The 288358-nt window shown below is 41.7% G+C and overlaps 1 protein-coding gene across 4 annotated transcripts; it reads left to right on the forward strand.

Annotated features, from left to right (window-relative positions):
• Window positions 1-34722: 34722 nt before the first annotated feature.
• On the forward strand, window positions 34723-216118 carry plxna1b (plexin A1b). 4 transcript variants are annotated; one of them, XM_082534175.1, is made up of 32 exons: window positions 34723-34886; window positions 66960-68388; window positions 85247-85429; window positions 120618-120758; window positions 133836-133936; window positions 135798-135921; window positions 137095-137248; window positions 138300-138399; window positions 145147-145261; window positions 159540-159740; window positions 171274-171370; window positions 173956-174146; window positions 180477-180628; window positions 183356-183479; window positions 183605-183741; window positions 186443-186610; window positions 189395-189488; window positions 190515-190751; window positions 192529-192672; window positions 193923-194157; window positions 197300-197448; window positions 198711-198967; window positions 201529-201595; window positions 204371-204517; window positions 204904-205063; window positions 205472-205575; window positions 205775-205883; window positions 208484-208674; window positions 210793-210962; window positions 211280-211492; window positions 211579-211729; window positions 212656-216118. In XM_082534175.1, the coding sequence occupies exons 2-32, from the start codon at window positions 67210-67212 to the stop codon at window positions 212749-212751; spliced, it is 5691 nt and encodes a 1896-aa protein (XP_082390301.1). In that variant the 5' UTR covers window positions 34723-34886; window positions 66960-67209; the 3' UTR covers window positions 212752-216118. The 4 variants fall into 4 exon arrangements, with proteins under 4 accessions (XP_082390301.1, XP_082390303.1, XP_082390302.1 ...); XM_082534177.1 differs by having other exon boundaries at window positions 34724-34886; window positions 205775-205871; XM_082534176.1 differs by having other exon boundaries at window positions 34724-34886; window positions 197300-197442.
• Window positions 216119-288358: the final 72240 nt, after the last annotated feature.

Raw genomic sequence — 288358 nt, forward strand, 5'->3', positions numbered from 1 at the left:
CAAGCCTATTAACACGTCTCCCAGTGACACACCTGTCAAAGGAAAGTTCAGATTATATTCACACAGATCCAATCTGTTCTTCTTCTGTGGGTTTTAAAACTCTTCTTTCTTAATTTGCAAAATTCTATATGCACTAAAGTGTTATTGCTCCACTGTTGCATTTTCCCCCCTTTTTGCAGTGAGAATGGGGCCAATGTGACTGAATTCTTTGGGTCTGTGCCTTGCTGGACTAGATACTTGGATGGCTGCATAACATCTGGACTATGAACAACCTTTTCCAATATGACCTGAAATGACCTGGCACATTATGGCGTGTTCTCACACCCTCACATGCACACAAAGTTGAACTGTTCAAAAAACACGGTCCAGTTCTTACAGACACAGATGTGCCAGACATCGCCAGTGGGCTTAGGAAAGTGTGTCTGTGTGCATGCGTGTGAGTGTGCGCATGTGCGTCCATGCATCTATCTGTGTCTTCATTGCACAGACATGAAGACACAGATAGATGCACGGACTCTCACACTCACACTCTGTATGGGCTTGTTGTAGGAACCACTAACTTGAATATTCACTTGTCTTTCTTTTTTTTTTTTTAATTCAACCTGAGCCTCATTTTCCTATTTACTGTATTTTCCGCACTATAAGGCGCACTTACGATACGATCCTTTAATTTTCACAAAAATCGACGGTGCGCCTTATGTATGAATTCTGGTTGTGCTTACTGACCTCGAACCGATTTCATGTGGTACACGGTGCTCAAAAATCTGTCAAAAAATGTTTTAGTAAGACTTTGGTAAGCTATGAACCCGCACCGCTTGATGGATTGTCGGAGCATTACAGCTACCGTAGTCGGGAGCCTTGCGGAGTAATCTGGGTCCAAAACTCCGTCCCCTTCAGGTCTGAGAGACAAACAAACACTGCGGCATCACTGAGAGTTAAAAACTGTCTAAATTCTTTCATCTTTAATAAAATGATCTGCTTTGCTGTTTTACTAGGAGTAACAATTACGTTTCACATCCAGGAATCCATAAAAAACAGAATTTATTACATTTAATGGAGTTAGAAGTTAGCAGGAAGTTAGCTCGCTAGTTTCCACCTAAACATGATATAGCATGTTCTGACTGAGAGATTTCTGAAAAGTTTAAATGTACAGCTCTGCTGTCACTTCCAACATAAACGAAGAAGAAAACTAAACAGCAGTGATGTTTGTAGGGTTTCTGAAGTTGGGCTAGCTGGTATATAATGATGTGCTACATGACTGCTAGCGACACAGCTATGTTAGCATAACATAAACACAGTGAAGCTGGAGGATGAACGCTAACTTTTTTCCACTCGATAAAAGTTAACGGGGGTTCCCGAAGGTTAGGGACAAATGCAATCTCATGGCAGGATGCAGTAAACGGACCAAAACTTCAGTCAGGAGAACAACTGAGATAATCCATCCAGAATACGAGGTTAGTCATTAATATACTGCAACAACATGGGAATAGAGCGGCTGTGAGAGAATTCAACATTAATGAATCAATGGTATGAAAATGGAGGAAGCAAGAAGAATGAGTTGAGTAAAGTTTGAATTATTTGAGTGTATTGTTTCGCTTAATGCGCCTTATAATCTGGTGCGCCTTATGTATGAAAACAGACCCGTTCATCGACATTGCGCCTTATGGTCCAAAAAATACGGTAATTCCACTTGCAGTTGTAAGGACCTGCAGGTCCTGAGAATGCCATTTGTAACTCTCTGATCCATAACTGTAAAATTAGCTTAAACTGACACGTGTCTTGCCATCTGCTGTTATACTACACCAGCACAGATGTTTTAGTCAGGAGTAGCCATGAACTTAAGTAGAAAACAAGGTGAAAGAGATGAGATGAAGCCACTGGTAGGGAAGATTGATGCCAGGTAGCATTTATTATTCGAGTTACTATATAGGGATACCACATCACTGCAGTGAATGAGGCAGAGAGACTGAGAGCATGTCTGTGTTTAGCAAAGTGCTTACTGCTAGACAACTGAGAGGAGATCATGGTAAGGTTTTTTTAAAGGTTCTTTATATATGAGGAAGTTTAACATTACCTGCTGTCTCTCAGCGGGTAAATCACACTGCTGCCAGTGATGCTTTGCCAGTTTGCGCAGGCGTTACGCTAGGTATGTGGTCAGGCCGACTGCATAACCGACCAGTATACGTGTCCTTTTCCTTATGCAGATAGTAAATGGCAGCACAGAAATAGAAGCGGCCACCGTGCGTGTTTCCTTCTCCTAAGTCTACACAACACAGACTCAAAGGATGGCCTAACTAACCTGTTAAAGTGGAGACTGGCTGAGCTAATTTACACATGAAAGCTGCTGCCTGTAACATCGTGAACTCTGTTAGAACTCACTGAATTCAAATCAGTGACTGATGTCACACGTACCCTGGCCAGCGGTTCTGATGGAGATGCATTTCCCCACCATTTAAAAATGTGTTTCTGTATTTAATTTTCTTTTTCTTTTTTTCATCTGCAAACAAATAAGTGACATGTTTTCTCTGCAATGTGTAAATATTACTGGACCTCACCTGCCGATTAACAAAGCCTGTAATGCACGTCTGCATACTTGGATCTCAATTATGCAAAATCTTTCAAACGATATGATTTACAGCATAATATAGCAGCATTTATATAAAATTCTCAGTGAAAATATCTCAGTTTTTTTGGCGCATACGCACTCAGAAGTAAGACAGTGAGTGTGAGCAGAAGCTTGTGCTTGGAGACAGGTGCACTCATCTTCAAGACACTTCCCCCTCCTTCTAATATCTACATCTGCATTTCTTCCTTTCCCTCCTCCCTGCTCTTTTCTCTCTCCCTCTTCCTTCTGCAGTGCTCAGGTGGGATGGTGATGCATCGGCTCAAGCAAGCGTCTTATTAGCTGAGCGCTAACAGGCAGGCAGTGTTCCCGTGGGGGCTGAATGATGCTGAGTCATCCTGTAGAAGCCGAACAGTACAAGTCTTCTTTCTGATCCACACACACAGACACACACACACACACACACACATGTACTCTGGCAGCTGGATGGAAAATACACTCACCTGCACATACACAAGAGCGTTTGACTTGCTGGATTCCAGAGGGAGTGTTACAGTGTAGGCGTGTCAGGTTCAGTATGCATGGTTGTGTGTGTGGGCATGTGTGTGTGAGGGGGGGATAGGCGCAGAAACAATAATGTTACATGTAGCCACCGCTACTAACCTCCCCATACACACATTTTCTTTTCCCCCCACCTGTGCAGGTTGTTAAAACAGCAGTGTGAGACCAGATTTGGTGACAGTCCCTCTCGCGTCACCTCGCGACTTTTTTAGTCGACATTACCTGATTACTCAGACACACAGTTTGACACGTCCAGATCTGCACCTGTTCTTTATTCAGTTTTGTCAATCATTTCAACTCCTGCATCCCACAAAAATTGGATGTTTTTAAGCATTTTTCCACAAGCTGAAAGTTGCTCTTTAGGCTTAACTTTTCTTGAAGCTTCCCTCTAGTTGGAGAAAGTGATATATGTTGCTTATAGATGTGCCTTATAGATGGGAGACTAAAAGGTTAAAGTCTTAGCTACAAAGCAGGTAGAGACTTACCTCTGTGAAGAAACTTTTTCTATGGTGGAGGTTAGTCAGAGTGTAGCAGGAGAGTGGAGTTCTTAAGTTTTACTTTTAATTCACTACATTCTTTGTTAAGAGAGGGCAAAAAAACATATTTGAATGAAATTTGTTAGAGCTGCTGGTAGGCCACAGATTGTTTTAAATAATCCCAGCTGCTGAACAGTCCTGACCCTTCGCTAAACAAGCCACCCATTGTCTCTGTTGCAACTGACAAATCTTTCAGGCACAGATGCCGTTTACGATAACAAATTCATAGTAACTAGTAATAGTTTGAAACAAACAGGCCTCTCATTTTTTTAGCGTACAACCATCAGTTCAGTTAATTGCATACTTCAGTATGTGCAACAAATTGACTGCATTTCTGTTTGAAATAGTTACAGATACAACCACTTTCAGCTGCTTCCTTATTCACAAGGGGTCACCATAGAACAGGGTTTGGCAACCTTTCTGATGATGAGTGCTGTCTAAAATTTCCTCAGAAGTCAATGTGCCATATGATTGCATTAGCAATAAATGTAATAACGCTCTATATTAACAGTTACGCACTATATAGAACAACTTTATAGAATTATATTTGTTCGCAGATGTTGGCAGCTATCAGCGAATAGTTGTCAGCTATTTGGAAACAAAAAAAAGACACTTTTTGTATATAACAAGAAGAGCAAATGAACTGTACAACAGAAAATGCAAATGCTATTCATGGTCTCCTCACAATAATGATAAGAAAAATAAACTGGGCCAATATGGCATGTTTGTTAATACAGAGATACACATGTTAATGTGATCTCTGGTCTCCCACTCAGAGACACAGGTCTCCGAGTGTCCAGCATTCAGACGGCCACCTGAGGACACCTCTTCATGTGAGAGAAAATCTGCTCACACAGATATGTAGAGCCAAATACTGTCAATAAGGCCTCTGCAATGTTCTGAAGAGAGTTAAACTTCTCAGGTAGTGATATCCAGCAGGTGAAAAGCTCCATGAACACGCACACCTGTGGATTCCAGCTGCGTTCGTAGTTCTGCAAACTTTGACCCCCACAAAGTCGAGGTTTTCATTTCAATCAGCTGCATTGCGATGTCGCATTAGCTGGTGTTAACTCAGCCAGTTAAGTGTAAACTGTCAGCGTGCCGTTTACCTCAACTGTCAATATGTGTCCACATCTTGATGCATGCTCAATCATCCAGGTAAGTAAATCTCCAAAAGTTGTTTCTCTTCATCTGGACTTAGCATTTTCAGTGGGAGAAAAGTTTCATAACTCATCCAAGTGACTTCTTCAGTCTCAGCTGACTGCAGGTTTCCCCAATCTTATAAACAGCACATTTGCATAATGACTGGAACTAGCACCACTGAAGGAACAATGAGCTGGGAGGTCAGTTTCTTTATGATGATTATGCAAATTCTCATGACCATTGATCAACAACCACTGATCAAAGCCCACTGACCAATGGCCATGAGTACCATTCCCAGAGAGTTGGGGAATGGCTGCAATCACAGCATTGTAAGATGGCGAAAGATGTACCCTTAGGCCCCATCCTGGATTCAGAGATGGTCTCTCCCTTTTCACGTAAATGGCCTCCTTGACTCCGCGCTCAAACCAGCGTTCCTCCCTGTCCAGGATGTGTACATCCTCATCAATGAAAGAGCGTCCATTGGCCTGTAGGTGTAAATATACTGCAGAGTCCTGACCTGACGAGGTGGCTATTCTGTGTTGTGCCATCCGCTTCGTCAGAGGTATAAATCTTGGCAATCCTCCTGGCACTTCACAGCGTACACTATGTTACTCTGTTTGTGTCGGGGGATCCGATCCTTGGGGTGGACCAACGTTTGGCGCAGAGTGTTTTGGGGTTTTAAAGCCACAGAGACACGGTGTTTAGAAAAAATGTGTCTCAACTGTTCCAATACTCATGACACATACGGGATCACTACAGGTTTTCGCTTAGTCACTGAAAATGCTACGTCCAGATGAACAGAATCAACTTTTGGAGATGTGTCCATATCTAGTTAATCTGAAGGAAGCTGTAAAACTTTATAAAAGGAGTCAACGAGCTGATGAACCAATGAAGCTCACTTGATACCAATGACAACGATACTGAAGTAAAGTTAGCTTTTAGCCTCTGTTAGCTACGGTTAGCCAGTGCTAGCTTTTGTTAGCGTCTGTTAGCTACTGTTAGCTTTTGTTAGCATCTGTTAGCCAGTTTTAGTAACATTTTCTTTGAAGTTTATGTAACTTTGTTTTTTTCCATACTGAGAACATACAGGTATGAACCTTCACTTTTGAAGGTGTCTGAAGGTGCAGATATGAATTACAATTTTCCTCCAGGACACATTAATACCTACAAGGTCTTTTTTCCATTGCTTTTGATCTCCCACATATGTGGCTGGTCTCAAGCCACATACTTAAAACATAATTAGGTGGAACAGCAATGTCCATCTCTTTTTTTTTTTTTTTTCTTTTTTTTTTTCCGCCTCTCCCATTTGGTTCTTTAGCCATCAGAATTGTTGTCTGAAGACCAACAAGGATACCCAATGGATTTACTTTGCCAAACGGATCATCATGGCCTTGCCGTATTGGTCCATTTGGTCGATCTTTGTTTTTATTATTTATTATATTTTATTTTCAGATGTTACAGACGGGACAGACATGAGTGAGAGATAGGAAAGGGAGAAAGAAAGAGGAAGGAAAGGAAAAACAGAAGGGGAGAGGGACAGTGAGAAAGGGGGGAGAGAGAAAAAAAAAATCTCCTGGATCACCTGTTGAGAGAAGAATAGAAAACAAGCAAAAAAAGACAAAAAAAAAGAAACAAAGCAACATACTAAACACAACACCATCGCATTAATCTAGCTAAGTGTAAACAGCAGTAAATACTAAATATTCAATGTTGTTGTGCAGCACGCAGGACAGATGTGCTTCGAGGTAGCAGCCAAGAAAGGTGTAATTTGGGTCTACGAGCAGTGAACACCCGTGTGCATACCTGTGTGGATCAGCGCGCTTGTATTCCAAAGGTTTCTCCATGTAACGATCTGTTAGGGAGTGTGGGGGGGCCACAGCCCCGTCCTCCAGGGTGTGAAGCAGGTATGGAGGAGATCAAAACTCCAGACATCCAGAGGCCCCCAGAACACAAGAAACCATGGAAGACCAACAGAGGGGCAGCCGCGCCACTGTTCCAGTAAGAGCTGAGGAGAGTCCCAGATGAGGGCTCACTCAGCAGCCGCGGAGCAGAAGCCAGGGGGAGTTGCAGTGACGCGCCCGTGAGCTCCGCCGGCAGCCAGCTGCGCCTGAGTGACCGAGCCCCAGGCCGAGAGGCCGGGGGCACCCCACCCCCGAAGGGGCCCGAGCGAGCCCCAGGCTCCAGGCCCCGATAAGCGGCCGCCAAGGAGTGAGCCGGTGTGTACCTGGACGCCCACCCCCAGACACAAAGAACCACCAACGCACCGACACCTGAGGGAGTCCGCCACCGGCAGGGGAAGTGGTGGTAGGTGGAGATAGGCCTCCAAACCTTGGAGGGCCTGAGGTGTCCCCAGAGAGGTGGCGTCTGATACCCAACCTGACATATAGACACAGACATACAGGCACATACAGACACAAACATCCATTCCCCCCCTCATGCTCTCATATGCACTCACTCCACACTCAACCAACGTGGAGACAGACATAAAGAGACGCTGTACACATGATCACACTCCCCAAGCGTACTCTACAAACCGGGTCTAGGTACCCTTGCCCCTGGAGGGGGGAACTGCACCCAGACCCAGGTGGTGTTACCCTTTTCCCTGCGGTGGGGAGAGGCAGACCACCCCGACTCCGTAGCAGCAGGGAGGCCCCACACTCCAGACCGCAGTCAGACGGCCAACTCCACCTAGCCCTCCCGCTCCAGCAGGCCGCAGAGAATGGGGGTGGGAGAAGACTCCAAACCTCCCTCCACCCGCTCATTGTAGTGTTGATGCATGTGTGTTCTAAGGTGCAATTAAAACCCAGGAGGGCATGGAGCTACCTGCCAAGGAGCAGCAGGTAAGCGCATAGTCCCTCCTGATAGCCCTCAATGTCTAAGTGTATTTAAAATTGAGAGGTGGGCAACGACGCCAGGGGTGAGGTGTACACCCTGATGGTAATTTGGACTCCGTGATTGTGCCCACCCCCAAGATCCTATATGTATGTGTAATGAGAGTGTGAATAATGTGAATGTCTAAGTTGTGGGATAAAATTGAGGCAGAGGCAGCCAGAAGGGGACAGAGGGGGGGGGTAGCCTCCTCTGCACCCTGCTGACATACCCCTACTCCAAGGCCCTGTATGTGTGGGTGGTTGTGGTGGAGCGGGAAGAGGGAGGCAGCTGGAGATGGGGAGGGAAGGAAGGGAGGGGCAGGTAACCCCTCCCTGGGGCCAGCTCCCCCGCTGACCCCAGTAGGCACTCCCACACTCCGCGACCCGCCAGGGAAAGGGGGCCCAGGCCCATCCAGACCGGGGCCCAGTGCAGCAGCGCCTCCCGGCCCCACAGAGCCCGGGACAGTCCACCCAACCCCACCACAGAGAAAACTGCACCCACCCCACCATCCGCTCATCTTCCAGACTACATAAGACAGTAAACGCCCAGGCTGAGATCTTCCTCCACCTCTCCTGTATCTCCCCCTCCTGCAGAGAGTTCCTGAAGAGAAGAAAGCTCCTGCAAGATGTGACAATCTCCCCCACCAGTTGAAGAGCCCCCCAGGCGGTTCGACGCACCGGCGGCACCCTGCTCCAGGGCCGGGCCTCCATGCACCCACCCGCCCACAACCCCGGCAACACACCAACCAGGATCCAAGCCCCCGAGGCCCGGCCCGGGCCCCAGCCCAGAGACGGAGCGCCCCCAGAACCTCACGCCCATCCCGGACCCACCCAGGGCCAGCCAGGCTACCAGGTCCATCTCAACAGCTGTATTCAAGCTGCTTTGGCAGATCAGCACCTATTCCTGTGTATTTTTAAGGGATTCATTCTAAGTTTATGAGAATGCATCACTTTGTTGGAAGAATTGGAGACTAATAAACAGATATTTATAAGGTAAACATTCTTTTTTTTCTATTAAATAAACGTAATAAATAAAAATAATTGCCAAAACTAGACTTACTAGATAAATGAACACAGCACCACACATGAGTGATAAATGTCAGATACAATCTTAGTTTGGGTTGTGTCCCATCTACTAACACGGAGGAGGCTGGGTTTGTGTTGGAATCTGCAGCAGGCCTCCAGGAGAACGGTTTAGGTGTTTTCATTTCGCTTTTTGGGGAGCTGTGATGTTGTCTTACTTCACATACACCCTACTGGGACAGCTCCTGATTACTAACCAATGACTGGTGAAATAACATGAAATTCCCTTGAATAAATCAAGCAAACAGGTACGAAACAAGGTTGCATCTACAGGCTGAAGACATTTTCAGTATTAGCAAAGGCTTTTTGCTCTGCTGAATTCATGCTGCATGCTGCATTTTTCAGATACAGTTTACATCCAATGTTCTCCACTTTCACTTTGACAAATATTGCCAGTCCTGCTTTTCTACGGAGAAAACCCTCAGCTGACAAAACCTTTATACTAAAATGTTGTCTTGGGTTGTGAACATTCTGTTCTGTCAGCATACTTACTTAAAATAAATCAGTCCTCCACCCTATCAATATTTCCAGAAATTAATGCCAGAAGTAGAAAAAAGGCAATAGGAAAAGAAGATGAAAAAATAAAAAAAATAGTGTGATGTCATACTATACAGGAGAAACAGCAACAAGCTAGACAGCAGAGCGAAAGAAATAACAAAATAGGGAGTGAGAGTAACAGTAAACAGTCGAAAGATCGATGAACGACTGACGTGACTCAGCTCTCGTTGCCAGCCAGCATTTCCATGACTGGCGAGCAGCCTGCTCGACGAAGACAAACGACCGGGCAATGAAGGAAAATGAGGATTTTATCACCCATTTCCCTTTCACACCGTTGCCGGCCCACGCTCCCCAGATTGCTTGTGTGTGCATGTGTGAGTGTTTCTGCACTGGGAAGTTAACCAAATGTGCGTCCCGCTTTCTTGACAGGCTGGCTTATGCTCATACGCTGGCCCAGGGGTGCAGTTTAGAGAAATCACTCACACAGTTGGAGACTTGTGGAGAAATGCCCAAGGTCTGGAACATCTATACGTTACCTGGGATCGTTGTGTGCTTGTGTGCGTGTATGCATGCATGTGTGTGTATGCAAGAGTGTTTCTAAAAGGACATTTATCTCATCCTCAGATATAATTACACTGCCCCAGGTGGAGGGGGGGTATCAAGCCCTCACTCCACCTTTCTCCATTCTCATCATCCATCTCCTTCACCCTCCCTTTTTTTTTCCTTTACCTTCTATTTCTTTTCCAAGCCAGGAAAGCCAATCCGACTCGGCCACCTTCGGAAGTCATTACGGGATTAACTTATTCCCAGATTATGGATCTCTTCCTCGCAGGCCAGGGAGGGCACTCCCATTCTTCGCTTCCCCACCCACGGCTCACTCTAGCTGGTGTAATCAACCAGCAGCGCTCCTTGCTGCAGCCTGCAGCGCCACCTCAGGGGAAATCACTTCTCATTTCTCTTCACTTTATCCAAAATATTAATCTTCCCCAAATCTACTCAAAAACACAGAATTAAATATATAAACTACTTTTTTTTTTTATTCAGGAGATATTACACTAGAAGGAGGGTTATGAAAAATGTCGGCTATTCTTGTTTTAATCTTCGCCGTGCAAAGTAATAGCTGCGGCTGCTGGAGCTGATGAACAAATGAGTGCTTTTGTGATGATAATAACAGCGTTCCCGCAGACCTGACAGGAATCCGCAGCCTGGGGGGAGAAATGTAATATCATCACTTCCTGTTTGCGAATCCCTCGCTGCCACGGGCTGTCGGGTAATGACACCTGCCAACAAGCCCACGACTCTCACTTACTCTCGGGGCGAGATTAACTGCTGAAAGCAAAACAGTTTGTTCTGAAGTGAGAAGCAGATTGAAGATGGTTTTGGAGGGTTTGTAACGCTACTCACCTCAACTCACCTTCACTTCATCATCCAACAAATACGCACGCAAGGCCTCTCAAAGACCTAGACGGCACCGCTATGCTCTGTACGCCGATAACTGTTACATCTGGGACTAGATTGTGATTTGGGGAGGAGCGGAGGCCCTGAAATCATTTATCTGTTATGTCACATGATGTGTTTGTTGATGAAATAGTTCCACCAGGCCACCAGGCACCATTTTATGAGCATGAGATTCAGAGAAATCGCATTCAGTACGCTTTTTTTTTTCTTTTTGTTCTCCACTGACTTCACGACTGTGCAGCTGTCTCCAGCCTCGCTCGGGGGCATAATAACCATGTGTTGGTGCCACGCGCACGCGCCTGTGCACCCCGCATACACACAGTGTCATCTTCAGCCTTGCAAGTTAGGGTTTTTTTTTTTTTTCACTAAACTGGGCCATGTGGCAGCCTTCTGTTCTTAAGAAGCCACACATATTTTGGTGCAAGCTGGGCATTTATCAAGCATAATGTGATTGTGCGGATGTGCCCTCTCGCTCTGTGGTGACCAGTCAGGGTGGGCCACATGGTTTGGGGTCAGCCCCTCGCCTGGGTCGTGTTTTTACTCACAGCAGTGGTGCTTTTTGTTCAGATTTTTTACATCGGGGGAGCCTGAAGAGCCTCAGTGGTTCTCTTTCTTTCTGATTTTAATGCTCGCTTTAATGCTGCTGACTGTCAGAGAGAAGGCAGTAGAAACTCTCACAATGGTAGCACTTCAGCTGTTAATACAGTAAGTTTTCAAACCATACCCATCTTTGAAAAATATCATATGTTTGCACACCAGATAAAGATTACCCATCGCAAAATTGAAGATTACCGGAATGGGGGGTTAAAGAAGCACCCTTTAGTTTAGGTGTGGTCGACCTTTCTTTTGATCTCGATCACATCCCTGTAAAGTTTCTGTCCACATACAGACAGTTATATAAAAACCTGCCAAAGTACTTTTGTGATCTTTTGTGGCAGTTTATGTAACAGCAGGCATCAGCACAGAAAAAAAAACAAACAAGCTACACTGTTGAAGGTGTTAATTTGGACCAATGTCAGTTTAAAGTGACGGTGTGTAGAACTGTTTTGTGAGTGTAGCACATTTTGAATTATTTGTAGCAGCCTGCATCGCCGCTTGCCACCATGTCTTTTTTTTTTAATGCTACTGGGAGGCATCAAAGTCAGATTTTTTTTTTCTAGAAATAATGGCTTATGTGCTTTCTGGGCACACAAAAACAAAAAACAGTGAGAATTTTGCTCTTTTGTCTGGAACAAAATTGCAAAACATAAAGTGGCATTGTCCCCTTGGGGCAGGTGAACAGCTCTGACATTACCTTATAAGGTTGATTAAGCTAAAATTTCAGCTTATTATTCTGCAGTGTTTTCTTTACAAATTTAGGGAGCAACATTATCCTTCACTGCAATTTTTATAGCTCTTCAGCAGTTGCCGTAACCCCCTAAGGGGAATATCGAAGTATTTTCCTGCTAAATCTCCACTTTTATTCACCGTTTTTTTTTTTTGTTTTGGTTTGGTTTTTTTGCAAGGTAGGTATAGCATCCAAAGGATTTTAAAAGCTTTATTCAGTGAAAACAATTGGCTGCCAAATTTGAAAAGGATGCTAATTACCACAATGACCCTGAATCAAAAACTTGAAGCTTCATCATAAAACATCCTGAGCCGAGAGAGCTGAGGGGAACTGTAGGATCTGATGATAATTCTCAGTGGATCTGTCACCTCGTGTGACCCCCATCTCTAAATATTGATTACGGTAGCTTTAATTAGCATAAGTAGGCGCATAAAAATGTAACACATTGTTTCCTTTCCTGATAACATCACTAAAAGCAGTAAAAATAGGTGACCTTTTATTAGGCCTAAACTTATCAGCATGTCACTACTTCAGCTGCAAACTGCTGACAGCACATCCTCAGGTCCTTCTTTTAGCCCCTTCAGACCCATTCCACCTACCATTAATTTTCCTCCCTGCTCTGTTATCCACATATAGTAGTATGTTCCTTCTTTGCCAGTCTTTATCATTTTCCCTCTTCACTATCTTCAACCTGGCAATCCACGCCCCTTCTACCCTGTCCTCAGCATCCCCTATCTCTCTTTTAACTCCCCCGACCCCCCTCACTCTTTATCCTCTTCTCCATCCATTTCCTCTCCTACAGGGAGCCTCCTGCGAGCCCATCTCCGGAGTAAATGCTCATTCTGACCAAGTGTTACGACTCTTTCAACCACAAATGTCTCTTGAGTGACAGCCTGAAAGAGGAGAAAATGCCAGTCAGATTGCTGTTTAAGATAAGCCACAGGAGACAGACAGCCAATCTCTGCTGGCTGAGAGTTTAAATATTCCACCTAGATTTAGCGCTGGTGACAGCCCCGTGAGACAAGCGGCTACCCTCAACTTCAGTAACAATTTCCTGCCACAGAGATGACTCCGGTGAGGAGCACCGAGAGGTTGTCGGTTCAGCTCCTTGTATGTGTGGAAGAAAGGAGGGAAAGAGTGAGGCTGCAGGGTCCTAAGGGAGAAATATGAAGCTTTTTTTTTTTTTATCCAGAGTCTGTGTAATAGTGTGAAGCCGGTTTACCCACAGAAAATAGATAATATATCCCTCCATCTTTCTCTTGCTCTTTCTACTCTTTTATCCCTTCCCCCTCTGCCGCCCTCTGCTTTCCTTTGCACTCCGCCGTGGTGGGTTCAGTTCTTGACAAGGCCCCACATCCAGCTAGTTGCTAAATGAATAATACATGCATGTTCGCGCAGCACTGTTAGACAGAGGGGCAGAAAGAGAGAGAAAAGAGAGGGAGAGGCAAAGACGGCGTATGAGAGATGCTATGTGTATGTTTGTGTGTGTATGTGTGCGTCAAGGTCTGTTTGGTGTTGATGCCTCATATGGAAAGGCCAAAGCTGTCACGGGGCTTTAGATCTAGTCTATATACATCCTGCACTAGAAGAGATGTCTGCACAGTCTCATGTCAGATGATTTTCTTCCATCTTATATAGTCCTTCAACATAAGTGGAAGGAAGAAGTCCTCGGCGAAACTCCCGCAGGGGTGAAAGACAGGCCAGTGCCGCCCTCGGGAGACTGATTGAGAACATTATTGCAGGCAGGTTTGCAGTGCTTTGATTTCCAACGCTCCGTGCGTGGCACTAATACCGCCGTTAGGTCTCGCCATCCATCCCGAGCATCACCAGTTCCGTTTAACCCAGCAGAACGAGGGTTGTCCTACATTTTATCAGCTCCTCTCGTTCAGTTTTGATGGAGATCAAAGCAACGTGCCAGCAGCCAGCGGAGTATGCATGCATTATCAATCATGGCTGTGGCTTTCTGTTGTTCAGGAAAATATATTACAGAGATCAAAAGGAAAGGGTCATCAAAGGCAATATCACTTTACACGTGGGGGGGGGGCTGTATGCACACAAGCTGGGGCGCAAATCTGAAATGTTTTGGCTTTATGCAAATGCACTCCTGTGTATGTTCGAGGCAAAGAAAAGAAGTGTGAAAACAAACATTTTCTGCCGTCTGCCCTCTGACCCCCAAATTAGACATGTGCAAATGTATGCTGTGTACTTGAGAGAGCTTTTTGTTTCTCTGCACTCCCGTTTCCTCTTTCTTCCTCTCTCTCTCTTCTAAAGACAAGAAATTTCTGGTCTGAGCATGGCATGTTATCTCAAAGGACACATGCAGAGTCAAATGATTCACCTCCCGCTCTCAACTATTTCCACTTTTATTAAAAAAAGAAAAGAAAAGGAGTGAATCAATGGGATCGGGAGGGGTCGTTGGGACGAGTAAAGTTAGTGAAAGCAAGTGAGCCGGGCTTGTTTTTTTTTTTTTGACGACATGTGTAAAGTGGGTTTTTCAAGGTTGTGGAAAAGGTGTTTTGCCGAGGATGAAGTGCAGTCTCAACTATTCCCAACGCTTCAAGTACAATGAAAGTCCTAGCACCTCAGGCGGCAGGCTGCTGATTGATGCATCATGACTTCACTCCTCTCACACCGACAGGCGGCTCAGAAATCTGTCTAAGCAGCTCAGTGCCATGCTCACGCAAACATACACTTTGTTTCCAGGCAGTACCTGTGAATGCACCTTTTCTGTTTGCTGTGTTTTTAACCTTGGCGCACACTGCACGTGACCCACATGCTTGTCCACTGTTGGTCTTTCTGTCTTGCTCCCAACAGTGGCTCTCTTCCACAGTGTGCCTGTTGTCTTGTCTTCCTCCCCTTTTACCCCATAAGCAGTCTTATCAGTTGGCCGCCTCTCTTCCTAATCCTGTTTCTGCAAAAAGCTTCTTCCTGTTAAAAGGGAGATTTTCCTTCCCACTGTCACCAAGTGCTTGCTGACAGGGGTCATCTGATTGTTGGGGTTTTCGCCTCTTTCTGAAGCGCTTTGAGGCAACTGTTGCTGTGGTTTGGTGCTATATAGATAAAATGAGCTGAACTGAACTGAACAGTCCCCCTGTTAGCTTAGGGACTTTTTGCAGTGTTATTTCAATGCATGATTGGTTAAATTATAATGGAATTGTTATGCAGTTACTAATGAAAGATTAAGGCTGAATGCATAAATAAATTTTTTGGCTTTGTTTGTTTTTAATTTTATTTATTGTAGTTATGTCACAGGGATGGCTTAAAAAGATTCAGATGTATGAATACTTCCTTGACTGATTCCCAGGGATCTTTCTTTCATTTTTCTTTCTTTTTTAAACAAAAAACCTTATAATGTCTCTTGTTTAAAGAATGCAGGCCCTTAAAAAGTACACACTGGCACAAGTTTTACCATCTCTGTCTGTTTTACTGCACGATCATTTACTGTGTAATAAGCAAACATCGGCCATGTAAAATTTTGTGTCTTCCTTTGAAGTTTTCCCAGCGATGCTTGTCATGTCAGCAGTTCAGCCGGGGGGATAAACAGTTATTCAACCACAAGATCAGTTTCAAGTACGCAATGCCGTGTTTCTTTCACAGTTTATGCCAGTTTTTCTTTCAGCAATATTACCACCCAAGGTGAGAAGAAATAACAGTTCCAATCTATCGCGTGTAGTCATGTCAAGAAAGAACGGGCTCGACTCCAATGCTATTGTAGGTTAAATGAAAATGTGTGTGTATCAGTGCTTATATAGTCCTTGTAACAAGATAGTAGACCCTTTGTCAGTTCTAAAGTTTTACCTCTCAGGACATAATAAAAATCATCTGGTTCTCAGTAGGTCTTAAAATAAACGCTCAGATGAACAATAAAACATGAGGTATCACACCATGTCATCATTTTGTTGACAAACAACAGAAGCAGGGCATCCTTATTGCTCCTAATCAGATTCACTCGATCGATCATAAGGTATGTGTTGTTGCAGTGTCAAAGAAGAAAGATGCCAGTAGTGATCTTAGAGAAGCAATTGCTGCTGCCCATCCATCTGGGAAGTGTTATATGGGAATTTTCAAACACTTTGAAGTCCTTCATTCCACAGTGAGAAATTATTCACAAGTGGAAAGCATTCAAGACAGTTACCAGTCTTCCCAGGATTGGATATCCATGGAAATTCACTCCAAGGTCAAACTGTGCAATGCCTAGAGAAACTGCAAAAGCCTAAGAGCTACATCTCAGACTCTACCGGCCTCAGTTAGCTTTTTAAATTTTAAAGATTGTGATCAAGTATGGTTTGATTGGAGGGGTTTCATGAGAAAGTCTCGTCCTTCCAAGCGGAAAATAGCAGAAAGGTTTTCAAGGTTGTTTCTGAACCCTAACAAATTGTTACATGGAGAAACCTTTTGAATACAAGCGTGCTGATGCACACAGGTGTACACATGGGTGAGCACACAGGTGTACACACAGGTGTTCACAGACACAAACTACACCTTTCTTGGCTGCTACCTAAAAGCACATTGTGCGCTGTCGATCTTGTGTGCTGCACAATAACATGTAATATTTGGTATCTACTGTTAGCTAATTTGTGTGGTAATTGTGATGGTGTTGTATTTGTTATGTTGCTCTTTTTTGTTTGTTTTCTCTTCTGTTTTTTTTTCTTATCTCCATACAGGTGATCCAGGTGTTTTGTTTGTTTTCCTTTTTTTTTCTTCCCCCTTCTCACCATCTCTTCTCCCCTCTATTTTTCTTTCTCTCCCGCTCTTTCGTTCATTCTTCCTCCCTGTCCTGTCCCCCAATCATGTCTGTCCTGTCTGTAACAGCCGAAAATAAAATAAAATAAATACATAATTATATTAAAGGTCAATCAAATGGACCAATATGGTAAGGCCATGATGATCCAACTGGTAAAGTAAATCCGCTTGGCATCTTTCTTGGCCTTCAGACAACAATTCTGATGGTTAAAGATCCAAACGGGACAGGCAACAAACAAAAAAAAGTTTATTAAATAAGAAATGACACAATGTAATATGTTATGTGTTCTTCTTCATGTGAGGCTGTAGTTACCTAATATTAAGACCTGGTAAGAAGTAGCTATTTTTTATGTAAAACCTTAGACTTTAAAAGATATGAATTATTAGAATTTGAATTTTGCACAATTCTTAGCTGAAGTCTGAGATATCCTAAAAATGCTGAGCTAACAAAGTGGTTACTAATAAATATCAGTTTACGATGTTAAAATGTGAGTAAACTTCCTCACAAACGGCATCACGTTGTGATACAGAAGCTGCACAGCTGCCGAGTAGAAGGATCTACACCATATGGTGAAGATTGCACAGCGTGCGGTAAGATTGGAGGTCCCATCTTGAGGATGTCTACATCAGTCGTCTCAGGACAAGAAAAATAGCATCATTTCAGACACTTCATACACCAGTCACCTTATATTTGAACTTTTGCATCAGGCAAACGATACAGACTAATGCAATCCTACACAAACAAACTGAGGTATATATTTTTCCTCTGAGCTGTGACCTCCATTACCCTCCAATACACTATGATAACTTGCGCTGATAATAACTTTCAGGACTATCATTGCATCCTATGTAATCACTCCCTTGGATGTAATAATCTACATCTACCTATTATTGTTATTATTGTATTTTCTGATGGGCATAATAGAAATGCCAGTCTAAATTCTATCACACTTGAATAACAACATTAAAGTTTATTCTATTCTAGTCTGTTCTTTTCAAATAATGTCTTAATATGATTATGCAGCAAAATCATTTACATGTTTTAAATGACTCACATATTTTTGACTAAAATCAGACCATGATGGAGTGTATGAAGACTGACAAGTTTTGCCCAAAAACCAAGGTCACAAAAAATGTAAGGCTTTATTTGTATAACTGGACAAATATTGTTTCCATAGCAACTGTACTGACAGCTTAAAGAGGCTGTATTTCTGTATTTGTTATAGAGCGTGCCTTGTCTCCAAGTATAGCACTCAAAAGTAACTTTAAAGGGCCAGTTCTCCATGTTCTGGTTACACTGCCTATATAATCTAACTGCAGCAGACGAGCTTTCACTCGTAGAAGTGCAGCTCGAAAAGTGGATTGAAAAGCCTCCGAATTTTCCCTGCAGAGACAATACAGAGAAACTCTCACGATTAACCAGAGGGAAGATAGCTTAATGCTGAGAGCTGATGCCATGACACAACTTTGCATGCTTCAGCTAGCACAGCAGTTCTGCACCAACACAAATAGCGCGACACAGCATCATTTGAAGGCATGCTGTCGCATGAAAACCCAATGCCATCAAATATGCTTCAGCACGAGCGGGGGCACGGCTGTGAACTCCGTTCTGCCCTCGCTTCTGGATCCCGACACTTCTGACAGCATCTACTCCGTTCTTTGATTCTTGTTCTCACAAACACTAACCTGCAGTCTCTAATTTACCTTCCCCATCCCAAGTGCCTCTTAATCACTTGTTCTCTTTCCTCTGTTTCCTTCTCCCCGTGTCTCGCTTTCTTTCTCTCCTCCTCCTCCGCCTTAGAATCCATTGAGGATTTGCAACAATGGAGTTGTAGACTGGATTAAGCAATACAATGTCTGATGGAGGGGGTGTGAAGGGGGGAGAAATCAATGGGTAGATGTGATTTACTAAGCTGCTAAACATCCTCCGACACGTCGACCAATTAGCTGTGTCAAACGGGGATATCTTTACTACATGTCCAAGGTCATTAGATAAGTGCACCCATAGCAGAGCTTTCTGCACTTGGCGCGTGAGTGTGTAAAAACAAAGAAGGAACAGGACGGAAACGTTGAACAATAGAGCATAGCACAGCGCCTCGGTTTCGACTACCTGTCTGCGCTGCTTAATAACATTTGGGATTGCACAGTTTGCACCTTGTCACTCTCACTGCAGCTGCATTCAGTTTAGAGCAATGAATGGCAGAGTAATTTTTTCCATCAGTTCTGTTTCATACAGTGAGTAAATGCAGGAGGCTGTATTGGATTGTAAGCACACCTTTTAACACACACAAACACACACTGCATTTCATTCCTCCTCTTTCTGCTGTCATAGAACAGCTATTGAAGAAAATGAATGACAGAATGATGTGGTTTATTTTCCTCTTACAATAGAAAACATTAACTCATACATATATAATACTTAACTCTATTCTGCATATTCTTAGGGGGGAAAAGAAGCTGCTTAGCTGCACTTGTATTGTTCACCACTGTCCCGCGTGTGCTCATTGCTAATATATTTATCCTGGTAATCACAGCACACATCATTTTGTGTAACATGCCTCACATATCACCTAAAATAAATATAATTCATGATATCACCAAGTTCCTCGCCAGCCAGGGAACCTCCGGCAAAGAAAGAGAATTGGGTGCAGTTATCGCTGCTTTGAACTAATACATGTAGAGTGCAAATATGGAACAGTGGCCTTAATAAAACAGCTGCTGCAGCTGGTCGTTTTTGTTTTTCATTTTCTTTTTCTTTTTTCCATTTGGTAATTTAATTTTGAGAATAACACTGAGGTGTGTTTGAGATTAGTGGAAGAAGAGGCGCGTCTTCACAGCACACAAAGAAGAACTTGAACGAAAGAGAGAAAACAACACACAGAGGAGTAGAATAGAGTTTGATTAGGCAAACATAGCATATTAACATTATTATGATATAAAAATTTATATATATTTAAAGTTACGTTTTTGTCTCATCGATCGATCTGCATTTTATAGACATTCTCTTTGTGGTTCTGTTTTTTGCGATCCACATACCAATAAGAAAATCTGTCTTTGTCTATAATTTGGTGCTGCGTATCCAGTAGAATAGGTTTATAAGAAGAAATACAAAGAATGAAAACACACTGAGGATGTAAATCCAAAATAAATTGATGAAAGGTGCTAAAATGCCCCAGGACTGCAGGAGGACTGCCGCTGCACTTTTCTCGCTCTCTTCTTACACATAGTCATTTGACCCATTCTTACTAGAAGAAAGTTGATGTTGTTGTAGTTCAGAATTAGAGTTTGTATTTACTGGCAAATGTATATATGTAGCACAGTGTTTTATTTCCATCTAATGTATACTAGAACACAGATGGTAGAGCAGGTCAGGATGAGAGTTAGCAGGCTGGGTTATCCTGAGTAATCTTTCTTTATTATTGATATAAACCGAAGCAGTATGTACAAGGTATCTGTATGAGAAGTAAATACATGCAAACAGTATAAAGGGAAAGCAAAATTACTAGTATGTACTCTGTATTTCAATGACGTTTTTATGTTTGTGTTTAATCTGGACCAAACGGCTTTTATTTCCAGCTCAACGATGACCCAAAAACACAACATTTAAATGCTGTTTACTCTTAATTAATTAATCTATTAAGACCTCATATATATATATATATATATATATATATATATATATATATATATATATTCGTTTTAAAAAATCACCATATCACGAGGTCAAACAGTAGCAGTTAGGAAGATGTCAGCTGAGATCTGTCTTCTTTATTAGCTGTCACATTGGCTAATGGACCTGTGGATTATTAAAATATATGAACTTTCATTAAGTCTCCTACTCTTACAACACGTGCCTTTTTCTCCTCCATATGGCACCGAGCAGTATGTCACATTTGATAAAGTACGGAGACAGCATAGCTTGAGCTCCGCGTTATATCGCAAGGTGGCCGTTATATGAAGTGATGATAACTTTGCTCAGGTAATAAATGATCTAGATTGGCTGCGCATATAGAAGTTCAGGGCTACCATCGAGATATGAAATCAAAAATTAAATGTCAAGACATTTAGGATAGATCTGGTCTCACTAACACCGATAGCTTTTATGAGTGGCATTTGTGACGTGTTGCTGAAGAAAATCTCAAGTGTGTTTTCTGTGTCTACTAATACTGTTTCGCAGCATTTCCAGACAACTTGCATAATTGTAAAGATCAGTTAGAGAGATCACACCCTGCCGTTAAGGGCGTCTGCACCGCTGTCCATAAAATGCACGGCCACATTCTGGCTTTAGCTTCTGAGGTTTTCCCAAGATGCATTGCTTTGCATTTAAATAACTCTTTTCCCATCTATCTCTTCCACCGACCGCATCTTAGCATCCTAGTATAGTGTGTTGTTTTCCAGGCTTTAAGTTTGCTTGGCTGAGTGGGTCCAGGACAGCTGTGAGTGAGGGTCATTCACTGCTCTGTCAGGGCTGGAGATGGAGGCACTGAACTGAGGCCAGCTATCCTATGCTACTCCTACATGCCACCTTTTCTCTTTGTAATATGTTCCTGTGCGGAAGACAGCTTGGAGTGAAGAGGAGAAAGGGAAAAACTGTGTGCATAAACAAGTCACATCAAGTCCTCAGGCAAAATTTTACAGAAACCTCAAGGTCTTACCATAGAACAGATTATATAAGCTGCCTTGTAAGGGTTGGATCATTGTGTGACAATGTGTGTTAAAGCTCGAGCAGCTGAGTGTGAGAAATGATCAGAAATAACTGAAGTTTTCAGGCACTTCAGTTCATTCAGTATTGGACAGAGTGTAACACAAAAGGCAGTTCACATTTAGTCACTTCTCTTGAGACCATCTCGTCAAAGCTGATTTCAAGAGTCTCTCACTGTGAAACATATTACCACATGTTTTTATTAGGAAATTCTTCAACTGCTTTTTGTTTCCCTTCTGACTTCATCGGTACACCATTTGCTTAAATTGTGAAATAAAATCATAACCCGCATACAGATGGGTAGCAGGAAAAAGGATAGTGGTGTATGAATCACACCACCTCCATGGCACCATGGTAACTAAGCAGTGCAGAGGTGAGCTCTGAAAGGGAACAAGGTGAAAGGTTTTTCTGTCGTGCGAGTAGTGGAAATGCTTTTCTTGGAGTACATTTAATTATAAAGCCACTTTCTCCGCAGGCGGGTTCATTTGTGCCAGAATTATTTGTCTCTTCATTCTTTCTCACAGGTTTAAAACACAAGCCAGTGTAGGTTACCTTAGGGGAAAATCCACCTCTTGGCAAGTTAGCATACTCCACAGAAATGTAATGACCTTGGGCTGTTCAGTGGAGGATTAAAACAAAAAGACTCATTTGTGCAATCAAAAGCCCAACGCTGGCGCGACAATGAAGCGAATCAGACAGCTTTGCAAACAAGCGTGCTGCTTTTTCCTGCAATAAAATGATTTCGTGCAGACGCACGCTATGCCGTGCATTTCACGAAATATACGACTGGTGTAGGTGTCCAAAGGTGAGGTGGTAGCAGAAGCAGAGTTGTGTTTTGAGAGACGCGTGGCAGGATTTCCTGTGTAATAACACTTGTCTAAGGGGAGTGTGGCTGCTCACAATTGCAGTGCTGACATTTGCATTATGCATCTTTAAAGGACAGGGACGTCCGTCTGCTTTTTTGGAGAAAGATCACTGTGGCCCGTATTTATGCACTGCTGAGGTGCATTCATATAGCACCATAGATGAGAAACCACTTTTGCTCCAGCATCTCCAGCATGACAGATAACGTGATATGCTTTATGCTCATGAGGTGTTCTTTTCCTTCTCCATATGTTTCTCTTCCTGTCATTTTTGTGCAAGTTAATATTGGTTTCAATTTTTACAAAGACTTTTTGTCTTTTCAAAACTGCGCAGGCTCTTTTAAATGTTTTCTGGCGAAGTCTAATCCAGCCTTCTTGCTCTTGAGTGTAACTAGTAGAGTGCACCTTGTTCCAAAGCCTCTGTGTTTCCATTCATTAAACCATTTATTGATTGTAGAGCTTGACAATGAAACCCTGGAGTGTTCTTGACTTGGTTAGATAAAGAGATGAATTTGTTTCTCTTAACCAAGGAAAAAATTCTGCAATCATCCACTTTAGTTATCTTCTGTGGTGTTTTGGGCTTTTTGGTGTGGCTGAGCTGGCCAGTGCAATCTTTCATTTTCAGCATGTACCAGACTGTTGATTTAAGTTCTTGCTATCTCTATGATAGATTTGGCTATCATGGCTTTCTAACACCTTTGGACCTCACACTGAGAGAAGAGAAGATCAACACTTGGAGTCAACTGCACATCTTTTAATGCTTAGTTTGTCACGGCATAAGGAAGCCATAAAACTGCTCGTCAGTCAGTTGTCCAATTGGACTATGAATATAAATGGCTGTATTCCCTAAACAGTTAATGCGATGCTTTTGCCAGAACCCTTAAATTAAAGATGAAAGTCTGCCTCTTGCTTGATTGATTTAAAATCCTCAGTGGGGTTTTACAGAGGCAAAATTACAAGAAAATACGAGTGACAATCTCAAGTCTTAAAATTTGATCAATGCTGTTTAATGGTAATTTTATATATGCATAAATTACATTATATACATAGTTCACTGCTTTTGTTTTGACAGATGTATAGCATGTCGCCTTACAATCAAATTGCTCATTACTGCAGTCTTCACAAGCTAAGACGCTCTTATGTTATAATGAAGCTGTGTATCGGGGATCCAGCGAGACGACTGAAGCTGGATTCAGGAAGAAGACTCAATGGTATTACATGCAGGCGATCTGCTTCTGCACAGCATTGTCCGTTTGGGATTTTTTATACCCGGAGGCCACTCGGAAGTGAACAGCGATGTCTCTCTCTACATAGGATCTGGTGTCCTCTCCACCTTCTCAATAATTCAATGGAAAGAGGAGACATCAGCTCTCGTATAATTACTGTGTGAGGGTGACAAGCTCCTCTGTCAAGGGCAAGATGGGAGCAAGCTTTACACTGCTGAAGAGAGCTAAAAGACACAGCAACAGCAGGTGCTGCTGGCACTGCGGATGACAAAAGCTTCAGCTAAATATGAGATGATGAAACTGCAGGTAATTTGGGTGGAAGTTATTTGGGTGGAAAACGCTGTGACAACATGCGGTGTTTTTGTTGTTTAGTGAGAACTCAACTCCGAAAGTTACAAAGCAGCTCTAAAATCGTGACAAGCCTCAGCAGCACTGAGAGGCAAGGAGGCTACTCCTAATTTTACACCTAAAAATGTCATTATTAGATACAGGGGGCAATATTAATTTATGAATTTTGACATGCTTTAACATGGGTATTGTTCTGCTAGTTCTCAGAGGTCAAGAGGCAATGCAATCCTTCTCTGCTGGGCAGAGAGGTGCCTAACGTGATATCTGATTTCGGCTCTGGGCTCGGCTGAGATGACAGACTCTGTTAATCTAACACCAGGCAAACCGCAAACTTCCTGCACAAAGAAACCCTCAGCATAAGCATACCTGCCAAGATATGATTAAAACTGTTACTGTCACTGGGACCTAAAACCTGGCATGGGCAAAGGCTTGGCATACAGCCCTCGATTTTAAATGAGCTAGACAAAGTAGGCAGTCATTAGAAGTAGACGTTTTGACATACCGTCTCCCATAGGCACCCAGGAACGTGTCTGGACCAAAATGTGAGTGTGCTGATTTGGAATCCCCGAGGAGGCCCGCTAACTGTCTTTCGTCCTCATGTAAAAGGCTGAGCTGATCTGAGATCGGCACTCGTGGTGATGAAGCTTTTCTTAAGAAAGCGCACAGGATGGATCATTATAAATGGTTACATATTAGTCTCCAGATTGTCCAGTTTGTGTCTTACATTAAGTCTGAAAACACGTCTATTTTATAAACATTTTGCTCCACTATTATTCATGAAAGCAAAGTCTGCAAAAATAAAGGCTGCATTTAAGGTTGATGGTACATGGTAGGGCTAAAGTTTATAATATTCTGACTTGATATTAAAATATAAATTATTTACACTTCCATTTGGCTGATATATCAAATGAAACTCTGCCTCGCTGTTTCTCACTGCCTGCCGTGTTGATTGTTTACTTAAGCTTGGAATTCTAGTGATGGGTCGTTCGCGAACGAAATGGCTCTTAGAGCCGACTCTTTGACGTGAACGACGCGAGCCGGCTCCTTATCGCGAGCCGTCACGTGGGTTTTTTTTTTTTTTTTCTCTCAGCCTCTCTCTCGCACTTTTTTCCCGCTTCACTCTGCACGCGAGCCTTGTGCTTTACGCTGGGCAGAGGGGGAGGGGCGGTAGTTACACTCAGTAGCACAGGAACAGAGCCAGAGAGAGAGAAAGAGAGGCAGGGACAACAACATTAGAAAGGTATAGTAATCATCCACAACTATTTTCGGTTGCAGATGATAAAGGATTGAGAAAGTTTATTCATGCAGGTCCATATGACAGAGAATATGCATGTTCTTTTAGTTTTCATATTATAATTTATATTTAATTGTGTTGTGGTTTGCAGTGTTTTGTGTTCTTTTCACTTTAAATTTGTGAAAGGAAAAAGCTGAAAATTTAAATAGTTAAAACTTGAAATGTGAATAGTTGATTTTTGTATTATATGATTTATTTATTACATTTTATGTGGAGTGAATAAATAAAAGTATATTTACGGTGGCCCCTAGAGACAAAGCACATACAAACTTCAAATCACGTACGAACTCTGAAGCATGTACAAACTCCAAAACACGTAAAAACACGTACAAACTCCAAAACACGTAAAAACTCCAAAACACGTAAAAACACGTACAAACTCCGAAGCACGTAAAAACTCAGAAGCACGTAAAAACTCAGAAGCACATAAAAACTCAAAACACGTACAAAAGACAACAGAAGTGCTCCAGGATGCTGGGCGCAGTGTTGAGCCTTTGTTATCTTGTGGCTACACAAGCCAGCAAGTACCAACGACCGGATTTGATGTGTGGTAATAACAGGTAAATGAACTTTTTTTTAAATTATTTGAATATATATATGAGTGCCTGTGTATAAATACACAAACAATACACACATGCTTTCAATTGTGTAATTTAAGTGATCTAGTAGCTCTGCTTTGGAAGTTCAGTTCATGCTAGAAATGTGTTTTGGAGTTTGTACGTGTTTTGTCTCTAGGGGCCACCGCATATATTTATATATAAACATATATAAATAAAACCACTTGTTTTTACGTTAGTAATTCCTTTTGTGCATAATTTTATATTATTGTTAATAATAAATTAATTAAAGCAACAAAACAACCCGAAGAGCCGGTTCGGAGCCGAAAGAGCCGGCTCTTTTTAGTGAGCCGAACCGAAAGAGCCGGATCTCTAAAAAGAGCCGGAAATCCCATCACTATGGAATTCATCATTTAAACTTGGACATTCCCCACCTATTAAATACAGAATAAATTGAACATGTTAGCACTTGATTAGCACCAAATTTCAGGAACAACAAGGCTTGGTCACAATTATCTCTCAGAATGTATCGTATTTAAGGTGTTGAAAAACCAAAAGGAAAGTCACACTTGTAAAGTACTTCATTGTGTACATTTCTCTTTTTTAGCAGGCACAACTGTGTGTATAGAAATATGGAAGATGAATGCCGCCTGCATAAAACCACTACATAAAAACAGATCAGCAAAGTTCTCCCTTCACTTGAAATTAAAATAGTTTGAGCCCCTGCCTTGTCACAGCAGGTAGCCCCCCATATTTGATTTGACAGTTTTACCCCAGATGTCCTTCCTGACGCAACCCCAAGAGGGAGCTTGAAATTAAAATCACAGAAGGAAGAAGTAACGTCTCCTCTTGCCTAAACCAACCAGCTGTCCTCCTCTTGAGGTTTGCATCAAGTGATCCAACTAAACACAACACAGATACTTTTTTTCTGGAGTGCTGCCGTGTTTTGAAAAAGATTACAGAGGTCCAGATCTTGCTATCCTCCTAGCTTGTTGCAACCATGTTAGCAAGCTGTTTGGATAGAAATGGATGTATTTCTTTTATAAACTTCGTCATAAACTACATAAATACATTTCTTCATAAAATATACGAATAGAGGGTCAGCATGTCTGCTTAATGACATGTTAATCTATTTAACACTGCCATAAAATATGCTAAAAATATAAACGACAGTCATGCTAAAATAATGGATGCTTTTTGCTAGCTCAGTATTAACCCACAATGCTGCAGCTTGCGTATACATATTTTACATGACAGGAGAGGATAGCTTTGTGATTATTTTTAGCCATGTGTCCTGACAATATTTAAGCTCACACATTGAGCACAAGGACATCACCGCGCCATAAAGTCAGCCACACTCTTAAAGGACATCTACAAAAGCAGCTATGTGTTGTACAAATAGAAACATCAAAGCTCTTTCCCTCACCTCTCTTTCTCCTTCCCTCCTCATTGTCCTCCAGATCTCTGTGACTGTGAAGTGAAAAAGGGGGGGGGAAATAATAATACCAAAATCAAAAGACAGTCACAACACAGGTTCCTGTAATTTTTTGATCACAATGGAATATGTCAAGTTTCATCAAAAGACTGGTGTTAGCTAGTCTCCCTACTATGAGCACCCCAAGGCGTGCACATCAGAAGCCAGCAGAGAAGGGCCACATAAAGTGTTTGATGGCAGCTGAGAGATGACACAAAGAGGCTGTTTGTAACTAATTAGGTTCAGTTCGCCTCACCTAGATTTTAATTATGATTGGGTACTTCAAAAATTTCTGCACCAAATGCATTCTTTCAAAAAATAGCTGGGCATGAGCAGAAAACAAGCTTTGCTGCTAAACAGCCAAGCATAGAGGAACCTACTGTTTGCATGCCCAGCACAGCACGTGGAAAATTAATGGTGTTGTGTTTTCCGGTGCCTTACGAGGTGTGCTTTCTGGTACAACATGCTTCTAATTACGCTGCAACACTCAAGTAATATCAAAGTTGTTACTGTTTTTGATACTAATTACATACATCATAGCATTTCTGCCACTAATTGACTCCATGCGCTATTGCTTATTTCTGTTTCCCACTGCATTTACACGACTCGTATTTGTTTTTCTATAAAGCTCTTCAATATTCACGAAGAGGAGAATCTACCTTATCAATTTAGAACGTATTAAGGTCCATCAGAGGTGAAATCACAAACCGTCGTCGTTACAAATTTGCTGTGTTTTTGTGCTGGCCGTGCTCCCTTGCCACATTCATAATAAGTCTTCGGGCTCGGCACTCATTGGTGTGAAGCAAACTGTTAATTCTGAGATTTGTGAGCACCTTAAAATGATTCACAAGCTGCAGCAATTTCTTATCTCACCAGTCTTTTCCCCCCACTATGACAGATTGCAGCCCAGAGGAAAACATTCAGCAGATGAGGAGCTCTAGCACAGACAGGTGATTCACTTCTAATGGATGTTAATGTGGCAGGCACGACTGAGGATATTCCCAGTGGTGTACACTTACAGCTAATTGATAACTGAGGTCTATGAAAAGATGCACATTAAATCATGGCCAATGAGCCTGCCTATAAGGTTGCAGCAATTTTAAAGAGCAAGTCTCCAGAGTCTCTTAAGGTTTCCCACAACTGAAATGCAAACTGAATGAATAATTAAGGTGGAAGTATTCTTAACTCATATTACCTTACTAAGACATTACGATTTCACAACAGTTGCATAAGCATAATCTTATAATGCATAAACAATTTAACCTCCAGCAATACCAGGTTTCTCAATCCCCTAATGACTTTCTTGATTTCTCCTCGTGTTACTGTTTGATTAGTATCGCTCCTAACAAGCCCAGGTGTGATCCTGCAATTTACTTAAATGTAATAAAAAACAACATTTAACTTAATACATGTGCATGCAGATACAATTTGATTCCCTTTGCCATGAACAGATGCCGTACAATAGATGTAAACTTTCAGAAGCTTTAATTTAGAAGGGCATTAAAAATGTGCATGTCTGTGGTGTTTACTAATGGAAATGAAGTTGTTTGTTCATATTAGGAAAGCACTAAGCTATTGTAGTGATCACATACATCACAGGTGATGGGTTTTGCAGCTAGTAACTGGAATGCTGTGCTTGGCAATACACTCATGTGAGTGCCTCTTCAGAATCAGCGTGTAACATAATACAAAAGTATACACTGGTGTACTGTATGCAAATAAACTAGGGGGAAGTTTGTCTGTGTTTCATTTATCCATTACATCACACACTGTTAGTTTGAGATCACTGATCTTATCATGTACTCACCAGCCTTTTTTATTAGTTACATCATGTTAGTAGCTCTGATCCAGAGCTCAGAGCTGTGTTCATTCTTCATGACACAGATTCACCAAATGCTGGAAACATTCGTCAGATATTTTGACATGATAGCATCACACAATTGCTGCACATCCGTGATGTGATTCTCCCATTAAACCATGTATCAAAAGTGCTCTACCGGATTGAGATCTGGTGACTGGGGGGGGGGGGGGGTCTTAAGGAGCTTTCTCATACGGTGTGTTATCAACCAACCATCAACACCCATCGGAAGATGGGATGAAGCGATGAAGATGGTTAGCAACTAGGTAGGCTGTAGCATTTAAATGATGTTCAGTTGGTACCAAGAAGCCCAAGGTGTGCCAAGAAAATACCCCCCATTACACCAGCACCAGCAGCCTGAACCGTTGATACAAGGCAGGATGCACCCATGCTTTCACATTGTTTATGCCAAGTTCTGGCCTTACCATCTGAATTTTGCGGAAGAAATCAAGACTCATCAGACAAGACAATGTTTTCCATTCATCTGCGGTCGACTGTCATGAGCCTATGTGTAGCCTCAGTTTCCTGTTCTTAGTTGACATGAGTTATTTTTACCTTCCTATCAACTCAAAGGAGCCTAGCAACTCTCCTCTGACCTCTGGCATCAACAAGGCATTTTCACCCAGCTCATTGCAGTTTCTAAAATACTCAGACTCGCCTGTCTGGCAAGACACAACCATGCCACCTTAAAACACCTTTCTTCCGCATTCTGGTGCTAATTTGAACTTCAGCAGGTTGCCTTGACCATGTTAATATGCAATCAGCTGTGGCCATCTGATTGGCTGATTAGATTTGCATTAATGAGCAGTTGAAAAGGTCTACCTAATGAAAATGTATAGGTTCATCACAGGCAAATGACGAACCTATACAGGTTTCAGTTTAAAATTTTAGTTCTAACCTTTAGGGCCCTGCATGGTCAGGCTCCTCAATATTTATCTGACCTGCTGAAATCACATACACCTTCTCGGGCTTTAAGGTCATTAGATCAGAGACTGTTGGTGGTACCACGCACTCGTTTTAAAACTCGTGGTGATCGGGCCTTTCAGACTGTGGCACCACGGTTGTGGAATTCTCTCCCACTGTCTCTTCGCTGCACGGACTCCATTGATTGTTTTAAGAAACAGCTGAAGACATTTTTATTTAGAAAAGCATTTGATTAATTTCTTCTTATGCTGTTTTTATAGTTTTATTGTCTTACATTGTTTTATTTACTGTTATATTGTTTTATATTCCCATTTTCTGTGTTGTAAAGCACTTTGTGATTTTTATCTGTGAAAAGCGCTATATAAATAAATTTTACTTACTTACTTACTTACTTACGGTGTGAATATGTAAGTTCAATGTAATATTTTTCACTCATGAAAGTGGTTGAAGTTTATAAATGAAGCCTAGAAAATCATCTTGTCCCTCCATAATATATATATTATATTTGAACAACAGAGCAAAGAATTCTGGGACAGTTTTGATGAATGAATAGCTTTGTGCTTCTGTGTATCTTTCTGTACTATTAGTGTTGGACTGCGTTATTTTAATGAACACTTCGCCTCATTATGACTGTGCTAAATGTTATAATCTGTTCTAACATCAACATCTTCAATTGCCTGAAATAATCAAGACAGATAGTTATGTTTTGTTATTTTGACTTGGCTTCAAACAGACGTTTCAAAAAGTTTCTGTTTGTCCTGATCTGGCAATGGAGGGCACAGATGGCACAGTTCCATAATGGCCCAAGATCCTCAGAGCTCAAATAGGATTGAAGTGACTGTACAAACAGATCAGACAGGTTTAGCCAGATGATATCCTGTAACCCTGCTACCCAGCAGTCAGCCATCTTGTTGTTAGCCAATTAATGGCTCATTACCTGTTTAGCCCGAGCTGTGCCACCTCAGGTTACAAGGCTACCAAAGCTGCACTTCACTCGCTGGTTCAAATCTGATTAGTTGCGCCTAATTGGCACAGATCAGATGTTTTTTTGGCTTTTATGTACCAAGGATCAGGTTTCATGGGCAGTAAAAGAGATGGCATCGACTGCTAGGGAAGAACAAACAGTGATCTTCTTTCACTTTAAGAGAATTAAAACAAAGTTTTCTCCATCTCTCTTTTATTTTTGTGTCTCTGGAGCACATTTTAATCTGCTGTTATCTGTGTGTCAGGAATAACTGGAAATTCAAGGTACTGTCATTGTATCTGAGTGTGATCATTTCCCTGTGTATAAAAGCAGCCTTTTGTGTTTTATGGACAGAAAAGATGTGAGATCTTTGAATGGATCTGTTTGTGTATATAGATGCAAACATCCTTGCTTGTTGGAGTGTTTGCACAAAACTGCATTTATGTGCGTCTGTGCGATTGCACACTTTGTGTATTTTCAAGGACGACCGGTGCTCTTTTTCACTCTTTTCAAACATTTCTTGGTGTCTTGTTGCTCACTTAAAATATTTGCTCTTCTTGCCAAACGCAGGCCCATTAATACTACATGAATATATATTAAATAAACAAAACAAGCAGAGAGCAAAACAGCAGCAAAGCATCCAAACAGCCATGCATGCATTTATTTTATATTCTCACAGCTTTCAGCCCAAGCAACTCGACCCGTGCACTATCTAGTGAAGTCATGACAGCTAAGATTAATCAGGCTCATTAAAAAAAATACCACCACTGAGCACTATAGACAAAACAGCTTTTGGTTTGCACTGTAGGTATGTGCACAGAAAGGGCAGAGTTTTTTTGTTTAAGCATATTAGGAGTGCTGTGTCTTTATTTATTACTGTAATAATATGCAACCAGAACTCAACAAACAGCTCAGTGGAAGACAGAGGAAGCAAATAGTCATTCTGGCTCACATAAGCCTATTGTATATCATACTACATGAAAATTTTTCCCATGAGAATTTGCACCCGGCCTGAAGTGAACTGGACAGACGTGAGTCACACTAATACAAAGCTAATCAATGTGTTACTGTTTAACTGCGAGATAGAGGTTTTGTCCAGAGGCCTTTCACATGTTAAGTGAGGCTAATCTTTTAGTATTAGTGTGCCCAAACCAATTGTTTCTAAAGGCACACAGTGGGCTTTTTGACTACTACTGAAAAGCTGCGAGGTTTGATAGACTTGGGGGAAATTTTCTGGCAAGTGTCGAAACTCAGCTACTCTTCTATTCTAATGTGCAGGCACGCAAAGGTCTGTGTTGTTTTTAATCAAAAACACACATTGCATCTTCGTCCGTGAAACACTCATTCTCACCCTCTCACACTTAGATACACACACAGCTCGTGAGGCCAGGTGGTGTGGTTAGTGCCAGATCTTGGTCTCTGCTCTCCTGAGTGCAATTGGTAACCTGAGCTGCCTGTTTGAGTAACTCAGTTATCCCAAAAGCTTCCTTGCTGCACAGACATCATGGAAAAGTGCCCAAAAACATGGCTTACCTAAGCTCCTAATATTCACTCGCTCTTCGAGGAATATTGAAATAAAGCTTCGAAGGTGGCTTTCACCATTGTGAAGTTCAATATCATAGGAGAAGAGGAAGAATTAAAAGTTGGTTGGGGTATAGGCTTACAGGGGCAGTTTGTATTGAAAATCTGTCATCAAAGTGACACTGAGTCTAAGTAAGGCTGTGGAAATGTGTCAGCTGATGGGACATGACAGACAGGCTTCGGGCCTCCTCGTTTAATTAGAAGTCTGACTTGTTTTGTGGAGCTCACAACTAAAATCTGTCTGCGATCATCTCCCGGGCAAGTTCTAATTTGAACACCATTCACTGTAGATTTAGATTTTCTGCTCACGACCTGCAGGTATGCAATATCTTGCAACAGGATAAACTGTGCCTGTCAGGGCTTTAATGTCAACTGGTTGTCTTGCAAATATTTGTTGTCACTCTGTCCACTCCTGTCATCACCTCTATCTTGTTCCCACACAGTACTGCCTGGGTTTCTCCCCCTCTGCTGTCGTCTACTTCTAATGTAATCTTTTCCTGCGTCTGCTATTTGTTTTAACTTGAAGTGAGAGATGTGTGCTGTGAAACATATTTATGTAGGTAATAATAACTGTGATAATAATGACTTTCACAACTGTGATAGTTGTGATTGCTGGAGTGGTAGTTGAAAGTAACAATGTCCATGATTATATTTTAAGTGGCCTCCAGATTTTCTTGTTCTCTTTGTTTTATGTTAATTAAATATAATTAAATTGAACTAAAGTCATTTCTTTATATTTTACCAAGAAAATGGGGAATTGGTGCAGCGATTCACTGAAACTTGTGCAAACATACATGGAAATAAAGTATATAGGGTGAAAACTGAGTTTTTAACAGTTTGCATGAGCTTGAAAGTCAACATTTATTCTTAAATATAGCACAAACTTTCTCAGAAGAGCTTTTTTGTCATTGCTTTATGTAATGTCCTGATCCATGCTGAACCTCCTCCATATATACTGATCATCATTTGAACCAAAAACTGTAATTCAGGACTCCATCAGACCTGTTGCCACTGACTTTCAGTGCAGTTCCTGTGTAATTTCCCCCATTTCCCTTCCTTAAGAATAGCTTCTTGGCAGCCACCCTTCCACTGAGACTATTTCTGATGAGGCTTCAGCAAACAGTACATAGAAAAATTGAAGGTCCAGCTGCATCTTTCAGGTCCTGTGTGAGATCTTTGTTGGATTTTGTAATTTTCTTTCTCAAGAACATGACTTTCAGATACCATCATCTGCTGTAAATAGCTTTTTAGGTCAGCCACTTCTTCTTTTGTCCTCCACTTGTCCAGTGTTGTCAGTTTTTTAAAGGACATGCTACACACCATGCTGAGATGTGCCAAGTTTTCAGCTAATAACTCTATGAAAATCACCTTGCTGGTGCAAAAATACTATTTTATGCCTGTCAAACTGTGTTATCTTTGGTATTTTTCATATAATCGGCTAAAGAAATGGGAACAAATTACATGCTTTTGTGACAGGTTGCTAGTAACAAAGTGCCTAAAGACAATTTAAAATTGCTGCTTTGCTAAGTCGTCTGCTATGTGTAGTTACAAGACTTGCTCATCCTTTGAGTTATGATCTTTTCTTATGCTTGAATGATTCATAGGTCAGTGTTAAGTGACTTAAAAAAACAAACAAAATTCTCTGAAAATGGTCAGATACAAGAACTGCAGCCAACTTGCAAGGAACAACTTTAAAAGACCTTGCTCAAGACTGCTTTAAAAACATTACAGGAAACTCTGGCTCCTTGGAAGCAAAATATAAAAAAAATGAATGGTGACTCAAGACTTTTGCACAGTTTTGCATTTCTTTTTAGATTTTTATTAAGTAGATATAAATATTCATTTACAGAGCCTGCCACTACATAATTACCTACAACTGAGAAGGAGGAAATACAGAAAGCCAGATAATTAACAGTGTACGAACATAATAGTTCATAATTACAATTCAATTAAAAACGTGAAAAAAATAGTTTTGCACGTGTGGAAGCTAAGCTTGGCCAAATTATGAATGTAATGTAAAGGTCTCCCCAGCCTTCACATTATAAAGCAGTGGAAGCCCTCTATGGGTTTGTTTGGGTACTGCAGCATCAGCAGGGACAGCGGCGGCAGAGCGCCTCCTCCCTCCCTCCCTCCCTCTCTCCCTCCCTCCTACTCCTGGAGCCGGAGCTGCATTCCTCTCCTCTCCGCTCCATTCACACGCAGGGAGCCGCCGGAGAGAGAGCAGACCCGCTCTGTGACCAGTGTGGAAATGTCCACAAGTTTTGGAATTTAAAACCATGGCGAGGATATCTACCCCAAGGATCACTTGAACCTGTAAGTACCGCGAAAACTCTGGAGCAGGGCTCTTTTCGCGTGGAAGGAGCAGTTTTTGGTGGAAATATTGCGCTTACATTCCCCCCCTTCTGTATTGACACCGTGTGGTGAGTTTGGGGTTGTGTTTCGTCTCTTTTCCCCAACGTCTTCCCAGCTCGCGCTGTGTGGTTTCTCCACGAGTTTGCCGGGGAGAAAGGTGGAGGCTTGTGGCTCCGACCAAAGGCAGCCGTGGAAAGCCGTGCGGACGGAGGACCTGTAGAGAGATATCTACTTATTTAGGTGTGCGCTGGTGTGTGTAGACTTGCGTTTCTGTGTTGCGCTGTGTTGAATGTGCGCCCCGGTGTGACCACCAGCCGGATTGGAAACACAGAAGCGCACACACAGACACACACAAACTGTTAAAACTGCGGATATTTTGAGCTCGCGCGCCGCTTTAGCTAACTCTATTACTCTATTGCCTCGCGCTGAACACCTGGTGCTTTGAGAGAAAAAAGGGGATGGTTGCGGGTTTTTTTTTTAAGTATCCGCGGGTTTTGGTGCAGTGTGTTGAGTTTTTCTCTGCTTGAAGCACGGCTGTTGAATTAAAAATAAGAGTTTTTGGGAGAATGGGAAAAGGAGGAGGAGGGGGGGGAAGCAAACTACCGGCACCGGGCTAACGCGGACCAGCTCGCAGCCTAATCTGGCTCGGAGTGCGCCGGGCGGTTGCATTGCCTCGGAGGAGGAATGCCACCACCATACATAATTACAGGTATTCAAGGAGCTGACACTCACTGTCGCCTGGGTAAATAATCGGGGGGAGTCTGAAGAGTCTGCCTGGCCTTAAACGTTTTATTATTATTTTTTTTAATGTTATTTATTTATTGTTTTTTTTATGTTTGACTGCCCCGGCTTTAATAAATGGACCTAAGGGAGGAGTTGTGTTAGATTTCTCTAGGGAACAAGGTAGTACCCCCCCCCCCCCCCCCACCCTTCTAAAAAATAAACAAATAAATAAAGCGATTCCCGTATTAGCTTTAAAATAATTAGAAATTGTATGTCGGCGTGATGTGATTGGGCCATTAATCTGCAAACCAGTTTGTGGCAATTTGCGAGCTTTGTTATTCGACGGCAATTGAATTCCTCTCTTCTGAGCAGGGATGGAGTGGTGAGGGCTGTCTGTGGGTGTGTTTGAGTGCGCATCGGTTGTCAGCTATTGAAAATGCTCTCATTGCTCTATCGGATTCTCCTCAGTTCTATTTTTTAATCAAATCCTGGTTAACCAAATTAGTCTACCCACCCCGACCCCCGCACGCAGCATGAATTCATTTGGAGCCCGTTTTAAACATGCATTCATGAATCATATTAGATGAGTAAAGGCTTAGAGATAATTTGAACCTTTTTTCGGGGTGGTGGGGTGCAAGACTGGGGGTTAATGAGAAAAGTCACATCTGTGTTCCTTAAATATTTGCGCGTGGGTGTATCATCTGCACATCGTGGCACCCGTCGGACGATTTTACTACATGTGGCACCCCCTGGAATAGACAGAGGCGGTTTGTGTGTGATGATGGCATAATTCTGTATTAGAGGTGGTGTGACCCTGTTTGGCCTGAGATAGGGGAAGCAACAGTTTGTTATTGACAGTTCAATGAAATGACATGCATTCACATGTAAATACTGTGGGATTTCAACCATGACATGAGTGTTTGTTTAAGAGGTGGTGCCTAGACACAAGGCTTTAAATCACTTAACCACAGGACCAGGGACATCTCACCAGCTGCACAACACAAGCATACTGAACATGTCAAAATCAAAACTGGCATTATTCACACCAGCGTGTGACTGACAGAGAGGAACCAAAGGCATCATTGACTTTTTTTGTGTGCAAACAATGACCTTTTTCTTATTTAGCAGCGACGGGGCTTGAAATGACAAAAAGCTCAGTGTAGTTCTCCTAGTGACAAAAAAAATCTTCAAGTGATTATGGATATAATAATATGCTCATGATTACACATGTGCATGTTTAGACATGCCCAAACAACTGCCTGTTTTGACCCTAATCTATGAGAAATGGGAGGATCTCACCTACGTGATTGTTTCTTTGTTGTTTCAAAAAGTCCCACTAGTCCAAATGTCATCTTGTACGGCATTAACATGAAAGCTGGCAACCCAGCCAGAAAATTACAAGCAATTTCCCTCAATCTTCCCTAATTATGATACAGATCTGCCCCACAATAGAGCAGCAGTGTCGTGAATTTTCAAAGTCTGCCCTGTCCAGTCTGCCTGCTGCCGTTTGCCGCTGTGAAGAGTAAATCTGTGATGTCCAAACTTTGGAATTCGAGCTGACATGTGCTCTTTGCACCCCTCTGGTCCGGCCTTTGTGTGGCTCCCCCCACGTCGCATTGCTCCGGACGTTTCAGTGAGCGGCATATTTAAGGTCTAATTAGATTGTAGATGGATGACGAAGCAGAGGGGTTGCGCTAAAGTGAGGACTGAATTGCATCTTGGCATGCTGTAAGACTGAGCTTGATATATTTTGCTTTACTGCTTATATTGATAGAGGATTTTAGAAAAGGAAATAAAAACAAGGATTTGAAATCAATTCCTGCAGACACACATGGGACTTTCTCAGCTGGAGTGAAAAACTACTTCACTGGGTTAAGGAAATTGTTTATATATGGGAAAGGACTTTCACAGTGTAACTGTATTCTTGAGGGTATGCTGCACTATGATTCATGGCTTTCATGCAGTGGGAAGATATATGCACTGTGTTTGCACTCACAGTTTTGTAGTCTGTGTGTTGCTACACTGCAGAATCCAGGTCCTTTTCCGGTGTTCCTCAATGTTTGACCAGTGTAACATCCTCAACTTTTAGGCATTTCCTACTCTCTGCCTCCACTTTTCTGCTGCTCTTCCTGGCTCCAGCCTCATGCTGCCACTCAGACTTCCTTTCCTAGTCCGTTCTTGCCACCGACACCCCCCAAATCGAACACTTTCCCTCTTCTCCAGCAAAGTTACACCTTGTCAGGTTGCATGCCGATTCTCCTCTCCTCTGGTCTCCCTTTTCCTCCTCCTCCTAGAGAGAGACTGGACTAGCAGGCCAGGCCAGGCTTCTCTGTCTGTTTCACAACTGGCTCCTCACTATGTTTCATTTACGAGATGGCTAGTCTTCATTGTTTGCCAGTGCCTGTCCATTGATGCCCCTTTGGCTCAGTGAAGAAGCGTTTACTACTAACTGAAACGGGATCCCCTCTTGAACTGAAACAGTGGTTATGTCAGAGAGTGTCACGTACACAGTAGTGTTAACTCTGCCCCACCCCCCCCATGTGTGACTGAGGGCTTTTTTGGCTCAGCGATGTTGTAATGCAATATCTGCTTTCATATCACAGCCGGTGGAGATGGCATGTTTTTATTACATGAGTTTTCATTTGTGTCAGTCTTGCTAAAGAGGTTAGGCAGAGAGGTATGTTGCCTGCTGGGTTCTGTTGAACTAGTGTTTATTTATTTATTTATTTATTTATTTCGTTGCACGTCTTGATCTTTTCTTCCTTCTTTGCTTCCGTCACGTCCTGCCCAGCCTCTCCGTCGGTCACCTCCCTATATCTCTTTCTGAGCCTTTCCCTTCCTGTCTTTCCATCAGTATTTTACTTAGGCTCTCCAGGGTTTCTGTGATGCCCTGAGGTGAGGAGCCACTCAGCAACAGCAATATTAAAAAGCACGAAAGAGGGTCCAGCAGTAGGGCTCTACCCGAAGGCCATGCTGTGCACACACACACACACACACACTCACAGCTCTCATGGTGCTAACACCTATCCAGCCGACAAGCCTTAATATGAAATAAATTCACTCGCCAATACCTGGCGGGCCTGTCTTGACTGACTGCTCAAATAGGAATGACCTCCATTTGGCCCAAATAAGAAGCTGGGATTGAGAGTCAGTGGGCGGTGTTGAACTACAAAGTGCTGGTGCATTACGAATCATATCAAGAGGTGAGTTTGCAGGTGAGCCGGCAGCATAAACCCTCATCAGTGCCAATCAGAGGCAAATTTAAAGGTAGACTGAGCTATCTGCAAGCTTCATCAAAGTTTTTGCAAAAAAAAAAGGGGGGGTGTGGGAGGGGGGTGATCAGGTGTGACAGCTTTATTTTGGTCTCGGGGAAACTGGCTGAACTAGAAAGGATGCATAAAGTGAGTGGTTGTGGAATTTAAATGAGGGCTCAGGCTGTACTGTTTGATGCTCTGACCATTAAAAACCCAAAATCCTTGTTGCATGCCTTACTATAGTATAGCTGATTCAATATGACCACTGTGAGCAGAGCAGAAATGTCTGCAGTCTGAAAATGGCTTTTTTCTTTCTTTGAGGAAGGCAGCTTTAGTTTCTCCGCCGTGCTCATCCAAGTGAACTGTCTGTTATGTATAATTAATTTTCTCCTCTCTCCCAGTTTATTTTTATCGCTCACTTTTAACTGTTTCTTCAAAGGACCCCTCCCCCGCTTCCGTCTTCCTCAGTGCCTGCTGAAAGTGACAGCTGCTCGGGTACAGGGATGCTTTTTGAAGCAGGCACTGAAAAGGCCACTCACTCAAGACAACTCGGAATAGAAAAATCTCTGCCGTTCTGACAGTATCAAAACCACTCCTGCTAATCTGGCTGCAAATTGAAAGAAGCTCCAGTGTTAGTCTGTGCTGCATGTTGGGGAACAGAGTTTACATGGCTCCCTTTATTGTTCAAAGATTTGTTGGTTGGTTTGCTTACAATGCAAGGCAGAGGGACAAGACTGACTTAAGTAGGGCAAGAAGAAATTTTGTCGTTCACTGTTATGTGCATACTCACATTTCTCGAGGACAATACTGCGATGAGTTTATTTTCAAAGAAAGTCAAATTGACAATCCCTCATTTCATTTGTGGGAAAGACTCCTCCCAACCAAAGCGAACCAGTGTCATTGGCTGTATTTGACCCTTGACCCCCAGCATGTCACTACTTGGATTGAGTTACAGTCATTCCGAAGGTCCCAGCGATGCAGAATTAAGCTCGTTCCACTTCTGACCTAGTGGCCTTGTCTAGAATCCCACTACACCTGCAGCTAGTGGGCACAACCTCAGCATATGAGGCTTCCTACCTGGCAGGCTAATGCTCTTGTCAGCAGTCTGTCTTCCCCCATCAGACACTGACTCAGACGGGCAGCTTGGGTCTGATTGTTGCAGACGGACCAAAAAAAGGAAAAGAAAAAAGGTTTCTCTTGTTGCTTTTTCGCTTATAAAAAGAGAGCGAGTCTGGTATTGATCTGGAAATCATCATTCCTTCCTGTAATCTCATCTCATGTCATCTATATTGTTTAATAAGTTTATTGATGAGGTGTGCATCTGACAGGTTGAGTTGCACTTAATATTTTCCTGGATTAGCATCTGTGAAGTGAGGCTTCCTAGAATCATAGTTATTGTTACTTAATGTGAATCTCAAATTTTTTTCTTTTTCTTTTATGAACAGTATGTTAGAACTGAGAATTAAGTCACAGACATAGAGGGTATCCCACATACCCCTAGTGTCTGCCTTCCTAAATTTACTCTTAGCAGGAACAACCAATTTCCCTAGTTTATAGGGCAAAATTCTAACCTTTGAATGGCTTCTATCTGGAGCCTGTCAGTATAAGTGGCAGAAATTGTGTCTTGCGGATGCTGAGATAGTCTCAGTTTAGATGAGGGAGCCTACTGGTTGTTTACTGTGCTCACTAGAGTCTGTCTGCCTCTTCAGGCATGTTTGGCTTGTTAATGAGAACCACTGTGTGAGAGAGGAGGCAGTGCACTGTGGGTGTGTGCCTGTGCATGTATTTGCATTGAGATAAGCAGCACATCGTTGATGTGCACACTGTATCTTAACATATTTGTGCACGTGAAAGTGAAAAGACCTCTGGTTTAATGTAAGGTAACTCTCCACTGTTGTAAAGGAGATGAAATGGTGAAGAGTTTTCACTGGCATGTAGTTATTGAATGTTTTGATTAATGTAATGGTGCAGTAACTCATAATTGCGTACTTCTTTTTCATCCATCTCAGTCATAGTATCTGCTGTGTCGTTATTGCTGTCTTGCATCCTTCTACTTGCTTAACACACACACCCCTCCTGGTTTCTGTTGTGTTTACCAAGGGGAATCTTAAATAATTCAAATGGTCTGTACTCCCCAGCCATGTAAATAAGACCTAATAGAAGGAAGGCTTTTGAAAAGAGCCACATGGCTGTGGGCTAGCCTGTAAATCAGCTAGATGCCTGTCTGGGCTCTTTATTGTGTCTGTGTTGGGACTAGCAGTAACCTCCATGTTAGCGGAAGGACAACTCATTCCACAGAGGTCAGCAGTTTGGTGACTGTGCCCCCGAGGCAGCGGTGGGCATTGAAGAAATGTGTGCATATCCATGTAGGACACAGGTAAATGTACCCTCTCTCTAGTCCCTTAGTTGCGTTCAGGTTCAGGTTTGTGTGACACACACAGACACGCATGCTATGCCTCATAAACCATACACTCTGATGTCAGCACCTGCATGTGTGTTTACCAGATGGAGATAAGTGCTCATTTATTCATTTTGTTTACCAGTAATTTTTTCCCCTGAGTGCTTGGCACTCATTAGATGTCGGCTGGTGCTTTTGGCTAGCTTGGTGTGTGTGTGTGTGTGTGTGTGTTTGTCTGTGTGTGTGTTTGGAGAGGGCAGACTCTTTGCAGAAAACCAGTCAATCATGGGGACAGAGAAAAAAAGAAAAAAACATTTTGCTCTTTCAACATAACAGAAAAAGCAGTTAGCCTTCTTAAATCCGCTATGCTATCCCACTTCAGCTGCAAAAAGAAGGGTAGGTTTTGAGTAGCTTTAGCCTAAATCACTTTGGAGCGCTTCCCAGCTTCTCACCTCTCCACGTTTAACTCCCAGTAGCCAATTTTCTAAAACCAAGTGGGACCTGTCAGGTTTTGGGACAAGCTCAATTTTTTTAAGCTATGGTTAAAAGCAGTATTGCTTCTCTTGAAACTCTAGCCCGGATGAAAAATGATTTCTGTTAAAACAGCACTCCAAAAGAACCACTGAAATTATTTTTAAAAGAAAACTGGAACATAAATAAAAGTGCAAACCTTTTACAGTAAATAGCCCTGTTTGTAGTTGAAACCAGGCCACTTACTCCACACGCCTAATCACAATGTTATGTGTCTGTCTAAGAAATGGTTTCCCGATATTCATGTCCCTGTGCTTATGGTGAAGTTGACTTGTCACATAGAAAATGTAGCCTGAAACTCCTCTTAAAATGGTGAAGAAGCAGCATAGAATATCCTACACCTCCTCCTTCTTCACTCCTTTTTTATTTCCACAGCCTCTTTGTCAGCTTTCTTTGTACCCTTCACAAAGGGTTAAAGAGGGAGAAGTGATGAGTAGCCCACTGAGTCTGGCCTCTATTGTATGTTGGGATTGTGCCACTGCATAGCATGTCGACTATAGACACATGTACATGGGACTTTTCTGATTTCACAGGGACTATGGTTACCCCGTAATACGACGCTCACCTGCTGCAGAGTTATGCAGATATGAGACACGTGTATTTTATGAGCTCACTCAGTGGAAAAATGTTGTTTTCATATTTTTCTTTTGCATAGTATTTTTCACTTTTGAACTATACTGTACTCGAAGCTTGATGCACACTGTGCACCTTAGATCACGTTCCTAGCATTTCACAGCTTCAGAGGAAAGTTTTCGGGATGCTGCAGAAATACTTTGTTTTGCTTCTCTTCTGTCAGTGGAACCATGTGCTTGAGGACTATAAAATCTCATTCCCCTCTCTTTTCTACCTTACATACCTTGTTAAGGAGAAAACCACAGACAGCATGGTGTGCAGAACACTGGTGACTGCTCAGTCCAATTCTTTTAGCAGACCTGTGTTGCCTCCATGTAATAACGGCACAAATCCTGGGGGTTCTTTTAAGTTGTCTCTCTGTCCTCGACCACCTGCAGAGAAAAAGCAAACCGACAGGGGCACACTGGGAATAAGTGCTCCAGGCCAGACAATGGCGGACCGCCAGGAAGGGGGTGGGGTGCAGGTTGTAGCCAGAAATAGAAGAAGAGCAGGAGGAGGAGCAGGGCTCCAAACTTTGAGGAGGGGTGGGAAAAGAGAGGTCAAATGTTACAATGATCTGTACTTTGAAGGTGGAGTAGAGCCATGGAGGTTTTATTGCCAGTGCTCTGTTGTTGCTTTTTGCCCATTCTGGGGTGAACCTCTGGTCTGCTACTGCATTATGGGGAGGGGCATATAGATGGGTCTGGATGTGAGCCACACATTGCTATCCCATGATGTCTTCAGTTGCGCTTGGTCACCTCTGACCTCTTCTTCCAGCAGTTGTTGCATTGGTCAGCAGCTTGCCTGGCCCCACATAAAGAGGCGTAGAGTAGCAAGGAACATCTTTGCTTCAGTGAGTCTGTTTTTTTTCAGCTTCTAGATTTTCTAGGCTGGATAATGAGGCAGAGCATGTGACGAAACAGCCAGCAAACACGAAGGAATGCATCAGCGATACCATTCCGTTTCAAATGAAATGGGGTGTGGAGCTTGTGCCTGGTGATGTGCTTGAGCTGGGAGGAGTTGCTTCCTTTCACTCAGTCTTTTCTCTCGAGACTGTCCTCCCTCTGCCTCACCAAGATTTCCTTGGTTTCCATTGCATGTGAAGGAATGCGGCTGTTCTGGTTGATCAGCTCAGCTCTTCATTGTTTTCAGAGTGTGACCTTGTTTGGTTCTCGGGATCAGCTTGACATGGCCTCTGGTGCACTTGCAGACGTACTCTGCGTGTCCTCTGACACATGACAAATCGTATTTGTCTAACTGGCACTTCAGGCAATACCAAATGTTAGCTCAAAAACAATGGAATGACCAATAACCAAAACCAGTGGTTACATTTAAAATGGACATGTCTGAAATTTGTAGCTTTTTCCAAACCCAAGTTATCATCAAGTTGGAGCATCTTTTAGTCACTGGCACACATCTCATGAAGACATTTTAAGGAACAAGCTGTTTTTAGTTTTTCTTTCTTTCTTTTTTTTCAGTTAGACACACCTCATTCTCCCCTCAACAATCACTGCCGCAGTGAAACTTGGCCACAGCACAGACACATTTTCAAAAGTAACCCATCTCCCAGTCTGCTTGTAGCTGCATCAACATAAAAGTGTTTAGATTTGTGAAAGGGCGGGATATTAAGAATCTGAACAAAACGACGCCAGAGCCTGCACCTCGGCCAGAAAGAGCTGAGGGAAAAGAATAAGACAGCCGAGGAATAAGGGAGGGAACTTGGCAGCGCTAACTAACTCGGAACAGCAACAAGACAGCTCGCACCGAAAAATACTAAATAATATTGCTGCAGTGAGCAGCTTTTGTATTCAAAGCAGGGCAAGGAAGAGAAGAGAGTGGTGGGAAAGAAGGATGACAAAAAATAGAGAGGAGCTGATTCAAACTTTAATTAAAGTCTGAACACAGCACTGGAACAGCTGCTGTTGCTTGTGCCACCCCGCCACTTTGCGGCTTTTTTTTTCTCTTCTTTTTTCTATTCGGAAGCCAAACAGATGTTATGAGGGGGTGGTGACTTTATCGGACGAAAGGGTTTGTTTTCAGGGAAGAGGAGGAAATTAAACTCTCCCACTGTTAGAACAGTGTTTTTAGTAAATCATTGTGGACACTGTGCACAGCAGTGGTAACTATGACCGTCTGATATCTTATCTCACGCATTATATTATGGTCCTTTCAGACGAGCGTTAAACTGACTCTTTTAAATGAAGAAAATTTTGTATTTAGAAAGTGTCATGTTCGATTTTCTTTTTTTTGTTTAAAGGTGATTGTGGCAGTTTGTCATATAGACATTATTACGTCTGTCACGTCATATGTTAAACTTTCAGGTGCTATTCACACCAGCCATCACTGTGTAGAGTATCAGCCCGCCCCCCACCCCGTGTGATCCAGATGTCTGTCATCATCAGTGTGGTAAAATCCCATTTGGTTGGGCTCGCTCACCTCCCTTATCGGCGTCTGTCTCTCCATCTCTCTCCCTCTTTCTCTTTCTGTCACTCTTCTATGGAGGACGTGATGAAAATGGCTGTTTAATCATGCAGAGAGGTCAACCAATCGAAGGGCCTAGGCCGGGTGATTTAAAGGCCTATTCAGAGCACAGCTGGAGGGAGAGAGAAAGGGGGGGTGAGAGGAAGAACGAGAGAGCTACAGAGAGAGATGGGCTGGGGTTTGATTGCTGTATGCCACAGGCCAGCTCTCATCCACTTACCTCTGGTCTCATTTCACTAATAATTGTCCCTGATAGATTGATGTTATAGACAGGAGATTAGTGAATGGAGTAGGTAGAGGGCAGATAGGCAAAAAGATGCCGCAATGGCAAGCCGACCTGTCTGTTTGGAGAGTCGCGTACACGCCAAACAGCAGAGGAGACCCCTGTTTTCCTCCAATTAACGGCTTCCACTCTTGCTACCGAGCGTACCCGTTTCACACAGATACACAGTTTGAAGACGAGGCAGTTCTCACCTGAATGTCCATGGGTGAGAGTGACAGATGGTTGGGAGGAGCAGGGGAAGTGAAGACAGACAGAAGTGTTGATTGTGTCCGGTCTTTAAGCCTCGTTTCCACACTCACGCCCTCAACTGCCCCGGTATCAAGTTTATGGCACAGGTACTGATATGCACAGTTAATTCATGTTTCACCATTTATTGTAAACATCCATCATTGCTGTCCACATAAGATACATTAAAGCTAAACATATTTTTTCTTTTAGGAGTTTAACAGTATTAAATTTCATGTTGTTAAAGTACAGTAAGCCTCTTCCTGTAGTGTAACCTTTTGCCTGCCCAGCGCAAGAATATTGTGTGTGTTTGTGTTCACAGTGGATTCACAAAGAAAGATTGAAAGGAATTTCCCCTGGTCCTGACAGGGGTATTGCCTGATCAACTTTATTGAATCAAGAGTATTGACTTCAGCTTCTGTTCTCATGTCATCCTGACATGACAATTTTCCACAAGGTGTCCGGTGAAGCTAAATGTTTCAAAGGGACGTCAGTCACTCCTGCCCTGTTTTAATGCTTGTCTCCCTTCAGTGTGTGCACTTGTGTCTGTCACTGTTATTTAATTTTTTGTTTCCAGTGAGTTGAGGACTGCTGAGCTGGTCAGTAGGCTCACATTAACTTTATTATGTGTCTAATTATACAGAGCTGATATTTGGCTGCTTCCACTGCAGTTAAATTAACAACCTGCTAAGTAAATTTTTGTTTTTGGTTCAGTTTGTGTGCTCTGATGCATGATGCTGTCTGCTTCTGCTTTGAAAGTTTCCAAACACTGCACAACTCAGTGCTGCAAAGACACAAATGAGAGCTACAGCGGCCCCGGTTCTTTTTCTAGTTCTTTGCAAAGCTGCAAAAATATGCAGTAATAGGATGATCTCTGCTCACTCGACACGCAAGTTGTCAGAGAGAAAGAATGTAAAGAGAAAACAATGAGAAGTGTTGACATGACTCTTTAAATCATGCTTTGGTGGTGAATGTACAAAACTATGGCGCAACCTGCACGTGACATATGCTTCTGCAGAAATGTGACTGTGTCATGCGACACAGATAAGAACAGCTGTGGTTTGGGCCATGTAAGTCAGTAACGTATGTCAATGCAAGGGATTAAAGATGTTTCAGCATGTCAGAATACCATACTAAAACACAGTATTCCACCAATGCAATTCTTTCAGAGCTTCATCGCACTTTGTTTAATGAGGGCAGATTCACTTGTTCAAATTTATGGAACCAGATCCCAGATATATAAGATTAGCATCTATAGACCTAAGAATGAATTCAATGTAGGGAATCCACAAGGCGAATTGCCAAGTATAAATCAAATTTGAGTTCTTCGCTTGCATTAGCACTAGAATGTCTGATGAGAGGCTGATGAAGCAGCGCTCTCGACACTCCAGTACTCAAATCAAGAATCGATTAATCACAGTGCGTAAAATGTCAGAAAATGGTTGATCGAAGTGATAATTTTCTGGAGCCCAAGGTTGAAAGCAGTGGTTGGTTGCTTCGTCTTAAACCGCTGTTTGAAAAAGATCCTAAATTTAGTGTGACACCAAATGGGCAGATGCAGAAAGTAATTTCATTTGAAAAAGCTGGAGTCTGTCCATTGGCCACTCAGCTGTGATTTAGAGCTTCCTTTTCTTTGTCTTCTGTGGAATCTCTTAAGGACAGAGAAGGTTTGGGGACAAGTTTTCACATCTGCATCGCAGCTGCAATGTTGGGCTGCAGGGATTTTGTTACTCCGTGCTCACCGTGTCTCTGCTTGTGTTTCTGATATAGCCAATAGTATTTGTGGAGTACCACTCCAGCAGATAGGTGGCCTCTTGCTCTCTCTCTTTCTCTCTCTTTCTCTCCCTCTTTTTCTCTCCTTTACACACTCTCTCTCTCCCTCTCCCTCCCTTCCCTTCTCTATGACCTTGCGTTGGCGTGTGCTGATGAGCGCTGAGTGGATACACTCATGAGTGGTGTGTGTGGATGTGTGTGAGGGGCTAGAGAAACTGTAGGAGCTCCATTTGTTGTGTAAATGCAAGCCGCTAATTGACTGCCGGGCACGCAGCCTCTCCTTCAGAGGCTGAACCCTGCCCTCCGTCGGGACCCGGGGATCCTGCCAGGGGAATGTTTGCCCCCTCTCTCTCTCTCTCACTCACACACAGACAGACACACACTCACACACACACACAGACACACATCCGCACACGCTCCCAACAGCCTCCCTTTCTCTCTTTTCCTCTGCTGGAGCAGGCCTGGCACAGGGCCAGAGTGAGGATGGGCACAGCGCAGGCCTCTCTGTTCTCTTGCTGTCTGTCTCTGTGTCGAGCTCTCTTAATGAAAATATACACTGCATTTTCACATAATAACATGCGCTGTTTTTGAGCACACTCCTTATTTCCATTTTTTAAATGGTCAACCGTCTCCTTATATCATATGATACTAGCTACATTTGATATTTGTTTTTTCAAAGAAGCAGAATATGGGAAATCTTTATGAATAGGTAAAGTCTCACTGGCATTAGTTACACAGACTTAATGCCACAGGAAGATGAAGAAATTCTCACTATGCTATGCTTTAATTTAAGGCTTAGATTTTCTTTTGTTGTTCAATTAGGGCTGAAACCACTGGCCATGGTAGCCATATCAGTGTTAGCCTCAGTGGTAAGCCGGTATGAGACATCTAGCCCAACTGCTGGCTGGCTAGCAGCCCAGATGTCACTTACCCCCCCCCCCCCCCCCCCCCCCCCCACACACACACACACACACACACACGCACACGCAGAGGTTTCTGTGTCGCGCTGGCTGAATTTATAGCCTATAGGTTCAGGTCATTCTCTTTTTACCTCTGTCCTCATGTTTTTTTTTTTTGCCTGTCCCAGTCTATGTAGATGCATTTTTGTACATCCACAGACTTTATTCAGCTAAAAAAAACTGAACTATGCTTACCAGAGTTTTTTGTGCTTAAAGGATTTTCAGTGGTACACATATGCTTCATGTTTTTAGTGAATTGGCTTTCTGCTGCGGTTTCCATGTGTCCACAAGTCTCTAAATATCTGAAGCTAGAAAGTTGTCCCGTACACTAGCTTATTTCTGGTTGCAGTTCCTACATAATGACACAAGAATAGTTTGAGGTGTGTGTTGTGCCCTTGTACCTAATGTTAGACATTCAGTGCTTGGTATATGTAAAGGGATGTGTGCTGGAACCCAGGCAGGAGGCCAGATTGTTACAAAATTACAATGCTAAAATGGAAAAAATGCATGCTTACGCACACAGACAGAACAGAAAGACCTTCCATGTTCAGGTTTTCCCACCTTAGTCCATTGTTCTGTAGCGGTAAACATTTAGGAACACAGAGAGGAACAGACAAACAATAACCTGACACACTCTCCCATAACACTCTGTTTAGACTGCAAACACAAAGGAGTAAGTGAGTGTGTATTTGTGTGTACACACTCCAAGCTGCAATCCCTAGAAATAAATAAATAAATAAATAAAAGGCGAAGTGCAGTGCAGGGCCCTGTGACTAAAAATGGGACATTGCTGAATTTACGCCATTAACATCCACATGAAAGCATCCAAATGTCAAGAATGTGACTTTCTATTCCTGGTAATTCAGAAATGCTTAGAATGCAGTAAATTGGCAGCACGAGCTAAATGAAGTCAGTCCAGTCGGTAACCTTGGTTTAATGCTCGTCCATGTTCAGTTTGTTTGATGTGATCTTCACACCCCAGCATTTGATAATGGTATTCGTGAGAGAGATACTTGACTTTAAAAACAGGCCTGTGCTTAAATGTGTTATTTTAGGCTTATTTATTTTGGTGACTGTGAATTACACACAAAGAGACAAAAGGAAGGATTTCACATCAAGCTTAACCACTTGTGCTCTAGAGACATCAACAATAGGATTAGCTGGCCTGCTAAATAACCAAGGCCCAGGCCCAAGCCTATTATACTGCCACAAGTTCTTTTTTTTAAATGTTTGTTAATATAGTCACCTGTTATTCCCGTATAATGAGTTGCTTTTGCACAAACCACTTTACTGACAGCAACTGAAATATGTTCATGTTTTTTAGGACACATTATGGCACTTTGGGGTTTTTTTTGTTTTGCTAGAAGTGACTGATAAATCAGCCTTGGTCACATATTTGATTAAATGCCTGCACTTTGCAGAGAGTGTATTGTGCCACAAAGGGTATATCTCAGACCTGCTGACAGATCTCTTGTTTTTGTTTAGATTTTAGGACATGATGAATTGAGTCTGTGGTGCTGTTAGTCACAGTGTTGCCCAACAAGTTTGAATCGGGAGAGCAAGAATTTCTAGTTTTTAAAAGTGTGAACAAAAGCAGACAGGAAGATTATTTCACTGCCTAGGAAGTTTCTCACCTTTTTACAGCAAATGTATCTCTTGTTTTAATCCCCACTATAATCTCCACCTTTGATATGCGAACATATAAACTGCTAATAAAACGTACTGAAGCACAAAGACTGTGTGTAAAAGTGAAAGAGAGAAATGATACAGTGGCTGGCAGATTTAATGACGAAATAAAAAGAGGAAGTAAATCTAAAATATGCACCAAGCACAAGAAAAAAGTAAACAGTAGTGGGAAAAAGTTGTAGAGGAAGGGAAAGAGCAAATTGTGCTTCCTCCCTTCTAGCTATATTAGTAGCACTGTAGCCAGACAGTGTTGAATCTGAGTCAGCAAGAGCTGAACTGGGGCCCTACCCTATAGCCCCAGGGTTGCTAGTAACAGACACACACACACACACGCAGACTCACTCAGGCACAGTGTCAGACCTGTCGCCCTATTCTCCTCAGCCCTCCAGCTCTAGCCCTAACTATAGCTGTTCAGCCAACCACTCTTAATTAGTAGCTGCTGCTGCCGCCTGCCCTGCCCCGGCGCCACTGTGGTGAAGCCCCAGCCCCACATCTGTGTGCGTGTGTATGTGTGTGGTGGGTTTCAGTACGTGTTTACTCTGTACATCAGCTGCAGTGATGTCTGCATGTCCTCTTAGCAGCGTGCGTTCCTCCTTTGTGATATTGCAGGTGGAACAGGAAGCGCTGCACAGAGAATACTTAATGCTGTATTTGCTCTGCAGACAATGTGGTTATGTGCATGATATTGTTTCGCCACGTGCTTGTCTCTAAAGTCTTTTTAAACGATTCATTCAACTCATGTTGGTACACAAGGGAGCTGCTTCAGAAAAACAGTCATCAGAGGAAAACTCAAATTCTTTCTTAGTAATGCGTCTCAGAGATCACAAGTGCAGAAGAGTAGGTGTGCTTTGAGAGCCTAAAGAGTCTCAGACTGTCAGGAAAATCTATATTTCCCCCATTTCCAATGTTGTGGGAGCTCAGTAGCTGTAACTGCTCAGTGCACATTTTGAGAGATGGGTGTAGAATCTTGTTTCACTAGTGTCCTTGCTGAGGTTTATGCCTGTCAAGAGACAGCCAAGTGTGTGTGTATGCTGTGTGTATTTACTGCTTCAATACGTGTCTGTACTTAAACAACCACAGGAGACAAAAGGCACACTTAAACAGAGAATCTGTTATACTGCAGTTAAAAAGACTGGACTGCATAGCACTATAGACGCTGCACTCTCCCTGTCCATGTTCTCAAATACCTTCACCCTCCCTCTTCCTCATGTGTCCTGTCAAATTCATGATATGAAGTGACACAGAAGGTCTCATCTAAGCTGTGGATCAGACTGACATATTTCTCCCAGAGGACCCACCCCAGTACAAATGCATAGCTGGAATAACTTTGCCAGCCAGCTACCACAGCCACTGGCCTGCTAATCAAGACCATATGAGAGAGAGAGTAAAGAGCAGCTTAGCTTGGTGCAGGAAGCACACACAGCTGGAACCCCCCCTCCCCGTTTTACGCTCACTGCACTCGCATTCATATCTGTTCTTGGAGAATCTTAAGCCACAGCCCAGCATAACAATGACCCACATTAGTGGCATTGCTTCCTCTCAGGCAGGATCTGGGCCATGCAGAGCCATGCTTGCTGGATGAACACCTCAAGCATCGCCAGCAATCAACATTTATTCACACACAACCACCATAGTCCATACATTGATGGATGACTTTAAAATCCAATGTGAAGCGAGAGATTTGGTTGTGTGCTCAGCCAGCAGCTTGTAAAATAAATGCTCACAGCATGTAGCCCCAGTTGAGGCTTTTCAGGAATTCTGTCATTTGACAGTACGGCTTTTAAGAGTGTATTGGTGGTGGTCAAAGCAGTTGTGGTCACTCTACATAATCTGTCAATGTCTTTTACTTCATTTTTTTTTTTATCCCTTCTCCTCCTTTTTCAGTGAATCAGCTTACAGAGAAGCATCATGTTCCAGTGTAGTTGTTAAGCCCCATATGCAGCTGCACAATATCCCTTCTTTAGTGACAGACTGATTTGTGTGACTACCCAGTTATCAGATCAAAATAAAGACTGCTGGACTGAGATTTAAACCTCCTACATGCCCTTTGCAAATGCAACAAACCACTGACTAGTCCTCAAAACTACACAGCACCCAAAAGTTTGTGCTATTTTTTTTCTTTGCAGGGATAAATAACCACCTAAGTGAAAACTGTTATGGTTTTTGTTTGCGTACTCCTTGGTTCTTCAGGCAGGAATAATCTTGTTTTAACTCCCCCACCCCCCCAAAAGTAAGTTGTCTGTATTTTGAGTAAGATTTTGATTTGCATTTAAGATGCTAATGTAGCCTTTCGGGTGAGCAGAAATGGCTCGAGTGTGCCGGTACTTTGTTTTGTCCCAGTTATTCATTAGGCTTTAATAATTGCTGCCTTGTGCTTCATACAAACACAGCCTGGAGAATTACATTCACTCTGTTCCTCTCCTTGGAAAGGTCAGGGCATATGGTGAGACACCTCTCACACATTCACAGTTCATGCATCACTTCTCATAGAAAATGTGCTTTCTCGTGGACAGTTGAGCTGTAAACCTGACGTTTGTGTGTCTGTGTGTGAGTTTAAGGAATGCGTTGAAATTCAAATGAAGCATGGGGGGGTTGAGACTTGATATTCACACGGGAGAGAAGCGGGGATCTTCTGATGACTCTCTCCTCCTCTCTGCTTGGGTATTGTGGGTTGAGGTCATGAGCACCGCTCTGGTGGCAGGTTCTTGTCGTTGTGTAACCGTTAACCTTTCCCCCTTGTGAAATCGCATGAGTTTTAACAAGCTATAACACATCATACTAGCCATCCTTCAGCACATCAAGGAAAGGGTCCGCTGACCTGGAGAGGAAAGTGGATTGGAGTGTGGCGACGGAGACCGGCTTAGTGCTGAATCCCATTATCAAACAGTGTTTGTCAAATAGCGGGTCAAGGCCCACTTGTACCAAAGACAAATTAGGTTGTGGTTTAATTCCAGAGCTTTGAGGAGCTAATTTTGCCCTGTTTAAAGTCAAGAGAACAAGAGGTTGCTTGTATCAAGTCTTTTCAGACACTGGACTTGAGATAAAGCTTGATCTCAGCTGCTTTGCTGGAGAGAACAGATGGAAAAAAGCTGTTAATATTTAAAAAGCCTGTTGAAATGTAGCTTTATTTTGCTTTAGTGCCGTAGTCTCCAGGTCGAGTAGTGGATTGGTCGGTCGATATATGGTGGCAGTTATGCAGATTTGTTTTTCATTTTTCCTGATAGCAGTTGAAAAGTAGGTAAGATTTCAGTCTGTTAAATACAGCCCTACTTTGGCACTTTATTACTGCTAGCATGCCCATTTGTCCTTTCCTGCCATAAATTGTTGACACTAAAAGACTCCATGTCTGCACTCCATCCTTTTTGCATATATATTTTCCACTATGGCAAATATCCCAACATTTCTTGCTTCATTACCAGTGCCATCTACTTCACTTTGAAAAGGAGAGACCTAGCTTGCATAAATTCCCAAACAGTGTAGAATAACGGCAATCAAATAACGCCTCTGCCATATTTTCAGTCTGCTTTGAGTGGCTGAAATAAGTGCGGGATTGGAAAGTTATGACTGGCAGTTGGTCCCTGTGGGCCCATGGAACATGGCCGGTCATTTGCCTGGCCGGTACTGGTGTGATCTACTCGTACACAACAGCGAAGTGCCTGGCTGAGAATGCAGGAGAGGCGGTGGAGGAGTAGAGGCGGCATGGTATTTATTCAGTATGCAGGGTTGCAATATAAACAGAGGGGTGACTTAATTAGACTGTGGAAAATAACATTTAAACACATTCAAAGCCAGAGGGAGCTGAGGATTTCTCGTCTTCTGTGATTGTCCCCCCAATGAGGCTGCATCTATCATGTATTGTGGTATTCGAACCTGAGACTAAAATTGCCAATTTTATAATTTTCTCTTTAGGGAACACTGTGTGGGGATCTGTTAAGAGATGTTTTTTTCTCTTTTTTTTCTGAGAAGTGCGTGTGAAAGAGGCTTTAGACCTGTAGCATCCTGTCTTTCTACAAGTCACTGTCGCACCTTAGATTATTCATATCTAGCTCAGTGTTATGTTGAGCAAGACACTTATATATTTAGTCCCTCTTCTCTCCTGTCTTCCTTGCTCTCCTTGCCTCTTTGTCTCTAGCATTCCTCTCACTCATCACTCTTCCTCTCATCTTCCCCCGCTCCCACCAGTCTCTCCTTATCTCTTTTCCTCTGCGCTCAAATTTCTCTCTTTCCAACACATCTCCCTCTGTTTTTCTTTCTCTCCATCTCTGTTCTTATCCTCCTCCACACTTTCCTCCTCCTCTCCCCCATAGCACTACCTCGTCCTAGGTTCCGTTGCTATAACGATACTGACAAGCCCTTTGGACACAGTTTTGGCTTTCTGTCCCTCACCGGCCTTGCTGTCACTCACTGCATTTAGACACGGGAATGACAAATGTAAACTTAAAGACACACAAAGACTGTCGGACACCCACAAACTATGCACTCACACTCAGTTTACACTAGCAGCAGCTTTATTAGTTTAGCTGTCTGCCAAGTTGAAAGACAGTCTCTGTAATTTGACCTAATGAACGTGCGTTTGAGGTTGCTGTGTATATTGTCTTGTATTGAACCTCCCAGCCGCCCCCCCTTTCTCTGCCCTGGGACTGACATACAATGGCTGATGTTACTTGTCGTTCTGGACTGCCCGGTAGGTCCAGCTTTTCCATTTGGAATGACTCCAAGAAAAACCAGTCTTCTCTCATAATGCTCAGTTATGAAATGGAAATGTTGGAGTAAAGGCTGTAATTCCACTGAGACTGTAATGCTCAAAGTCTTAGCCTTGAGTATTAATATTTAATATATTTGCTTCCCCCTTAAGCTGAGAAAATTTGTTGTTAGATGTTTACATTGTTAGCATCAGAACAATGTGTGAAAATTAGGGTGAAATTTTCTTTATTAAGGAGAAGCTGCACACAGGTGGGTAAAAAGAAAAGAAATGTGTATATCTGTGTAGGCTGACTGGGTAATTTAGTTACGACGAATTTAATTATGGCGAGCTACTCTTATTTGAAACCTATACTCACCTATTGAAACACTTGATTAAAACTCTGAAAAAGCAAGTGGAATCCTTGTGAAAGTTCTAACGTGGAGTATTGTTTTGGAGTACTTAGTTGAAGTTGAAGTGGTGTTGGCTGTAGCTATGTGACAGTTACTCGGTTGCCCACAAGCTAAGGATAAAAATTCCCTTTTAGCTAAACATGCACAGACTGCTCTCCTCTTATCTCCCTCCATTCCTCCTCGTTCCACCTCGCTAACTCTCTGAAAAGGTATCGTCAACTTCTCTCATCTCACTCCACTATCTCTCCCGCGTTTCTTATTTCCATCACCACACCTTTTCACTTCCACCATTTTTTTCCCCTCTCGTCTCCAGATCTGGTGATTACACATTTTATTCACTCAGCCTCTTTTCTCCATCATTAGGTATTTGTTCATTCTCTTTTCCGACCCACTCTCTCATTCTTTTCACATAATTTTAGTTAGATGACATCATTAAATATGGTGCGATGGTTAAGTGAAGAAAGTGGAACTTCAAACATCTCATTACTGTACCTGCTGGAGTTCCTACTTCTGTTTGTATGCAAGCTATTAGTCACACATACCCACATGTACATATGCAAGCCTTCGTCTCTGTCTCTGTCGCCGCCTCTATAGTGAGGCAGTGATGCATGCAATGCTGTGTGTTGCGCTTCACCAGGAATACAACATGTGCTGATGATCAGTGACAAGACAGGAAATCGTCCGAGCTCACAGGCCTCCATCCAAACATGCTCAGTGTCTGCTGGTTTGAATAAAACTACGCTCCTGGGCTAAAAATGGCTGGGGTAGATGCTCTTCCTTTGTTTCAGCTCCACAATAGGGCAACGTACGATAATTAGCATTAACCTCACATGATTCAGATGTAGCGGTGCCAAACAAAATAAACGAGTTCCTGGACAAGACGCTGTCTTTGTGAATCCCGTTGCACGTCTTCCTCTGGGCTGTGATGAGTTTGACCAGTCACTCTTCATTTTCATGCAAAACTTTATGCTACCGTGAGGACTTCTTTCCAGATCGTATATTAATATGCAACAATTGTTTCCCCCTGCTGTTGAGGAATCAAATCTTCATCCCCCCAGGCTGAGATCTGCATTAACTCTGTTGCCTTGTGACCAATCACAGGACATAAATTGGCTGAACACCATGTGACACAAGCCACACGCCTGTCTTGAGGCATTAAGAGCAGAGAAATAGCCATGCGGTCACAGCCAACAATATGGTTACTAATAGTACTCAACAGTATATATCCGGAAACGGTATGGCTTTAATGGACAAAGATGGATAAGGATGCTGTCTTGAGTCAATACTGAACCAGTCCAGACACACTGTGTATGCTTGCTTGTCTGCTGCCATTAAGACAAAGCAGAGCCATCTATTTGTATAAACTTGAATGCGTTGGATGTCGTTATGGCTCAGTGGAGATGCAGAGCAGATGGTCAGTTTGCCTGTCTGTTTCAATAAAAACATATTGCAGGTGACGAGGCACCAGAAAAATCCACAGCTGATAAGATATGAGCTAGTTTGGACTTTTGTCAAGTCTTTGAAGCGCTAAGGTCATGTGTCAGTTTCTTTATGATGTAATCTCAAAACGGAAGATTACAAACGACTTTGGTTTTGACAGCTTTATCCAGATATGTACATTTTTTGTTATCATATCATGTAATCACCAAAAAACAAAGGTGCCACAGGTGTGATGAGGCAAAGGTGGATTAAATTAGTTTATAGGAGACGAGCAAAAGGCAGTGAGCTACGTTATCATGCTTATGAACAAATGAGTTTGTAGTTGATTAGCTGCTTTCCTTGTATTAGCTTGTGCTTACTGTGGAAAGTCCAAAAAGGGGAGGCTATTTTTATGACACCAGTAAAACAAAAGGAGACAGTGATTTTATTTTAATGCCTTTCTCCTTGAAGCGACTTCTCTTCTGCCGCTTACACCACTATCACCCGCTCTGTCCTCAGATCGTTAACAACAAGATTTATAGTGGTATGCATTTTTTTACAGCAATCAACACTCTGGCAAGTTTTTACAAAGGAGTTCAGCTCAGCCCTGCTCCAGCACTCAGTGTGTCAAAGGTCAGTCGAGCTCATAAAGAGAAGGTGTGAGGCAGAGAAATTGAAGAGAGTCGTTGCCATTGAGGACAGCATTGTTTGGTAATGGGCTGCTTTGGGCAGAGCAGTCTGCATTCTATTATGGTGACCTCAGCAGGCAGAAAATAAGCAGCGCCATGGAGGAATGTGCAGGCTTTGTTTTAAGAGGATCCCGTCTAAAGTCCAGACTCCATTGCGGTTTTGTTTTGTGAAAAGTGAAATACTGTTGTGGCTATATGCTATTCATTATCATTTCGTCAGTTTAGTACACTTATGTCCCATTTCACCCAGTTCGCTGACTGAACCGTTCCTTACCCGTGGTTTTATTACATCAGCACCTGCACATCCAGCCTAGAAAGCTGAAACACACTGCAAGTTGAGCATTTAAATTACAGGACTTGTGTTGTGTTTGGCCGTCATTATGAATTTTCTTTGAGCTCTGTGGCTATTCTGGTATAGGCCCCCTCGAAAAAAATCAACCAGAGATTTTTGTCAGCTGTCACTGGATATGGCTGATGAGCTTTAGTTGTTCACAGCTCGTTGTTCTTGATGCCACTGAGAGAAACGGATCACTCCATAAAATGACTACAGTGAACAATTAGCCATCTTTATTTTCGTCAGACATTTTCACATTGTACGTCAATGCAGGTATACCACATTGTTGGTGCGGAAGCTGTAATGCATGATTCACTGTATTAAAAATAACTTTATTGTTTGACAACTTGCCTGAGACAATCCAACTTTTGCCAACATGACCACGTGTGCTAATTAAAATGCAGTTGTACCTGACCAAATCAAGGTTTAGTGGCAAAACCTTAAGTGTATTATACTAAACGAGGGTGCGTGTTCTTTTGGCTATGACTTCAGTTTAATTCAAACCCTATGCTTTAAGCCATGAATGTTTAGGAAGGACTATAATTGTTTATGTTGTGAGGTAAAAGGTGAAAATATGTAGATGTACTAAATAAGTTAAAATATGTAAAAATCAAGTTGTCATTCCTAAGTGTGCAAACTTTGATTGCCAATTTTAATGTAAATTATAAAGTTTCCTGCCATGGCGGACATGGTGATATTGTGTAGCTTTTTGTTGATGATGAATTTATGTCATCTTCATTATTGTTGCTTTAAATCCATGTCAAACAGAAGCAGTATTAGGTTTATGCTTCAGACATAGCACAGGCTCAATGTGTGTTTGCTTTAGTGAGCTAGTGCTGAAATACTGTAGCCTCACTGTTACAGTTTCACTTTGACTCTTAGTAGGCACACTCTGGCCTGACCTACATAGTGCCTACCTCTCCCACCTTCGTTCTTCGTTCTCTCGTTCTTCACACACACACACACACACACACACACACACACACACACACACACACACACACACACACACACACACACACACACAAATAATGCAGGATTTGTCATGGAAATAAAGACCCAGTCGCACAAACACAGTCGAGAGATTAAGAGAAAACCGCTAATCTGTTGCTGCTGCATCAGTGTGGTTGTGTGTCTGTGTGCTGCTTTTTGAAATGTGGGCAGGTTTTTTGTGATGCTGGGTTCAGCAGTGTTTCATTCTATCTTTGCAGCTAGAATGAAGGCCTTTGTTTCTGAAAGGAATTTCACCCCTGAGAGAAGAAACGGGGAGGAGGAACTGGGTTTCCTTGCTTGTGTTTTGAAATTTGGTGTTAAAGCAATTTGTATTTTGGTAGTGCTCATCTAAAAAGCTGGTGAATAGGCCAGGCATGAGAACTGCATGAGGAAATAAAAGGAGAGAGGCTGAGGGATGATTGGATGAAGGAAACAGGGGTGGATACAAAGGAGGAGACAAACCCAGGCTGTCTGCTCTTCATATGTTATTGTAATGACAAGGGCTGCATATTTGGAAGGCAGCCTGAGGCACTCAACCCTGCGTTCAAGAGCCAATTCAGATACAAGGTTCATAAACCATTCAGAACCCAGAGATGGTGGCGTTCATCTACCAGCCATCTCAGACTGCTCACAAATTACTTATAAAGGCTGTTGCATGACAAATTACTGGTGAGAGTTGATATTTAAAGTGTGGTGAATCACCTTTCGTATAGATAATCATACACACAAATGAATGGTGTGTTTTTTGGGGGTTTTTTTTCTGGGTGAAGAGATGAATTCAACTTGGAATCTTGTGCAAATTCCCTCTGCATTACAGTTTAGCTGACGTGGTGTTACTAATCAGAATCAGTGGCTTCAGGAGCTCGCATAACAGTTTAGACTTTCAAGTGTAAGTTGTTCATAATCGAATCTCACTGAAGTTTGTTTCTTTAAAATGGTACGTGTGTGAAAGTATGTAACCACATAAGAAAACAACCGACATCTGAAATTTACCCGCCAATCACAACAGCCCAGGAAGTGCTTTTTTTTTTTTTAATTTATTTTTGATATATATATCATATGTCTATATACATGCATGTCCTGGTGAAGCTTTAAGGAACATTAAAATCAGCTTCTGTGCTTGTTTGAATGCTGTAAGCTAGGGGTGGGTGATATAAACGATATACGATAGAAACGATATAAATTTGGCCAACGATAGAGATTTTGACTATACTGCTCTATTGAGATAGCGCATGTTGATGATGTCATCAAGCTGCGCATGTTTTGGTCGAAAGCGTTACAGCGGCTACAACCATTATCATCTGCAAATTATGCCGGGCGACAGTCATAGCAAAGAGATGAAGCACTTTTGAAATATGGGGAAAGCCAAAAACTCCGCTTCACTTCCGTAACATTGATTCATTAATGTTGAAACTTCTCGCAGCTGTTCTATTCCCATGTTGTTGCAGTATATTAATTAACTCCGTTAAATTTAATAACTTCTGTTTTCATGGATGCCTGGTTGTTAAACTTAATTGTTACACCTGGTAAAGCAACAACGCTGATGATTTTATTAAAGATGAAAGAATTTAGACTGTTTTTAACTCTGTGTTCGTTTGACTTTGGGACCTGAAGAGGACGGAGTTTTGGACCCATATACTCCGCAAAGCTCCTCACTACGGCAGCCGTAATGCTCTGACAATCCATCAAAACATTTTTTAACAGATTTCTGCACGCCCAAATCGGTTCGAGGTCAGTAAGCACAACCAGAATTCATACATAAGGCACACTCGATTTTTGAGAAAATTAAAGGATTTTAAGTGTGCCTTATAGTGTGGAAAATACGTTATACAGAAGAAAATAATATATAGCGATATATATCGTTACCGCACGTGCTTCAAATTATATCACGATATGGATTTCAGGCCATATCGCCCAGTCCTTCTGTAAGCCAGCAATGAAGGCGGCTAAATTCAAGAAATTCAGTGGCTCACTGTCACTACTGTGCACAGGTGCGCACGCCCAGTCGTGACTAACGCACATGCAACCACATACTTGAATAACACTGTGTCCAAAGTAACGTATGCTGGTGTATAATCCCATTTACCTCTCAAAGTGTGTGTGTGTGTGTTTAATGTTGCAGCGTATGAGAAATGGAATAATTTGTTTGAAGTACTGCCCACAGTCTGTCTACTGTCTCAGAGTGGCAGCTGCCACATGCGCGCGCGCGCACACACACACACACACACACACACACACACACACACACACACACACACACACCTGTTATCCACAGCACATTGGGTGGCAGGGAAGCAGTTGTCCTTGTATTTACTGCCGCCTCAGACCTTCAGTGTTCGAGTAGATAGTCAGTTAGTTTCTGCCTTTGTCCTTGTGCAAGCTTCTTATTCAAGCCTAGGAAACAAATAGAGGAGTGGAGGAAAAATAAGACAGTGGTTCAGATTATGACAAATTAAGGATGTGAACAGAAAAAAGTGTTCATGTAATAATCTTTTTATGTTTCCAACAAATGTTGTGATTCTCATTGAAAAAGAGCTAATAAAACAGAACATTTTATAATCTTCAGTTTCTATTATTCCAGCTTGTAAAGCGTCTGCTATAAAGACTTTATTGTTGTCTAATATAAAAATATACTTTATTGTTGATTAATATAGAGCTAATGAAGGGTCATTGTTGTCTGTCTTTTCCTCCTCTGTTACGTTTAACTCCTTCGTGTTGAGGGCAGCCACTAGATGGGTCCAGATTTTATTAGTCCAGCCATGTTGATGGAATGAGTGTCAGTGGAGCAAGGTGTTTTAAATACAGGGGGCTCAATTTGTTCCACACCCTGACTTATGCTTTACACACATGCACACACTTGTCAATTCTGTACGATGAAACGAGGCATTCGTTTTGGCAGGCCACCTGCCACATAGAGAGGGAGAGAGAAGGGGCACAGACACTTGTCCCCTGAAACTGATTTACGTTGGCACTAAAACAGAACTCGTAAGGGCTTTTTATGCGCCCGAAGGCTTTCCAGTCGGCTTGTTCTTGCAGCCAACGCAGGAAGGAAATGATACAAGATACCATAATATACAATACTGCTTTATTGTCCGACCTCTAGAAAATTGGTCTTACCTCCTCTGCAATCTGTCTTGGCTTGAGTATGATATAAAGACATTTTTTGGGGGCACTTGAAAAGTGCTGGCTCATTTTTTTTCCCATCCCAGTGTCCTTACCTATCACCAAATGTCTTTTTTCATTTTGTCACAACACAATATGGAATATTCTATCTTCAAGGGGTGTTTCTGAATGTATTGCCCTCAAGACCTCATATTCCCCTATTAATACCTATTCTGCTGTCGTTCAGCTGGAAAGAAGAGGGCCTTGGCAAAACAAATTTCTATATACAGTGACAGATGGGTTTGGATATTTTTATTTTCATTTTTGTAATATAATATTCTCATAATCCCCAGTGGAGGAATGATTGATTTGTTAGAGTGAGATTTGAGTTTGTGGTGTGTTAAGAGGACTCTTTAAGCTTCAGTGTGGTTTAGATTGGTAGGCTGACCCCCTCCTGTCCCTCTCAGCACCTCAGACAGTATCTGATCCGGGACAGATTACACAATATGTTACACTGGTGGCAAAAACGAGCTGCAGCTGACTAACATACCTACCTGCAGCAGATGTGTGTTTGATAGGGTGAATGTTAGAGTGTGTATTTGTTTCAAGAGCAAGCACATCCTCTCCTCTAACTTTTTAAAGTCAGACTTTTTGGGTGTTTCTGTTTGTCTCAGGGAGCGTTTCTGTCCAGAGACTGCCGCCCATTCCCCCGTCAATCTGTCTGTCGCTGCGTCGGGGGATGGTAATCCATTCTCCCCATATGCAGATACTGGCGGTGAGATTAGGCAGACCCTGAGAGAGGATTAAGGCTTCAGGGCTTGGCTGCCCCTTCTATCTTACCTCCTCTCTAACCATACAACCCCCCCGTAATACCACCCCTCCACCCACTTTGCTCTTCAATCCCTCTTCCACTCCTCACCCTTCTCTCTTTTGTCCCCTGGGCAAATATCCAATCTAGAGAGTGTACTAGCTGTGAAGAGGTGGAAGGGAGATTCAGATAAAAACCCATTTAATTTCTGCACATTTGTGTCATGATTTGCACTTAAAATATTGGATCGTTCTTTGTGTTCTGTGGCTGTATTTAAACGAAGTTATATCTTGGCATATATGCCTTTATTTGATAGTAATACTGGAGCCAGATGGGAAATGTGGGGGTGATAGAGGAACTTGAGTTCAACAAAAGTCAGGCCAGGTTGAGAGTTAAACATGGACGGTGCAGTTATGTACAACAGGGATGGTTTTGGTTTTTTATTTTTTTATTTTTTTTTTTGTGTACCTACAGATAAAATTGTAGTTTTTCCTGCTGCACCACCTTGTTTTCAGCCACCTGTGTTTACGCTGTGATTGGTCTACAGTAACTGACTTTGTGCACGAGTCTTGAGAATTTGCAATAATTTTTAGAGCTTTGCATTTTATTTGCTCACACGCATTTCCGGCCTTACTTATAATTTCCTGGCTTCTTAAATCCTCGATTATACCCACTTCCTCTTCGTCTGGTCCCAGACTTGACCCATATGTTGTGACAAGCCACAGAGGGCAAAAAATATGTCTGAATGCTGCTCTTCTTTCTTCTCTCACCACCTTCTCTTCCTCTCTCCCCCCTCCATTGTAGAGTGCTGTAATTGATATGCCACTGGCAATAAATCAGCACAAAGTTACGCTCTGAGCGGCGACCATTATCTGAACGGACAGGTTTAGTTGCTTTGGAGAAGAAGGTGAGAGAGCAAGTTATACAGTTTAGCTCACAAGAGTCACCTGCCGCTTCACCAGCATTTGGGATTACCTCTCCACCTTTGCCTCTTTAAAATGGGGGTCCTTGCTTTATAATCTTTTTGTTTTTCTTCCCCTCAGTCCTATTTCCAGTGCCCATAGGGATGCAGTACAGGCCTGTCGATTGATAGGACATTTCAATATCAAATCCAATAAACTCTGTCCCTTACAGCCAGCCGTCTTTAATGCTTTTCCCTGATGTGATAACACCTTCCCTGCCCCCGATATGGTGACTGCCCATTCCCAAAGCCACAGACGTGCTCCACACCAAAATGATTGACATGTTTTTCCTTGATGGTTCCAGATATGGCTCCCGACCTTCTCCCAGCACTCTTCCGCCCATTTCAGTTTAGCTCTGGAGGAAATTGAAATTGATGAGGGTTTGGAAGAATAAATAGAGAGGGGAAAAAAACTGAGAAATTTGAAGGGGCGTGGGGGCATGTGTGAGAAGTTGAGCGAATAACTCAACAGTTGGGCGTGTCTGCCCTGACAGTAAAGAGAGGAACTAAAGGTGTCTATAAGTAGACGGAGGCCTTCACGCCATGATGTCTTTTCACTAACCTGTAGTTGTTGATGTGTTTTGTGATGTCATTGTCTTATTGCCCTGATAGATAACAAGCAGCAGCAGACCCTAGATGCAATTTGTTGTGTGATTCACACTCTCCTACATCAAGCTGTGGCTGGTCTAAATGAAGAGGAATTACTGCAGGGACACTTTTTTTTTTTTTTTCCCCCCCCCAGCTTCCCTCTCGTTCTCTATCAGCCACTCTCATTTGCTCGTTCGCCCAGTCTGCCCCATTGTGTCTTTGCCTCACTTGGAAATGACAAAGGAAAATGAGGCAGCCGGCTTCCCTATGCGCTGCCACGCTTTAAATTGACATCTGCTCTCATCGTACGGCGCGACTGTACCGTTGAGCAAGAAATTAGTTTTTTTTATAGGCTGGCTCGTCACTTTATTGCGGCTGCTTATGTCGAAGAGGCTGCGATCCGCGTCGAGCCGTTTTAATCTCACAGAGTGGAAAGTGGGGATATATCTGATAACTGCAGCTCAGGCCCTCCTCTCTGCAGTTTCCTTGCCGAGGTGCCTCGACCCACAGGGCTCCCTGGTGTTTGATTCTCGCGAAGGTAGATTAAAATGCAGCAGAAGTGCACCTTTTTGATTGGCTCCTGACTCACTCTCCTTCTTTTTGCCCATACAGTATCCTCTTCGCTCTCTCTCTGTCACGTTCTCTCTTTTTCTCTTTCTCTCCTTGTCCCCCCCCTTCCTATACATTTGTCTTTTCCTGGGCTTTTCATTTGTAGAAAATTGGATGACACCACCTCTCCCTGAACCTGGCTAGCTTTGTGTCAGTTGAGCTATCGTTTGCTATTCCATGAACATCACCACTACTATTTCTCTTCTCTCCTGCTTTCCCTCATTCTCTTTTTTTTCTTTCTCACACACAGTTTGCAGCACCAGTGACTAAAATTTATGAGCAATTCAATGACTACTCTTACTGAGGTGTTTAATTCTTTCAAGATTCGTAAGAGTGCATTTTTTTCCCTCAGAGGGGTTTACACACCTATAATCTGTCACTCATACCTGCCTTTCTCAAGGATGGAAATATCGAAAAAAGGAACAAGCTGACAGTCATCTCTCTCAGCCTGGCAGGCAGAGCTCCCTGCCCTGTATATCCACACTAATAAGTAAAAAGAACTACAGCTTTTGCTACACAATCAAGAGCAATCACGTAAATTCAGATGTTTTAGCACCACGATAATGGAGACTTTCTCAGGTGCTGCTAAGCCAGTTTTGGTTTTTAAAAAAATCCAGGTTGTGTATCAGAAACAGTCTTGTGGTATCAAAGGTTCAGCTGTTTGTGCCTAATTAGGGGCAAAAATAAGCTTAATAGTAAGCTATTACAAGTGGACTGGCGCATATGTGCTGCTTCAGTGCTCTTTACTACCAGCCACATTCCTACACTCTGGTGAGAACCTGAGACCAGAATTTTCTTCTTCATACCTCCATCTGCCTCCTCGTTTGATTCGTCATCTGTTTCATGTTTTTGCCTCATCCCCCTATCCCCATCTTTTAACCCTGCTTGTCTCACTGTAGTGTCTCATCTTTTCCGATTTGGTATGGTCATAAAACACCTTTGGCACAGACGCTTTGATAGTCAAGGTGAAACTGAAGCGTGGGATCCCTGGGAGAGTTGTCTCCTGTTTTACATAATCAGCATTTACAGAAGAACTAATGTCCTGGTGCTGCAGGAACATGATTGGCCTGTCAGCCGCCAGCACGCGCCCAGCAAACACCGCTCCTCATCACTGTATTGTCATTGTAGGACACCCAAAAGAGCATGCCCTCTCCATTTTTGACTCCTCTCCTTCTCCTCCTCCTTGTCCTTTACCTATAAAAATTCCATCCCTATAAATGATCTCACTCCCTCCTTTTTAATGTCTGTTCTCTGTTGAGTGTGCATATAGCACATTGCATTCTGGGATTCATTATATGTGTGCATTATGAAATGAAATAAATGCCAGAATTGGCTGGCTTGAGGGAGCAGTGATGAAGGAAGCAGTGTGTAAAAGAAAAATACAAACATTGACTGTGCTGTGACTTTGTAGGCATATTGCCACATGTACTGGTGATAAAATGAGTATATCATGAACACTAGATACAATTTTGAAATTGAATCACATACTAAAATGTTCAAGTATTCATTAACCAGATGCAATTTTCACCGTGGTCTTCAACTTAGCCTCATCTTGAAAGGATGAACTCTAGCCCTCGGTGTTGTATGTATATGTGGTATATGTATGTAGATGTATTGCGTTGAGAAGTTGAGCTTTTGGCGGGGGGGAAAAGAAATCTTGTTCTGCAGTCTTCAGTGGGACTCATACATCTTTCTGAAATTGGTTCTAATTACATTGTAGGGTAAATGAATAACATGCATGTTTTAAGGGTCCTCGCTGTGATTGCTGCCTGACCGGGGCACGGTTGGCTCTGGAGGAGTGTTGGAATGCAGTGGATCGGGCCCTTTATAAGCAATCAGTGAATGCTTGCAAGAATTTTCCTGTACGTGCAGCATATGTATCAGCCAATGGTTTTCATAGTGCCCTATGGCTATGTTATATTTATCCTGATATCTAAGGGATATATACTGCAATCATAGCTCTTTCGGAGGAAGCAGAGTTGTGGTTGCCTGCTGTGCTTCCATGAAAGCCTGGTGCTTGTTTACAGTTGTCAGAAGTGCAGGTATAGTTACAATCAGACTGGGTTGAAACTGGGGAGAGCATGACAGTAAAGCCTTCAAGCAGTCCTGGCTATAAATTGCTTGCTGTCAATGTAACAGTGCCCACTGGCCCTTTTTCAAGAGCACACCTCCTCCGAAGCCACCACAGTAACACTGAAAGATATGAAATATTAAGGAGTTCAATGCTGTGAGTCTATAACTCATTCACAGGCTTATATTATGTGTACAGAGCCTTTAATAGTTGGCCTATGCTTTCCCTGCATCTTCACTCATAATTAAATGCAGACACACATTTGCCTTCCAGACTTGATTTGATATCATTTATTTATAACTAGGGCAAATGTCAGCTTGGCTTTTTTTTTCCTTCTAATTTTGGATGTGCAATTTGTGGGCCTTACTGCCTCCTTGATGCATAATCAATAAGAAATTTTCCTTGAGCACTCAAGGTGTTTTTTCTCTTTTTACCTTCCAGGGCTCCCACATCGTGGCTCTGTGGATGTTCCTGGTGACTGCTCACAACGCTGAGAACAGGACAGCGGATCAATAGGAGTTTTGCTTCCTCTTCTCTGATCCTTCTCTCTCTCCCTCCCTCTTAATCTTTGACAGTAGAACCGAAACTATCAAAAAAAAAATAATCCTGACTCGGGATTTGGAACCACAGCTTGCGCTCTCTTTCTCCTTCCCTACCCCCCTCCCAAGCCTTGCTTGTGCACATACCAAATATGTGTCACCTAGCTCGGTCAGTGGCCTCCTCTGGCCAGGGGAACTTTCTCCTCATAGGGCTTTTAGTCATCATGAGCTCATACTTGTCTGGAGGCCAGCCCCCGCCCTTCAAAAGATTCATCCCAGCTGATTGTTCGCTCACACATCTGGCTATTCATAACAAAACTGGAGAAGTCTATGTGGGAGCTGTTAACCGGATTTTCAAGCTTTCCAGAAACCTGACCAATCTGCGCAGCCACATGACTGGCCCAGTGGTGGACAATGAGAAGTGCTACCCACCTCCCAGTGTCCAGTCTTGCAATCATGAGCTGGCCCAAACCCCGAATGTGAACAAGCTTCTTCTTATAGACTATGCACAAAACCGACTTATCGCCTGTGGCAGCACCTCACAGGGTATCTGTCAGTTCCTGCGTCTGGATGACCTCTTTAAGCTTGGTGAGCCCCACCACCGCAAGGAGCATTACCTCTCGAGTGTGGCAGAGTCGGGTACCATGTCAGGAGTCATCATAAGCTCCCCTCAAAGTCCTACCAGCAAGCTTTTTATCGGAACTCCCATCGACGGCAAGTCTGAGTACTTCCCCACCTTGTCCAGCCGAAAACTGATGGAGAATGAAGAAAATGCTGACATGTTCAGTTTCGTCTATCAGGATGAGTTTGTCTCTTCTCAGCTGAAGATCCCCTCGGACACTTTATCCAAGTTCCCTGCTTTTGACATCTATTATGTTTACAGCTTCAGCAGTGAGCAGTTTGTCTATTATCTAACAATGCAGTTGGATACTCAACTGACTTCACCTGATGCCAGCGGGGAGCAGTTCTTCACCTCCAAAATTGTGCGTCTCTGCATGGATGATCCAAAGTTTTACTCTTACGTTGAGTTCCCCATTGGCTGCACTAAAGATGGGGTGGAGTACCGCCTGGTGCAGGACGCCTTCTTGGCTCGACCGGGCCGGCAGCTGGCCAACTCTCTTGGGATTTCCGAAAATGAAGACATCCTTTTCACAGTATTCTCTCAGGGTCAGAAGAATCGCGCCAAACCACCCAAAGAGTCAGCATTGTGCCTGTTCACCCTTAGGAAGATAAAAAAAAAGATCAAAGAGAGGATCCAGTCCTGCTACAGGGGAGATGGAAAACTCTCCCTACCCTGGCTGCTTAACAAGGAGCTCGCCTGTATCAACTCGGTAAGCTCAAATCTTTTTAGTTACTCCTGCTTTTAGTTAGTAGTAAGCGATTTTGTAAGTTTCATTTTTTGTCACAACACACATATGTTTGTACTTGTGTACTATAAGACTTCCTTGCTTGGATACAACCTCTTCTTATGAATTTGTAATAAAAGAACTATTAGAGCATATGCTTTTCATTCAGACAAAACACATTTTAATGCCACTAGTTGAATGCAGACTACCTGTGCTACATCACCAATGTAGACTGCTGCTATATGCCTGCACTTAGACTATTTCATACTTTATGCCATTTATAATTTCTTTCTCCTGCTGCCTTTCTTTTCACTTCTCTATGCATTTTTCTTTACTCCACAACATCTTGGTGCTTTGATTTAACCAGACAGGGGACATCATTAGCCCAGTCCCCTGGATTTGTGAAATGTCACTCAGGAGGAGCCCTCACGCTCTCACACACATACACACAGTATTGTTCGGTGCACTGCAGTGTGAGATCCTGTGGGATAGCATGAGTTAGACTTGGTTTTTACTTACTGATCCACAGTGCATGACCCTGCATGTATTACAGCCAACACACTCCAAATAGACAGACATAGCCTGGCTTTCTTCATTGTGAACATGTGTACCTGCTAACATCCTTTGTATTTTCTGAAAATATTCATGGATCTTTTCACCATTTCCCCTTTACCCCAAACTTTTGCCCAAATTGTGTTTGTTTTTTTTGTGTTTTTTTTGGGGGGGGTGTCTCTGTCTTAGCTGACCACCTGTCTCAGCGTCCACATCTTACATCCTATGTCTGCTTTAAAAGCACCCATGCATTTCCTCCACCTTGCTCTTTCTTAAGATAGCTTAATTAAAGGACCCGTTTTAAAGCTTTTTTCTTTAAATGTCAGTGAACACCACTTTAGCGGCAGGTGTCTTCCATTCACACAACCACACACACACACACAAACCATTCACCCTGTGTTGCGTCTAATGGAGTGGGATAGTTGGTAAGAACAGCACTCTTTCTCTTTGTAGGTCTTCATTAGCTTGAGTGCGCAGGAATGTTTTGTGTGGTAGTATAAGTGATGTGAATGACCCAGCCAAGTCCTCTTTTACCACCTTCTGTAGATGTATTCTTTTTCCTGTTCAGTGGCTGTCTTCATTCTTTACGGTTCTTTTCATTCTTAGGGCCCATCACACTGACAATAGCTCTAGGGCCAAAAAAGCAGCCTATCTCATTTATTTCAATTAGACCTTTGCACTGGTACTGCAGGAGCTACTGGTGCAGAGTGCTGCAAAGAGTTTGACTTTACCATTTATGGGGTGCAGTGCATCTGGTAACTCACTGTGAAGCCCAGTCAAATACTATATGTGCAAGTTTGCGTTACCAGGTAGATAACTTTGTTGCATTGTGCTGATAAGCTTAATGCTGTCATGATAACTCCTACCCAACCTCGGCAGAGTCTAAACTGCTGTAGATTGTTGGCTTTGACTTCAAAATAGATTTCCTGCCTAACACAGTTTTACCAAGACCGCTTCCCTTGTTACATCAGGAGCACAGGTGTGTCCAATAACATTAATTATGGTTTTCATTTAAGTGTCCCAATAAATCATACTGGGAAGCCAGTGTACACCATATCAAGGCTCTATTTTAATGGAATGCAGCTGTTATTAATCAGTTGCACCTACGCATTTCCTGCTATGACACAATAGTGCTGTTGACAGTTTGAAACTGTCTCCCCCCCCCCTTTTTTTCTCCATTTTGCAATTTGTATTGATTTTTTTTTTCCTCTCAAAGAACATCCCACCAAGGATTCTTCAGACCTAATATTGCTACAATCTTCACTTTAATGCCAGCGATTCCTTCATCAAATCACACATTCATGCTCTGTTAATAACACTGTTCCTGCCCCTTCTCTTTGCTTCCCACACCGTTTCTGTTGCAGCCATTGTTACAGGAGCTTTGGTAATCTTACATCTGCCGTTAATTTATCATCTCAAAAACTGTTGTCCCTTACAAGTTGTCATCAGTGATGATGATGATGATGATGATGTAATAGCTTCACAGATAAGCCGACCCACTGACCCTGTGGCAGCAGCAAAGCATGAGAGGTTAGACCCAGGTTAATGATGTAGGCGAAGTTTCCCCTAAGCACTGACCTTGTGTCAGCTGCCCACCACTGACCTTAACCGCCACCAGTGACCTGACCAATCTCAAATCTGAGACTATTTTTTTCAGCCTTGAAGCTAGAGCATTGCATAAATGATTAAACATGACAAGCACAGAACTCAGTTAGACAGAATAATAATAACAGATGATTTGTATGTACTTAAATGCCTCAGATGTCACAGTGGTGCAGTGTTTAGGCCTGTTGTTAGGAGTAGGGTTTGAACCTTTTGGGGGCCTTAATGTGAAGTTTAAAGGCCTGTGTGGGCTACTCGAAAGGCTTCTTCACACAGTCTAAAGACATAATTGGCTATAGGTTAGGAGTGTGAGAAACATAGTTTAAAGTGCACAGAAGACAGTGCTGCATGAATTAATGAATAGCTCATTATTTAAAGCATTTGAATGGTCCGTAACACTTGAAAAATGATAAATGCTAACCAGTGAAACTCAATACATTCACGTAGGACACAGACCTTCAAAGTAAAACAGGAAATGTAACATAGACGCAGACTTGACTAGGGGAGACGGAGCAACTAAGAAACACAGAGAACGATAACAGGGAGACACAGAGGGCGGCTAAGTAAATACTCAGAAAACTAAAGAGAATACAAGAAAGCCAAACTAAGACACTAGACTAAAGAATTAACTGGGACCCGGCGGCGACGGGGAAACAGTCCTGGGGGCTGACCGTACGGGCGGCAGTGACGTCCAGCTGGTGGCCCGGAAAGTGGCCGGCGATTCCAAGGTGCAGAACGTGGCTTGGGTGGCGGTGTGGCAGCCGCAGGACCAGGTGAGGTCGACGCAGAAGCAGAGGAGGCTGCTTCAGGCGAAGCTGAAACTGGACCAGGCGAGGCTGAAGCTGACCCAGGACCGTGACAATTATAATGTTTGTGCAAGTGCAGTTTGTTTTCTGCTACTATCAGAATGATATGTGTACATGCACAAGTCAGTGCAGTGTGTATAGTTCAATCAGGGGCAAAAATCTCTGTATGTTTGTGCAGTTGGTTAGTAATTAAAACACAGGCATGCAGAATTAGGTGATTAACACTTTTAAATTGTCAATCTCTCACTCTACATATCCACACACATTCTCGTAAGATACTGAAGTTTGGTACTGAGCCCCACCCTGAATTTCAGCTGCTTCAGGAATTCGAATGCAGTCTGTGTAGTGTGGGAAATGCTCAGTGATGTGGGTGTGAAGGGTGAATGCGTTTAGGCTGACCCTTCCATAGAGTAGTTTAGAGGGCAAAGCGTGGTTGATGGTGGGGTGTGCGGTATGCCTGGACAGCTGTTGGCCACACAGCCGTAATGCATGACCAGACGCTGTGTGAAATTTTCAGATTTGTGCTGGATCGTAATTTCTTGCCTTCGGCCATCATTAAGATGATATGTTTATAGTCACAGTGAGATAGCTGTTTTCTGTAAACATAAATGTTTGAGCGTATTAGAAGCAGCTCTGTGATAAAAGATTTGTGTGTGCGTGCAAGAGTAAGATTGTTTATGCGCCTGTGTTTTGTCCCTGAGCTTTATTATTGAACCCCTGACCTTCTCCCTAGTTTGAGAGTGGATCAATACAAACCATTTCCACAGGAGGAGAGTGAGATGGAGAGAGAGAGTTGCTAAGTTAGGGTTGAGAGGGAGATGACTACAAAAATAGGAAAGATAAAAAGTGTAGTCAGAAGAGAGGAGAAACAGGAGAGAGGCACAGTATAGAAGTGAGTGCAAGGAGGGGTGAGTGAGTTGTGGGAATTAGACGAGAGAGAGGGGCAGCAGGAACAAGAGATGGATGAGAGAGAGAGGGAAAGAAAGGTGCTAGACGTGGGCGGCGTTAAAAATGAAAGAACACGAGGGAGTCTGATCCAGAGGAAGAGTTGGATGCCAAAGCAACATACAGGAGAGAGTATAGGAAGTTAAGAACGGTGCTAAGAAGATGAAAAAGACAGCAAAATAGCAAAGTGAGCCAAGGTAGAGACTTGAAGGGAGTGAAAACCGGAGTGAAAAGCATTCGTATACCTTTTCCAAAATTCAGGAACATTTACAAAGTCTGTTTTGTTTACAAATGTATTATATCCAGGCAGTAGTTCAGATGTGTGATTTTGGGTCTTTACGTGTACACCAATTGAATTGTTAAAAGCAAAACCCAATGAATGAGCTACAGGCAAGATGAAAAATGACGCTGTGCTCTTTCTTTTTTTCTTTTTTTTTTCTTTTTGAAGATGAGGACTTTGATGTTGAGCCATGTTTTGCGTTGCAATCATGGCTGACTAACTTGTAGGTGTAACTTGTAGCCGCCTAAATATGACACATGTGTGAAAGGCAGGGACAAAAAGAGAATATTATCAGAGAATGGATTAAAAAGACAAAATGGTATGTAGAGCTGGTAAGGAAGGACGAGGAACAATCAAGGAGAGAGCAGCAAGCCTTTTACAGCCAGCATGCTCGAAGGAGAGGCAGTGAATCACCGACAGAGAGAAGAGAAGGGTGAGAGGAAGAGTGATAGCCCCAGAAATCTTTTCACCGCCACTGCCAAGAACAGCTTGAGAAAAGAGTAGATGACTGAAAGAGGGGAGAAAGATGGAAGGAAGAGAGGAGAGTGTGATTGAATGCTGGCTGCTGCACAAATAATATCGGTGTCCGTCACCTGGGCACTGCACTGTCCTCTTCAGCGGCACACATTTCTGTCATGTCAACTCTGTGTGTGTTGTGGCACATCTGTCCATGTGTATGTCTAGTAGGTGGTGCTATACAATGAGGACAGAGGAGCACAAGAAGACTCTTGGTATGTGAAATATTACAGAAATTAAAGAGGTGCACTTTAGGTAGAGGAAGTTGGGGAGCCTTGTTGCTCGGAGGTCACTTTGCAGAATTGTTTTCTTACTCACTGAATTTGTCTTATCTGATGGTCACTTCCAGCTGTTTTCTCTGCAGTAAGCAAAACGGAAAACTAGCAAGCACTGACCTTATTTTATTTTTATTTTTTTAAGTGCTCTGAAATGTAGTTGGAGAAAGTCGTAGGAAAGTTGTGGACTTAACATCAAGACAGTGGAGGGAAGCATGGCCATATTAAGTTAGAAAATCTCCATCTGAATCCTTTTAGCACACTACACAGCAATCCACAATGGAGATGCCCTGTAGCGGTCTCCAGGGTTTGTATTGGAGCTGTTCAAGGCAGTTTCTAATTGGCCGTCATAGCAGATATTTATATGGAATCTAAACCATGCTGGTCATGTGGTCTGGGAACAGCATTAGCTACAATGACTCTTTGTGTCTGTTTAATGCCATTAATGTTTTACAGACCAGTGCAAACAGATGCATATTGTACACAAGATTGTCTTGTGTATAATATTGTTTTGGTAGGCCTTTTATATTCTGCTATTAGTCACACTTGGAACTGTACAGTATTGCAAGAAAAGGTGAACCCTTTGAAATGAACAAATTTTGCACTGGTTATTCACCGAGCCAAGTCACAATAATGGACTCACACAAACTAACTGAATTAAAAACAAAACAGAAAAACCCATACATATGGTTGTGCTTTTCATGTGTATGCGCCACACATTATTTAGTAAAAACCTGCAGTGTTTAATTTGGGATCGATTTAGGGCTGCAGTGAGGACAAAGTACTTAACAACCAAATACTTCTGTTGGAATTTTGAGTAACAATAGGGGAGAAAACCATCCTGCTACCACCCTTGTGCTCATTGGCTTTGGAATTTCTCTTTATAAGGATTATATTTGCCCTATTCAAAATGTCCCACTGCTTTCTCTCGATCCCCAGATGGATAGGAAGGTTTTGAACTTTGTCATAGGCCAACGCATCAATCATTTGTAGAATCAATCATAGCAAGTAGGAGTCCGTCTAAAATACTTTTTGTGTGTGTATGTGTGCTGCATAGACCAGCTGTTGTTTGACCCACAGTGTCAGAGGTGATATTTGATGCAAAACCTGAAATCAATATTGAAGTGGTCACTTTGTGTTCAATATTTATTTTATGTATCTGGTTAAAGTGCTCACTGCTCGTGCAGTGTTTAAAAGCCACTACTTGTGAAGTTACTTGGATTCTGCTGTCATTCATTACGATAATTACAATTAATTTAAAGTTGTTGTTTTTTTTTTTAATGAGCATGAGTTTTGTGAAAATTAAACTAGTTCTTGTTTATTCTACACAAAATGATATTGCTGCTTCTGAAGAGCTGCTCGTTATAAGAGTATAACATAATTGTAGATTTACTCTCTAATGTGGAAGTCTCCAGATATATTTACAAAACCTTTTGATACCACTTTAAAAAAAAAAAAAAAAAAGTAAAGTAGGTATTTTAGGCAGTGTATGGATCAAGTCTTCAATTCATTAAGAATGAATGGGGGAAGCACGCACCTACAAATGTTCTAGTCTATCCTTGCATGCAGAAAAAGAAGGTGGGGAAAAAAACTACACCTAAAGTATTGTCTAGTGTACCTGTCACAAGAGCTCCATCCTGACTTGTTGATAAGCCAGGCAGTAAATGTCCAGTCCTAAATAATTTGCAAATGTGGAGTATGCAAATGATGCTATCTTGCTTTTCAGACCAAAAGAGGAAATACTTCTAGTGAAACACCCAAAGGACTGAAATCCAGATCTGTTCAAATAATCCATCCAAACTATTCTCCTTCTTTTATCCTGAAATACACATTATCATTTTGTTTGAGGGAAACTTGCCTTGTTGTTGTTGTTGTTGTAAAGTCGACAGTGGTCCTTTTGTTAAAGTGTTTGCAATGGCAAAAAACAAACCAATTCTTAATGTTAAGATTGGTCTGAGTAGCCTGCTTACATTTCAGTCTTTGAAAAATATAAATGGAAATATAAATGATAAAAAATATGTTTTGAATTGGGTATTGGAAATCGTCTAGTTGTACTCGTAATGGTGCTCGTTACCAGATTTCTTGTGTTGTGACATTGTTACCGACTAAATTAGAATCCGGTTGTTCAGTGATGACGCGACGAATCCTACTTCCGGGTCTAAAGTAGTCTGCGTTTAATATGGCTTTTGTGTTGTTAACATGTTTAATGCTATGTATTTTCTTCTATTTGATCTCAAAAAGCTCCTAAAACAGTCAGTGATCCCTGTTGACCTCCCTCGGCTTTTATTACAGCTAATCATTTATTTAAGCTCAGTTTTTAAAACCTTAGGATGTAACTACAGCCCAGCCCATGCAGCAGTATATGAATGACTAACTTTGTATTGTAGATGAATTATCTCAGTTGTTCTCCTGGCTGAAGTTTGGTCCTTTTACAGCATCCTGCCATGCGATTACATTTGTTTCTGACCACCGAGAAAACTCACGTTAACTTTTATCGAGTGGAAAAAAAGTTAGCTTGTTTATATTATGCTAACATAGCTATGTCGCTAGCGGTCACGTAGCACATCATTATATACCAGCTAGCCAAACTTCAGTAACCCTACAAACGTCACTGCTGTTTAGTTTTCTGTCTTCATTTATGCTGGAAGTGATAAGAAAGCTGTATGTTTTAATTTGTTTCCAAAACCCCGCAGTCAGGACATGCTATATTGTATTTAGATAGAAGCTAGCGAGCTAACTCCCTGCTAACTTCTAACTCCGTTAAATGTCATAAATTCCGTTTTCATGGATGCCTGGATGTTAAACTCAATTGTTACACCTGGTAGAGCAGAACGCTGATCATTTTATTAAAGATGAAAGACTTTAGACAGTTTTTCAACTCTCAGTAATGCCACAGTGATCGTTTGATATATGGACCTGCAGCGGAGTTTAGACCCAGACACGGCTAGTGACGTCAGACTTAACAACCGGATATATTTTTTTTTGTTGCCATTACAGCAGCATCTTAAAACAAATATTCTGCACTTGATGAGCCCACATTAAATTAACTGAGCAGATTGTCATTTCTGTGTTAAGACAAAGTGGATTTGACTCTGAGGCCAGCTCCTAACCTTATTAAATCCGTCATTATAAATATGATCTGATGAATGTAGCTTGCATGTGGTCTCTGTAAAACACAGTCCTCTTTCTGCAGGCCTAATCTAAAAGGATGTGGCGGTAAATGTGTTTAAGTAATTAGACCTGATTAATTGAGCCAGCGTTGATGAACAGAGTTAATTGACAGTCTAAATGAGTTGAGCAGGGAGATGTTGATTGGGTGGGTTGTCTTTAAAGTTATTGGGCCTAATGAATCATGTTTCAGTTAGTATTTGGTCATTTGATAGAAAATTGGATTTTAAAATCAGGAATATTTTCTTTTTTCTTTCTTTCTTTCTTTTTGTAAACGGCACGGGTTTGCTTTGCGTCCCTGTAAGCTAACAGCGTCACACATACGCACGGTTGCTCTCATTCCATTATTAAAGAACAATAGAAAAACTCTCCCTCTCTCCCTCTCTGTGGAGTGTTTAGTTCAACAAATCCCCATCTCCAGCACCACTCTAACGATACTAATTGCCAGTGTAATTATGTATTGATCGGTACTGTGTGTGTGGGTGTGTGTTGCATACATCATTACCTCTTCTTCACTTCTTTACAGGCTCTTAATACAGCTTGGATACAGTCAGAGTTAGAATTTGTTAAAGTATCTTTTGCTGTTTGGGTCAGCACTTTAAAGAGCCCGATCTCCCACTGCTGGTCGCTGGGCAGCTCCATCAGAGCAGAGGTTAAGTACTTTGCTTAAGGGCACCTGTGGTGGTTGATGGTGGAAGTATGTTATTCATTCACTTTCTACACCCATATGTCCCAGCTGGGCTAATGGGCCTCCTGATCACATGCAATCTTCTCCTTTCTAACTGTGCTTACAAAGATACATTTTCAAGTGACAGTGTACATTTATGAGTGAGTGTGCATTTCGTATTATCCAGTAGGCAATATTTCTTCTTCTTCTTCTTCTTTCTATTCAGTTGGATTATGGTCTAAACATGTGGTGACAGCTTTTGGAAGCAGTTCTCTGAATAGGCGCCAACTCCTTGAGGTTTCACCGTCTGCCTGGAGTGCACTCAACATAGAAATTACCATCCTGCTACCAATGAATATGGAATTGATGCAGTAATTTCTTTTTCTAAATTATTGATCAGTTAGGATCAAGTAACACATCCTAGAAAATGGCTAGAACGAATCAAAAGGAGAAGGAAAAATAATAGATGGCACACAGGACCAAAATGATTTTTTTCCCCTGTGGATAAGCCCTTGGTTTTAAATGAACACTCTTTCCTCATGGTGACGTTAATGCATCATTTTTGTCACATGCTGGGAAACAAGGTTGTTGTCATAATTGACACATAATTGACACAGTGGTGTCACACCTGACATTGGTGGGGGGTTTTTTTCCTTCTTATTTTTATCCTAAACATAGACGGATGTGAGCTTCTAATTTTGGCTCGTTTCAACATATGTTCTTAGCATATCAAGTGCAAATTTGTGTTTGTAAAAGCTATGGGGATTAGGGTGTGTTATTTCTTCTTTTTTTTTTATTTCTTTTTGGCTTAGAACAGGAAATGTTATATTTTGAAGATAAATGAAATAACTGTCAGATTTACAGAATAATCCAGAGCTCACTGTGAAATCCTCTGAACTTTTAAAGGAGTACTTTGGGGGAAAATTGATAAATTCTCTGTCTCTCTCTCACACTCACACACACACACACACACACACACACACACACACAGAGCGTGTTTAGTGACTGCACTATAATAGGATGAGGTATAAATGCATGAGGGGTTGAATAATTCCTTTAACTCAGAGATGAATTGCTTTTGATTTTTGGAAGCAGAACAGAACAAAAATAGTTGTTGCATGAGCCAGTTTAAGGAATATGAAAAATAACAAATTGTAACCACACCACCACCTTCTTCCAGTGTGCTTATTTTCCATGTGACTTCACGTACATCATTCACTTGTGTTGTTGAAGCAGACTGCCATATATCTGGGGGAAATCCTCTAAATATAATTTTTGGTGTGTATTCAAATAAGGTCTTTATTTCCAGCTGAGAACCTCTAAGCCCCGTCACTAGTGCTATACATTACGGAGATCTGAGTGAGCTATGCTGGTAAATCATTTTGAAATGGTAGGCCAGTATTCTGTTTGCGCGCGTGTGCCTGGCAGTTACACATGAATTCTTTCCCCTTTGCTTCTTGCTGTATATTGCCACATGAAATTAATTTCTGTGTTTCTCTGGGGGGTTGATGTCGACTGTCTTTGACTACAGAAATAAACACAGCACATGCACATAGTTATGATACCATGGATATCACTGTAAGCCACCAGGTAAAAGGTTGTTAGGCTGCTCTCTTGGTTAGAAAATCAGCACTTCCAAGTATCCTTGCAAGCACATGCACACAAGCTCAGTAGCACTTCTTGTGTTTATTCTACTTGAAGAAAGTCCTGCAGTGCTTCCATGAGTTCAAAACCCTCACTGAGATTTCTGGGTAATTTATGATGCTGCCCTCTCCCAAAACCCCTCACTCTGCTTGGAGGCAGTCTCTCTCTCTCTCTCTCTCTCACACACACACACACACACACACACACACACACACACACACACACACACACACACACACACACACACACACACACACACACACACACACAGTGTATGCTGGCAGATGCAGGTACCGTGTGTGTGTGGGAAAACTTCATCAACATAGGACAGCAGAGGAACAGCCAGCACTTGTGGTTGATGCCGCATATGTTCGGTTTCCTCTTCATACTGCTGTCTGTCACTTCTTTTTGTTCACTTCTCTCTTTCATTCTTTCTCATCTTCTCGCACCCACCATCATAAAAGTAGGCCATCGTTATAGTGAAATGCATCAGTTAGGTACATGTCATGTTTCTGGAAACGCATTTACGTCTCTGTTGGCTTGATGAGGAGACAGCTGATGACTAGTGGGGAGAGAAGCATTTTCTTTTTGCTGCCCATGATAAATACACACACACATACATGCGCACGCATTCAGAAACGCACAAAAGCACACACATGAACGACAGGCTTGTCTCGAAACCACGCCGTCAGCATTAATGCCAGCCAGTTTTTGTCCCCCTCTCCGCTGTCCTCTCCACTCCTTTACAGAGCATTTATTTCCTCTTACTAACAGGTTTCTACAAAGAAACATAGTGCCTGCTACTGCAGCAGGCTACCCAATTTATTTGCCTGTTTCTAAATGAACGAGTGTTTTGTGTTTGCCGCCCATGTTTCCTCCTTCCTTAATTGCCATAATTCACAGCAGTGTTTTCAGTCAACAACACTATGTATGTTCCCTTACATAACCCCATGTTGTACTCTGCTGTTTTCCATATGTTTCACTCAATGGAGGTGACTATTGACAAATTCCACTTGAGGCTAGTCTGTGTGCCCAGACATATTTTCCTGACTTAATATGTTGAAGAAATGGCAATCATGGGGGAATGATTATTCAACCATTTCCTTTAGGCCTGGCCATCCAGCGCACATCTGTAATCAGTCTGTTATTGTGGGTGGAGCTGTGTGCACACGTGTCTGGAGCCATATGAACATTTTCACTCTATTTTGCCATTTTGCAGCACGAGATGGGTGAAGCAGCTCCGCCTTCTTGAAGAAATACAGTTGTGGTTGATGAACATGATTACGTAGGGTTGTAGAGACCACTCTGGTTTTATGTGTATAATTGTTCTCAATACTTACTAGCAGTATTTAGGTCGGACAGTTCTCTGCCACCATGAGTATGAGCTGCATATTAAGAATCAACAGCTGGAGAGAATTGTACAATTGTGTGTATTCAATAACCCATAAAAGATCGAGTAATAGTCAAATCCAACAACAGTTAAACAGTTAAAAGTTATGTTTGTTGTTAATTATTCAATCGATTTATTTTTGTTTGTTTGTGCAAAACCATCTAGTAACTATCTGGTTCTCTTTGTATCTGATTATAATAAACTCAGCAGATGTTGATTGGAGCTTTGATAAATTGTTCAGGAGGTACATTTTAAACATTGTATTTCCAATAAATGCTTCTTCACTTAGAAAAAAATAAAGTGACAATGATCACGTCATTAAGAGCCATCAGCTTCTGTTTGCCTTGAGCACATCACTCGCATGTTTTTTTTTGTTTTTGTTTTTGTTTTCCCCCCCTTTTCTTTTTTGAGAGGGGGGACTTGAGAACAGGCCAAGTTTCTGTGAAAAGCAAATCCACAAATTCATTCAGTGTGCACCGCAGGCACCCTGTGAAAATCAAAACAAGAAACCTCCTCTTCTGCATTTGTAAGACCCTGCTGCCAAAGTCAGCGGAAGGTTGTTGGCTTAACTCCTTCGTCCCCGGCGGAGCTGCGTGTCTTTGAAAACACTGCGGAGCATTACATGCAGTCTCCAGCCAGCAACTCTGCAGAGACCACAAAGGATGGAATATCCTTTCCATACTAAATATCAGCTCCAAATCACATGGGAATCTTTTAGTGTGTTAAATTGCAGAACCCACATCAGAGTGTAGCCTCTGTTAAAATGCTTTCCGACCTCAAGGGAAATGCTTTCTATCCCATGCTGATCTACGCTGTTTAAACCTTTTAGACCAGCAGGAATTGTATACCACCTTTACCCCCCCAGTACCGCAGAGAGACCTGTGTAGGTTACTGTGTGAGCACTTGCTAATGCCTGTGTTTGTAATGGTGGTTTGTGTATTAACCCTTATAGAGTCTTGGGGCAACTGTATACAGTATTTTCCACAGTTGGCCTCCTCTAAAGAAGATACATTAACCTTTTTAGGTCCTGCCTCTTAGGCTTGTACATCTTGGGATTTTGTGTGTGTGTGGTTGTTTGTGTGGAAACGCTACTGAAGACGCATGCACTTCTTTCACATGACTACATGGTTTAAAATGGTTGGCCCTAGTTTTTGTCATATGATGTGTATGAGGAATTATTTTGTTGCTTGTAACCACATCTGCTTGCTCAGGTTGAAAGAATGTCTCGGTTTATTGTGTGCGCATGGGTGCTTATATGTTTGTCTGTCAGTCGCCTTTGTTGTGAGGGATGAAAGTGCCTTCTAGCCATCAGTGGTTACTAAAGAAAGTTGTTTCAGGTAATGGTTGCGTTTGCTTCTAGCTCTCACTTCGTTAAATGCACACACTGCCATACACACAGAAACCCCCATTAAACTGACCCCTTTATTTGTTTCCTTCTACCCTGTGACACGTTAGGGCCAAAAAAATGGGGAGTAAGAAGGGGCAAGCACTTTGTTGTCTCGAGTTGATTGTCCTACCACCTCTCGGAGGACTTGGTCTAAGTGGGCAGATGTGTGATGGACAGAGGGCTGGAGTTGGTGACTTTGTGAGAAATGGAGAGAGAAGGGGTGGATGAAAAGAGAAGGTACAGAAGTAGAAAAGGACAGGGAGGGAATATTGATGTTTGCTAAGTTACTGTAGTGGCTAGGAGGAGACAGAAAAAGAGTGAGAAGGAAGAAAAAGGCAGAATAACGTTTTATTGACTTGTGCCGAGCTGCAGGCAATTTAAGCAGATCAGGAGGGAGTGGGTGTTATCTTTTCTCCTGTGCGGATCAATCAGATGATGTAGTGATAAGACTATGGATTACACCGCCATTTACACGCTCCCTATGTATGTGTATGTGTGTGAATACAGCAACTCACACGTTTGCCGGCTGTGGTTAAGTCGCAGATGCACAAACATTTATTCTCTGTTAATAACAGCATCCAATTTGGACTTTTTTTGATTGGCGTTGTCAAAGAAAATTGATACTCATACACTAATCATTGCTAAAAATTACTGTCTGAGGTGATAATCAATTTCTACAGCAACGATGCTAACAATGCTGGCTAGGGCTGCACGATATTAGGAAAACCTGCGATGTGCGATAACTGTGATCAATACTGCGATAACGATGTGACTTGCGATAAAATAAATAGCAAAATAAAAACAAAAAATGAATACATAATTTCCGCTTTACTGCAACAGTTTTATTTAATGAAAGCTGCTGTATTAGCAGTGTAACAACAAAGTGCACTTTAACATTGAAACATTGCCCCCATAAAAAAACATTGAGGCTTGAATTCTGAAAGACATCCTTCCTGGTCTCTAGAATTAGTTTTAAATAAACATAACTTAAATTATACTGCAAATTATCTCAATGCAGTTGTTCATCATTTTACCACTCACCAAGTAGTTATGATGCAAGTCAAAACTGGAGAGGAAACTTTACTGTAGTGCTTGCGTAGTTTTCAGCTTGGCTCAGTTCAAACATGACGGTCTTCCGGCATGTTTCATACATTTGTGGAATGGCGACATGGGAAAAGTAGTTTCGTGAGGGGATGGGTATCTCCGGTCCACTTTATGTATCAGACTGGTGAAGCCCTCTCTGCTAACTGTATTTATAGGCATTGTTAAAAAATGTGTAATGGCCTCTGTTATTTCTTTGTAGCGCTTTGACGTTTTCTCATAAGTTGTTCCACTTGAAAAACTCTGATACAGAGACGGCTGTTGGACTGCTGCGCTCTTTGTCTTAACATTAGCAACCTTTGTTTAGCTACCCCTGTCTTTCTGGAACTCTTCAAACAGTTCTCTGTGGTTGTATTGAAGATGATGGTGGAGATTAGTCGTGTTTCCTCTGGTGGTTGCCACGAGTGTTCGGCAAGTTTTGCAGAGTACCTGTGTTTGGAGAACGTCGTCTTTATCAAATCCAAAATACCTCCAAATAAGCGAGGTACTATTTTTTTTTTATTTTATTTTTTAGGCACGAGTTCATAGTCAGTAGCGTTCTCGTCATGCGTCTCGCTCTCAACCTTTACAACTCTGACTCGTTGCTGCAGCGTTGTTCGCTCCCCACCTGCGTAGGAGGCGGGCCTCTAATCCATTTGATTGGTTAATGCCGTGAAGGGCTCTATTCGACTGGTCAAATGTGTAAAGGGGTTTCTTTGATTGGTAAATTCTTTAAAGCACGTGTGTAAACATTTTAAGGTACCCAATTATCGCACTTTACGTCGTCTTTTGCGATGGGCCCATCGCGCAGGCTGATATCGCAATGACAATAAATTTTCGATTTATTGTGCAGGCCTAGTGCTGGCTTTGCCTCCTTCAGTGAACACACAACTTCACACATATCTGCTGCAGACAGCCAGGCACACTAGCAGCTGAAGTAGTTGACGTTCTTGACACTAACAGACACTTAGGAACTTAAAGAAGTGAGTCAGGCTCCAGTTTGAGAAATATTTAAGTTTTAAACAGTTATCATAAATGTTAACCTGGCCAGCACACAGCATACCGTTTAACTCTATTAGCAATAATCCAATAGTAATATTAGCCAACTGTTATCACTGTGGTAGCGGCTAGTGGCCGGGCTCATAACAAGTGATAACCTTTGCTGTGTAGCTCCCATATTAATGTTATCAGTCCTGTACGTCTGGAACTTGACAGTGTAATTATTTTTAACAGGATAACAAGTGTTAAGCTTCTCTTAAAGTTCCACATTGAGGCTGAGAAAAGTCTGAGCTCTTAGATGGTGTCAGCCTATCTTACCAACTTCATCTCATCAGCAGCAAAAACATGGTGACAAGTCACCTGATGCCCAGCACTACTTCAGACAACCTTTTTTTTTTTTTTTTTTTAAACATTTATTTTGCACTAGAGAATTACTTTGATTGGCCGTGACAGTTATTGGTTTGGTTTAATTAATCACTTATTGTTTGGATGTACAACAATGTAGAAAATATAGCTTTCAGTTTCCCAGAGTTTAAGTGGTTTTCAGGCTAGTTTTCATCTGATCAGAAGTTGGGGGGGGGAAAAAGATGTTGATAGTGATGAAATAAGGAAACATTGGTCACTTTTCTAGCGTGGGAAACTAGAAACAACAGTCACTAAATGTTATCCATCAGATTAATGTATTAATACTTAACCACAGTGATACCTGATTGATATCCTGAAACTGTGTACAAAAATGTGCAAATGAAGTAAAGCATTTATTGGCTGTGGCATTTTAACCCTGCTTCATGGATTATACCCTGACTGTGTTTGTATGTCATGACTGGTTAAAGCATCATATGGGTCAGTGGATTGCCTGGGGTGATAGACCCCTCGTGACACTGGAATGTTCCAGATATTGTCACATAGTCACCATCATTACTGCCGTGTCACCACCATGACCGAACACTGTGGAATAAAAGGGGTTTGCATGGTGGGATTGTGCTTTAAAGACAGCAGTGTGTGAGTGTGAGTGAATAACCTCAATTTCAATAATCAATCAACAATCAAATATGTTGGCCATTCTCACTGAATATGGAAACGTGCAGCAAGTTGACTTTTAGGCAGCTTAGCTGCTTTTACGAATTGTTTTTAAGGGCATTTGAGGAATTCTCAGAATAGGTGCTTCACATGCGGCTTCCATAGTATGAGACCACATTAGTTTAGAATTTAAAAAAGGCATTTCTTTGAATATAAAAGCTAATTTGTAGCATTTTTAGAATGTGTCCTTATATGAATTCATGATTAAACGGAATCTATTTATTGTTTTGAAATGAGATACTTTTCCATTTCTTGTTGTAAATACCACTTTAAAAGCACAACAAATCTAAAGAATTCTCTTGTCAGACAGAAAAACATTCACACAATCACCCCAAACATCACAACCTACATTAATTTGTTTTCTGCTGAACAATCTGCTTTAGATCAGAATAGAATTTTGAGTGCTTTTATTTTGTCTGATTCATTTCGTTGCCTTTCCCTCCTGTCTCTAGCCACTTCAGATCGACGATAACTTCTGTGGTCAGGACTTCAACCAGCCTCTGGGGGGAACCAGCACCATCGAGGGGATTCCTCTCTTCATCGATAAGGATGATGGCATGACTTCAGTGGCAGCGTATGACTACCGTGGCAACACTGTGGCGTTTGTTGGCTCACGCAATGGGAAACTGAAGAAGGTAGGATTGTTGGTGTGTGTGTGTGGTCTTTTTAAAATTTTTGTTTTATTTTTTTCTATCGATGCTGGTATTTCTTTTCCATTTGAACTGGATGGAATATGAAGTTGAAGGGAAATTGTGTGTAAGCCAAAAAGGCATTTAGATTTTTGTCGTTTATTTATTATCCAGTTAAAAGGAAGCAACTTTCTGGCAAATATCTTTTTACTTGTGAATGGTTACCAGCGTTTTGCCCAGTGATGCTTGTCAGTTCATAAGCTGTGTACTGGCGGCCTAATCGTTGTAGATTTGCATAAGGCACTTTGCTGATGCTTTTTTTTATACTAAATGCAGTCATCACCATTTTTCTTGCTGGTGGCTATTTCCAGCAGGACATCCGAGTGTCTCTTTAAAACCTCTTCATTTAACAAGCAATTTAAAGCAAGTCTGCGCCTACTCTTTCATTGATTGTCATGTTTGTCACGTCAGGCATAAAACGTAACTGCTTTGTCCCAATGCCACGTACGGTCTTTTAAGAGCTCACCTTCAATCAATCCAACAGCTATGACTGGTGAATGGCTTTTCTGTTCAGGTCAGCTGTGCAGGGCTGAGGTGGATAGAGCTTTGGACAGGGATAAAGTGGTGATGGATGCATTGGTGGGGAAGAAGAAAATCTAAAGTGCATTTCTTGATGAAACTATTGTCCCTTTCTTTGGGTCAATTTCTTTGTGGATTCAAAGCAAGTTAGGGTTTATGTCATCGCACTTATGCGGCTGTTGCACCCTTTTCTGTAGAGGAATGATTAATGATGTGCGGTCATGTAACAAATGGACAAACCTCTGTGCCTGATTAAACTGATATAGCTGACCTTTTGTGATTGTATGTTAGATATATGTAAAATTTTCCGCAATTATGGTCCTTTTTGTGTAACAGTGTTGTGTTCAATCTCAGCAATTGTTCCTTTGCGTGTGCGCGCGTGTGTGTGTATCCAGACTATGGAGGACAGAGCTCTCGGGGTAAATGGTATCTCATTAGAATTCACCCCATTTCTCTCCACACTGCTCAAGACCTGTCATCCATTCAATATTATGAATGTATAATCAGCCTGTGTGTTTGTGCACTTTTAATACGAGTTTATGTATTCACGCAATGCTTGTGTGTTTGTCACTCACAGTGTGCATAATAATGCATCGCGCTTGCGATGGCATGGGTTCGTGTGTGCACGCATGTGTTTGTGTTTATGAGAGCGCATGAGACGGCAAACAATAGTGTCGACTAAGATTCAGTGCCGTGCATTTGTCAAAGTGACACCCATTCACTTAGCTCGGCAACAGTCCCTTTATTTATTTAGCTGTTCTCACATGTCTTTTCTTGTGTGGTGTTATGCACTCTGACTGAGGTATATACGTGTGTTTGGAGCATCACCTGGGGAAGAGACTGCTGCAGTAGGTTTTGAGATAAGTCGTTTTCATGTGTGTGTGCGCCATCATGTGTGTGCGTGTGCGCAACAGCAGAGCCAAGGAGCCCGCGGTTCTTTTGGCTGCCTTGTGTTTCAGTCAAACCCAAAAACAACTAAAATAATCTGGTCTTGGAAAGGATTCAGTTTGCTGTGAAGGAACAATATCTAAAACCTGACGTTGGAGCATGCACAGACATGCACACGCGCACACTCACTCACTCACTCAGACAGCAGCCATAAAGAGGCAGATGAAGAAAAAAAAATGGAAAAAGAGCAACTGAATTAATAGTGTGTGATAACAGATTGTTGGGTCCTCTGATTGTGTGCGTCAGTGTTTCTGTAACTGATTTTTATTTGTGTCATTATCCTTTCAGTAAAAGCACCGTCTGTTTCAGGGCGAGTGTTAAAGTTTGTGTGGACGAGTGGGAGTCCATGCAGGCCATGAAGGAATTACTGAGTATGTTCCTGTTCTTACACCTTCCTCAGGAGAGCATTAGTGTTGAATGTTGTTTATATAGCTCTGCCTGAGGGCGATGAAGGGAAAGAGGGGCAGAAATAAGGAGAGTATTGGTTGGCTGGATGAATTTGCCTTAAGGAGACAGCTTGCATGTGTGCTTTTCAGGTGCGTTTTAAGAGACATGGAAAGGTATGATTGGCAAATCCGAAAAACAACAAATCTGGCAGTGACTGTTGCAATAATCTTAAATATAACCAACTAATGTTTGCCAAATGGATCCACATTAATCTCCTGGGAGAGTTTTGAGGTTTAAGGAACATCACTTTACCTTAAATAACTTTTTGTTCACGTCTTTATTGGCTAGACGTGAAGTGCTTTGATAATCTGTTATATCTGCGCTCAGTCTATTTTTAACTAACTATAATGTTCAAGGTTTTCCAGAGCAACAAGACAGTAGCATAAACAACATGTTTTAAGCACTAATGAAGTCCCTCTGTGCTCTGTAGTCTCTCACACACTCGCAGGAGAAGCTTTTACTAATGAGTAATGGTTTGATGGGACACCGACATTAGAGAGAGAGAATCAGGAAGGAAGATGGTAAGATGAAGGAGATATAGGAGGTTAGCGGAAGAAGAAGGGGGAAGGAAGCGATGAAGAGAGGTGATGCCCTCTGATTAACTAATTTCAATGGTCATCTGGATACTGCTGTGGTCAAGGGCACAACTGTTGACCGGCTATCTGCTGCACTTAATTTTTAGGATTAAAAGCTCTGATTCTTTGACGATGTGATTATGTCTGGGTGCTTGGCTCTGCCTGCCATCGGTCCCTGTGTCTTTGTCAGCTTTATTCTAGTTTACATAGTGGACCTTATTCACTCCTCTTTTATGCCTTTCTGTCTGAAGAAGCATTGTAACAAAGCTGCTGTGGTTTGTTTAGCCAACACATTTATAATGATAAAAGTCTGAGTGATTCTCTCAGCCACTTCTGTGCTTTCAGGCCCCGTTGAGCAGTGACAATAAATGGGCATCAACCATGACACACTCACACATACGCTTGCACACATATGCACCATCTCAATAGGTGGTCTGGGGAGATGAGAGAAGAAGGGAGGATTGCACTTGACAATCTAGTACCTATTGTCTGCTTTTGGTGCTGCACACACACGAACACTCAAACGCAGGTTAGGATTCCTCAGCTGCACCCTCCATCAGAGGCCAGCGCGAGCCATCTGCTGTGTATATAGGGCCAGTGTGCCAGGTGGTACGAGCCCCAAGTGCTCGATGTGTCCCCCATTGTGTCCATGCCAGGCTCAGGTGTGTGGGTGCGGAGGTGCCGTTCAATGACCATTCATCAGTGCATCAATTGAGCTTCCCCGCAGTTTCTGACAGAAGTTAGAAGACAATATAAGACGAGCGTAAACGACCAGCATAAGAATAACATAGTGAATGGGACAAATAAGGCCTTACACTACATGTTACTACATGAAACACATAGGTTTATAGATGTAACAAACTTCAACATAGCATTTTAAAAATCCTTTGAATATGAGAAATCATTTTTTGAAAATCCTCTGACCTGTCCAGGGTGTACCCCACTGCTGAAAAGCAGCTGGCAAAGGTTCCAGCTCCCCTGTGACCTCGAATTGGATATGTGGAAGAAAACTGATGGATATTCAAAGCAGAGAGTGCAGTGGATGATGGTTTGAGAGCATGTCTTGGAGCCAAAAAATAACATGTTTGACCCTACACCTAGTAAGTGTTTTCATTAGCTAATCAGTACAGGATCCGTTGAGGTGTATTTGAAAGCGAACATGACCGAGTATTTGTCCTGTCACCCTGCAGCACATTGTAAAAGCTAAGTGGATGACTGCGTCAGCTAAGCAGCTGCAATCTAAACATTAAGTGGCAGATGGGATTTCACATGTTGTTGCTGTTGTACACACAGCAGGCCTCATGAAGCCACAGTTAGGTTTATGAATTACAGATTTTAAGTCTTTGAGTCTCATCTTCAGTTTGAGCTTTGTCTAAAATTACCTCAGCAAATGTTCTAAATAATATTTCTCACTGTCAAATTTTAAGAAAAACTTAACCCACACAAGTAACTGTAACATAAAACTTGCTCCAGCTTTGGTGTTAAAGATTATCCCCAAAAGCGATCTAATGATCTAAAGCTTGCATCTTTATTTTTCTAACCTATTGAAAATAACAAAAAAATGTTTCATCATAGTAAAGATAATACTGCAGAAATGAGGTTTAAGCCGTAACTACACCAGTGAGACAGCATTTCAGGGGTTAATAAGAAGTGACAGTTTGTCATTTGTATGTGTATATTGCTGTGTGAAGTCACTGATGTATTCCACTGGGGCTGCCGGTGTCACCGTCAAGAGACCATGTCATGGCCTAATTGACTGATGATTGTTATTCTATTGGTGCATAATGCTGCCCTGTCCAACTCCCCTGTGTGTGTATGTGTTTGTGTGTGTGAGGCTGTTTTTAGTGCTTTGCATTTAAATTGTTGTTCCAGCCTTCTCTTTGCAGACAGTGCCCAAATAGTAAAAAACAATTATATATAAATAAAATAAATAAAATAAAAACACACATTCTGAAAATAAAGTAGTTGCTTGTCAGGGAGGAATGATGAAATAAACATCTGTCTTTTACTGATTCTCTATTTGTGTCGTCGTCTTTTAATTGAGAATGTGCAGAAAATTACAGTCTGAAAATATGGTACATAGACTTTGTTTGTTCGTGTGTGTGTGTGTGTGTGTGTGTGTGTGTGTGTGTGTGTGTGTGTGTGTGTGTGTGTGTGTGAGTGTCTGAGTGAGAGACTTCTGTGGTTTGTGTCATCATTTGGCTCAGCCTCCCAAGCCACGAGTTGTTTGGCCCGGGCATGAGCACAGAGGCCAGCTTTGTGCGGGCTCTTGGTGGCCCTCGGTCATTAGTTCACCCAACTGCATGGGGTCACACAAACGCACGAAGCGGATGAGAAAGCGACGGAGGAAATGGAGATGTAGCTGATTGTGAAAGAGATTTGATATGGCAGAGGCTGTGGAGTTATCATCAAGTTCCCTAGACAAAACGGATAACTTGCACTTTGTATTTAACACCAAGTTTTTCCACCTAATTTAGTTCTCTCCCAGCGTGCCATCAGTCTTCCAATCTAATCATAATGTTCTCATATTAACAGCTAAATGTATCATTTTCTGCTACAATTTGTTCCCTCTGTGCTGTCAGCACAGTAAAATGGTGTTTTCCCAAATAGCCCAGTTGAGCCACAAATGTGTGAGACGAGCCAGGAATATGCCGTAGGACCACTCATTTAGCACGTAACCTCAAATGAATTTTGCCTTTGTTGTTCTAACCGTGGCTAATACAGTGCTCAGAGGACCACAGATGGTGATTTTATTGTTGTTTTTTGTTTTTTGGGGAGTGAAACTTGAACTATATGCATATTATTAAAGTAATGTAATGACCATTATAAGGTCTTACTTATACCGACGCAGGCAGTGGACAATGAAATATGTTTGACAATCTAAATCTCCAAGCTTAAGCTAATGTGTCTGTGTTTGTGTGATTGTCGCTCAAGCAAATGGATATCAGTTGTCTCTGTTCATTGCCTGCCTGAGTCTTTCTCTCATATGTAGGTTATCCTTGCATATGACTATATTCATCCTACAATAGCATTCTGCATCTCTCCGTGAATGCACTCTCGCACACGTCTGCACACACTCGAGCCTTTGGAGGGTGTCATTGTAGATTCACACTGTGAATATACAGGGTTTGTTCACTTCTGCTATCTCTGCTTTTGCTCATTGTATGAGCAGCAACCATATAGATTGTTGGATAATATAAGCTCTAACAATGTCTAAAACTCATCCATAACCCTCAACTCTGACTAGTGTAACAAGCACAGTGAGTAACAGTGTGCACTTTGCCTCTTTGCTTCTGTTCTCTGCCTCGTTTTCTCTGTTTCATCTGCTGCTCACATATTCTCTTTCTATCTCCTTCTGTGATCAAAGATTCCCCTCCCTGATAATAGCTGAGCGTTTGTATGTGTTGAGATGAAATGGCAGTGATCGCTATTTCTCTCTAATCATTTTCTCTCATTAAAGTGAGGAGTGTGCGCATATGCACTCCGAATGCAAATAAATATATGTACAAGTGTACATGTATACAGGAAGTTTGCATGTATAAAGTTTGCGTATGCCCACGCACACACATACATGCTCTTTCCCACTCCAGAAAATAGGTTGTAGCACTTAGATTGTAAGGGTAGACAGTAATGAGGGGTCTTCTTAAAAGATTTAATGCCATACCATCCTTTACACATGCATGATTCCATCCAGTCTCATTAAACCAGGGGTCTAATTCTGCACCTTTTTCCTGCAAGAGCTTCATATGCCATAACGAGCCATATTTCCTACCTTCCTAACAAGCTATGGTGACATTAAGAGGCGATATGACTTGATAGTTCACTCTCAAAACCTTAACAAATGTGTCTTAATCTTGGCACCAATCTAGTCCTTTAACCAAAGCTACAATAAATGTTTAAAGCTAATCATTTTTAAAGAGCAAGATAAGTTAGAGTGGGCTTCTGTGTAGGCTAATGCCACAAATGAGAACGGTTCAGTCCTTGATAATCTCGAGCGCTAATGCATTTTAGCTCAGTTCAACTGTGTGTGACTGCACTGCACAGCACTCATTCACTACCTCTGCGTTCTCTCCACAATTCACTACTACCAGGGGTTAATGAGCCAAAGTGGGGAGTAGATGAGAGTGGGGAAAAGCCAAGAGAAAGGGATACAGAATGAAAAGAGAGAGCAAGGGAGATGAATTATAAATGCACCACACTAGAATCCATTTTTAAGGGAAGATTAGAAGAGTCTGGATGCAAGCTGGGATGCTCACATGATCCAAGTGAGGACGAGGCCAGCCTGTTTCTAGGTCATCTCCATTAGGCATCTCGGGGTGGAACATCAAAGAGTCCCTGCTCTCCATATGATATGTGTGTGTGAAAGTTACATGCACTTTTTAAAATTGCACTCAGTTTTACTGTACAATAGTGAAAATCACAATATACTGTTGATGCGCTTAGTGTATTTTTTCCAGCAAATAATGATTTTCTTTAAGGCATCAGTTCCATAGAATTATAGCAGAGCTCTGTCTATGGCAGCTGATACAGCCAAGAGCACACCTGGTGGATGGCACAATGCCAGGACTCATGGTGTCATTATTTCTGACAGGTCACACACGCACACGCGCATGCACACACACACACACACTAGAGGGAATATCATAGCTCATACTGAAAGGTAAAATGAGCCCATTCATGCAGGTATATACCAACTTGGAAACACACTGGGACAGCACAGTGTCCGGAGGTTTGGTCATGAGTGACACAGCAGGCAAAGATTACCTTTGGAGGCTATATCTCTCATACAGTCACAGTCACACAGTGTCTCATACGCTCATTCCTTTCCAATTAAACTCAGCAGCTCACAGTATGTATGTTCCTGGTTTTAAAAGAGACTGTCTTCAACTCGCTACACAGCTCACCACAAGCCCATTACAGCCACATGTGGAAGCTTAACCTCTTAGCCATTAAATGGAAGAAATCAGCAACTGTTTACGGACGGATACCCTGACACAGAAGTAGGACACATAATGGAAGCAGGCACAGCACTTTGATGCTTCTCTGAGAAAAAAATAATAATAATAAAAAAAAAAGATAATACAAGGATTCTTTTCCATCTCCATTACACCAAATAATGAGTGTAAATATGTGAGTTACTATCAAATTGGCTAATCTACTGTGAAGAATGCAAACGGCACTGCCGTGCACACACTCGCACACTCGTGCACGCAGCCTCCTATGGGAAACAACTGTAGCAGGCTTATCAGATTACACGTTGCAAAGCTAATAGATTCTTAATAGATTGTTTTTGATTAGTTCCTGTGGTTTAGTGACGTTAAGATGATTAACATTTGTGAGTAGGGAAACAAACACACATTTGCATTCACACTCACCTGCGTATATTTGCATACAGTGTTGTATGAGGTGACTGCATATTCTGTTACTGTAATTTGTCAATGTCTTTTTCTGAAGTGTGTGACATCAAATGGACGTTGTAGGCTTTAGTAGCACTTCAAGGCCATGAAATTCAGACTGGGTCTCTCTGTGTTTTTTTTGTTTTTTTTAAAATGCACACACTTCAAAATACTTTTGAGATACACGAACAAAAACAAGTCCAAATACAACAGCTCCCTGCGTTTATCCTTCTCACACAGCATGATGGCATCTCCCGCTGTCTAACTAATTACCCCTCTGTCCTGTGCCCCCCCCCCCCAGGGGTAATAGCTTGAGCCTGAAACCTTGTCACAGTGTTAGCTGGCTTTGTATCTTGCCCCAAGCCTGCCTGCTTTCAGACCACTCGCCTCATGACCACTTCTGGCCATACTGCACTCACCCTGTGGGTAATCCTGTTAGCGTAAGAGTATGTGATAGCCAAGCGGAAAGCCAATTCCCCACACTGGTCTTATGCCCTCTGCCCAGTCTCTTAGAGTAACAGCTGGCTAAAGTGAACTTATTTCAGTTTCAGGACCAACTCTTGTTCCACTTTATCTAGGGTCTTCTTATTAGTATTACTGGAGCTAGAAAAAAAGCCCTGTTACTGGTGTAGCTGACCTTGTGACTTAACATTTCCGCCAGCTAAGTCTTTAAAAATGGTGAGGCACTTTATGTCCTTATATTCCCCATTTTAATCCCATATCCAAATTATGCAATTGTCTCCTTTTGGTAATTTATCTATCCATTTATTAAATTCAAATGTTTCAACCTGATTAATTAGTCTCTCTTTTCCATGTTTCTCTTGTTCCTCTTGCACTTCTTGTCCTTTCCATTTAGTCCTTCTGTTCTCTGTCTTTGCTTCACTCACACTATCGGTCTTTCTCCGTCTCACTTTTCTCCATGGAATTGGTCATTAGCTGACTGACTGAGCTGATTGCATCTATTCCCAAGGCTAGCATTTGTTTGTGCATCTTGTTTTTGTTTTTTTTTTCTTTTAATTTTGTTCACTCCCCCCTCTTTCACTCTCTCCCTTGCTCCCCACCCACTCTCCCCCAGCAGTCATTCTTTTTCTCCTCCCAACTTATCTCACTTCATCTACCTTCTTTACACCCCCTGCCGCCCTCCTTTCTTGCACAATTCCATCTATCCCCTTTCTTGCTAAAATGGTCTTAGACACAAAGACTGGTTTGGGTTGCTGAATTAGCATACCAATGCACACAGACACTCCCAACAGTCGTCTCTATATCTTCTCTATAACATTAATTGCACAGTGTCATTCTAAATTGGCTAACACCAATTAAGCCCTCGCTATTATATTTAATTGGTCATTTAGCGTGGCTATGGTTTGAATGCTGTCTCCCTGGGAATGGTATAGCTGGCCTCCAGCAGCCCATGTGGCCGTTTCAAAGACTGTTTCCCCCTCCCTGTGGATTTTACAATGGCCTGGCCAGCAACTGCACTGCCAAGAGCCAAGATGGAGGTGTGTGCATGTTGTGTTCTTTGGAGGGGGAGTAACAAATGGTATGGAGAGGGAGAGAGATTTTGTTCTGTCTGCCACCTCACGCCCTCCAACCACCCTCACATCCCTCTCCTACTATGCTCCTCCATCCATGTGTTGCTGTTGGATTAGGCTAATTAAAGTACCGCAAGCAGGGTCCTCAGAGAGCACACACACACACACACACACACACACACACACACACACACACACACACACACATTGTACACATTCAGTCTTTAATGAAGGCAGGCACAGATGCACACACAATTGGAAAAACAGGAAGGAACCATGAGCATAAGCCCCCATATGTACAAAGACATGCATCACACTCTGAAAGTACTCTAGCAACAGAGGTTCGTAGGAAAAAGCATTGTGTAAATATTTAATGGGCAGTTTTCTTGCCTTTTTCTACTGTAAATGAGCGAAAGATCACGTGGACCATAGACTGTATGTAAAACATGATTGTAGCTCCCCAGTCTGCCAAATAGGAACTATTAAAGCTACTTCATGATTTGACAGCTGAGTTTCTCAGGCAGATTCATCCCTTGCCTGTAACATCTGGATTGACCACAACAACAGGGCAACCGCTGAAATGCTGCACTTCACTAACCACTTGGGCATAGCCACCATGACAACACCATCTTTTATATAAAGTTTATGGTTTAAAGTAGTTATCTTTGAGTTCCTATATAGACTCAATTGTTTGTCATCAGTAAAGAGCTGAGCTTCAGTCTGTGCAAACCCATCCTAAATGGATCATCAGGAGTCCGTATCCACTTCTAGCTATAGCCAGAGGACTCCCAGCTATGCAGTAATATCCATAGGAGCCATGTGCTGTCTTATTTATGGGTCACTGGCAGTGAACCAGTGGCCCAGAAATAACACCACAACCTCTCACTTTAACCTTGCTGTGTGTCTGCATGTGTGTGCTTTAAAGGAATGGTTGACAGTTTTTGCCGTGTGGCACTGAAGAGTGTTTTCCTGTCTGTAGATCTTCTCTGCTTTCCTGTGTATATGTGGGTGCTGGTGTTTGTCTCAAAACGTTTGCATGTCACGGTATGCACTGATCTTTGAATGTCAATGAAAAATTTGTTCTCAAGATAAAAAAGAAGCGGGGGGAGAGAGAGAGAGAAAAGTACAGAAAGGTAGTCTTGTCACTGAGAAAGTGAGAAAGAACGAACACTTGGTAGGAATCCCTTCCGGATGTTTCTACTTTCAGGATATTGACTGTGTCTCTGGAAAACCGCCTGCTTCCAGGGAAACCTATTGGATTACTGATAACCTTGGAATTGATATGGCCAGTACACGGGGTGTTTAAGAGAGGGAAGGGACAGAGATTGTGGGTACACAGACTTCTTTGGTTAGCTATATTCTCTTTAACTGCTCTTTTGCAGTTAAATCAGTGATGGACTAATACACGTGTACTGTGTTGTTTAGCTTTCCATGCTCCTTAGTTGATATTTATCCTGCTTTGCAGTGGCAGGCTATGGCTTTCGTGGTCCCACGAGAGCCCCGTTTTATTATCGTACAGAAGATATCAGAGCATTTTGAGCATACAACAATAAGCACAGTCACACAAGTGCACACCCAATAATAAGGCTCCAATAACATAGAGGTCTTTACTCCAACTTGTCTCCAAATCCCTCAGCGCTGGGCCTGCTCCTCGGTTGCCATGGCAACAGTAGTCAGGGCAGCCACGGTTGGCAATAGTGAGGAAGAAGAACGATGAGAGAGAGAGAGTCACAGGGAGCATTGATGTTTGTGATTCAGCCATGGGATTTCAACGCAGCCACAACACTGAAACTGGGTTGCTGCAATGTTGCTGAATGTTAGAGTTGTGCACCACAACAGTGGGAATGCAGTTTCAGCTGGGGTTGGAAATAAGTGGGCTTGTAGGTCATGTTTACCCCTGTGTGCATTTGTGTGTGTAAGGAGAGAGAGAGGGATGTGCGAGGGAGAAATAAAATTGCAGAGGCAACACACACACACACACACACACACACACACACACACACACACACACACACACACACACACACACACACACACACACACACACACACACACACATTAACTCCTTCTGCACGTTCAGTCTGGCTTCAGGTGTGTGTGTATGTGTTCATTCATGCACTACACAGTGGCTGTGGACAGGATTCATTCTACACTTCATTGCTTTGATAGTGCATCTGCTTACAACTACAAGGTTTTTCTTTTTTTATTATTATTTTTAAAATTTTGCTGTAAAAATAAATCTTACACAAAGTTCTTTTAACATCTGTTAAAAGCTTGCCAGTAACTCATTTGACTTTTAGTATAATGCCATCCAGTTGAAAAACAATTTCCAGAAAGAAAAAACAACAACGAGCTATTGTTGTTGGGGAAATCTCTCCTCTGTACATGTACAGTGGAGAACAGCATAACACAGAGTGGATGCACAGCAAACAGGCAGTTAGTGTCAGAGCTCCGATGGAAAATCCATAGTTTCATTACACTCCTAGTGGTATTAATGTGGCCAGGAGGCGACCAAAGCTCTATCATGGGCCCTAGGGGAGCCAAAATGGCTGCATTTAGTAATGCAGTGGAGGGAAGAGGAGGCAAGAGGGTCAAGACTGCCGGTGGGAATAAAGTGTGTTGGAAAGACAGAGAGAAGCCAGATAAAGTTCATGTGCAGTAACGGGCACAGCTGCAATTGTACCCTACTCACCTTTGGAAATTTCTGCAATGCTGTGCATGTGTGTGTGAAGGAAGCTCACAGTATGATTTGACATCAATGCTGTAGGTTACAATATGTTTATTACACAGATCCTTCACCGACTGTCACACTAAGGTTGACATACACATTTCTTTGTATACCTTGTTGTTTAAAAGGCAACTGTGTTTTGTTGTAGAATAGTACTTAGGGATATTTTGTAATTAAACTTTAAACGGTACCCAGACACACAACAACATTAATGGTGTATTACCATCCCACTTGGCTTGGTATGGCTGTTAACTGGCTCAGACTTCCTGCTCCTTTAATCACTGCCTAACACGAATGAGATCGCACCAGATGCAAGTGAATTCTCAGACTACACCCATTATTATACTTCGTATTTAATAAGGGAAGTTATAAATACACCAAAATTGAGTTGTGTGATAGGGCCTGTCAGTGGTAAAGGGGCCATGGACCTGTTGGGCCCACTGCTTTCATCACCCTTTATTTAGACCTTTATTCTAATCCCAACTCGGTGTTACAGTTCTGTAAATGTATGCACAGCTTTAATGTTATTAAATTAAGAAAACTTGATTTACCTCCATGCATAAACATTTTGCAAGATTACAAACAGACCAACGGACTCACAAGCTTGTTTGAGGAACTTAGAAAGCCACGCTGTTGCAATTGGTGGAAAATAGTTTAAAACTGCTATTACTAAGAACCAAATAGTGCATTAATGAGACAAAGCCACTTAGAGTTATTGGAAGGGTCCTGAGGTGAGTTAATCTGGGAGAAGGTTGGACTTCAGAGCTCCTGGCTATTGTTTGTCCCTCCGGGTGATTAGAGTTAAGAGACAGGCTTTAAGGGAAATTAGCTTTCGATCGTTCCTTCTGATAAAAAGTAGCATTGTAATTGTTAGCGACCTCCAGGGTCAGAAAGTAAAGACCTGGTGAGAGGTATTGTACACAGTAATGTGGATTGATTTTAAAAATGTTGGTCATTTGCTGAAAGTTTACTATTCACAGAGCGTGAAAGTGGCAGAAATGTGTCTAAATCCCTGCTTTTTACTCCTCTTTCAGTGGAATTTGGCAACACACAGCTGCAGGAGTTCAACAGTTCTCATTTTATAAATAATTTGTACCTCATTGTCATCTTATTCTTCAAGTAGACATGTTTATTTTGAACCTCTCTTTACCTTGTATACCTAACCAGATAACATGATGTCAGACCTCACAGGCAAGTGAGGGATTACAACTGGAACAAAAGAGAGAGGAGATGTGAGGAGAGGCAACGCTCACACACAAAACACACACTCTTAATCAGACCGATTGCTTGCATCTCTGACTCCTCATTGCATCACGTCTCTAAGGCATTGCTCCTGCATCTCCCTCTCAGGCTGTTTGTGAGGAACAGATTTAGAAATGCAGGGTCCCCAGTAGACTACAAGCCACAAAAGGCCATATCCTCATGTTATGAAAGCTTAGGTGTTGACCAAAACATGAGGTGGTGTACTTGGTTATAGACTTTTGATTCACATCCAGTGAAGTCTGTAAATGCTGTGTATAAAACACTTGTCATGTACACGCTCTCATTGAAGCACAGTTATATAGAGCCAATTTCATTAGCAGTCAGACCTGACCTGCATACTTCAGTTAATAGAGTTTGAAATAAATAGAGTATTGACTAACTGAGTGCTTAGGTAGATGAAAGAAATAGTTGAACAAGTGGGTATTCAGTGTTTAAAATGCCCAAACAAGCTTTTTCTTTTGCACTTAAATGCATATTTCTCTTGTGCTGACTTTACTGACACACCGATTTTTGTTTTTTCTCCTCCCTACACTTGGAGAAGATACATACGTTTACACACACACACACACACACACACACACACACACACACACACACACACACACACACACACACACACACACACACACATTCTCTTTCTGACTTGTTCTCAATTCCCAAGTCATCTCCTCAGAGAGAGCGATTGAGCCAGGAGCAATGCAAATTGGGTAAAATGTTCCGGAAAGTGGCTTTTCCCACTGGGACTTCTCAACTCGAGCTCTGAGTTAGCACTCTCTCTCTGTGTATGTGTTCGCTTGTGCGTGTGTGTGTCACAGTTCTTGCACTTGCATTTGTGGGTGTGAAAATGCAAATTGCTCCACATGTGCCTGCGTGCATGAAAATGTGAACGTCTGGATGAGAGTGTGTGTGTTCATCGCTATTTCTCTCAGGCCGCAGGTGGCTGCAGACCGGGGTTAAGATTTTAGGAAGGCTAGAGACCGAAAATAAAAGCATGTTTATAAAGCAAGGTGATGGTGAAAATTGAGGCTACATCTCTGAGATCGCACCAATAAACTGCTACAAACGATCAGTTAGCTGTTAGTGTGACCATCATTTTAGAAAGAAAAAAACTGAGTGGAAGATTTATTTTTGGTTAGAGGGAGATATTGTTAAATTTGCAAATACCATCTGATGTTTGTCAGAGCTTCTTACTTGGACAGTTTTTGACCACAAGCCTGGGATTTGTGAATCATTGACTCCCACGAGATATAAGGCTTTCAGTTTTTAACAATGCATGTGTAGCAATAATCCACAGGACAACACTCTGGTCCTACTTTTATTTTACTGGTTGAGTTTGTCTTATGAACAGTAAACATTACACAAGCTTGAACTGTTAATTAACGTGTGACCTAATACAAAGGACAAGAATCAGTTGTGCTGCATCGATGGCTCTGTTTTATAAACAGCGCAGACTAGAGCTGGGCGATATGAGATTTTTTCATATCACGATATGTTTTTTTCATTTCAGGCGATAACGATATCTATCACGATATAAGCCAAATAACTATATTTGTAAGATTTAATTGTGCCGTTGCTCACAAGTAAAATTTGAAATAATCAGCAGCTTGTTTTTATTTAAATATTTATTTCCCATAATAAGTTCATCCATTAAGCGGACGCGAATGGATGGATGAAGTTCAACAGGGTAGATGTACTTAAGGAACATGAGACTTTTTCAGATAAATAAAGGCAAATATTGCAAACTACACAAAAGGCAGCCGCTAAAGCGTTTAAGTTTCAAAATAGAACAAACGAAACAGACTAAATTGTCAATTCCACTTAGAAACAAAATATTAATTCTAAAAATAAATCTGTTTGTTTTACAGAAGAACAGACAAAACTGACTAACTTTTGTCAATATCAAATAAACAAACTGAGAACTAAAAGGAAATTCTCAATCTCTCCTTGTTGTATAGCTTAGCTTTTCAAACAGTTGTAACAGTTACTTTAGTCTGACAAAAGCCGAATGACGAATTAGCGCTTCCAGTCAGAGACTGAGGCTACGTCCACACGTACACGGGTATTTTTGAAAACGGAGATTTTCCGTTTTCGTTTTAAAAAATAATCCCGTTCACACATAAAGGCAGAAATGAAGGAAAACGCTGCTATGAACATGCCAAAGCAGCAGGTGGCGCTAGATTCCTAACCGTGCAGAAATGTTGGCCAATCAGAAGTCTAGAAGCCTCGGTGGGAAAAAGTAAACAAAGCTGGGGCATAGAAGCAGAACCGAGTCGTATGTGTGGAGGGACAGTAACTGTGTGTATATGTAAGCATTTAAACACTGCAGAGAGTACAATTAACAGTATTGTAGAAATTCATTTCACCGAAACAATAACGTGGCGCACAGTGTGACGCATGCACCAGTTTATTGTATTTCCAGACTTGCTTTCGGCACAATTTACAGTGCACGCTACTCTGTTTTTTGTCAGACTTGAAATAGCCGAAATACCTTCACACTACGGAACTTCTATGGCTCTTCCGTTCGACAATCTCTCCGGCGTTGGAACCATCATCTGTTTTCTCTTCGGTCACACTCGGTTGATTTTTCTAGTCGGCACACTCATTTCCTCCATTACCCGCTGGCTGCTTCCCAAACAAACACACGTGCGGCTTGGCACTTGTGCTGTACGTAACAAGTCACGCGACGTGACGCTGCGGCTGTGATTGGTTCGGCTCTGCGCTACTTAATTTGGATTGGCTGACCTTTTTTTTTTTTTTTTTTTTTTTTTTTTAAGAGGACAAGAGCGGCGAGGTCTATCGCGATAGTTTAATTTCTCTATCGAGTAAACGTTATATCGCGATACATATCGTTATCGTTCTATCGCCCAGCTCTAGCGCAGACTTTGTGATGATTTTCAGGCCTTTGAAAATGAGACATGGATTTTAGCTTTTTATACAGCATTAAAGTCACTGAATAGAAGTGATTGAAAATTTTAAACAGCTAAAAAGATGTAAGCTCACCCTTAAAAATGTGGGTCTGTAGCTACAACCACAAGAGGGTACAAGTGCTAAATACTCTGATAAAGAGCAAAGTTCATTGTAAACTTCTATAACTTCATGAATGTTACAGAAGCAGTGCTTAATAATGAAACATAAATAATGATACATTTAACCGTTAGGGAAAAGCTGAGGTTTAAATGATCCTGGCAGATTTAATTACTTGTCTTAACAATTAAATTTGGAGAGGTTGTCAGTTTGATTGGCCAAAATAAAGTCTTTACTATGCTGCCAAGTTGCTCCTTTGTTGAAGAACTGCATCGCATGCCCTTCTGTGAGCAGGAATCAAGTTTACCTCCAGATGAACTCTTGGAAATGTTTTCTCTGGCATTAGCTATTGCTTCTGCCATGTCCGTTGCGGGGGTTGTATTGTGCTGGTTTGGATTTATTGCCCTCTCTGCATGTGTGAGTGAGTGTGTATTTTTGTGTGTGTGCGTGCAGTCGGTTAGGGCGGATAGTGAAGCATTGCCCTTCCACAAATGGGCCGTGGAAAACCTACAGGTTGGACCATCTGCCTCCTGCACACGCGTGCGTTTCTGTGCGTGAGATTGTGTCTTTTGACTTCTATGAACAGGAAGGTATTGTGTATTCTAAATTTGTGAGCTCACAAGTACACACGTACGAACAGCAGATTCCTGCGCTGGCTAACTTAACAGACTTGGCCCTGGATGGAGGATGCAGGATAGGAAGACAATGGGACTGTGATATTTGGTTTTACTGGAAATGGTGTGAAGAGGTGGAAGGGGGTATGCAAGCACGCCTAGCGAATGGGCACAGTTTTCAAAGGCAGACCTGTAAATATGGCCCGAAAGAGGAAACGATACATGAAAGGGGGGAAAACAAGCTTGTGAATGTCTCTGTGGAAAAACACAAACACTTTATCTCCAGCTATAATCACTGAGTGAACAAACATTAAGGGGTTTCCAGCCATAGAAGTGAATTGCCTTGTGAAAACGTGTAATATCATATCAGTATCAGCAGTATTGCATTTCAAGGATGTGGGATACATTTTCATCAGGCACTTATCTCAACACAGAACCATTAGACGTATTTACATCAAATCTCTCCCTCCTTTCTCTACATCCCTCCTGCGATTTTTCCCAGGAGGAAAGCACCAAAGTGTGTTTTTAAACGCAAAGAGAGCATGCCACACCATCTGTAACATGTGTATTTCTCAAAGTAAGAATATAGGTTTAATTGAGCTTTTTAATTGTCCTCTAAATCCTGCTGAGCACCCATGCTGCTGCTTAATGGTGTATGTATGCGTGCGCGCGTGTGTGTTTTCTCTGTGTATGCATGTCTAGGTCTGTTGGGATGTGAATTTTTCTACTTTTGAGTGGAGAGAGTGAGTAAGCAAGCATGTGGGCTCCTTCTTAATGAGCTAATAGCAATGTCTGGTTACCCTTTGAGGAAATTGTTAGCGTCTGTTGTGTTTTTGTAGTTTTGAAAAGGAGAGAAAGGGTTAGAAGAAGAAGAAATGAATGAATTCAATTAACTTGCATAAGAGCCGCCCATGTTGAGTTACATATTGGGTTTTTGGATGCTCTTTGTACATATAGTTGTGTGTTTGAGTGTAAACAGCTGATTGGTTGCTATATTAGCGCCTCACTTTCACTGTAATTCGCTTCGATTTTGAGTTAATCTAATCACATCAATTTGCCATAAACTGTGTGAGAGAGTGGACATTTAATTTCTTTGGCTTCAACTCAAGTTAGCACAGCTGGAATGGTGTCATCGGGTTGTGTGTTGCTATATAAATAACAGCAACTCCGGGCAGGGCTGATCTCTTTGATTGCCTGTGCAATTGTCTGTTCACGTGTTTGTGGTTTTACTTATGTGAGAAATCTAGGAAGAAGGATTTCCTCTTTCTATATGAACAACTTCCTCCTCTCATACACACGTCCTCTCTGTGTGGGGTGCACTTGGAGAAAGGAAAAGGATAAGGTGTGTGTGTGTGTGTGTGTGTGTGTGTGTGTGTGTGTGTGTGTGTGTTGGAGAGTACGACACAATAAAGAGTACTTCTATAAAAAGCAGTCTTGTGACAGTCCAGTGCACTCAGCTGACTGTCTGGAAACTTTGCTGTGCTTTCTTCTCCTCTCGCCTGTTTTGCTCCCAGGGCAGCCTTCTCGCTAACTTAACCTTTTTTTTGTCAGAGCATTACATTTTAATTCACACTCTTCACTTTCCTCTGCTCTTTGTCTTGATTTTATTCAAACTGTCCTGCAGAAGGAAATGGGAGAGAGCTGTTGGAAAGCAAAGTGAAGAGGAAGAAGGCAGGGAGTGGTGATTTAATGTCCAGTAACACATGTCGGACTCTGCTCTGTCAGGGAAACGCATAAAAACAAACACGGGCGCTGGAGGTGTTTCTTCAGATGCTGATAGTGTACTACAGTATCCTGTTGCCTAAGCCATTACATCAAGTGTTAAACTTAAGTCCAACAGTGTTGTTACAGTGCCAGCACTGTGTGTGTGTGTGTGTTTGTGTTGGAATTTCACCATCACAAGCTGAATAAGATTTACCCCCTGTTTAAGTCAACGGAGTTATATTTAGATTGTGTACACAGATGATGATATAGATAGATAGATATACATACATATGGACATGGAATTGAGTTGTGTAATTCAGTGTCTGCATGTATTTCTGTTTGAACTGTTGATTTGGATGAGGAAAAGGAAGTGCTGCATGTAACCACAGCCTGGGGTTTGGGCTTTTACCACACTACTAAATTCTGTAATTAAACTAAAATTAGCGTGATTGCCAAACAGTTTCTTAGCCCACTAACAAGTGAGAGCCTGCAGGGAAATGTCGTAAGAATCAGCAAACTGAATGAAAATCCTCAATTTCACTGTATTTGGTTAAAACATGACACATGCTTGTTCCCTTATGCCTCTTTTCCACCAGCACATACTCAACTTGACTCTACTCTGTTTTGGTTGTTTCTATTATAATTGAGTCCCACCTCAATGTGCGCAGGGAGTCCCGTGAAGTCATTTGTTTGCAACACAACACAACCACCAAGCCACCATTTATAAAAACGCCTGCACCTCGTCCCTCATTCCCAGGTTTAAAAACTGGTGAGTTTGATTCTTTTGAAGAGGTCGTTCCCATGACTCATCCAGTGAGTTTGCTCCCTGCCCAATCAGTGGCATACAGTCCGTTGATGTCACTGTTTGGTTGCACTTGGCTCTCTTGCAACCCTGTACAAGTAGGTACAGAAGATGAACATTCAAGCACTTTTAAATATACCTGTTGTACTACCAGCAAAGTTTAGAACAGATGGAACATGGAACACTAATAAAACATCCCCCTGCCTGAATAGAGGTAAAGGATGTCCTTGAGTAAATAAACTCCACTCCATGCAGGTTAAAGGTTTGGAATTCTGGTCAAAGCTGCCAGGAGGCAAAAAGAAGAGAGCTGAATTTAGATTAGTCTTTGTCACTGCTCGGATCGTTTTGCATCTCTGTTGTTGGTTTAAAGTGACCAATCACCAGTGTCTCATCATCAGCTCTTTCACACTTTATATAATTTTGTTAAACTCTGACTTTCGTATGTCCTTCCGCTTTCTTCCTCTTGCTAACCACAGCTTTAGATCCATTCTTCTGTTTCTTTCTCTCTGTGTTTGCCTTGGTTTGTGCACCTCATTGAAACAGAGCAGCACAGTCATACACAGATAATGTGTTAGTAAATGACAGCCAGTAACCATTGGTATCAGAAGCGCTCTCACTAAATTTCTCTTGAACTTTCTTCTCTTTTCCTCATTTATCATTCCTCCTTTTATCCTCTGTTTTCATCACTGCCCTTCTGTCTGTTTTGTTCTTTGACCCTGTGTGACTGCTTTAAGTTCAGGCCTTTGAAGATAATATTGTAGCTCTGGTTTTGGGTGCTGTAAATCACATAAACTCAGTTTTCTTCATGTGGGAAACAAACATTTTGAAACAAAAGACTGATGAACAAGAACAAAGTTGTCAAACAATAAGTTTCTTGTTTGCTTAGTACTGCCCCTGTGTTTATAAATGTTGCCAAATCTGTTCATTGTAATTGTATGACTGTAGCCCAGCCCTGGATGAAATTAGGCACCCACAGAAGGATACAGCAAGTCATTTACAGCTTCTAAATTGTCATAATTTGGCAGCAATGTGGTTGAACGTGGGTGGGCCATATCATCTGGATAGCTTTGGGTGTCAACCAAACCCCTCCCAACCTTCTCCTGAGAGACTGCAGCCATTGGTCAGGCCCCATTTTGTTACCATGGCTATAGGCCAAACCAGAGGCGGGGCATCTGTCTTCCACCTGGTCGCACCAGCTGCTCAAGCACTGCTGCTATGGCATGCCTGGAGTGTATCTGAGCCTGCTTGCTGGCTTGTGTTTTTGTGTTTGTACATAATACTTGTATTATATTACAGAAGTGACTGTACTCATAAGTATTACTTAAATATCAAATGGCATTTCTATAGGACCAACAAAGCTACAAATCAGAGAATATATTTAAAGTGCAAAAGAACCCAAAGTTGAAACAGCCAAAGAAATCACAACAAAAGTAAATACACATGTGATAGCTTTAAAAAACCTGTTACCACAGCAGAGTACTCCTGTGATTCCAGTTAGCTTAATTTCATAAGCTAGGGTCTTAAATGAGCTGTGACCACCTGTCACCAGACTGGAAATGGCTCAACATGGAAAGTTGGAAAGAGAGGAAAGAATTGCCAGTGGATATAAGACATCTGATTGTGATGCGAAGAATTTGACAAAGTCATGTTTTAAAGAAAAAAAGTGATGATCTAGAAATCAGTCCAGATGCAGTTACACTACTAGTGAGGTGGTGTGGAATAAGCCACAGTAACATGTCATAACTGCAGTGGAAAATCCTTTTAAAAGCAGGCCGCACACATGCATTTGTGGAATTTAGACACAAGTGCTTCAGACTTGGCACAGAGGTTATCACTGAAAGTCAGAATTTAAGTGACGGTGCAGAAAATACAAAGAGCATTGCATCATGTGTGGACGACATCCAAAAAGAGCCTTTTCTTGCTTGTTGGCATAAAACTGCAAGATTACATTATGCTTAAGAACATGGAAAAAAGCCTGAGGTGTATTAGGAGCACATTCTTTAGTCAGATCAGGCCAAGATAAGTTTGTTTGGCTCAGTGAAGAAACAGCTTATTAATTTAAAACTGGTATCAGATCAGTGCTCTGTGTCAACTGGTACACAAAGCCAAGCTATCTGTATCAGTATCTGGACTCAAAACGTCAGGTTGGTGCTTCCCTACCAAAGGCAGTGTGTGGAGTCTGTTGTGCTGCTGTTGTGTGTTATGTTTCCTTATATAGCTATAGTCAGTCCCTATCTGTGCCCTCTGTGGTTACATAAGGTAGTGTAAAGTGCCTCTAGTTGAGCAGTGGCGGTATTAATAGATGTTATTTAAGTGTAGCACACCATGCTTGAAGCCTACATATAGAATCTCACAAGGAGTCTAGTCAGCAAAGTCCAGAGGCAGCAAAGCTGTTCTTGCTTCCAGGTTGTGTGTACCTGTCATTGCTTTTCATCAACTGGGAAGTGCGCGTTAATAATTTATTACCCTACAGCTCTTCTCATTGGGAGGAATACAACATATGCTCTCTGGTGTTTTATATTTACCTCACCCCCCTTCACTGTTGAGATGTGCTACAACACAGGGCAGCACCCCGTATAGATGAGCTTGGGCAATTCTCTGTGTTTTTTACATCATCCAATTGATTAGCAGCTATTACCAATAGACTATCCAATCATATCCAGCAGCAGACTCGTGACTCATTTTAAATGCCAGTAGCCGATCTGACAGCACAGCTGCTGTCATCAACCAGTATTTTGGTTCATTTAATCACACAGTGTTACAGAGTAGTGGTTACAGTGTGCTAAGTCTGTCTTCATTGTCTTCTCCTGAGCGGAGGGTGTCCCACCCTTCCTTCCCATCCCATCCCATCCTCTCTCTCCTTCCCTCAGCAAACATCTCAAGTGCTTTAATGTTTCTACCTTTTCTTGTTACTCTACTCTTCACTTATTCTGCCATTAGTCTACATGACTGATAACAAGGTTCAATATGTTTTTCCAACTAACTCAAACCAACTGAGAACTTACCAAACAGGAACTGAGAACAAACCTAGCAACTTTTTAAAATACCGACGCAAAACTTCGACTTTTTAAAACCCCACCTCCTTTCCTCAAACTGTAGTTATATTCACTGTTACACATACTGACTTGTGTGTTGGCTTTAGTTGGAAATTTGCACTAAAAATGGTCTGTTTGCAAGAGAATTCGAATTGTTTTAGTTAAAATGTTAAGATATTGGGAAATGTTTTGAACATTTTGCAGTCTAGGATGGAGGAAATGTCAAAAATGTATCATCCTCATCCTGTTTCCACTGGTGTCATTTCATGTATAATATAAAGGATCAAGTAGCTAGTTGTTTCAGCGTGTGTGCCTCTCTCTACACATGCCTAGGACATCTGGTAAATGTCACTGTGTGTTTTCTACTCCTCTGCCCTTCTCCTCTGTTGCTCTCACACACATAACGGTGTAGTGTTTAAATAATGTTGAGGTATAGGTGTGTGTGTGCATGTGTGTTTGTGTTTGGTTTGGTTCGTTTTGTTTTTTTTTGTTTTTTGTCTCGACTTCTGTCTTTCAGATCCTTGAGTAATTGTTTCATTTCAGCTTTTATTGGAGTTTCACGCACCCCCCCCCCCCCCCCCCCCCCATATTCAGATAGAGAACAACATTTCCTCTCCCCTCTGTCCAGTCCAGTCCAGTCCAGTCGTTTGGCTCTTGAATCAGTCATGCTTGTTGTATTTGGTGGGCAGCAGCCAAGGCTTTCCCTATGGGCCATTACGGCACACTAGGAGTGCAGAATGGTCCAGCAGGGAGGGAGTTGGGGAAATTAATGGGAACAAAGCTATGAGATGGAGTGAGAAATAAAAATGTAAAGAGAGAAAGCGCTGAATGAACAACACAGAGATGAATCGGTGAAAGAAAAAGTGTTGAAAGGGTGTATTGGGAGGCACATTGCTCTGACTCCTGCTTGTGGCAGCCTTCCCAGTTCTTCTTGCATTCTCCTCCTTTAATTTCAGAGGTGAATTCCCAGCAGCAGGGCTAAACCCAAGCCAGGGACATTCTTCTCTGGCTTATCCCCAAACAAGAGTTGGTAATCTGGGGGAAAAGTGGGTGGCCTCACCTGGGAAAAGAGAAAAGAGAGATGGTATAAAAGCTGGTTGGGGAAAGTTAATGTTTCAGTTTGGTCTCACCATACTGCTGTGTCAGGCTTTGGGTTTCAGACAGAACCCAATGTTGTCTTTGCTTGGGTGGAGAAAGAGCATGAGTTCCTTTCACTTAACGGAAATAGCAGTGCTAGAGAGAGCTGTGCGATTAAAATCTCATATCCCGATATAAGACATTTATCGTCCTGATAACGATGTATATCACAAAAATTTTACATTTTCAGCTAATTCTGTGAACCTCGGGCAAGTCGACTTGCGTGAAGTGTTTTCGCTGGGTGTCGTGTACCTGGAGTCGAGTGTTACATAAGTTGAAACGGCCTCAATTTTCTCTGAGAGTATTTATTACACGGTGTGCTGCGGGGAAAAGCCTGTTCTAAGCTTTAGTTTTTTAACACCTGACGGCTCTTTTTAGCTTCTCATGCGTAAACACTCTGCATTCTGTTTCACGTGATTCAGTTTATTTTGAAAAATCTGAACAGGATCTTCAGCTTGATTGTGAAAGGTTTGTGTGGAAAATAAACATGCGGACGGCAGAGCCATGCGATCGTTTTACTGTCGTTGATGCTAAGGACAACGCATAAAAACAATGGCTTGTCCGTCTGTAGTGTGGCTATATTAAATATAAGAGGAAGAGAGAACTTCGGGAAATTATACAGTGACCATTAAAACAATGAAAAAAAATATTGCCGTAAACAGTTGATTTTGCAAACGATAGCGTAAAATACAACGATAGACATTTTCATATCGTCATCCGATGCATATCGTTATATCGAACAGTCCTAGTGCTAGATCACTTAAAAATACAAAAAAACTAACTCTGCCATAATGTGCTTTCAAAAATCCAGTTCTTTAAATGTACTCATTGCCAAGTAAATACTTCATCACATCTTCATTTTGAAACTATTAAAACACCGTTCTTCCCATCCAGACTCTGCAGAAATAACTTTAATCTCATCCATCACAAATTCTCCATCCAACATTCAGGATAAACAGTTATCCTGCTGCCAAGATCAACAGGGTTCCTCCTGCTGGACAAACAATAACACAGTTCAACTGTGTCAAGCTAATGGCAGAAATCCCACCAGACCTACAGATCATGTACCACATCACCTGTAAACTCAAAAGTAAGAACATTCAGACATGGCAGGCAGACACACACACACACACACGCACGCACGCAGACGCACGCACGCAGACACACACACACGCACGCACGCAGACGCATGCATGCACGCACGCATGCAGACACACACACACACGCGCAGACACACATTCTTTTCTCGTTCTGTGTTCCTCCTTCAGCTGATTGTTTTGAGGTTGCCATGCCAATGTCTTTGCAGTTATTCCCTGACATATGGAGTGTTGGTAGATGATGATTTTAAAAAAAGGGGGAAGCCCGGCTGTGAGTGTAAATGTGCACAGAGGTGTTTTTACATACACAGAGGCATTACCATGCTCACAAGCACTCACTGGCACATGTACAGAGAGGCTGATAGGTTGGTGTGCAATAGAAGATTGTATTGAAGTGTAGGATTAGGGCGGCCACGTCAGGAATGTGCCTCCTCCTCTCATACAGAAACCAGCACACGCAGCACAAACAGAACTATTTCTTAACCTAACACACTGTTCATTCTCCCAAGTTTGCACTTTTGACCACCTCATACAGCAGAATAGGCACCGGCAAAAACCTGTGGTGGAGTAACTATCACAACATGATTTGGGTGTTTAAATATTATTCAACGGTTAATGTTTGAAGGCCTTGTCACCTCTGTGTTTATTGGAATTGGTTCATTTCATTGTTGTTGCAACAGCTTATGGATTTCCCCACAGGGCAACAAGTTTTTTCCCCTCAGTTTCAACTTTGGTGAACATTCAGATTCAGTTTTGCTGACAAATGGCAAGATGTCTTGATGGTGCTGACCTTTGGAAAAAGAGCGAGCCCTAAGTGCAGAAAGTTAACTTGGATTAACACGGAAAATGTCAAACAATTGCTGTCTTCAGTTTATTTAATGTGATGTTTTACTTCTTTTTTTGGCCATTGTGTATATTTGGGATTGTCAGAAGGCTTTAAACACCTGTTAGCGTGATACTCGTCTGACATTTTCTAGACTAAACAAGAGAAGAAAAAACAAAAAAGAGCAAGAAAAGAGAGAAAGGATGGTTAAGATGAAAGTGTGTGTGTGTGTGTGTGTTATGGTTAAGTCTATCTTACATTACACTTACAGGACAACACTATGAAAAATCTACCACGCTAGCACCCTGCAACTCACTGATTAAGCCCACATACATACACATGGGCGACCACGGCTGTAAATCACTGCAAACCACGCGGTAAAGCTCATTTTAAACACCATCTGCATTCCTCATCCTTTATAGCTGCCAGACTTTATTCGTGTATGTGTGTGTTCTGTCGCTGCTTTTCTCTGCCCTCCAAATCTCCTCTCATTTAAGCCACCAAGCTTCCTATTGTTACCAGTAACTTTGCTCCTAATTTAAAACATCTTCTCTGTCGCCAGCTGACAGTGCTGTGGTTTCACTGGTTTGTGCCATTTAGTGCCCTGTGCACATTTAGACTTTGTTTATGTCATCTTCTCCCAGTCTTTTCTTGCTCGCTCTTTACTTGTTATGGGAGTTTGCAATGTTTGAGAGCCAAATAAGAGTTTAACTTTTCTGTGTTTTGAATAAAAGCAAAAGAGGAATATGCTGTTGAGAGAAAGGCCTTTAAAAAAAGAAGAAAAAAGTCAGGATTAAGGGAAGTAGAGAAGTGTCTAAACACAAAAGAGAAGAGGGGGAAAAAGATTATAGTGAAGAAAGTACTCCTCCCAGAGGAACTTTTAGGTAGGGGTAAAATAAAATGAACAGAGCGGGAGAGAAATAAATGAAAGGGGCTGTGGAGAGGAAGGCATTTGTGGCCAGGAATGGTTTGGCACACATTACACTGAGGTGTAGTTTTGGCGTGGCTCCCATTAGCCTCTTGTGTTACATCCATTACAAAAATCTGCACGCGCGCACACACACACGTGCAAGCACACACTCTTACATGGCAGCACAGTCAAAACAGACCCACATCTTAACCACCATAGAATTTCCTTGCCATAATTCTGGTCCTACCCAGAAAAGATGGAAATCACTCATCTCTCTCTCTTTCTTCCTCTCTCTCCCTAAAAGATGTTATTAGAGGCACCAGTGGCCATGTAATCACTTTGGCTCTCCCACAGGAAGAGACACACACACACATGCATGCACACACACCTACCTTAGTAATTACAGCTGAAGATGAGGTCCTATTCACTGTAATCCTAGTGAATGGCTGATATAGTTAATAAATGGTGGGTCAAGCGGTGCTGCATAGTGTCACATCAGAGTGGGGGTGTGTGTATTTTTTTTTTTTTGTGCGTTTTCTCCAGCTATTAATTGATGCCTTATTATTGTGACTGATGTTGATTAACTCTGTGCACACAATTGCACACTTTGCTTGTATTCACTGCACGCAAGCACTCAGCTACACATGCAAATTGATAGACTGCCTCACTTAGTTTGTATGCACATACACTTTCTTTCATACAAACACAACCTTCCACATTCCTACGCACACACACACAATACAAACAGAGTTGTTCAGCTGATCTCTTCCTGTGTTTGTATGTGGTTCACTGCCCTCTTCAAAGCCACACCCCCCACACCCGGTTGCATTAAGCACTCTTCCCGATCTTTGTGTACTTTCCCACCTTCCTATGTCTGATAAGTCTGGAGGCTAGCAGCTTGTTAGCAGAGCTCCTCACAGTTTCTCAGTGGCTTCGAGGCTTCGCAGTCATCCAGAGATGCCAATGTCACTTCAGGAATCCTATAACATGTTGCCATTCTTGCTTGAACACACTCGTAAACATATCAATATTAAATCTCGACTTAAGTCTAGGCACTTTGTCTTTAACGTAAACATCCTCTCAGCAGTCTTTGATGTAAATGTGTAATATTGTTTTGGTTGAGATATCCCATAAGGGATTTGTGTTTCGCCTCAATGTAAGAGGAGGTCTTTTCTCATTTGAATGGCGACACTAAAAAGGCATTCAATTGGAAAGCTCTATCTTCGAGTCTCATCTTATTGTATATGATAATGTTGTGGTGCAATTTCTTCCCCCGTTTGCAAGACAGCTGATAAAATCAGTCATAGTAAAGCACCTCTCTAGATGCAGGGCTTCTCACGCTCTCAGCCTTGTGTGCGTATGTATGTGTGCGCGCGCGTGGAGATGCAGATGATTGAGTTAGTGTGATTTAGTGATGGTTGGAAGATGAAATGCTGCCGCTGTGCCGTGTCTAGCAACTCGCTACACACACTTATCTGACGACTGTTAGCTAAAGGCATTTAATTCAGAGGGTGAAAAGAGGAAGAAAGGAGACGGTATGAAGAAGGAAAGATGAAATGGGAGTAAGAATGCGTGATAGATGAATTAAGGAAAAGGAGAGCAATGTATTGGCAGAGAAGTAAAGGATATAACAATGACTAGGGCTTTTAATTTCAGCAAGCGTGAGGATTAAAAGGCATCAACAATGATGAATAGCTTTAATTTGCTCTTAAAGCAGCTCACTTTCTATCTCCATGTCCTACCTTCATGTTATTGTATGCACACATGTGCTCTAGGAGAGAGATACCACATGTGGCTTGGACGTTTTGTTCCTTTTCTTTTTTCCTTTTGTGTTTTCTCCCCTCCTCTTCCTCCACAGCCTGTTACATGTTTCTGCAGCTGTAGATGTGTGTGTGCACACGTGTGCGAGTGTGTGACCTTTTGGGGAGTACTGCTGGTGAAAGGCCACTGGCTCACACATGAATAACCATGGTGTAGACATGTGGACGAATACCAAAGACTGTTGATAAGATTTGGCAAAGCAAGTAACCTGATATGACAGAATCAGATTGCAGAGCTACATATTTGACTTCATCGACTGTAAAGCGTGAGCTTCAGTATCCTTGATGGAACGTGTCAGGTGCAGCTTAGAAAAAACAAAAACACAAGTGCTGTGGTGTAAGATCATAAATGTACAAAAAAACATTAAAAAAGCTTAAAATAACTCTGTTTTTCGTTCAAGTTGGAACAGTGATAGACAAGCGCTTGAAATACCCAGAATTCTTTGTGCTTCTAAGTAAAAGGAGATTTGACGATGTGTGATTTATTGTTGCTAACAAGGTTCCAAAGTATAGAATTTCATTTGAGTTATTTTGAGGTCTGTTAAAAACAAAATGTGTTAAAGATTTTGTTCCCAGACCGCTGTGCCTATTGTCCCCCCCCCCCTCAAAATGTAAAATGTAGGATTTGTAAATATAAACTGATCATACAGTTAGTGGTTTTTCTAGGGAGAAGGCAAGACGTCATGGCATGCAACTGAGTGAAAACGCCTACACAGATCTGCCATCTGGGGTTTAAAGTTAATTGCTTTATGTGAGGGATAGTCCGTTCAACTAGTGTTCTGGCTGATATTTGACAACATAATAGCCCACATAGTATAGATTTTAAAACTTTTTACATAATAAACATCTAGCACTGTGTACTCGCTCACAAATGTGGCCATGAAAAATCTAGTCTGGGACTTTTTAAATGGAAATCGAAACTGGGTAGGAAACCTGTGCTAGGGTGTGGTGGTGTGTGGAAGAATTGCTGGCGTACTAGTGAAGTGTGGGAGTGTGTGTTTTTGTCTGGGAGCTGCAGCTAGTTATTGCATTTTTGACGCACACTGCCTTCGTTGCCTTTTCTTTCCCTTAATCTAGGTTGTTAAGCCTTTTGGGTGCTCGTACTGTCTATCTATATAAATAAACCTACATGAATAAGTAATATCCAGAAGCGAGTAAGACTTCCTTTTACTAACTTTCCCGCAAATACAAATAACATTGTTTAATCATTCTGCACCAATAAAGCTTCTTTTTGAATAAAAACCCATGTTTGTGTCTGCTCTCCCTCCCAGACCTTAAAATAAGCCGTTCCAGACATACAGTGTTATGATAGCAGACACACAGAGCTCGTGTGTGTCTGTACATGTGTTTGAGGGTACACCACCTCCATCATTGTCACCATAGCTCTTTGTCTGTCTTGGCTCTCTTAAAGAAAAGGCTGTTTGGTATGACTGTCTGACCCACATATGGTAAAGGTTTGCTCAGGGCTTCTATGTGTGTTGGCTGCCTATGGTGTGTATGTATATGTGTGTGTCTGTGTGTGGTGAAGTGGGATTTGTCCCATAGAAGCATCAGGGCCATCAGTCACTCATGTGTGATGTTCCATCTGCTCCCAGCTTCATACTACTTCACAGTCAGCCATACACACATAACTAAATCTCCAGAAAGGTTTTGTTTTATTTTATTTTTTGGTGGAAGATAAAACTGTTTATTCCATTGAAACCATTTGTACACACTGAATGGATGCTCTGTTTTCTCTAACAATGCATGGTAACTAAAATACAATAGAGTGTACTGCTTCCCAGTAACCCAGTATAGATGTTTTTGTTTTGAGTGTACAGTTTAGAGGGTCCAGTGCTTCCTTAGGGCCAACATCCTCCTGCTGTTTCTGAAACAGAAAACAATGCAATAGTCCATTAAACACACATGCACACAGACACACACGCATCAAGGAGTAAATTGTGTGTTTTCTGATGACTGCTGCCACTCGAGAACAACAGATATATTTGTTTTGTGTCGTGCTGCGCTCAAGTTCTGCCAAGCTCACTACGCGATAGGAAGTGAGTGATTTCAGGTCTTTATCTGAAAGCCCCGACTCGGAGAAACAAAAGTGCTGAAAGAAGGGAAAAAGGTTTGAGAGGTGTTTGCAAGAAGCGGGCATTAGGTTACTCTAGTGTCCAGTAAATTGTGGTTGGGCTATTGTATTAGTTAATTTGGCTGAGTGGGAAATTAAATGAGGCACAGTTGCTTTGTATTGTGTGGTAGGGTAGGCTGTAAAATGAGCTTGCTAGCCAAGAATACAGAATCACTGAGGTGCACAAGTCTCTTGTTTGCTCTTCAACCTCTTTATCATACCCCTACTGTCCAGGGATTGTGGGTGCATACCAATCTTTTGTTCGGTTCCTCACCCATTTAACACTTTCTTTCATTTCCCTTTGTTCTGTAGAGGGCCTACTTCGGTGGGGCCCCATAAACACACACATGCACATTCACTTGGGGGCCCACATCACATCAAAGTCAGGAATGTGGGGCTTGCAGCCATTATGTATGAATGCATGGACCTAGTTATGCCAAGTTTACCCTTCTTTAGATGTGGTGTCTGTGGCGGTGTGGTTTGTGTGCTGCTTCATGCTATTAGTGAGCCAAGCTTTATGTTCACTCACTTCTCCGAATCTGCTCTGAAATGTCAAAGCCATTATCCAGAGTCCGTGGTCTTGCTGAAGTGTTACAACTCTCAGACAGACCTGGGAACACCTGGACCAGTCTGTTTAGTTCCACTCCTTGTGATGCTAATTACAGTCTTGAGGCATTTGATGTCCTTTTTTGCCTTCTTTTTAAGTGATTTCCCTCTCACTTGTAGTCAGACTTAATACTTAAAGCGACAGTTTAAGACAGATGCTTATATGAAAATTTGTGCCTCTTCTCCTCCACCCATCTTTACTCCCCTGTTTCCTGCAGCCTTTCTGAGTCTCTTTCTGCATTTTATTCTGTACACAATAGAAGGCATCTTATGGTGTCTGCCTCTTTCTGAATCTTTACATCTCTTATGTACACTAGCTTCATCAGTTGTCACTTGAGCCAATGACAGGCATCATTCTCACTGACGTGCTACTGTCTTATCATCCAGCTTCTTTACCCTCATACCCCCACCTTCCTTATCACCAGCTAGCTATCCCATGTATCTATCAGAGCAAACCAGGCCTGCCTGGCACAGATAAACCCAGCATTAGGGGCTTTTGGATGGATTGGCAGGTTGAGAGAGATGTTAATGATCATAGAACAGGAAAAAAATGGATATTAGATGTTGCAGGATGATGAGATAGGTGGTTGTTTGGAATGTTTCAGTATGGAGCTGGTAAATTGTTGGTTTATTTGGTTACAATCTCATCTTCTGATACAGGGATTATGCATGGTTTTTGAATATCAAGCGACACGTTGCCAGAGGGAGAAGTATCAGTGTTGTAAAAATAGTTTTTGGGGAAGGTTAGAAATTTATGGATACACTAGACGTTTAAGTTGTCTCTTATTTAATGTTTTAAATATTAGAATTCAGATTTGTTTTCTGTGTTGTAAAACCACTGTTTTCCTTTTTTTTTTTTTTCTTCCTCATGGAACAGATGTAGTAAAAACATCTTCTCTTCACTTCTATGTATTCTCAGTTATTTTAGCTGACAAAACATTATCACTACAGGAAGGAATGCCTATTTTGGTCATGGAGGTACTCTGAATAGCACTTAAGAAAGTTATGAAATGTCAGGTTATAGACTGTTTACGTCAGAACCACAGAAAGACAAAGACTAAGGTTCATTTCCAGCAGCGTTTGTGCCGCATCATTTCCTCTCTCTACTGTCTCCTCTTACTGCTTTCCCTCACCGTTGCTTAAGACAGTGCCTTTAATGTGTTTAAAGTCTATTAACGTTACATTATACATGTAGAGAGTAGAGATGGGGCTTGTTTTGAAAATACAAGCACAGCATCATTCTGTAGATTCATCCATCAAGGACTTAATGGTAAGCTAAGCAATACAGAGGACACAATCAGACAGCAACAGCTTCCCGCTTGATTACTGACAATTGCATTGATTTCTTGACTTAGCTTATAGGCACACACAAAGAGCTGTGCATGCAAGCTGATGCAAACATAAATCTGTGATTTTTATATATGTGTGAGAAAACATCTCTACATGTTATCACTCTACAAATGCTTGTAGATCAATTGAAAATCAAGCCGTATGCACGCTGGCGTTGAGCTTGGACACCCACACAGGAATCTTCACACGTATTTGTACACACTTAGCCCTTGTATTAGCTTTAAACCCTTCTAAATGCACAGACCCTGCCATGTTAACCTTGTTATTAGAGCGTAACCTCGAATTCCAGACATAGCAGCTCAGTTTGATTGAATTAGATCTTCTTTAAGTATCCCATCCATCTATCCATTCCTCCATCCATCTGTTCAGCTTATATATTCCATAGTCTTTTGTTCTCTTCCTGTAACTCTGGGCAGCCTCGCACTCTGCACTTGTGGAATGAATTGATTTGAAATGATTTATTACCTTTTTTTTCCCTCTCTCCCCCCGCAGGTCACCCACTCTCACTCACCCACTCTTCTGTTTTCTATCTTTCTCACCGTTGTTTCTCTCTGCACACTACTTTTTTTTTTTTTATGTTAGCACTGTAGATGAACTCCATCCTGAGAGGGGGAAAACCTGAGCAGAACAAAGATGAGGGGGGAAAAGGTGTTATTTGTCAGATTCAATGTTTCAGTCCCTGTTTCTAAGCTGATATTAAAACCAGCAAAGAGACTGGTTTTTAACTTGGGGATTTTGCAGGCTGGATTTTGCACAGACTGACAAGCAGATGGATGCAAACAGAAGATAGGAAGGCTGTCAGAAAGACAGACGTACATTCTCTGTGGTATATTGCATTTGTGTGTGCAGTGTAGGCTCAGACTGGTCATTAGCCAGTGAACTGGACTTGGGTGCCGGATCCAGAGATAGATATGGCTGCCAATGGAAATGTCTCATCTTTTTTTAAGGGAGTGGGAAAAAAATGATACATAGAGGGCACAGAACAAAAGCTATTCTTTCACCTCTGTGTGCATCAGCAGCTGTTTTTCTTTATTCTGGTTGTCTGCACTTAAAAATTGTGTTGCCTTATGTGCTGGTATGTGTGTTTGTGTGCGTGTGCAAACTCGTCTAGATGCGAACCATCCGTGAATGAAATGTATCCTTTGTTTACGGGCCTATTATCTAGATAATAACATCCATATTTCCTCTCATCTCCAGAGCTTTATCACAGCCTTATGAGCTCTTTCTTTCACTCTATCTCACTATCTCTCTCTCCCCTTCTCTTTGGCACACACACTCATACACACATGCGTACACGCACACAGCAGAGAGCGATAATGGGATTGTTGCCCTTGGTTTCTTTTGGTTTCACTTTTCATCACAAAGTGTGTTCATTGTTCACCCACATGTTTCTTTTTCCTGTGTGTGTGCATATATATATATCTCAATCAAACTAGTGCTTGCATATCTATCACTTGGTGTGTGGGTTGTCATCTTATCATTCTTTCATCTATCTGGATGTGAACCTATTTGTCAGTGTGTGAATTTAGTATCATTTTCCAGCTAGTCATTGCCTGCTGTCCTTCCCTTGTCACTGTGGGCTGATAGCAGTGCGAGTCGACAAAGCTCGGTAATGGAGAGCTGATACTTGCCCTCCCCCCCGCTGCTTTGTACTTTTCATTTGCTGCTGAGATGACTTTGGCTCACAGCCACGCCAGCAAGCCAATCTCCTATCTTGTATCTGCTCCATTACTTTCCATATCTTGGCAAATTATTTGCCAAAACTCACAAAGAAAAATTTGAGCATCCGTTCACGTGCATGTTTGTGCATATGCTGACTTGGTTGCTCTGTATTATATTTGTCTACAGGTGCTTTGGGTGATCAGGTTGTTGTTCACATGCAGAGATGTGACTCACTGTTATGCTTTCTATCATTATACAGGACCACACTGTTTTCATACTTAACTTTTTTTATTTTTTGCTCATAATTTTTAAAGTTTATTCCTCCCAGGTGCTGAACAAAAGATGTCTATAGTCATGATAACAGCACCATCCTGTCAATATTGTTCCCTTCCATGCATCTACCTCTGTAATCACATCTGTGTTCGCAATAATTATACGAGACTCAATACTGCTATTAACACAACCTTTCAATTAAGCCTTTTACACAGCTCTGTAGAACAGGTGCTCTCAACCTTTTTCCAAAATTTTGATAATTTCATGCCTCCCACCTTATAATAACTACCACCTGTTACTGTTGAAGTGAAATCAGCTTATTTCACCAGCTGGAACAACATCCATAGACACTTTAGTGTGTTTGAACTTTGGTTTGTAGAAAAAAGTGCAGCTTGAGTGTACTTCATTTATTTATTTATTTATTTATTTAGCATGGATATTTAAAGGGAGATGTGAAAATGAAGATAAATTTGTCACCATTTTATTTCCTTTATTTGTGCGGCAAATCTAGAGGAATTAAGCGTGTGTTTATTTTTATTGTGCATCAATGGTCCACTTGGATTAACGCTGCATCATTTCTCTACAAGCAACAAGTTATTTTTATTTAGCTTCAAGGGTTTCTACTGTAAAAGCACGGGGTTTTTTAAGCAGCTGCTGTCTGATATTATTGCTGTATTCATGTACATCACTTTTCTGCATCATCTTTTTATTGTTTTCATATCCAAATGAGTTTTCCCGTGTGTTTCTTTTTTGCAGATCTTGGTTAACTCCATAAACGCCAGCCGTCCAGCAGTGCTATACGAGAAGGTGACCGTAAGTGAAGGAGGAAGTCCCTTACTGAGAGACATGCTGTTCAGCCCAGACCAGCAGTACATCTACACTTTGACTGACAGACAGGTGAGTTCATGTCCAACAAATACACTAGGACACACATTCAGTCCCAGCAGACATGTTGCCATTGCAATACTTTTTCGACATAGTGTCTGCTGGGACAACATACTTTTTAAAACTCTTACTTGTGATACATGTAAGAGTTTTTAGGATTCAAATTCTCCATATCCAGCACCTGACTATTCAGTATTTGCCAAAGGTACATACTCATAAATACTAACATTTATTTTTGTTGTGTTGCATGTTTGAATAGTTCCTGTAGAGCAGCCTGTTACTAAATGTCCAGAACACACTTCCCTTGTGCATATTTTGACATCCCTACCAACTCTACACTCATTCTCTGTACTCACACAAATCATCCCCACTGGATTTCATTGCACACCAACACACATTCACACCAGCTACAAACATCGCCACCATGATGGCTTGCTAATAAGCCAGACATTACATACATGGGGAGTGCAGGGAGAGTTATAGGTCAGATGGGGGTGTGTGTGTGTGTGTGTGTGTGTGTGCGCGCACTCTTCTTCTGGTGAAGGCTTTCTCTAGTGTGATGGTGAGGAGAGGAAGGGGTTGGGGGGATTGGGGAGGAGGCAGAGAGAGCATGTCGCATCTCTGCTGCTCCCCATTTCCAGCTGCTCCCTGGTTGTTGTTTTTTTTTTTTCTTCTTCTGTCTCATTAGTGTGGTGAGTGAAGGAAGCAAAACGAGAGGGAGGGGGAAAGAAAAAAAGGGGTTGTACATGATGGGAATATGTCTGTATTTAATAGACCTAAAATAGGCTGTCGAATTGAAAATGGGTGAGATGTATCTGAGGTCTGCTCTGTGAGAGGCTTTTTCAGAGGTGCTGATTCTGTAGGTGGCTTAAATCAAAGTCAGGCCATAAAATGGAAACATTCTTTGCCTGTTTGACACCCAGTGGGATCATCAATGGTCACTGTATAACCACTGCCATGGCTGGGGCTTGGTAGATAAATTTTTTTAAATGCAGATTGTGCTATGAGTGTAACAGTATGTTATATCACAGCCCTGTGTGTCCTGGCTGAAGATACCTCTGTTCAAGCCAGATGACCTTTTGATGACATATGTGAGGCTCCATCTGCACACACACACCCCATCATCACAATCATCCATCAGTTCGATAGCTGCTCGTCACCGAACCCAGCTGCACGCTGGGGCAAGATACAACACCAAGTTCGTCTACTTCAGGAAACTTAACTTATAGTCAAAGAAGTTCATTCCCATTAAATTGATTCACTCAGTGCAACACATACAGTATGGACATGTATACACACCTTGCACCCTATAGGAACATACCTATAGGGTTTCTGATTATAATCCTGACCATAGGAGCACAGAAGAAAGGAACATGAGCTGTGGGATGTGCTGCTCTTTTTAATGGTAACACACATATTTTCAAGTTTTGGGTTAAGCACATGATTGGGGGAAAGAAGTAACATAGTAGAAAACGCACACCAATGCACACACATACTAGAAGAACAAAGCACATGTCTAAGCAGCTAAGGGCATGAAGGGCACACACACAAAACCATAATGTTACTTATAGGCGCTAGTACCCAGAACATATGCTCGATTACACACACTTTATGTACACACACAGTCTTGTAAACAAGTGTGTGTGTGTGTGTGTGTGTGTGTGTGTGTGTGTGTGTGTGTGTGTGTGTGTGTGTGCACGCATACACACAGAGAGCTTCATCTCCCTGTGCGTTTGATCCCCATTAATGGATAGCAGGCCTGGGTTAAGCAGAATGGGGGGGCTGTGGCTTCCAGACCTTATAGCTAAAACCCCTATCCAGCGCTAATGACTGGAGGGGGCAATTGCCTTCTCTCACCCTCCATCCTACCCTCATCTTTATCCTCTGCCCTCCATCTATCCCACCATGCCCCCACCACTACATTTTTTCTTTAAATCTTCACTTTTGCTGCCACACACACACACACACACACACACACACACACACACACACACACACACACACTCTGATATTTCCATCTAAGCCCAAATTGAGTCCTCCCCTCTCAAATGCCTTCTACTGATCCCATTCCCGTATTTTTAATGATCTCCCCCTATCGCTGCCATGGCCCCCCTCTCCACCAGATAGACACGCTCATACTCTCTCGTTCTTAAAGAGGCAAAGGTGGAAAATTGTGGGATAGATACATGGAGTGGTGGGTAGGAGGGCCTGCTTTTGCTAAAAGATGCTGATACACTCACGCACACACATTAACACACAACTAGTTTGCATGAGGAATATAGCCATGCCCCCTTTTTTCTAGTGAGATAGACACACAGCCCTGCCTTCACCCTGGGAGTGTGTGTGTGTGGTTGTGTGGCTGGGTGCCTGCGGGGGTTCCTCAGACAAGCCAAGCACATTAAGGTGTCACTGGACATATCCACTGATGCGTGGACCACAAGTTCCACCACCCTTCTGCCCTCACCCACTCACATACACACAAATGGAGGCTAAGGCGGTGAGTCACAGTTAGGGGTGAGGCCCAGTGATTTATGACTTGCTCTGTTCCAGCTATATTCATCACTGTCATTATTATCAATGGAGGATATGACAGCGGGATAGGACGGCCTGCTGTGTGTGTGTGTTTGATGAGACAGTGTGTTATTGCAGGAAATTTAGATCAGCTTATTTCTCACTGCAGTCAGGGTTGTATGATTCTTATGGACTTGGTGCTAGGGCTGCCACAAACGATTATTTTGATAGTCGACTAGTCACCGATTATTTTTGCGATTAGTCGACTAATCAGATCATCATCCATTGGACGTACAGCGTACAGCTTATTGCACCAGCAGCATCTGGTCTTATATAACTATCATTAGCTTACAGCTTGAAGTGTTTGTGCTAACTAAAAATAAAGACAAGATGGTAGTTTATTAATTTTTAATGAAATTTGCAGATTGTTTCGGTGAAGTTTAATAAACTCCTTGCTTTCTAAAATATAACAGGACACCGGAGTATATTCTCCAGCGTCTCACACTTCTGATAATCAGCTGTCTGCTTGACAGTTTTAGCTGTGCAAAAACTATAACTTTAATCTCAGCCAAACCGATTTACTCAGGAACAAATAAAATACTAAAGAAAGCCAAACAATAACATTTTTAAGTTATCTAAGTGACTTATATATATATGTTTAACCTGACTAGCGAAAGACGGCGGTGGGTTTGAAAACGATTTGCCGGGAGTCCGGTGTTCTCACGGCTCTAGTTAGCCTTGCCCCCGCCTAGCTAACGAGCTAGTGGGTAACAGACGTCTCCGAAAACGTCGGAGCGCTTTTGAAAATATGTGGTGTCCTGATAAACTGAGCCGATATTTGAGGTTTACACAGCTACATTCTCGCCTGAAAATATGTTAAACGTTTATTTTGTGACCCAGAAAGAATAATAAGAGTAAAGTTAAAACTAACTAGCTGCCGCCATTGTCGACAGCCGCGCTATGAATTCTGGGACACAGCTTCTTCTTCTTCGGGGTTTAACGGCAGCTGGCATCCTTGTACATGCAGTGCTGCCATCTTCTGTTTTAGTCCGTTATTACACTCTTAAATCCTACTACTCATTCCTGCGTCCTTTGTGATCTTACAAAGCTTCAAACGATGCGTCGACTATTAAATTAGTCGTCGACGATTTTAATAGTCGACATAATCGTGACTAGTCGACTAATCGTGGCAGCCCTACTTGGTGCATGTTATTTGTTTTTTTAATCACATTGTTCACATGCACAAATGTACAAAAGTGTCTCTCCCAGTTGACATCCAGTCATTCACTCCTAAGCAGTGCATGTATACATTGCACATAAACATATTAAAACCTGTTATTACCAAAAACGGGAAAATACTTTATGCAGATTAGCAGGCTCATTAAGTGCTGCTGGTTTGCTCAAGTTTTTTTCTTTTCACAAAAATATTCAACACTTCAAGAAGAACAATGTAGCTCTTTGACTCAACCCAAACTTTTTGAAGCCCCTGCTCTGTGCAAATCTCCCTCTGTGGGGAAATTGTCTTGTGGTGTTTTGGCTCAGTCAAGTCTTCCCGTCTTCAAATCATCTCATCTTTTGTTTTGGAGCCAAAAAGGTCAATGAAGCTGTGGCTTCATTTGATGCCACAGATGCTGCTCTGTCCATCTTTGCACCCTTGACTCAGCCCTTCAGTGTTATACACGCATGGGCGCACATATCCTTGCGTCTTTGATGGCAGCTCTTGCATATTATGGTGCTGTAGTGTGTGGTGCTGGCTAATTGCTGAAAGCATGAATATTCATCTGCTCTGGTGTTGGATGAGGGACTGGATTTGAAGTGTGAGAAGGCAACAAGCAATAATGCCTTATAAGGCTTGATACAGGGGAGGAAAATCTTGTGTATGCATGAGGCAACCTTTGTTGTGTCAGGGAGGCACCTCTGATTGTTAGACTCGCATTGATTCAGCTTGCTTACTTTTATATGACTATACATTTGGACAGAAACTCAGCTTTCAAACATTATTTCTAAACATACATTGATGGGCCGTGTCACTGAAGCCAGCCTCGAGTCCTTGGGGCATGTGCAATGTATCCTCTGGTAGTGGATCCTGGGGGTCCTGTGAATTGTGGGGTGAGGTTTCCACAGACTGGATCTGTTCTGGCACCTTTTGTGGATACTCAGTTGGATTGGGATCTTTGAAGTTTCTGAAGCCAGGCCACCACTTTACGGTGTTCATGGTGAACATCGCCCTGCCCTGGGAGAGGTGCTGATACAACTGAGTGCTGTTTTACGTGTCAAAGTAACATACGCATGAATGCCAGCACCCTGGGTTCCCAGTAGATCATTACATTGTAACAAGATGATCAGTTGTATTCATTGCACTTGTCAGCGGTCTCAATGTTTTGGCTGATCTGAGTATATTTTTGTGTGTGTGGGCTAACACCATTGTCCGAATCTCCATTCAGTATTTGAAAGAGATTTCCCCCTCCACATTTCACAGAGACTTGCATCCCTCCAAGGAATCTGCAGTCCTACACTGGATGTGCTCGCAGACAAAGTTCTTGTGACATTCACAAGCTGTTGGTTTGAGTCCCTACAATAGCAAACAATGGTCTGTATTGTGTTGTTAGCTCTCTGAGCAAGGAGGGCCTCATCAAGTAGCATCTTATCCGTGGAGTTTTGTTAGACATCAATCCCCTCTGTGTGTGTGTGTGTGTGTGTATCTGTTTACATTCACATATTACTGATTCGCTGCCAATCTCGTTAGCAAACACATTAGCACAAACTGACATCAACATACATAATAAGCAGCTCATTGTATCAATCAAAGCTGACATTTTAGTGAACTACATACAGCTAATCAGCCGGTTCTAAATGGCTCCAAGATTAATTTTCCACAATTTATCAAACTCTGGCTGACTGAGGAACTCCTGAAGTTAACAAGCACATAATGTGGTGTTTAAACATTAGCCATTGTTGGCTGACACTTTGTTTTATCATCCATAGAGTAAGTGTAGCATGCAGTAAATGAAGAGAGGATGAGAACCATTTTTTTTCTCAAGTTTTTAGCGCTGCTTTATTTCTTTAGTTTTATTCACAAACAAACTCTGCTTGGTTTCCACACTGATATTCTGAATTAAACATTTTCTTATTTAACCAAAAGCCAAGTAATCCATGTCACATAATATGAAGACAGAATTGTTTTGTTTTTTTGGACGTGTATGGTAGAGCAAATTAATTTCTTTTTCATTGGCTTGGAAAAAAAAAATCTAACTTGTCCTGTATAAGCCTTAATGTTGATCCCTGAGCTCTTGTATCCTATGCCAAACACTTAAGCACACGTACACAGTCACTAGTCAATTTGTCCTACACACAGAATTTAAGCAAGAATGTGGTCATTGTTATGTAAATGTTAATAGACCTGGTGCATTGAGGCAGAGAAAGGAGTACACTGACTAGAATAGGGGGAAGCTGGTCATGTAGCCATGCAGATATATGGCACTCATTTACAAGAGTGCAAACCAATACTACACCTTTCTCTACTCAGGATGAAGCACCTACACCTGTAATTAAAATGACTGCTGTGCAACTACACAACACATTGTATTGTGTTACATTTATGGATGGATCATCTGAGTGCTTTTACAAATTCTTAATAAGGTTGAATATTTCAGTAGGCCAGTGTATATCAAGACATGCTTGAATGGTGATTTGATTACATTAAAAAAAAAAAAAAAAAAAAAAAAAAAAAAAATATATATATATATATATATATATATATATATATATATTTTACACAAACCAGTGACTTAACTGTGGGGGGGAAATAATCAGAATAAACTACTGTGAAAATTGTCTGTTGCACCTCTAGTTCCCTCTTTTGTGACTTGATGAAGGGAAAAAATTGAAATATTAGTAAATCCTTCAGAGACATGAGACAAAATTGGCCAAGATGGCATCATTACACAGGCAGGGATGGTTTCAGTGTCTCTAACCTCACTTATCTCTTTTTCTCTCTTTTTCTCTTAATTGTGTTTCCTGCTTTTCCTCTCACTGCCCTTGTTCATATCAGATCATTCACTGTTGCATTTCTTTTTTTAAATCCCTGCAATAGTCTTGAACGTGTGCGCGCCTCATCAGAAAGTGTGCTTGGACACTTGTCTTGTGTGTGATGCTATCAGCCCTAATGGAAGTCTAACTTGCCACTAGATAGCTCTGTCTTTCTCTCATCTTTCTCTGTTATACTTTACCATCTTTTCCCAAAGGATGGTGTGATAGAGCGACTGATATGGTTAGAAAAGAGGGTGAGATGGATAGGGAGGTTAATGGCTTCTCCCCCTCCTCGCCTTCCTTCTCAATCACTATCAATCGGCCGTTCTCCTGTTGCTTCACAGTGATTGGGTGTAGGGATATGGCCCTGACTGATTTGAACGAGGCCAATCAACAGCTGGTATAGCCAATGGTGCTGCTCCTAGTGGCACACTATACTACTCAGTTTCATGCATTAACCAGAAGTCACACTGAGTAGAACAATGAAATGTCGCTCATGCATGACAGCACAGGGAATTGTTTTGAATTTGAGTCAAATTTCTTTTCAGATTCATGCACAGCAGGCCTCGTCAGACCCCGGTTATAAAGTATCAAATAGGGGGAAAGCTGAGTGGAAAAGCAGAAAAGCACGTTTTCTTTCTGGTTTTACTGTCATAAATTACAACAGGAAAGAATACGACGCTGATAAATGGAACTAGAAAGACATTTGCACACAATAAGCGGGGCTGTAAGTACTGATTGTTTTATTTCACTTCAACTCATTTGCATTTTTGGCAAACATATCTTTTAAGGGAAAGAGAGAAATCTAGTTCTCAGTAAAAATGTGTGAAACCATATTGGACCTGTGAAGATCACTGCACTTGCCTTAAGGAATACTACTTGGCTTGTACGTACTGTTGCAGTGTCTTCAAATAGAAAATTCTGTACGTTTTGCATTTGTGACTTACTTCTCACTTAAATCACAAACTTATAAGTAATTTTTGTGGCATTTGATTCAGCTGATGTGCAAATAGCACACTTATTAGTTCTGTGTATTTGCCAATAGTGAGTGGGAGCCGTGTATGCGGCTTCCTCCACACTGCCTTGGCATTTCCCTCACCTACACCATACATAGTGTTTTCAGTACTTCGTGTAAATATATTATTGATCTGAAAAACACCCCCAAAAAACGTCTGAACACGTCTTTGGACTTCTGTAGCTTTTTATAAATATATATCGGTAACAAATTTTGAATGATGGGTTGCATATGAAGGCAAAGCCAATCAGGCAGATTTAGGTTCTCTCTCCACAAAAACACTATCTGTTATACACCTCCCAGGCATGACTTCCACACAGCAGCTCTTGTGAGCGCAAATAAAGAAAAGCAGCATTTGTCCCCCCTTTTTTGCCTCCCTCTTCCTCTTCTCTGCTTCTCTCTCTGTGTATATGGTGGTGGGTTGCTTGGCAGTGCTAATGGAAATGCCAGCTGTGTGGCTCCTCACTCCTCACCAAGTCCATTTACTAAAGTGACAGAGTCATTTACCAGGCAGACGGCCTCTCCCATCCTCACTTAATTAGAAGACCCCTAGGCCTGTCTACCTTAGCCGGTCACATTTACCTCTTTTTCTCCCTTTACAGTCTCTTTGTTCCAGCTCTTTGTTTTCTACAGTTTTTCAATCTCTGTCTCATGCTTTGTCTTCGTCTCTATTTTTTTTCCCACTTACTCCCTCATCCTGCTTCGTTCTTCTGTCTCCTCTCTCTTTCTGTCGGGCTCCTTCTCACCAAAGGGACAGAGTGTAATGGACAAATGGATACACAAAGACTGAGAGTATATTGACTTATTGTTGAGAATAGCTCCTTTTAGAAGAGCTGATGGGAAAGTCCATGTGATGAAGGTGTTGATGGAGAGAGATTGGTTCCCAGATCTTAAAAGTTTTTTTTTTCTTTTTCTCACTTTTGTTTTGTTGGTTCAAAATTTCATATTGCTGATTTACTGTTGCACTGACTTCAGAATTAACACAAATGCCTTGTAGGATAGTTTGGATTTTAGCTGTCATCCTTGAATTCATAACATACACAAATGCAAATGGCAAATAAATATATAGTTATATAGGCCTGCTTCTTGTTTTCATCAGTGTGTTTCAGAAGAGAGAAAACAAAATCTGAGTCCAGTGAAAGAAATAAAGAATGAGGGTGAAAGAGAAGTCGAACTGTTCAGAAACAAGAAACGGCACATAAAGCACAATATAAAAGAAATAATAGATAGAGGGGAATGAGTCAAAGGGTGCTAAGTGAAAAAATACTGTTCTGAGAGAAAAATTACAGCTTTCTTGCCGTACATAAAGGCTTAAACTTGGCTCTTTGTATTGCTACATCACTGAATTCTAACAGTTATGTAGTATTTCGACATCTATCAGTAAACAATGTGACAGCAGATAAGTTTCTGATGGGACACCGCGATTGTTGCTTCTTGCATTTTGTTTCTTTCACTTTGGCATTTCTTAGCCATCTACAGCATCTCTCCTTTCTTGTCAGTGCCAGTCTTGTTTGCTTTCCTGCTTATCTCCAATCAGTCAACACATCAAGCCTAGTCTTGCTTGCCATTGATCTTGTAAGCCCCTTACAATCCAGTCAATGCACACATGCTAACCCAGCCTTTGATACGACCCCCCCGCCCTCATGTACACACACTTGCTCTCCTGACCTGGTATTCTAGCACTTGAAGAACTGGCTCACTTGCATGGATATACTGGGAGTTCAGCACTCCAATTTCTAATGTTGCCGGGATGATACACTGTTGCCACAGCAGAAGACGACAACACCAGTTACTGTCACTGCAAAGTAATGACAGCCACAATGTGTTTAGTGAAGTTTTACCCTAACAAATAGTTGTATCTGTCTTTGTTTCTATTTCTGTGTCCTCCTGGAGTGTTTAGTGGCTGTGTGGATGGGTATTGATTTCATTGTTGCACACAGCTATTCACTGCCAGCACAGATTAAGCCGGGAGAGAGTGCACGCTGATTGACGGTTATTGAAAGAATGCAGGTGTGGTTAATGTCGGCTTAGAGAAAAGAAGTCACAGAAGAATGATGACGAGGAGCTGACCCTACTCATCTTGCAGTTTTCTTTCTCCCTTGCTTCCCCATCTCTGCTCCCAAGATGTTGGCAAAGGGAAAAAAACTTCAAGGAAAATGTTGTGTAGTTATTTTTTGTGTAAAGATCACAGAACAAAGTTTAGATGAAAGTAGAGAAGCAATAAAAAGCCACGTGTTTGAGATTTTTATTGTTGCTTTGATAAAAGCTGTGTGCATTTAAGAAGAATCTGTGGAAAATTGACCCAGTGATGTCCTTCAAGCTAACCTTTTGAGGCTTTCCTGTAAGAATCAAATTTCAGCACTTTCTACTGTTTGCTGAATTGCAGCATTACAGCCATTTTAAGTAGTGTTATGCACGAGAGATTTGGTGGTGGTTCTATAGTGAGGCACAGGCATTGCCAAATTATGATGCAGTCTCAAGTATTTATCTGAAAATAACTGAAAACAAGCAGTGATTTCTTCTTCTTGGCCCCCTGACAGTATAACCCAGTCTCTTTTCTTGCAGACATCTACAGCTACACCCCCTCCTTCTCTCCTCTTCTCCAGCCTCTCTCTGTGTTTGAATGTTTAAAAAAAAAAAAAAAAGAGAAGCCGCAACAAGGCCGATCCTTTTATGTCTTTACAGTTTACAACCAATGAAAAGCTGCGCTGAAAGCTTTACAGTTCCTCTGGGTTTTGGGGGTGACCGTCACAAAGCCTGTTAGCTGGACGTTTAAAAGCAGGTGATAGCGCTCTGTAAAAACAGATTGAAGGGGAAAGGTGGAAAGTTTATAGCTGAAAGGAGATGTCATGGCATTGTGATATGGTCAGGGTAGAAGGTTGACAACAGAGGAAGTAGGAGCAAGAAAAGGAGAATTGAGCTACAGCAGTGGATGCTATTGTAAATAAGGAGAAGTCAAGAGAGAGGAGATGGCGGGCTTGGTTTATAAGGTCATTTAAAGGAGTAATGTGGCGCGCTGTCAGGAATTGGCTTTCATTAAAAGAGCCATCAAGAGAGATAGGAAGAGGGAGACAGTGAGGATAAGTGTGTGTGCCTGTATTCCTAACAGAGGGAGAAACTGACCTCTTTTTAAGGTTTTTATTTATTTATTTATTTATTTTATTGTATCTTCTTGTATCATACGTCATACACATACTTTCATAGCTATTGGAAAGCATTTTATTTACCCACTGGGGAAAACAACCACTATAGTTTCTTAATTTCTTCCCTACGATTTGAGTCACTACCACTCAGCTGAGCCCACAGTGTCTTCACCACTGCTACTGTAGGAACGAATGTGAACAATAGGTCATACCTATCATTACACAGGGCCATGATAAGATTATGCTAGCTCACCAAGGACCCGTAGCGTTAGTATGATTTATGTGGATCATTGTCCTTAATCAGAGTCACGGTGAATTACGGTGAGTGGAGGAATTGGCTGGTATATGTGATGATATGTGGAACACATAATTCTTTCCTTTCGATTTCCTATTTTTTTTGTTGAGTCATAGAGACCTCCTATAAGGTGTCCAATCACATATCCTAAACTCAAGCTGCTTTTCTCCCCTTCTATCCATCATGTCTTAATTCATTCACACTTCTTTCCCCCTCTGTCATTCTTTTATTATCAAAGACACCAAAAGACCCAGTCCCCTGTTCCATCCTTCTTTCAACTCTCCTTGCAGATGAAAACTAGACTCACACTCAATTTGACAATGACACATAGCAGGCGTCTGCCACCATATCCCATCTACTCAGCAAAATGTCCTTGCCAATTCGCACTGTCTTCCATTAGACTTCTCTTTGACTTCTCATCCATGCAGCCAGCACTTCCAGTAGATTACCACCTTCCTCGTTTGCCTTACAGTCCAGCACCATATCTTGTTTGCGTCATTTCATCTACTGTACTGAGGTCTACATTGACTAATAGATGAGGTGCTCAGGATGATGGCTACAAACAGTGATATAGGCACAAGAATCATATAGTGTAAACAAATAGATATGCACTCAGGAAATAGAGGATAGAAAGTGCTATGATAGCGTATAGTGTCAAGTGTTTTTGTTTTTCTGTCCTGTGAGCCTTCACAAAGCCCCAAAGCCAGTTTGCCGCAAGGCATTTGAAGCAGAAATTAGTTCCATCATGTCACATCTATCTCATATCTCAGTTGTACTTGCAGCTTGCAGAGGAATCCTGGCCCCAGTTTAATATTTCACTCCTCTATTCCTTTGTCCACCTGTTTTCCGTCCTGCTGCTAACCACCTTTATCTTAAGCCTCAGGCCTCTGCTCTTTTCTCTTCCGTGTTTTTCTTTTCTCTTATCGCTCTGCCCCCCAACCCCCCCAAATCCCTACCTCATAAAAAAGACACCACTTTAGTCCCTCCACATACCACTTGGATGAGGTTCTCATGGTTAAATCTGTCTGTGTGATGTGAAAGTGTTACCCAGGGGAAAGATTGTTAAATGCTTTTACTTAGTGATCAGCTGGCCCTCTCTATGCTGCATGATTTAGAACCAGTCTGCAGTGGCAACTTGATACACACTCACGTTTTCTTACACACACACACACACACACACACACACACACACACACACACACACACACACACACACACACACATCATGAAATGGGCTTCCAGCAAATCATCAACTTGGGGGCCCAATGGTGAAGAAAAGTTGGATGTGGTGCTGACACTTGCTGACACTTGCAACAGATACAAACACACACGCTTACTTTGTTGCCCACTAACATTCTCAGCATTTGCTTTCGGGGTGTGTCACACTCTTGAACAAGCTCAACCTTTTAATATCTTGAAACACACATGCATTCTTTCACGTTCACTGGGACCGTGTTGTGAACAATCTGTCGTCACCTTTAACTGAAGTGGAGGGCTAAACTTGCACACTTAATCTGGTTTCGTAGGCAACATCTGCAGACTATCATCACACTCGTACACACACACAAACACACAGCGCGAGTAATGTCACATTGATGCACTAAAGCTTTGTTGCACAGGCTTTGTACAGATTTCCCTCGTACATGTGCGCACACACACACAAACACACTGGGTCTGTCCTTCTGGTCCTCTGCCTCCTGTTGGTTTTTGAGGTCACCTGTCAATCACAGCACTTTTATCATGTTCACCTTTCAGCTGTCCCATGATGCACTGCGAGGCCTCTCCTGTACATGCTTGACTGGAGGCTGTCACACATTGCTGAAATGGTTCACCACAGCACATATAAGCACAAAGACCCACACATATACACCTCTCACCGACTAGCACTTAGTCTCTCTCAGGAACACACACACTGAGACAAACACACACTAACTGTTTGCTGATTGCATTTTTTAAATAGGAGTCTGATAAGCTGTCAAATTCTTACCTCCATCCGGCTGAATATACTCTTCATTTTATGAGTTTGATTGTGAAGACACTAATTGCCTCCCTGCTCTATATCTCTTGTCTCTCTTCCCTGCTTCGTCTCTCCGTAGGTGGTGAGAGTTCCAGTAGAGAGCTGTGAGCAGTACACCACTTGCGGGGAGTGTTTGGGCTCCAGAGACCCTCACTGTGGATGGTGTGTTCTTCACAATGTGTAAGTGCTGCACGTATTAACATACTCCATCCTGGTGCACTTCATATGTAGCCTATTGCATTACACTGTAGATAGCAGAGAAAGCAGTGTTGGCTGTTTTAGTTCAGAAGATCACATTAGGAATGGAAGCAACAACCTGAAAAGTTTTATATTATACTTAGTAGGCTTTTACCCAACAAACTGTGATGACACCCTAATCTCCAAAACAGCTCTTTTGTAAATGTTTGTTATAGATTTAATAAAATTCTTCTAACAAGCTTAAATTAGTCCTTTAATTATCACTCAAGAGGAAATTTAAATTTTACAGCTGCTGCATGCTTCCAATAAATACTTACAGAACATGACAGCTTACATTATTAGAACTATTTTTCTCAGTGTTATTGAGCCAGTTTTGTGTGTGTGAGCATGGTATTGTACACCTGCAGACTTTTGCAGGAACAGATTTTACAGATTTTAGAATTAGTCTCTTTGTCAGTCTTTGGTTTTTGGATTAAGTCTTGTTTGCTATAAGATTACTGTTTAAGGTTAGATATGTAATAGAGGGATTTGCAGTCGGAAAATTGAGCTTAGCCCTCATAAGAGTGTAGTGATACATTTTAACACTGTTTACCTGCAATCTCGTCATTCTTTCTGTTTGACTGGAAGGTTTGTGTGCACACACTGTAAGGCGAGAACAGTTGCATGTTATTGAGAGGTGACAGCATGTTAAACCACATTTGGAATGCCTCAAGCTTTGGGCGTAAAGCCATCTCTTCATTACATTAATTAAACTTATAGTACGTATCACCAAACCGTCTCTCCTCAAGGCATGCACAAGCACATACACAAACTACTTGTTTTTACCCATTTCAGGAGACTATCACACATTTGAAATTACACATACAGTCATGATGGACTTAATTCAGTGACAGCCCGCCATTTGGACACATGGAATTGAAACGGGGGAAACGCTTCATTCACACGAATACACAGTCGCACACATCAGAAGAGCAGTAGAAGGGAAAAGGGTTCCTAATAAGAAAAGGTGTACAAATCTTTCTACTTTCTGCTAATGCCTTACAGTGTGTGTATGTCAGGGACTCTCAGGTGGGTGCTTGGTGACAGCTTTTTCTTCCCGACCGTGAGTGAAGGCTAACTAAATGAGGGAATGGGGGCACCGCTGTATGAAGGAAGCAGTTAGCATTTTTTCTGGCTCTCTATTATTGTTAAGGACTTGCAGTACGCTGCATCAGCATTTTCTTCTCACCGCTGGGACCAGATGTTGTTAGCGCAAAGGTGAAAGTGATAGCTAATGCATTATGAATTGCTTATAGTAAAGCCACTACGATACGGGGCTGAATGCTGATTTTTAGCACGATCAGTTGGCTTTTAATAAGCGTGGGTGAAATTGCTGACCCCTTTGATATGCATCTGGTAGGAAATTGCATCATTTTTTAGTGTTCAGGGAAACTTTAACGATCGCCTGTACATCTCCTGAGAAGTGTGAATTGGGTGGGCCTGTAAAGTGAAAAGATGAGGCGAGCTGATTGGTCTTGTAGCTTGGCAGTTCTTGCACAAATGTCACGACCAATAAGGTAATGATCTAAAGCCCTACAGTAATGGCTGGGGGAAGCTATTAGCCTATTTGTCTTTTATTATTGCTCCCGTTTCTGTGTGACTGTGATGGCTGTGTGTGTTTATCATCTTAATATGATTGTCATATTAGTTTAACAGTTTCTTGTGTCCACTGTTGCCTCTTTCCTCCTCTCACCTCTTGTCAAGCTCATTTTCTTTTACCCCGTTCTCCTTACCTTTCTTCTTGTAATTACTATACATTTTTCATCTTTTTTAATCTTTCGCTTCTTGTCTTGCTGTTTCCCAGATGTTCACGTAAAGACCACTGTGAGCGGGCAGGAGAGCCTCAGAGGTTTGCCTCTGACCAGAGACAGTGTGTGGAGCTAACTGTTCAGCCGAGAAATATTTCTGTCACGATGTCTGAAGTCCAGGTATGTCTTCCTGTTTCAGTGCACACAGATATCTTACTTGAGCAGAAAGACTGTAAAATGGCCAGAACTCAAAAACCTCCTAAACATTAGATTTATGTCTTCACTGGTATAAAAATAAAGTGTAAGGTTGTGTGTCCCACTCTAACTTGGTGAAGCGAGGCAAAGTTGTCGGGTGCAGCCAAGAAATGGCCTGGCACGTAACCCGCTGTTAAAATGTCATGTTGTTGTTTTCAGACTAAACGAGCAAGCATAACATAACATAATAATCAGTGAGCTTTAGAGGTGCCGGTAGACAGATTTAGTTACTGTTATTTGACAGAGACAGGGTGGCATTTTCCCAAAAAGGTTAGTGTCGTCTCAAAATGGTTTAGGCTGGTTGTATGATGCATGAGGATTTTTCAGCAGAAAAGTAGCTGGTTTATTTAAAGGTGACGTTATAGTTAACATTCACCTTCTCAATAGCTCTGTGAAATCTTCTGTGTCCACTGTGCCTTTTTTTTTTTTTTTTTTTTTTTAAGACAAATGAGCTTTGTTCATTAATTTGTACTAATATGACGTTTGTTAGATACTATCAGTTTTTTGGTAAAATGATTGAATTCGTCCTATCATCAAATTGGTACAACATAATGGAATTACAGAGAAATGAGCAAAGCAAGAAACGGTGTGCGTCTCTATATCTGGTGTACAGTGTTGCCAGTTTTCACTGGGATATAAATGCAATCTTATGTCATGGATTCTTTAGGAAATTACACCAAAAAAGTCACTTTTGAATATTTACAGCAGATTTAATTAGAAATCTGCTTTCCGTGCCCTCGTAATTTTTACTCTGAGCTTTTCGAGGTCTCGTTCCATCAGTGGCTCCTCGGTGTAATCATATAGGTTTGACTGATTACAGTTAGCCTCGCTTTCATTCTGCACATTAACTTGTACACATTAACCTTGCTCGAAATGGCCACTCCAGTGACTGATGCATACGCACATGCGCTCACTCTTTTATTCCTGTAACTGTCACACATACACATACCCATGTATCACTCCCCTTCTGTCCCAACAGCCATTAACCCTCATGTCATATCTTATAACAATCCATGTACACCGTGTCCTTCCATTGATCAAGCACTGGGTACTGATTCTCTCGCTCTTGCTCTCTCCTTCTCCCCCTCCCACCCGTAGCTGGTCCTCCAAGCTCGCAATGTGCCCGATCTGTCAGCGGGGGTCAACTGCTCCTTTGAGGACTATGTGGAGACAGAGGGACAGATCCAGGGTGGACACATCTTCTGCCTGTCTCCTTCTGCCCGGGACATCGCCCCAATCACTCGAAACAAAGGTCAGGGCAGGAAGGGCAATGAGTGATGAGGTCATTGGGTGGTAGCACCCAATGAGATGTGTGGCTAGGGTTATGGCAAGTTTTGGTGACATGCTTGAAGAATGTAGACACAAAATCTTTATGATACATCTTTGTTGGTTTCTTTGGCCTCTTGATCATCTTATTTCCATGCCATTCTGTACTGTATATTCACCATCAGATGTAGCAGATGTGTGCCCTCCTAAAGGATCTTGTAGTACACTTGAGCTTTAGAACAGAATTGTAATGTTACTCGTTGATTTGCTTTGCATGTCTATATTCAGTATTCCTTGTCATTTTCAATAAAAGCCACACACTCGCTTTCTGAAGCCTAAACACAAGTCCAGCTTTATCTACTGAAAATAGAACTGTTTTTGTATTCCCATTATCAACCATTGTGCACTGATGTCACTTTCATTTTATTTATCTGAAAGACTGGTTTTGTGCTTAACTTCATTTCAAAGCAGCAACTTCAGTGTGGTTTAGCGTAATGTTTAAAAATATCGACATCATTTTTTTCCCAGAGATTATGCACCTGTTTTATGTCCAATTCTGTCACACCACAAAGATGGTAATAAAAAAACTTGTTTTGTATTCGCATTCAAAGCACCGAAAACATGTCACATAGCGAGCACTAAGTTTCCTCAAAGCAACATCACAGTAGTTCTTCAACTGAGCCCATTATGCCCCATTATGAGTTCTCATCAGCCTTGGCATCCAAACACTGATTGGTGCTGCTATTTTTAATGCCACCCTACTGTGGGTGTGACATGAGTAGTGTGTTGCTAGGCTGCAGTATGTCTTTGTGTATGTGTTATCTGTTAAGGGCACAAAAGTGGAATACAGAAGTGTCACTCTGTATCGACAAATAAGTTGTTTTAATTTACGCCCGTGTTTATTCTGTTTTTAAAGTAGTTTTTAGATACAAATGTAATTGTTTGCTAATGTGTTTGACTTGGACTTTTCTCTTTTAAGCCTTCAGAGAGAGCACAATAACTGTTAATCTGGCTGCTTCCCTGTTTCTGATATGCAGGTGACAAGCGGGTGGTGAAACTTTACCTGAAGTCCAAGGAGACGGGCAAGAAGTTTGCCAGTGTCGACTTTGTCTTCTACAACTGCAGCGTCCATCAGTCGTAAGTGACAGTGACGACATGTTTTCTAGTTTGATGGGCGAAAATGTTGTTTTAGTCTTTTCCCTCTTGCTCTTTTAAGAAATGGCCTCTTTGTCCATTCGTACCATAGGCTGTCTCATGTTACTGTCCATGAGAGAAACAGTTAGAGACACACACACATCTATCTCCCCCCCTCGGACCTCCACGGGAGGCTTATGTTACAGTTGAAGAGAAAAATCAAATGTGCCATATATTAGAAACGATCGGGACATGCGATGGTAATTCTACTCTTTTTATCATATCCCACAACACACACTAATGGTACTTGCATGATTAATTCATTGCATAGTGGTCTGTCATAATGGCTCAAAATTTTGGACTCTACCTTAATTATTTTGTTTTTTACCCGCTTGATTAAACAAATACAGTTGGCGTTTTTAGCAATGACATTGTCAGCCTGGCACTTATTTACCCCAAAAAGATCAAAGCAAATATGATAATACTGAAACGGTGTGAATCAAATCTTGTGCCTCTTCCAATGAGTTGGTCTCCTTCACACTCCAGATGCCCTCAGCTCTCTGTGCCTAGTTGCAGTTCACTGCCTCTCCTAATCCACCTTCTGCTGAAAATCTCTACCACCCATAGAGCCACACCCTTAGGTCAGTCCTACCACAAGCCTGGTGCGCCCTGCCAGGGTAAAAGAATCCTCTAACTCCTCCATCCCCCTAACACAATACCCTCCCTCCTGCTCAATCGGGGCTGATCTAGGGGAGGCTGAAACGTCTGCTGGGGTATTAGCCTTGGGGCAGCAGATGGCTTGGGGGCCCCTGGGGTACCACAGGGCTCCATCCTGGCTTCCCTCTGGATGCAGGATGAGCCTCCTTCGAGGATTGTCTACAAACACACACAGACATACACGTGCAGTGTTACTCCACTCCTGCACTTACCGCTCACTGAAACCCCAACTGTCTTGGACACCTAATCCGTTACTGTGACCTTTAACCCAACCCCCTGCTCTTGTACACAAATCCCCTGCCACGGCAACGATGATTAGCTCAGCTGGTTAAGGGTGTGGTGGTTTACGATGTCAACTCACAGTTAATTCATCTCCCACAAGGACCCCATAATGTCGGTGTTATCTCTCAATGTCTTTTTGGGTATTTGGGTGCATCTTGCATCACATCTCATGTTAATAACGAAAACAAATATAGTAGGACACCTTTTTGTAAAATTCGATATCATATCAGATATTCTAACATGTCACTGATCTCATAAATCGATTGAAAAAGTACGAGAAGTGACAGAGACGAGAGAGTCGCCCGTGTGACGATATTAGCCCAATGAACTCTGATTAAGTCCGCTCCCTGTTCTGATCTAATACAACCTCTGAGTGATGTAATGGACATGTTTAACGAAGTTAGAGGTAGGGCACGTTGCATCTTCTGCAGCGACTCTGATGGTGAAGAGAGATGCTGAGATAAGAATTCCATTTGGAGCTGGCACTATGTCCCGCATACCCGCTGTTCCCCCCCAGGCGTAAGTGTTTGCCATCTGATGAGATCAGACTGGTAATGTTGTTGGTGTAATCAGTTCAGGCCCGCACAGCCACATGCAAGGCCCTGTTTCCAGAATGCTTGGTCATTCTTTGCAGAGCTGGGCTTTCCTCTAATGGCCTTGAACTTAAAATACTGCAGGCTCTTACACTATGCAGGAAGCAGACATTCTCGAAACATTCAGAAGCAGAATTGCGAGCATTAGCTGTGAGTGAATTCCCACGCATCTTTCTTTTTTCCTCCTCAGCATCATGTTGTACTTCCTGCTGTCTAGGCTTGTATGCTGGAGTATAAATGCACACTGGAATTGCTTTGCCAACAGTTTAATCTCACGTGCTAATACCCCCCCCCCCCCCCCCCTCCACCCACACCCAACCAAAAAAACACCAAAACAAAATTTTTTTAAAAACAACACACACCCCACCTTTTTATTTATTCAACTGATTGCGTCGTGGCCCTTGCCTTTTCAAAAATGCCATAAATTTGCATAGCAGTACTAATATAATTAGAATTCCCACTGTTTCAGTTTAAGGGTTGCTGAGATTGAAATAGAAAATCACCCGCGGCCATGATTGCTCCTTAATTAAATATTTCCATACGCTCCTTTTCATTCCACAGCCCCCCATTTAATAAAGATAAAGCATACAGTCTGGAAATGAATTAGAGTTTGGGTGTCTGAATAAGGCCACATGAAGCACCTTTTCTTAATATGGTTAATGTGGCTTGGCCAGTGTCTGGATCATTTGTTGTGTGATTGAGGGTGCTCTTTGGAGAAAGAAAATGTATTAAATTTGATAACAAGAAAGGGGCATGGTTTTGTGATGGAGAAAATGGTAGAAGAATAAAGCCAGAAAGGTTTGGAGTAATTATAAAATGAATGGCCCACATAGACTGCCTTGTTTTCTTGTAAACACTCTTGTAAACGCATTAATAGATTTATGTGCACGAGCATTAGTCCCTATGTGTTTTATCAATCCCTCTCAAATTTTGAAGGGATGCAGTAATGATAGAAAAGACTATTCTGGAGGGCCGTTAAATTATTCACCTCCACTTCTTTCAAATGAATCGTGACCAATAAATAACTCATTTTGCCAAGTGCACAAGTGTCAAACGCAGCTCACGAGGAGAGCTGATTGTGTTTAACACTCCAAACTGACCAAGGAGAAGAGAGAGGAGGAAGTCAGTCTATTGTGTTTGGCCACTGCTGCTGCAAAGCTAGCGTATCTCCATTAGCATCTGAATATGAGCGGATTAAATTAGCATTATGAGCGTGGACATACGGGCAGCGTGTCTCCAGCCGCTCAAAGGCTCTGAGTGGCTACAGGCGATGGGGAGTGACAGGAAGGAGCAATAAGGACGCTATTGGGGGGTCGGAAGAAAAGAGCCCACCTCTGGACACTAGAATTGAACGTCCTCAAATTGCCCTGGGTGGGCTTTTTATTAAAAGGGTGTGCACCAAGCCTAAAAGAGAGACCTTGAAATCCTAAGGCAGCTCGTTACAGGGGGTCCTGGTTACTTGGAGGAACCAAAGAGCGAACAGTAGGGGGTTGTCAGACAGGGCCTACTGCTGGCCTTGGGTGGCACGCATAATGGGCGACGCCTTTTATTTCAAAGGGCGTAACCATAAAAGTCACTAAAAGTTGGCAGTAGTTACCTGCTGATATTTTGCTCATTATTTCAAAGTCGTTGGTACACTAACAAGGCTGATTTGACATGAATAAAAGAAAAAGGAAAAAAAAACAGATATAAAGGATTATTATCGGGGTTTAGTGACAGATGTGTTAACTGGTGTGAATTACTAACTACACTTTGTACTGCTCACTGTCTGGTTCTGGTTACCTGCTGTGTTAAGTTGGTGTTGTACTGTATTTTGATGAACTCTAATCCAAAAAAGGTATTCTTTGACATTAAAAATAGTATTTGTTAGCAAGAGAAGAAACCCTAACAAGCAACGCCATGAGCATGACTAACTTACCTCTCCTTCATTTGTCTTGCACCAGTAATGTCTTCTGGTCTTTTGTCCAGCATTGACAGCCCTTCCTCTGTTTCTTGCAACTTCCTTTGGGACACAGTGTTGAGCTAAAATCCCAGTTCTGCTCTTTGACTCTCAGCACTGTATGGTAACCTTGCGTCGCCTAATCGCTTTCCCTCCATTTGTTGGCAACATTGACAAATCTCCTATTTGCTCTTGTGTGGTATTAAGAGGCCTGTTATTTCCTTAGCTGCACATCTTTTATTCTAAATGGACAGCTTCTGTCAGCACAATGCTAAATTGGTCAATTAAAGAGGCAGTGGGATTGAATTAAGCTCGAGCGTCTGATGTTGCTCAAAAGGAGGGGTCTGGGCTAGAAACGATCGCTTAAAACGTGCACCTAACAAACGAGTGGCCCTAATTGATCCAAATGAATCCACATCAGGGTTTGATGGATTCATATATGGGCTCCATCTCAGTGCTCACAAGTTAAGACCCTCATTTTTCATTTGCTGTGGGGAAGGGGAGCTCGCATTTTACACAGGGTTAAAACACACTTGAGAGCTTGTCAGGAGTCATTCAGGCAGAGGCACAAATTTATACCTGGTGGATGAGGCTGAATACGAATCAACCTGCTCGCTTTCCCAGCTTACTTATATTAAATGTAGTATTTTATTGTCTTTCCAATAAACCATATGCTCACACAAAGCTCAGTAGCTGAAATGAGTCACAGAATAATCTCTAACTAAGTTCATGCCGAAGACAAAAGGCTTTAGTAAGCTCTGTAATAAAATGAAACAATTTTATTTGCTAAGTCATAATGGTTACATTAGATTATGCAGTACACATAAATGAGATACCAAGTGGCTAAGCATCTCTCGAGGAGTAAGAGAGCACCAATAGCATGATGCCTTGTAGATAAACTGCTCTTAAACCTGTTTGGCTGTCCCTTACAGGTCCCTTTAGATGGTGGATACAGACTCATAAACGCTTCCCCACTTCCAGCCTAATGTTTCCTCGCTCTCCTGTGAGACCTCTCACCCCCTTTACCCCCCCTCTCCCATCTCTCCCACGATACCTGGCGTCTACATCTCTGTCAGGGAAATCCACCTGCTTTTGATCTCTCTCTCTCTCTCTCTTTCCCTCTTTCCTTCCTCTCATCTTTCAGCCTGTCTGTCTGCACCTCGCCTCAGTTAAAGCAGGTGAATTCAAAATCGTGAAGCACTCTTAGTCCCACGGATGAAAGAGGGGTTTAGACAAAGGGGAAGGGGGAGAGGGTGAATGAAAGAGTTGAAAAGAGCGAGAGGGGCAGAAATGGAGTGACAGAAAGAGGTAGATTTTAAAAGACTGACAGAATAAAGGACTGGAGGGAAATGTATACGGAGAGGCCAAGTTTGAGGAAGATTATTGAACATATAGAGGCAGCAAGCAGTGGACAGTTACAAGCAAGTGGGGAGTGATGAATGAGGGAACGAGGGAGGGGGGTACATATGTTAGATAGCTAGCTGGAAGATGGGAAGAATATATGAGAGAGAATATGAAATGGGGTGGCAAAAAACAAGTGGAAAAAGAGGGTTTTGAGGAAAAAAGATTTAAATAGCATTAAAATATTTATTTATATCAATTCATTCTTTTTGTATTGGTCAGTGTGGTGTTACCACTGTATTCAAACTATATTATCCCAGCCCTGTTTTACATTTTATTTTCAGTCTGCTGGTTCCCTTTCAGTTGATTCAAATGGTGCAACACATAAGTATGAGATATCACGGCTCCGTGTGTCCTGCTGAAGAAACCTATATTCACGCCTTTAACCTCCTAGGACCTGCCGTCCACATATGTGGACGTCACATTTTGGGTTATTTAGACCAAAATACTAAATTTTGCTCTACAAGGGCCTGATACCCGCTTACGAGGACATTATACTGCTACTGTTCTATCAAAATTTTAAATGAATATCCTCATATGTGGCTCTGATTTTTCATAAAAACAAAAATAAGGTAAAAAAAAATAATCTGGTAATTCTTTGTTTTTACATTCATCGGGCCAATTAGCCCAAATATCAAAGAGAAATTAAAAATGCATGCTGTGGAAGAGTTCGGGTCTTAGGAGGTTAAGGTGGACGACCTATGGCGTGCATGTGCACTGCTCCGCCTGCACATATAGCGCGATGTGTCGCTCTGCGCGACATCCTCCCAATACGTCATATGAAAGCCTACAGCTAGCTCTCACAGGCCCAGAAGCACCCATTCCAGGTGTGTTCAATTTTCAGGTGACCACATCGAGTGTTCCCGCTGTATTTTCATTGTCGTGCCCCAATATAGGTGCCTTCAAACAGCTGCATGAATGTACATGTTCCTAAGTTCCCAAGCTGCTGCAGGTTAGCTTGGCTGGCTGCTCACAGCTGGCACACTTGCGCCCCTTCACCGTGGGTGGTGCGAGCCGTTGCTATGGGTTACTTTCTGCAGTTCCGGGTCAAGCGGTTTCGTTTCTGCAGAATGATAAAAACTGCTGTTCGCAAGGAGGCTGCAGTGATACTGAAGAGGAAATAAGTGCACTGTTGCAGAAAAGAGCAATACAAGTGGTCTTGAACACTGAGGCAGCTTTTAAATGCAGTTGGCCTGGAAGATTGATTGATTGATCTAAGACGTGCTATTTTTCATGTGGCTATACACCCGAACCACAAGCACTTTCTGAGGTTTGCGTTCGAGGGCGTAGCCTATGAATACCCGGTGCTGCCGTTCGGGTTGTCTCTTGCTCTTTGCAAATGTGCCGAGGCACCATTGGCACCCTTCATAAATAAGGGTCTCAGCATCTTAGCCTATCTAGACGACTGGGCTCTAGTAGCTTGCTCCAAAAAGCAGGCAGAAAACACAGCTATCACACAGTTAGGCATTTGGTTTCTGTTTTCCTGCTACTGTTCACGTTTTCCCCTACAAAGAGGAGGGAAAAAAAGAAATGACATATTGTGACAGACCACACATCCCAAACACAGTCCGTTCCATAAGCGAATTTCATATGCTTAATGAAGAGAGATGACAGGATAAAGAGAAAATAAAATAACATGCAGTCTTCTTCCAGCAAGTTAGATCAGGTTATTGATAGAAACTGATGGACCAGTTTCACTTTTTTCTGTGTCTGTGCCATAACAAATGATGCTGTAAAGCAGTGCAATGACTGAGCCTGAAGTAAGAAGTCAGGTGACCCTGTTAACTTCTTTTCTCTTTTAATCTCTCTCCATTTTAGCTGTCTTTCTTGTGTAAATGGCTCCTTCCCATGCCACTGGTGCAAGTACCGCCACATGTGCACCCAGAATGCCAACGACTGCTCTTTTCAGGAGGGCCGTGTCAACAACTCTGAGGTAAGATTCATTGAGCAGATTAGTGCACATTGCTGTCACTCCACTGCAACATCTTCTGCTGCATGTATATTTGTTATCTATCGATTTGACACATACAGCATCCAGCTTCTACCTTTACTTTCACACCCTCACTGTGGTTTTCTCCTCATATTATCCTGCTTCGTGTGTCTGCTGTCTGTATGTGTGATAGTGGCTTTTGGCACAGTGACAACAGCTTGTGTACTGTGCAGCAATAATTCTGTCGTGGCCCATAAGGCCATAAGCAGGCTTGGATGAATGAATGTCTATGGAAATACTGCCTTGTTCTTACATAGCCAAATGCTGCATTAGCATAAAAGCTAATATCAATCGTGCCTTCTGGCAGCTACAGCAGGCATCATGCAAGGCATAACAAGTGTTTGTCAACTGCTGGAGTATAAACAAGGATATTAGTGATAGATGCAGAGCCGTGTTATGTTTTCAGGGTGGTTTTCTAGTTTCTTTGTCTTACACACACCAAACACAGTCCTGTATATATTAACACACACAGAAAAATGCACTGAAACGCTCATCTCCTCTGTGGACTTGCGCATGTAAATCCACTGCACTCCCAAGTGACTGACAGTCATGCCTGTGCTTTGTCTGATTGATGCTTCACACATACACATATACACACAAACACGATTCCATCGCCTTATATTGTGGTCTGACTTTCGCTGTTATCTCTACGCAGATTAAAGTCCCCCCTTGTCAGCCAGCCCCAATCACCGGCCTTTATTAATTGGTCGACCTTTATTTACTTTCGTCTTTCTCTTCCCTCAAACCTGAGCTGTGCAGAATCCCAAATGCTAGCAAGTTAAACCGCAGCCTCAGTGCCCGTCCAAAACAAGACACCGACCTAGCCTTCACGGCTCATGGAGCTAACGTTAGCGGATTAGTGCACCCATCTGCAAGGCACAGGGAGAGCGCTGGCTAGCATACTCTGAGCCGAGAGAGGCCAGAGGGGCAACGGATGGATAAACAGGAAAGGCCTGCAGGGATGAAAGGGGGAAAAAAAACAGAGGAAAGCTGGAAGCAAGTAAACATATAAACTCAGTAACACTGGTGAATGATAGGAGAATTTTTGTCTGAGGCATAGCATGTGCTAGAGTAAGATTTGGAACTGAATAAGCTTACATGAGTTTATCAGATGTTTGACAGGAAATTAAGTAGCTGGACATTATTTAATGACTAACCGAGCAAGTCTTTTAAAAATAAATCTCAAACTATGAGGATTTCAAATGTTGGCATTTGCTGCGTATAAAGAGGATGATTATCGGAGTGAGAAAGACAGCAGGAAAACAAAAGGGATAGACAGATCGGCTGACAGTGGCATGTGGACAGAGAGACCTCTCCTGTCACCTCGTCTGCCCAAGAAACCACCGACCACATGCTCCACAAGAGAAACCATCATCTGCACCATCTCTCTCTCTCTCTCTCTCTCTCTCTCTCTCTCACGCACACACAGACGCACACACACATACACACAGCATAAACACACAAGTACTGTTTTGTCTTTTATCCAACCGAAGTATAAACATTCTTACAACAAACACACACACACACATGTAGATACATATTCACAAAGTCATTCATCATCCTTCTCTTAGCTGCCTTATCCATTAGTTGCGCTCTCAGTGCCCCAACAAGTACAGCTCTTCCTGTAGGCTAGGCTTATCCTTCTCCTCTCCAGGTCCTTCTCTCTCTACCTCATCTCCACTTTGATGCTCAGTCTCCACATGGTTTTTTTTCTCATCCATTTTTTCTGTGCTAGCTGTACAAAATATACATTGCTTAAAAAAAAAAGGAAAGGACTACAGAGATTTTTACCTCGCTTTCTTATCCACCTCATGGTTTTACCTCTTGGGATTGCATGACATCAGGGATGGGTGTTTGTGTTCAAATATGCTTGCACCCCTAATTTAGACACCCGACAATCCCTTTTTGTTTCCTTTTATGCTCTAGCTTCATCCTGAATACAAAAAGCAGTGTTAAACATAAGAGTGAAATCTGCTCTCCTGATGGCAGGCATTTTACTCAGACCTTTAACACTCTCACACACAGTAGATAGGACTGGATAAGACTCATTTTCAGGCAGATAGAAATCAGATAGAAGCGTTTACACAGGGTTGATGGGAGCCCAGCTGACTCTGTGGTGTAAGTGGAGTTCTACTCACTAGACGGTAGCTGATCACAAGTCGAAGCATGACATAAAACGAATGAAGTTCCCTTTTTTTAACCACTGTTTCAATAAAACAAAAAACAAGCACCATTATTTTAAGTATTTAAAAGAAAATTGAGACAGGTGTACATAAGATTTCTTTTTCTATAACCTTAATTCTCTTCATTTTTTCCCCCTCATCCTATCATCTGACGATTTCTAAATGTTGTTACCATGGCAACCAGAGGATGGGTTTGTTGCCAATGCGGGACCCCCCCCCCCCACACACACACACACACACACTTTAGTTTGCGTTCTCACAAAACCAGCACTCCAGTGCTATCTCATCCATCTGTAATTTGTTCCACCAAATTACATTGTGATGGGAGAAAGTAAATAAATAAACAAGTTTAAAGAATGAAAATCCTGCTAAAAGGTTTTGAATAAGCCAACTAAAGAGTGAAAGTGTTGTTCTTTTTTGTGAATGGACTGTGTCAAAAGAGGGAGCAAAGTGAGGCAAAGACAGAGTAAGCAGAGAGGAAATAAATATAATGAGTGACATTTCCAAATCAAATATGCATGAATCAACAATGCTTCCAATGGCACAACAAACAAATCCTCAAATTAAGGAGCATTCGGGCGGAAAATTGCGGGAGAGGAGTAGGAGTTACTTTATTCTAGAAACAAACAAAAAAAAAGCTGGAGAGGGAGGAAAGAAGAAGGTCTCCTTGATGAATTATTTCCTGTTTCTTCTAGAGGAATTTTAACTTTCTTTGTCTCCTCTCATTTGTTGAGGAACTTGATTGCTTCCTTTATTTCTCCTCTCCTCTCCTCTCCTCTCCTCTCCACACCCATGGAAATAAACTGTTATTGTGAGCCTTGATGAGTACCAGGCAAGGTTAGGGGTGGCTGGGCTCAGGTATGTTAAGACATACTTACGTGTTTATTTTGCTGCAAAGCAAGGCTCAGTCTCACTCGAGCAATCAAGGAGGTGGTTAACTTGATTGAGATTTGTGGGTACGAGGCTGCTGCTTTTTAACCCAAAAGTCTTTTTTTCCCTCATCTAGTAATGTGCGTGAATTTTGGGAAATGTGTGCTTTTATAGTGAGCGTTAGATGAGTAGATCAGTAGTTCTGCCGCACGTGCATGCTAAGCATATAGCTAGAGATAGCAGTGAGTGCTAGTATTCTGTGCCCGTGCAATACTCATTTAATGTCTGATCCATTTTGGACACTAAAAATGGAGAAAGGGGGAAAAAATGAAATGGACCAATTCATGAGGCTATTTTCTGTCTGGGAGCTAACCAGCATTGACTTAAATCACTGATCCTGAATAATGCATTCAGTTAGGACCCATAGGTATTTGGACAATAACAGGATTTTTGTAATTTTGACTTTGTATGGCATCAGAGTGAATATGAATGAAGACTCAAGATGTGATGGAAATGCAGACTTTCAGCTTCAATTCAAGAGTTTTAACAAAAGTAGTGCATTAACTGTTGATTGTCAAGCAGGTTTATAGCAGGTGAGTCCTGTTCCCTCATTATTTGAAGATAAGTTGGACAGAAAAAAAATCTGGAGTTGCTTACAATTGTTGAACTTGTTTTTGAGGTGAAGCACCTTCACCACATGTAGTCAAGTTAAGAAGATTCTTGAGGAGGCCGGCATGTCATCATCCAAGTCTACAATCAAGACACACCTTCGTGAATGAAGTGAACTACACAGAGTTTACAACAAGGTGCAAACTGCTGATCACACTCGAGAACAGGAAGGTCGGATTAGATTTTGCCAGAAAACGTGTAAGAGAGCCTGCACTGTTTCTGGATAGGTGAAGCAAAATTTAAGCTGTACCAGTTTTTTTTTTTACTGTCCTAAATAAGTGGTTTTCTGTACATCTGCAAGAGAGGTGAGATGAAGAAAATAGGGGTGTGCATGTGGGGTAAATGGTAAGATATTCTATTAACACATATTGATGTGTTTATGTGCTATAAGTGTGGGCACTGTGCATATCGAAACAGAGCAGTGGTGGTAGGAGACACATTAACAAACACTTTACTCAAATGTTAGTCTGTGACACACTGACCAGCGATTAAGAAGAGATGCTGCATATCGGCTGTGCAACAATACAGTGACACATTTTCTCAAGTGATGGCTTTTCCTCACACACTCTTAACCAAATACACTTAAAGCATACAGCCTGCTCCCACATTCTTAAACAGCCACAGAAACACATGCTTAATGTTTGTTTTCACGCTCTCTTTTACACACACACAATGGCTGATGGGGTTATTTGTGATGGAGGTGTGAGGCCCCGGACGGTGACATTCTGGCACTCTGTGTTTGCCCTGGCTGGTGCTCAGACACTGAGCAGAACACACACACTAGGCCATAGGCCAAGGCTGCTTGAGGCACCTTGCCTGGTGCATGGATATATATGCATGTTTGACTATACTGCTTTAGTGTGTGTTTGTGTGTGACTGTCACTGGCTCTTATCAGGACAGAGCACAACCAGCAGCACAGGGCTGCAGGGGTTATATGGGTGAGGTGGAGAAAAGACTGGCTGAATAATATCCATCTTTTTCTTTTCTTTCTTTTCTTTCTTTTGCTTTGTATCGCTCCATCCTGGTGTATTAATCTGTTAGTAATATCTGTTTTCTCCTCTATGTACACTCCTTTTTTCCCTTTTCTCCCTCCTTTACCCATACTGTTCCTTCATGCAGATCCGTTTGTCTTTCTTTACTTGCTCATCTGTTGCAATACCTAATTTCCCTTTTTATTCTGTTGAATTCCTCTCTCCACCTCAGTGCACCATGTAGCTCATAGCTGAACTTGCATAAACACACCCCCACATGTGAGTTTCTGCTCAGTATGAGGAGACGTGCCTAAGCCATATTTAATAAAATATAAACAATGCTGTGAAGAGGGAGCAAATAAATTAGGAAATGGGTGGAGGTGGAATGCAATATCCCTCATGCAGTTCTCCAAAACAATGCAGCACTTTCAATTGTGCATATATTTCACCAGAGACAAACCAAAGGCAGACTAGAGGTGCTGTAATTGAGACCAGATGCAAACAGAACGAGTAGAGGGGGGAAAATGTAAAGAAACAGAGACAAGGGCAGGGAGTTAAACAGAGAAAGTCTGGCTGTAACGAGCAGCAGATTACATTCAGAGTGACGCAATTTATTTTCCAAATGCTCTCCAAAGTTGGAGGGAAGGAAGGGAGAGGGAGGGAAAGACGGGGAACATGGAGAGGAAGTGGAGGCGATGGGCTGAAGTAACCACAGCTCCTTTGCCAGATGGAGCATCGTCAGACCATGACCGTCCAATGTTTAACTCTTGGTTTGGTTTGGTAGCAGTGCACCTTCTTTAGCTTTTCAAACAGCTTCAGTCCTCTAGCTCTTCTGTTTGTTTTTTGTTTTTTTTTTCTTTGTGAGGCTCCCGAGGAAACTTCCAACAGTTAGTAACTGCATTTTGCCCCTCAGGGAAATCAGTGTGAGATTGTATCAGGTGTTTTGGTAGATTCTCTCATACATCCATGGTCATCCAATTCAGCCCTTCATTAAAGTTGCAGCACTCTGCATGTGTGTGTTGTTCTAGTTTTCCTAGTTCCTAGCGTCCTAATCATAGTGTTGGAAATGAGGCTCTGCTCTGGGTGTTACTGTATTTGGACGATTGGTCACATACAGTAAGATCCATACATCCCAGATGCTTAATCTCTGCCTGTCTGTGGCTGTTTTTAGTCGTAACATTCCCAAATCCCAGCTTTTTTTCTTCTTCCCCCTAATGTTCTTTCAGGATCTCTGCTCAAAGCTTCCATTATGACTTCTGCACTGCGTTGCACCATCCATCAGGCTCAGTAGAAGTGGGGAGGCTGGGTGGACTTTCGTGTAGTAGACAACTGCACAAAGACAGTTTTATTCATGGAAGAGGGAGAAGTTTAGCAAATGCAGCTTGTGTTAAGCGAGTATTAATAGCACGTTATTGGTGTATTTGGTTGAAAAGTCTTCATCCTCATACGACATTGAGAAAATGTGAAGAATTCTCTCCTTGATGTAATTCGTCGACAGACGACAAAGCCCACTGATGCTGCAGGTATCACCCCAGCTGTGCTAGCACACCAGCTGCAGCACTGAATACAATACAAGTGAAAGCTAAATGAAGAGTAGGTGTGAAGTAAAGATTCACAGGAATGGACACATAGGCACACTCATAGGAATATGACATGATAGATGCACAGGGGTTTGCAGCACGCGTGGATTAGTGTTTGTCTTTGTGCCAGTGTGTTTCTTTGTGTCAGTCACATGTCCCAGTGGTTCAATTATTCAGGCTGTGTTAAATCTTCATTTCCGCAGCCCTCACAGCCAGCCTGCCTAATGGTGAACACAGATGAATATTGCATTTTCGCCATCAACCCCTGCGTGTGTCAAAGACAGGATAGAAGAAATAAATACAGAGTCACTGAAGGAAGGAGATGTCAGCAGTTGGAGTAGTAACACAGTAAAGTGAGCTGAAGGAAAAGCAAACTCCGAAGTGCAGGCAGATCAGAAAAGGAGAGCGATTGTGATTGAGAAACGCTAACTACCTGCTGGGATGGAGAGGCATACAGAAAGAGAGGCAGGAAATAAAATCCGGTAGCGTGCTGAGTCGCCCAGTCTCACAAGACCAGCTAACTGTGTCTGTCATGTTGGGCTTTTCACTGTGCTGTTTTAGTAAAGTGGCTCTCACTGATTTTTATTCCAGCCTCCATTTCATGACACTATTGCACTCCTATAGAAACTCAAGATGGACAGTGATGCACTTACATACAAGCTTCAGAAAGATGGAGAGTTATTTTTTTAACCTTTTGAACCTTGACGTTATTTTAAAACACAAAGCTCTATAAATAAAGAATATGTTTATGTATATTAATTTTTTTAATCTCCTAGCTGCTTTTGCATGCCATCCTTACTTCAGCAGCAGGGTTGTTAACCTACCTTTTCTTTGAAAATTGGCCTAAGGGGAGGTTGTTCGCACAGTGCTCTTTGTTCCATTGTTATGGATCTGATTAGAAGCACTGATCAAGTCCTCACCCTTGCTGGCATCAAAATACGTGGGGGGAAATCACATAAAATCATATAAAAACAAAGTGTAGAATTCATGTAGTTTGATTTAAGACTACGATAGTCAGACGTCATTAGATCTGAAGTAAACCTTCACCTTATGCTGCCAGTTTTACATGATTCAGCACATTTTGGGGGTGGAAACATTTCTTTGACGATTTGATTAGTTACATATGTGAGCTAAAAGACAAATGTAATTGTTTTGACTTTTCTCTTTAATTTTGACTGATTTATTAGACTTGTTTTATACTATTTTACCCTTTTAAGGAATGTGCAGAAAGTGTGTTGGTACACTGTTCAGTTCCAAATTTATCAGCGGACCTTTGCACTTTGGATTCTTAATGACCAGCTTCTTTAAGATCATAAATGTGTAAATCATGGTAACAAAGCTGATCAGGGTTAATCATTAAGGGAATCTGCAAACAAAATTAGAAATGAGATAATATTGGTCTGCTCATCCACTTAATCTGGAAAACAAAAGTCAGTTTTAGTCAATCCTTTTGCTGAATTATGGTGCTGTCTTCAGAGAAGAGGCAGGAGACAGGAGAGCGTATCTACCTCTAAAATCAAAGCTTGTCTTTGAAAAGCTGAAAAGCACAAGGTTTGATTGCTGCTGACATATCTGGGTTAGAATGATAACGGGGTGCCAAGCGCCCCCACCCCTCCCCCTCTACTCTATGAAAATCCATAAGGAGAAAAAAAAATAAAGGATGTGCTCTCAAAAAAATATTCACACATTCTTGCTTTTTATTGTTTTATGGCATACTGCGCCATGTGTGTCGAGGGGATAAACTGTGTAGGTTTGGCAGCTTTCTTGTAAGTCAAGGATGAGGGATTAGGAGATGAAATCAATATGTATGTTTGCTTGGGTGTTACATCAAAGCAGTCTGAGTGTGCGTGTGTGTTTGCACAGCATAGGAGGATCATGTATGTAGGTAGGTTCAGTCAAGCATCTGCTCTGTGAGACTTTGATAATCCATGTTGAATTACATTTATATCACACATTCTCTGGCATCTCACTTTAAATTAAACTCTCCATTCTCTGCTCCTTCATTCCTCTGCGCTCATCCCCTTATTTCCCTCTCTCTCAGTCTTCCTCCCTACATCGCTGCTCTGCTAAGAAAGCAGGGCGTGGGCAGACAATCTCATAGTCCCTTTCAAGGTTCAAAGTCCCTTTTCTTCCTCTGCTTCCCTCGCTCCTGCTCTGTTCTACATGTTGCTGCCTTATTAAGTTGTTCCACTCTTTCCCCCACAGTCTCTCTCCCTCCCTCCCCCCCACAGTAGGTGTCTGTCTGGTCACAGAACATCTTTCTGGTTTCTGCCTGCTAATAAGCTCGCATCAACTTTGTGTGCACACGTGCTTCCGCATATGAACCACACCCTGCAGCTTATGGAGATGTTCCGTTTTATTCACTTTTAATAATACTTGCACCTCTGGGTGTCATATATTACATGTGTTGTAGTAATTGTATCATTGTGTACTTGATGGCTTGTAGATTTAAGGCTTAATATGCCTGTGCACTCTCCTTCTGGTCTTTATATTCAGACCTAATGGATCTTATGTTTTTTCCTTACTAGTATGAGTCCAAAGTCCAAAACTAGTACATGCACAAAGACACTCTCTCTCTCTCTCTCTCTCTCACACACACACACACACACACACACACACACACACACACACACACACACACACACACACACACACACACACACACACACACACACACACTCATTTAAAGAAGCACATGGCTGCAAGCCAGCTGCTACACAGAAGACAAGGGAGCAAGAGACTATGTGGTCCTTGAAATGACAATATGATGTATGACATGTCATGGCATGGTGTTACGTGGCTTACATCAATTAAGGAATGAGCTTCAATTAACAATGTGGTTTAAATTCCCCCAAATCTCATTTAAAAAGCTGTTTCTTAAACCTGAAAACCATTCATATGTCTTTAAATGATCAGTTATTAAGCATTAAACAATTCATGTAGATGAAAAGAACAATGTAGTCTAATCAGTAACCACCGCAGTATATTATAGTACTGTTATCACATTTCCACCCGTAGAATCTTTTGTAAGTGATTCTGTTGTTGATTTGGCGTCATCGTACTGCACTGTTGATGTTTAATTTTACCACCTGTGTTCTGTTTTGTGTCTGGGTATTTATCTTTCTGGAACATAACGATGCTGTATGGCTGTATATGATCTTTGGTGGCACAGATATTAAAACGCTGAAATTCCAGCTGCAAATACAGTTAAACGGATAATATAACAATGTGACTGTGGTTTATGTTTTAATTATTCAGCATTACGTATTAGTTGACTGGAGGTGGGTGGCCCTCAACAAAGGTTACTTGTTTAAGATGTTAACCTTCAGTTTTAATGGTGCAATTTTCACACTGCTAAAATGTGTGATCCACCCAGTGCTATTTATTAATGTATAGTGGATTGAACTAAAGGATAAATGGGACTCTGAAGTTCAAGGCTGCAGCTCTTTGGTTTGCGATGTGAGACCTCTGTCAGAAACCCTGGGGGCCATGTCGACAGCCGGCAGGGGGGTGGGCGTCCAACACTCTCCATATACCCTTTTGTCTGCCCCCCTCGTGACTGACACACATGGACACACTTACATGCACACATACACACTGTCCCTGTTATTGTACCAGTGTGCCCCCCCTCAGCTCCTGTGTGACCATCTATGCCATCTCATCTCTCCCCCGGGTTCCCCATATCGCTTTACTTCATAATTTAGCGTGTTATTTTTTCTCCTCCCTGATCTATAGTCCCCACATCACAGAGGCAGCTAATTAATTATGGATGGATGCAGGGGGTGGGGGCTAAGAGAGACTAGGGGGGGCTTTAAAAAAACGACCAGACATGCACCTCATTACATATGTGCAGTGTTTTTGGAGCTTTATTAATTTATATCTTGTCAGGCTATGCCACAGCCTTCAGAACTCTTTTGGCTTTTTAATACAGTTATTTATTTATATAGCGCCGCACACTGACTTTTGCCTTCATCCTCCCACTCTGCGCTCGCTTTCTTTTTCTCTCCTTTCACACCACCCCGTCGAAGTCTTGATTTTAATCTCTCACCTTCAACATATCTGCATGAACACACAGACATGCGCACTTTCCTGCCGACTGTCTCATTATCTGCTCTTGGCGGATGTTAAAAGGTGTTTTGCTCACCTGCAAGAAGAGATTATCTCCTTTCCCTGCCGAACACTGGTTTTATTAATTTTTCTCTCTCGTATATTTTCTCATTTGGTGTGGTAGACGTAGCGTGTAAATATCAGAGCACTGAAAATGAAGGAATTTATTAGATTGAGCTGGAACTGGAATGGCAGTTTGAGTACTTGCACTCAAAACTTACTTCTGCAGTAGCATTTTTTAATGACCCCGTCTTTATTAAATACAATTAAATTAAATATTACAGTCTATATAATTATATATTCCTTTACTGTAAAAGAGTGGTGGGACTAGCCTCAGGCAGCAAAGCTAACAGGGGCCTTTGAGGGAAAACAAATACAAAGAGGTGAGGAAAGCCCTCCGGCTACTTTAACAGAAGCTGCAGACTTGGACTTCAGCCATCAAAAAACACACACACTTTGCAACATCGACACTCGTTGTTATTCTCAAAAACACAGGTACATGCTCCTAGAGCACAGTCCAGTCAGTGTGGGAGGATTTGACATTGTCATAATTAGTACAGTCAGAAGAAAAGAGTTAAATTTGGCAAAGGGGTTTTCTGTTACACTATCTACATCTGTTGTTTTTAAAAATACTTATAAAGATGTCAGAATGCAAAGACAGTCATCAAAATCTTAAGATTGAGCAGATGTTTTTGTGCTGTGTTCTCTTTTGGAGAAACCATCTGTGGCGCGCATTCCTTCAGGCATCTTTTCCACTTCACGGGCGCATGCGACTTTACCGTGGTTACACTACAGTGAGATTAAGTGATCCTTATGATGAAGCGAGCTGCTGTTCTGTGCAAACAGTTCCTGGTGTGAAGCATTTATGTGTAAAGACGAACTCAAATCAGCCTTCGATCATCTATTGAATAAAATTTGCAAATGCAACATAAAACATGTGCGCAGGTAGGTACAAAAAGACTGCAGATGCTTACATTTTTTACATGTCATATCTAGCCAATAAAGCCACAGTATCCGCCTTCACAGATGAATTGAAGTTCGAGAAGTCAGGAAAAGGAAGGAAATAAAGGTTCAAACGAATCCCCCCCAGTGAAATATTGTTTCGGTGCACCCTGCACTTTGTAGCCCTAATGCAAGCTTTGAACTGTTTTGGCACCTGTCACAAAAACTGATGGAATAGTTTTTCCTTGCAGAGCACTTTCTTCTTTATCCTGCTCTCTTTCCCACAATGTCCTGTTTTTCCTGCCTTCTACCTCCTTTCTCTTTTTCTCCCGGAACTCCTTTCCATTGTGTCTCGAAAGCACCATCAGCTTGTATTTGAACAAAGTACTTAATTGAATTTTCTTCTATTTTTCTGCATTGACACCCTTAAAATGCCCAAAGAGGAAAAAAGTTGTGTATTATTATTATTATTATTATTATTATTATTATTATTATTATTATTATATTTTAACCTATTAAATAATTGTTTTGCTTTTTATTAGAATTTAATACAGAAGACTGAAAGAAGCAAAGGGCAGTATAATGACGACTGGTAGAAAAAACGTTCTGCTGACACAAATTCAATAGACGGATAAATAAAACATTGGCTAGCTGCAGCTTGTCCTACAGGCTATGTTAGCTTCTAACACATTGGCTTCTACTAGTTAGCTTTAACAGCAGGATACTGAAACCTTTCCTTTTCTCTCTTGTGGCTCCCTGGACAATGCAAGCCCACGGCTTTTGACATGAGCATTTCTTCCCCCTCTGAAGCAGACTTCAAACCGCATCATCTCTCTCCTCTTTCTCCCGCTCGCTCTGTCTCTACCCTTCCATCAATTTTCAAGTGTTTTCAGATACTCTAGGCAGTTAATTAAGTAGGACATTGTCATGGGGCTTGGGTACATGGTGTGGATGATGCTGGATGAATGTGTGATAAAGAGATCGAAGTGATGCAGAGGGATTCAGGCATTCTTCCTGAATATTTGTCATTTCCTGATTCTTGTATTATTTTTCTTTTTATTTCCTTTTGATCCCTCTTTATTCAGTCTTCATATCCTTTTTTTCTCCTTTCCTTTTTTCCTTTGCTTCTCTTACTACTCAGCTTTCTTTTCCTGATGCTCGCTCCCCAGTTAAACTGGTTCCTCTGGTTCTTGCTGTTTCCTTCATTTATTTCTCTTCTTCTCAACAATCTTTCCTCTCCTTTCTTTCCTCCATTCCCTACTTCACTCCCTCCTTCTACACCATCCATTTCCCCTGCACACCAATCTTCCCCACACCCGCCGCCTTCTTCCTAGTTGATTATACATCAGGTCTTCAGCAACCCGCTTCTTCCTACTATAGTATTCCCCTCTCTCATTATGTGTTGTGCATGTGTTTGTGTGTGATCAGACACACAAGGCCAGGGCTAAGCAGGCTAATGAACAAACTCCAGCATTGTGTTCAGGCCCTGGGGACATGCTGTAGCTTCTAATGTATAATAGCTACAGCTAGAGGAGGGGAAAGAAAAAATCACTGACAGTGAGCCAGCTATCTGCTTAAAGAAACAACAAGAAGTGAAGGAGAGGCTGTGTATTGTGAATATTTTACAAGGATCTGGTCAGTGCTTTCCTTTTCCCTTAGTGTATCTTATTCTTGCCTTTGGACTTGTCAGCGTGAGTGTGTTGCTCTGTAGAGCTGCACTATCTTGCTGGGACTATGAAATCTAAAATGAATACTTTTAGAGGAACACTCTGAATCTTAATCTATTGTTTTAGGGCCTTTTATCCTTCTGAAAGAAGTCCAGTTTGCATTCTCTATCTGCACATGTCTCTTATAATTTGAGTTACTTTACAGTGTCTCTAGGTTGTAAAATTTGTGATTTGTCAGCACTGATCTGGTTTATTATCCTTTTGGCTCAAGAGGCAGAGTACGGGGTGGGATGGTTCCACCCAAGTTTTAAGTCATGTTTTTTAGGATCTGTCACCCACCCTCCTGCTCTCTTTCTCTGGCTCTCATTCTAACTGTTGACAGGATCTGCATCAGTGCCAGATCGTGGCATGAACACTCTAATGACTTCATTTCTTCCAGCACATGCACAAATGCATATCTAGGGAACATTACATACTGAGCAGACTGCCCAATCTACTTCTTGTTCAGCAAACACATGCGACCATACTTAATTAGTCCAATTGCATATTGAGAAACCTATTTGTCTTACACATCTATGGAAGGACACACACACACACACACACCCTCTGGGGTTGTGTACTGCAGTGATGTAAGCCAGTGGATGGGCTACTTCCAGATGATCCAAACAAGACATTCAGCTCTGGCCAATATCACCGTGAGAGCGTGCGCACACACTCACACAGACAGGCTGAACACAAGTTCATGAGCTCATTACTCCATTCCACACATGGATATAATACGCTGGAGCGCATCCTCGTGCCAAAACAATGTTACACCATTGTGATGCGAGTAATTTTACTTGGTAGATAATAGTTTATGAGCTATAGACAAAAAGCTTTTTGCTCTAATGTTGTTGTACAGCATTAATCTGGTGCAAGGCCAGCAGGAGTGTTGCACAAGCATACAGCACGCGAACAGTGCATCACAGCGCGACTCTAGACTAGAGCGTGTTATGGGAAATCTGGCATGAAGGCAAATACGGTACGCAAGCCTCGGCCTTCTTGCCTCTTCAGCTGTTAACAGCAAACAAATGATATATTTTGTCATCCCAGCTCTTATCTTGCTGTTATTCACTTCTTGTTTGCATGCCTTTCTGACTTTGTGGAATTATCTGACTCTCTTTATTCTTTAACGGTCTTGTCTTGGGTGTAAAAGTTAAGCATTTATTTTCCCCACATTTGTTTTTCACAGGATTGCCCTCAGATTCTGCCGTCAACCCAGATATACATCCCTGTCGGGGTAACAAAGCCAATCACCTTAGCTGCAAAGAACCTGCCACAGCCCCAGTCTGGACAGAGAAACTATGAGTGCGTCTTCCACATCCAGGGGGAGATCCACAATGTGCCTGCACTGCGATTCAACAGCACCTCCATCCAGTGCCAGAAAACTGCGGTTAGTATGGAGAGATTGAATGTATTTATTTTATGCAATCAAGCTGAATGAAGCGATGTTAATGGTGAAAAACAAAGCAGGTGTTGTGATGTACACTAACAGTTTGAAAGGGGGGGGGGATTTCTGTCGCTCACTTGTAAAATAAAAGCAGCCAAAATTCCTGAACACTGAACAGGGCAAGAACTGCACACAGAGTAGAAGGATAACCATTAAGCGCTGTTACTTTTGACCTAATCAATGCAACTAGGTATCTAAATCATGCTCCCAGTGCGGGCATTGACTTGGCCAAGGTTAAATAATGGTCTCCTACAGGTAATGGCTATCTAGACACTAATGTGCTCATTGTCCTGATAGATGTCGTGCATTACTTGGACACTAGCATAGTCTTGATCAAAATAAATGATGTAATACTATAGAATTGATAGTTAGCAATTAGATATTGTGACGGCAAGTGTTTACATTTGAATTAATACAAATTTATAATGAGGCATTTCCTGTTCTGGTCCAAATCATAACAGATTGTCATGGCTGATGTGTAATATATAAATTATTGATCAGGTACGATGGTCAGCCATAGTGTTTTGTTTTTTCCCCCCAATGCTTCTGTTATTTATTTATTTTTTTTATTTATTCATGGATTTGTCTGATAGGGATGAGTGGTTAGTTGGTTGGTGTCTTCCAGATTAAAGCAGTCTAAAGGAGTATTTTGTTTCTTTGCAGAAGTTTTTAATAAGTGTAGAGCGTTTGCTGGTAGGTTGAAGTGTTTCTGCGTGTAGGCCCATGCCTGTCCAATGTGTTGAAATGTGGTTGTGTGTTTATATTTTTATATATATATAAATATATGTGTGTGTGTGTGTGTGTGTTTGTGAGGCTTCAAACTAGCATGACAGATAAGAGGTAGCTAGCGTCGCGCTTCACTGAGGCTGAAAATGTGAAGAGGAAGTCTGTCTCTGAAGCTAGTTGGGAGCGGATTGATCATGTTTACACCTCGACTCTATACCTCTCCCTCTCCCTTCCTCTGTGTCTGTAGAGCCCATCTTTCTCCCTGTCTCTCTTCCTCCCACTGACTGTCATTCTTTCTTCTTCCTGCTCTTCCCTACTTTTCTCACTCCATCTCCCTCGTCTCTCATAAGTTCACTTTTGCTACTTGTTTCTGTTCGTGTCTGATTCCATCCTAAGATATACGATGCCATTAGAGCTGCTGCTGTTAATTTAGTTTTACATGAGGATGTTTAGCTGCCACAATAACACACTTGGAAGAAAATAGATTCAGAGACAGTAGAAACCTCAGGATGTCTCTGCCTAATAAGATTTAGCACTTACTCACTTCTCAATTAGCAGCAACTGGTCATAATAGGCACAGATTGCCACAGGAATTCAGACACTGGCAGACACATTTAGAGTACAGGGTAGCAGTAGTCTCTGTTTAGCTGTATAGCTTGATGTGTAGCTGCTGTGACGGCTAGCACAGTGTTTGATTCTGTCTGTATCGACGGACAGTCTTTAGGTGTTGGCACACGCTAGCCAGTTGTTTGTGAAGGCAGGGCTAATTACCTAACGCAAGGCTTGTCTCTCCACAGAGATGCTTGTTTATTGACTGTTTATTGTAGCTGCAAGGCCAGTGTTAATCAACAGCAAAGCCTAGCCTCAGCCAAAAGCTGAATTTCTCCATTTGATGTCCACAAAGCAGACATGCTAGCAGTAATTAGCGTGGGACTGTCAACACTTAGCCCCTGTTAGCAAATAGCAGTGGCATCCTGACTGTATGGCCAGATATCGATGTAGCGTGTTCATCTAGTGTGCATGCATCCATATTTAGTTTCAGAGTAGGAAAAAGGCGCCAGCTGCATGAACTTGCAGTTAGGGCATAATTCATACTGGCTCAAGATTAAGAGTTTAATTATGTGTCATGAATTATTACTTTGAGAGTCTTATTATAGCTCTGGAGCGGCATTTTGGAAGAAGCGGGTCTTAAATATTAGTTTATCTATTTATAGACCTTTATATCTCTACTTTCTGCAAGCACCCCTCCGTGATTGTTCTTACTTTGACAGTGTTCAGAACCAACTCAATAAATCATGAATGGTTCTGCAGTAGAAATAGACTTTATCTGTTATACTGTGTGCACACTGCTGCCTCAGCTTGCAGGCATACAGCTGTGAGGATAGGGGTCGATCAGTGTTTGTTCATGTGTGCACATCTGCATGCTTCTATATTCCTTAGGCTACGGATCCCCGGGTAGCTATGCATGAGTGTGTTTGGATGTGCAGTTCCAGAAGAAGACTGTAAGGGGCATTACACTTGCTGATCAGTGTGATAAACACAAGCGCTGCATAATCCACAATATAGCTTTTTGTTTGAGATCCACAGCAAGTGCCATATGAGACACATTACTTAGAAAAGGTGAAGATGAGGGCTGAGATGAGACGTGTGCTGAGAATTTCTATAAAGTGAAGAGGAAGTACAGAGTGGACAGTATACGTGAAGGTGGGAAATGTTGATGAAAGGAGAAGGGATAAAAAGAGTGGTACAAGTACAAATCAGTGGAAAAAGAATATAGGAGAAGGCAACGTGGACTAGGGAAATTGGTGCGTAGTTGACAATTTCAGGTGAGATGAATGGAGAAAAGTGAGAGGGAGAGTGATATTGAAAAGAACAGAGGGGGAAAATGAGATGAGAAGCTGTAAGAGAGAAAATCAGCTCAAAAGTGTCTCCTGAGGCCAAAACTCATTCTCCTTTCTTTTATACAATATCATCAGACTATCCGAAAGAAATAACTATCCACAGGATATTCAAGACATCCACAGTCGGATAATGTTTAAACTTTAGTTTCCCATACCTTACTGCTCTTACAGTGACCATAATAACTCAATGCTCTTGCGTTGTATCTCCTAACAGGAGGCTGTCAATATCCAACTGCATATGTGGCAGACATGATATATGATAGTGTAACTTCAGCTCTATGCTAACCTTGTTGGGTATTGACTTTCCATATCTGCTCATGGGAGAAAATATTGGTGCTGTGGTATTTCTGTATAAGGTTACTGTACATACCAGCTGATCCCAACGGGGAAAGAGCAAGCATATCATAAGACCAGAGAAAGAATGCAATATTGGAAAACGGTTTTCTTTTGCAAGAGGGGACACGAAACAAGCCTTTGTCTTCATGGTGTTAAGACTTTGAAGAGTCATGCATTTAGAGTAAGGGTTTAAAAACACTGCTCAGAGCTCTAATTTCTGCTTTACATTTTTAACTTTTGAAGTTGGGTATATAGCCAAAAGTAATTCAGCATTTATTCTTTAGGAACCTGTGAAAGTTGGTGAAATGGCAGATTGTCAGAAGTCCATTTGCAAGTTAATTAGAGAAAAATGCTGATCATTTTATAAGAAGAAAAAAAGTGTCCTATTCGTATTTATTAGTGCCAAACAAGCCCACATTACTACTGACACATACAGAGCCATCCGCTATGCCTTATGGTAGCAGTTAACTCCGATCAGCAGCGACCAAACCAACAAGCTGGTGTCTACATTGGTGCCTTCCGGTTTTCTGACCCGGTCCAGACAGCTTCCTTGTGTGTGATCCAATCAGGGGCTTCGGTTAAGGTACAAAGGCCAATAGGATGCTGAGCTGTGGGCTGGGAAGTTGTGCTCATAGTGCCAGAGGGGTCGTTGGAGCAACAAACACATGTACACACAATTCTTTCACACACAAATGACTGCAGTCTTGGGTCAGACAGACTGATGTAGCGCAGCTGGACATCGTTTGAAGGTTGTGGGTGAGAGACGAGAGTCAAACTGTTCAAGACTTTTTGTTTCTGTTCTTTTATCTTCATGTGTTCTTAGCCTTTTGTCCATTTGTGCGTCTCCATTCTCCTACCCTCAGTTCCCTCTTTATCCTTCTTCCTTGTTTCTCCCCGGAGGGCAGGAATGAGAGGACAGATAATATCAGAGCGGGCCTTACACCATTACCTTCTGTCTGATAAACAGCTCGGCCACTCCATCACCCTCTTTCTCCCAGTCCTTCACCAGTGGAGAAAAAAAGCAGACATGGGGGCAGGAGGAGAAAATCTAGTTTGGGATAGAGTGTGTGTCTGTGTGCTTCGCTTCTGTGTATAGAGAGCAGCTGTTTGTTAAAGTAGAGATGCGAAGTATCAGGGGTCCTGATGGCATCCAATTAAGGGAGATAAAATGATGATGAATTGCTGCTGGGCAGTGGAGACCAGTGCTCCTGTATCAGTGTGTGTGTGTATGCACATATGAGCTCACTTATACAGGAAGAGAGCAGAAGAAAGCAACCATACTGATTTGGGGAAGATTGTGTTGGGGAAAACAAAGAAGAGCGGGGTTGGAAAAGAAAAGACACAAAAGGGAAGTTTCTAGCCAGAGCTTCCAGGAAAAAGAGAGGTAGAGAGCAGTGTGCAAGATGGATGAGGAGGAGGAGAAGTGAAAGAAGAAGGGTGTATTGAGACTGTACTGTGAGAGAGTTTGAGGAGAGGACAAATTGTCTGCTGGCTTCCGATGGGAAATGAGAGAAGTATGGCAGACAAGAAAGATGGATAAATAGATGAATGAATGGATAGACTGAGAAAACAGAGGTCTAGAGAAGAGGCTAAACATGTCTGCAGGGAGAGTGGTTAACACAAACCACACTGGTCTAATGGTGTCACACACCCTGTGATGTGTGTGTGTGTGTTTGTAAGAAAGAGAGAGAGAGGGCTGAAGCTCAGTCCTAATACAAACTAAACTCTTGACTTTTTATGGGAACAATAAAACTAAAGTACTAAATTGCATATTAAAAAAATTAAAATATAAACGCACTATAGCATGCACATATATTCATACACACATAGTGCTAAAGGTAGCAGGAAAAGGCTAATGAGGGCCTCGGTGCTGTTGGGTGGAGGGTTGGTGCAGAAGAGCAGAGTACAGTCTGGCCTGGCATGGCCTAGCTCAGCTTAATGAGATATAAACACTAGATCTGGCATTGCACTCAGCCACAGCACACACTGACACTGTTTTAATTGGCTTGCACATTCTGTGTGTATTGTGTGGGGATGGATTTGGGGAAAAAGCAGTAGACATTCACTGGGTTTTACTGTGGATAGCTGCAGATGAAAGATTATCATCATGTGGCAGCCCAGACTCATCTGATCTGTTACAATGTTGTTTAAAGTTAATGTATTTGTCTTAGTAGATCTTATAGCTGGGAGAAACATGAGTCTTGATCATGTGATTTCCTACTATAGCTCAAATTACTTGTGTACATATCTGTTTAAGTTTGTGATATTTAAACAAGATCTTGTGTTTGCTCATCTGTGCTTATTTGGCATTTATCTGACTGCTCGCTGACCCATCTTCTATTAAAGCAGCTCAAAGTGAGAGAAAGAACAGACAATGACCTTCCTATAGTGTGCTCTTTTTTCCCTCTCCAGCAGTGCCCCCTTTTTTACCTCCCTCTCACATACTGTGTGTGTCTCCCTCATTTTCCTCTTCATCTCTGTCCTGTTGCTGGCTCACTTGCTCTCCTCCCTTCTGGCAGGTGAAGAGCACAGCTCCCACGCTGCTGTCCTGGATAAATAAGAATTAACTGCAGCACAGCTATCTGCATATGCCAACTTCTCCACCCCACTTTTCTTATCTATTTCTCATTTCTCTCCGTCTCCCTGCATCTCTGCAATTTGTAACATTTACTCCACATATCCTTTGTCTCATAGCAGTGCTGCACTTTTTCTAAATCATTATTTGAAGAGACATTTGAAAAGCTGAAGGGATTGTTATAGCAAGGCTCTCCTGCCATTACCCTGGTGAGAATAGAGACCATCAGGAGGTCAAGCCAGAGAAAAGACCTGGGCTTACTTTCACATCTCTTAGAGAGCATTTGCACACTTTTCTTTTCATGTGACTGTCTGAAGTGTGGCCATACATGTCAAACACCTTCTGATCACAGTATGCTGCCATAGAAGAATCAGTTTTCTTCTCCTTGTAAACATTCAAAAGATGCCTACCTTTTATTAGAAAATTCATCGTTCTACAAATATCGATGTGCACAGAATGAGCCTGTGCAGTTAAAGCACCATAAACATATTGTCAGTAATAGCATCTTACTATAAGCAAGGCATTCTATAAGAGATTAAAGTCTTTCATTAAAATATAATATTAGAAATTGGTAAATCTTCCTGGAAATCCTGTGATTAATTAAACCATTAAGTTAAGTTGCAGCATCACCTTATTTGTAATAAATACTGAGAGCATGGCTTGCACATGCTGACTTCATTTTGAAAAATTCGCAGTGGAGGAGACAGTGTAAAACTTTAAATGTTATTTTGTTTGCATATTGTGATAAAGGGCTGCATAAAAACAAAGTTTGTCATTTAATGCCAGTTAATGTCTTCTATTTGTTGCATATTTGTTGTTAGCTTTGTTAATGTCATGGAGAGTGCGCTCAGTGATGGCAAACTACTGGAGTTACTGAGTCAAATCAAAATGTGGTCTGTATTTCCTCATTATGGGACCAGCATATACATACATATGTGTTATTTGGCAGAGAAGTTAGTTAGTGGCCACCAGAAGAATGGCATTAAGTTGAGGTAGGAGAAAAAGTCTGACGCCACTGAAAATCTGGACATTTCTGCCAACTACCAAAAATCAGCCTTTTGTCCTGGGAGAATTTTAGCAAGCTTACACTAGCTTAATGCATAGGCTGAAAAATAAGAAACATTGACTATGGCAGCATTATTTTTCCCTCAACCCAGCATTTTTCTCCCCTCCACCCCTCTCTTTTTCTTTCCATCAATGAAGGAAGCATGCATGTGTGCAAACGGGTATGCACACATGTGCGTTATTGTGTCTGTGCTGGAGATAAGCTGGGGAACTGGGCCCAGCCATGCTCCAATCCTGTTAGCATTAGCGATTAGCACTGGCTAACAGGCTCCTATTATGAGCAGGGGCTGATTCTCTGTCGCCTGACCGTACACATGCACACACGCACATGCGTACACACAAACACAAAACTATAAGACGGATTACCACTTGATCCTTGATAAGGAAGCTATATCTGCCCAGAAGTTGTGTGTGTGTATATAAAAGACTGATGGTGTGTACGACAAGACTTGGACATCCACTGTATGCCGAGTCTTATCTAGGCTGGCAAACACACATTTCACTTTACTTCACCGTGGAATATGTCAGAACTAGAATGATGTAGGTTGAAGGTTATGTTATGTCAACTAATGGTTTTTGGATCACCTTGAGAAATCTGTGAACAGAGGAAGAGGGTAACCCACATATTACATACATATCCCAGGCATGGGCCTGCCCTGGGCAAAAGGGATATTTTTTTTTAGCACACCCTCAAAATGACCAATTATGAGGCTGTGGCTCTCATAGAATTTACCCATTGTTACCTGCCTTACTTTCCATCTTCACCCTACCTTTATTCATCTCCTTCATTCATCTACACCTGCCTCCCATTCTTTAGTTTCCAGTGACAAATGTCTCTTCTCTTCTTTGTTTTAGTTTTTTTGTTACACTGGCTTATTTGTTGTCACTGCATATTCTTGTTTCCTTTATGGAATCTCCATTTCCTGTTTCTGTCATCTGCTCTTTCATTGTAAATATTCTGCATCTCTAATTTTCTCTCTGTGTGCCCTCTTTGTAAAATGTAGTGATTTTGTGGTTCCATTTTTCAATGTGACTTTGTTTTTTAGAATTATTTCTTGGTGTTTAATTTTCATACTGGAATTTGCTGTATGATGTGCGTAAACCCTGTCCAAGGCCCATGTGTGTATTCCCTGAACGCTGTGTTGTGCAACAGTGGTGGTTCAGTATAAAAGTTTAATAAGCCCTTGGTGCAATGAGAGAAGATGAGCTCTGGATAATAACCTAACCTTTCCAATGGCTCCCCCACTCTCTGCTGCCCGTTTAACACACATACATGCACATACACTCTCCTCCCTAACTAAATATGCATGTTTGTGTTGTCCCAGTTCCCAATATAGACTCTTCTTTGAGGACTGATATACAGACATGGGCAAATTCTTGTATCATAGATTTAAAACAACAAAAAACAGAGGATAGATAGCTTTGGTGTTTTATTGATGTGTACTTGTGGTGGACATTTTGAGTTAGGCAACAAGGTAAAAATCAGTGTTAAGAGGCTGATATACATCTAAAATATGTTACTATTCTACTTTATTGAGTAAAATTGGTAACATGGTCAAAGAAGAAAAAGGCCTTCTCTTAGAATTTGCTTTTCAGCAGAGAAGCAAGGGCAGAAATAAATGGCACCTCGGTCTCTTGTCCTTAACTAAAGCTAGTCTTCTGTCCTGTGGGAATACAGCAGATGGATGTATAGATATGTTTTTGTCTTTAAAAATGGTTTGGAAAGAAATGGTCTGGTATTCAAGTAATTGAAATTTTGGTAATTTGTTTTTCTTTTGTTATTCTTTATCATGTTGGTATTGCAGCGAGTTCCTTTCTCTCTGTTTGTGTGTTTAGATTAATTTAATTCAGGTTTATTTATATAGCAGTATTCCCTGTTAATCTCTACAAAATAAAGCATTCAGGATAACAGTGTTTAATTTTGTTTATTTGCCATTTTGATTTTGACTGCTTCAATTTAACAACCTTCGTGTCATGTTACAGATTATGAGAAACCTACCTGCTGCTTAGTGTAAACACAACTGACTGTTCAGAGAGCGGTTGATAATTTTCGAACCCCTTCATCAGCTTGAGCAATTTCCAAATACAAAGCTGACCTTGGCTGGTTAACAGCCTTCTTCTCTACTCTCACCATCTTTCTCCCACTTGCATCTCTAGCTTTTATGTCTCAGCTTTATTCCAGATGTCTTGTGTTTCCTGCCTCTTTTTGCCTCTTTATCTCCTTCTCGCTGCGATGCTTTGATGCTTTTTCACTCTTTGCACATGTTCACAGTGCAGTGTCCCTGTGCACTTCCTTTTTTCTCCCCGTTCTTCTCTCCTATTGTCTTGCATGCAGATATACACTCAAACACACTCACACGTTCTCTCCATCTTTACCAATTGAAGAAGTGCTCTTGTTCCCAGGCAGACTGGGTGGTCTTGTGGTGGAGCGATGAGGAAGGAGGGAGGGAGAGATTGAAGAGGTTCATATGGTCAAACTTCAGAAGAGAAATAATAGCTGATGTCCAAAATGTGTTTTTGCTGTGCCCTATCTTCCTGTGTTTGCATGTGTTTTTATTCATCATATTTTACTTCCTGTACAGACCATGTGATCAGTCTTTGATGAATTTGCCGGCATCCTTCTCTGGAAGGAGTCCCATGTGCCGGACATATATTTATAGTACAGTGTGCACATGTGTTTTTCTGGAAATGTTTGGTATATCTGATAAGGAATCTGGTTCATATTTCCTTGTTTGACTGTGAACCTTTTGGGGGGGATTGAGGCAGATGAGAGAAAGTCAAGCTAAGATTGATAGGGGAAGAGGTTTGTAAAGAGGTATAGGGAAGGAATAATGAGAGGGAAAGGGAAAGAGAAAAAGGAGGGTTGGAAAGGAGGATTGCAAGAGAAGGAGAGGCAGAGGAATGTGTGAAAAGACCGAGGCAGACATGTCAGAGAACAAATTGAAAATGCCAATTTCACTTTAGCCCCCACCAGCTCACGCGCTTACAGCCCAGCCCCGGCCTCTTATTCCATGTGTAAATGAATGGTGTCCACAGAATAACACACAATCACCTCTCTCTATCCATCTTGCCCTCGCTATTTCCCTTTCACCCTTTCTGCTGCATTACCTGCTCTATACCCCCTCTCCCTACCCTCTTTGTCATCCTTCCTTTTCACCATCTTTTTGTTGTTTTCACTCCACTTCTGAGCTTTTGATCACAAATTCCAAGTATTTTCACATCTTCTATCGGTTTTTTCTTTTCTGTTTGCCCATCCACTTTGCTTTTCACACCCTACCTTATTATTTTGTACTGTGCCAAGGCTAATGTTTTGTCTTAAAAATCTAGTTGTAATGCAATAGCACTGTCTAAATTCAGAACTTACTATATCTACAGTGAGACTGTAAAAGTTGTCTCTTTTCTTTTTCTTTTTCTTCAGTGTTCTGTAGGCCAGCTTCCAGGTAGAGTTGCTCAAGTAAAAGTTTCAGTAGTTCACAGCTGCTAAATAAATTAGAGTGAGCCTGAAAACACATTTTGAAAGAATTTGCCTTTAAAATCAGCTCTAAGAGCAAAGTGGTATTTTTTCTGAGATGCATGGAGACGTCTTTCTTTATTCGGATATCAGCGTCTCAGCCTTCAGGGCCCGCTAAATGTAAATCATCCAATCACAAAAAAAGTGATGAAAGAATTAATCAGCCATTCACACATTGTGACATTGCTGTGTCCTCTCATTTTCTTATCTTCTCAGTGCACATTTTTTAGTCCTTTCCTCCCTCAAATATATTCAAATTCACTGTTATTACAGATGTCAGGATAAATCTCACAGTATCACACTGGAGTGGGTGATATCACATAGTGGCAAAGTTGTAGCTAGATTCAATCTTTGAGGGCTCATAGCCCCGAGCTTGGGGCTTTCACGTTGGATTTTATCACCACTCTACTAGAAGAGAAAAGTCCTGCTATCTCTCACCCAGGGAGATACTGGAGATACTGACCATACCAGAGGTAGTGAGAGGGGCTGGGCACCATTAGGTCATTATCTGAAGTCTCACCAGCCGTCACCTCAACATTGCTGCTGACAACACACCCATCTTGTCATATAGTGTCTGCTTTATGTCGTGTGAAATACAGCTAACAAAAGAGACGTTAATAATGTAAAACCTGTCTCGGTGAAGTCTGTGAAGTTCTTGATGAAGATGTTGTATTTACCTCACATCAGCAGGGGTTATTGGGGAGGCGGTGTAATTTCTAAAGTGGCATTTTATTTGCTGGTGATAATTGTCATTGATAATTTATATGTTGGGAGTTTGGGCAGGGACTCATAGGAGCTCTTTTCTCCGTTACCCGTTCAGTTAACACGCCGCCATCACATCACCGCTTTTGAAGCTTGTTGTCTCATTTAAAGCAATTCCGTAAAACTGATTATGCCAACGATGAGTCAATTACATTTCAACTCTTATTAGTTCAGGATGCAAAAATGAAATTAGATGAGAATATTATTGTCAGAGATATATTATGCATTTCATTCATCACTGGAATGGAATGAGTCATACAGTGATGGGGATTCCAATCTCTTAATCAACTCTGCGCTCTGCCAGGCAGCAGCGGATGTGCCATGTGTAAAAATCACAATATAGCCTGTCTCTCATCATTCATTTTTATGGCCCTTCAACTCTGTGAGCACCGCAGGGTATGACATTACTACCAACCACTAGCTTAACTGAGTTTGCTCTTGGTATTAGCTGTGTTTTTTTTTTTTTCCCTCGCTCTTATGAATTTATTGAAAGAATTTTATTGAAAGATGGAATGTTTTCTGATGATGATGCTGATGTAAGAAAAATGTTGAATGGATGAGTATGAATTGTAATCTTGTTCTCTTTGTTTTATATTTCAGTATAATTATGAGGGCAATGACATCAGCGACCTGCCTGTCGACCTGTCTGTAGTTTGGAATGGAAACTTTGTCATTGACAACCCCTATAACATTAAAGGTGAGTAATATTAAAGGTTACTTATGGTAGGAACTGAATGTGGTTGAATGCGTTAGATTTGTCTTAGAAACCGGGAAGGAATTCAGTGTCCTGCAGTGACGTACAACATTTTTTTTTTTTTTTTTACCTTAACAATTATATTTATGACTCCAATCAGTATGTATTATGTAATAATCACCCAATCATCTTTTCTGCTTCATGAATGGCACATTACCCCCAAATACTACAGTCAAAAAGCAGCCATTGCTGGCCTATTGAGAGATTGAGTGGCTTCCTCCCACAGTCCAAAGACATGTATGTTAGGTTAATTGGTGGTTCTAAATTGGCCATAGCTGTGAATGCACTGGGCCCTGCAACAGACTCATAACCTGTCCACAGCTACCTCTTGCCCTATGACAGCTGGGATAGGCTCCACCCCCACCACAACCCAGATGGATGGATTAGTGGGTGGGTGTTTTTAGTTGGTTAGCTGTTTTAAATTACCATAGATACTGTTACATTTTGACACAATCTTTCACAGTTACATATTTGAGAACCGTATCTAGATGACTGTGTGTGTATTTGTGTGTAGAAGAGGCAAAACAGTCACATTATTAAACTGTTTGTGCTAACAAAAGAGAAAAAGCACAGTTAAACACTGCACCCAAGGAATGTGCTCAAATCTTCTGTCAATGCCAGAGAGTTCACATATTCTAGTTTTGGTCATTTGTATTCACTAATGCATATATTGAATAATAATTATGTCCGTCAAGGCTCAGGTTCCACCCCACGAGACTCTTTTGTCATGGCTAATGGGTAGCAACTAGTGTCAAAGGGATCAATGTAATTGATATTTTCTCTCTCTAAATGTTTTAAATTTCAGTATATTGAGCCATGTTTGGGATGTACAGTGTGTGCATGTTGTAGAGCAATGAGGCTAATTTCTGCTTTGTTTGCAAATTGTCCAATTTGAACAAAGCAGAAATTGGCAAGCGTCATGAGTCGAGGTGCAAAAGACCGCTACACTGTTAGTGTCTTAGGTTTACACCAACTAATATTCAAAAACACATAACCCTTTGCATTTTAAACAGATTTTTACCATGTTTTGTATGCATATTGTTGCATTTTCCTGTTTGTTAATCTCTTTAGTGTTGTAGGCATCCGTGTGTATCTTGACTTGTGTTATTTTAATGTGATAGTGCATAGAAGACATATATATTTCTTTAAACTGTATTAGAGTGCATTATATTTGATTTAATGTGAAACCACACCTCATCCAGGAACCTTGGGGGTAATAATTAAACTCATATACATTCTCAGTGCACCACTGTGGGAGAAGACAATGAGATCATGTCTGTTGGATATAATTACTGGTAAAAGTCTTTATAATGCTGTCTTCGTAATTATTGTGGGTTGTAAAGCACAGTGGGGGATGTAACATTATTCCCCTGCTGTGAGGTAAAGTAACATCATCGCCAGTTCGATATAGTCTGTGGATGACAAGCACATTGAGTTTTGTACAACAGAGGGAGTAGCATAGTCTGCTCCTGGTTGTTACTCATTAATGTTTAAGGACACAACAAGTAATGGGTATTTTGGATGTAGTATTTAATGCCAGAATTTGCCGTTATATCTTACATGTTTGTGAGTTAGTGATTATTGCCATTTGTCAGTAAGGAAACACCACATCACTCTGTGCTGTTTATTGATCGCTCTTTGTAGTCTAATCGAGCCAAGCAAGCTGTTGTAGTCTTAAATGTCAGATATCTCTCAGTATGAGTGGTGTAACTGGTCTACATGTGTTTGTACCATGTAAACAAAGGCGTGTCTGTAGTATTGTAGTCTTTACTTCATCACTTTGTGCATTGTGTGTTAACTCAAATGTAACACATCAGGCAGTGACCTACAGCCTAAATATGACTCTCGTCTTCTTCTCCCTTCACTGCCAGCCACCTCTGTATTTCTCAGTGATGATAATCATCTAGTAGAGTGCAAGTGATGCTCACTCATCTTAAATACTGATAGGTTAATGTAATTAAAGGCGAGTCGTTTAGCAGCCAGTAATTGGCATAGGGTTTCTTTAAAGCTGCTCCATGACCAATGGGATTTGGGGAAGGAATAGCAGAGAAAGAGAGAGGAAAGATTTACTCTTCTGTTCCTCGTGCCTTTGGGAAATCGGGCCTTAACTCAACTTTGGCTCAGTGACACTGAAGAAGTTTTGAAATTTTATGATAAAGCTGAGGAAGTGAAAATAAAGCAATTTAATTTCATTCAAAAGAAAACTGTCAGGTTTCTTATCTGCTTATTTCAGTCTGAAAATAAGATAGTCTTTGACTGGGGGGAGTTACAATCCAGCTGATAAGCAGCAACATAAGAGACTGGTGCAAGGATTTATAAAAACAAGGAGAATATGCAAACTCCACAGAGAGGTCCCAGCTGGGAAGTAGGTCTAAACCTTCTTTGATGTCTTTGAGGCCACAGTGCTAACCGCTAGCACACCCTGTCATTTCTAACATATTATATTGACTGGATGTTTTATTCACTTGGTAGCCTCAGTTCAACAGTAATAATTTCATGATGCTTCATTTCTCCCTCCTTCTCTTCAGCTCACCTGTATAAGTGCTACGCACTGAGGGATAGCTGTGGGATGTGTTTGAAGGCAAACCCCAGGTTTGAGTGCGGCTGGTGCGTTGGGGAAAAGAAGTGCTCCCTGAGACAGGAGTGTACTCCCCCAGAGAGCACTTGGATGCATGCCACAACAGGAAACAGCCGCTGTGCTCACCCCAAGATCACCAAGGTAAGACTTGATAATAATGACACATGCTTACACATATTGTATTGCAGTTAAGCATGATTCCAAGATAACAGATGGTACACGTCTTGTTGTGCAAATGTACCCACACATGCACACAGACCCCTATATCCAGACATATAACTACATGCAGAGTGGACTGTGCACAACAGAAATATTCTCTTTGACACAACAAAATTGAAGAGAAAAATAAAGCAGAAATAGTTAATTTTTTTGTAATTTCTCAGCTCATTATATCACAACATTTCAAAAACCCTTTTGAATGAAAGCTGTTTGAGCAAAGAATGTGAATCATAAAGTGTCCACATTCATCATTAGCCCACTTTAAAAACAACATTGCATGGAACAGCTAAATTCAAGGTAAAAAGAATAGGCTTCTCTAAGCACTGCTAAAGCACACACTCACGCTGCTGATTGGTTGTTCATGACCTAGCAACTCACTGCAAACAACTCAGGGGTCTAAGAAGAGAGGCTTCACATTACAGTATGTTACTTGTAAGCAGGCTATGATTGATTCTTATGTGTTTTTTCTACAAGAATCCAAGCCAGATCATTAGTAAAAACAAATTTTTCAAAAGAGGAGCTTTGAAAAGTCTTCCTGCTCTGTGTCATTGTTTGGCCCCGGAGAGTGAAGGGGACATCCTAGGAGGGCAGACAGCAGAGAGGATAGACAACTTAGAAGCCAACACTAAGACTGCAACAGCAACACAGATGGGCTGGCAAGGAGGAGGCAGTTCACACACTCCAAGACTGAACACACTGACGAGATCAGAGACGACGGCTTCACACAGAAGCGCACACAGACACACACATGCACCTAAATGAAGAGTTAGGGAGGGTGGTTGTCTGGAGAGAGACAAAGAAGCCGAGGATGTGGTAGTGCGTTAATTGTGTCCCGCCACGGGTGCTGAATATGTGCGTGCACATGTGCATGTGTTCATCTGACAGGCTGGCAGAGCCGAGGCGTCTAAACACCATAGCGTAACCATCTGTTGCCACTAGTAACCGTGGCGGTGGTCCTCGTCTGAGTGCGACCTGGGTCACAGTTCCTACAGCTCACCACTGGGACTAGTGCACACACAGTGCGGTTTGAAAGCAATGCACTGCTGTGTGAGACGCGTCCTGACATTCAGCCCTCTCGTCAGTCTGTCTTCTTCCATTTTTACTGTGTCTCCAACAGTGATTCAAACTTTCAGCCAAGCATTTCTTCCTCTAAATGTATCTCAAATAAGCTGAAGAATCATCTAAATTCTTCAACTTAAATGAGTGTGAAATATATGTTTAATATCCATGCTCATTTCATTGATGTTGACTTGTGTGACTGAAGCCCTCAGTCCATTTCCTGTGTGACACGGGCTCGTCTCTTTGAATGTGTAATGAAGATACTGGTTAATTGGAGCTCTGGCACATAGATAAAACCATTTGCTAATGCTCCCTCTCTCTTCGTGCTCGTTTCAGTTATCTCTTTGAAACAAGCATGCAGAGGCAACTGGGTTGTGTGTGCGTGCTTGCGGGAGAGAAACGGGAGGTGGTAGGGGGGTTGTGCTCACAAGCATGTGCCGTTGCATGCATATGTAGGGGTAAATCATGCCCTTGGGCAAGATGTTGGTGGCAGTCAAAAAGCTGGCAAAGAGCTTCAAAAAGCAGCAGGAGAAGAGACGCACTGCAAGTTTGAGAATGCAGAAGAAGAGACAAAGAAGTGGAGAAGAAAGAGACACTGGGGGAAGCGTTATCACCAAGCTGCGCCGCTGGCCTCACCTCTCTTCTCCACCTTTGACATTTACAGTTTGACATTTAACGCCAAAAGAACATCTGCAGATGACAAAGAAAATCTCTCCTTTTTCATCCGCCATTTTATCTTCTCCCGCCCCCCGCCCCCCAAAGAGCATCACATTGGCCACACAAATTGAATATTATTCCACTTCTTACCAACCATTTGGTCAAATCCCCTTTTCCCTGTTTCATCTTTTTTTTCTTTTTGCCTGATTCAGCCTGCTTTGTTCATTTATGCAGCATGCTAACTGCTGTGTGGCCAATAGCTGGTGGATTAACCACTAATTTCATTTGGACCAAGGAATGTGTGTTCAGCTGGGGAGGAAACACCACTGGAGACACACATGTGTGCACAACATACACACAGTAAGAGCTGTCAGAGCAGCAAGTGTTTAACTTATTTAGTGTTATTTCTGAGTGGGCTATTGTCCAGTTGATATTTTTCAGTAGTGTGCGGTGTGGCCACTGTGCCACTAACAGCTTTGGCACCTAGTACTTCTCTCCAAATTCAGCAATTAATGTTTTAGGTACTAAATGATGATTTTAGACATTGTAAGAATTTGGCTGTTAAGCTGATGAAGTGCTATTTTTATTGTGCTGCATTTTTGTGCACTGACATTGTGCACAAAGATTAATTAGTACTTCCTTCCAAGCAAGCAAGAAAATACTCCCTGCGTGTGTGTCTTTGAGCCTGCGCTAACACTCACACAAGCCAGCAAGACTCACAATGGTGCCCACACATTCTCAGAAGCCTCCAAATGAAAATAAAGTAAGCTACAATTTAGGTAGTCTGTATTATATTCTCAAAATGGCATTCAAAGCCACATGGATAGGGACACACACACATACTCTCTATGCCACTGTGTCCCAGTGTAGCACAGCAGTGTCCTGGTACTGGCCCTGGATGCTGCCTGGCCCTCCATTATCCATCATCTCCTGCCTGCCATCTCCTAGGGGACAGGAAGAGCATCACAGCTAGCCCTTAGAAACCAATTAAAACAACGCAGGCCATTCCAGTCTGTGTGTGTGGGAGGGTTGCATTTTTAGGGTTTTAGCACGTGGTAAGCTCCATGTGTTTATGTGTGAGTGTTTCTTGATGTTGTATATGTATTAAAGTGCATAAATGGATCTGATGGCCTATCATTTCTCCCTCATGTACTGCTTTAGTGGTTTTTGCCTTTGCCAGTTTTCTTTATGTCCCATCTCTTTTTTGTAGCTAGTCACATTTGTTTTTCTCATCCTTTATGGTTTTTTGGCAACACTTTTTTTAAATTTCCATCCCTTCCACCGACTATTTCCTCTATCTATTAACTATTCAGTATTTTTCATTTTCCTTTCCCTTATTTTGAATCTCATCCTTTGGTCTCATTGTTCCCTTACCTTCTATCTTCCTTACCCTCTTGCTTGCAACCTCCTTATTATCCATATAGAGATAGATATTGTTCTGTTTACGGGTGTTGATTGACCATGCTTCTGTGATTTGCTGATTGTATTTTGGGGCTAAAAAGTAAGCCCCCACTGTTACAAAAATAGGAGTATTTACCCACTGTTGGGTAAATACTTACCGTGCTCATTCATAAAGGGGAGGATTGTAACTGGATGTCAGCCACGATGATGTCCTAATTAAGCTTGTGTACTTGTTTAATGATCAGAGTTCAGCCAGAGGGATATAATTGGCCCCGATGTGATTCTGACTTCTGACACAGATTTGTTCCTGTTCTATAAGGCTACACATCTTCAGAGCTAATATTGTTTGACTCAGTCACATGGAAACATTTAACGTTTAAAGACTTATTTGATCCCTCTCTTCTTTCACGTCATTGCCTCTATCAGATTGCTTGTGAGTTTTTGTTTTTGAAAGCCTTTCATATCACAGATAAACTCTGGAAGCCTTACACCATGTTCATATCATCTCCCCCCGTGTCCCTTGCCCGTTTCCCCCTTCCCCCTCCTCCTCCTCTAATTTGCAGATGCTATCTGTGCACTGCTTCTTAGCCATCCACAATAGGCCTGACATAAAGCCTCAAATACATCGGGACAAGTCAGCCACAAAGAGAAAAAAGCGAGTATGAATGAGTGTAGAGCGTTATGATGGTGAGAGGAGAATAGAGCGAGTGTTTAGGCTGGTGGCTTTTATCAAAAAGGGCGCTTTGTTTGTGTTGTTTGGTTGTGGATGGAACAACGTGCATGCGTGTATGCGTCTCACTCTGTGTCTTTGTGTGTCTATGTGCTTGATAAGCCAGTGCTTATAGAGAAAGAGAGGTTGATTACCATATCTAAAGATTGTGACTGAGCACTGCTGCATGCCAGTCATTCTTTTGTCTCCAGCTAAAATCTATACATTTGGGCACACTGTCAAAGACGGAGACAGAGACTGAAATAAAAGACACAAGTTCAAGATGGAGTGCCAGCTGATAAATAGCCATTAATTAATATGTGCAGCATTTCATTTCTGGCTTGCATGACACTGGGCTTTGTTCCCATTGTGTGTTTGTATTAGTGGTTTTCTAAACACCTGTGGCTTTTACTAACCTGCCACCTTTTCCATAGTGTTAGACTGGGTATCATTGTAGTGCCAGGTGGGGAAATATTTGAGTGGGTTGAGAGGTTAATCTAATTAATCTGTAAGACTGTAGATAAGCTTTAAAGAAGCTGAATATTGCAGAACATATTTTCATTGTTGGCATGGTGTCAGTAAGATTGATACTGTCATTATGTCTGAGTGGTAAAAATGAAGCTACGACTGCTGCTTAGCTTGGTACAAAGACTGAATACAAGATGTGGCAGCTGCAATGGCTCTACCTATTGCCATGTTATAATATTTCTGTTTTACACAAACAAGCCATAATATGTTAATTAGTGACTTTTGGTGCTGATAGCTGGATTTTGTAATGATTTAGATATCTGAGCTGGCTTTTTTCCCCACCACCTTTGTTCTTTATGCTGTGCTAAGCTAACTGGCTGCTGATAGTATTTCCTAAACTATTAAATTATTTCTTTTACAAACCTGAATATTTGAATACATTATCCCTGCTGTCACCTTTTCCAGCACTTGGTGTATTCCCATCCTTTTTTAAAAAATAGATTTGTGAAGTATGCGATACACACAATGTTTCTGCTCTTAAGAGCTGTATTTATTTGACAGTTCTGCACAGGTAGCAGTTCGTTCCGATCCAGCTCTCTCTCCCGCTCGACTCTGCCGTCACATATAGACAAACAGAAAGAAGACACTGTCATCACACAATCGCCACCACCTGTGGCTCACCTGCCTCCCGGTACCGCCCCCTTGAGCTCACTGCACTACTCCTCCCCTGCAGCTGTGCCAGGGACCACACCTCCGCCACAAGATTAAATTTGTAAATTTATTAAAGCAAAGGACTAGTCGCACCACTTTTAAAGATGGCAAAGGTTTTGACCACAATCACTTAATTTCACTAGAATCACTGTCATTAAAGGATTTCTTCATAGAGAAAAAGTAAATTTGCACAGCGTAAGGTTCAGCTTTAGCGAAGCTTGACAAATGAATCAAACTGTTAATGAATCTTCGTGACAGTGCTGACCTTTGAAGGAACAAAGAGTGATATGGAGGTCAAATTGAGTGAGTTGACATAGCGGCACACGGTTTTCAGTAATTTGTTGGATGGCACAAATATTAACCGTTTTAAGTCAGTGTTTCACCAGGCTTCCAGCGCCACTAAAGACTTACAAGTGGAGTGGCCCATATTCTAGTTGTTGGTGACCGTTGAACCGTCCAATCAAATAAAACATATGGGAGACTGGTCACTGTTTTACCCCTTTGTTTCAATGTTGACATGTTTGTCTGTGTCTTTGTAGAGCTTTGTGTGCCACACAGCAACTTTTTTCTACACCAAGCAAAAGATTTCTGTGTTAAAAAAAAAAAAGCAGGATTCATAATCAATCTTTTTTTTTTTTTTTATACATTTTTTTGTTTGTGGCAACTTACACCCCCACTCCATGACATCCAACCACTAATGTCTCCCCCAATAACCCCCCTCCCTGTTGCAACAAATGACCCCACTGCCCCGCCGTGTTCTAATCCAATTAGCTTTAGCCCTAATTATACTAGTAAAGACTGATTACCATTGTCTGCATTGGGGCTGAATGAATAGAGCCATGATTAGCGACTAGGCTAGCCTCGGGTAGCCATTAGCACCTCCGTACACCTGTCACAGACCTCTAGGGAAAAAAAAGCAGAAACCAGGGGTCACTATGTGTTCTAATTGTATTCAGCCTATAAATCTTCACAACATTAAAAGAGGGACGTAAGTGAGGGTTTGATGGGTAGGTCCAGGTTAAGTGTGCGAGTTGGCAAGTTGTGAATGTTTGACTGAATTGAGGTGGAGTTAATGGATTCAAGGTCATTTTTCATCGTGCTTAATGAGGTAGCAAGAATGTAATTCATGCAGAATGAAACATGACCATAATGACCTAAGTAAACTGCCATTCATGCTTAAACACAATATACGCCACATGTGTTGTTCTGCTTCACTTATGTCCTCCTTTCTTTGGTCTACCACCCAGTTGTATCCTGAGACTGGGCCCAGACAGGGAGGAACCATGCTGACCATCACTGGTGAGAACCTGGGTCTACAGTTCAAAGACATCCAGAATGGAGTCCGTATCGGCAAAGTGGCGTGCAACCCTCAGGAGGACGAATACATTAGCGCTGAGCAGTACGTTGGCATTGTCTCTTTCTTCACCCTGTTACACCCACTGATTTTAAACCTCACTCTTTCTAAAACTCATTGCTTTCTTTTTTGTCTTGTCCCCTATTGTTGTGACACTGAGTGCTAAGCACAACGCTGTGACTCTCTCAGACCTTTGTTTCATAAAACCTTCAAAGGTTAAATGCTGTTTTCCACTAACAGACAAAACCAATTCCTCACAAATAGCCTCAAGCTGTGCATGGTGCTGCTACTTTCTGTACATGTTCAGTCCGAGTAACTCTGACAGCAACTTGAATAAAACCTGTTCAACTCAACTAATGCTCAGGTCAGGTCAAGCAGCATTGAAATACCTCATATAACTCGCCTCATTAGGATTAATTTGACCCATTTTTAGATATAAGTGGATTTAATATTATCAAAAGTGTGCAATATACATCTACTGAAAGCTATTCTTCATGAAAGGTTGTCATGTGAACACTCTAAGTTATGTTTACTGTTTTCTGGGAAATGGTGAAGTACAGCAGATTGCACAGATGTAATTTAACTCCCATTTAATAGCTGCAGTTGTATATCCTGAGTAGAACTCAGAGTAATGTATAACAGTCATGTTCAGTTTATGACTGAGCTCTTTGTTTTAACTGTTAACAGGGTGCCTCTTTGAAAAAATGTTCTTTATTTCACGTGTAAACGATATCATGTGAATCATTAATTAAATTACATTCAGAATAAGAAGAAATCTGGGGCACTGGCACACTGGCAGTGCCCCATTATAGCTCCTCCAAATACTGGGGCAATGAAATTACAAGATGAGTCCCACTTTCTCTTTTATGTTGTATTCATCTAAGCAGACAAGATACATTTTCTGATGAGGAAAGAATTGGTGAAGCTCGTCACAGTTGGAGGCGTCCTCAATATTCTATTTCCAACCATGTTGCTGTCATTGTACAAAAATGCCCCATTTGCTGAGTTTTGCAGCACAGTCCCAGCAGACTTGGTTTTCTTTCTGCCACCCTCGCTAAGAAGAAACCAGAAGAAATGTGACTTTGATGGTTTGACAGTCAGGAAAACAGAATGCTGTTCCACACTCACTAGTGGGTTTAGAGTAGCGTAGTGACATGTCAGTCTTGATTTATAATTTATAAACTCGTGTGTTGTTTTGTTCAGACAGAGCGGAGTAGCCCAACTTTTTTTTTTTCCAAACATGTTCATTTTCTCCAAGTGATCACATCCAAACGTCAAGATGGTGACGTTTAACCCGGCCAGCTCAATAATGCTGCTTTTGGCCTGTTGCCATAGCACCCGCAGGAAGAGGAGGGCGCGGTTAGCAGTTAGGCTGTCATGCTAATTAAAAGTGATGTTAGCCATACGGTGCCATTAGTGTCCCGTTTGCACTCGTCATTCCTGTGACCCCATCAGAGCCATAGCACAGAAAACAAGACGGGGTCACAGCATAGACGGCACAGGTCAAAGGTCAGCTGCGAAAGACAAGAGGATGTGCAATGACTGTTGGGCAAAACGTAGACACCTTGTTCTCACTCTGGCTTTCTGCTTCTGCCACCTCTTCTACATCAGTTTCTATGATTGGAAAGAATTGGATTGCAAGGAAGTGTGGCCTTTTCCCACCTAAGTCATCAAATATTCACTACATGGTTTAACTTCACTTTGAGAAAAGTAAATCATTGCCAGCAGTGAAGAAAAACAGAACCTAAGCTCCCTCTTTTTATTGCCTTATTAGTAGTTACTATGTGACAATTTGACATATGTTTAATTTTTTAACATTCTACATTCCACCAAAGTTATTTGATTGAGTGAGGCATAATTTATGTTGTTGTCATCTTAGCTAATGTACTTTCTAACCACGTAATACCAGCTCAGTGTAGCCACCTGTCATCTGGGCAATAATGATGCAAGCGGAGCTGCATTCCTAACTGAGATTTGTCCAGCATTTTAATCATGGCCTCTGTCATAGCAGGAGGACAGCGAATAAATGAAAGGGAAAGTAAAAACAATGGAAACGCACAGCATCGCAATGTGAAATTCATTGTTGCGGCCGCGATGCAGTTGCCATGGCCACCTGCAGGGTGGATGGAAGCAGGAGACTTAATAACTCATCGCAGGGAGGGGAAGCTGAGGTGATGTGTAGGATATGAGCTTGTTCAATTAATCAAGCTCTTTCTTACTTCTTTCTTTCTCCTTTCTTCTCTGACTCCCTCCTTCCTTTGCGCTCTCGTGCTTTCTCTCTGTCTCATTCGTGCGCTCTAGCTAATTAACATTCAACTATGTCTCCAGTGGGTGAAACATGAAATGAGTGTGTGTGTGTGTGTTCTCCCTGTGGGCTACACCACCATTCCTCTCCATGTTCAATCATTTCTCCTGTGGATTTTCATTTGGCTAGCCAGCGCCCAAGGCCAAGTGCGCAGCTTATGGTTCTACAATACACGCTAATGCATGAACACACACAGAAAAGCCTTTAGTTTCGTAGCAGTTCACATTATCTCTAATAGAACATTTAGTCTGTTTTTGTTATTTTTTATGAATAAGATGGAAACTAATGAAACACTTCACTCATAAATATCTGAATGCTTTTCTGATTAGACAGAGCAGAAAAGAAGTATTCCTCATTTTTTTCTGTCCCTTTTTTTTGACCAAGTTGTCACACTATTAAGCAAACACTGAAACTGAAAACATTCACTCGTTTACATAGTGATAAACTTTTTTTCCTCTTGTTTTCAGGATTGTGTGTCGGCTAAATGATGCAACAGGTTACAGAGTGCAGGAGGCTCAGGTGGAAGTGTGTGTCAGAGACTGTAGTCACCCCGACTACAAAACAGTCTCAAGCAAGGCCTTCACTTTTGTGGTAAATGTTGTTGATGTATATTACAACTGTGTTTTTGGATGATTGTAACACATGTATTTGGCAGCCACAGTCCAGTCGATAAGTGACGCTTAACTTGCTCGGCCTCTGTCTGTGTCCCTCTTTAGTCCCCATATTTTTCACGAGTCCATCCTTCCACCGGGCCGCTATCTGGAGGAACAAGGATCACTATTGATGGCAGTCATCTCAACGCGGGCAGCGCTGTGTCTGTGAAGATTGGACTTCACCCCTGCCGTTTCGAGAGGTGAGTTAATCCAGAGTGCTTGGAGTATCTACAGTATATTCTTTTAGTTCAAGTGTTTCAACCTGAAGATTTTTTGGGGGGGCAGTTTACAACAAAGTCACAGAACTCTTGTTTATGTAAGGTTTTTATAGAGGCTGATTTTTCTAAGAAAATGACAGTTTAAATTTGTGTTGTGCTGCTGTGCAGGCAGGGGACCATGTTGATTAAAGCTCTCCAAACAGTGAAGAGGAACCATTTGGCCTTACCGTTTCAAGATGTTGTAACAAATGTTTGCAGATTTACTACTGATTTACTGGGTTAAAGTGTAGCTGTTTTATTTCTGCTCTTTAGACAAATAATAGCCATGTAATGCAGAATATTTTGCCTACATCTGCTACTGTTTTTTGCCAACTTTTCCCACCGTTTGCTGCGTTTAGTAATTGTAGTTATTCCCTGTTTTTAATGTATGACATTCTTCCCTGGTCAGTGCCTTCGATTTGTGCAGGACTAGCAAAAGCAGCGAGTAACAGGATGACCTGCAGTGCTGTAATTCCCAGCAGGATGACAGTGTAGCCTTTCCCAGTGAAGCCGATATCGTTGTTCACTTCTGCTGTGGATGGCTTAAGTGCATGGCCCACATTTTCTCAAAGATATGACTATAATTTAAAAGGAATGATATGGTGTTGCTGGTAATTGGTAACTTACATTTTGCTGCTTTGAACCGATGTTTGAAATATGTAATTTTTCTCCCACCTTTTTAGTTTTTGGAATGATCTTTCTCTGCTATCTTCACTTGTCACTCAGTCTGCAAGAGGTTGTGTTTGGATTTCAAGGAGAGGAGACATTGATCCAATTTGATATGACTCTAATTCCCCTAGCCAAGAACTCCATTGTTTCTTTGAGTCTCTTGCTGGCAGACTCACAAAAAACTGGGCTCTGAACTAAATCCAATCATGTATGGTGTCTGGCAGATGGCACAAGAAAACATCACAGAAAAGATTGTTAGTTCCCTAAAACAATCGCATATATACTGAAAAGGTTTATCTGATGGAAGCTTCCTTATGGAGGTTATGTTTGTCAGATAGGAAGTGGTATAGGAATACTCCTTGTTTCCACTTTTCTTGTTTCTTTGCTTTAGAGTGGTGTTTTTTTATTGTAGTGGTTCCGTTCTCTTAGGCAACAAGTGACAGGTTAAACTAATAAGCTTGGACCCATCAAGTTCTTTTTATATCATATCAAAAGCAAAAGTAGAGGCCAATTTAAAGCTCTGTAGCACATCCCGAGAAAGGTGAACATAATAGTCTTGGCCTTTCATTCACTGAGCAGCAATAACCTTTATGGCCAAAGTAATGAACTGGTTGAGTCTATCTCTTTAATGTGTCTTTGTATTCAGTGGGGCCTCTGCTTTAATCAAAACCTATTTACCCCGAGTCACTCATCCTCTTATCTCCCTGTGCAACCCCTTTTCTTTCCTTTTTCCTTTCTGTGTCCCCTTCTGGCTTCTTTTGTGTGGCCGCAACCTTGTCAAAAATACGTACGCGGCACCACTGGCACTCTTGACAGTGACAGCGTTGTGAAAACTGTTTCCATGGAAACACAGCACTAGTGGAATGTGAAAAACCTTTTTTTTTCTTTTTTCTTTTTTCCATTCGTCCTTCAGTTTTTCCCATCTGTCTTCATCCCCTCTTCAGCAGCATTTCCCTCTGAGGACCCTGTAAAAGGAAATAAAATAAAATTTCCTCCTGGGACAAAGACTCCCAATATGTCCGTTCTTGTTCAGTTGCCAAACCCCACCCGAAATCCCAGTAAAGACGCAAAAATGGATTTTTGTTCTTTCATCTTCTCCATCTTCTGTTTTATGTGGATTTTATTTCCACAGCGGATAGTGGGGGAGGATCTGTGTACAGATCAGCTTGCTCTTCTCATGTTCAAAATTTCATACTGTCCCACCTGCCTCCGTGTCTGCACCACTCATACGCGCAACCTTTTGCACATTCTTTGAGTGCTTTGTAGGGCGTTGGCAGACGTCGACTGACACAAAAAGCATACTTACACCCCGAGTAAGTGTTAATCTTCTGCCTGTGAACAGCATTTATATGGAAATTCACAAACCCTCTACACAGTACACTTGATCAACACACTGTGCACGTACACAGGTATGCCCACATAGGTTGCCATCCCCACCGCTTCTCTTCCAGCAGTGTCTTCCCTCGATGGGGAGGGGAAAGTGGAATGAGCCAGTGGAGTGGAGCACAAAGTTTCTGGCAGCAGCGCAAAGTTTCACAGCAGGTCACAGCTGGCTGGCTGTCTGCAAGGGAGGGAGTTACATCACACAGAGAGACAACCAGCCTGATCTGCCACTTCAGATCTGTTAGCCAGAGAAAGCAAAGGAGGGAAGGAGAGACGGACAGAGAGAGGGAGAGTGTGAGGGCTTTGAAGTACAACAGTGTATGATTCAGGCTGACGAAACCAGGGCTGGACAGACTGAAAGATGTTGGCCTTGTGGATGTATGACAGTCACCGCCGTGTCTGTGTTACAAGTAATTAAAAGGATGAACAAGAGTTTCCTTCCTGTGTAATTGTGTTTTTCTGTTTGGGGTGCCTAAAAACTCATTGTTTCCAGGAACTATTAGTATTAATCTTTAACTCAATCACTATGAGACACACCTTAGCCTGTGACTTCCTTTTCTCTTGTCTTCTCTTATATCTCCCTCACTTTCAGGCGGAGCGCCAAGGAGATAGTATGTGTAACCCCAGCAGGCCAGGCCACGGGCCAGACACCTGTCATGGTGGACATAAATGCTGCTGAGCTGAGAAACCCAGAGGTCAAGTTCAGCTACACAGAAGATCCTACTATCCTGAAGATCGAGCCTGACTGGAGTATCGCCAGGTAAGGAACCAATCAGAGCTTTTCCCTGTGCTGCTTCCAGGACAACATAGTTGAACATTTTGGATTCATGTTTGTTTTTTTGTTTTTGTTTTTCTGTGTTGTATAGAAGAGCAAAGACAATGCAGTCTTATATTTGAGTTATCAATTAATTCTCATTGTTTACATAGTGTCTTCCAACCCTGAAGGTGATAAACACTGAATATTTTAGAGCACTTGTTAGAAAATGGAGGTGTATTGTCATGAGTTACTGTATTTTTAATGTTTTGCTCACTCGTTCATATGGCGAACTATCAAACATTCACTGTATAATGCATCAGCATATCATGTGATGATTTCCTTATCTATAATTTATATCAATACAGTGTTTTATCTGCAATTCTGCTTGATGAACCTAGAGCTACAGAACAAAACAAATACAAACGCATGAATACATTATTAATCACCGGTGATGACTAGAGCAAATTATTGGCTTTTTTTCAACTACTCTGAAATGTGAACTTTGTGGAGAGCGTATTCCCTCACCGTTGTCACACTTGTTTTACTTTTCTAAACATATTATTTATTCAGTTTATCTTTATGTTTCTAAAGCAAATCTTTGAGAGCAGGAACAGCAGTCAAGGAGACTCCTGATGCAGTGCTGCTAGTTGATGAGCTGCAGCAGAGATGTATCTGTAAATATTACTTGACTTACTGAAATGAGTCTACATAGCCACAGGAAGATTTCCTCTTCAAACACAAGCTGTGTTGTGGAGAGAGAGGGGGGAAAAAAGCGTCCACATGCTAATGGGCTTACTAGCATGACCTAGAAACTCCCATACTTCTCAGCTGAGAAATGAAGCCAGCAAACACACCAAAACACACTCACACTGTTGACTCTCTCATTTACTTCAAACGTACTGTAGTGGTTCCAATTATTTTGTCACATGTGTAAGTTTTGGTAGGTGTTTTCCTGCTGCTTTAATTAAAATGACTAAATAAAAGTTCATTTACAGCTCTGAAAACATGTTCAAAAGTAAATCCTGAATGAAAAACCAATAAACATTGCATCTCATAATCTAAACACAGTTGCTCCAAGATGCTCAGCAAGTTAAATAATGTTCGCCTTTCGTTCAGATTTGTCAGTATTAAGTTGTTTTTCAAAAGTAACTGTACTTTGTGCAGACAGTTCACATAAAAAGCTTTTCAGGATAAGGCATAGTAAATTATCTTATATCTCAGATATTTATTTTGAAGTATCAGCTCTTACTCCACTTCTTACTTCTAAATCTTTCATCATGTGAAACAGGTGTGAGTGGAAAAGGAGTCTAATTTGGAGTGGAATGAATGAAAGGTTGAGGATAGGAGAAGGCACTGTCGTCAGCCTTGGGGCTAAATAACCTTAACAATCGGCTTGTGTTTGGTGTTTCAGTCAGTGCTCCCAGAGTAGCAGTCGCATGCTTCTCTGGGCCATTTGTGTTTTTCATTTTTTCATTTTTTTATTTATCAAGCTATGCTGTCGCTGTGTCCCCTTTGGTGACCCTCTTCCTGGAGCTCTTGCAAAGAGTGCTCATTCTCACAAATTTGACTACAGAGTTTTTTGTTCTCACTCTTTCAGGAGGAGTTTCTTGGATTAACCGCACACATACATGGCTTTGTAGCAGTTGCAGGACACTACAGGATGTTTACACAGAGTAGGACAGTGTACACAGTACATCATGTAGTTTGCACTATATCTATGGAAATGATGATCCTCATAGAAATAGTCTTACCGCAGACGGACTTTTTTGCGTTGCCTTATACCTCGACAACAGAATTTTCTGTTCTTCCATCAACACGTGAAACTAACTGTAAAACATAAAAATAACTTTGCCCACTTTTTACAGCAGACACTGTTCAGCCTCATTTAGTACCTTTAAGTCTCTGAAAAGCGGTAAACTTTCTCGCCTCAGGCAGTTTTCTCGTCCTCCTAGCTCCTCAAGCCCCATCACCCTCTGAGGGATAGTGTTACTTCAGGCCCCGAGACTGCCCTCACCTCCATACCTGCACTTGCTTCCTGTTCAACAGTTTCACTTAAACAGTGCTGTGGCACTTCTTTTTTTTGAGTCCTAGCCTTTTGCAAAATGTGTGAAATATGATTGAGTATATGATTTGTATTTTTATGCGTGTGTCTTTGTGTACACACAATAGCTGTGTTTTGCTTCTCTACTCCAGCTTTCTATGCTAGTTGTATGCTAACTTATTTAGCTCCTGTCAGAACACCTCACATCAGATAAAGTTCAGCATCGCAGGCCAGCAGAGGCTGACGAGAAGGCATTGTAGGGGAATAGGCCCCACACCCGTATTAGCTATGTCTCTACTATTCAGCGTCACATAGATCTGAATAGGTCACAGGTGTAAAGGTTACAGAAAATGTCAGATCACTGACACTGTTGCTTTGCCATGTATATCTCATACCGCTTTGCAGTTTCGGTACACTCTGATAACGTCCCCTGGGTCTCAGGCTGGTATTGGGAGGCCAGAAGCTTCAGGTTCTCATGTGTAATGCTACAAAGTTACTTGTTCTTTACTGCAGCCTGTGTAGCTGTTTAAACACACTTTGAACATCAGAGAAATCATTTCCTTAAAGTCAGCCTCCATGATTAAGTGAGTGAAAGACTACAGCAGGAGTGACGAATGGCGAATCACCAACTGGAGGGCACTCTTTGCTCCCACAGAGAATGTATTATATTTTTATTGGTTGTTTGTTTTCTCCTTTTGTCTTGATTAACTTTATGTTCATCTTTCTTTTCTTTTTTTTTTTTTTAGTGGAGGAACCAAATTGACCATTACTGGAACTAATCTGGCCACCATCAAGGAGCCGAAAATGAGAGCCAAGTACGGAGCTGCCAAGTCGGAAAATGTGAGTGCTTGCACACCTGTAAACACTTTATTTCTCATTATAAATGCATTGATTGGACAAGTAAGGTGGACTAAAGCCCATATAGACTGCAGGTCTCTCATTCACACTGTCTTGATGCTGGCTCCCTCTCCTTATCCATGAAAAAAAGGTGATGATAGCGCGCACACACACTCCTGGGACACAGACTCACACACCTGACCCATCGGTCAACCAGCCAAGGGCCCATTTTCTGTTTGTTTTTGATGTTGAATTTCCTTTTAGCAGTTTAACCTTTGAAATGTCAACCAGCAATAAAGTAGCTCTGGCAAATCCCCCTCTCTTCACCTAGCACCATGGGGCTTAGCTAACCTTTTTCCCACTCCCACTCTTAGCTAAAAGTAACAATATCCATTGTTGTTCCCTTGTCTCACCTCTCTGCAACCATTTTTATTTTTCTTGGTTAATGCATCTATTGATCTATAAAAACAGTTGTGCTTTATGTCTTGCCTCCAGCTTCAGTATGCGTCATATGGCACATAATGCATGGCTATGACATGCTGCGTTATCAGCAAAGGTCTCTCTTGCTGTATTGTGTTATCAGCTCCAGGTTGACCTCTCCAGATTCTCTGCCATTACAGTCTAATTTGTTCTACGGTGACTGATTTAAGTGTCGTGCCCCGCGGCAAATTTCCAGATGATATCAACACTGATTACAACACTGATGTTATTAAACCAGCCTCTTCCTCATTATGTTATTACTGAGACACTTAATCACTCACACCATATACCTGTGTTTTAGCTCTTATAAATATTATTGATTACGCTTGAATTAACATATGTTTTATTCAAAGATTAAAACAATTACCTGTTTTAATTTCATTCCAAAATGGCATTTTAAACAAAGTAGAAAGGTTGTTAAATAGGAAATAAATCACCCTCTCAATCTGAACTTCTTCTCATTTTCTTTGGTCTTTTCTCCTTTTACTTTTTTCCTCCTGCATTCCTAATTTATTCATCACCTGTCCCCACTCTATGTTCTCTTACCAGAATTGTACGGTCCTCAACAACACCGTAATGGTGTGTCTGGCGCCCTCTGTGGCTGGATCTGACAAGGGCTTCTCGGATGTGGGCAGCAGTCCTGATGAGATTGGCTTTGTCATGGATGACGTGCGCTCTTTGCTGGTGGTAAACGAGACTTTTAGCTACCACCCGGACCCTGTGTTTGAACCTCTGAGCCCCACCGGCATGCTGGAGCTGAAGCCCAGCTCACCACTCATACTCAAGGTAAATTGCCTTGTGCTCTTAGCATTGATCTGTTTTGGCCTTGTTCAGCCTGACTTTACTTTACATCCATCACATTCTTTGTCTTTTTATTCTTGACTTTGCTCTTGACTTTTTTTTTTCTTTTTTCCACTAAACCCTTTGTCTTCTTTATGCCTCTTTTTGTTCTTGAGTCATTCTAATAATGTTTTCTATCTTGTTTTAGCCTCATCGGTCTCTTCTTGCATCACTTTCTTTGTGCCTGTGTCTCCTCTTTCACATAGTTTACCTGGAATGGGTGGAGAAATATGTTATGAATTGAGTTTGTAATTATTTAGTATTAAAGCTTTTTACGAAAGGTTACCCTTTAAAGGTGAGGGATTAATGTGCCCATATCCCAGGACTCGAGGATAAAAGGTTAGTTGAGTGCTGGCATTCACTTGACATACAAGAAAACAGTAACGGCAGATACATGTAGCAGTGTGCTAGTAATATCGAGTATTGTCAACAGTGTTAACAAATCAATCTCTCAAATAGATATTGAAAAAATATAACCAGATGCCTCCCAGTCAGCTTCCAGTGCAGCTGATAAGACACTGATGTGCATTTGAGGTGATTTGCTCCAGACATTTCTGTATAGGCTCTTCCCTTTCGCCTTTTTCTCGCGTTTCTTTCAACACGTCGTTCTTTTACATGTGTCAGCTTCGAGAGATGTGATTTCTCCACCTGCTGTCTCCATTGGGTTTTAGAGACATTTTAAAAAAAAAAGAGTTGCTTTTAAGTTGCTTTTCAAAATCAGTTGCAAAGGGAAATAATGTTTATAAAGTGGGCCCATGCATTGCTGTGCCACCTGCGCAGATTTTATACGATAACTTCTAAAGAGAGACTTCATAGACATGTTTACTCTAAGCCATAGAGGCAGCGCGCATTTGAATCCAGAGCGAATTTACCCCTCCCACTTATGCTGCCTTTTGTCATGTCACCTCTCCCCTTGAACTTCAAAGGCTTTCAGGAACGAGGGAGGAAATTATCACGCAATTTCATGGAAAACTAAAACCTTTTTTCTCTCAGCCAATCTGGGTGGAGTTTTAGAATTAAGATTCATGAGTCTCTCCTCTGTAACTTTAAATATCACCATAATGAAATGCTCTGATTGCCTTGCCATGCTCCTGGTTAAAAAAGGAAAAAAAAAGCTGCAGAAATAAGCTGCAAAGAAATGGCATCCTATTAAATAATTGCAGACAAATTAGAAGTCCATCAAAACTTTCCAGCAATTAATTCTCCCTCTTTGGAAAGCATGGAGAGCATGAGGAAGGGTAGGTGAAGATGGCACAGAAGCAAACAGAGATTTATTTACTGGACTCAATACTTTTAATGCAACCAACACATTTTTTTTGAGTCTTTCGACAGCTCGCTGTGATGTAAGCCCTCAGCTGAATCAATGAAAAAACACCACGAGTGTTAGTGTGTTAGATTAAAGGAAAACAGGTTGGGACCTCACAAAAATCACAGTAATAGTCATATTTGCAGACAGTTTAACTCGTGATTTTAGTTGGTTTCTCTGAGAGGTATTATCTGGCAGCATCAGAAGTGCTGTTGCTATGGTTACCTACATTTTACAGCACCTTGCACATCGGGCAGTGGATGAACTGTTGACATATACCTCGGAGCCAATCAGAGACAAGTGTTTGTTTTACCGTGGTCATGGCTCCAACTATGTTGCTTTTGTATAGTTTCTCTGTTTATATCAACCACCATAGACTTGACTGTGTGTAAGTAACATAAGTGTGTCTGTTTCCAGGGTCGTAACCTAATTCCTGCAGCCCCAGGAAATGCTAAGCTGAACTACACAGTGCTGATCGGGGAGACGCCCTGCATTCTCACCCTGTCTGAGAGCCAGCTGCTCTGCGAATGGCCTAATCTGACCGGAGAACACAAAGTCACTGTGAGTGAAACTTCAGGTCTATCTACATTTCTGTAATGTTTTCCGTTTGCGCGCTGTGTCTCTCTCTTCCACCCCTGACTTATCACAATCTGAGCAGATCACTGTGTCATTCAGGTTTAAGGATTTGGCTTTACAAAACCTGAACATCATCTCTCTCTAAGTTATATTGATCCTGTGTTAAATAGTACCTGTTATTTCATCAACCTGCTTCATTTAGGGGTTTTTTTGTAATTCATTCCATTGCTGGTGCATCTGGCTTTCACATTTCTCCTATTTTCCGCTGCAGCCCCTGTTCCCTCTGCTGTTTCCACTGTGCCTATTCATCACCCTTCTTTAATGTCAATCCACTTCCTGCCTTTTTATTCATTCATCTCATTCTTTCTTCCCCACCCATCAGACTTAAATCTCTTCAATTACTCTAGATTTCCTTTACCCATTCATATAGCTGCAAGCAGATGAACACACGTATCCCTTCTCTTATACGCTGGCAGCATTTGCAACTGTATTTATGTCTTAGAGGCTTTTGATCAGTCTGGTTTTGGCTGGTATCCTCCTTCAGATTTCAATAGTATTGATATTCAATAGAAACCAAAAAATGCCTAGTGGATGTGATAGGTCTGTCTATTTTTACCCTCCTCTATTTGCTATTTCATAGACTTAAGCCAGTTAAAGATGAAATAAAAGGAGGATAAAGAAGAGGAAAAGAAACCTATCCAAATGTTGTTGGGTTTTTAAATTCCCATTTTCTGTCAGCAAGAAGTGTGTGTGTGTGTGTGTGTGTGTGTGTGTGTGTGTGTGTGTGTGTGTGTGTGTGTGTGTGTGTGTGTGTGTGTGTCTAAAGCTATATGTTCTTTTGCTCATTCCCAAAAAATTGTCTCAAAGCACAGATATGACAGACATGTAAAGAGTTTTGGGGGATTTTAGCCTGCCCTTGGCTTTACTTAGCACAACTTGATTTGCCAACATAAAATTTGAAATACATTTTAATTGTATCGTAGGGCTAAAATCATCATGTGGGATACATTTGTGATTGTTTCAGTTACACAGTGCGAGAGTCATACATAGCTCCTCAAACCTGTAACACAGCTAATTTATTTCTTAGCTGATAAAAAGAAAAGTAGTTTGCAGCATCTCTCTTTCACATACTGTCCCAACCAATCTGCTTTTGTTCTGAGTAAGTGTGTGCTGTCTTTCATGCGCCTGCTCTCCAGGCAAAATAGTATACTCCTCTGAATGTGTCTATTTCGTAGGTGCGTGTTGGAGGCTTTGAATACTCACCAGGGACACTGCAGATCTACTCAGACAGCCTTCTCACCCTGCCTGCCATCATTGGTATTGGAGGAGGAGGTGGACTGCTCCTGCTGGTTATCATTGTGGTTTTGATTGCTTATAAGAGGAAGTCGCGGGATGCCGACCGCACTCTAAAGCGATTACAGCTGCAGATGGACAACCTGGAGTCTAGGGTGGCCCTTGAGTGCAAGGAAGGTGAGTCCAAACAAAACCTGTGTGTCAGGGGTGTGATGCTAGCCACTCAAAACGAGAAAACCCACTTTTATTATGTTGGTATTTCCTTGTTTCTTTCTATTTCTCTTCCCACATACTTCTCTCATCTTTCTTCACAAATAACTCCCATGCCCCCAAATCTCTCCCACACTGCAGCTTACCTAAAAAGCTGAACAACTTCCATTCAGTAGTCCTATCCATTTCTCTCTCCCGCTCTCTATTTCCCCCTCACTCTCACTGCCAACTGTCCCTCCGCTGTTAGGTGGCAGCGGTGCGTGTGTGTGTGTGTGTGTGTGTATGCGCGAGCTTGGGTATTGGTGTGTTTCCAGAGGACTACTTTGATCTGAGCCAGCCACCAGATGTTGGCTCTCCACCCCATGAGAGAGCTGCCTGGCTGGCCTCGCTACCATCCACACTGAGAGGGGGAGGGCTAGATGGAGGTTAGATAGAGACAGGGCACAGAAGTGTGAGATTGTAAGGAAGGAGTGGTTTGGCAACTGCTGAACCGGGGGGAGAGATGGAGAGAAACTTACACACCAATACATTAGCATATATTCATTTGGCTGGAGACGGCATGGATTGAGTGAGAAGCTGCTGATGCTGTTGTGGGTTTGTCTGGCAGGAGAGAGAGAAAAGCAGATGGGGAGAAAGGGAAGGGGAATACTGATAACTCTGATCATTGCAATGCGTTTGAATTTGAGATCACTTCACTTGTTGCATTTCTTTAGTGAATGTCAAATATAGTAGGTATGTCATAAATTTATTGTTACTCATTCCACTGACTTGTTGTGCTTTTATTAAATATAAAAATATAAATTTTCATTCAGAGGTCAGTTGCATTTTTATAGTGTCAAGGGAGATTTAATACCACACCTGAATATCTGGATAAAGTACATGTGGCCAAGTTGCATTGTGGGTCATGTAGGAGCCAGGTCTTAATGTAAAAAAGGAAAAAAAACAAAAAAAAGATTGGTACGCAATAGCTTTATTTATGCTGATTTATGATAATTGATTTACTGTGGCCACAACCTGGGATTATCTGATTAGTTTCCTTGAGTATTAACTGTCAGTCATCTGTTCAGAGGATGATTTTGTGGTTTGTTTTTTTCCTTTGCGTGCTATTCCTTCATCTCACCCGATGCTCGCATCTTTACATCCTGCTCTTTTGCAACTACCTCCAATCACACAGACCTAAACTCACATTGCAGGTCATACTGTGATTGGCTGGAGTGTGTAGAAGTGAGTCCATGTGCCCTGACCCCGTCTGTCCCTCTCTGTCAGTACTGTCTGGAAGACAAGAGGGCAGATTTGGAGTGGGAGGAGAGTGAGGGAGATAAATATAGCAAACAAGTCATGGGAGTAGATGGGAGGCAGAAGAAGAAGAAATGGACAGGAAGATTATGCAAGGGGTGGGAAAATGAAGAGAAAAGAAATATCGGAGAACAAATTTCAAAATGGAGAGAGTGTGTGCTTGGATGGGAAGATGGAGGATGCTAGATAAATATGTAGTGGCAGACGGAGCTGGGTGGACAAATAAGAGGACAACATGGAGAGAAGGGACTATTTGAGATGAATAAGGAATGATGGAAATAAAGTCCTTCTATCAAGAAAGGCTTAGCCAGGAGATCAACTAAAACATTATAGGCTTGCAAAGAGAGTTGTGTAGAATAATGCTGAGAGGTGGAGAAGGAAACTAAACGGATAAATGAGAGAAAGATGGAAGGATGTAGTTAAGAGGAGGTAACCATAAGGGGGAGAAAGGTGACCTCTAAGATGTCACTTTGAAAGGAGGAAGGGAGGGAGAAAAGAGATTAGAAGAGAGGGACAGGGTGACACAAGCCATCTGTTAGTCTGGGCTTTGCTTCGTTATTTGTTTGAGTTGTGTTTCCATGTGTTAGTGTATTTTGGATGATGCTATATGGCGCACACACACACACACAGAGCTGTGCTAATAGAACCATATAGCTGTATATTTTCTACCTCAAGGGAGTTTTATGTTTATAAAATAGATTTGGGGCAGTCCACCAAAACCATTAGCTGTATACACTATTGTATGTGATGTGTGAGAGAATGGATTTGATCCCATATTTTCCCTCTAGATGTGGCTCGTGAAGCCAGTGGAGTATACAGAATGGGGTCAGAACACACACTTTGTGGGAATGGAAAAAGTGTGAAAACATTGACATGTGCGTTCACATAAATCATCTGGGCACAAGGTTATGTGTTCAGCTGTGGGGTACAACAGAAAAACTGTGTGTGTGTGTGGGTGTGTGCGGGAATACAAGCATGAGAGGTGGCGGTGTATATAATGTGTGTGTACTCACAGGCTTGCCATGTGTGCAACTGCATCCTGAACTCCCCTCCAGCCACTGAGCAGCTCCAGAATACTTTCTCTATCAGCCATCTCTCCCTCTCTCTTTCTTTGCACTCTTAGCACAGAGTGATCCCATAAGGCTGCTTTTCACTGCTGCTCTTTGAGACACCTCCACCTTCTCTTCATATCATCCATGTTCCTTTTTTCTGTTCCTCCTCAGGAATGTTTCCAAACATCAGATTGATGGCATGACAAGCCAAGATCTTAAGTGTGATTATTTTGAAAACTATGGTTCTCTTTTCTGCATGTTTTTTCCCCAATTTCTGACTATTTAAAAATATAAATTGAAAGTATTTAACATAGTAATAAACACCTTTAAATCTTTAATGCCCAGCTTTACCCCTTAGTAGTTTTTTTGTTTGTTTTTTATCGTTTTTATCCTATTCGACCCCATCCAGTACTTAATAAATACCAATCAGAATGTCTCAGTTTTCCAGGAAAATGCTTCCGCAATGTTTTTGCAGATGAACAGATGTATTTTACATCTATTAAGCAGTGGTTGTTTTGGGATATATAAGAAAGAAGTGTGACAAGTCATAGTCATTAAGTGTGTTTAAATGAGCCCTTTGTGTTGTGCTAGTGCTGACAATGCTAAACACTGCACAGAGCACCACTTCCAACCAAATGTGTCATCAAAATCAACTAAACAGTCTTGTATATGGCAGTCTGCTCTTTATTTCATCTTGAGAAATGTGTCTCTCTTTTGGAACTTAAAATACATTTGTAAGCATTTCCCGTTTCTTTTCTCAGCCTTTGCAGAATTGCAGACGGACATCCATGAGCTCACTCAGGAGCTGGATGGAGCAGGAATCCCCTTCCTGGACTACCGCACCTATGCCATGAGGGTCCTCTTTCCTGGGATTGAGGACCACCCTGTTCTCAAGGAGATGGAGGTACGGGTCAGTAGAGAGCACCCTGCACACACACAAACACAGGATGAGGGAATGTTTCATAGATTTCATGTAGGTGAGATTTGAAAATCATGTTAGAGGTAGGCAATCTGAATCCAAACCTTCTAAAACTGCATCTTAGTCCAAGATATCAGACAGAAGGGTTCAAGTCCAAACTCTCAGGACAAACTCTAGTTTTGTGGCTGTTTTGAGGGGCAATGTCTGAGCTCCACTAAGACTCCGCACAAGTGATAGATTGCCTCTACAGTACTGAGCCTGTTTGAGGCTCCTGAAAAAGCAGTGTTCACATGTTCAATAAAACACACTCCGCTCTACTATTGTTCGTTTCTCAAGAGGAAACACTCTATTACTAACATGAACTCAAGCGCTGTGGACACTGTAATGCAAGGTGCACCTGTACCACTGTCATTTCTCTGTACATTACAGTATCACGCACGCATTTACCTGGAAAATGCATGCATGGTGCACTGACATGCACATAAGGTTATGACTACAGAGACAAGCTTTAGAGGAATTCACTATCTGCTTGTGCTATCAACTGTATTCCAAAGGGATAGTGTAGCGCAACATTGGATTTTCATTTGGATGGCCCAGGCAATCACAAGCCACAATAGTGCGCTAGCAGGCAGATCAATTTCTTATTACTGCCTAAAGCTCACATTCTTACTTCAAGCCTCACTTTCTTTACCTGAGAAGGGGAGGCCTGCCAGTTACGTTGAGAGGAGAAGAGGGAAAAGGGATGACAGTGAGGGTTGTAGGATAGAGAGAACTGGTTCAACAGTAGGCAGGTTTTCAAAGCTGCAATGTGCCGTTTCCTACATGCATGTGGAAAATATAAGAGTATTGACATGATTATGCATGGAGAGAAAATAGCGCACATGTGGCTCTTTATTCATGTCATTTGATAAATCCTGTTTTAAAACATACTCATGAATCCATTGCACAGCTATAACTCACAACCAGTTCATCATATTTTCAATCTTTTCAAGTCCCTTTATCTAATTTTCCCCTATATCGCTATCTTTGATCTTTCTTTACTCTTTTCTACCAACCTTCTACCTTCCCTTTCCTTCTTCGTTGTCTTCTTCTCCTCTGTGAATTGTATGCTTCCTTAAACCTACCATGATCACCTCCATTCACTTTATCTTCTCCTTGTCCAACAATTGACTGCCTCTTTTTTTCTTTATTCAACACTCCTTCTTCTCCCAATTCTCCTTCCCCTTCATCACCTCCGTCCCCTTCTCCTTCAGGTACCCGCCAATGTGGAGAAGGCCCTGACGTTGTTTGGCCAGCTACTCACCAAAAAGCACTTTCTGTTGACCTTCATTCGCACATTGGAAGCACAGAGGTCCTTCTCTATGCGAGACAGGGGCAACGTGGCCTCCCTCATCATGACAGCACTGCAAGGAGAGATGGAGTATGCCACCGGTGTCCTCAAACAGCTCCTGTCTGACCTCATTGACAAAAACCTGGAAAGCAAGAACCACCCAAAGCTCTTACTCAGGAGGTACAAAAAGCAGGAAATAAGAAGGGGAGGGAAAGGGCTAAAACCTGGCTTTGGGGAAAAAAACATGCCACACGTGCACCAGTTAGTTGCAGGTTCGGGTTTGAGGAAATGCATTTGTGCGTGTGTGTTTTCAGGTATTTTTCCTTTTTCTTATATTCGCTGTGTTGGGATGTTCTTGACAGGAAGCACCCTAACAAAAAACCCCTGACTAATTATATTAAATTCAACAAAAAATAAGGGAAAAAAGTAGTGTTAATTTTTCATTTCGTCATGTCAGTGCTGCTGCACATTCAAATAATCCACGTAATTAGACCTGTTGTAGCATTAAAAAGGGAAGAGGAGAACATGAACATATATTCTTTGTCAGAGTATCGAGTGATGTATTTTTTCAGTTTGCGGCTGAAGTTATGAGGGAGGAAGGCAGGGGACAGTGACTGCAGCTTTTAGAGGCCTGTGTGACGTTACCTCCTCTCTATTTCTCAACCCTGTCCCTGTCAGAGAGGATTACACCCCTGAGCACACATACAGTCCCACTGGAGCCACAGTCAGACATACTGCTCTCTCATTTCTCACAAACACACAGAGAAAGATGAAGAGGGGGGGGGAAGTACAAGAGATGCAGGGGATGCAAAGAGGGAGAGGAGGATTTACAAGAGTTGGTGTGAAGAGTAAAGAGAGAAGGATTTGGTAGGGAAAGGGGAAAGTAAGAAACAGGGGAAGGCAAAAATGAGATGTGAAAAGGGAAAAGGTAGCAAGATAAAAGTGGCTGAAGTAAAAGAAGGTAGTGAAATAGCGATTGACAGAAAAAGAGGGCAAGTGGCTGGAGGGAGACTTGAGCTACAAGGAAATTGATGAAGGGTGAAACATATAGAGGAGAGATGGTAAAGAGGGAGAAAGAACAGGGAAGGGTAGTACAGAGCAGATAGGCAGAGGGAGAAAAGAGAAGGAAAATGAGCTACTGCTGACAGCCGAGCAGAAAAGGATACACATATTTAAGGAAAGACACAATTAGAGAAATGGCCTGTCTCCAAATAAATTGGAATTAGACATTAAATGATAAAAAAAAGTTACATTTTTTTTCTTCTCCTACTCCTCTGAGAGATATTTAATTAAAAATCTAATCAAATAAATGACTCTCAGCCAGCGTGCCTGTGTGAAGTCTTTTCCAATCCCCTCTTGGGGCGTATGGTCACAACACGCTGTCCCTGTTAACTACACTTGCCTCAGGAGTCGGTGTTAATAAGCTCTGCAATTGTTGCACATGGTTCACCCTGTTTAGGTCTTTTTAGTCAATAGATAGATGTAAAAGTCCTCTCCCATGGGGATCTCCACCTCCTTTGATGAAATTATACTTTTGCATTGGGTGCAGTTGTTTTGTATACTGTGCGTTGAGATTCATTGTCTGTGTGCAGCTGGCAAAAACACAAATGCGTCATCGCTTATTCCCGTACGACGTGTTCAAAAATGATGTTCAGGGGCATAGATTAGAAGTTACCAGTGGACGTCACGTGCTCAGAAACGGGGTTTGTCCCGGTTTATTCACTCGTTATGTTTTCTGTACCTGCGTTCTCCGCTGCCTCATCATTCATTCTCTATTTTGCTGACAGGCATGAAAAAGAAAAAATGCTCTGCATCCATTCAATAAATCCAACAGTCAAACAGGAAGGTTTGAAGAAGCGTAGGAGTACGTGTCTCATTTGTGCTACAGGCCTTTATTGGTTTTTACTACTACATTGGCCTAGTTTCCAGAGTTTCCTCTTTTCTTACTATTTATTGGGCATGAAAATTTTTCAGCATAATGTAGCTGTCTTCACATTTCACCCATGGTGCCGTCCTAATGACCGAACGACTAATATTTGCGATAAGTATTGGAACGTGGCCCAGTTAGATAACCTAATAACACAGGTGTACCCCACGTCAATATAAGAGAAAACAAGTGTTTCTAATGTGAAAAGCATGGAAGTGTGGCGGTAACACAGAGAAAGATTTTTATTTGCCCCCCCCCCCCTGTTTCCACCCACATACCTAGAGTGCCGGTGTCCCTCTCAGGTATTTAACAAATTAGACACAATAAGTCATTTAATTGCTCGGTTTTCATTTCATGCACTTGTTGCTCACGTGTTTGCTTGACACATGCACGTGCGGAGGTTCCCCTCATTACATGGCAGCTTTGTGATTAACGAGAGAAGTTAGCGAGTTATACTAATTGCTGTATTTTTTATGAAGATTAGTGGGTTTGCCTAGAGGTAGTGTGAAGAGGGGATGGAGCAATGTAAGAAACTGAAGGATTTGCTTTCTTACATTATCTTTTTCTTTGGTTGTCTGAAGATTAACTGCATGAAGACTGATAATGTCATGTAGTGTCTTTGACATGCAAGCGTGTTTCAAATGTTTGTTTTTTTGACCATAGATTATAACCAGGCAGTCCAAGATGCCAAAACCTCCTCATACAGAGACTTTACGCTCCACTTGTGGCACATACTACTGTCTTTTATTTCCAGTTCACCCTCACCCATTACCCTCTCTTTTCTCTCTCCCATTTTCTTTCATCGGTCTCCCAGGACGGAGTCGGTTGCTGAGAAGATGCTCACCAACTGGTTCACCTTCCTGCTTTACAAGTTCCTCAAGGTAAAACTGTCCCAGAGGCGCACACACACAGATACACACAATTGCAGAAGCAACAGCATCACCACTGGTGTTTGAGAATTGAAAAATGTCTCACTAACAAGCGCACACATTCACAGCTGCAGCATTAGATAAGGCAGAGGCAGCAGGGTTCCTATTCCTTACCTCTGCCTTTCATGTGGTAAATTCTTCTTTCTACCAGTTGAGGGATCTGCAGAGTCTGAAGCACTGTTCAGACACAGCTGGCCATGTTGATTTGATCACCGTAGACTGTCGCACTAACCTGTCCTTTCTTTGTCCCAAGCTTGATTCTTTTAGAGCCAGGAAAGTGTCTGTGCGTGTATGCATGGCTGTGTGTCTGGATGGCTCTTCAGACAGTTGGGGCTTATCAAAACAGGAAGCCACACATCTTACACAATTGCATTCTCTTATTTCTCTTCTGTCTGTCTTTTTGAAATCCTCTCTCTGATTTCATATCACAGGGACTCACTATAGCTTAAAATGTGATAAATTCTTGCTTCCACACACACATTCTCAGCTTTCAAACATTGCTGCAACTAATCAGTTAGCAGCGGGGCCTTAAACCCCCGCCAGGGCAGGCATTCTGGTGGACAAGAAACCAGCCAAGCCCTCGGGGATCCCAGTTAGCATCTGTGTATGCGAGTGTGTCCGTTCTGGTTGTGCACGCATGTGTGTCTTGGCTCCAAATTAGAGACTGGACGGTGAGAGTGTGGTTCAGTAAAAGGGGAGTGGGTTATCAGAAAAGCTGTTAGGGATTTTTTCAGCAGCTGTGTTTATGAACTTTAGTGGAGACAAAAATAACAGAGAAACAATTAAAAAAAAAAAAAGCAAAAACACGGAAGATTGTGGAAAGAAAATGGTTAAAAAGAGGGCAGAGGTGTTTTTGGAGGGTTTAAAGGGCGTGTAGGGAAATATGGGTGGGGGGATGAGTACTGAAGTAAAGAGTTTCTGTAGCTAGCAGCAAGATTAAGCCTCGCTTTCATCCAACCTTTGCAGTTTAATGCCTTTCTTTCTCCTATGTTTTTGGGAGTAACATGAAAGAAAGGCCTGGAACAATTTCAGAGTTCAGCCAGGTGTAAATAGAGATGGGTAAAGGTCAAGTACCTGTTCAAAGAGATAGAGCTTTAACCTACGAAACGAACAAGAGATAGGAAAACAAATCCTTTTATCCATTACCCTATTCTAAGCATTCACTTGTCCTCTGTTGCACAAGCTTGTGTGGGATCACATGGTCACTTTATTCTGCTTTAGAGAGAATTTTAGACGAATTATAAAATGTGATTGCTTTAGATTAATTCAATGAACAAATGGCATATATTATAATTAATTTAACAGGACACTGAAGTCAAAAACACTGTAGCGCAGCAAAATGTCTGCGCGACACAATGCTTTTAGAAACGTATAGCATCAGTGCTGCTTTTCCTCACTGGCACCATTTGAAGGAGACAGAAGGACTGAGACGCAGCGCAGAGCTGGTTTGTATGCTGCTAGACAGAGAGGACGTCTGCCAGTGTGCTGTGTTTTCACCATAGGAGGCAGGCAGTGCTAGATTATCCCACAGAGTTCATCTGACAGCTCACCAAGATGACTGACTGGCGTTGATGCATGAACATGTCCAATGAAGCTCGGAGGGCAGCACTTGCAATATTCGGCTTTGCCTCAAGGCACAAAGCTGCAGACAGAAAATGTGAATCACTGGTTAAAAAGCACTAATGTGAACATTATCACACCATGAACGCTTTTAAATACACACACACACACACACACACACACACATATATATCCTCATTTCGCATTTACGTCATCAGTTTTGTCTGCAGCGATAAACATGTACTCGACAAATTGCTTGCTGAGATCAGAGATTTGCACAGCATTGCAACACTAAGTTATTCTAAACAAGCAATGATTAAGATAGATTATCTAAACCAGTAATTCTCAGTCTTTCTGACCTCCTGAGCTGCAAGTAATTAAATCATAATTTAATGCTTTTTCATCAGCGCACCTAATTTGAAGGTCATAAAATATAAATATATCTCAATTAGTTAAAATCAACACTGTGCAGTGTTAAAATATTAACAAGAAGTCAGGAAAGACGGCACATGACACCTGTAAGGAGAAAATACAAAGCCATACAGGCAGTGCTTAGTTTGCAGGCCTGCTGAACAAGTGAATGGAAAAGAGGGGAAGCAGAAACGAGTGTGAAGAAAAGAGAGACAGGGAACCCAACATCCCAGTGCTTGTTGCCCATTTGACACGTCTCACACACCAAAGTGCTTCTCCCAGCGTTTTTCACCCCTCAGTCGTTAACCTTCTATTAACTTCTCCATCAATTGCCACTCACTCACACTATAAATTCTCTCCTCCTTGCTCACTCACTTGCTCACACACACAAATAGAGGCTATTTTTTCTTACTGAGGAAGAGACACAGGGGAGAGGCTGGAGGTTGTGTCAGGGGGGGGGAGGGTTTTTGTTTTTAGCGTGCTGTTAGCCAACACAAGCCGTGGCCTTGTCCTTTACTGCTTCGCCTGTGGTTGTCTTAAAGAAGATTAGAAATATAATTGAAGAGTTGCTCTGAAAAGCTATGCACTTTTTGCTGCCGTGTTTTTGCTTGGAAAGTTCTTGAACAGTTCAATGTTCAGTTTTCACTTTGTACAGTATGTCTTTCTCTCCTTTTCTTCATATAACCTTTTGTCACTTTTCCTTGATACCTGTCTCTTCCTACTTCATAATACAACTGCGTGTCTCACTTTTTGAAGGAATGTGCCGGGGAACCTCTCTTCATGCTGTACTGTGCCATGAAGCAACAAATGGAAAAGGGGCCAATAGATGCAATCACAGGAGAAGCCCGCTACTCTTTGAGCGAGGATAAACTCATCAGACAGCAAATTGACTACAAGACTTTGGTCAGTACTCAAAAACATACTTTCTGGACACAGGCGCATTTGTTTCTGAACAAGGTTGTAAAGCAGATGGATGCTTACAACTAAAACAGCGCAATGATGCAGAGCTGATATTTGTCCAGTAATTTTGGAAAATATTCTTTTATCAAAACAGGATCCAACCTGCTAAATCATTATTATGCCTGTATTGATAGGAATAAATAGCTAGCTGTGCACCCCTTCTGCTCTTTAACACTGATTCTGAGGTGCCATATGAAGTGTTTCTTTGCAGGTCAAACACAACCACAGGGTCATGCTCTAACACATCAATAGTTATTACTTCCAGTCTGTGCTGACCCTCTGGTCTAAATGAAACAATGCTCTTTCCCTTCCGCCCTTTGCATTTGTAGACGCTGCACTGTGTGAACCCGGAGAATGAAAATGCTCCAGAGGTGACAGTGAAGAGCCTGAACTGTGACACAGTGACACAGGTGAAGGAAAAGCTGCTGGATGCTGTGTACAAAGGGACGCCTTATTCCCAGAGACCGAAGGCCTCAGATATGGACCTTGGTAAGGAGCTGGAAAAAATGAACAACATACAAATATCAAATCACACGGAGAGTCATAACACACAGCTGCGCTGCTATGGGAGATAAAGAGGGAATTGCTTCAAGAGCTCTCTGACACAGAAGGGAGGCACTTCTGACAGGAGTGGGAATTCTGATCCTAAAAAACATCTAGTAATGTGTTTAAAAGTCCGTAAAACTGCACTACACTCACTCTGAATTCGATCTAATTACAGTAGATTAAGTCGTAGAAACCTGATTTGCTGTTTGGAAGTTTAAGTTTATGATGAGAATTGATTGGTGTGCCTAAAAGGGGCACTGACTCTGTCTATGCTGTCTGTCTTGAAAGATTCTTATTCCCTTTCTATTAAACATTACAACCTTACTTAGCACTCTTGTGTGTGTCTGACAGAATGGCGGCAGGGCAGGATGGCTCGTATCATCCTTCAGGATGAAGATGTCACCACTAAGATCGACAATGACTGGAAGAGACTCAACACCCTAGCTCACTACCAGGTAACCAGCTTCTTAATACAGCACAGAATCCCTTGAAGCTATGCTGGAGAAAAACCTCTGTGCTTCTTATTGATGGCGTATTTATGGATTCTTAGGTTACTTATCAAAATGAAAAATCCAGAAATAAATTCCATGTGAGCACTGTGAAAGTTTCTTTGGCTGGACAATAATCTTGCTGCTGGTTGAATGTCTGCTTCAGGTGACAGATGGCTCAGTGATTGCCCTGGTACCCAAACAGAACTCGGCCTACAACATCTCCAACTCCTCCACATTCACCAAATCCCTCAGCAGATACGGTACGAAAGAAGGTGTGTGTGTATTGTATGTGTGGAATTATAAAAATTCTGACTTGTTAATTTTATTTATTTATTTATTTGCAAAACTTGGGATGTTGTTCATAGAAAGAACCTTTAAAAACATCATTCAGAACCTTTCACATGTTAATTTGGCATCTGTCTCATCTACATTAGCAAATTAGCTCAGTGCTTTTCACACCTGTTTACATGACCTGGGACTTGGTTCAAACTGTTCCACAAATACTGGTTTCAATTTACATACTTTGGCCCCTGGAAGCCATTAAATATGATATTGCTAATCAAGTATTTGTGCCCTTATCAGTAATATAGTACATTTCTCCACACAGTGTTTTAAGTGAGTTCCAAACCTTTGAAAGAGTTTCGTGTCAGTTCTCCTCTCTGCTGTAGAGGAGTGGATAGTAGTTTTATTATTACTCACTAGGGCTGCCACGATTTGTCGACTAGTCACGATTACGTCGACTATCAAAATCGTCGACGACTGATTTAATAGTCGACGCGTCGTTTGAAACTTTGTAAGATCACAAAAGACGCAGGAATAAGTGGCAGGATTTAAGAGTGTAATAACGGACTGAAACAGAAGATGGCAGCATTGCATGTACAAGGATGTCAGCTACCGTTAAACCCCGAAGAAGAAGAAGAAGCAGCTGTGTCCCAGAATTCATAGCGCGGCCCAGCGCAGTTTCCAACAATGGCGGCAGCTAGTTAGTTTTAATGTTACTCTTATTCTTCTTTCTGGGTCACAAAATAAACGTTTAACATATTTTCAGGCGAGAATGTAGCTGTGTAAACCTCAAATATCTGCTCAGTTTATCAGGACACCACATATTTTCAAAAGCGCTCCGACGTTTTCGGAGACATCTGTTACCCACTAGCTCGTTAGCGAGCCGGGGGCTAGGCTCACTAGCGCCGTGAGAACACCGGACTCCCCGCAAATCGTTTTCAAACCCACCGCCATCTTTCGCTACTCAGGTTAAATATATATGAGTCACTTAGATAACTTAAAATGTTATTGTTTGGCTTTTTTTTTTTTTAGTATTTTATTTGTTCCTGAGTAAATCAGTTTGTCTGAGATTAAAGTTATAGTTTTTGCACAGCTGAATAAACGTCAAGCAGACAGCTGATTATCAGAAGTGTGAGATGCTCCAGAATATACTCCAGTGTCCTGTTATAGTTTAGATAGCAAGGAGTTTATTAAACTTCACCGAAACAATCTGCAAATTTCATAAAAATTTAACAAACTATCATCTTGTCTTTATTTTTAGTGAGCACATACCTTAAACACTTAAAGCTGTAAGCTAATGATAGTTATATAAGAGCAGATGCTGCTGGTGCAATAAGCTGTAGTTTTACGTCTAATGGATGATGATCTGATTAGTCGACTAATCGCAAAAATAATCGGTGACTAGTCGACTATCAAAATAATCGTTTGTGGCAGCCCTATTACTCACTTACGCCACAGTTCTGTCCACTGATGTTCTTCATATCTTATGTGATAAATTATTACAGGTGTAATATTAGTTCACATGAAAGTCTAACAGACATAAAACTGATGTCCTTCATTCAGCCTAAAGAGGCAGATCAGGAAAATAGAGCTGTTTTTCATCTGGTTATATTAGCTCACTTAAACTACTTGTTCTTGTGTTTGCCTTCCTTCGTCTAAGTAAAGTTGCCTTGGGGGGGGTAGCTGTCACAGACAGCTACCTGAAGCTTCCCTTGTATACATGATTGTGCAGAAGACTGTTTAATGATCCCTTAACCTCGAACATCTGTTCAAACAAATGCTTGGCCTTCTTGGGGGCATACATGGAAAACAACAGCGTAGCTAAACACAGTATAGCAGTGGTGCACTGAAGTTGTTGCAAAGGAATCAGAAATCTTGAAAGTTTCTTACATATGTGAAATCAAAGAGTCACATGGAGAACAGCATATTTTAGATACATTTTTAAGCTAACAAAATGTCAGAGCTGTCAAAATGCCATATTTGTAATAACTGGTTTAATGTTGTGAAGTAGATCTCAGTTCCTCACGACGTTTCCCCCCCGTCCCCCCCTCTCTTCTACCTCTATAACTGTACAGAGTAACTCTACTCCAGAGCCCTGCCACTGTGGCATACACATAATACTCACTAACACCCCCATCATATTTGCTCCGAGCTTACCTGGTTCACATTCTGTCCTGACAATTTCAAACCCCTCAGTCCTTTGCTGCTTTGTCACGCAGCTGACAAGCATTCAAAGTGGAAGCGTAATACTCTGTGTCACAGATATGACATCAATGTCCGACAAAAGGAGAGAGGGGGCAGGTGAGAGAGTGATAGATGAATTTATTTTGCAGTGAAAGAGTGACATGTAAGTAGAAAAAGCTGTCACATTTCAATAGTGCTTTTAACTTCAGTCAGATTTTGCCGTCTTCAGCTATGCCAGATATTTCATTTGTCTCATTGTTTTTTCTTCTTATATAAATGTTTCTCCTTGAAATGGTGATTAAGACGGCATGAGTCATAATTTATAGCATTTAACACACAGAGCAGCATGAAGGTTTTTGGCTCTTTGACTTATTTCTCCAACACGTCCTCCTTTATCTCTGTGCAGAGAGCATGCTCAGGACAGCCAGTAGTCCAGACAGCTTGCGCTCCCGAACACCCATGATCACCCCTGACCTCGAGAGCGGCACCAAGCTATGGCATCTGGTGAAGAACCACGACCACTCAGACCAGAGGGAGGGAGACAGAGGGAGCAAGATGGTGTCTGAGATCTACCTGACCAGACTGTTGGCCACAAAGGTAAAAAGAGGCTGCGTATTCTCTCACACGCGCAGACCCAGCCTCCCGACTCCACCACATCCCTGTCATGTAGCCCATTTCCACCAGCAGCCCCTGTTGACCTTTGTTTGGTGGTGGTCTCTAAGCTCATTAACATTTTTCGTAACCTTTTCCACAAAGACACACATATGCAGAGTCTTAATTAGGAGGTTGACCTTTGACTATTGAGTTGTTTGGTTGGTGTTACTGGGCCCTCTGTTGGTGGCCTCGGGGCTTTTAGGCCCAGGCCAGTACCCCACGATCATTATTCACCTAATTCCTCCATGTCCTCCAGACCACACTGTGGAAACTGTTTAGGTTTTTATGCAGCATGTGTCCTCAGATGATGATCAGAGAGGTTGGTTTAAAGGCTGGAGTTAGGTCAAGTGTTTGTTGATACTGTGCAAAAACAAACGGCAGGTAATTTGTATTTCTTCCCCGAGTTAGTTGTTAACCACTACGGAGCAGTGTGTGACTGAGCCTCCATGTCTGTTAGATTAGGTTGTGAAACAGAAACTATTTTATTTTCTTTAACTGCTGAAGCTGCTAAAGCAACAACAGCTTTTCAGAGCTATAAAAGAACAGCTAAGAAATGGCTGTGAAAGCCTTGCAGCCATATATATTTATGTACAGTCTAAAGCACACGTTTCCTATAAAGTAAAAGCTTTTGCCCAAATTCATACTTCCACTAAAATAAGTGATGATAAAATAATGTTATTTAAGGATTAATTTAGCAGTGCTAATTACCTTCAAGAAACACCTTTGTTTAATTTTTGCATTAATTGTTACAAACTGCACTTAAGCACAAGGGAAAAAAAACAACTAAAGTCATTAAGAGAAAAGCTCTTATTCAAAATGCACCCATTTGGTTTCACATTTCCTCAAGAGTAAGAGCGGTTCTGTTCTCTGAATAATGGATTCCAATGATTAACTTGACGATATAATATGATAAAATGTTGCCTTCAACACAAATGTTTTAGTCTAGTTAAGTGTCAGCATTTGCTGTTCGGGCCAGAGAAACGAGGGGGTATATAAAAAAGGGTTTTATTAGATGTATGAAAAGCCAAATTAGCATTTTTTTATTAAACTTGTTAAATGCGAGAAATGGACGACTTTAATGTGTGAATTCTGGCACATCTTAAACACACACATAAAAACACGTGGCCTTCTGTTGGTTTCTGCTCATATACCACTGAATATAAACATACCTCTTTGCATTAATTATAAAATGTCATTTGTCCATACGCTAAAACCATGTCAGGTTCTTGCTCTCATTTGCAGAGCTCCCATGAGCTCCCAGCTATGAAACTGCAAGGTTAGCTGCATCAATGCTGCCTCAACTGGGAAGTGATTAACATACAAGCCAGAGGAGGACAAATGGGGTGGGGGGCACCTAAAGCATTGCAGTTTGTTCTTATTTATTACAGCCCCCACACCTGTGTGTGTGTGTGTGTGTGTTTAGGAAGCTGATTTGTTAATGTGTGAACGAATACAAAACTGCAAATTCATCTTGTGGCTGCTTCAAAAAAGGTTTTGTAAAACGTGGCCTGGATGCTTGAAAACGGGGACAAACATGTGACAACTTGTGGGAAATATCAAATCATTTCAACTTCAGAGAACTTTGTTAGGATTCTGAATTCTCCAGAGTTGTGCGATGTGGTAAAACACTGCAGAACAGCCTTAGGCTGAACTCTCATTGGGCCCTATCCTAAATACTGTAAAGAACACTAAGTGCTCAACATCATCAAAAATTCTCCCAAAGTTGAAGTACTGACAGCAAAGCAGAGTCATCCCAAGTACCTGCTACTGACAGCCATCGCCTGCAGCCACGACAGCAAAGAAGAATGTGCAAGCAAAGGCAGTTGTGTAACTGGACTGTTGAAACATTAAGTGTAACGGGGACAAAACACTTATCTCTATATGTCCATCTTTGGAGACAAAATCTTATGTACACAAACAAACTGGCACATAGTTTTCCACATTTCTAAAATTTGTTTCACCACTTTTTGCATGCTGCTGTTTGCGTGAAAGCCCCAAAGAGCAGGAAAATGTCAACTAGTGTAGTAAAACTCCTAATCCAGTATTGATTCCTGTGCTCAGGGTACGCTCCAGAAATTTGTGGATGACCTGTTTGAGACCATCTTCAGCACAGCGCACCGAGGCAGCGCTCTGCCTCTCGCCATCAAGTACATGTTTGACTTCCTGGACGAGCAGGCAGACAAACACTCCATATCAGACCCTGATGTACGGCACACTTGGAAGAGCAACTGGTGAGTTTGCGCGCGTGTGCAAGCTGTGAAAGGGCATGACTGGCAATATTTGATTGCTGGTTTGTGTTTTGTTGGCATTGGTGTTGCTCAGTAGGAACAATATTGGACAGTAAGCCAACAAATATGGAACACTTTTACATTGTTAGTGCAACAGAATGCACCACGCTTGTATTTTTCCCTGCCAGTTCTAGTATCTAATCACTCGAGACTGCTTGTTCAGTGTGTATGCAGCTTAATGCACTGGTGTGGTATCTCTGCACATTAATAGACCAGGCCTTGTAGCTCTGCAGCTCATCCTTTTTTCTTACTGCTTCCAGTCTTCCACTGAGGTTCTGGGTGAACGTGATCAAGAACCCACAGTTTGTATTTGACATCCACAAGAACAGTATTACAGATGCCTGCTTGTCTGTGGTGGCTCAGACCTTCATGGATTCATGTTCAACCTCAGAGCATAAACTAGGGAAGGACTCACCATCAAACAAGCTGCTTTATGCTAAAGACATCCCCAACTATAAAAACTGGGTAGAAAGGTATGTAAGCATGGTGGATTAGACGTGAATGTTACATTTGTGTGTTTTGTTATATTTCATACAAATATTCAACTGTTTTCGTCCAGGTACTACTCTGACATTTCCAGGATGCCGGCTATCAGCGATCAGGACATGAGTGCCTACCTCGCAGAGCAGTCACGCCTGCATGCTAACCAGTTCAACAGCATGTCAGCCCTACATGAGATTTACTCCTACATCATCAAGTACAAGGACGAGGTGAGATTTAAGTCTTAGTACTACCTAAGAGAAGGAAACAAAGCTGTACTAATGTTACATACTAAATACAAGCTGTTACTTTTGTCTGTATACAAAGACTTACCTTCAGTCTTATTGACATTTAAGAGGCGATTGGGGGACAGGGCTATGGCTCTTTAAATCCTCTTGCAGACCATTACATGTGGAAACCATTTGAATACAAGCGCGCTGATCCACACAGGTGTGCACACGGGTGTTCACTGCTCGTAGACTTAAATTACACCTTTCTTGGCTGCTACTTCAAAGCACATTGTGCGCTGTCTGTCCTGTGTGCTGCACAACAACATTGAATATTTAGTATTTATTGCTGTTTACACTTAGCTAGATTAATGCGATGGTGTTGTGTTTAGTATGTTGCTTTGTTTTTTGTTTTTTTTGCTTGTTTTCTATTCTTTTTCTCTCAACAGGTGATCCAGGAGATTCCCCCCCCCCCCCCCCCTTTCTCACTGTCCCTCTCCCCTTCTGTTTTTCTTTTCCTTCCTCTTTCTTTCTCCCTTTCCTATCCCTCACTCATGTCTGTCCCGTCTGTAACAACTGAAAATAAAATAAATAATAAAAACAAAGGTCGATCAAATGGACCAATACGGCAATGCCACGATGATCCATTTGGCAAAGTAAATCCATTGGGTATCCTTGTTGGTCTTCAGACAACAATTCTGATGGCTAAAGAACCAAATGGGACAGGCCAAAAAAAAAAAAAAAGACATTTAAGAGGCGATTTAGTCGGGCTAACTGAATAAATTAAACCAACTTTTGCATGCTTTATGACCCAGCCATGTGGGAGTCCTTATTCATCCTTATGTAGGAATAACATCTTTGTGCTTTGAAAGCAGGAGCTGTAAGTTTTTTTGCAGCATTTGCTGACCTCTAACCCCTTTTCCCCCCAGATCTTGTCAGCTTTGGAGCGAGACGAGCAGGCAAGGAGACAGAGACTGAGGAGCAAGCTGGAGCAGGTCATCGACACAATGGCGCTGACCAGCTGAGGACCATCGAGCACCTCCTGCTCCTCCTCACTCCTCCTCTCCATCTGTCTCTCTCCCACGTTCCTCTCACCCAGACAACAAACAAAACTCCAACCCCCAAACAATACGACAGACGAAACTGCAAAAGGACCGAGGCAGTATACTGCAAAATGGGGGGATTCGGCAGAGATGGGCGGGGCCTGTGTACGCTTACATGTGTATGTGTGTGTGTTTGTCTGCAGCTCCATACAGTGTGTCTGTGTGAGAGGCTAGGACACGGGACGTTTTTTCACACATACATACATGGAGAACATGTCAACTCGACAGCATTTGATTATTGTGGATGTCGGTGTTTGTGGTTTGCTTGATTTTGATTTCAGGAGTTTTGTTGTGATGACGCGATGGTCAGGAAAGAAACAACGGAAGCCTGGAAAGAACTCCATATACGGCATCATTAGCGGAACGGACCAATCTGTGATGAGCCAATGGAGAGAGGATCTCTCTAGGTCATGTGACTCCAGATGTCACAGTTAGAATTTTTTTTCTTTTTTGTATAAATGTAATCAACTGCCCACTCTCTGATCTCTCGCCACTTGTATTACTGCTGAATTTGCACAATTTACAGAAACGTTACAAAGCAAGACTATATAGATATTATATATAAATACAGCTACGTTTTTAAAGAAAGATTAGGGAGTAAACTTTTTTCTTTTTTTTTTTCTTTTCAAACCAACAAATACAATAAAAATAAGACAAAACACGATTTGATGTGGACAAAAAAAACAACGAAAAAAGAAACAAAAAAGTCGTACTGTGCCATGTTTTCTTTGAATGTTGTTTAGTGCAAAGACATTTTGTTAGATGGAATGTGCTACCATATGATTTTAAATATGAACATGCCTAGTGACTGAAAAGAAGTTTTTGAATAACAACCCATCATAGGATCCTTGTTGAAAGTGACAAAGAAAAAACACAAAGTCGCCCATCTCCACATCTTCCAGGTAGAGTTCATGGTGTCACGGTGATAACATGAAGTTGCTGTTGTTTCTTATTCAATCAGTGCAATCTGTTGGTTTCACAAAGCCAAATATATACCTACAGGATGGTTGCTTTATCATGGCCACGTTGGTGTCTGTTTCTTTAATTCAAAGGTCAAGAGGTGACAGTTTTAGTGGCTCGTAGTTTAGTGACGGAACAATGAAGTAGCTACATTGCACTACCTTAAATATTCCTCTTTGCGCTGATACCACCCTGTCTAACTTTCCAGAGGTCATGCTTTTGTGTTAGCCATCCCTGAAAGGATCATTTTCTGACGGTTCTGCAGGAGCAAAGTCTTTATTATTTACAGACTCTGTTCATTCAGCAACCACAGTGAGGTCAAGTAGAACTTCACTGTGGAGAAACAAAGTCAGAAAAGCCATTTCCAGCCTCAAGCCACTTTCCCCCCTTTTTTCTGTTCTCACAACAGAGGTGCAAAGAAAAGACTTAGTGTTATTTCTCCACCTCGAGAACATATATGTTTGAGACATGGGTTTAAGCTTTCTGTCCACGAGGAGGGTATAGAAGTGTACAGAGGTGAGACACTTTGGTTCATTAGCTACACGAGGCTGAGTAATCCTCATCTTTGCCTGCAGCTCTTGTTTCAAAACTAGCCTACTGCCATGTGTGGCTTAAGCTTTTTATATTACTGCTCTCATAAGAGGATTTCTTTGTTTCTGTTTTTTTTTTTGAAGTCACGGTTTTTGACTTTATGGTGAGAAATAAGAGGGGTTTATTTCTGCTTGCCGAAAACCAAACTGGTCTGTATATTGTTTTTGTTTTTTTGTTGTTGTTGTTGCTTCATTTGTAAATTGTATACTTTTTCATGATGAACAAAAGCTGTTTGCCATTTTTTTGTAATCAGGTTGTTTTTTTTGGTTTTGTTTTTACTTTCATTTGTTATCTGTAAATTGTACATTTTATGGTACGCAGAAGACAAAAGTCTCTTCAGTTTGCCTGAAGTTGAAGTACTTGACCGAACTCAAGGTTTATTTTCCTGATCTCTAGGATCAAAATGAAATTGTTGAATCAGATGAGCGTCTGTGTTGTCGTGATGGAAATGTGACTTGCTGCTTTAACTCTTGTACCTTGTTTTTCTATCGAACATTAGGGCTGTCATTTTATGCTGATCATAAATGCTGTCCAATCCTCTTTTGTTTACTGTACATGTCTGAGATGCAACATGACTTCTACAGCTGTATGCTTACGAGCTTCATCCCAGCTGGGACTTGATAGCTCACTATGTACCTGCCAGTCTTAAAGGGACCACTCTGGCCATGCTTGGATAGAAATTTCTCCTTTTCATGTCATCATGTTGGTTACACATGTTACATTATTTCTAATAGAAATGAAATCCTTCACTAAAATGTTCTTAGTCTATTATGAAAAACAAAAAAAGTAATCATATTTTGGATTTGTTTTTTTGTTTTTTTTCCCCCTTCTGACTTTTTACTGCATTCATACATTTTGGTGCTCTTTCTGTATAGATCACGTGGAAATGAATGACTGCTGAGACTCAGTGGTGCTGTTAACAGCAGTCCTCTGGATGGTCTGTATGAGTGCAGTAGGGACAAATTCACTCACTCCCTCATCACAACTGAGGCTGTGGTGTCCAGCTGATGATCTGTCAGGCTTTTCAAAGACACTTACACATTCTCAATCCATTCTCAGGTTCATGCTCCATTTGTGTCCTATTCCACTCGTAGCTCTGTTGATTAAACGACTGCTGGGGGAGTCGTGCTTGTTTATCATTTGCATGGCTACTTGCCTTTTAAATTGACCTTCTTCTCAAGTCCACATGTATTTTTTTTCCAGCTGCCCTTCTCTACTATTCATTTTTCACTGTTTACTACAACAGCTGACTTGTGTTTATTGTTACTCGGTGGCCTAAGAGTGTAGGCTGTAGATTGAATTGCTGGGTTTGCTGCTGTTGTCAACCTTCAGAGTGAGTAGACTCAGCTCAAAGTCATGTTTAATTCTCAGCTTCATCACATTTTTGCCTTTTCAAACCATTGCTGAATCAAATGAAGTCCTGGCATCATTCTGTGTTTTTTTTCCTGCTCGCTTCTGATTCTTGGAAATTCATTATTTCTTTTTTTTTTCCTCCTTCAAAATGGAAGTTGCATAGAACCCACGGAAACGCAAAGCAAAGGAATTTCAAGTATAGTGGCTAAAGAATTTTAATACTACAATAACTGATACATTTTTAGAGTTTCAGACTTGAAGCGACTGTCACAAGTTTGCAGGTTAACATTCATTGTGTAAATATTCTGTTATTTCCTATTTTGCAGATTTACTACTTGTAAATAAACACGCATCAAGGAGAGATTAAACATTTTTTGCTAAATAATTTGTGGCTTGGATTTTATTTTTTTTATTTTGTCATCAGCCGTGTTTAGAGATGAAAATGTTGTTGTTGAGCAGCTTTGTTGATACATGTCTTGCATTAATCACTTGACCGTCTGCTGTACACATAATTTGAGATCCCCAAAATCCGCTACTCAAATGTTTACATTTATGCTGCCCCCCTCGATGGACGATTGAGTCACCCTCACAACTTTAAACAGTCTTTTGCCAGGAAAGTTTAGCTGCCTGCTTTACTCTGACCACAAGGCCCTAGTCACACCCAGGGGCAGATCTAGAGAAATTTTCTTAGGGTGGCAAAGAAATCAAATGGGGTAGCAAAATCAAAGCCTTTTTTCCCCAAACACATATGCAGGTGGTTACATATGGTTATAATGATTCAAATGCAGTAAGTATACACGTTTAAATAAATACATGTTTTAGTAAATTTTTATAACTTGAAATGCAAATATAAATTTTACATTTTGTAAACATATACAACTATTTATCTAAAAATGCAGCCAATACACCTGACATTTTTATTTTTATTTTGTACAACCATTTCAAAATATTACTAAAACTAAAATGAGAGAACAATCTGGTGTCGCAATAAGATGCCCCAAAAATTATGTGTGCCAGTAAAAAAAAAAAAAAAAAAAAAAAAAAAAAAAAAAAAGTTTTTCCACCAAAAGACAGAGGAGAACAGCACCGGGATAAACCTGCAGGCCTGACAACAGGTGTATCACTCCGCTGGTTTTCTACTTAGTGACAGTGTTTACAAATGTGCCTTTGTGACATTCATTAGTGCCCTCACTGACAAAACAAAATAACGACTACACAAGACAACACACTAACTATACACTCCACACTAAACGTTATAAATCTCCTATATCTAAAAACTCTCTTTCACACTCGCTCGCTCTGTCTCGCTGGCGTTACCATCACTCCCAAAACTTTCCCCTCTTCCTAAACAACCAAATCCCACGTGTTGACATTTATTTTTAATTGGTCGACATGGTACATTCTTCCACCGATAGGAAAGTGGTGACTTTTTTTCTTTACTGTTTTTGCGCTTTCCTTAGAGCGTTAAAATGGTTTTAAGCTACTGAAAACAAGAAAAAAGCCGGTCCGTGTTATGGGCTGAACCATTTGTTAATGGTTGAGGGGGGTGGGGGGCAGAGCGTGTGTAACACTATGCAATATTTTCAGTTTTAGCATTTATATTCACTGTTGACTGTAACTACGCTCAAAGTGTTAATGCGATCTTGTTTTAATAAACACTGTCATATGCAAAACTAGGATGGCACTTGGGGTGACAAGGGATCATTTTAGGGTGGCCCTTGCCACCCCATGCCACTCTTCTACAGAGATGGATGCGTTACTGTAATCCGATTACTTTTTTCAAGTAACGAGTAAAGTAAGGGATTACTATTGCAAAAACGGTAATTAGATTACCGTTACTTTCCCGAAGGAACGCTGCGTTACTGCGTTACTAAAACCGTGATTTTTTTTGCGAGAATGTCGCATGACAGTGACGTAAGCAAGTGCAATGTTCATGACAACAGCTGTGTGCAGATCAACAATGGATAATATATCGAGTGCGGGAGAGAGTATGAGCGTGCAGCGTTTAAAGCGTGGAAGTAGGGGAGACTGGGGATAGTTGTAACGTGGGTCAGTTGTAACACTTCCAATTTCTCCAGTCAGGGCTAAGTTTCAAATGATGTGACTCATCCTGTGCATGCCCAATTCAGTTCTGCTATCACACGTGAAAAATCAGCACATTTTGTCAAACACAGACAATTTAACATGAAAAAAAGTAATTTGTATGCCAAAAAGTACATTTTTCTACTGTATTTCAATGTTTAATAGCATTATCTGCTTTGCAGTTAAACTCATCAAACTTAAATTATGTTATTTGTATGTCTATGGGGATATATTCTGTGTAGGTCTTTAGTGCTAATGTTTTAGCCGTTGGCTGTAATGTTAGCTAGTTCATGGCTATAGGAGTCTGGGTCAGTTGTAACAATAATGCAGATGTTACAACTTGCCACACTATTACTTTAACTTATATTAAACAAGTTGGGGCAACGACATCAGCAGAGAGAGGTTCACTGGTCGCTTTTGTATATGCGGTTAATGCCATTGGCAACACAATTACTTCACTGTTTGTGTTCCCACACATATATTATGCAGACCACTGTGTCAGAGATGGACCAGTAGGAAGTACTGGTAGTGGAAATAAATCAGGATGGGTGCAAGAAACAGATTTCCTCATCTTTCTGAGGCACTTTGCAAACCACACCAAGGTAAGCCATGATAAAAAGTAATGGAATTGCGATGCTGGTGAACAAATACATTTTTTCAGCTTCATTGTTATGTTCAAAATTGGTGCAAGAGTTGTAAGTTATAATGCCCACTGAGCCAATGAGGCCAAACTCAAGGAAGACCAACCAAAATTAATGAAATATTCAGTTGCAGAAAATTCCATAATTTGTCTTTTTTGGGGGGGTTGGAATATGTTCAAAAGCTAGATTTCTGCATTCTGTCACACACACACATAGCTACATAAATGGATGTAAGTGCATTCATGTGTTGAATAAACAAAGATTACATGTTAATGTTTTGTTAGTACCCTTATTTCATTGTGTTACATTTTACCCCAGGATGTGTTACAACTAACCCAGACTATGGGGTTAATTGTAACATTTCACTCTTTGTGTTTGAGACCATACCATGCAATGGGTAATTGTGCTGCAGAGAAAATAGCTGCATTATTTAATAGCAGAGACATGTAAATACTTTGCATTACATTTTGAATCCACTACCTTAAAAGAGCTCCAATTTACAGACAGAAATGTCAAAAATGTTACAACTATCCCCGGTCTCCCCTACTGACCTTACTTTGAGTTTGATTCCATAAAAAGTGACAAAAACATTAGTGTCCATCGTGCGTGGGAAGAAAACTTCTTTTTACAGCGAAAAAAACCCCTAAACTTCCAAGCAAGCACCGAGTGCGCAACGAGGTAATGGGAAACTCACAGAAAAACTCGCAGATTCTTCCACTGACCGCTGCGGCACACCTGCACCAGGGTAAACCTCCGCCTACACTACTCCTGCTTTACAGGTGAAAATAGAGCAACAGGACCGCTGAGTCTTTGACTTTATTTATTTTCTGCTGTGTTTTACAGCGTTCCTACGGGAAAGTAACGGTAATCTAATTACCGATTTTGCAATAGTAATCCCTTACATTACTCATTACTTGAAAAAAGTAATCAGATTACAGTAACGCGTTACTGCCCATCTATGTCAGTAAGTAGTTTGATTTGGCAGAATTTTGCACCAGCTGCCCTTTCTGATGAATCCCAAAGGGATTTTCTGTCTCCTCCAGGATCAAACAGGATCTTTCACTTATTAGCCAAATGTGGAACCTCACCACACTATGGAGCCACACTAGCTGCACCAGAAAGCAGCACAGTAATGTTACAGTAAATATTCACCTGCACATGTTTAAAAATTATATCTTGTAAAGTTCTGCACATCATCAGAACTACTTGAGTTGGAAAACATCACGATCTATTTGTTGACTTGTGTAAAACTTTTTATACCTTAAGAAAGGAAGCTTATGTTGACTTGGTTAGTGTGATGCCGCTGTTAAGTTTAATTCCATTTTGGGGCTTGCAAAAGGGGCTCCTTTAACAGTGATCAGTGTTTCTATTGCGGATCATTACAGTTGTTGGTGGTACTGAATCATTTTAGGAATGTATTTCATGTCATCAGGAGTAATCTACGGTGGCCCTGAGAGATCAAATGTCCTGCAACTTAAGATCGTCAAACAAAAACGTACTGCAAAAGCACACAAGACACAAAATAATAAAACAACTGTTTAGGTTATTGTCTCCCAAAAATGCTTAAAAACTAAACCAGAACTACTAGAGTTGGCAAACTCTCACATTATTCACGTCATACTGTAGATACATGTTTGATATTAGCTGTTGTGTTTTGAGGCTTCTGGAAGCTTTTAGGATTTTTTTCTGTTTCCATTGTTTATTCAATTTTAATTACATTTCTTCTATTTTTGTTGTGTTTTATTCGACTTCCTTTGTGTCTTCTGTGCTTTTACAGCATTTTTCAATTTGCAATGTGTTTAACACAGTTTGTGAGGATAATCTGGTCTCTTTAATACTATATTGTGTTAAAAAAGGCCAAAAAAGAGAGTAGTTTTAAAAACGTTTAAGCTTGGGTGGGTATTGAAGATCTTTTATTAAATTTTCCAAGTGCAAAATGCAGGACCTCTCATGTGGCTTGAAAATTGTTATACCTTGGGTAGCACCATGGTAGACATTTTTTCAATTGATGCTCAGCCTTCATATTAATTCCAGCGCCTTAATAGGCTGTGTCATTTAGTATCAAAGAACTGAGGATCAAAATGTTCACATTAAAGAGGAACCTTCTTGTCAGCACAATACCTTCCCTTCTCCATCTCCCTGCCTTTCATAACATGACCGGCATCATTAATCATTCTTACGGGACTGTACTTGAGCTGCTGGTGGGGGTTTTATTCTCTGGAGGTGCTAATACTAACACATTTACCTTCTAACCATACATCATGCTTGCATTGCCCTCAGCTTACATGGTCACTTGTGTGGAAGAGTGGCTTTGAGCGTATAACAACAGCAGATCATCAGGCAGCTCAGAGCGGCCAGACCAGTGATTTTCACGGCATCTATTTTGCAACTGAAAAGAGAGGCATAGGAGAAGACACCAAAGTACCTTGTCCCTTCTTTTTTTTCTTGGCTTGCCCTGACCCGTTAGCACTCCCCCCGCCCGCCAGCGCATTCAATGAGCTCAGATTGACAAAAAATGTTATCGTTCACACCATGTGTAACCATCCGGGCTAATTCAATTAAAATTCCATCCGAGGAAGAACGCTGAAATTGCGTAATGGTCGTGGGAGCACTGAATCTCGTAATGATCCTGTCAAGAGGCAAATGATCTTGCCGCGCGTACATTATGATAAATTCCTTGCAAAGCACAAGATGCTCGTTTCTTCACCCACCCACCTCTCTTCTTGCATGCAGAATTCTATTGCCATAGTTAATAAAGCCATGATCTATATTTGCCCCCCTCAACTCTACTTTCCTTTTTAATCTCTTTTAGCTACAACTGAAGAGGGCACTGTGTTTTATCACGCACTAAAACCCGGTGAAATTGAAATTCTATTTTAACCGAGGAGCCTTTTGGTGTCTGTCAGTGTGCGTTGCATCAAGTGGATGGTGGAACCGGGGCACAATGAGTGGCAGTGGTATCTATAGGGCCCCTAAATCCAGTGAGTGGTTCAGTGGCTGCTGGCGAGGCAAAGGTGACAGCTGGAACTGGTTGGGGACGCTGTGAGATGGATTACTGTCAAGGTTCTTAACTTAGGGTGCACACACACACACACAAAAATAAAAATAGCTGTGTGTCTGTAGAGACCCACAGTAAAGGAGAGGAGTGGGTGTTAAGTACAAGAGCTGCCAACCTTCAGCCCACCACAGATGTATACAGTCATGCCATGCAAAGCTCCCCAAGGCAAGTGCAAGTCTGAAGTAGGGCTGGGCGATATATCGAGTTTTTTTTAAAAATATCGATATATTTTCATACGAGATATAAGATGTGACAATATCGTTTATATCGATATAATCTATGTTACGTTATAATTATACTTGTGGAGCCGCAGGTTTGCCTCTCTTTCGTCCACTTTTGTCTCTACGCAACGTTACTCGGCCTCGCCTCTCCTTCACTGAACACAACTCCCCCCTCCCCCTTAGCTTCACCTGCAGGCAATGACAAGATGAAAGCGGAATATCTCCGTTAGCGAGTTACCGTGCGTGGGGCTGGACGGCGTCAACGTGTTAGCGAGCTAACCGCGCTAGCGAGCTAACCGCGCTAACGACATGCAGCCAGGAGGGGCTGCACGGCCTAAAATCCTTTCATTTTCTCAAAAATCGACAGTGCGCCTTATGTATGAATTCTGGTTGTGCTTACTGACCGCGAACCGATTTTATGTGGTACACAGCGCTCAGCAATCTGTCAAAAAATGTTTTAATATGACTTTGCTAAGCTACGGAGCTGCACCGCTTGATGGATTGTCGGAGGATTACGGCTACCGAGGAGGAGCCTCGCGGAGTGATACGTACTGTGTGTGTATAAGGATGGCACCTGTTCAGAGACGTGGTGCAGCTGTGAAATCTGTCTCTTTGTTATTATGCTCAGCGTCTATTAGTTTACATTTTGACTGCACAATTGTGAGCTTTTTGTTATGCACAAAAACAACATTGTTTTCTTTCATTTATGGACCATGATTATTTAATAAATGCTGATAATTTATTTTTGAGTAATTTCTTCATGTACATCTACGCTGTATGTAAATAAAAGTGCCCGTGTGACATCTGGGACACAGTGTGACTAGGAACTCTCTTTTTGTTCTTAACTTATGGCTTTTAAAAAAAAATCGATATATATATCTTATATCGCCATCCAGCTAAAAAATATCGAGATATGAATTTTGGGTCATATCGCCCAGCCCTAGTCTGAAGCATAGTGAGTACTAAGTAATGTGTGAGGTTAGCTGCTAATGGCTCAACTGTGACATGAATCCAAACGCTCGCTGAAAGTCAGCGATGAATGAAAAGAATATATGCAGGGAGTCTTTTGCAGCTCCCACAACTTTACAGGGCTTTAAAAGGGGCCGCAGGCCTGAAGCATCACTTAGCTAAAGGTGCTAAAGGCGCTGACGAAATCTGCACAATGCCACACAACAGACAGGGAAAGTCAGCATGTGGATGGGCTCTCTCCCACAGCCCAGAGACATGCAGTTAGTGGAGTTAGTGAAACTGATGCTTCTAAATCGCCCATAGGTGTGAATATAAGCGTGAATTGTTGTCTGTCTCGCTGTATTAGCCCTGGAACAGACTGGCAATCTGTCCAGGGCATACCCTGCCTCTTGCCCTATGACTGCTGGGATAGGCTCCAGCCCTCTCCCCCAAGACCCTGAATTGGATAAGTGGAAGAAGATGGATGGGTGGATTTGCAGCTTGTTGTGTCTCAGTGGCCGAAACACTGAGATGTTTCAAAATTTTTACTCTTCACTTTTTAAGAGACGAAGACGTGCACAACTCGGACAGAGAGCAACGATCATCTTTGACCCGAGGAGGAAGCTTAGGGGTACATCACTCACCATCTTAACAATGCTTTGATTGCAGCCATTCCCAGCTCTCTGTGAATGGTACTCACGGCCATTGATACGTGGTCATGGCAATTTGCATATTAATGATCATGAAACTGACCTCACGGCCCATTCTTAATCAGTGGTGCTAGTACTGGTCATCATGCAAATGTTTCTTTATAAGGCTGGGGAAACTTGGACTGGGTGACTTCATGTTTCTCCCAATGAAAACGCACCGCCCAGATCAATAGAATCAACTTTTAGTATGATATCTACATTCTAGCTGAACAGTGACAGCCACTCATGTCTTTAATGAACATGAGGTCAGTGCGGCAACATAACTGTACTGTAAACAACAAGAAGTTCAAATGAAGCTGTGACACGCTCTTAGTTCTGTTGATAATGTGTGTGTGTGTGCAAACTTATTACACACGTTCACCTGTGTGCACGGTCCATGTTTATATTTAATGCAGTTATAGATTCCCTTACTGTGTAGTACTGTGTGATCACTGCACAGAGAGAAATAATTACAGAAATCCGTATGGCAGGTTAAACATTGCATTATGATAAATCTCTGGCTGTCTTTTATTATTTTGTTTTGAACGCAAAATTAGAAGCCAAACATTACAATCAATCACTTTAATCGTGATTCATAATTGCTTATTTCTATAAAACTGCAAACAGTTTTAATAAATTCATTTCACGGCTGATTAATACTTGTCCTCCAGGTTTCTGATGGAAAAATGGAAAAGCAAACAACGATTTAGCTGTTTGCTGGTGTATTTTAGGTCTTCTCCGCTCTGAATGCAGAGTGCATTTGAAATGTCGTCAGAGATCACACACTGGCACGTCGCACTCGTCTTACCGAAGATCGTTTCTTTTTCTGTTTTGGTTTCAATCACTTTCCACAGAGACTAAGCAAAAACATGTTTGACCCAGACTTTACATCCTGAGATATTAGCAATCTGAATGAGAATTATTCTATAATGTTTATATTAAACCTGCCCTCTATGTGACCAGCAGTCACTGCTTTATTACAGGGATGGTATCAGTGGTGCCAGTAAAAAATTTCTTCCTCAACCACACTGCTGAAAATTGTGGACATCTTCTCAGCCTTTATTTCATCAGACCAGAGGATTTTGCTTCTCCTGGTGTAAGAAGTGTTCAGGTGAATTTGAATATGACTTCTGTGTGACCACTCTATTTGTAAGGTTCTCCCATCACCAAATATTTCATGTAGTGGCCATTTGGTTGCTGGTTACCCGCCTGACCAAAGCCAGTCTTTGACCTTGCTATTGTATTATGTTTTATTATTGTTACTATTTGAGTGTAGATTCATGAGAAAAATCACTATAAGACGAGTCTGAAATATAACTGAAAATGAACCTATTTGGTCAACATGAACTCCTTCTAGTGTTAAAGGATATTAAAGCCCTCCAAAACCCTCCACTGTGCTGCATGTAGACATGTTTCAGTGAAGAGGAGGCGGGTGCTCATTCTACACATTTTCTTTCATATTAAAAAAAAAAGTATTTATATATGTGGAAGACCTACTATTAATTGGAAGCCATTGTGTTACTGCAATCACCAGCAACAAAGCAGTGGCAAAGTCACAGATGTACTTTTCCAGTTTGCAGGCACCGCATCATTAGTCGAAGAGTAATGATGCCAAACCAGGCCACCGGTGTCTTCCGTGCTGCACACTGACTAATAGGTTTAAAAATACTTTAATGCAGTTAAAAAAAATAATTTAAGTGCATTAAAATGTCAAAAAAGAGGGAAAAAAATCGCTTTTCATCAATTAATTATAGTCAACCTCTCCGAGCCAACAGGAGCATGTTGGCAGAAGCTTTCACTTGATGTCAGTGTCTGCAGTGGAATGAAAGATCATTGGCTGATGTTCCTCCGTTCCGTCTGGCTTGTTATTTTCTCCACAGGTAGAAGCCATTATGCACCGAGTCTCCTCCGTCAGGGCCACAGAAAATCCATTCCCTGCTCCACTGACCTAAAGCTTCCTGATGCCTGATTAACACACATGGGATAACAATCTATATAGAGTATTTTAGAGCTTTTAAAGAGGTCTTCTATGGTATCTTCTGGACCATATTTCCCAAACACTGTCCAGACACTCGGTGTGGATGATGATTATATAGATCAGTTAAATTGTTTGATGTATTTTCCCCGTTTTCCTTTAAGTCTAAATGCTCAGAATTAATGAGCTGAACTTGACTTTCAGCTGTCATCTCATTCACCTTTAAGTTTCCTCCCAGGTACACACACACACATTCAAACATTCCCTTAGGAGACCCACACCCTGCTGTGAAGTGGACTTAACCGTCTTCTCCGCCAGGTGATGGGGTCATCCCTCCAAGGATCCAGAGGAATATGTCCGATTAGCCCATCCACCCTGCACGCCTCCACACAACGATGCAGAGTCTGTCTTTATGCTTCCAACATGCATACATTTTATCATCAGCTCCATGTGTACATACATGAGTGGTTTGCGTGCAGTCTGGAGGTCAGTCCGGTCACCTGCAACCTTCCCACGCAAGACATCATCAGTCAATTTAATCCCAACTTAACCATCTGATGGAGTGCACCAGATTGATAAAATACTCTGGAACTGTTGCTAATGGTCCTCGGCGATCTCACTTTTTCTCTCTCTCTTCCTTTTTGCCCCCCATTCACATTCACATGAAAACATACACACAATACAGCCCCTTTTGATCTTCAAATGGGTGTCTTTGGCTGGATTCTTTTTTAAATTTTCTCTGTCTTGGAGCTTCAGTGAAACTTGAAAGGCACTGCTTTTGCTCGGAGAGAAGAATGAATCTCTTTAGGTCTATTGTGGCATTAAGCTTTGAGGGGGCACAACAAAGAAGTCAAATAGATATGTACACATCGTTTGCTTGCTTATTTTTCTCCATTTATTTGATTGGCTCTTGAAAGAGCACTTCGATAGACAATAAGCAGAATAATTATATCCGTTATATACGTATATCCCTGCTCACTAATTATAACGTGTCGCGGTCTAAAGCAGATAAAGCTGCGCTGTGTCTTCTTTAAAGATAAGGGAAAGAAGCAGATGTATTGGAAAAGCTGTGTTTACACTTGTTTCTAAATTCAGTCAAGTGAATAAAATTCAGGATACATTCTCTCACAATGAGCATAATTAACTTCACAATAAATTATTAATTAGACGTATCAGAGGATCCCAGATGCTTCTTTAAGTCTTCAAAAGGTTCAGCCTAATGCTTCGCCCTTTAACCCTCACGTTGAGCCTGCCTGCCGGCCTCATCTTCAGAGTGGCTCCCAACATGTTCCTTTCACTCCGCCTCCACACAACCTGCAGCCTCTCGTGCATTCACCGCCGCGACTTTGATATCAGAGGGACGTGGTGTGTATTAACGACCCGCCGCTCATGAATTAATTAATCACTTCTTTGGAACGTATCAAACACGGCAGCTTGTGATCAAGTGCATTGTGGGATTGAGATAAGGCATGGACATTGCCTGGCAATGGAACTAACACGGGGAGCCTTAATTAGTTCAATTAATTAACCACGGGGGTAGAGGTGGTGGTAGTGGTGGTGGAGGGGTGCATACTGGAGTTGACAGCTACCTGGAGATCAAGGTTCAACTGCTGGTGTACAGATCTTCACCAGGGTGTGGTAGAGAAGATAAGAGAAATGTGTAATTAACTTTTGTTGGTGAAGACACTTGGGCTCAGGGGAGCTGTGCTACACCTGCTTAAACCTTACAGCTTAAGCTCCTGCTGATGTTTCTCACTGGCCTTTGAGTTTTATGTGTAGATGCCTCATGGGATGCTGTCATAAAGCTGCAAGACTTGAAGCCTTATTGAGGTTCTCACTCTTAAAGATAGCTTTGGAAATGTGGATGTGTTACCGGCACCAGACCTAGGGGAATCTGGACCGGCAGCAAGCGGCACACAGGCTAGAGAGCACTGCGTAGCCAAATATGAGCAAACTGTGGATTAATAGAGAGGACACCGAAGTTAGCGTCTTGCTCAGGCCGGAGCTCATTTATTTCTCTACATATACACAATACAAATCACACTAGACCATGCATTCTTCCCATAAAATAACAGAGTTCATAAACAAAAATGAAGTTACAAAAAGCATTCTCTCAAAAGCAAAATAAATACAAACTAATTCAAAATGACTTTACATACTCACAATTTAAACAAAACACTCACGGTTAAAGCATAACAACATACCACATTCACACAACCTTTCCCCACATTCGCGCCATATACGCTATTACTTTTGAACATGGCGTCCCTTGAACGCAACATAACATGGCGGCAGACGACTGCAACGTTGTTTCACCAACAAAAAGCTTTCCTCTTAATACATGTACTCAGTACTGCTTGGCTAACACTAAAACAAACACTACAACACATTTTCGGAAGTCGCAGGTTGCCACTGTCATAGCATATACTTATAGTGCTACGTAGCATTATAGCATTATGCCGATGATACACTAATACTCATTACAACAAAATACCACAAAACAACATCATCACTCTCATCTCAAAATATAGCCGAACAGTTGTTACTCAACTTACATGACATTTAGAACCAGTTCGGTAACATAAAAGTTTGTTTGTCAGTACCTGTGGATTAATAGAGAGGACACCGAAGTTAGCGTCTTGCTCAGGCCGGAGCTCATTTATTTCTGAGCTGCGCATGCGCAGAGCCTATAGCTAGAGTCTCTCTGGTAGTTCCACAGCAGTGCAAGAGCACCATCTACTGGCATAATGAAATATAACCAATATAACAACACATAACAATGTCAAAATAAGTCACAATAATAAACAAAAAATAAGCGGGTAATTGGTTTTCTTACAAAAATAAACATGTAGCTTTTTTCAACCTGCTACAGATGCAATGATTGATCTCATGTGGCATCGTATTCGTACAAACAGCTGAAATGTCTAGTATAGTACAACTACTTCTTCTGAGCTTAACATTATCCTTCAGCCCAGTCAGATAGAATCAGGAGGCAGATAGCTTAGGGGAAAATATAGAAGAAAGCAAGGATGTCTTTGTCATGTCTGTGAAGGTTCTCCGTCATCCAGGTCATCGTAGTCTAAGGAACTTGGAAAGAAAAGCTTCTGGACTTTTTTAAGTTGCTTGAGGACGTTTCACCTCTCACCTGAGACGCTTCTTCAGTTCAAATGGTGTAGAGTCCCAGATTTAAGCCCTGTGGAACTGTCCCCCAAGAGGGACAATGGACCTCCTCATGAAAATGGGTGTAGGTCGCAATCAGCCAAAGTTTCGGGTGAGCTCATTGTGAAACCTGGCCCCACCCTATCATGTGATTTCTTAATAATAATAATAATAATAATAATAATAATAATAATAATAATGGATACTTTATTGATCCCCATGGGGAAATTACTTGTTTTTCTCTGCATTTGACCCATTCACTCAGTGAAGCAGTGGGCAGCCCACTAAGCAGGCGCCCGGGGAGCAGTGTGTAGGGACGGTACCTTGCTCAGGGGTACCTCAGGGTAGCCGTTAAGTGGATTCGAACCGCCGTTTCTTGAGGTCAAATGGCCCAGGGTGTCTGGGAAGGGATCTCAGAACTGGATTATAGATGGCAGACAGTTGGTGTCGTAAACCACCGCCTCTGTTCAAAGATGGTCGTTCACAGTGGACATAGATGGCGTCTTTCACTCCTCTTCAAACCATCTGTCTTCTCTGTCCAAAATGTGAACATTGGCTTTCTTTGAAAGAGCGACCTTTGTCTTTTGGATGCAGATGTCTTTCTCATCCTAGCAAACTCGTACCTGAAAAAAGAATGTTTGTGTTCTCAGTAAATACTCCTCCTTTTTTTTAAATAATATGGCCAAATCAGTTGTTTCTTTGTACGTCTCATATTTGAACATGGCAATTCCCCTTCTGGCTCTAGTTTTACTAGAACTGTTTAACATACAGATATGAAGTATGACGAGTTTACTGTTTAAAATGTATGATTTAACATGTAGTGACCAGGCAATTTCTTTTCCAAATTAGTAGCAATCACCTGCTGAATTTCAGTTCATGTACTACATGAAAAGATGAAAGTCTTTCCTTTTTTATCTGTTTAAGAGTTCATCTTAGAGCAGTCCAGCAATCTTTGACAGTGCTTGCTCAGGCTGCTGCTTACTCCACGCTACAAACTGCTTGAATTACTGCACGATATGAAATTTCTGCTGCTTCTGCTCTTCTACCAACCACCCTCAGCTGCCAAATGTTCAGATATGCTTTTATGTACTGTAGCCGGAATATTACAGTCTGTATTCCCAAGTAGCTCATACATCAGCTTGTGCCGAGAACACATAAAAATAACTCCATTCACTACCAAATAGACATTTTTCACAGTAGACATTTTGACTTGACACAGTAGAAAAAGCACAGGTGGAATTAATAACAGTGATCACGGTTCTCTTTTATTAACTGTTGCACTGAACGTCGGCAAGTTGGAAAGGGAACCAGCACATGCGACAGCAGGAACTCCCCAACCTGTTTTCATTCAAGGAGTGTCAACTACTGCAAATCTGCCAAACCTTCACCTTCTGCCAGAGGTAGAAAAAGTGTCAGTAAGTGAAATTTTACACACTTCTTTAGGTGCAACCTTCTAGTACCAGGTTGGACTACCTTTTACCTTCAGAACTGCCTTAATCCTCCAAGGCATAGATTCAACAAGGAGCTGGAAACCTTCCTGAGAGATCCATATTGGTCCATATTGACATATAGGATCAAACAGTTGGTGCAGATTCAGCTGCACATCCATAACGTGAATCTTCCATTCCAACAAATCCTAAAGGTAGATTGAGATCTGGTGCTTGTGGAGGCCATTGGAATACAGTGAAGTATGTTGTCCTGCTGGAAGCAGCCTTCAGAGGATGGACTTTGGCTTTAAATGATGCTCAGTTGGCACAAGAGGGACCAAAATGTGCCAAGAAAATACCCTCCACAACGTCACCACCAGCTGAACTGAACTGTTGATACAAGGCAACTTTCTATTAACACATTTTAGTGAGCCCCAGTTTCCTGTTACGGGAGCGGCACTTGTAGCCCATCTGTTTAAACATTCAGCGTTCAGGGATGCTCTTCTGCATACTTCGGTTATAACGAATGGCTGTTTGAGCTACTTTTGCCTTTCTATCAGCTCAAAGCAGTCTGGCTATTCTCCTTTGTCATCTGCTATCAACAAGGCATTTTCACCCCAGAACTGCTGCTCGCTGGATATTTTCTCTTTTTTCAGATGATTCTCTGATTGTGTGGGTAAATCCCAGCACATCAGCAGTGTCTGAAACACTCGGCCCAGTCTGTCAGACACCAGATATTAGGTTTGGTCATGTTGACCACGTTACATGCAGCTTGTGACTCAATGATTATCAATTTATCCATCTTCTTCCACTTATCCAGTTCAGGGTCATGGGGAGGCTGGAATCTATCCCAGCTACTATAGGGCAAAATGCAGGTACATCCTGGAAAAGTCACCAGTCTGTTCCCTCCCCATTTATTTGATTGACGCACCAAAAGTTCTTGGTTAGGTTTGTTAAAAGATGACGGGTTGGGTTAAAAATAAGACTGATTACAACATTAAACTTAGACATTAAAAAGGATGACTCAGAGAGCTGAAATGTGATGCAAAGCGATCAAACATCCATAAGTGAGAAGTTGGGAGCAAGATGAGGCTCACTGCCTCTATGTGGAGTCATCATTCTTTACCTCACATTTCCCAGTTTTGACTTGTTTGAATGTTTACTGAGGAAAAACATTTGTTGGAAAGAATGAAAACTCACATTTGCTTAAACACAAAAACTCGTGTTTGGTTGAAAACAAAGCACTACAGAGAAGAGTAAAAATAACTTGATAGTTTAATTTCCAATGCACAGCACATCTAAACGAGTCCTGCAGCCCAGGGCTGCAAAAGCATTTGAAACTGAAATTCACTTTCACAGTTTGTCTGACTTATTTGATTTTTCTCTCAGTATTTTTCGACAATAAAGATGTATGTAGTAAAGTTTGGAAAGCCTGGAATCCATTCGAGAACATTAAAAGAAAAAAAAAAGACTGCAAAATAGAGAAAAAGTTTCCAGAGTGCAGTTCACATACTGCAGGACTCCCAGTGCCTTCTTCTATTGGCCATGAATTTTTTATAGCCCCCGTTGCTTGTCGCTCCCTTGCTTTTGTCGACTGAGTTCAGCTCTTGCGGTGCCGGTGCTTTCAAAAAGCCAGCAGCCTCGACCTTATCTTCCTTTCTATGGGCGAATGCTGCTTGTATTGCAGGGGGAAGAACTGATGGAAGGAATGGTGGGTGGATAGGTTAGAGCCGGGCAAGGTGGAAGCGACTGCTGCGGCACAGATGGATGAAGAGGTGCCTTCAGTGTCAGGTAGTCATGGTAACCTAGCGGACAGGCATCACCGCAGAATTGTTGGGAGAAAGTTGAGAGTGAACGTAACGACCGGTTTAACACATTTCACCTTCCTCTCGATGCAACGGCAAAACAGGCAGAGGACAAGTCAGCTTCACAAACATAAACAAATATATTTGTGATCATTTATGAAAGACGCACACTGACTTTCAATTTTATTCTGCACACCTGTAGCTGTGCACTGCCAAAAAAATAAAACAAGATATTCCTATTAGTAAGGGTTGAGTGAGAACAAGGGACCCAAAACAGGCAGAGGACAAGTCAGCTTCACAAACATAAACAAATATATTTGTGATCATTTATGAAAGACGCACACTGACTTTCAATTTTATTCTGCACACCTGTAGCTGTGCACTGCCAAAAAAAATAAAACAAGATATTCCTATTAGTAAGGGTTGAGTGAGAACAAGGGACCCAAAACAGGCAAGAGTTTAGAGCATGAGAGGATAGTAGGCATGGGGAAGAGGCAGCAGGTGTTTGTCTGATAATGACCAGGTGGAGGTAGCTGGGCTCTGTTTCCCTCCATCGCTCCACTGAGTCCTGTGGGGCACAGGAAGGGAAGACAGAGGGAGGAAAACAGGAAGGAGAGGTGGAAGGAGGTGAAAGGATCTGAGAGTCCAGGGAGTTGTTACCAAGATGAGGCCGTCATCCTATCAGCCACTTCCTCAATCTCTGCTGCCCCTTCCATCGTTTCCACCACCTGGGCACTTGTCAGAGTCGGGCTCTTCAGCCAGATCGATGACTGGGCTGCTGGAGAACAAAGATGGGATCTGACCTGCAGCATGCTGCCACAGCGAGCCATTTTCATCAGCAGAATTACTGATAATTTCTTTCCCCGATACGATGCCGTTATTATATTATCTCTCCATCGGATTCCTGCTATGCTCCTTAGCAGGAAAAGTGCAGGTGTAACTAACAACATTAGGGACAGCTCCATTTCAATATGTTGGTACATGGCAGCGAGACACCATGCGCGGTGCCAGTGTTGTGTAAGCAGAGTTTCTGATCATCGGCCACCATTTACATCGTTAGTTACACCTCTGTGCTACAAGTCTCAATTTCCACCATGAGATTTCACATTTAAAAGCCATCCTTTGATATCTTGCTCATCACTAAAAAGCCAGAGGTCAAAAAATAAAATCTCCTGGAGACACATCCTTAAATTCTTTGTAGACACTGGGGTGTAATTACCTGCACTAAAGAAATTCAAATTCAAATTTTATTTGTCACGTACACAGTCATACACAGTACGATATGTAGTGAAATGCTTGGACAACTGCTCGTGACCTAAAGAAAACAAAAAAGGAAAAGGCTATGAATAAGATAGGAAATAAATATGAAAAATTAAAAAGGGTAAATTTAACTAGGAAGGAATAAGATAAAATATATAAATTAAAGTTGAAAATAAAATAACTGTACAACAAAATATACAATATAGAACTATATAAGAATGTATGAAGAAATATAAATAAATATATACACAATAACAGCAGCTGTACAAGTATTAACTGGAAATGAAGAATATAATGTCCAGTGTTGTGCAATCCACATTATGTCTTGTCTAAAGAACTAAAACATCTGTGTATCTATGTCACGTGCCAGATGGATCAGAAATCTGACAAGCAACACAAACTAAATACATTCCATTGCTTCTTTAGAGCTTTCTGTAAAGGAGTTTGTGACCCAGAAACCACTTGTGAACGACATCAAGCGCAAATATACCATATTGGGTATTAGTTAAAATTATCATTAAAAAAACCCCCAAACATTTTCAGCAGTTGCAACCATCCCTGGTGAGTCCAGCTACGCTTTGAGTGATCAGTTGCTGCTTCCTATGTGTCAAAACTCTTGATACCCGACAGCTAAAATTAATTTGCTCTGACATCTCAAATTAGTTTTGAGTGGATTTGTAAAGGTTTCAAGTAGTTGTGGGGCACACTGCTCCAGGCAGACAGAAAAGATTGTTTCCCGTTGGTAAATATATCAGTAGTACGTAGGTACATATCGATATTATTCTATGCTCTCTGTGAAATAACATCACAGCGTTTTATGCAGCCTGGCTGATTTGGCAAGTCGAGCTGTGACTCTGTAATTTCCGAGTGTGTCCAAGAGGCTGAGGCTCCCATGCTGCCACCTAAAGGTGAGCTCTGAGTGACTGAGTCCACTGCTTCAGCCACGGTCCATTTAACTGCACCCACTCCACCATCATGTCCAGGTCACTGTCTCTGTGGACCCAAACACACACACACACACACACGCACACTATAGACTTGTCAAGCTCAGTGGTGTGTGACTACACATATTAACATGTTCCTGTACTGAGGAGATATAAAAAAAAAAAAAATCACATCTTGTTTCTTTTGGTTTAGTTTTTGACAATTTTTTTCACAAAAAAATTCTGCTTCATTGTGCCACACAAACGTGAGGAGATTTTTTTTTCCTTGTCTCTGACAATTAGAGCCTAACTGATATACTCAAAACAGCACACCACACACACCCTTATGAATGCCACAATTCCAGATAACGCAGTGCACCTGGTCACCCTGCTCCAGAGTTAGTCTTACTGAAATATCAGAGCAAGGGTGTCCAACTCCAGGCCTCAAGTGCAGGTTTTAGATATCAGCCTGGGTCAACACACCTGAATCAAATGATCACTTCATTATCAGGCGTCTGCAGAAGTTCAAGAAATGTTGAGGAGGTAATGTAGCCATTTAAATCAGCTGTGTTGGATCCAGGACACATCTAAAACCTGCAGGACACTGGCTCTCGAGGCCTGGAGCTGGCCACCCCGATCCAGTTAAAGAGTCGTGTTTCCAATGCCGGCTGAATTATTTCTTGTGTAATTGTTTCTTGTGTTAACTGTCAAAAGATAAGATGATCTTATGAGATGCAGTCCTGCTGCGAGGCTGAAGGCTGTGTTTGACAGCTTTGAAAAGGTAAAAGTACAAAAAGCACAAATGACTTTGTTGTTTCACTGTAATGAAAATCTGATCTCAGACCAATTTAAAATTGAAATTAGCGTTCAGGTTGTGTCACTGCAAGTGTCACTGCTATTAGTGTTTGACAACAATGGTGTCACTAAACTGTGCGAATGCATAGCCGCCCTTGAGTGTGAGGAAAATGCCCCCAAAAAGTAAGGGTTGATAAATCTCAAAAGCATTAGTTGCAAGTTTAATAGACGCGAGAGAAAAGATGAATATCAAATTGTTTTAAAAAAAAAAACCCCAAAAAACCAAAAAAAAAACAAAAACACGTTTGCAGGGATGCTGTGTTTTGTGTGAGTGCAAAGTTTCTCATTTTCCCAGGGTGGGACCTGGTGGTGTCACACTCTTTGACAAGTCAGTGCTATCTGTCTTGATTGTTTTTCTACTTGGCAGATATGAGGTTTCTTGTTCCCCATCCAGCCCCCTACGCAATCTCTTTCTAGAAAGTTTGTTATGCATGTTCAGTGTATGAAAGAGAGAGAGAGAGAGAGAGAGAGAGAGAGAGAGAAAAAGCACTTGTCAAAGGCATTTTTTGAAAAACGAAAAAGTTTTCCCCTTTTCTCTGAGCAAAAGAGAGAACAAGTTTCTTGACTAGAAAGAGTAAAGAAAATGTGAAAACCCCCATCCCTGTGATGGATGGTAAGGCGCAGGCAATTACAGACAACATACCAGACACTGTGCACATAGACGATATCGTAAAGATGCACACAAACGCACACAAACACTAAACAATAGATGCACACATATTTAAGACACTGGCAATGCGAGATAATCTTGAGGTTCTTCCTTTCTGAAAAAAAGCTGATACATTCCAGCTAAAATCCATTTAAGGCTCCCTGCTTGGCATACTGATAAACATACTGTACGGTAAGTGCTCTCACACACTCACCCACACACACACCCATCACCTCCAACAAACTGGCTTCCATAAGCAAACGCAGAACAAGCACAGCCAAGTGAAATGCACTTGTGGTGCAAACATACAAAAGCTAGCTGCCATATCGTTCCAGGTTTGATTACACGGACCTCACATGCACTCATGAGTGGATGTGAGGTGAGGTGGTAAGCACGCTCCTGGTTTTCTAAGGTTCCTGAACTGCAAAATGAACGGGGTCAGAGACAGATTCAGGTTGCTCACTCACTACTGGGATTTATGTGGAGAAGGAGAGAAGATATTACATGTTGGACAGAAAGAAATGTGTGGGATGGGAGGAAAGATGATGGGAAAGGAGGAGAGCAAGTTGGAAAACAGCAGGAATATACAATAAATGCATGAGGAAATCTTGCACGCAGGCAGGAAGCACTATGGGGAGAAAAAAAAAAGAAAAAGAGAAGGGGATTGAGTATGTGATAGCTGGAAAGAATGAGGAAATCTTGGGACTGGAATAGAAAAGGTGTGGGGCAGGGCGAGCGGGGACAGAGAGAAAGGCAGGAAAAGTGCAGAGAGATGGTAATTGACATAAAGGGAAAGTGACAAGCGAAAAGATGAGTATGTAGGGAGGAGGAGAGGAAGTCAGAGAGAAAGAGAGAATTACTATTGAATGAAGAACGCGACGGAAAAAAGCTTTGGAAGGCGATGCAGACAAGAGGGAGCGGGAACACGCTGTCATACAGGCTGACATTCAATATACAGGACTCGCGAATATCTTAAATCATTGAACAAAATGGCTTGTGTAATGACAAGGGGTTGTATTCTGCCTACACATAATTCATGGCACGGCAGTCACACACATCTCCAAAGTGAAGATAAATTGTGACTCCACTCTTGTTCATCTATTTGAAGCATGTCTGTGTTTTTAATATCACAATTTCAGCATTGATGTTGATGTGACAAACCTCAACAGAGATGGATTTCATCCTCACCTGAGTTTTTATGCGTAGTGTTCTTGTCACACTAGCAAGGATGATTTTTTACAACATTACAGAGATTGCATCTCAGAGAAAGCGTCCAAATTCAAATCAGAGTTAGGTGGAAACAGTTGGAGGGCTTTGCGAGAATCAAATCAGACTAGTGCAAACAATCCCAAAAAAGCATAAGAGTACAGTTTAATTCATAAGGCATAAGATATAATTTACATGTTGATAAGGTTGTATTGTTTCTGCCGCTAAGTGATGTTTTAAATACAGGAAGCAGGGGCGGTGCTATAACTAAGTTGTTGGGGGGCATATGGCCCCATTAAAATCCCATCTGGGGACCATTTGCACACAATCTGATATCCCCGTGTTGGAGCTGTTCCTGCATCATCATAATAATGTTGGTACAGGATCAACATTACATCTGCCCAGTCACGTTGTAGAAACATTTAGTTAGCATTAGCCAAGTAGCTAGCGAAAGGCTATAAAAACTATCACTAGTAAACCAACCAAAGCAACCCTAAATTTGGCTAACAGCAAACGCAATATGATCATATATTTGTTATATTATATAAATGAGTAAAGAAAATACCTGAAATGCTTACCACACAACAACCCCCCCTTGACATCCTACTCAATTACTAGTTGCTAATTCTACCCTTGGTGGATGTCCTACTTCCTCCTACACACTATGCTTCATGGGAGACTAATCACCAAATAGTTTATGTTTCAAATTCAGTTCTTTCATAAACCATTTTCAATTCTTTCAGATGCTCTGTTCCTGAAATACTACAAAGCAACGTTCTGATACATGACTTTACATTTAAACATTTAAACGGCCAATTACATTTAAACTTTCCATAACAGCTCCAATGAACAGTAAAGTTAAACTGAAGATGTTTCAGACTGACTCTCTGTCTTAAACCCTGGATAATGATGGAAAACAGTGCCTCGAATTGAGAAAGTTTCTATAGTTTTTAATAATCCTACAGTTACATTTGCTTTCTTTCCCCCCCAAACCTGCTGCTTCTCTCAGCCCCCAAAACAAAACAAAAATCAACTGTTACTGGTGCTGCCCTCCAATTTGGGTGTAAATGTCTTCTACAGTTTGGATGATGGCTGTATAACTTCCAGTGCTTGCTAGAATGCATTTTGAATAGCCTGATTTACTTTTGCTGCTGTCATGATACAAAGATTTGGCAAAGCAGTCAGATCTGTGTTTGTGCATGTCAACACAATTCACATTATAGATACATTGAGTTTTATGCACCCTACAGCTTAATATTTTTAGTGTAATAATCTCATTTACTTACTGATTAGCATGCAGAGGGCTGTGTGAAAGGAAGACACTAGAACATGCACACTGACCTAACAGAAATATAAGATTGAATTTCGGGACCTGGTTGCCAAACCATGATAACACTGCTCATAAATCCCTTGATCAAACCCACAGGGAGCAGGGGAGAGGAAATGTTTCCACACTGGTGAGGTGAAGGTTCATGCGGAGTTAGAGCACTGAGAAAAACAAATGTGAAGTCAGAGTGAGGAATAACACCCCGCACTCCTGCAGCTACTACTTAAATAATACAAACCTATTTTGATGATGCAATCCTGTTGAGCTACACCATTTCTAGCTGAAATTGAGTCATTTGATAGGTTAGATTAAAATAAAAAGAACTTGTAGGCTTTGTCATCATCATTCATGAGATTGCTGAGTGGTGTGTGTGTGCTGGGTTCTCCTCTGTTCTCCTTCAGACTCTTTCTCCTCTCCGTGGCAGGTGATTGAACGCAGCTGATTCCACTTGCTAATCACCTGAGCCCAGAGAGCAGAGAGAAATGTCTCAACAAGTGTCAGTGGGCTCCTTTGGCAGTATTCAAGCTGTGTGTGACTTGTGACCTGAACTCTTTGTGAGAAAATGTCTTTTCTGTTGTGTTTCGGTGGACTATTGTTTTTTCTTAGATTTTTAGCTTGACCTCTTTTGTCAGTAGCATTCTTCCAGTATTTTGGAAGTGCAGTTGTTGCAACAGTGTTGCCTCACAACAAGGTCTCAGATTCAAACCCACCACCCAGTTGAGACTTTTCTGTGTGTTCTTGCATGGGTTCTCTCCAAGCACTCCAGCTCTGTCCCACAGTCCAAAGAGATGCATGTTAGGTTAAATGGTGACTCTCAATTGACCCTACAGGGTAGGTGTGATTTTGAGTGTCAAGGGTTCTGCCTGATTTATGCTTCAGCAGGAAATCTGTGTGATAACCTACAATGTAGATTTCCCGCTAAAGCGTAATTCAGTCATTAGACTTTTACAGTGAATATTTACGTGAATGGCTGCTGTCGTTGCAGGCATTTATGCTGGTGTGTGGTCAGTGTTGGGAAGGTTACTTTTAAAATGTATTCCACTACAGATTACAGAATACATGCCCCAAAATGTATATTGTAATGTATTCCGTTACGTTACTCAATGAGAGTAACGTATTCTGAATACTTTGGATTATTTAATATATTATAATGTTTTTAACAACTACATGAATGTACTATTGCTGTGTGATTTATTACTATTACTGAAGGTTACTCGCCATACCAATACCAACTAGATTTTTAAATCTTAATAGAAAATGAGTAACAGTAGGGTGGACATTAGGTAAGGCTGCACTTTTTGCAGCGATCTCGTATAGAAAACTATTCCGCGCATATATAAAACAGGTCTGCGGCTCCAAACCGTAAAGGCTCCAAACCGTAAAACCGTAAAGGGACGTCTGGCTAACATGTCAGGTTCCGGTGTTCTGGGTATCCATCCTACCTGACAAACCATCTTACCCGTTGTTTCTGCGCATGCGCACAACACGAAATTAAGTGAATATTATTACCTTTGTGAATATTAGCTAGAAAAATACTCTGACGGGTAAAATTAAGTGGCAAATCATCCTACCTTTGTTAATCTGAGCTAGAAGCATACTTTTACGGCTAAAATTTAGTGGCCAATCATCCTATGTTTGTTAATAAGAGCTAGAAACATACTGTGACGGGTAAAATGAATTGCCAAGCCATGCTACCTTTGTGAATGTTACCTACAAGCATACTTTCATGGATAAAATGAAGTGGCAAACCGTCCTGGCTTTATGAATATGAGCTACAAGCATACTCTGATGGGCAAAGTTAAGTGGCAAACTGTCATACAGACTTAAATTTGTGCTGGAATTACTCTGTGACAGCAGAAATGTGAATAAACTACTTACGGTAGGACGTTTTGCCAAAGTAGGATGGTTTGTCAGAACACCGTGTCGGGCTCGTAGCTGAAAACTAGCTTTACTTTGTTGTCTGGGTCAACTTTGCTAGCGAGAGATACAGAGAGGCGTTGAAAGGCTGCTCCAATGGAACTTATTGTTTCGGAGGAAAACACCAACACGGTGTACAGTCGAGTCTTAATAGCTTATTTACAACTGGGCTCGTCAGGCACTGTTGTCTGCAGTGGTTATTATTATATTTACATGCTTCCATCTCCCGTTTCTGCTCAGTGACAACTCGTACTTTTCGACTCTCCTTTTTCTTCCTCACTCGCTCACAGACACATAACGGGTATGGCAGTCCATTCTCCCTGCAGCACGGACTACACTGCTCATGGGGCTACATTCTTTAGGCCTATGCCTGTAACACGCTGCCTGTTGCCTTCATATTAAATCATTTTTGTGAATAATTTTTTAAAATATTTCTTCATGTCATTATGCGGGCCGCAAGTAGAGGTGACATGGGCTGCGAGATTGAGACACAGGCATTAGAGCCTCTTAATGCGTGTTTTGTTTGGGTTTCCACCGGTGTGGAAACCAAAAATAGAGAGAGCATAACCTCACATATGAAACAGGAAAATACCGCCGTGTAATCCATTCATTTCAACAAAGTAACTGTATTCTAAATACCACCTTTTTAAACAGTAACTGTAACGGAATACAGTTACTCATATTTTGTATTTTAAATACGTAACGGCGGTACATGTATTCCGTTACTCCCCAACACTGTGTGTGCTGGATTATGGGTTAATAATCATAGTCATATCCAGGTGTTTCCAGCTGTATATGAGGTGCCATATAATATAAATAAATAAAATGCTAGTTCTTTTTCCTACTGTAAAAAGTTCCTGGAAATATCCAAGAGGAATTTACGGTACTGAACAGGCCAGTCACAATAGTTGTGGGCTGCGTCGATGTGTTAGATGGTTACATTTCTAGGGAGGTGCACATCAGGTTACGGTGCAGGTTGCCTGGTACAGGTTTAGAGGGGTTTGTAGTTACGATGTAGCTACAGCATAGATTTCACATAAAAACATAAATCTTTTGTTACCCTTGCAAACTGGTGACCACCACAGTGTATCCCACCTTTCACCCTCAACCAAACACCATCACTGCCACTAACTCCTCGCCCTTTAACACAGTCACATTAGTAGCTGTAAAATTTTAGTAGCACAAAATAAAACTTAAATAGATAAAAGCATGCATAACAGCCCCCTTTTTTATAAGAAGAAACCTCTCACAAGCATTTTTGTTGAAGAATGTTTAAAAAGTCATGATTGTTCATCCAGAACATTTATTTATGATGACTGTGGTTAATTTTACAGCACCTCTCTTCCCATTTTATGGCACATTGGCAGTTTTTGATCATGACTCAGATGATGTCGTTCTGAAGTGTTGTTTTATAAAAAACAAAAAAAAAACCAAAACCATGACATCTGCCTCCATGTCTGTGCGTTTGTGATAAGCAGTTCCTTTTCTGTGTGTGTGTTCCTGTCTGTTTGGATGAAGGTGTGACCTCTGGCTTTTCAACAGAGAGGGAGCAAAATTAGAAGAAAGAAGGGAGGGAGGAGGGATGGAGAGACGGATAGAGGCTTTGATGAATAGACTGTTGTGGAAAAAAAGTGTCTCGGCAAAAGAGAAGAGGAATGAGGTCATTATCTTTGTCCTCACCTGTGGCCTCCAGAACACACACGCGTGCACAAATACACACAACACAATCCGCATTTCATCAACAACAGCAACACCTCGGCCCATCCCTCCTTCTCCACAAACTACCTTGCTTTGTCAAGCGGCTGTGTCCCTGCTTTTCTGTCGCTTGGATAATAATTTCTTCTTCTCTGCGTGTCATTGTCAGCTCTGCATATTTCAGAGCTTTCAGGCTTCCTCCTCCCTGATTTATTTTCTGCAATCCAACCATCACACTCGTCACAATCTTTTTCCCCACTCCACACATCACTATTACAATCACTTGCCCCGGGTCACCTCCCTGCCCCATTACTGCTCCACTTTTTCAACCCCCGCCCATCCCTCCTTAGAGCACAGTGCGCTGTAATCACATCCACTGGACCAAGATCACCTCCTCTTCTTCGCCTTCCCACCTCCTCCTTGCCCACTTTCGCGAGGCAGGTCATGCCTCTTGAGGCAGCGGAGCAGAGAAATTGCCTGTTATCGAGGGTCGATTTTTCATGCGCTTGTAAATTGCTTTGTATTGACACTCTGTCAGAGCAGGGTCATCACAACGGCCCGGGCCAGTCGCCACCCTGCTGTTGCACTGCTGATCTCGGGGGTGCTACCACCGAGACCAGAGCAGTCATGATCAAGGCAGGGTGCAGCTTGTGCGTGTTTTGTCTGCGTTTGGGTCTCAGTTCTAATCATTGTCATTATGAGTCTGTTTGAGACGGTTACAATAACAGTTCTGCAAGTAGGTAGTAGGTTTCAAATTACCTCTATTTTATTAATGTCAAGAACCGAAGTTCAACACACAAGCTGGACCCAGGAGCAGAACACACACACAGCGGTACGAGAGAAAAAATAAACTTTATTATAACTGAGAGTGTCCCGGGAGAGTAGAAGGGAGAAAACGCACGGAACCAGAGAAACCGAGGGACCGGGAGAAGAATCGCGCAGGAAACGCCGAGAGCGGGACCGTGGGAGGCTGAAACAGAAAAAGAAAAAAGGATTATTGGGGTGCGGGTAAACCGGCAGCATACGAGGGGAGGTAGTGTACGCGTCTTACGATGATAGCGGTGCCAAGGGAACCGGAGGGAGGGGTGAGGGTCCGTGGGGAGAAGCTCCAGAAAGGGCGAGGCGGCTGGGGTTGATCGTGATCCAAATTCTGGACAGGCTGGTGACTCAAAACACGCCGAGCAGTGATCGCTGAAGGACGATTACGGACTGGCGTGGAGCAGCAGGCTGGGCAGGATTAAATGGTCCACCTGGTGATCGCCTGGGATGGGATGCAGGTGTGGAGTCAGCGGCCACGCCCACGGGAGTGGGCATCCCATCAGCACCTCAGACGCCGGGCCGCGGACCATGACAATTAATGAATAAAGCATCTTTTTTTCCCACGTACAACACCAGGCTAGGATCAGCTAGGATGATGTTGATGCTTCATAAAAATGTTTTTTGCCATTTCTGATTTATTGGCTCCAAATTTACTTGCAGCATGTTATTTGCCCTTTCCAAAGAACAACTGACTCTGTGCTGACCTCTGTTACAACTTAAAAGACGGTGAAATATTTCGGCCTCAGCATTTCAAAACACACTTTTTTTTACTAAAGAGATCACAAAATGTGAATCAGTTCTACCTGCCTCTTCCAGTTCTTTTGTCCTTGTTGCATCATTCCTTTTGTCTGTTTTTTTAAAGCATTTTTCATAATGTGCTTTTGTATGTCTGTGCGTACGTTCCTCCCAGCTCTTTCTCATCCATCTAATGTCTTAAATCTCTCACCTCTCACTTGTCAGTCGCATTGGCAGATCTTTTATCTCTCGTGGCTCTGACACATTCTCTCTTTTCTTTTCTTTACCCCTCATTTCTTCCTTTGTTGTCACACCAGTGCTGAACCTCAACACTAAGATTTAACACTTGTTTCTCTGTTAACTGTTTCAAAGATCTTCTGAATGTTGCCTGCTAATATGGGAACTGATGTATGCATTTCTGACTTTGAGTTACCTGAAGTGTTTTCTGCTGCAGTCCTGTTTCTGTGCGAGCTCTATGGTTGCTTTCCACCAAAAGGCTCAAATTAGAATCAAAAACCGAGCTATGAATAAAACACTGTCTCTGTGCACAGCAACGCTGCACGCAGGTGGAGGCTGAGAAGAGCAAGCAGAGTTCACTTAAAGGAATATTCCACTGAAATCTGCCTTTCAACTATCAAAAACTCACTGCCTGTAGGCCTGAAAGGTGGCTCTGAAAAGTTTGCAGCTCTTTTCTGTGCACAGAATCTGGTTTCTGTAGTTAGACTGAATTTATAGCAGGTGGAAGGAATTTCAACAGTGATTTAGAGAGAGTTTTTTTTTAACCTATACCAATATCCAAATGTGCGTTTTAAAAATTATGTCATTGCAGTAACTTATCATGCACTGTAGTCTGTATGTCTCTCACATTGTTGCTGACCCACTTGTCTTGCTTCATTTTAAGGTTTGTGTGCAGCTCTCTTTAGGTTCTGCCAAAGCATTTTAGTCGGGTTGAGGTCCTGACTGAAATGACGAATCATTACACCACCTTGACTCTTTTCTCTTTCAGCCGTTCTCTTGTAGATTTGCTACTTTGCTTGTGGTCATTGTATTATTACATGACTAGGCTCTAGCCAAACTTTACTGTTGGACAGATCATTTTTGACTGTTTGGTTTGTTTAGATGCAACTTTGCAAACCTAAGCTGTGCTGCCATCTTCTTTTTAGAGCGAAGAGGCGTTCTGTTGGCAAACCTTTCAAGCTACACTTATTCAGCTTTTCTAGTTCATTCTAATTTGTGAACTCTAACATTTAATGCACTAACCGAGGCCTGCAAAGCCCTTGGGTTTTTTGGAGTTTCTCTGAGCATTGCCCAATCTGACCTTGGGGTATATTTACTGAGACGTGGGCAGATTAACGCACACCTAAATGCTCCAGACCAGCCAAAGGCCAAAGCTTATGTTTTTATAGAGGTGCTCACACTTGCTGATGATCAGTTAATCAAGTGCATTTGATTCACTGCACCTGGCTGCCTCTTAATACCCACAGATGCAGTGATGGTTTACTTAGTTTTTCACAGGACTGCACAGAGTTGTACTGGCTGCTCCCGACTTCAGCAAGGCCTTCAAGCTGGAAGTGGATGCAAGCGCTACGGGCGCTGGAGCAGTACTGTTGCAGGATGGAGTTGATGGCATCAGTCACCCGGTTTCCTACTTCTCAGCTAAGTTCAAGCCTCATCAACTCAACTATTCCACCATTGAGAAGGAAACCCTGGCCATGTTGCTTGCTCTGCAGCATTTCGACGTGTACGTGGGGTCAACCACCACCCCTGTCATGGTTTATACTGACCATAACCCTCTGGTATTCCTAAAGCACATGTACAATCATAACCAAAGACTGATGAGATGGGCGTTGCTTGCTCAGGAGTATAACATAGACATCCGACATCAGAGAGGTGTGGACAACGTGGTGGCTGACGCACTGTCCAGGACCCAGTATTAACCCCTTAACCCCAGTAACGGACCTGGTGGCAGTTGTTAAAGGTGTCTGTTTACTGTATGTGATATTTTATGTGGGGGGGTGTTACGGTCGCTGACCTCTAGTGGCTCTCCCTCTGTAGAAGAGTTGTTTTTCTCCTTTTCTTGTGTTGCAGGTCTGCCTCATGAGCCGCAGCTGAGGTGTGTTCCAGCTCGTCAGCCACGGCATATAGTCTGCCATCCTAAACTGCCACACCCCCTGCCATTTTCCTCATGTTGCCAGAGCTGTGAGCTGTAGAGTTTTGGGCAGCGGGCCTTTGTGTGTATGTGTGTGAGAACTTACCCTCTGTGAACTTTGGTTTTTCTTTCTTTTATTGTGAGCGAAGGTGTGCCCTTATTGTGATAATTAGTTTGTCATTGTGGAAGCAGGTAGGGGTTCTCTGCCATTTTTGTTTCACCTGTTTTCTCCTGGTTTGGTTAGACAGGGAGCTCAGCCATTGTATTTTGTTTTTGGTTAGTGAGTACTTGGTTTTGATTTCTAGCTAAAAGGGGGTGTTTTGTTTATTGTTTTGGCCTTGGAGACCCTGAAGAAAAGAGCTTCCCTGTGTTTTTGTACTGTAGTAGTTTTAGGCAATAAATCTTGTATACTGACATCTATTTCTCCAGTAGTTCATGTGTTCCCTTTCACTTTGTGTTACCCCTCACTCCAGTCGACACTCCGTTCATTAAGTGGGGCGTAACAACGCGTTAATAGCCTGTTTAACATATTTATCGTTAAGCTATTCATGAGCAAAAATGTTATAGACCTCTGATGAATATAAATGAAAGTTGCTTTTAGTAGGTTTAGTTTAGATGTTTGTTTTGTGTCATTGTTCACTTTTTACTGAGCTTTAAGAAAAAAAATTAAGATCAGTGCACAGTTCATGCTTAAGCTTTTTTAACAGTTACCTGATAATGAAAGCTAATAAAATGTGAAAAACATAAAATGACAAAAGCATTTAAATATGATGTTGGTGGGTCAAACATAACACAGTATTTAAATTAGGGCTTTTAAAACTGTATATATGAAAAGCTGCCGCATGCAGCCACTCAATAAATAAATACATACATAAATAAATCTACCTTGACTTGATGTTACTATACAGTTTATAGGTAGCAAGGGTATCAACTGATTTATCTGGACAGTTCGAATCTGACCATCTCCAGCATTAAAACTGTGGCAAAAAAAATAAGGACTTCACATTATATTTTATTTGAAATGGAGCTAGGCTTCAGTTCAAAGTAAATCAAAGGTATCAGGTCTTACACGAGTGGGTGGCTGCAGACATATATTCATGTTTCTTTGCAGCCACTGGCTTCAGTGTGATGCCATATCCTTGGCAAGCTGTGCCGATATCTGCGTTTGACACCCACTCGCTTGGTAGGGCGGCACAATCTAGACACCGCTGGCACCAATGTGACGGCAAGCTTTCCCTATGAAAAGATGAAGCCATGTGAAAATGGTTAAAAAGCACACACAAAGAGGCAGAAGTGGAAAAGAAAGGTGCCAATGAGAGATAGAGAGCAATGAAAGGATCGAGAGAAAAGGATGAAAGACCAGAGGACATATAGAGCTTGGTCAGGAAGACGAAAGTGACGCCATGTGAGAAATCCAACACTGGTGATGAAAAGGAAAAAAAGGACAGAGTGAGTCCAGATGCAGTGTGAAAACGGTGGAGAGGAAAAGGCAGAGACTGATAAATGGGTAGAGAGGAATGCCTGAGAGACTTTCTTTCTTCCTTCTATTCCCTCCAATGTCAAGCCAAGCCAGCCCTCCTGGCAGATGTCTCCTCCTCCACCCTGACCGCCCCACCTGCTTTCCCTCCCTTTATCCTCCCGCTGTCGTCCTTCTATCCTCCTCCTCCTCTGTCCTGCATGCCACACAGCTGCACATCCACTTCCTGTGCATTAGGACTCATCTGCCACGAGTGTGTGCTGAAAGAGCCTCCAATCTGCAACGGGCTTGTCTCAGAGCACATTAAAGCTGCTCTGGGCACGACACTCCAAATGAAAACACACCCAGTTTATTAATCTAACTCGGTAATTGGGGCTGCAGCTGAGTTGAGGATCCATCCAAAATAGAGTTAAGCAACATGAGCATTGTTTATATTTTGACATTAACTTTATTGACGTTAAGGATTTTTGGGAATGTCTAAAATCCAATTTAATGAATGTGATTTAGATAAATCATTAAATAAATTATAAAACTGTGTTTCTAAAAATGTTATGACATGTACATAAAAACAGAATACAAACCATCTAAACCCTGAATTTAAGTGAAATTTTACTCACTGAAACTGAGGAATGTTATTGCTTTCATAAAGCGCCAAATATAACAACAACAACAACAACAATCTTTATTTATAGAGCACATTTAAAAACCAACGGCATGCCAAAGTGCTTAACATAAAACAAATTAACACAAGTATAATCAAAGTCATAAAAACAAAAAATAAAAGTGTAAAATTATGTTCACAGGAAAAAGCCACCAATAAAAAAAAGTATAACTATAGCACATAACTATAGCACAATATAACTATGCCATCAAAACACAATGGCGATATGACATGCACAGCGCAAATAAAAGCATGATAGGAAAATTAATAGAATAAATCACTGCAAACAAGGCCAGCATTTAACCGGTAGAAAAAGCAAGATTAAACAAATACGCTTTAAGCCGTGATTTAAAAGATTGAATAGAGTCAGACGCCCGGATGCCAATCGGAAGGTTGTTCCACAACTCTGGTGCAGTCAGGGCAAACGCTCGATCACCTCTAGACTTCAGCCGAGATCTAGGCTGCACCAACAGTAACTGTGAGGATGATCTTAAAGCCCTAGCAGGAACATATGAGCTTAGGAGTTCCTTAAGATAGCTCGGTGCTATGTTGTTAGTGATTTTAAAAGTAAACAGCAGAATTTTAAATTGGATACGGTATTTCACAGGCAACCAGTGCAAATCAGCTAGGAGGGGGTAATGTGGGCAAACTTCCTAGTTTTGGTTAGAATGCGTGCAGCAGCATTTTGGACTGTCTGTAATCTATGAAGGAGGGCAGAGTGGAGACCAAAATAGAGTGAACTGCAGTAATCCAGTCTCGAAGTTACAAAGGCATGGATGAGCTGAAATATAATAGCAATTTAAAATGGGTAGGGCAGGAAAATAGGTTATTGGGACACCTGTGACATAAATATAGGTGTAAAAAGAGCAGAGAGCAAGAGTTTTATAGTGATCGATTCATCAGTGTGTGAAAAGACTTTTTGGGCTAAACAATTCAAGAATGATGGTGCTCAGTGAGAAACTGTAAAGCATAAATAAATGATGAGGAGACTCCAGAAAAATCTTTGAATTCTCATTAAATACAGAAATAATTCTATAGTGGAAATCGCTAACATTTATATACAAATGCAATCTAAATTTTTGCAGTGCTAAAGAAAAAAACAAGGCATTGAGGCAAGGTGGAAAGCTGTCCTGTGGTCGTAATGCTCATCAGGCTGCATCCTCTGGGAGACGAGCTAGCAACCTTGTTATCAGTGCATAAGTCAAGAGCATCTCTTATGTAACTGCCGTGGTCATGGCAAGGAGGGTTTAGTGCATATATAATTAGTACATATAAAGGTGCAGTTAATGCTTAACAAATCAGTTTTGGAACAAAATATGCATTATGAAACAAAAAATAAAACATACAAGCTGTCCTACATGAATAAAGGAAAATTATTTGCTTTCAAAAGTAGGATAACTGGTCTCCTCGGATCTTCGAGGTTTCTTCTTCTTCTTCTTCTTCTTCTTCTTCTTCTTCTTCTTCTTCTTCTTCTTCTTCTTCTTCTTCCAGCTGCTCCCTTTGGCGGTCGCCACAGTGGAACATCTGGATGGATGGGTCTCAGTTTCATTGGTGTGACTGTGTCCAGTTAGTTGGTCCAGAGACGCTCTTTGACCTGGAGACTGATGGGAGATTTACGTGGTAGACTCTGGCTCTGCTTTCACTGCTCTGACATCAGTTACCATCAGCACGTTTGTGGAAACAAACATCTTTAGCAAGTACATGAGCTTCTGTGAATTTATCAATGTAAGAGAAACATTTTTACTCACTGATCATTTTGGTCTAAATGTTCGATTTAGCAGTGGAGTTTTAAACTCCTTTAGCACATTAGTAAGGATAGTCTTGATTATGGAGAAGAGATGTCACTGGATATCACCTCCGACCTCCACGGGTCCCAACAAACCACTTTTCTACTCTTCATCCTCTTCATATCTGCCCTCACTTCGTCCTTACTAATCCTGTAAACTCAATTCCCAAAAATGTACAGTGTTATTAAAGAACAGGCGAAGCAGCTACAGTCCTTTTGTTTTTTATTTAACTGTTGCATGTCTAGGGTATTTGCTATCGAGTTATACGTTTTGCCACCTAGCTGTTTGTGATTTGAAGATAGCTGATTTGAAGATGTTACACTGATGTCATTCTAAGCCTGCTTCCTTCCCAAATCCTTGCTGGTGGTCTTTTCAAGGACAATGAATGGCCCAAACTTCCCAGCAGCATACACAAGCTTCTCTTAACATGTTTAAGCACTCAGTTTACAGATAGCTGGACTTACAAATGCTGTCATGGGGATTTTTGCATTGCTAGCCTTATCACATTCCAAAAAATAGGGAATTTAGTTCTGCATTTATAACAATAACATATTACATCATTTCCAGTAATGAAGCTATTCAAACATTTTTTTTTGCCAGAAATTCAAAGTGTTATCTCTTGCTGCCACTTGGGACTACAGAATTACAAACTAAGCCTGTGTGGTCTTTAAATGTGCAAAAGTCACATGTTGTTTCAGTAATTCCCTTAATACTTGGGTTGCTGTGCTGCGATAAGGAACATTTAGCCACTCCGAGTTGAAGAATGATGTCTATTTGAGACTTTATTTCATATGGAAAGAAAAAAACAATAAATAGAGACGATCTATCTGAAAAGCTGGTAAAATGCCGCTGTCACAAATATGAAGTCAAATTTGGTTATCCTGGCTAAAATGGTATTGATATTTAAGTGCAGTTTATTGTGTTGAGTAAAATAACAGCAGTTGTGGAAAGGTACTGTACTTTAAAATGTCAAACAAATCATCTACAATAGGGCTCCACGTTCTCTCTCTATATCTATCGGTCTATTGTGTGTGTGTGTGTGTGTGTGTGTGTGTGTGTGTGTGTGTGAGTGTGTGTGTGTGTGTGTGTGTGTGTGAGTGTGTGTGTGTGAGTGTGTGTGTGTGCGAGAGAGAGAGCCAGAGAGAGTGCACTTTCTGTGTTGTATGTTTATCAGTGTACAGTGTGCGAGAGAGAGAGTGACAGAAAGGAGGTTGTCGAAAGTGGGTAAGTGCCGTCATTACTCACTCTCCACCGTAGAGTGTGTGCTGTTCTGCAGCGCCCCGTTACATTTCAGTGTTATATAATAGAAGAGTTTAATTTTTTAACAGATGTGAGCTAAGAGACCAAAAACACTAAGCCATGACAGAGTGAATGAGCCTCACAGTTGTATGAGGACTAGTTTGAAAGGGAGACACATAACCAGAAAGGTTAAGAGAGTGCCGAGCTATGTTGGATAAGACAGAAAAGAAAAAGTGAATTGTATAGCTTTGTCTCTTATATTTTTACTTACTGGCATCTAAGTGCCACAATTAACTGTGATGGCAAGAAAGTCGTGTTAACGGAAGACCAAGAAAAAGCATGTTTAAGATTTGTGAGAGTATTTGATTGGGTGAATGAGTATTTGTCTCTTAATTACCATTTAACAATATAAACCTGAGGCAACAGTCCCACACACCAACACAAATCCTATCTGAGGACACACATCCACTCTGTATCTTAATATTTAGGTATGAACACAAATCCAAAGATGAAAACCAGCACAAAGAAACATCAAAGCGATCGCCACAGTGAGCCTGACTGCTCACCACTGCTTGTGTTACCTGTTGAAGTTCAGGGTCTGGCTGTCGGCCTGAGTTCTGCATTCAGCTTTAACATCACTCTGCATTCTTGGCTAGCTTAGCGTTAGCATGCTGCCTGAGCAGATGCTTGTAAAGAGTTGAAGATGTGTTAGCAGGATAATATGGTTCTTTCTCTCCTGGATGCATTTTGAATTTAACCATCGTGCTCTTGTCCTTTTCTGCAACTGAAATAAAAGTTATGTCCATATCCACGCTGTAGACTGTGCCACAATTTTCTGCTCCGACACACGAACTTAAATCAGCTGATTGTAGTGCAAATAGAACCTATAAGCTGGATTGATAGGCAGGCAGACTAACAATTCCAAGGAACTGGACTGCTGGGAACCAGTTCTCTACAACAGCAGTCCCAAACTTTTTTTGCGCCACGGACCATTTATGTCCGACAATATTTTCACCTTTAAGGTGTCGTGGATAAATACAACAAAATAAAACCAGTACAGGTACCTAAAAAAAGGAAGATTTATTCATAACACGGGAAAAGACGCAGGGAAACCGAGTTAACAATATAAATGATATAAAAATAACAATAAAAAATGATAAAAACATTGAAAACCATATATTTCACACCTGAGCCTGAACTGTTGTACCAAACAACTCACAGACCAGTACCGGTCCAGGGCCCGGGGGTTGGGGACCTCTGCTCTATCAATGACAGGTCAACAACCCTCAGGACCACCTCCTAAAGAGAAACTCCCAATACGGGTTAAATACCAGGGACTTTCCACTATTTGAATTTGGAACTGACAAAGGCTGATGAAGAACTGGATAAAGAAGTGAAGCTGTCTTCTTTTTAACTATTTGTTTCTTTATTGTGTCATATATGGATCTGCAGTAGTAACTTCAACCTCTACACCTGGCTCGATGCTAATAAAAGTATTCTGCTTAACACTTTCAGATGGGCTGTGCCGATCAACCAGGCACTTATGGATCCTTATCTGGAAGAGATTCCAGCTTCTGAGTCCTTCACCACAGGGAGTATTTCTGGTGGTGATGCACAGAGTCTCAGCTGGCTAAGTTGGAAGTCCATTTGACTTTTTGTCAAGACACCCATGACCTGGATGACTGAGAACCTACACAAAAATATGTTTTGGACCATTTTGTCATCCTTGCAGATGTGATTAACTAAGCTGTTCTAAGGTGCTATTAATGCAAACAAAATATCTAGCTGATGCTTTACATTTCACAGCAGTCACCCAACAAAGGGCAAAGAAATAGTCTGCATCTGGATTTGCAGTTTTGGAAATGGTTTTGAGTTGGCACATGGTTGGCATGATGAAACTATTGGTAAATTTATTTTGCAATGGCATGTTAATTTTTAGAGAAGGAAGGAATCCTTCTAGGTCATTAAATCCTTTTTCAATAAAAATTCAAACCTAGCGGCACTATTTGCACCTGCGGCGGAGGAGACAGCATTGTCTTGTGTTTTTGACTGTAATTTGCTGTAGTTAGTCCTTCACTTACTGTAGCTTGAGAGGTGTAAATTTGAAATGACTATGAGTAACGTAACCAACATTTGTTCCTTTTCTGCCAAGATCTTCTGTCATCAGTGTGGAATAATAATGTCTGGCTGTGCTGTAAAATAACCTATATATTATTTTTTCAACAATCATTTGTTGGAGGAAGGAATATCCGAGCAAGTCACCAGTCTATGACATTTTGAGGTTAATGAAACCAGAATAAGAAGATGCAGATTCTAAACAATGGTATTTTGGGCTGGGAAAGTATAATGGTAATCGTCTTGCATCACCTTTTGTTGATTAAAATTATATATTCATGTTATATGCATGGCATAATTTAATCATAATCCTTCTTTGATTAGAGGAATTCTTTGATAGGGTTGTTAACATGCACAACAACCGAGGCTTTGATAATACGGACAATTTTTCGGATGGATGAACAAACACAAAGGCAGCGGAGAGGAAAACAAGCTGAGCCTTGCTGGTGAAAAGATACACCTTGTGCAACTTCTGATGAGCAGGTGTATGAGTTAGGAAACAATGTGCTAGGAACAGCAAGATAGCTTCTTTTGGAGTTTATTGGAGTTATTCTGACTGATGAAACTGGGTTCATTATTCTCTTCACACGGCTTAGCTCAGGTATGCTTAAATCAGGTATTTACTTGATTGGTGGCAGATGAGCCAGGTAACATAAATAAATGTATTTAATTCAAAAACTTCCAACAAATATGAGAAAAAAACATAATTCGTGGATCCTGCTTCAAAAACCTGCACGACTGAAATGAGCTGTTTCCTGCTTAGCTGCTCAGAGAACACATCAAAATGAGAGTTTGTCAAAGAAGTTAGTTTGGATTTGATTTAATTTGTATTCATAAATGACCTTTACAGTGCAAATTAGTTGAAACTACTGCAGCAAGTTGAGATTGTTTTTTTTTTTTTAGCTAGAATACTTGGGCAGCATGTGTTTTTTGCTGCTGTTAATTAACCTAATCCCAATATGCATTTAGTTCCACATGACATAAAAATAATCTTCAAACACTGCAGTGCAGAAAATTGTATTATTTAGAGTGAACACCTAGTTAAGCATTCAGGTAACATTGTTGGTGAGTAGTCTGCATAGATAGCTGGCCAGGAAGTTGAACATTTTCTCCTCCTGTGGCAATTTTCTGTCAGATTATTAGAAAAACTGGATAGATGACGATGGTGGGACTGTGGAAATGAATCGTTTCTGACTCGTCCTCAGAGGTAATGTAGCTACAGTCCTGCTGAAAAAGATATTGCGTATTTAAACTGGCTGTTATAGTGTTCACAAGACACTTCTGCCATGTCATCGAGTAAACAGAGTATATTATCTAAATAGGTAACCACAACAAAATTTTAAACGCGCCAAATCACATCAGTGAATTTGAATTCTCATCACACTGCAAGCCGAACTGCTTCAAACAGCTCATCGAATACCTTTTTCTTCCACGCTTGTTAAAATAAGACACATGTAACTCCTTAAACTTTTCTAACCTCCTTTGTCAGATGGGTTTTGTGGGTCATTTCTGATGAGCACTTGTAGGTCATAGAGGGGCCAATAGAACAAAAATGTTCTGCTTTGTGCAAGCAATACTGTCATCAAATATGATGGAAGTAAGTATACTGCAGACTCATCACATATTTATAAAAGTAAAGAAACCAATGAGAAACCTAAAAGTATTTTCATGCCTTTTTTGGGGTGGCTGTGGCTCAGGGTCAGGCTGGCAGTTGTAAGGTTCATGGGTTGCTTCCTTTCTCCTCCAGGTGTGCATGTTTATGTGTTTTATGGGCAAGATGCTGAACCTCGACTTGCCCACCGTCCTTCGGTGGGTGAGTGTGTTTAACAAGATGCTCGGGTATAGAAAGAAATGCACGTATGAATGTATGTGTATGATTGGGTGAATGAGGTCCTTTACCTTTAACCCAAGAGTCTGAACTAAACAAGTTGCATGTGACAGCCCACAGAGTGACTGGACTGAAATACTGTAGGTCTAAATCTCACTTCCTATCTCTACATATCATTTTAAGTCAGTCTTAACTTATGGTTATCTTTACCTTTGATTATCTCCATGCTAACTCACCTTCTCACTGCCTGTGATTTGGGTATTTATTGCTGAGTTAACCCTACATAACCAGACTGTGTCTTTTTGATTTTACTATATTTTCATATGGAACAGACTACGGCTGGCCTTGTGATGGACATGCCCAGGGTGTATCCTGCCTCCCAAAATCAGCTGGAGGAGACAGCAATTAAGAAAATGGATATAAAGATAGATGGAATTAATTCATATTTCATATTTTGTCAGTGATGCGGTCTTTTCCTGATATTGAGTCTGGTTGGTTTGACATAGAAGGCCAACTGTAGGCACACTGAAATACACTGCAGTGAGTACATTATTCATGCATTCCTTTGTTGTTGTTTTTTAGGCCTACATACTTTTGATCCAGACAACTTTATGCAGTACTAGAACTTTTTTTTAAGTTTCCACTGTGGGATGAAAATGTGTTTTTACTTTGCTTTAATCAAGAAGCAAGAATACATCCAAGTGATGAAATCAAATATGATGCCTTAAGCTGTAGTTCCTCTACTGAGGCTGGTTGTATGAGCTCTTCCAGAGTTCAAAGTTAGGTTGGGTTGTGTTTTGAGTGAAGATTGTGATGCTACAGTGACTTCTTCACACTGATTTGCCTTTCATGTTTCCTAGCAACTGATTTACACTTTGCTAGTCTCCCCAGGTTTTCCACTGGCTCAGGCACTACGTGCAAAGGGGCGTGTCTGTGACAGCTGATTTTTTCCAATGCTCGTCATAAATTTATTTCCTGAGCGACAGTAAAACGGGTTACAGAAGCCTTTACAATCTCCTGCTCGTTAAACTGTGCTGACCAAATGCTTTTAGTGCTGATTAACTGTGACAGACCTGCTGTAAACAGACGAAAATGCACCATTAGCTTAGCAACAATAACACTACAAAGAATATTTGAAAACTCAGTATATGAACATGTTTGTTATTTAGTCGGTAAAGTGTATATGACAGCCTTCAATTTCATTTGGCCCAATAAAATATCCTTTCTCTCCAGAGCGGAGGACAGCTCTAAACTTTTTTCTTTTGATTTCAAGCTGTTGTGTTCAACACAGAGCAGTCTTCAGACACAAAAACACATAGAGATGCACAAACTCGCAAACACACACACACACACACACACACACACACACAGTCCCTAATGCTTTATTTATTTATGTTTTCATTGCTTATGGATGTGGAAAGAGGGGTGCAGAGGGAGTGAGAGAGGTGGCGGGGAACCATGTTTTTGAACAGGTTGGCGATGATCACAGAGTCTGAGGGGCCAGTGTTAATGACTTATTCATGGACCCTTCTGGCCCCTCACAGCCCCCGGGAATACACCAAACAGATGCAAGAGAGAAAGAGAGAAGGATGGGGAGGAGGTAAGATGCAGAGGCAGGGAGGAGCGATATGAGATGGAGGGGAGAAACAATGTGATAGGACAGTGGTGAAGAGAGGCAGAGAGGGAGGGAGGGTTAAGCTTTGCATAAAGAGACAAACACAAAAGCAAGATGAAAGAGAGGAAATGGGGTGTGGATGGGCAACAGACGGAGAGAGCACTCACAGTGGTGACCATTTTCTAACCTTTGTATCGGTCCTGGGACATAGACGAGGTGCTGCAGAAGGACCAACTGGCTGGCTGAGCAGGTGACAGACTGTTGGGCTAGATCATTATGCTCATTTCCATCTATATCTCCAAGACAGAAAGTGGAGGTGGCTTTTTATGCTGCCATTTATTTGATCCTCCTGCTAAATTTGTGAGTTTGTTCACTTACAAAGAAATGAACAGGCTTTATTTTTTTAGGTAATTTCATTTTAATGGAGGCAGACAGAATATCAACCAGAAATGCAGAGGAAAAAAAGTATGACATACGTTTATTTGCTTATCACTGAGTGAAAGAACTATCTGATGCCCTACATCCCAGCCAGTTCTGTCTCCCACAGATCAGCCAGTCAATAAATTACACTCCTGATCTGATCTCATTATGAGCATAAAGCACACCTGCCCACAGAATCAGTGTCTTCTAGTCCAACCTCTCCACAACCATGGGCAAGACCAAAGAGCTGTCAAAAGATGTCAGGGGCGAGACGGTGGACCTGCGTGAGGCTTTAATGGGCTACAAGATCATCAGCAAGACTCTTGATGAGAAGGTGACAACTGTTGGTGTGATTATTCAGGAATTTAAAAAATATAAAATGATCATCAGTCGCCCTCTGTCTGGACCTCTCATCTTGGTTCACGTGGAGTGGATGATCATGAGAAAGGTGGTGGATCAACTCAAAACTACACGGGAGGAACTTGTTAGTGATTTGAAGGCAGCTGGGACCACAGTCACCAAAACTACCAACGGTAACACACAAGAGCGTTACGAAATAGAATCTTGCAGCAGAAGCAACTTCTTCCGCAGCTCTACTTCACTGCATTGAGAAGCCGATGGAGAGGGCCATGTACCCTAAGATACTGGAGGAGAACCTCCTCCTATCAGCCAGAACAGTGAAGATGGCAACCAAGGAGGAAGCCTGTTAAGGTCATGGAGTGGCCTAGCCAATCTCCAGACTGAAGTCTGATAGAAAATCTGTGAAGAGAGCTGAAGCTTTGAGCTGCCAAGCAGCAGCCAAGAAACCAAGGATTTAGAGAGTTTCTGTAAAGAGAAGACGGCCAAAATCCCTCCTGAGATGTGTGCAAACTTTCACAGGGTGTGTTTGTGGATTTTTGGTTGATATGCAATATGCAATTATTGTCAGAAATTTTTTTTTTTTTTAAATGGAGAGTTTACTGAACCATGTGACAAATGTGATTCACTTTTAATTTCCATAAATGACTTTTAAGTTGTATCATATTTGCTACATCTGGCATTTAAAAAAAAAATGCTTAAAAATGTACGGTACAATTTATTCATTTATTTCTCAAAAACTCACAAAAAAAACTGTATGTGTCAAACATGATACATAGACCTTAAAGGGTTAAAATGTAAATCCCATAAAAAGTAGAGACTGGTCATTTGTTTGTAAGTGAGCAATTTTACTAATTCAAAATAATTATTTCCCTCATTGTATGATCCATTTTACGATGTAGTCTCTGTTTTTTTTTTAGGTTTAATCATCACTCAGGAGTGAAAAGTATTTTTACAGTAGTACTCAGAGTAAAATCAGATTGATGAGGTGGGCACCACATTTAGTCTTTGAAATCCAAATGACACAACTGGACATTTATCAATAGAAAATCATTTCTGGTATCATAGCAAGCTAAAATGCAGCTTTGCGGAGTGTGCAGCTATAAGCAGATGTTCTACATCTAACTGGCGATGCGCCGACAGTTAATGTGTTTGATCAACACCGTCTCTCCATCGCCTCATTAAAACATGACCCTAAAATAGTAACTACACGTCTCAATAACCCTTTCAGAAAGGAATGGAAGGAAAAATTGATCAAAAAAACTTTTGATTCTTTTTTCTCCTTCGTTTCTCTTGTCTCAGTGTAATAAAGAGACATCTTCATTATCAAAAACATGATTTCTCAGCTCTCCATAGCATTGGAGACTTTGTGATATTTTTGCACTTTTTCTTCAAACACTTGTTTATGAGACTCCAGTTCTACAATACCTCGGGTTGTTTATACAAGCTATCTGAAATCCCTGTCTTAATCAGAGCTGTGTTCAAAGGTAAGATAAGGGCATGCCAAATCCTTCTTAACCCACCAGCGACACGCTTCACACTGATTTACAACGTGTCTGTCTTGTGCTGCTCATATAAAAAGATAGAGTGGCAGATATCCACAAAGAATTGCACGTCTTTGTTTAAAACATCACACCTCAACATTTTTGAAGGAATTGGCACATTTGAGCATGCCTGAGAACCTTCTTGAGCAGTAGACGATGTCAGATGAATGGCTTTGGCTTGAAACTTAGCCCAGCATCTGCATAATTTAGGATCATGTTGACCCAGTTTTGCTAACTCTATTTATGACCTGGAGTTAAATATAATATCATTTGTGGCAGAGGGCTCCCTCTTTCGGACAGGTTTTAAATCCTCGCCTCAGTTTCTCCTTTTATTCCATATTTTTTATACTGAGCATGTTTTGTTGGAGCATGTTGTACTGCTAAAATATAAGCTTTCATAGGGAATCACTTATAGAGCCTATAACTCTCTCTCTCTCAAATACAGACTATCATACAGGCACACAAACCTACACTGTACCCAGAATGCTGCTATTGTATATCATATCATTATAAATATGAAATTATTATTATTTTTTTGATGCTGAGCAAGGGGTGAAATCAATCCCTGCTCAGACTGTTCCTCACCTCCCCATCACTGCAGCAACTTTGATGCAAATACTTAAAAGGGCAGAACTGGCGGGTAAGCTGTGCATCGCCATGGCAATGTAGACTGGGAGAAATCCATTTTTCATAGACAGGCTTTGCTGGTCGGGCTACTGCAATGCATGCGATATCAAGAGAAAGGAGAGCCAAGTGGGAAACCAAACACATTCAAACAGCCAGAAATCTGACAGAAAAAGCTCCAAGACAAGACTTGAAGAGGTTGGTTGTTTTTGACTGTTTTAAGACTCTCAGTTGGCCTGTTTGGCTTACTGCAGTGTATGTAACAGTTGATGAAGAGGAGGTATGCGCATGGACGCACTCACATACAGCATATACTCTATGAATGCATGCATGAAAATGCGCAGGAAAACGCACAAACTGAAATTAAATATTGTTTTTACATGATGCCAAGTTTAGTAAACAAATAGTCACAGCAGTGGGAACGTGCTTCATGTAGGGGGTGCTGTGGGATGGGACTATGGGTTGGGCAGAAGCCTCAGAACCCATACAAATAAAAGATTTATGAAAAGAATCTGCTTTAAAATACACATAGGATATGCATGCAAGACAAATTAATCTAACCTGTAGCTAGTATTTCAAAATTGTTCTTTCACTTAGGATTAACTGATCAAATGTTTCTGGGATGCCATTAATATCCAGTTACTAGCTTAACAAATGTCAGCTTCCTGTCTTTACTTGAACTATCATCCTTTGAATTAAACAAACAATAGATTCTATATACACATATTCAAGTCATATAGTGTAATTATATAACTTAGCTGCATCTTTCATTGCACCTTTCTGGCCAGTGAAATGTCCTCAGTTCTAAAGGTCCAAGCCTTGAGTTTCATATTTCATTTTTTATTGCTGTAAAAGTTTTACAGCAATAAATGTTTTAATATCTGCAAAAACGTATGATATATTGAAAAGAATCCAAATGTTGCATCATTTCCTTAGATTTTGAAAAGCGTCTTCAGCGCAACGTGTTACAGGATGTAAAATCAGAAACATGCGCTATGATGTTTGCTCAAGGGGTTTCTTGTTTCATCAGTTGTCAGTGTAGTGAGGAAAGAATGAAATAAATATACATTACTTTTCAATCTGCATCATTATCTGTCTCTGTGCAAACAATGTCTCTATATTTATTTACATTCATATTACAAGCACACTCTTTCAACATTGTTCCACCTGTTCACAAATACTAAATTTCCCCCAAATACACACACACACACATACACACACCTACACACACATACACACCGTGTAAACACACACAACACTGTGGCTGTTAACACCTGCTTATATACACATTAGTTTTGCATGGGTACCTGTGCAATGACTGTAATCCATCATGGGCTGTGCCACCCTGGTATCACACTAGAGCTACAACACAGGCCTGCAGATGTTGGGCACGCTGCCAAAGCCAGTGGAGACAGCGATGATCCACACAATCTCCCCTCACCGCCTAACAAATGCTGCCTCCTCCCTGCTCTCTTATACACACAAGCGAGCACAAACAGGCTGACGCGAACTGCACATGTGCAAAGATTCGCACATTAGCTCATCCTCGAGATATGAGAGTTGACAATCACAGATGTGTCTTTATTATTCACTGTTAGCTTGCCCCGTAACAACGCTGGGTCACTTTCTGCTATAAATCAACTAAGATAACTTAAACGCCTTCAGAACAAACTCAAACTTTATGTTGTATTGGACCAGATGGTGAAAATGATACTTTTTATCCTTACAATGTTTATGGCTATGACTGAGCTGTCATTGTTAAAAATATGATTTAAGGTTTTACATCAGAAAAAAAGGTCACGTTAGATACAAAACCTTCATGGAGAGCCCAACAGTTTAAATGCCTACATGTAGTATTGATATTAATGGTAAAATTATTTAAAAATAATTGTTAAAAATCTAAGATCGGGATGATTGCTGTAACATGATAATTAATAATTATAGATCTTTGTTAATGCTTAATAGTTAATAAATCTCTAACAAGCGTGTTTTTTTATCAAATCGAAGTCTGGCATCGTGCACAGAGCAGAGGACGTATCTCTTAACTTTGTAAAGTGTTGTGCTTCTTCATTGTGAAAAATGTGTTTTCCTCATGCACACAAAGGGGGCTCCTACATACTGATTGCAGTCCTCTCTTCAAGATTAGATAAAATTATGCTGCTTTTCATTGATTTTTATAATCACACACCCAAATAAACACTGTTTGGATAGCTGTATTGAAAGTTAAAACTGATGTTCACTATGCTTCTTTTAGCAGCATACAGGCAGACTGGTGCAATGAGAGTGGCATAAATCACAGGACTGTAATTCTGGAGACTGCACTTCATGCCCTGTTTCACCCGCTGCTTGGTTGAGATTTGTAGACGAGCACATTTGGGTTTAAATATATTTTAAAAGAAAAATATAACAAGTCTCCCTATGTGAAGAACTTTGTACGCTGTTACAAATTGATGGTATCAAGTGTAATGAACACTTCCAACAAAACAACAGTAACATTTGGTAATTATTCACAAAAGACTCTAAAAAGACTTTATTTTAGTTAATGTCTTTTAATATCTCTATGATATAAACTGGTCACTTTATTGGTTACATGCTGCTAGTACTGAATTGGAGAGGAGTTAAAATGGGACTTGGCAGGTGGAGGAATCCTAAGATCAGGTGTAGCAAAATTGCTATTTTGAATTCAGGTGTTCCAATTATTTCCACAACAAAGTGGAAGCAATTGGGAACAACAGCAACTCAGCCATGAAGTGGTAGGCTACGTAAAATCACAGAAGGGGGTCAGCAGGTGCTGAGGTTTATAGCACACAGAGATCGCCAACTTTCTTCAGTCAATTTCTACAGACCTCCAAACTTCATGTGGCCTTCAGATTAGCTCAAGAACATGAGATAGGTTTAAATAGAGGAGCAGCTGCATCCAAGTCTCACATCACCAAGTATAAGACAAAGCTTCAGAGGCAGTGGTGTAAAGCAGGTTGCTACTGGACTCTAATGCAGTGGAGATGCAGAATCATGCTTCTCTATCTGGCAATCCAATGGACGAGTCTGGGTTTGGCGGTTTGAATGGAGAACGGTACTTGTCTGACTGTATTGTTTCAAGTGTAAAGTTTGATAGAAGGGGATTGTGGTTCGGTGTTGTTTTTCCAGGAGTTGGGCTCAGCCCCTTAGTTGCAGTAAAAGGAACTCTTAAGCCCTCAGGGTACCAAGACATTTAGGACAATTTCATGCTGCCAAATTTACGCACAGAGTCCTGACCTGACCTCACAGAGCACCTTTGGGATGTGGAGACTGCGAGCCACTCTTTCTCATCCAGCATTAGTGTTTGACCTCACGAATGTGTTTCTTGTAGAACACAGTCCTAAACCTGGTGGAAAGCCTCCCACGAAAAAGTGATTCAGTAAAAGGACTAGATGCTAGAGTCCCTGATAGCGCATTGCTTTAAATGGAGAGAATCTTGAGGGATGGCTTATGAGGAAAGGCAGCCCAGACACTTTACCAGCAGCACACATCGTTGTGTGAAGCTACTGTAGCTAAAAAGGGTGGCTCGACATCATATTAAACCCTATGAATGAATGAATGGGATGCCACTTAAGTTCATATGTGTGTGAAGGCAGACCGGTGAATACTTTTGGCAATATAGTGTAAGTCATATACTAATTTGCATAATTTTATTTGTGTACAGATCAGCTGACCTGTGCTGCCCTGATGCACTGCCCATTATAGATTAACCAGCTCGTCATCTTAAATATAAATCATTGCAAACTTTACCACAATAAGCTGTATAATAAGCATAATAAGTTGCTTTTTCATAGAGCGTCTGTATAAAAAACAAACAAAACTAATTATACTGTAATTTGTTTTGCAAGATATTTCACAATTAAGTATAATTAAGCAATGCGCTGTGTATAACTCTATCGGATTTAAAAGCTCTAAAATAAATTAAGACATGTAGGATTTTAAATTTCGAGTTTATAAAATTTCACTTGCAGGGTAGTCCTTACCTTTGAAAATGATTCCTTCCTTTCCTCTCTGTCATCTTTCAGTGTCGCACATTAATGTTTTTTTTCTCTCTCTCTCTGCCCGGGAAATACAGCAGCTGTGCATTCAGCTCAAAGACACATTTTGTGACAAACTGGGCAGAAACAGTTTGTGAGTTTGGTGGTATTTGTTTGAAAAGCTGCATTTGAAATGATCTGCCACTTAAAAATGACTTGTTTTATGCTTCCTACCCTTGACTAATTAGGTAGATGCTGAAGTATCATGACCTCAACTTCAGGTCTGCTCCATCACAGGGATGGGAAGAAGAAAGGAATGAGTTAAAGGTGTGAGAGGGCCCTAGGTCATTATTTTATTGCTATCTCCATGCTGTTACTAGAAGCAAAACCAGGCACATGAAAAATTTACTCATCTAATAGTAATACACATTAACCTGTCTATCAGGTTTAATTACTCATTAAATGAAAAAGCTGTTCCACATCGTTCTGACCCACTTTAAGCTCTGGGCTTAGAGCCCTGGTTGCCTTCAGAAGCGTTTTCATTTTTTGTTGCAGATAATAATAATGGATTGCATTTATATAGCGCTTTTCGGGGCCCTCAAAGCGCTGTACAATTCCACTATTCATTCACTCACTGGTGGAGGCAAGCTACAGTTGTAGCCACAGCTGCCCTGGGACAGACTGACAGAAACGAGGCTGCCATATCACGCCATCGGCCCCAGTAGGGGGTAGGTGAAGTGTCTTGCCCAAGGACACAACGACTGAGACTGTCCGTGCCGGGGCTCGAACCGGCAACCTTCTGGTTACAAGACGAACTGCCAACTGTTTGAGCCACGATCGCCTGATTCAACAACGAGAACATTCCTGAGAGATTTTGGTTGATATTGACATGATGGCATCTCACAGTTGCTGCCGTTGTTGACTCTGTGAATCAGTCTCTGTGAGTCTCCTTTATCGCTGCATCCCAAAAGTGCTCAATTGAACTGATGCCTGTGGAGCCCAGTTGAGTACAATGAAATCACTGTCATGCGGTTTGAGCTTTGTGACATGAGGTGTTATCCTGCTGGAAGCAGGATCTGCATAACTTGGTTTTAATGAGTGGTTATCTGCGCTACTGTTGCCTTCCTGTCAGCTCAAAGCACTTTGGCTATTCTCTGGCATCAACAAGGCATTTTTACCCAGAGTACTGCTGCTCACTGGATATTTTCTCGTTGCCAATCCATTCACTGTAAACCCTTCCGTAGGAGTATCCCAGCAGATCAGCAGTTTCTGAAATACTCAATCCAGGACACCAGCCACCAAGCCATGTTCAAAGGAATTTTAACATGGCTTCACCATTCAGTTTGAACTTCAGCAGGTCGTGTTGACATTGTCCATATGCCTAAGTGTAATCTGTTGTTGCCATGTGATTGGCTGATAAGACCTGAGAGGAGTAGCTCAAATCTAAACAGTAAGGCTAAATTTTATTTCCATGGAGCCAAGTTTTCCTGTAATTTTTCAAGTGTTTTTAAACAATAGTTCTCTCGGCTTGAAAGTTTTCTTTGGACATTGGCTGCTTTTTCTCATTTTCAGTTTGATCCTTGTATATAGTGATTTTCAAATGAATTCCTTTCGTTTGTTAAGCCACTTAACTTTGACCTATGAATCGTTCAACCACAAAAAAGGGACCTAACTCAAGGGATGAGTCAGTCACTACACCTAATAGACAAATAGCAAAGAACCAGTTTTAAATTTTATCTTCACCTACTTCCAATTTCTTTAGTTGAATCTATAAAAAATACCAACGATAACACAATTTGACAGAAATGAAGTGTATTTTTGCACCAATAAGGTGATTCTGAAAGAGCTATTAGCTGAAAATGGCTCCTTAAGACTACTTCAAGAAATTGGAAGAAAGCTTACCTAAGAGAGTTCAGGCTGTGCTGAAGAATAAAGGTGGTCACACCAATTATTGAGTACTCATACATACTCACACATATTCTCTCTTTTTTGCCACATGTACTGTATTTCTAGGTGTGTTAAATCGCCGCACCTGTTTCCCATTTTCCTAACAAAAATTAAAGCATGGAGATGCTCAAGACCTTTTGTGTGTGTGTGTGTGTGTGTGTGTGTGTGTGTGTGTGTGTACACTATGTACATTTTAGAGCAATTATTTAGTATTACATAAATCTAACAGCAAGGTAACATAAATATTAAGATTTAATGATTAGTAAGCCATAATTATTATTTCATTAATATAAAATACATACTAAACTTAAACAAAATTAACAGTGGTATTATAATATGTTACCACATTCATTTTTAAAGCACATTAACAATCAAACAAGATCAGGAAGCACACAGAAAATAGGCTTCCCATCTTTTATGCATTTTCATGCATAAAAGCCTGAAACACAAGTACCACGCTCAGATCAAGTGCTGGCCTCCACTCACTGTGTATTCACACTGATATCAAAGGGCGAGTAAAAATTTAATTGGTCTCTGTGCTCAGTCATTTCTCTTTCTCGCCACTTCCTTATTTCTTTCTCTCTCCCCTTCACATGGACGTGTGCGTGCGCACACACACACACACACACACACACACACACACACACACACACACACACACACACACGCAACGACACACAACTAAATTTGTAATGCCACCCACCAGCAAACTGGCACCAGCTCTTGTCAATGCATACTCACACATGCATATACACTTCTGTCACAATCATTTGTATGCAAAGTGGCTGGCTGCGATGGGTTGCTATGGTTGCTGTTACCAGGTTATGTGATGAGAAGCAGCAAGATGCTTTACTTCTAATTTGTGCCAATGTAAAGGTGTCAGTGTTGGAACATATAGAACAAGAGGCAATAACACAACATGAGCTGGCTGGAAATGGGCGGAACATCGACGGGGATGGAGACTGCAGCATAGAAATTAAAAGGATCAAAGGTTTAGCGTTATGGACACTTAAGGGCATAAAAGTGTTGGAAGCACTTTGACAAGAAAGTTTAAAAAAAGCAAGTAAATTGTTAGGTTTGCGTGAGACAGTTATATATGGTGTTAAAACAGAGCTGTGAAAGTAACAATCTTGCTAGCACTAACACAGAACTGTTAGAGCGGAGGAATACATTGATAGCCAGCCAACATGAAGGGCTCAGCTCCGTAATTGCCTCCATGAGATTCATTAGTATGCATATGTGTGTGTGTGTGTGTGTTTGAGGCAAAGTGAGTTTATGGGAAAGCTCTATGTGTTTGTGTGTATGTCTGGAGCAGATAACAGTGACAGCTTAAGGTCATGAAGAAAGGAAGGGCACATCTGAAGACAGCGTATCTTTGATCTCAACACAACAAATGTGCGACTGCATGTAAGAACCGGTGTGTAGCGGAGATAGACGGCAGAGTCAGCATGCTGTGTGTGGGTGTGTGTTTATGTGGTTTTGGCATGCACACTCGTGCATGTTTAATGCATGAACATGTTTGTGTAACATGTTTGCGTGCGTGAGAAATGGAGGCGCTATCTTATCTCAGAGTTTTACTCAGCCTTCGGAAAAAAAATGTATCTGTGGGAATTTGTTTAGACGTGTGTATCTGTGCGCACAAGACAAGCGGAACGGTGCAGGTGGGAACTAATAAAGCAAAGTCACAAGGTTACAGGTACCCATGGATGTTGCAGTATTTCTTGTATGTCTAGCTTCTGCGATTGCAATTAACACCTACGATTTTGTTCTCCCTTGGCTGAGTCATTGGATGTGGATTCTCATCAAAACTTTTGAACTTCTTAACATGAAGTATGATCACATGATAACATTAAAAAAAACATGACTGATGCAGATAATAGAATGCAATCAACATGATGTCTCTGGCCGTGCTCCTAATGGAGCTTTTGACTAATTGACTGAATCTATCCGTAAACTGTCTTGGCCCTCCCAGCTCCTCTGTCACTCCTTAATTGGCTATTGTTCTGTTATTATCAGCTCTCCAGGGCAGTACCATCTGCTATCTCCAACAGGTGAGTTGCAAGAGGACCTTGTGTATTTGTCTACATCTGTTTTAAGGTGTGTACATTTATGCACCAGTGTTGTTTGCTTTGCCAGGATTATGTCTGTTTTGCTTAAGAATGCGCTTCTGAAGAGCTGCTTGTGTGACTTTAAAAAAACAAAAACTTTCCTATTTGCTCTTTACATCTGAAAGAAGGTGCTGGCTGTGCTGGAGGAGGAGAGGGACCTGTTTCATTCATCAGCAGTGCAACAGTGCATGAAGCGTGCTGGCTCCGGTATTATTTTAACTCTCCCACTCATTTACTTTATTATCTCCTTATCTGTGTGCATCATTATGGATGTAACCTGTGTGATGAATAGCCTTTTTGATTAAGGCATGCATGGCTCCTTTAACATATGGACATACTGTATGCTTGTGTGTGTTTGTGTTGCCCCCTGATAATGCAAGGAAACGCTGCGATTGTGTACCTTGTTCACAGGAAGAAGTGCTTCATACACCCATACTGATACACACTTTCATATACTGTGATGTATTTTATTTTTTTTTATCAAATAAGAGAAAGAAACTCAATATGACAAGCTTAATACTTTGCATATTAATGATTAACTGATTATTAGATTAGATTAAATTTGTGAACTGTTGTTGATATGAGACCCACATAACAGGTGACTCACTAATAGGTGGTGAGCTGTTGCTTAGCTTTTGTAAGATCAAATAAAAAATGCAATGCTTGATGACTCAAATCTGGACACTGGTGTGGAATATGCTCACTGGCAATGGAGTGAGTCTCTGTATTTACACACTGTAGTTCTTTGACGCGATATTTAATGCAATTTCACACAGTTTACCCCCTCCTGAGAGTTGGAAAATGTGTTCATCTTTATTTTGGCAAGTTTTTGCTCCTGAGAAAGTGGAAAAGAAAGCATTCCCAGTTTGTGCAATATTGTGTCTCGAGTATAAAACCTTATCTTTGGCTGCCTGATAATAGACATCCTTCGGCAGTCCTCCAAAACTACCACGTGAAATTTCCTGAGCCAAGGTTAAAATATGGTTATTTTTCAGATTTCACCTCAAAATAGCTTTGATATGATCATATGACTACATATATTTCACATAGTGATAAAACCACATAGAGCATTAGCATCCGGTCTTACTTAGCTGTTTGGAGTATTTTAACATCTTTCAGCGCATTGTTTTTACTGTTTTAGTTCATTGTCTCTGCTCATATGGAACTCTTTTATAGTTTAAAGCAGCCAACATCAAGTCAACATAGCTATTTTGTACTTGTTTGAAATAATTACCAATGCTGTCCCCAGAGAAAGGTCTCCCTCTTCAGGTCTAAACACACTCTGACAGAAGTGTCCAACTTTATGCTGTCAGTAATGTTGGAAAACTGACTGATGTCTTGTCTTTTTATTCCCAGTGGTTCAAACATAAATTCAAAGGATTTTCTAAGTAATGAAATTGATTTCAGCCCAATAAAAATGCTCCTGACCCTTTAAAGATATCAGACAACTTTAGTAACTGATACAACACAAATCATTACACCTCATGAATGTCATCTAAATGAGTCTGAAATAAATGAGGGCTAACATTGTCTATTTAGCAAAATGCTTTTACTTAACCTCTTCCAGTCTGAGTCAGTTTGGAACTGTGACATGCATACTGTGTTTCTGACAGGCTGCAGATGATGTGTTGGAGAGGGGCTGTGCTCACAAGTCTGACTGTAATGAGTGCTAGCCACTAATTAGCTTATTGCTGGATGCCAGAGATGGCTGGAGCTAAAGCCCCGTCACTGGAGCAGTGCAGCGAGGAGAGGGGAGAGCTACTCTAATGAGCTCTCAGTGGTGTGTTTACTGTTAACCAAAGTCATGGCTTTACTCTCGGTGTGTCTCCCCTCCAGACAGCGCTCACACACACAAACACACACAGGCACGCTTTGGATCTCGACTGATTCACGAACAGAAATCTATATTCATATTTGGTGCATGACTGCATACAGACACACTAGCACACAGACAGCTACGCACAAAAAAAGCACCTCACTGATTCAATCTGTAATGTTTGCCACTGATGGGGCCTAATTAATGTGGCTAAGCTGCAACTCTTCATCATATCTGTAACAAGCAATCTCCATTCAGACATGATAGGCTCGACGCATTAGTAAGCTGTGGATGGCTGCTGCACAGGGAAAAAAACAACAACAAAAAACAAAAGAAACATTCTGCTTTTGGTCAATGGGAATCTATTCATATGTCAGCTGTATCTTATCTTTTTCCCCTCATTGTTCCTCTGAAGAAGCTGTGCTTGTAACAAGGGCAGACTGGTTTAAAGGACAGAAACCCAGCTTTGTTTACCTATTTCTTTAAGATTGATCACCACAAGGATAGAGGGATACCAGTGTCACTACCTGGCAGACAATTGCCTTTATTTGTGCGCGAGAGTGTGCACATGTTTATCTACCTACCTGTGTACTCCGATGATCACATATACTTGTAGAGCAGTTATTAGTCAGTGTGCTTGCTTATGCATTGACAGCAGGAGCTAGAGGACATTTGCACAGCAGTGACTGGAGTTCGAGTGAGTGCCCACAATGCCGTCCCCCTAAGGTTCATTAAGACTACAGACCCGACAGAGTAAACTCATTCAGGATGGATGAGCTTAAAATTTGCGGACACAGATACACACACAAATGGACCAAACGTTCACCCAGCACGGCTATTGAACCTTTTTATATTTTCTTGTCAAGTGAGTTTCTCTAATGAAAAACAAGTGCTTTGAATGTGTCCGCAGAGGCTGTTTGTTAAAACCATATTTCCAATGGCTCCAAATGGCAGGCAGTTTCATGTGCAATTACAGTTAATGTTGCTCAATCCCGCTTCAAATCCTACGGACTATATAGTAAAGGTTTGTACCATCTATCAGCATGTTTTTGTGCAAATAAAAGTAGTTAACTGTATTCAACCATAGTGTGTAACCTTCTAAAAGCAGCATTGTCAGTTACAGTATATATCCGTATATATCTCTCTATATAGATAGATAAATAGATAGGTAGACACGCAATATACCCATATAAACAAATGGGTAAAAGAAGACTCCAAAGAATTTTGCTAGGGTTTCAGTGATGGAGTTAGGGCCATTCATTTATTCTTTTGTTGAATATTTATGTTGGCCTGTCACGGTACTGGGCCATGAGGCCCAGGGTTTAAGTTCTAATGCATATTTTTGTATCCACATGTGTAGTTTAACGCATCTAGTTGTTTTCTAGTTTGCAGTTTAGTCCTTGGTTTCTTGGTCCCTTTTGTCATCTCTCCCTGTTCCGTGTGTCTACCTGTCATGTTTCATGTCTCTGGTTAGGTTAAGTTCATGTTCTATCTCCATGTCAATGTCTCTGTGTTTCCTGTTTTATTTTGAAAGAGTATGGTGTTCTTTGTTCATTGTAGTTAGTGTTACTCTCCCCTGTATTGTCATTATGTTTCCTTCTAGTCAGCTCTGTTCTCATGTGTCTCCACTTCCCCTGATCACCTCATGTGTGTATTAAGTCCTCAGTCTTCCTTTGTTCGTCACTGCGTCGTCTGTTCAACTTCCCCCATGTTACGCCAGGTTTCAGGACTCTGTGCTGGTCATGTCCATGTTGCTTACGTGTAAACGTTTCACAGTTCTTTGTTGTTCCAGCACAGAGTCCTGTTCATAGTTGTCTCCGTCATGTGCATCGTTGTCACCCTGTCTTCGCTTTCCCTGCTGTCTGAGTTAAGTGCCAGTTCTTAGTTTTCCCAGTTCAGCTTCTAGTTTAGTTTTGCCTCTGTGGCATGGCCACAATGTCTCGTCCAAATTTTCTGCGCTTACCATCCCATCAAGTTCAAAATTTGGGACATACTAAAAACATCTAGGATAATATTTCGTTTTTTTGCACACAGCCATAGGTTATTTATGGACCATAGGCAACAAAGCATTTAATTGACTGATAATTCATTGTCAGGTATAAATAGGCATGATTAAGTAAAATAAATAATCAAATATACATGAGTTCATTAGTTCATCAATAAATAGATATTTTAAATTAATGATTAGGGTAACGTACAAAATCACTTACTGACCAACATTATATGACTATAATCAAAGTACAAAATATGCTGCCATGAGTTTATGATGTTTGATGCTTTTTTTGTTTTAGTTGACTCCTTAAAATGGATGTGAGTATCTGCATTAAAAATCTTGGATCAGCTGGGCATTAGTTTTTCATCACAACTCGTGTGAACTGCATACTGAAGTTAAATTTGAAACTTGACTGTGTTGTCAAAAACTGTGCTCATCTTCATGAGGTGGGATTAGAAAAATAATGGGTGGCTATGATTTTATCAAAATCTGTTTGTAGGGACTGAATGTTTAATGCGCAAATGTTTTGATAAGTGAGTTATATAATAAGAAACACCATGGATAAAGACTCCATCTCCATTTTCTTGACTCCACCTTCTGGCCATAGTGAGATTCCCTTTCATCTAATTAAACCACGCCCATTAAAGATTAAATAACAGCCTTATAACAGTGTGTCTGCAAACACTGTTGTGTTCCAAACATTCGTACCTACAGCTGAACTTAATTAAATGTGACAGAAGCAAAATAGTTCTTCAAACATTTTTACACATTTACCCCCAAAAATGGACAACAATGCGCTCAAGGTGCGCCGAGTGTAATGAGTGATTGAGTCATATAAACCTTGTTTCAGGATTATGTCTGAGAGCAGATGTCCCATTTCCAAGTCAGGACTAATAGAGTTAAACAAAGCCTTTCACTCTGTTTAAAATTAGTCAGACGTTCTGTGAGAGACTGGAGCTCTACCTGTCACACACAAGATAAAAAAGTGGCCTCGTTTATCATTCAGTGTTAGTACTTTTGTTCTGGAGGGCCCCTAGGCTAATACTGGCCAATGACACTCTACAAATGTAAATATTTTCTACTTTCTTTTCTAAGAGAAGACATAGGTAAGTCTGTGAAGGGTTATTGAGGTCAGTGGCCATCTGTTAGTCTGTGTTTTATGGAGCCCCTGTCAGCAACAACAATATCCATGAACTTTTACGAGAACTTTCTGACCATTCAGAACTGATCAGATAGTACTAAAAGGTACTTTGTTATGATTGTTAGTCATGAATTATTATAAATGACTCAATCTGTCCAAGATTTAGGGCGGCACAGTATGGTGCTGCCTTGTGTGTCCTAAATCAGAACTGTCCAGCTGTGTTAAAGAAGGTCCAGCTCCATCAAAACTAATTTCTGCAGGGACTAAGAGACGTAGTCTAGTCTGCTATCAAGGAAATAAATCTCACCAAGAGGACAACAAATCCCTAAAGGAGCAGATTGCCCACCTGGAACATGGACAGAGGCTGGAGGTGACTCAGGTCCAATACAAACTTTAAAAAAAGATGAGCTTCTGAAAGATCCACAAGAAAAGTGAGAGCTTGTACTTAAGCTCACATGGACATGCTAGGCCTCCTTGTTAAAACAAAAAACAATGAGCTCAAGAGGAAGGAAAAACTGGAGAACACCTTAAAATAGGACATGGCTCACAGACATTAAACTTGGGCCACAAGAGTGCGGAGATGGTGAAGGAGACAGATCTGATTATAAAGGAGGAAGAATGGAAAATGCAAGCAAGCAAGCCAAATGAGAAGATCGAACTCCTCATCTCAAGATGAGGAGGTGGCAAGTACACCTCCCCATCTGATCATTTTACTTTACAATATTGGATACATTATTTCACACTTTAGTGAAATATAAACTATAACTGTATTTCCCGGCAGGAGCTAACATTTAACACAAAGGAGCAGGAGCAGATGGAAAAGAAAGTTCAAAAGAAACAAGAAGAGAAAAGGAAGAAGAGGAAATGTCAAGTAAAGACAGGAGGAGAAAGATGGAAAATGAGGGGGAAAAGGAAACACTGTAAAGTCTTGTGAAGAGCAAAGACAAGGACAAGAAAGAAAACTTCACACATGGGAGTGAAATAAAGAAAACCCAGCAAATGAAATTGTAGGACTAACAGAAAAGAAGAAGCACTGTCAGGCAGCCTATTATAATACTACAAACAAACACATAAAATTTAATTGTATGTGTGTGTGAGAGAGAGATTATCTGGTTATTCATAGGCAGCTTTATGTACTCGTCCTGAAAGGCCAAAATGCAGATAAAACATGATAACAGGGCAAAGACAGAGAAGGAGACCAAACACAAACCAATAAGACTCCTGGTTGGATGGTGAATGGAGCTGGGAATGAATGAATGAATGAATATATTTACCTCTGTGCCATTTCTTACAGAACTGTGTTAAAAAATAAATAAAATTCTGTTCTTTCATCTGAAGTCACTTTTTAAACGGCCTAAGCTTTTCACCTTTTTTTGACAAAAGTCTTTAACATGTTTGGCCTTTATTGATCACTGCTGGCCTTCACATTAGTTTCTTTCCTGCTGTGTTCTCGGGTGAGTTGGGACAGATAACCCTCCTCAGTTATTCATGGGACTGTCGAGAATGGTGACTAGTGTTTGCTGCAGGTACCCCCAAGTAGTGAAAAGGTCTTTCTTGGAGCAGATTGAAGACATAAAAAAACAAGAACTGACATTACTTTGTGACATATCTTAAGTAGCATTACATCACATACTTGTCTAATAAAATCTTTAGGTTATCCTCCAGGAACAACTGTCCATCTGGTTACTCCCACTTAGATAATATCATTCTGACATTGTAAAGCTAATCCTGCAATTACAGGTTAGGGAGCCTCCTGTGATGTGGGCTGGTGAGAAAGGTCAGGGGCTATGGTGGCGTCTGAAAGCTTTCAGTTCTTGCTGTTCTGTTCAATAGCTTTCCCCCCCACGGCTCCAGGTTTCTGCTCAGTCACACTCCCCACGTATGGATGGCAGGCCACTGTCTGCCTCAACGGTCAACACCTCTCTGCGATGCACAGATTACTTTGTGTATGATTGTGTGTGAGGTGAATGTGAATACGTGTATGTGTGTCTCCATAACTTTGAGAGGTGCTTGCCGGCGTCGGTGTGCAGGTGGCGTAATGAGACTCACAGTGTGAGACCGGGGATATATGTTTTTGTTTTTCGATGCTTCAGTTCTCAGACGTGTGCGTGTGATGATGCTTGTATTTACAGGCTTGCTGTGTCTGTGTGCATGTGAATTGCCCTGCTTGCTGTAAATATTATAGAGCTTCTTGTGTGGAATCGTTCCTTCTTTATGTGTTTAAATCACCCGTGCACATGTGTTTGTGTATAGGTGTTTGTGTGTGTGTTCCTCTCCAGCTAAGTGTGTATCCTGCCACTACACCTGGCAGTCTAAGACCCCCAGTGCTTCCAGCCAGGTGTGGATGTGCACATCTATTTGTATCTTTATGTTTGTGTGTGTGAGTGAGAGAGACAGACAGGACTCTCCTATGGGCTCCATGCTGTCACTGAGGAAAGCCGATTATGGGACATGCCAGGGTGTCAGGAACACCCCCTACCAACATTATACAGACTCACAGCTTTCCATTCATCTGTATGGATGCAAGAGCACAGCTCCATCTCCTCTGCTTCCTCCTGCCATCTGGAGAGTGGGCCAAGTGCTTCCTCCACAGCTTGATATGAAATTAGACAGTTATTGCCCTCATATTTTTTCCCTAGTTAACCAATGTTTGCAGAATTTTTGTTTAGATGTGTATAACACCTGATGTCTCTGGGGGCAAGGCCCAGTTTTTCAGGGCCTCCATAGAAGGCAGTGAATAGTTTAAGTCTGATGGTTAGTACTCCATCAGAAAGATTTTAGTCTCTGCACAAAAACTGCTTGCATCCATGTAATGAAAGCTACTCAAACAGGATTGGTCAGTAGCTCTAAGACTACAAGAGGACTACAAACCAGTATCATTAAAAGGGAAAATATTAAATAAGTTCGTGCTTCACCCTACTCCTTTTTGAGCATATAAATTCAGCAGTATTGTTGGAGGTAACTAAGTGTCCTATTTCCTTTGTTTGCCTGTTTACAATGCACTTTTGTCGCTTATTTTTGTTATAATATATTCCAAACTTACAGACAATTGGGAAACCAGAAGGCTTCCAGTTCCAAAACACTTCCTCATTCATATGCAGAATAGAGGTGGGGCAGAGATCTTTAGCTGGCTTAATAGAAGAGAAGCAGATTTTTTTTAGCAGCTTGAGCAATAGGACTGGCAATGTTTGGCTCTTTAGTACAAACTTAAACGTTTTAGCGACTCCCTGACAGACTATCATGAAATCTGGGGATATAAATTCATAGTTTCCAGAGGATGAATTTTAAACACTTTAGCAAACCAGCCAATTATTCATTAGTGACATCGTAACATTTTGGGTTTCAAGTGAATACTGAACTGTTATAACGTTAATGTACAGTGTATAATGTACCCAGGTCACTTCTATCCAGCCTACTTTTCACCAGAGCCACCTTTCACCTAATTTGGCACCTTGGATGTGTTGATGTTATTCCTCGTGCTGAAAGGCCTGTCTTTGTCACCTTTCCACATCATGCAAATCACGAAAGAGCTAATTAGTCTGTGTTTAACATGCACTCTGACATTTCACTTGAATAAATCAGAGTAATTTTTAAGGAATGAAGATCACATAACCTGACATAGTGACCATTTTGCCAATCATAAATAATATAAACTCAGGTAATGGAAGGACACTTGGTCCTGTACTATTTGTGGGATGTTTTAATGACAAGAGACAAATATATTTATGCAAAGCTTTAAGAATCTTCTAAATAGGAGAAACATGTGACTCCACAAACTCGTCATGATATTAAGTTAGTTAACTTTTTCAGTATTCAGTATGTCTAACAAATTTGATGTAAAAAAGTCATTTTCCTTTGATGGGTTTGTCATCAAATGGCTATCACAGCCACATCAAAGGTAATAATCAGACAGGAGAAAGTTAAAAACCCTGAAAAGAAAAACTAATTGCCCTGATTATGAAGCACAGTAGTTTTTCACAGTACCAACTGGCTCCTTTTATTGAGCGTGTTTTCCTTTTAGGACACGGCGACAGAATCCACGAGCCCTTTTGTGTCAAACCCTTACATGTATTCATCAGTGAGCTAATGCTTTTCCAATTAGGCTTCATAATTCTCTAAACTGTAGCAAGGAACAAGCAGACAGATCTGAGATGGGCCAAGCTTGCTCCATAAGGTGACCACGCACAAACATTTCTGTGACGGAGATACACACATACGTGATTCGGCACCCTCATTACCGATGCAGCGCTGCCCACTGTCAGCTGTGTTGCCAGGGACATTTGGTGGTGGAGAAAATGACCAGCCTCCCATGAGTATCTAGTCCACCCGCGACTCTTCAGTACCCGCTAATTATTCTTCACACCTAATCTGAGAAGGAGAAGGAGGAAAGACAGATGAGAGCAGAAGACAGGGTACAGAGAGAGAGAGAGAGAGATCGGAGACCAGTGGGACTTGTGCTTTCTTACAGGAACAATGAATCACATGTAGCCACCACCTGTCTTGTGTTGTCCCTTATGTTGCCATCAGCATTGCCGACAGGATGACTGTGTTTGTACAGTATCGAGCCAGCTGGGCTGGTATTGGCTACAATGCCTTTAACTGGGCATTAGACATTAATAACAGATTGGACAGCCGTTGGCAGAACAATGTCTGTATTTACTTTTTCTGTTATTATCAGGCTTTTCCTATTTATGTCGAGTTCCCGGGCAACATGTATTTCACTGCAACTCCGACACCGCTTAGCTATCTTTGTATTACACTACTCTTAAGCCATTTTAATGTGTATTAATAGATTTATCTTTTACTAAATTTAATTGATTTGAACTATCTAACCATCAATTTTGTGGAGCGTATTTGGATTCAGGGCAGCAGACTAAGAAAGGCAATCCAGAATTTCCCCAGGAATGCTTTATGTAATCTCTCTAAAGGCATTCAAAGGTCAAATGAGATAAATAAACCCTCCACTGTGATCTGGGTCTACCGTAGGTTCTCCTACTGAATGAGTCCTCCAGCTAAACTGGGTTCAATTGCTTGTTTTTTAATGTCTGAAACAAGTCAGTTTCTTTAAAGACATATGGACTGTTTCCACTTTAAAAGTCAAACTGAACAGGTAGCGGCTGAAAATCCTGCAACGGACGTACCTCAGAGACGTCATAATCAGATGTTCAAATCATTTCAATTGGTTCTCTCTTCAGTGCAAAGCTCTACTCACAGAGCTTTGCACTGAAGAGAGTGTGTTTTTATGGCTAAGCACAGAACCCTATGGAGGAAACTTAATATCAGCCTCCTCTATTAACAATCTCATTTCTTAACTCATGACCATAGGTGAGAGTTGGCTGATAAATTGAAAGCTAATAAACTGAAAGTTTTGCCTTCTGGCACAGCTCCCTCCTCACCACAACAGTCCAGTGCAGTGCCTGCATTACTGCTGATACTGCACCTGTCTTTTGTCGGTTTACATTTTGCCCTCACTCCTAAGTAAAGCTCCAAGATATACTCCCAGTGCACTTCCAACCAAGAGGGAAGAATAAATTTTTCACATGAAGCCAACAAAACAACAGTACTTGTAACAACCAGTGTGTGTGTGTGTGTGTGTGTGTGTGTGTGTGTGTGTGTATATATATATATACACTCAACAAAAATATAAACGCAACACCTTTGTTACTGCTCCCATTCCCCATGGGATGGACGTAGAGACCTAAAATTCATTCCAGATACACAATATAACCATCCCTCCCAAACAGTGGTCACAAATCAGTCCAAATGTGTGGTAGTGGGCACATCTGCCATATTGAGATAATCCACATCAGGATGTATGTATACATATAAAAACACCCAGCACGCCCCTGCGGGCGGTTTATCCTTCAAGCTCGGGTCCTCTACCAGAGGCCTGGGAGCTTGAGGGTCCTGCGCAGTATCTTAGCTGTTCCCAGGACTGCGCTCTTCTGGACAGAGATCTCCGATGTTATTCCCGGGATCTGCTGGAGCCACTCGCCTAGCTTGGGAGTCACCGCACCTAGTGCTCCGATTACCATGGGGACCACCGTTACCTTCACCCTCCACATCCTCTCGAGCTCTTCTCTGAGCCCTTGGTATTTCTCCAGCTTCTCGTGTTCCTTCTTCCTGATATTGCTGTCATTCGGAACCGCTACATCGATCACTACGGCCGTCTTCTTCTGTTTGTCTACCACCACTATGTCCGGTTGGTTAGCCACCACCATTTTGTCCGTCTGTATCTGGAAGTCCCACAGGATCTTAGCTCGGTCATTCTCCACCACCCTTGGGGGCATCTCCCATTTTGACCTCGGGACTTCTAGGTTATACTCGGCACAGATGTTCCTGTACACTATGCCGGCCACTTGGTTATGGCGTTCCATGTATGCCTTGCCTGCTAGCATCTTGCACCCTGCTGTTATGTGCTGGATTGTCTCTGGGGCATCTTTACACAGCCTGCACCTGGGGTCTTGCCTGGTGTGATAGACCCCAGCCTCTATGGATCTTGTACTCAGAGCTTGTTCTTGTGCTGCCATGATTAGTGCCTCTGTGCTGTCTTTCAGTCCAGCTTTGTCCAGCCACTGGTAGGATTTCTGGATATCAGCCACCTCCTCTATCTGCCGGTGGTACATACCGTGCAGGGGCCTGTCCTTCCATGATGGTTCCTCGTCTCCCTCCTCTTTCTTGGGTTTCTGCTGCCTGAGGTATTCACTGAGCACTCGGTCAGTTGGGGCCATCTTCCCAATGTATTCTTGGATGTTCCTTGTCTCATCCTGGACTGTGGTGCTGACACTCACCAGTCCCCGGCCCCCTTCCTTCCGCTTAGCGTACAGCCTCAGGGTGCTGGACTTGGGGTGAAACCCTCCATGCATGGTCAGGAGCTTTCTTGTCTTTATGTCAGTGGCTTCTATCTCCTCCTTTGGCCAGCCTATTACCCCAGCAGGGTACCTGATCACGGGCAGGGCGTATGTGTTGATGGCCCGGATCTTGTTCTTACCATTCAGCTGACTCCTCAGGACTTGCCTGACCCTCTGCAGGTACTTGGTGGTTGCAGCCTTTCTAGCGGCCTCTTCATGGTTCCCATTTGCCTGCGGGATCCCCAGGTACTTGTAACTGTCCTCTATGTCTGCAATGTTGCCTTCTGGTAGTTCAATCCCCTCAGTTCTGACTACCTTCCCTCTCTTTGTTACCATCCGACTACACTTCTCCAGTCCGAACGACATTCCAATGTCATTGCTGTATAGCCTGGTAGTGTGGATCAGTGAATCGATGTCTCGTTCACTCTTGGCATACAGCTTGATGTCATCCATGTACAGGAGGTGGCTGACAACTGCTCCGTTCCGTAGTCGGTATCCGTAGCCAGTCTTGTTAATGATCTCACTGAGGGGGTTCAGGCCTATGCAGAACAGCAGTGGGGACAGAGCATCTCCTTGGTAGATCCCGCACTTGATGGTGACTTGTGCTATGGGCTTGGAGTTGGCCTCTAGTGTTGTACGCCACATCCCCATTGAGTTCCTGATGAAGGCTCTTAGGGTCCCATTGATCTTGTACAATTCTAGGCATTCCAGTATCCAGCTGTGGGGCATTGAGTCATAGGCCTTCTTGTAATCAATCCAGGCAGTGCACAGGTTGGTCAGTCTGGTCTTGCAGTCTCGGCTGATTGTTCTGTCTACCAGTAGCTGGTGTTTTGCACCTCTGGTATTCTTGCCAATTCCTTTCTGTGTCCCGCTCATGTATTGACCCATGTGCCTGTTCATCTTAGCCGATATGATGCCTGACAGGAGCTTCCATGTAGTACTGAGGCAGGTTATTGGTCGGTAGTTGGAGGGGACCGGTCCCTTCTTGGGGTCCTTGGGGATCAGGACCGTCCGGCCTTCAGTTAGCCATTCCGGGTGTCTCTCGTTAACTAGCAGCTGGTTCATTTGTGCTGCCAGACGCTCGTGGAGTGCAGTCAGCTTCTTCAGCCAGTAGGCGTGAACCATGTCGGGCCCTGGTGCTGTCCAACTCTTCATACTGGAGACCCTTTCTTGGATATCTGCCACTGTGATGGTTACTGGACCCTGTTCAGGGAGGTCGCTGTGGTCTGCCCTCAGATCCACTAGCCACTGAGCATTGCCGTTATGGGTTGCATCCTTCTCCCATATGCTCTTCCAGTATTGCTCCGTCTCCAGCCTTGGTGGTGCTGTTCTCTTATTGTTCCCTTGCCACTGAGAGTACACCTTTGCTGGTTCTGTGGAGAACAGCTGGTTTATTCTCCTGCCTTCTATCTCTCTGGTGTACCTCCTCAAGCGGCTGGCCAAGGCTGTGAGTCTTTGCTTGGCAGTTTCCAAGGCCTCAGGTATGGACAGCTTGCTGTATTTCTTAGGCACCTTATTTGTCGCACCTTTCTGCAACTCCGTTAGTTGGCTAACCTCCCTCCGTGCTACTTTGATCTTGCCCTCTAGCCTCCTTCTCCATGGAGGGTACTGCCCCTTGTGGCTGTTCAACTTGTAACCAAGCATCCCACTGATCACTGCTGCCGTATTGTAGATCAGCTTGTTAGTGTCGGTAATTGTGGTTGTAGGTATTGCCCGTAGTGCTGCATTAACATCATCTAGCAGACCTTCTGAGGGTACTTCACGTAATCTTGGTAACCGGCTACGGGGGATCCAGGTTTCAAGCTTGGCCATGATCCTATTTTTCAGGTCAGTTCCTCTCGCACTCAACGATCCTTCTCCTATCGCACTTGGGGCTATGTACCCAATCTCGGGTGGGGGTGATGATATCTCCCCCCTGACCTGGCGTCCTGACTCCTCCTTGCCGTAGCATTTGTGTTGTACCTCGTCAATCTCTAGCTGTGAGAGCAGTCCCTTCTTTCGAATGTTGGAACACTGAGCTACTAGTTGTTTCGCCGTCATTGTGGATGTTGGGTATCGAAGAATCCATAGGTCCCTCATCCTATTCATGTAGCCCCTTCCGCCGGGGTTACTTGCGTAGTAGCATTCCAACAACGCCCTGTTTTCGTCCCTTGCCCACCGATGCCTTCTTGTTCCAGTAGCCCACTTTTCGTCAGGGTGCCCTGGTTCCTCAACACCTGACGCGGACCTTGTTGATCCGGGCGACGTCCGAGCCGGCATGCCTTCATATTTATCTGTCTCGCTCATGTCTGCGGTAGGCTTGCTTAGCATAGGGGGTCTAGCCTTAGGACCCTTACTGGATACAGACGCCCCAGGCAGGAATCGAACTTGCGATCCTCTGTTCCAAAGGCGTGTAGTTTAACCACTACGCTATCCAGCTGCTATATATATATATATATATATATATATAAGGGGTGCAACGATATTCGTATCGATATTGAACCGTTCGATACAGTGCTTTCGGTTCGGTACGCATATGTATCGAACAATACAACATTTGTAATTTATTTTATCAACTTTCCTTCTGACGATGCTGTCTGTGTTAAGCGCTCAGTGAATCTGCGTTCGACTACTCCGCCTAGGCTGCACTGTCGAGCCTAGGCGGAATAGTCGAGCGCAGATCCACTGAGCGCTCAACACAGACAGCATAGTCAGAAGGAAGAGCGCAGGGCAAGCTAGCAAGACAGAAGTTAAGCTCTCCTTGCAACATGGACCTCCCCCACCCTCATTCAGATCTGGCGTTTGGAATTATTTTGGTTTTCATGTGACGTATGACCCTGAAGGTAAGCGAGTCATGGACTAAAGTAAAACAGTATGTTGGATGTGCCATGCAATGCTCAATTACATGGGTGGGAACTAGTGTGTTAGTGCAGTTAGCTCGTTAACGTGTTGGCCGTCTAGCCCCACGCACGGGGCGATCGGCGGTAGCTCGTTAACGGAGATTTGCCGTGTTGTGGCGTTAAGGTCATTTCAACGAGATTAACCTGAAAGCACTAGTGGGAACACAACGAATATGACTGCACATTTACGCCGACATCATCCTAGTGCAAAGACCAAAACAACAAGCATGCAGCAACCCCGGTCCGTATCCGGGTCACGGCACCACTAGGTGCGGTGACTCCCAAGCTAGGCGAGTGGCTCCAGCAGATCCCGGGAACAACATCGGAGATCTCTGTCCAGAAGAGCGCAGTCCTGGGAACAGCTAAGATGCTGCGCAGGACCCTCAAGCTCCCAGGCCTCTGGTAGAGGACCCGAGCTTGAAGGATAGACCGCCCGCAGGGGCGTGCTGGGTGTTTTTATATATATATATATGAGACTCACAGCGAGATCCCGAGTTAGTTTTGCGAGATCTCGCAAAAGTCCGTCTTAATTTTTTTTCTCCCATGTCCCCTGCGGGGCTCCGTAGTACGCATATGTATCAGACAATACAAATTTTTTTATTTATTTGATTAACTTTTCTTCTGACGATGCTGTCTGTGTTGAGCGCTCAGTGGATCTGCGTTCGACTACTCCGCCTAGGCTGCACTGTCGAGTGCAGATCCACTGAGCGCAGCGCAAGCTAGCGAGACAGAAGCTAAGCTCGTTGCAACATGGCAACTGCCTCAACGCTACCCGAAACTGAACCTCCCCCACCCTCATTCAGATCTGGCGTTTGGAACTATCTTGGTTTTCATGTGAAGCATGACCCTGAAGGTAAGCGCGTCATGGACAAAAGTAAAACAGTATGTCGGATGTGCCACGCAATGCTTAATTACATGGGTGGGAACTAGTGCGTTAGCACATTTAGCTCGTTAACGTGTTGACGCCGTCGAGCCTCACGCACGGGGCGATCCGCGGTAACTCGTTAACGGAGATTTGCCACGTTATGGCATTAACGTCATTTCAGATTAACGCTGACAACGCTAGTGGGAACACAATGAATATGACTGCACATTTACGCCGACATCATCCTAGTGCAAAGACAAGTGGAAGCAGACAAAAACAACAAGCACGCATGCTACAAACTTTACCTGAGTCATTTAGACAGCCGTTAGCACATGATTCTCCTTATAGGGACCTGATATGTTTAATATGCTGCTGAGAATATAGCCCAGAAGAAGCGTATAGTATAGCTTTTATTTTGGAAAGAGCCATTTCTCTGTAATAAACTCTCTTTTCCAAAGATGAGTGATTTCTCGATCAGATAGATTTATTTTTTTATTATTTTGTTGTTTCAGCAACATTAAATTTAAAAACCTTACTTTTGAGTTAAAATATATATTTATAATTTTAATAAATGACAAATTTAAAAGGCATGAACATTTTTTTGTGACACCAAAGTATCGAACCGAACCGAACCGTGAATTTTGTGTATCATTGCACCCCTAATATATACATATAGTACTGTAAATAGTATCCCAATAGAGCAATTCGCTCTCAGACTCTTGGATTATGACTCCCATTACGCCCACCATGACGTTTATGTTGCACATCGATTTTGATGTCGCGTCATGTCTCATGTGACAGGGTTATTTTACAGATGTTCCAGTACAATAGGGAGGGAGAACAGTTTGAAAACTTGCAAGTTTGTGGAAAAAGTTAGCAAAAAAAATCATTTAGGAGGAATACTGCAGCTGCTTTTTGCGCCTTAATGCCGGTTTAAATATAAGTGACTGTGAAATGAGGTTGTGGCGGTGAGCAATGAGACTATTTCAACACGTATACTGGGGCCTTTTTCTTTTGGTTACTGGGAGGGAAGAGAGTTTTTCCTTCCCTTGTCGCCACGTGCTTCTTTACAGGGGATTGTTTGATAATTGGGGTTTTCTCTGCATTATTGTAGAGTCTTTACCTTACAATAAAAAGCACCTTCAGATAACTGTTGTCATAATTTTGTGCTATATATTAAACTTCATTGAATTGAATTGAAAAATTTGTTGATGCTCTTACTTGTAAAGGTTGGGTATGTTAGTCAAGTACCCAAGCTCCCGCCCTCCCTGATAGTGAGACAACATGGTGTTAATCAACATCAGTTACTTACCCTTATTCAATAAAGATTAGACAGTAAAGTAAATACACATGAATCCAGGCTGCTGCATTTAGCCTTGTAGCATATGCAAGTCCGCTCAACCTGTGAGGTCAAACTGGTGCCCCAGAAACATCTTGACAGAGATTTTAGAGTGGTTTCTGAGCCTCTCTCCTTGCATCAGTGCTGAAAACTGAACAATTTACCTCCAAAACACTCTGTGGTGAAAGAAACCCTTGCCCTGTGGATAGAGTGTACACCTAACCTTTCCAGACATTTCTAGTCACCAGTCAGGTATTGTGCATTGTCTTGTGAGGCGATGAAATCTACCTCTGCCTTCCCAAATTTGTTCCACAACATCTGCACAAGTGCAGTACTCAACTTCCATTCATTGTGGGAGGGACCCACAGGAAACATCAAGCCCACTGCGCAGTTCTGTACTCCTGGGATTTAAACTGCTCTGGTGATGAGCAGGTGTTTGTGAGAACACAGCAGGAGGCTCCTGGCTATTTTCAGCAACAACACTGAGCGTACCTCAACCTGTTGCTTGATTTAAGCTAGTTATGTTGTGTGTTCTTATTCTCACATTCTATTTGTCAAAAGCAGAGCAATGAGGTTTTACAGCTTCCGGATCATGGGCATATCCAGACAGTCTATGTGACGAGACAGAGGCTTTTTCCATCTCTCTCCAACAAATTGAGCGAGACACCTTCCACCTAGAGACAGATTCAATCGAGTAGATTCATATGTGTGGCATACTGTTCCTGAGGAGAACCAGCCATGACAGAACATGTGGGATAGTCAGTATGAGTAGAAGTGTGACTCAGAACCATTACTAAGTTTTCCCTCATATAGAGCAGCTCCAAGAGGACAAGCCTGTAACTTGCAGACATTTCACCCAGAAGAAAAGTGAAGAAAGTGTGTGCATGTATGATCACCCCACTGAAAAGCCCAGCAGTGGCAAATATGGATCATTATTTAGCAGAACTGGCTTTGTTTGTTAGACCAGATTTTAAAAATAGGAATTATCGGAAATACATATGATTTGAAGTTAAATTACGCTTAAAGTTAAAGCCAAAGAGGCTAGTAGCAGCTTTTAAACTATGTTATGCAGAACTAAAAACTCTCCTAAGACTAACTTATAAACATAAGAAATTGAATTTCCAACCTTTGCATGCAGTGACTTGATCACTTACCTGCCATGAGTATTTGATGTTTGTGAAAGGTAATGCAATTTTACCTTAAAGAAACAGTGAAATACATTTTAAAAGTTCCAGTTCTGTGCTATCTGCCACCTATCACCTGCCATGGAAGAATCTGTAATCACCTGTATGCCTATATTCCTGGATATTTGGACTGATAATCTATTCTTGGTGTCACTTCTGCTTTCCCACGCTGCCAAAAATCATATCAGCAATCTTCACTCTAGCCCAATCATTTTCTTGCCCGCCTTCTCCAAGCCAGTCAGCGTCTTTCTCTGCATGCTTTAAATCTCAGTCTTATTTATCAGTCTGCGTTTTAGACTCTCATTCATGCAGCCCGCCTCCTTTCCAACTCTACCTCATCCTCCAATCTCTTACTGATCCTTCAGAGGCTTTTCTGTACATGTCAGCTAGAGATCCTCATCCAAGTCTCCAAGTGCTTCATCTCTGTCAGTACCAGCATCTATGCTGTGGTGAGTCTTGTCTTACTCGCTGCCATTGCTGGAATGCGCACTGCTACTGTGTGTAGCTTCATCATACAGCAATCACCAATTCATTAGCCCAAATATCAGATTAAACCTCACTTGATGTGGGTTGTGAGGGGGGAGACAGTTCCCTACCACAGAGAAGAAAAAATCAAGTGTTTGGTAATGTCAGGATGCTTCAATTCTTCCAATAACTTTAGCTGCACTGAGTGTTGTTCTTTTAGTGTTGCAAAATATTTAATCCATTTTCACTCATGTGAGGAAGTGCACACCGAGGACAAACTTACAAAGTTCCCCATCACCTCCCCACCTGTTTGTATCATTAGGTGGTTGATTAGGATGTTGCGTTTTTGTCAGTGCTCATGGCTGCTTAATTTCTGATTTGTTTTCTGGCACACAGTATCAGGCATCCATCAAGCTTTCCTCCTATGTGCATTGGTCTTTGCTACTCTGCTCACCTTTGGACAACATGCTGAGCCACTGTAGGGAGACTTGGGCCAGGTGAACATTCTTTTTGGGAGATTCCCACCATCCCAGCAGCATATGGACACTGTTTACACTCCACCCATCCTACCATCCCTCACCCACCCAATCGTCAATCAAATCCTTCCTACTTACACCATCTGACCCTCGAGAAAGGATTAAAACATGACTGTAATTGCATTCAAACATAGAGCTTTTCCTCCTTTGCCAGAGTGCCAAAGTCCCTGCACACCAGCATCCACATTCATTCCCTGGCTGCACTAGATTAATCTCCCTCTGCAGTATATTAAAGAGTATATGACATGCTCACATCCTCCGATACCTGATTCTGATTCCACTTAGTGGGCCACCAGGATGGAGCAGGGATGTGAGGTATAAGGCTGCAGGAGATGCCCGAAACGGAGGCTGGGGATGCAGAATGGCTGGATGGGTTGTTCCCCTATTAATTAAATTGGAGCAGGTTTTGTAATCTGTGGATATTAGCTACCATGATGCTGCTGCAAGCTGCTGCTGGCTGTGGTTGGTGTACATGAGCAGCTGATGTATGTAGCCCTGGCTGTGCAGGGCTGCAGGATGTCGATGTAACTGGCAGCATGAAATACTTGAATGTGGAGCTTGGGCAATTATCCACGACACAAATGTGAATGAATGTGATTAGATTTATGGTGAAAATTTAAACAACTTGACAAATTGATACCAAATTGATAGCAGGCTAATGCCTCACTCCCTACGCTCAGGCATAAATCAGATGTCGTTTGGATTCCTAATGCAGCCAGATGGTATGTATTTAAGTTACTGTGTTTTTCCATCTGATGGTGGTTGCAAGCTTGTTTTACTGTGAATGTATAATGTAAGTCTGTGCGTGCGTATACGTGCGCATATCTTATTTCATTTTGCTGAAAGCGAGAAAGTGGCAAGTACAGTAAGTTTCTCATTAAAAGTCTCTACAGTGTGCGCTGCTTTTTCATGCAGCTTGGAGAGCATGCTGGAGGAATTTTAATATATCTCCAAAGATCCACCTATCTTGAAATTCACTAAATATTCAGGTTTCTTGTCTCTGTGTTTTTTCCTTCATATCTAAGGTAGAAACTACCCGAAGTGGCACACAGTGTGGCTTTCTGATGTACAACAGGGTGTGAAAACACAAGGCAGCAGTGTATACACAGTTCATAAATCCAATCTCGCACAGACTCAACTGCTCCATCCTGCAGTAGAGCCATTCAGTACCTCAGTTTTTGTTTTTTTTGTTTTTTACAAGAGAAAGAAAAACGCTTTGGTTTATGCTGACCCAGGTCTGATCAGAAATGATGTATAGCAGGCACAACTAGCACAGAACTATAATCGCCTGCCCGGGGCTTTTAATACTGTTTCTCCCTTTCAATTCGGAGGTCAATTACCGGCAGGTTAAAGACATCATTAAACTGGTGTTTCCTGAAGTGCCTCTTGCTCCCTGTCAAAATAACTTATGATGCATTGACAGGATTGATTTTAAATGGAGACCAACAGCGTGCCCAGAATGCCTCGGCACAGGCATCTATTTTCATTATGCATCACGTTGCGTCTCCAGCAAATCTTTCTCTTTCCCTGGACTGAACACGGGTGATTTGTCATTGTGGCTTTTTTCCCTGTTTTCTTTCATACATTTTTCACAATCCGAAGGCTCATTGGTGGACTAGGCTAGAATTCAGCTGGCACTGAATTTTTGATTTAGATGAAGGTTCCCTGTCCAATTATCTGTTGGGTGTGTGTGCATGTATGTGTGTGTGTGCTCGAATTTCTTTCTTCACGTGTCTCTGAATGTGTTTATCTGAGCGCAAAAATTAGCCAAGCCATTAGAGGACTATCTGCGTGTGGACCTCACTGTATGGTGCCGAAGGACTGAACTGACAGATTGACCCATGATCTGTCCATCTCTACCTGGTCATCCATGATGAGCTGGCTGTAAAAGTCACATTTATAAAAGATTGTAGGTGCAGATGTCATATTCTAATCTCTGCTGCCCTATTTCTATTTCCTGCCTGCTGGATATAAACCAGGCAGACCTGCAACTCCTCTGGCTCCACGCAGTCAGCTAATAAGCTGCATTTTCAGAAGCACAGTCATTGCATTTTAACTTACTGTTAGTTTCAGGTCATGTTTTTATGCTTGGTTAAGTTCTGGTGCACCGGATCACCCTTGGGCGTTTTCCCAGCACCTGAGGCTCTGAGATTCTAGACGCACCTTTAGTAATTAAAGGTGCAAATACAGGTAAGAGAAAGCAGGCAACCCAACACAGATATTAAATGAGTTCTTAGGTGTTTTTTGTCTTCAGTTCAATGATTAACATTTGCAGACAGGTACAGGACTGGCAAGACTA

Source organism: Aulonocara stuartgranti, assembly GCF_965226115.1.
Source record: "Aulonocara stuartgranti genome assembly, chromosome: 5".
Classification (NCBI taxonomy): Eukaryota; Metazoa; Chordata; class Actinopteri; order Cichliformes; family Cichlidae; genus Aulonocara; species Aulonocara stuartgranti.

Bases quoted from the DNA above. Each gene is read 5' to 3' on its own strand.
- plxna1b (XM_082534175.1), top strand. From the start codon at position 67,210: ATGTGTCACCTAGCTCGGTCAGTGGCCTCCTCTGGCCAGGGGAACTTT. The intron at 85,430-120,617 runs GTAGGATTGTTG...TCTTTTTTGCAG, and splicing joins GCAATGGGAAACTGAAGAAG to ATCTTGGTTAACTCCATAAA. The intron at 171,371-173,955 runs GTGAGTAATATT...CCTTCTCTTCAG, and splicing joins CAACCCCTATAACATTAAAG to CTCACCTGTATAAGTGCTAC.